Source organism: Bombus affinis, unplaced genomic scaffold (assembly GCF_024516045.1).
Source record: "Bombus affinis isolate iyBomAffi1 unplaced genomic scaffold, iyBomAffi1.2 ctg00000197.1, whole genome shotgun sequence".
NCBI classification, from domain to species: Eukaryota; Metazoa; Arthropoda; class Insecta; order Hymenoptera; family Apidae; genus Bombus; species Bombus affinis.
In genome coordinates, this window is record NW_026108902.1 from 1 (window position 1) to 245,914 (window position 245,914).

At 37.8% G+C, this 245,914-nt stretch overlaps 4 protein-coding genes and 6 long non-coding RNA genes across 12 annotated transcripts; 6 read left to right on the forward strand and 4 right to left on the reverse strand.

Moving 5' to 3' along the window:
* Positions 1-4,415: 4,415 nt before the first annotated feature.
* LOC126927672 (uncharacterized) lies at positions 4,416-10,860 on the forward strand. Its single transcript, XM_050743721.1, has 3 exons — positions 4,416-5,312; positions 10,339-10,587; positions 10,660-10,860. The coding sequence occupies exons 1-3, from the start codon at positions 5,184-5,186 to the stop codon at positions 10,729-10,731; spliced, it is 450 nt and encodes a 149-aa protein (XP_050599678.1). The 5' UTR covers positions 4,416-5,183; the 3' UTR covers positions 10,732-10,860.
* Positions 10,861-10,917: 57 nt separating this feature from the next.
* Positions 10,918-18,224, forward strand: LOC126927680 (CREB-binding protein-like). The gene is made up of 10 exons (XM_050743724.1): positions 10,918-10,936; positions 11,020-11,252; positions 11,331-11,450; positions 11,532-11,833; positions 12,112-12,522; positions 12,607-12,922; positions 13,013-13,131; positions 13,180-13,240; positions 13,274-13,427; positions 13,521-18,224. The coding sequence occupies exons 1-10, from the start codon at positions 10,918-10,920 to the stop codon at positions 13,994-13,996; spliced, it is 2,211 nt and encodes a 736-aa protein (XP_050599681.1). The 3' UTR covers positions 13,997-18,224.
* Positions 18,225-31,328: 13,104 nt separating this feature from the next.
* On the reverse strand, positions 31,329-155,090 carry LOC126927673 (A disintegrin and metalloproteinase with thrombospondin motifs 3-like). The gene is made up of 5 exons (XM_050743722.1): positions 154,979-155,090; positions 154,200-154,324; positions 34,500-34,592; positions 33,631-33,866; positions 31,329-31,891 (listed from the first exon to the last, which is right to left on the reverse strand). The coding sequence occupies exons 3-5, from the start codon at positions 34,575-34,577 to the stop codon at positions 31,810-31,812; spliced, it is 396 nt and encodes a 131-aa protein (XP_050599679.1). The 5' UTR covers positions 34,578-34,592; positions 154,200-154,324; positions 154,979-155,090; the 3' UTR covers positions 31,329-31,809.
* LOC126927671 (uncharacterized) lies at positions 35,840-160,192 on the reverse strand. 2 transcript variants are annotated; one of them, XM_050743719.1, is made up of 4 exons: positions 159,610-160,191; positions 158,340-158,802; positions 68,641-68,883; positions 35,840-36,052 (listed from the first exon to the last, which is right to left on the reverse strand). In XM_050743719.1, exons 2-4 carry the CDS (start codon positions 158,656-158,658, stop codon positions 35,976-35,978), a joined length of 639 nt encoding a protein of 212 aa, XP_050599676.1. In that variant the 5' UTR covers positions 158,659-158,802; positions 159,610-160,191; the 3' UTR covers positions 35,840-35,975. The 2 variants fall into 2 exon arrangements, with proteins under 2 accessions (XP_050599676.1, XP_050599677.1); XM_050743720.1 differs by lacking the exon at positions 35,840-36,052 and adding an exon at positions 68,355-68,567 and having other exon boundaries at positions 159,610-160,192.
* Positions 40,779-72,627, forward strand: LOC126927677 (uncharacterized). Its single transcript, XR_007715769.1, has 2 exons — positions 40,779-40,895; positions 72,508-72,627. It is a non-coding gene; the product is annotated as an uncharacterized LOC126927677 (long non-coding RNA).
* LOC126927676 (uncharacterized) lies at positions 48,972-50,511 on the reverse strand. The gene is made up of 2 exons (XR_007715768.1): positions 49,969-50,511; positions 48,972-49,449 (listed from the first exon to the last, which is right to left on the reverse strand). It is a non-coding gene; the product is annotated as an uncharacterized LOC126927676 (long non-coding RNA).
* Positions 53,607-54,880, forward strand: LOC126927674 (uncharacterized). 2 transcript variants are annotated; one of them, XR_007715766.1, is made up of 3 exons: positions 53,607-53,771; positions 53,886-54,793; positions 54,866-54,880. It is a non-coding gene; the product is annotated as an uncharacterized LOC126927674 (long non-coding RNA). The 2 variants fall into 2 exon arrangements; XR_007715765.1 differs by having other exon boundaries at positions 54,059-54,793.
* LOC126927678 (uncharacterized) lies at positions 96,906-99,221 on the forward strand. Its single transcript, XR_007715770.1, has 2 exons — positions 96,906-96,995; positions 99,108-99,221. It is a non-coding gene; the product is annotated as an uncharacterized LOC126927678 (long non-coding RNA).
* Positions 160,193-181,005: 20,813 nt separating the features above from the next.
* On the forward strand, positions 181,006-183,321 carry LOC126927679 (uncharacterized). Its single transcript, XR_007715771.1, has 2 exons — positions 181,006-181,095; positions 183,208-183,321. It is a non-coding gene; the product is annotated as an uncharacterized LOC126927679 (long non-coding RNA).
* A 56,025-nt stretch (positions 183,322-239,346) lies between these two features.
* Positions 239,347-240,629, reverse strand: LOC126927675 (uncharacterized). The gene is made up of 4 exons (XR_007715767.1): positions 240,615-240,629; positions 240,329-240,541; positions 239,550-239,674; positions 239,347-239,429 (listed from the first exon to the last, which is right to left on the reverse strand). It is a non-coding gene; the product is annotated as an uncharacterized LOC126927675 (long non-coding RNA).
* Between the last annotated feature and the right edge of the window lie 5,285 nt (positions 240,630-245,914).

A 245,914-nucleotide genomic window follows, 5' to 3' on the forward strand; every position in this document is an offset into this window, starting at 1 on the left:
TATAATGCGATTCAGTTTTTTGGTCGAATGTGTGTTGAATAAATTATCGAATATGCAATTCCACGAACACGAGCTTCGAAAGTTGCTCCACCATCTACGAGTTCAACCGTAAAACCTACGCTTCCTATCAAAAAACATTTCCCCAATTTTATACCAGTTATATCATTGATCGGATCCACTTCACGTTGCTGGTGTTAGATTTGCCAAGTGCCACTTTGTGCGATATTCTGTTTCGAGAAATACCACACTGGGAGGATCCACTGAATTTCTTCTATCTTTTCACATTTTTCTTGTTTACGAATTTTGTTATTTTGTTACAATTTTAACATTTTATGTGGGAAATAATTCATTTTTTCGAAGAAAAATGTAAGCCATCGTCATTTTGGTTTAACGTCGTCGTAAAACTTATAACAGGAACACGTAACACATTTTCTTTGTGTTCGACGTGTATACTCGTCGTCGCTTATTTTTATTTGCATTTTATTCACGTTGATTTCTAAAACTAAATTCCACGGTTAACTGGTTAACAGTACATCGCGCTTCGTGAATATTTCAATTCACTCTTCTATGCTAAGGAATCGCACGAGTCATCTGATGCGTCATTCGTCTATCATCTGACACGGACGAAGAAAGGAAGAATTTCTCGAGATTTTACGCAGAACGAAAATTTGTTTTTCGATATACGCTACAATTTTGTTTTTCTCATAGAGATTATACGAGAAAGTAAAATGTACTATTGTTCGTTTTATTCCGCGCGATTCTCAACTTTTATAATCTCGCGTAACGTAACAAAGCATTGCAAAAAGAAATAAAAAGGTGGAAAAGTAAAAACTGAAAAATATGTTGCACGTAGAAATTTCTTACGATTTCTCTTCAAACTTTGAAAATTTGGATTCAAATTAACGCGATATAGTATCATTTACATGTACAGTTTAGTTGATAACAAACTAACAGCAAACAAAGCAATGTTTATCGATGTTTTACGAAATTTATTTATTACACGACTTATATTTGTGTGACTTTTTCTTCGTAATTTCGTAATTGATTGTTATTCTGGGTGTTTAGATATTTTTCATTCTGTCCACAGTTTCCACTCGGTCGTATCTTCCTTTCGTTAACAAACTTTCTCGAGTTTGAGGAAAATATGAGAGAACCGTTACTTTATATGCAAGTTTCCTTCTTCGAACGTTAAAAGTTCGAAATTTTCTTCAAGCATCAGGAGTATTTTCATTTGTCGAAACGAGGACGAAATTGGGGTATAAAACTTGGCGAGCGCTGCAGCATCGAGAATTAATGATATTGTGCTTCAACTTAATTTATCGCCATGAAAATGCTGGTCTGCACTTAGTCGACCACGAACTTTTACTATTTCGGACTTTTTCCTCCTAATATTTTATATTGGGTTGGCAACTAAGTGGTTGCGGATTTTATCATTAGGTGGCACTGACAAAATCCGCAATCACTTAGTTGCCAACCCAATATTATCGTTCCATCTGAAACTTCTATTATTTAAAGCATCGTATTAAACCTTGTGTCCGAGTACAATGTTTCCAGTAATATTATACAGGTTGGTTGGTAACTGGTGGTACAAACGGAAAGGGGGTGATTCTACGCGAAAAAGAAGTCGAAAATATAGAATAAAAATTTTTCGTTTGAGGCTTCGTTTTCGAGAAAATCGACTTTGAATTTTCGCTCGGTACGCGTGCACTTTATCACGTCTCGTTATAACGGACCTCACTGTACATCGTTGTCTCGATGGATATTATCGCAGTTTAAGTTTGTTTTTGCCGTAACGGAAAATTAGGAATACATAATGAAATAACATGAAGTAATCATAAAGTTTATTGTTACAAAAATTGCTGAAAGTGTTGCCCATTCTGTCCAACACATACTTCTGCTCTTCTAATTAAATTTCTATGAACACTTTCTAACGCATTCGTTTGTTTTAAAGTATGAAAGGCTACAATAATCTTTTCTTTCAATTGCTCGAAAATAAAACCTCGAACGAAAAATTTTTATTCTATATTTTCGACTTCTTTTTTCGCGTAGAATCACCCCCTTCCCGCTTGTACCACCAGTTACCAACCACCCTGTATGTTGGGTTGTCCGGAAAGTGTCTTTCTTTCAAAGAGACGTCTTTTTCAACGACGCATCTTTATACAAACATAAAACCTAATCTGTCGAACATTGTGATCTTTAGTTTGATAAAACAAAACGGATCATAGGTAATTCGATAAAATAATATAAAACGGAAAATGTGCATCCATTATTTCCTTATGGAACGAAAGAAACTTTTCGGACTACCTAATAGTTTCGTATTGCCATAAACGGAGAAAATTCGAACTTTCTAAGTAACGTAAACTAAAACTCGAAATTCGTTAAAGTAAAATTGAGGAAAAATCAAATATTGTGCATAGTAACTTTCTAAATTTTTATGTACAATGTTCGTCGTAATAATATCAACGATAGAATATAATCAGAAGAGTACGCGTGCGATAAATTCGATCGTGCGTTTAAAAAGAAATAAATGAAAATTTCAATAAGAACGTAGTTGGCGATTTAATAGAATTTCAATAGAATTTCAATAATGGACAAGAATTTCGTTATTTGTCCGGTAACGTCGTTGTGTCCATTTTCGTAAAAGCCAGATTACGATTGCACGTTTTTCTCGATTCGAAGCTTCGTCGAGTTTAATCCGGCGACCGGTTTAGGCTACAGTATGTTTCAAATTTCCAGCCCTTTGTATGCAGAAAAATCATTCGACCCGATGAACCGCGTGAAATGTAGAAGTTCACTGATTCAGCGAACGAAAATAAATCGCATGTAATATTAAATCGATATCGTCGACCTGAGGGCGAACTTTCTCTTTGGAATCTCGTATCTTGGACACGTCGAATCAAACTTTCGAAATTCGATATTTCCACCGATTCAATGCTACTCGTATGACTTTGATATTTGTCGATACAGCCCGGTACACGTGTAACGACATTTGCGACTTCGACGCATGGAAAATCCGTCTCGCAAAATGTGCGCTAGCCTGTGCTGAGCTGGTGAATGATTGCCACGTTAGAACGAAGTAGCTTCAATAAATAATTGATATGCAGCGAAATAAAGAAAGTTGTGGCAAAGTAAAAATTTTAATGTAAATCTTTCGATGGATTCAAAGGCGTAATAAAAAAAGGTAATAAAAAGATTTCGAAGCAGAACTAGATTATTTGAAATTCTCTGACGAAAATGATACGATAGAAGGTCCTTTAGTGCGGAAATTACGTTACAGAATTTTTTCGAATGGAAAGAACACAATGTAGTTATTGATTTTGAAGAACGTTCCATAAAATATTGAGTTACTTAAGCTGCTTATATTTTGATTTTTGAAAATAAGCAAACGCGTATTGTTTATCATTTTATTGTTAACTTATTTATTCCATCTTTTCTATTATTCGTTATTTAATATTAAAAATTACACTTATTTTCTTAAAGTTGATTCATATAATTATCATGCTTTCTTTTATGAATTAATTGAATGTTAACGCGTCGCGTAATTTATAAGTATTAAGAAAAATCGTTTATTCGAGTACATTATTCACCTGGTGTAATGTCACTCTATTAAGAAGCACGAAAGAATATATTCTTGTTCGATTTATCACGAAAAATAAAATCTTGCACGTGTGTACAAGCTGTTGGTTTCATCCAAAAACTACGACGCATGGGATAGAGAAACAGATATATATGCAAATGCACGTAATATATAAGAGAAAAACGTATGTACGAGTCCATAAATCGAAGTACGAACTGAAGAGGGAAATTTAAATTTTATCGAAAATTCTACTTCTAATCGACGTCTGCGTAAGATACGAGGACTAGCTGTTGGCGAGATACGGAAGCAATTTGTAGGTTCGATTTTAACGTCTAATAACTTCCAATGGCTGTCTGATATCCGCACGGTAACATTTCCAACGAAATAACGAGAGCGATTCGCAAAAGAAAATATCGACTCGCAACATTCGTTCTGGGCACGTGCTGCGTGAGCGCGTCTGCGTAATCCGTTTTTAACGGGCGAAAAAGTCAGTGTTATTGCTAAAACGAACGTACTAGGAAAAAAGTAGCGAAGCGTAGAACTTTAAAAATAAAACAACATTTTTCCACGTTATATTCCTTCTGATATTTACGAAGCCTTCGTGTGCCAAAAGAATCTGACATTCTAATGTGACAATAAACAGGAAATCTTTTAAGCAAAAAGAAAAAAAAAATACATATATCTCGAGTTCTCAGTGGGATTAGGGGCGTGTAACGAATCTTCATTTAGATTAACCATTGTTGTTATACGATATGCATGATATTTACTGGTACCGATATGATTACAGTACCGATATGGTACAGAGTTTGACAAGTAACCGTGGCAATTACATACTCGAGATGCCAATGACAATGATCTTAGGTTCAATAACGAATCCACGGTCAAAGGGATAACAAATACGTCTTCTTCCAAAGTCTAAGTCGTACTGAGCTTACTTGTCCACAATTCAAGTGTAACTCAACTTACTTGTCTACGATATAAGTAGAACTCAACTTACTTGTCTACAGTATAAGTAGAACTCCCTCAGTCCAAATGGAACTGCACTTATATACTCGTCTCTGTACCCCTCGGGTCAACTATATTTTTAAGGAGATCTATACAATTACTCCATAGCTTTGTTAGGTAAAAACGTCCATGCCATGACCGTGGCTACGTTTAGCGACCAGTTGTGTCACTTCGAGCCCAAGCCTACTGTCATAAATCTCGGGTAAACATAGTCGGATTAAATCATAAACAACTACTTCTGAGTTTTATTATTTAAGTGCAGCTATAATAAAAAGTCTAGACTAAAGTATTGGGGGTCTTCCCAAAAATTCCAAAAGAAAGGCCCCGATGTCCTTTTATCTCCAACATGTATATAGGAGAAATAAAATAGTATAGTAATTTTTTAATTGCACACTAAATTAGTATTAAATTCCATACGATATTTTCAAAGATCTTGTATCTTTGAATCTATCAGATTTGTTTTTAGATACAAAAGAAAATTAATAAAAATGTGACTTATTTTTATTCATTCTTTTGTACTGTTCGATCGTTCTCCACTATGATACGGTTTCAACGAAGAAACGTTTTATTTATGTTCAAGTGAGAATTTACCTAAATCAAGATGAGAAGCCCGAATGTGAATGTGACGGCAAACTATGGCGAGCTTCAAATCGTCATAGAGGAAAGCACATCGGGCGAAGAGGAAGAGGAAGGGCGAAGGAACGAGTCGCCTCCGCGTGGCATGGATAATGTATGTTTTTTTTTCTTTTTATTTATTAGAATATTTACAATCAATTCTCGTTGAGAATTTTCAGTAACTTAGTTTGGCGTGATACAATGACATGGATTATAATAGTTTTATATTGTTGGTTCTAGTAGAAACTAAGGATTTAATCTAGAGGGTATTTTCTTTTTAGTCTGCGGATCTGGTCCGTCGTGTCCAGTAGTTGGGTGACTAGTGGGTTGTGGTGGTTGTTGACTCTTGTGTTATATCTGCTTCTGAACTTGTGTATTTCATCTTTGACTGTAGGTATCTTGAGGTCGCGGTGGATTGTTTCGTTGGTAACATACCAGGGTGCATTTAATAGGGATCTTAGCGTTTTCGATTGGAAGCGTTGGAGTATTTCAATGTTGGAATTACTTGCTGTTCCCCATAGTTGGATTCCGTAGGTCCAGACAGGTTTTATTACGGCCTTGTAGAGGGTTATTTTGTTCTGTATGTTTAGTTTGGAGCGTCGGCCCGTGAGCCAATAGAATTTTCTTAGTTTTTCCTTTAATTGCTTTGATTTCTCTGAGATATGTTTTTTCCAAGTTAGCCTCCTGTCCAGGGTCATGCCCAGGTATTTTACGGAGTCCTTGCTTGGGATTATTGTGTTGTTAATGGTGACCTGGGGGCAGGTTTGTTTTCGGAGCGTGAAGGTTACATGAGAGGATTTTTTTTCGTTTATTTTGAAGCCCCATTTTTGGAACCACTTTTCCATGGTGTCGAGACTTCGCTGGAGAGTGGATGAGGCAATTGTCGGGTCTGCGTGGGTAGCTAATAGTGCTGTATCGTCGGCAAATGTTGCTATTGTTACCTCGTTTGATATAGGTAAGTCGGCAGTGTAGATGGAGAACAGTAGGGGTCCGAGGACACTACCTTGGGGTATGCCGGATTCTATTGGGAATGTTACGGAAGAGGCGCCTAGGCATTTAACTATGAATTGTCTGTTGGTTAGGTAGGATTTTAAGATGGAGTAGTATGGATGGGGTAGGATCTTTTTGATCTTGTAGAGTAGCCCCACATGCCATACTTTGTCGAATGCCTGTTGGATGTCTAAGAATACCGCTGAACAGTATTTTTTCTTTTCAAGGGTTTGGCTGATCATGTGGATTATGCAGTGGATTTGCTCTACTGTTGAGTGTTGTTTTCGGAAGCCGATTTGGTGGTTTGGGAGTGTTTTCAATTCTTCTAGGAGTGGGAGGAGACGATTCCTGAGCATTCTCTCGAATAGTTTAGACAGGGTAGGTAAAAGACTGATTGGGCGATAGGAGGTGGTTTCATATTTTGGTTTACCGGGTTTAGGGATGAGGGTGATTAGTGAGATTTTCCAAGCCTTGGAAAAGTGTTGAAGGCGGAGGATAGCGTTAAAGATTGATGCGACGAGTGCAATCCCTTTTATGGGAAGTTCCTTGATTGCTTTATTTCCTATTAGGTCGTGACCTGCTGCTTTCTTGGGGTTTGGCCGACTGATTGCTTGTATAATCTCTGCAGAAGTGATGGGCTCAATAGGAGGGGACATTTGGAAGGGAGTGTGCAGGTATTCGGTAACGTCTGCAGCAGCTACGGAGGAATGGAGTTTGAATACTTCAGACAAGTGTTTGGCAAATAGGTTGGCTTTTTCTATAAGGCTACGCGCCCATCCGCCTTGCGGGCGGCGGATTGGAGGTATTATTTGTGGGGGGCGCGTGAGTTTCCTGGAGGCCTTCCATAGTGAGTAGTTGGAGTCGGCTGTGGGGGACAAGCTGGCGAGATATTTGTGAAAACAGTCATTATTGTAGTTTTTTATGGTTTTGGATAGTTTTCTAGTTGCGTTGTTTAGTTTGCGTTTGTCCTCCGGTGTTCTATGGGTCTGCCATACTCTTCTTAGTCTACGTTTTTCTGCTATTTTTTTTAATATGTACTGGGGATATTCGTGTTTGCTGATGGACGTTATTGCCGGTGTGGAGAAGCGGATAGCGTTTATTATGCTCGTGTTTAGGTATTCCGTGGCTGCTTCGATTTCTTCGTTGGCTTTTAGTGAAGTTGAGGCTGAAGTTGTGTGTGTGAAGATTTCTCTAAAGAGCTGCCAGTTGGTGTGTTGGTTATGAATGGAGCCATTAGGTGTATTCTCGATGATAGTTGAACTGACTGTTACTATCACGGGGGAATGATCAGAGGAGAGATCAGCCGAGGAATTGATTTGGACGTGTCTTGACGAGATATTTTTAGTTATGATGAAATCAAGGAGATCGGGTATTTTGTTTGTGTCGGTGGGCCAGTGTGTGGGTTCGTATGTGGTAAGGTAGTTGAGGTTATTGGTTATTATGCTGTTGAGGAGGTTTTTACCTCTTACTGTAACTAGTCTGCTGCCCCATTGGGTGTGTTTGGCGTTGTAGTCTCCTCCGGCTATGAATCTATTGCCCAGGGTGTCCAGGAAGTTGTCGAAGTCTTCTTTGGCGATGGAGTGTCTGGGAGGGCAGTATACAGCTGAAGTGGTGATTGTACCATGACAGTCTTCTATTGCTACGTTTGTTGCTTGGAGGTAGTCTTTCTGGAATGGTGGAAGTTCGTAGTGCTTGATGTTTGATTTGATTATTATTCCGGTGCCGCCGTGGGCCTTTCCGCTGGGGTGTTGTGTGTGGTAGAAGTTGTAGCCGTGTATTTTGACGTAGTTTTTGTCGGTGAAGTGGGTTTCGGATATGAGCATCACATCGATTTGCTGTTGTTTTAAGAATAGTTCTAGTTCAAATTTGTGCTGAGCTAGACCGTTGGCGTTCCACAGAGCTATTCGCATTGGTTTTATTTTGCTTCTGTGCGTATGAATTTGTCCATGAAGAGTGTGAGTAGTGACAGCAAGTTGTTAATTTGCTCAGTTTGCTTCTCGATAAGTTTTTCGAGTCTGGTAAAGTTGTCTGTGTTTTGTGGGGTGGGAATTCTATTTTCTGTGTGTACAATGTGTGTTTTCGAGTTGTTTACGTTTCCTTGCGTTGCCTGCGCATAGGATACTGTTGGTGTAGTGAGTTTTTGGGGTTTAGGTTCTTGTATGGTTATGTCCTTGGGTCTCAGTTTCGGATACACTATATTATGTAGTGTTTGTAGGCTGAGCATCCTTTGTAGTTCGCAGGATGCTCTCCTTGACAGTGGATACACTTGGCGGGGGTTTCCGGGGATTTAGTGCATTGGTCAGTGGGGTGATTACCTGCACATTTTACGCACCGGAAGTTGTGATTGCAGTATTTCTGCGTGTGGCCGTACCTTTGGCACCTCTTGCATTGTATTATTTCTTTCTTTACAAGAGGTGGCTCGAACTTAACTATGGAGTTCATCAGCCGATTGATATTGTAGATTTCTTTATTGTTTGTTTTTTGTTTTAGGTCTATAAAAAATAAGGATAGTGGGTTTTTTGTGATTCTATGCCTAATGTTACTGATGTTAGTTACTTCGTGGCCGTGATTTGACAATTCGCATTTTAGTTCGTCTAGATCGACTGAGTGATGGATATTGCGTAGCACCACTCGAAATGGTCTTTCTTGTTTGAGCTGGTATGTGTGGAATTTAGCGTTTAACGTTTTTAATAGCTTGGTTAACTTTCTATAGGCGTCTGGGTGGGTCGGCAGTATTTTCACGTGGTTGTTGTTAATCTTTAACTTGTAGTCCTCTTTGCTGATGTCTTTTTCGATAGTCTTAATCATTGACTGTATGTCGATTACGTCGTTAATGAATATCGGTGGGGGAGGGGGAATTCTTTGAGTATGGAGATTATTTACCTTTTCGGTTGTAATCATGGAGTCTTCCGTGGACTCCAGTATTGAAAATCTATTGTAGGTGGTCACCTGGCTGGCTGATGGTTTAGTTTGACTCTTGTTTACATTTGTCTTGGTTGGTTCGAGCTTTCGTTTTTTCGTGTGATGGTCGTTTACCAGGATAGATGTGTTGCCCTCTTGCCACGGGGGAGGAAAAATGGCGGTGTTATAATTTAGCTCCGGGGAGCCTGTTGGGAATGATAGAGCCATCATCGAGCTAGTTAATTCAGTGTGAAAGAACTAGTCGAGAGGCTGTTAACCCCTGGCTAGGTTAGTTGGATTCGCTTTCGACAGATGGGCGTCACGTGGAATTTTGTGAACTTCACAGGGCACTGGACACACGTCTGCACGTCTCGGCACTCAGCAGCAACTGGATGGTCACGTGCTGCTTTGTGAACATTGCCGGGCACTGGACACACGTCTGCACGCCTCGGCACTCACGAACGAACCGGATAATGTATGTGATAATGTATTTTTAGTGTATCCTGTTAGCTTAACAAAACATAACGTTGTTCAACGTTTGCATAATATATTTAAAGAAAAAGATTGATCGTACTTTCTGATCTGAAAAAATAGCTCTGTTTATACATTATACATTATACATGTGTATGGGAATTAACTAGTGTCTATATAGTTTCACACTGACAAAATAGTTTCGAGTTACTTAAAAATAGTTGCTTGATTCAAGCAACTGTACGCGTTAACAAAATAGTTTCAAGTAACTTGAAAATAGTTGCTTGATTCAGGTAACTTGACCAATCTGAATCATCATAAAAACTTGGAAGGATATTTCAAGCAAAATTACAGATTCACATTGGTAAAATAATAGGTTCACATTGACAAAATGGTTTCGAATTGCTTGAATTCAAATCGTTTGACGAAGCAACATGACTAATCTGAATAGTTTAATTGTCATCTTTATCCAAGACTCGCATAGTCAATCGAGCCATTCGGAAATCACATTGACCAACTCCAAAATTGAAAAGTAGAGAAAAGTAATTACAAGTATCGCAAGTGGTGAGACAATATGCGATAAAAATGAAAAGATGAGCGTGGCGTTAAGCTCTAAGGAACTAGAGGTTTTGTGAGAATCAATCGTGTACTTGGACGATGAAATTGCGAAATTGTGAGATTGTCCAAAGATGAAGTTGGTCAATTTGACTTTCGCCAGGCTCGATCGTCACTACGACAGTTCTCGCGTATCGAAACTATCTTGATGTTTGTGTGGACAGGTGAGACGAATGAGCGATCGTGGCGGAGAAGGATCGGGACATTCGGTCGTTACGATGGAAGCAGAGCTACCGACTTTGTTTCGCCGTCGCGAATCAGTCGCCTGTTTTCCTTTTGGAGGCGTGACTAGAATATTACCAACTCGGCGAGACCCAGCGTCCAGAATGTCCGCACCACCGAGCGGTAGAAGAAATACGCACTATCTTCGGTTGGACATTATGGACGACATCGCATACCTAAGAGCGAGGGAGGTAAGGATCTTTCGTTTATTTTTGTTGAAGTGATCACCACTTCTAGGAAAACTCCACATCTGGTCTTTTTAGCTTTCTCAAGCGCTGAAGCCATCGACAGCATATAGACAAAGGAATAGCAGGGAGGCAGACCCAATACGGTAGACAGGCGACGTTGGCTTCGGGGTTCTCAGTCATAAAGTAACACTGCTAGCGTGCGGATCTGGACCAGCTCAAATTGTATTCCTGTATTTCATTATTAAGTCAAATATATACTTTGTATCTTACACTTTATCCACACGTTTTTCTCTCTTCTCAACAGGTTATGGGCCCAGGGCCATATATAATATAATGGGATGTAATATTAGCAGTAAGTATTTAGGATTAATTTATATTTATTATTTTTTTTAATAATCGAATCGTATTCTTACGTTTGAAAATAATGCACGTTTTAGCCTATTCAAGATCCTGATCCAGTTATTAATTGTGACCTTATGGATGGCCGCGATGCTTTCCTTACAATGGCTAGAGAAAGACATTATGAATTCTTTTCCTTAAGGCGCGCGAAATTTAGTTCTATGTCTATGCTATACGAATTGCACAATCAAGGTCAAGACAAGTTTGTCTATACTTGCAATAATTGTAAGAGCCATGTAGAAACAAGATATCATTGTACGGTTTGTGATGTAAGTATTAAAACAATCATCTGTAAACATGTATCATCCAATTTTCAAACAATCTAATGTTATTATTTATTATGCTAGGATTTTGATCTGTGTATAAGCTGTAAAGAAAAAGACGGTCATCCTCATCATATGGAAAAACTTGGTTTAGATTTGGATGATGGTTCATCGCCGGCCGATGCTAAACAAGCTAATCCACAGGTAAAAATATATTTTTATTAACTGAATATATTAATAATTTTGCTATGAATATTTATAATAAATATTTTTATTTTATAATAGGAGGCGCGTAAACTTTCAATTCAAAGATGTATTCAATCGTTGGTGCACGCGTGCCAATGTAGAGATGCTAACTGTCGTTTAACAAGTTGTCAAAAGATGAAGAGAGTAGTAACGCATACTAAAGTTTGCAAACGAAAAACGAACGGTGGCTGTCCAATCTGTAAACAATTAATAGCGTTGTGCTGTTATCATGCTAAACACTGCCAAGAGACTAAATGTCTTGTTCCATTCTGTTCGAACATCAAACATAAGCTGAAACAACAACAGCTTCAACAGCGGCTACAGCAAGCGCAGTTGTTAAGGTAAATACGTCAGTAGTAGTGGTAGTGGTAGTAGTAGTAGTAGTAGTAGTAGTAGTAGTAATAGTAGTATTAGTAGTAATAGTAGTATTAGTAGTAATAGTAATAATAATAATAATAATAATAATAATAATAATAATAATAATAATAATAATAATAATAATAATAATAATAATAACAACAGCAGCAACGTTAGAATAATAATTTCCAAAGATAACTAGGTGTATGTATATCCTATGTATATAAGTTAGGTGTATATCTTTCTTTTTAATGTGTTTCAGGAGACGAATGGCTGCAATGAATAGCAGACCCACAGGTCCAGTGGGAGCGATGCAATCCGGACAACAGAGTTCAAATGTTACTATGACCACAGGTGTTGCTATGAAACCAGGTGTCAGTCCTACTAATTTACCTTCGCCACATCAACCTGGAATAGGATTGAAACCTGAAACTCAAACGCCACCTGCTCACGTTCTCCAAGTTGTTAAGCAAGTACAAGAAGAAGCTGCACGGCAACAAGTACCGCATGGTTATGGTAAAGTAACGCCAGGTGGTGGAGTTGGTGCTGGAGTTGGCGTAGGAGGACAAACAGGTGGCGTAATGCCACCACCTCCTATGCAACGTCCAATGCCTGTACAAATGCCAAATCCTGGCGGTACACATCTTATTCCAATGGATCAATGGACAGCAAGGTGAGTTATTGAATATAATAATTAAAATACCGTACACATATATGTATATAAAAAGAGGTATTAAAGCTACACCTTTATTTACAGTAGGTATCAGCCAAGTGCACTGATGCAACAGAATCCTGGTTTGAGACAGCAAACGCCGCAACAGTTAATGCAACAGCAGCAACAACATCAAGGGCTGCCAGCAATAGCTATGGGAGGACAGATGCCTAGGCAAGCTGGAGTTCTCGGTGGTCCGGTTAATCAAGTTGGTCCTCAAACTCAAAGCAACATGCACAAGCATGTATTGCAGCAACTTATGCAAACTCTAAAGAATCCCCATACTCCTGAACAACAAAACCAAATACTTCAAATACTCAAAAGCAATCCACCGATTATGGCTGCTTTTATCAAACAACGGGTATGACGATTAATTTCTTCTATATTATTTGTCTGCTGACATTTTCGATTTTAATAATTTCTATTACCATATAATTTTTTAAATTAATAGGCACTCGCTCTAAATCAACAACAAAGTGGTCAATACGGTGGAGGAGTGGGCGGACCTTTGGGTCCTAATCAGCCGCAGCAACAACCTGCTCTGCAGCATATAATGTCTCAGCAGCAGCAGCACCACCACCACCACCACCACCAACAACAACAACAACAGCAAGGCAGAATGCAAATACAGGCAATGCTAAATCAACAGCAGCAACAACAGCAGCAACAGCAGCAACCTGTTCAACAGCAACCACCACAATGGTATAAATAGCAAATGCTAGTATTGCAAAGGCACCAGCACCCGTCGCAGCAGCAACAACACCCGCAGCAGCAGCAACAGCAGCAGCAACAACAACAACAACAATTTACACAACCACCAGCACCGCCTTACGGTCAACAGCGACATATAAGGCCGCCCCTTCTCGGTAAGAATTATTTAATTCTGGAGAAAACGAGATTCGTCGAGCCGCTTGGTTCGTGGTCTAACGCTTGCCACGATTCCGCGTATTCTTCTCCAGGTTATGGTGGCTTTAGCGAACAAGGATACGGTCAACCTGGCTTAAAACCAACACCACCTCCGGTACCTTCTCCGCAAGGTGTGATGGGGCCTCCAGGGATTTCTGTACAGCAACAATTAATGCAGTCCGTTCGATCTCCACCGCCAATTCGTTCTCCTCAACCAAATCCTTCCCCACGACCGGTTCCTTCTCCACGTAATCAGCCAGTTCCTTCTCCTCGATCAGGGCCGGTGCCATCGCCTCATCACCATCCACCTCATGGTACACCAACACATTCACCGGCTCATGAACTCGGTGGGCCAAGTGAAATGATGCTTTCGCAGCTGAGTGGTGGAACTGGTGCACCGACTGGTCACCCGGGTACCATGCCACATCATCCATCTCCAGTTCCACCACCCACTAGTGGCACAGACTCGAGTGAAGTGACGCCCATGACGCCACAAGATCAACTTTCAAAATTTGTCGAAGGATTGTAGTGACTATTAGTGAAGTCGGTTAACACGAGTGACTATGTTAGTGGGCGAACGATGATCTTGCATCGTATGTCAACCGTTTAGAAAGAACGGTCGCTGTTCCACCTCTCTGTCATGAGAACAGAGAGAGTAACTTCCATCCGTTCTGCGTTCCTAGCTTCGTGGAGATCAGGTACAACTACTTACGTCCGGTACACTGACCAAGTGCTGATGTTCAGAGACGGGTCAGAGTACCACTGGTGCGACCAAATTAATCCCGGATGACGCGTTTCCTTTTTCTATCTCCGAGTTAAGGTGCAGGAGCGATACAGCGTGTTGTGGTGCTGCTTAGATGCTCCGCGAAGATTCTACAGCTGGCTCAATGGACATTTGAACTTACGTTATTGTATTCTCGTATCTCAACCTCGGCTCCCCAATTGCGAACCAGTGGAACGACGAGAAACAATTAATTTGAAACTATACACACATGAAATCAAGAGAGACTATTAATACTTTATCCCCTAATACACATACATATACAAAAGAAACACACACTATGTCTCTGCCCAAACTTTTATTCCCCTTACACATGACTTTTTCATCTATATCACCTTCCCTCGCTGCTGCTCGTGCAGGCTGAGTGAAATCGTACAAATGTGTTGTGTATACTTAACGTTAATTAATAATTAATAGTTCAAATATTATTAGCGTAGCGATTATATGCAGTTATTATATACCACTATTATTATTATCGTGACAAGATGCAAAGTATATAACAAGAAAAAAAAACGAACTGTATGAAAATGGAAAGATATTGAAAAAGAAATCAACAACATTGTATGTAAGGAAGGGAGAAAAGAATTTAGTGGAAAGTTAAGTAATGTTAACTTAGATTAATTTGTTATTAAGAGATCGCAACGGTTGCCGAAGGTTGTGCCGAAACCTTAGCACCATTAAATTTTATGGATCATTCTGAAATTAACCTTCAAAATAATCTGCTAAATTGTCCTATGGGAAAGAAACCTAATAACAGGACAGGCGAGACAACGCGGATTAACGGTGTCGCAACCAAAAAGTAGAAATTCACAAGCTTACTAATGGGAGGATTTATAAATCGTGTTAATTTTGACAACAAAAGTTTTTCAAACCGAGGGTCCAACATGTACAGTTCAATCAAAATATGTAGCTACGAAGCGTAATCGAAAAGGACCCTCGCATGAAAATCGTTCTGTACATACTATACTATTATTACGATAATAATAACGATTATTATTAATTTCCCTGTCTATTATGAATTTATTATTATTATTATTATTGCTATTATATATAATTCTTATTGATTCTTAATTATTATAATTACTATTATTACTCTACTACTACTACTATTATTATTAATAATATTATTTTTATTATTATTCTTCTTATTATTATTACCATTATTACTATTAATATTATCACGAAAGAAAAATTCAAAACATATAAGTATAGTGTTAATATTCGGGAAAAAAGCGAGAAAGGGATCCACACACACGCGTTATAATTATAATAGGATATCTCTGTGCACGATAAACCCGAGAAAAGGAAATACAAATACAGATACAAGTACACATACATACCGAAGTATGTGACTATGCCAGTGCTGTATCATAGTAAACTGTAAGTGTAAATTTTCCTCTCTCTTTTTTCTTCGATACCTATTTAAATGACTAGTTGGTAACGAATGATGCGTGAAGGTGTACTTCTGAAGTCCGTTTCGTCGGATATTTTTTAAATACACGATGTACAATGTAGCCACCATGTAACCAAGCTATAACCGATTTAATCATAATCAGAATCATTAATGGCACATGCAACCGGTGTAAGATTCATATTTAAACGTGGCGTTTCCGTCGACGAAAGCGCGGTCCGATTCGAAACAAAAAGCCAGAGAAATCATGACCCGTTTGAGAGACACGTTACCTCTTGAAAAATGTATTTGACTCATTCTGATACATTTATCATCAGATATATCTATATACATATAACATCGTACATTTCCATTTGTCTTATATACATCGGTACCCTTTGAATTCGTTATAAAAGAAGGCAAAAAGCATTTTTCTTTTTTTTTTATAAAAATAAAGAAAGAATCTAACGAACGATTGGCGAATGTTTTTTGCCTTGAAAATTTTAATCGCGGGGTTGGACGGGGGTAAGTTTAACGAGAATGGTTCGTTTAAGATAACCAGTTTTCTTTCACTCAATTAAGTTCCAAATTCGAAAGATCGCTTTTTGTTATTTTTAGACTATTTTAAATTCTTTTATAAATCGGTTAATGTGAATCGTCAATCGATTCCGAAACATTCCTTTTGTTATGTATTCTCTTTCTCGCCCTTTCTTTCCTCCATCCACCGGTTTTTCTCTACGTCCTTCGTCCCTCGGACTAGTTTTATAGAAAGAACGTCGTAGATTCGTCTTTCCAAGATCGTCATATAAAAGGACAAAAAGAAAGAGAAAAAAAGATAATTATGTAGAATTATGTGATAGCAGTTAAATCGAGCGGGTCAACTATAAATCGGTTGAGAAACAAATCTTGTCGTGCGTCTGAAATTTCTAAAAGTGAGATGAAAACGATAAGAAACAGAGTAATACAAAGAACAAAAAATAACAATCTACGAAATGCGGATGGTTATCGACTGTAGATTTAAGTAAACGATTTTACTAGTAAAAAGAATAAACGTAACGACGAAGACCCAAAAGTATTTGGCTTAGTATGGCTGTGTTTAGGGCAGTGTTGTAAATCTGAAAGTGTTATAGCTTTTTTGGTAGTAAACTCTTTAAGAGCGAACAATCGAACGCTATTGTGTACCAATCCGACGATCGCGATCTACACGAGTCATTTTATCGTTTGATTTTATTAATAATTAATTACTAACGAAGATGACACAATTGCTAAGAATCGGCGTTCATTTGCGAACGAATCGTAAAAATACGATATGTGATGGGTGTGTGTGTGTGCAACAGATATAAAGAAAAATGAGTTTTCTCTTTCTGAAGATAGTTCGAGCACATAATTGCGAGTGTAAAAATGGGTCTTAGTGTGTTCGAACATCGAGAAAGAGATGGATTGTAGATTCGCGAAAGATTACTTCCGTAGATGATAAAAAATAAAAAGAAAGAAACGAATGAAACGGAAGCGGTTTGCACGTCGGATTTGTTGGCACGTCAGCGTTCGTGGACAATTTATTATTGTAACGAAAAGTGAACGATACAACACTATATATATATTATATATGTACTATATATACTATATATGTATTACATATATTATATATATATACTATATGTATTATATATATATAATACATATACTATATATGTATTATACGATTTGTTTTTCTTTTTATATTATCAAACACAATATAGGTCGCGGTTATATCATGATGGAGTAAACGTTAATTAATTAATTAATTAATTAATTATTCGATAGACGATAATTGCAAACAAAACTATGGAATATAATTATTATTATTACGCTATTATTATTGAAATACCAACTATAGAGTACTACTTTTTATTATGACATTTCGTAACTAGTGAATTGATTATCTAATTAAAGATTAATGAGACGCAAGTGTAACATTTATCCCCCTCGCTCCTCCCAGGTAAAAAAAGAAAGAACTCACACCGTTCTTCATCCCAGTCTCTTTTTCTTTTCCTAAGGAAAAAAGTCTCGAGAGGGACAATGAGAATTTTCTCTCGATACAGCCCCTCGAATCCTGATCCAACACTGCATCGGTCACGATAAATGTACAATATTTAATATAATGCGCTTTCCTTTATTTATTTTTGTCGGTGGGATTCACGTCGTTCTCGCTAAACGAGACAAACGGAAATGGAATGAAAAGATACTGTCACCGTCGCCATTCAGATACCTTTTTGTATCCCCTGGTGTAAAGACCGTTCGCAGAGTGACTTCGGAAAAACTTTAGTTAACGTCTTGTTTGCCCCCGTGTTCGCTATTCATTTTGTAAACGCGTTTTGTAAAATATATATGTTCGGTTTAGATGTGTGAAAGTTAGCCTCACGATATCCACTCGGAGAGGGGAAAGTGAATTTAGGTTTTTGCTACAGTTTTGTACTCTTGGACGTAAAAAAGACTTCGTTTTTCTCTTAACGATTTGTAACGTAGATAAGAATACTGTATGTTGATGTTCATGAATATTTAACCGAATATTGTTATATTATTATTAAAAAAGAAGTTTTAAAAATACATTCCATTTTTATTTTTCTCTCAGCTCAGGTTATATATGTACATACGTGTATCTGTTCTGCCGCGCAACACATCTGCACGCCATCCCGCGCGGCTTGCCAACCAACGGTCTACGTGTCGTCCTTCGAACACTCCATAGGCCCAAGTACCCACCATAAAGTTGCAATTCTAGCCGCATTGTTCGCACACATGGTCTAAGCACATCTGTTTGCCAAAAAAGACTTTCTAATTCCAGAAGTGTTTTCAGCTGGTTTTTTAGAAAGGTCCTTGGGTTTATTACGTGCTCCTAAGAATTACGGAGAAAGCGAATAGCTAGCCAAGAAAACAATCAGGTTTCCCCATGAACAAGGTCATCTATCAACCACGATGGTAGGAGACATTCTCCCCATCCCTTCAAGCATCCGCGTAGGGCAAAACCAATCGACATCGCGGATTATTACCCTCACTTTCTTAACGAAACGTGTAAACAACGAATCCGCGTTCGTCATGCAAAAGGGCACACCCACATTGAACTTTCTTCCGTCTCAACGTTAGAGCGCCAAGTTAGTCAAAGATCTAACGCCGAACTTCTAACATTAAGTCTAATACCGTGCAGCGTGATAAGTTATTAAGTGTTTATGTCTATTCAATCGTGTATACTAAGTGTTGAAAATATATATTTTAACTCTGTGAGCCACAGTGTTATCATACCTGAATCACCCCTATTATCTTAATCGAAATACGGGGATCGAACTATTCGTGGTGTCGATCATTCTAATCGTAACGGGAATTTACGACTCCCGTTGACGCGTATTCTAACGACCGCGTCTCCCCGCGATAGCTCGAAAATACAGTATCGAAAGACCAAAATCCTTCTTAAGAAGTATTTCTTATCGATAGTATTTATATAATCGCGAAAGAGTTACTAAGAAGGAAACGAATTATTTTTATCTTATCTTCCGAACAGAGACGAATCTTCTTATCCGTATACATCGAAACACTTTGAATTCTTTGTCACATTGCGCGTGTATCCCTTAATAAAGTACATATTTCAATACTCACAATGTGAACAACTAAAGTTTTTCTGTTAACTCTGTTATATTTGCCACTTTACTTGCTCTCACTTGCTACTACTCGTCTGTTCAGCAACTTCGCTTCGAACAATCGTTCGATTTTAATGTTTGTATATTTATTTAAAATTATTCGTTTCTCACCACGTGCACGATATATGGTCTCTTTCTAACTTTTTTCGAAACTTAGCCTCTTCTTACGTATCATTCGTATATTTTACACGATATTTGTACATAGAATTTCATTAACAAGATATAGCATTCAAACGCGTATGTACCCTTGTCTCGACCTGTCGACAAGTTGTACGGATTTTCAATTAGACGAGGACTTATATTTTAGTTCCATCGGATGGCAGAAAAATAAAGAAAAAGGAAGAACCAAAGTACAGTGCGACCTTCTGGCTTTCAAGGACTCCTAGGTTTTCACTGTCTTAACTTAAAATGGGACTAAAGTATGCAACGAACGCAACGCGTGTTTTCCTTCTATTTTCTCACCCTATTTATTCTTCTTGCGTTCGCCGAATCTCCTTTCCTTAGGTGTAAGGACTAATCATTTATCCGATTACAGCGCATAACGTAACAACGTAAACGAAACTGGCACGTAAGAATTATACATATACGTGTATATATTTATACATACTTACCATTAACACAATATGAAAAATCTGACGAAATAAAGTTTACGTATAATTATTTGAATACTGGACATTGTACCTGTGTGCTCTCAGACACCTTTCTCGCGATCATTTCACGTTTCAACTTCTGAATCCTGTCACGATCTGTGGATTCCCGTTCGAGCGCAGTCTTATTTATACATAACATGTCGTTCGTTTCGTTGTCCTTTGTGTACACAAACGTATTTAGATGTACATTTCTTGCAAAGAGTTGTTCGCGAGGATTCGTCAATATTCTAAAAGTCAGTAATGAAGGCAGTATGATGGTAACACATCGAATTAAATCAAATCGGAACACAGGCTTTTGTACGATTTCGTGAGGATTTCCGTTCCCTTCGTTTGACCGAAGTCCGAAGTGATTGCTGCCCGTCAGTTCTTCCGCCTTATCTATCGTTTTCAGCGACGAATCCTTGTTGAACGATATCATTGGACGGATAACAAAAGTAGGAAGTTCAGAGTCCCCATTCAGATCTATATGTACTAAGTTTACACGTACGATATGTTTATATTATCGCTTATATATAAACATATATAATATATATAAATATATATAATATATAAATATGTATGTGATATATATATTATATCATATTCTATATACATATTTTTTTTTTTTTATTTATTTATTAGAATATTTACAATCAATTCTCGTTGAGAATTTTCAGTAACTTAGTTTGGCGTGATACAATGACATGGATTATAATAGTTTTATATTGTTGATTCTAGTAGGACAAATGGTTTAATCTAGTGGGTATTTTCTTTTTAGTCTGCGGATCTGGTCCGTCGTGTCCAGTAGTTGGGTGATTAGTGGGTTGTGGTGGTTGTTGACTCTTGTGCTATATCTGCTTCTGAACTTGTGTATTTCATCTTTGACTGTAGGTATCTTGAGGTCTCGGTGGATTGTTTCGTTCGTAACATACCAGGGTGCATTTAATAGGGATCTTAGCGTTTTCGATTGGAAGCGTTGGAGTATTTCAATGGTGGAGTTACTTGCTGTTCCCCATAGTTGGATTCCGTAGGTCCAGACAGGTTTTATTACGGCCTTGTAGAGGGTTATTTTGTTCTGTATGTTTAGTTTGGAGCGTCGGCCCGTGAGCCAATAGAATTTTCTTAGTTTTTCCTTTAGTTGCTTTGTTTTTTCGGAGATATGTTTTTCCCAGGTTAGCCTCCTGTCCAGGGTCATGCCCAGGTATCTTACGGAGTCCTTGCTTGGGATTATTGTGTTGTTAATGGTGACCTGGGGACAGGTTTGTTTTCGGAGCGTGAAGGTTACATGGGAGGATTTTTTTTCGTTTATTTTAAAACCCCATTTTTGGAACAACTTTTCCATGGAGTCGAGACTTCGCTGGAGAGTGGATGAGGCAATTGCTGGGTCTGCGTGGGTAGCTAATAGTGCTGTGTCGTCCGCAAATGTTGCTATTGTTACCTCGTTTGATATGGGTAAGTCGGCAGTGTAGATGGAGAATAGTAGGGGTCCGAGGACACTACCTTGCGGTATGCCGGATTTTATTGGGAATGTTGCGGAAGTGGCGCCTAGACATTTAACTATGAATTGTCTGTTGGTTAGGTAGGATTTTAAGATGGAGTAGTATGGGTGGGGTAGGATTTTTTTAAGCTTGTAGAGTAGCCCTTCATGCCATACTTTATCGAATGCCTGTTGGATGTCTAGGAATACGGCTGAGCAGTATTTTTTCATTTCAAGGGTTTGGCTGATTATGTGGGTTATGCGGTGGATTTGCTCTACTGTTGAGTGTTGTTTTCGGAAGCCGAATTGGTGATCTGGGAGAGTCTTCAATTCTTCTAGGAGTGGAAGGAGACGATTCGTGAGCATCCTCTCGAATAGTTTAGACAGGGTAGGTAAGAGACTGATTGGGCGATAGGAGCTGGTTTCATATATTGGTTTACCGGGTTTGGGGATGAGGGTGATTAGTGAGATTTTCCACGCCTTAGGAAAGTGTTCAAGGCGGAGGATGGCGTTAAAGATTGATGCGATGAGTGCAATCCCTTTTATGGGAAGTTCCTTGATTGCTTTATTTCCTATTTGGTCGTGACCTGCTGCTTTCTTGGGGTTTAGGCGACTGATTGCTTCTATGATCTCTGCAGAAGTGAAAGGTTGAATAGGAGGGGACATTTGGAAGGGAGTGTGCAGGTATTCGGTGACGTCCGCTGCGGCTATGGAGGAATGGGGTTGGAATACTTCAGTCAAATGTTTGGCAAATAGGTTGGCTTTTTCTATAGGGCTACGCGCCCATCCACCCTGCGGGCGGCGGATTGGAGGTATTATTTGTGGGGGGCGCGTGAGTTTCCTGGAGGCTTTCCATAGTGAGTAGTTTGAGTCGGCTGTGGGGGACAAGCTGGCGAGATATTTGTGAAAACGGTCATTATTGTAGTTCTTTATGGTTTTGGATAGTTTTCTAGTTGCGTTGTTTAGTTTGCGTTTGTCCTCCGGTGTTCTATGGGTCTGCCATATCCTTCTTAGACTACGTTTTTCTGCTATTTTTTTTAGTATGTACTGGGGGTATTCGTGGTTGCTGGTGGACGTTTTTGCCGGTGTGGAGACGCGGATAGCGTTTATTATGCTCGCATTTAGGTATTCCGTGGCTGCTTCGATTTCATCATTGGTTTTTAGTGAGGTTGAGGCTGAAGTTGTGTGGGTAAAGACTTCTCTAAAGAGCTGCCAGTTGGTGTGTTGGTTATGAATGGAGCCATTAGGTGTATTCTCGATGATAGTTGAACTGACTGTTACTATCACGGGGGAATGATCAGAGGAGAGATCAGCCGAGGAATTGATTTGGACGTGTCTTGACGAGATATTTTTAGTTATGAAGAAAGCAAGGAGATCGGGTATTTTGTTTGTGTCGGTGGGCCAGTGTGTGGGTTCGTACGTGGTAAGGTAGTTGAGGTTGTTGGTTAATATGCTGTTGAGGAGGTTTTTGCCTCTTACTGTAACCAGTCTGCTGCCCCATTGGGTGTGTTTAGCGTTGTAGTCTCCTCCGGCTATGAATTTGCTGGCCAGGGTGTCCAGGAAGTGGTCAAAGTCTTCTTTGGCGATGGAGTGTCTGGGAGGGCAGTATACAGCTGAGGTGGTGATTGTACCATGACAGTCTTCTATTGCTACGTTTGTTGCTTGGAGGTAGTCTTTCTGGAATGGTTGAAGTTCGTAGTGCTTGATGTTTGACTTGATTATGATTCCGGTGCCGCCGTGAGCCTTTCCGCTGGGGTGTTGGGTGTGGTAGAAGTTGTAGCCGTGTATTTTGAGGTAGTTTTTGTCGGTGAAGTGGGTTTCGGATATGAGCATCACATCGATTTGCTGTTGTTTTAAGAATAGTTCTAGTTCGGCTTTGTGCTGAGCTAGACCGTTGGCGTTCCACAGAGCTATTCGCATTGGTTTTATTTTGCTTCTGTGCTTATGAATTTGTCCATGAAGCGTGTGAGTAGTGACAGCAAGTTGTTAATTTGCTCAGTTTGCTTCTCGATAAGTTTTTCGAGTCTGGTAAAGTTGTCCGTGCTTGGTGGGGTGGGAATTCTATTTTCTGTGTGTACACTGTGTGTTTTCGAGTTGTATGCGTTTCCTTGCGTTGCCTGCGCATAGGATACTGTTGGTGTGGTGAGTTTTTGGGGTTTAGGTTCTTGTATGTTTATGTCCTTGGGTCTCAGTTTTGGATACTTTATATTATGTAGCGATTTGTAGGCTGAGCATCCTTTGTAGTTCGCAGGATGCTCTCCTTGACAGTGGATACACTTGGCGGGGGTTTCCGGGGATTTAGTGCATTGGTCAGTGGGGTGATTACCTGCACATTTTACGCACCGGAAGTTGTGATTGCAGTATTTCTGCGTGTGGCCGTACCTTTGGCACCTCTTGCATTGTATTATTTCTTTCTTTACAAGAGGTGGCTCGAACTTAACTATGGAGTTCATCAGCCGATTGATATTGTAGATTTCTTTATTGTTTGTTTTTTGTTTTAGGTCTATAAAAAATAAGGATAGTGGGTTTTTTGTGATTCTATGCCTAATGTTACTGATGTTAGTTACTTCGTGGCCGTGATTTGACAGTTCGCATTTTAGTTCGTCTAGATCGACTGAGTGATGGATATTGCGTAGCACCACTCGAAATGGTCTTTCTTGTTTGAGCTGGTATGTGTGGAATTTGGCGTTTAACGTTTTTAATAGCTTGGTTAACTTTCTATAGGCGTCTGGGTGGGACGGCAGTATTTTCACTTGGTTGTTGTTAATCTTTAGCTTGTAGTCTTCTTTGCTGATGTCTTTTTCGATAGTTTTAATCATTGACTGTATGTCGATTACGTCGTTAATGAATATCGGTGGGGGAGGGGGAATTCTTTGAGTATGGAGATTATTTACCTCTTCGGTTGTAATCATGGAGTCTTCCGTGGACTCCAGAATTGAGAATCTATTGTAGGTAGTCACTTGGCTGGCTGATGGTTTGGTTTGAATCTTGTTTACATTTGTCTTGGTCGGTTCGAGCTTTCGTTTTTTCGTGTGGTGGTCATTTACCAGGATAGTTGCGTTGCCCTCTTGCCACGGGGGAGGAAACATGGCGGTGTTATAATTTTGCTCCGGGGAGCCTGTTGGAAATGATAGAGCCATCATCGAGCTAGTTAGTTCAGTGTGAAAGAACTAGTCGAGAGGCTGTTAACCCCTGGCTAGGTTAGTTGGATTTGCTTTCGTCAGCTGGGCGTCACGTGGAGTTTTGTGAACTTCACAGGGCACTGGACACACGTCTGCACGTCTCGGCACTCAGCAGCAACTGGATGGTAGTTGCTATTTTGTGGACTTTGCCGGGCACGTCTGCACGCCTCGGCGCTCACGAACGAACTCTATATACATATTGTACACACATATACAGGTACACGTGATACACGTGTAACGATATTACAATATTACATTATATTATACTACAGGATGGGAGGGGATGGACTGGGAGGGGAGGGGAGGGGTGTTCTGTGGGATTAGTATAGTATTCGTATATCTATTTACATATTTACATATTTACACTTAATTCAGTGGGCGTTGCCGTTTTGTGGCTCTTTATCTTGTTGTTTTTTGTTATGGGTTCCGTATCCACCAATATTTTTTTGTGTTTTTTCTGTGTTTGTCTTCTGTATCCTTTTGGGGGAGGGCCATGTCGTATCTCCACCTAGTGTCTGCAGTACGGCTATCTAGGTTTTCCTCGTATTGAATAGATTTCATTCCTATTTTCCTTTGCATATGATAAATTATGGGTATGTTGTTTTGGTCTTGGAGACAGTTTCTTTCGTCTAGGTATATAAAGGCTTCGGGGGGGATGTAGCCTGTTAACAGAGTGATTTTGAAGTATGCGTCGTTTGGGTATAAGCAGCCGAAGATTAGGCTGTTTTCTTTGATCTTCGCGGCTTGCGAGAAGTGATTTCTCGTTAGTTTTAGGATGTGACAGTCGATGCGGTGGATGTTGGCTAAGTCGTATATTTTTTTGTTTTTTACGTATTTTCTGTATCCGCTGTGTTCAGATCTGTAAATGCTCAGGCAAGCTCTGATGCATTTTCTTTCAAATATGCGAATTTTTTCCATTATTGACGCTGGTATGTTGTACCATATTGGACAGCCGTAGGTTATAATGGGTCTTATTAGCGATTGGTAGCACATGATTTTTACTTTGCTATCGAGAAGTCTGGAATAAAACAGCCTTTTTGTATTCCAAAAAGCTTTGCTGGCTTTGGAGAGTTGGATTTCGATATGTTGCTTGTAATTTAGTTTTTCATCTATGTTTATTCCTAGGTATTTTACGCAATTTTTGTGTGGTATGAGGTTCTCTTCGTTTGCTTTTTCTTTTAGGCGGAATTTCCTGATTTGTTCCCTTTCTGCTGGGCCGATTTTGCTTGTCATGGGTCTGAATAGTATGGTTTCGCATTTGCTTGCGTTAATTTTTAGTTTCCATGTATGATAGTAATCGCTGATTTTGTTAAAGAGTTCTTGCAGTTCTGTTCTTATCGTTTTGGTTTTGCGGCCTGTTACGTAGATGATTAGGTCATCCGCGAAGGCTATGGAGCGTTTATGTGTGGATGCGTTGAGGTTAAAGAGGTTTAGTAAGTCGTTATTGTAGATGCTGAAGAGTAGCGGGGAATTTACTGTTCCTTGTTGCAGGCCGTTCTCTATGGAGAATTCTTTGCTTGAAGTGTGCGAGCCGTCGGTCATTATGAACGTTTTGTTTGTTATCATGTCCCATACTATTTTGATTAGGTATTCGGGGAAGTTCTTTTTAATTATTTTATAAATGAGCCCTGGGATCCAGACGGTGTCGAAGGCTTTTTCGATGTCTATTAGGCAGGCGGCTACTCGTTGATTTGCGTTAAGTGCCCAGCAGATATCCGACGTAAGTTTGTTTATTGCGTGGATTGTGGAGTGTTTGTGGCGGAAGCCGAATTGGTTTTCCGGGATTATCTTATTTTTTGAGCAGAAGGCTGCTAGGGGGTTGTTTATGATCATTTCGTATACTTTGCTTATGTTGGGGAGGAGGCTTATGGGTCGCAGGTTTCCAGGTGATGAGCCGTCTTTATTTTTTTCTTTGTAATGGCTATGAGTTTGGCTTTTTTCCATTTTTGGGGGAAGTACGTGTTGTTCAGTGCGTTATTAAACAGTACTGTGTAGTACCATTTTATTTTGTTTGGTAGGCGTTTGAGCGAGATGTTTGGAATGCCATCGAAGCCGGCGGATTTTTTGTTGTTTAGCGTGGAGAAGATTGTACTTAGTTGATTGAAGTTTGTAAAGTAGTTTATTTCTGGGTCGGGCTGTTTGGGGTCGTCCGATGTGTTTTCGTTTGAGAATGTGCAGACTGTTTTGTTTAGCGCTATGTCTTGTTTTATTTTATTTTTTAGTATGTTTGTTTCGGCGATGATAATTCTGTTTAATTGTTCTCGGCCCATGTGTTCGTTTTGTGTGTGAGTTTTGGCGAAGTGGGTGCCGATAATGTCTAGTTTTTCCGTTGTTTTTGATATTATGAAGTTGCCCTCTGTGTCTTTGTTGGTGTTGTGTATCTCGATGCCTGCTTCTTGGATGAGGGAGGCTTTTTCTGGAGGCAGTTTGAGGGGCGGGATGGAGTTTTGTTCCTTTGGTCTGAAAATTTGATTTATCTGCGGGAACTTGCTAGCAGAGTCTTTTTGGAGATATTTTTTATTTTATTTGTCCAGTATTGATTTATAGAGTTTGCGAATTCTTGTTTTAGTTGTGATTTTATTTCGTGTAGCAGGTACTTTAGGAATTCTATGTCTTCTCTTTTGTCGTAAGAGTAGTTGTGTCTTAGGTTGTTTAATTTCGATAGTATGTAACTTTTATCTCGTTGTAGTTTTTTTATTTTATAGTTTATATATGGCTCGCAGGAGTCTTTTTTTTTAAATGTCGGTACGGATTCTTGTATATGTTTTTCTATTTCGTCTATGAACGAGTCGATTTGTCTGTCTGTTAGGTTGACATTGTTGTAGATTTTTAGGTCGCAGTTCTGTTCGAGCAGGTTTTGGAACTTTTTCCAGTATGTCTTTTTATAGTTGAACCTGGGTGTTTCGGTCTGCGTTTCGAGTGTTAGGTAGTCGGATGTGTTTTTGCTTATCTGAAATACTATGGCGTTATGGTCGCTGTCGTAGTCTATGGTTTTGAGAGTGTTATTTGGTCGTAAGTTTTGGAATTTTATTCGGGCGTCTGCTAGGCATATGTCTAGGTAGGAGCGTCCTTTTGGGTAAGAGGGTAGCTCGGAGCCATAGAGGTTTGTTTTGTAGAAAATGCTTTTATTGTCTAGCCAGGTTCTGACGGAGTTTCCTCTCGTGTTGTTTGTTTCGCTTTTCCAGCTGGTATGTTTAGCGTTAAGGTCACCGGCTATTATGTAGTAGTTTTCCTGTTTGTCGAGCTGTAAAAGTTGGAAGAGATCGTCGAATTCGTCGTTAAATTGATTCTGGTTTCCGTGGGCTGCGTAGGCTGCGGAGATAAATAAGTTTTCCTTATTGTTTATTTTTATTTTTATGATCGTCGTCTCTAGGATTTTGAATTTTGTTATTTTGTCGTTTTGTATTGTTTTGAACTTCAGGGGGTTTTTTATGAGGATTGCCGTTCCTCCTCCTTGGGTAGCGTTTGGTCTGTCGTGTCTTATTATAGAGTAGTTTTTGTATTGCACTTTATGTCTATAGTTCAGTTTGGTTTCTGAGATAAGTACTATGTCGGGGGTTTCTTTCTTAATTAGTGTTAGCATGCTGTATCTTTTTTGGTTTGAGATTAGTGAGTTGGCGTTTATTGAGATGATTTTCAGATGTTTAACTTTTATCTGGTTTATTTTTTGCTGTGATTGGTGGACGGGTGGGTTTTGGCTAATCTTCGTCTATATTTTCGATGATGTTGAAGATGGAATCGATTCTTTCTTCATGTGTATTTAGTGCTTTTTTTATTTCGTTTAGTTGTGTTTGTTGTTCGCTTAGAGCTTTTAGAATGCTTTTTTTGAAGTCTTCAATGACATTTATTATGCTTATTCGGGGTGAGTCTATTGTTGGGTTGGGGTTTTGTTTGACTTGTGCCGCTATGTTTGTTACTTGTGGGCTTGTCTCGTTTATACTTGTTCTTTGTTTTACTATGTCCGCGAATTTTAGCTCGGGGACGTACTTACGGCTTATTTTGGCGATTCTTTCGGCTTTTGCTGTTTTTGCTTTGATGATTTTTTCATTAATCTTTTTGGGTAATTCGACGAGTTTTGGGCATCCTTTGTATGATGCAGGATGTCCGTAGTTTTTGCAGTTTACGCAGTAGATTTTTTCTTTGCTTATTGCTGCTTCTTTTTTTATTTTGCACTCGCCTGGCCCGTGCGGTTCAGTGCATTTTACACAGCGATAGTTTAGATTACAGTTTTGTGCTGTGTGGCCTATTCGCTGGCATTTGTAGCACTGCGTGATATCGTTTTTTTAAATTTTTTCCCATGCTATTTTTAGATAGTTAAGTCTGTTTATTTTTAGTAGGTTCCCAATGTTGCTATCGGGGGAGACTTGAATTATATAGATTGGGAGCAATGTGTTGTTCTCCCTTGATTTTCTTGTTGTGAATCGAGTCACTTTGGTGAAATTAACTTCTTCTATTTTCAGGGCTTTTAGGTCTTCTAGTATTTCCGCTTCTGTGTAGCTGTTTCCTAGCCCTTTTAGTAGGTACGTGTGGGGTTTTTGAGATTTTGGGGTATATGTGAAATAGGCCGTGTTGGCTGCGGTCAGTATTTTTTTTGCATTCGCGTAGTCATTTATGTTTTGAAGATAAAGCACGTGCTTACCTGAATGGATTCTTTTGATATGGAAATTCTTGATTTTGAGGGAATTTTCCATGAGTGCTATTGTGTCTTTTGGGTCTTGTAATGTTATGTTGATGGGGGGTGGCCTGGCCCCATTTGCTGATGTGGGGGGGTCTGCCTGGTCTTCAGCGGGGTGGCTGGGTGGCAGGCCCTTATGAGTTTGGTTTTTCAGTAATGTTGAAGGATGTGGTGTTGTTTTTTTTTGGCGGAGCGGCGGGGGGGGGGGGGGGGGTGCTTGTCCGGACGGTATAGCTTTTGCTTGTGGTTATTGGTGACGTGTCCGGGGGAGTGGGCTGTCTGGTTGCCTTTTCCCTTAATACGTCGTTTTTTTTTTAATGTTTTCGATAATGGTTTCATGCGGTTGCGGTGTGCAGGGGTCTTGGGCTTGGAGGGCTTCGAATCTGTTTTTTAATGTGATTGCCATTGGTTGAGGTTGTGGGCTTCTTTTTTGTTTCATATTTTCGTTTTTATCGTCGTGCTCTTCTTGTGAGTCGCTTTCTTCTCCTTTTAAATTTTCTTGTTTTGTGTTTATTTTGTTCCTGGTTACCAGGTTTGGGGGCGGATTGAGTTTCCGCGTCTTTTGTGTAGCAGTTCTTATGCTGCTATCTTTAATTATTTGTTGTTTTTCTATTTTTCTTTTGATTCCTTTTTTTGACGAGCTTATGGCGGGTTCTGCCTCCTTGGTTTCGATTTCATTCCTTTCTTCTTCTATTTTTAAATTGTTTGTAGAGAGGTTGATGTTATCATTATTTTTTCACTGTTTAGCACTCTTTTTGTTTTTCTTTTTTTTTTTTGCTCTCTCACTGTCTACTGTGCACTGTATAGCTTGCCGCGCTCACTGTTAGGGCCTACGCCTGTTTATCCCTTAGGGCCGAGAGGTCCGACCTGCTCGGAGGATTACGGTCAACTGAGAGTATGTACGTATGAAAGTGCAGAGAGTGAAACTGAAAAACAACCTTTTATAACTAGCGAGAATGTGAGACAATTGAGAGATAGAGATAAGATCAAGCGAACCGATTTTTATGGTAACCCAGTAACGTACGTAGCGAAAAAATTACCAGTGGATTTTAACGAAACGATGAGATCCGAAAAGAAAGAAATTATGTGGCTAAAGAAAATATTTCTCGAATGCAAAATAGAGATATTTAAGTATACGCTATGTGTAGATAATACTAGTGTCGTAAAATTAATTAAGAATCCTGAATTCCATCAAAGAAGTAAGCATATTGATATAAGATACCACTTTTTGCGAGATTTATACAATAGAGGCGAAATTGATGTAACATATGTAACAAGCGAAGAGCAACTGGCAGATATATGTACAAAAGCGTTGCCAAAACCAAGATTTGAATATTTAAGACAAAAGTTAGGTTTGAAAAATAAAAAAGATGTTAAGAGGTAATTGCTTATAGAGATGTAGAGTTTTTAGGGAGGGTGTCGAAGTGACTATCACTTCTAATATAAAAAAAAAAACTCTACATGATCTGTTTAGTCTTCTCGTAGTTTTTTTAGTAATAAATTAATTTGAATGGAAAAGAGAAAGGCAGTTGGCAAATGTATTTGTGAAGACATTGACAAAATCGAGGTTCAGATATTTACGACGAGAGTTAGAAAATATTCAGATATAATTGTTTGTTGGGATGTAGAGTTTTAGGGAGGGTGTTGAAGTGGTCACCACTTCTAGGAAAACTCCACATTTGGTCTTTTTAGCTTTCTCAAGCGCTGAAGCCATCGACAGCATATAAACAAAGAATAGCAGGGAGGCAGACCATAAACGGTAGACAGGCGACGTTGGCTTCGGGGTTCTCAGTCATAAAGTAACACTGCTAGCGTGCGGATCTGGACCAGCTCAAATTGTATTCCTGTATTTCATTATTAAGTCAAATATATACTTTGTATCTTACACTTTATCCACGCGTTTTTCTCTCTTTATATACTGAATAACCTCAACAATTTTAGCCGCTCTATCTCCGCTAGTTTGCAGACTAAGAAGAACCGAGTTTAAAGTTGACGAACTTCTATACGATCGTGCGAAGTTAAGATTTGAAAGAACCAAATATTCGTTGCTCTCCAGGTATACAATTTTCATCGTATTATTTATTATTTTATTCTTTGTAACTTATAATTATTTACACATCATATCGTTCTTTATAACAATGTACGCATACGTGGATTCATCAATTACTTTTTTTTCTTCTTTTTTAGGTGGAGTTAGAACAATTATTAATTAGGCGAGAATTAACAGTTAAAATTACGGACGAATCGAGTCGCTATGGTTTTCATTCCTTGTTCGTCAGGAGCCTCGCTAAGGAAGCACGTCTTCGTCGGTGAAGCTTATAGCATGGTCGCGAAGAAGCTTATTTTTCAATTGGAATCATAAATTATTAAGCAATAACATAGAAATTTGCTTCATCCCGCGCTCAATCGCCAGGGACGTGTCGTAAACTAGGTATCTCCGCAGGGTAATTTGGAATTATATTACAGCGGTACAAGTTGCCGAACTTCCTCACCCGCACAGATATCGTGATCTTCTCGGAAAACTAACATCTCGTGTTAGTTCAAGTAGCGTCCCATCTTTGCCAGTAGAAGGCGCGCCAAGAGCACGTGAAAGGTTGGTCATGACACTCGCGGCATTCACACCTCGAACACAGAAAAAGATACTTGTTAACGTTCAAGCGGTTCAGATATTGTTCAATTTTCGCGCGACACAAACGTTGTTCAAACTTGGAACGCTACAGGCATTTTTCAACTCTGTTACGAGGAAACTTATACATATTCATTGAAGACATACGAAAGAATACGCGCTGTATTCGTTATCATGCGTTTTTTTTTATTAGAGTTCAGACTTTTATGGATCGTCATTATTGGAACAGCAAGCGTTCAGTTCTGTTCTTCCCTACGTACTCATAATCTTGGCTGATAACCGCCATTCGCTATATACATCGTTGCTATCGACGTCAAAGGATTAACACAGTCAAATACACAATCCATACAATCCGATTTGATTGATTTTAGATCTTGCATCAAACAGATCTCTATATAAACAGATAATTTCTGATTCTAAACATTTGTATCGCTTCTTCTTCCGCTTTGAAATCCTCTACAAACGCCTTTTATAGTCGTTCAACTTTTCAGCTCACAGAAAAGAACATTACGCGTATTCCTAGCAATCGCCCAAAGACTCGAACGTGTGCTTCGATAAAGCTCGCTTAACTTTCATCGACACATCGATAACTTTGCGTTCCAAGATGTTATTACGCCCTAGAATCCCTAACATAATTTTAGAACCAGAATTTCTGTGCAAAACAATTCCATCGCTTTGTCACGCTTAACGGCTCAATCATCGAAACATGTATCATAACGCACGAATTATGATAAAAAAGAAACTGTCTTTCGAATAAAAGCAATCCGTTTGCCAGGTGCGCTTAAGGATGTACAGGACGTCGACGGAGCAAGTGTACGAAATACAGCCGCTGGAGGGTAACAGTTCCGCTCAACGTTACACTCAACAGCCGAAACAACGATTCTCTGAAATGCCTACTCCGTCGGTTTCGCCGACGTCTTCTCTCCGAAAGCGCGTCTCGGAACTGCCAAGAGCCGCGAGTGCATCCGTTTCCGGTGCTGCGGGCATTGTCTGCTCTAATACGGATCTGATATCGATCCTAAGCTCGTTAGCGTCTTCCGCGACGGAAATCAACCGATGCGGCGAGGAAGCGCCGAGTTCCCGGGACGATAGCAAATCAAACTGGCCCGGAAAAACGACCGAACAGAAAGGAAGACGATCGAAGAGCTTCCGTTCCAATAGCTTCGACGTGTCGACATTGCACGGAGCTAAAAGTAAGCTTAGCGGATCCTCGAAAGCCGCTATTTCGACCTTTATGGCACCGTCGAATTGGTTCACGAAGAGACACCAACCGATGTCGAAGAAGCCGGAAGATTTAGTAACGGCCAGTTTAAGTCTCAAGTTCGATAAATCGAAGGTAGTGAAGGCGGTGAAGGAAACGTTGGGTAAAAAGTCCCCTAATAGCGAGGTCAAACACAAAGTCGTATGGGACAACACTAGTGGAACCAAAGTGGACGCTCAGCTAAGTTGTATTGCTCGTTACGATATCGTTTCTTGTTTAAGAGCCATCGTAGGTGAAAGGAGGAATGCAAGAACGCACATAATACGCAAAAATCTATGGCAGATTCAAAGTACAGTACTCGTTGTGATATTCGGTAAAGATAATAAGTTCTCCTATGGAGATTTCATTTTTCAAATTATTCTCGTACAGGTACGTGTTTGCATAAATAAATAACACACGGTCTCTGCGTAAATACCCAGGCCAGTTATAAATATTTCAGTTTGCCAACGATATCTCAACATGTGGGACACTCACATGTGTGCTACTTCGTGAGCGATGATAAAGGCGCTGGTCAAGCCTTCGTCTCGATTTAACGCGCACGATCTCGCGGGATCGCATACTCCTGACACAGGTGCGTAACCGGAAGGACCTCCTATATCTAACCGCGTCAACCATACAGCAACATCGAGATTTACGCCCTTCGAGGACAGCATCTTTCTGTTCCATTTGTTCACGTTCTCGAGAGATCGTCTGGCATCGCCACGGCGGACCTACGACAACGTTTAATATTTTCTTAATAAAAGCTAGCTAATATTACGAATATATTATATTTATTATTACATCATGCATTATATACTATATATAAATATTCGTCAATGATAATAAATATATGTGCAAGTAATCGTGTTGTTGATTGTAATCAAATGTAACTTGTAACGCTATTAGTATTTTAATCTTCCTGAAAAATGTTGAAATGTTGATTCGACAGCAGAGAAGAATAGCAGAAAAAGAAAAGTAAAAGGAATCGCAAGTGTCGTATATCAATGATATTATCATAGGTCTATAACATTAAATTAAGATTCCTAAGAGATGAAAAAGGTTTAATAGTCGATTATACAGATATTTCGGATACACGATAAATGCGAGGTTTGTCAATGATCCGTGAAAATTGTTTGTTTGGAAATTTGTTTCCAAGGGATCGTTCACGGTTGTCCAATTTAACAAAATGGAACTCGTTGCATTTTATCGATCTAAAACGTCATGCGCAGATATTTTGACCTATATAATTTATATACCATACACTGTACAGATAAGTAGAAAATAAAATAATTGACACTCGCATAGGCGTATCTCAGATAGTTACTACTTTAGTTAAATGATTTAATTTAATGGAAATCGCTTACCATAACGTCTCGTTTTTCCGCGTATAAAATCATTCGTACGATCACTAGAATCATGTTGGATTCGAGCGATGGGTCCATGTAAATTGCACTGACCTAGGATTAAAATACGTACGAAAATGTAACAGGCGTTAAAACAGTATTACAGCCTTACAAATAAATTATTATTCAAAACTCTCGTAAATACATCGTATCTTATATAATTTTCCTAAAAAATTAATTTTATTCGTTATATTTATCTTAGGAAATGTACGTTATTAATCTCAACAGCATTGGAAAACCAATTACCGAATGGCTGAAATTAATCGACTACAAAATTCCATTACGGATAAATTATTCGCTGAACTTTTTAAAAGATACGTGCAAGCTTTGAACAGTGTAAACAGAAAATACAGAGCTTCCGTCCGAATATACGATCGAGATGTTTGAAAGCAAGTAGCGTACCTTGAAAATACAGAGATACGCATAACTCTGCCCTATGTTTCCCGGTTGCTTGCGTACATATGTAGGAGGAGGTATTCTATATCTAAGTATAATAACAGAATTTCGTTTGGTATTACTTACGATGTTTAAAAGAGCCAAGATATATTGCTGTACTCGAATTCCATGAAAATCTACCACGGAGTAATCAGCAGCTATTCCAAGCTCTAGCCATCGTGGCGGCGAATCCTTAGCAGTTGGTCTTTTCTCTAGAAATGACTTATCTTAGAAATCGACTTATCTTCCACGAAATTAGAAAGTCTACTCGACTCGACTTGATAGCTTAAACGCATGATTATTAAAAGCATAAATTAATATCTACGAGCAAGTATTCGTGGAATAATTATTATGATATAAATAATTATTTCAAAAGTATAATTTCAAAAATATCAATTCGGTATCACCGTGAATTTCATCCTGCAAATTTCTTTAAAATTCTTGACAAATTTTGGTAAACGTATTCCTCCAGCAAATTTTTCTATTTTTCTATTTTTTTACATTAAATTAGGCAAGATAGATAAAGATTCGTGCAATGGACAATATACATATGTGTAATAGACAGGGAATAATAAAATAAATTAAAAACAGCGAAATATAGATGAACGTGTAGAAGATGAAGCGAGAGTGGAACGCAATAGGGAGAATAATTGTAAACCGAGTTCCTTTTAAGGCTGAAGATAAGCTATTCTTATATTACATGCTGTTATTATTACTTTTGTACACGATAGATTGGAATATCAGTACAATTTCTTTCTTTCAGTAATATTCGATGATTCGTTAATTTATTAACCGCTATATTGTACGTGGTAAGTAGAAAAGCAACGATTGTACAAGAATGGCATTTGGAAAAATATTTGACTTACTTGATAATCTGTTCCTTTGCCATTTAGGACCAGAGAAGTATCCAATTTCCTCGGGATTTGTTATTTTATATAGGTTGGGGTTGATAATCAATCTCGGATCCACTCGGATTGGTTATCACACCTTTTATTTTCTCTCTTATACAAAACACCAAATCACACAGCAAACGTCTAAACTCTCCCAATGCGTCTTAGCAATTAAGGCGTGGTCGACTCCTATGGCAAAAGAGCGTCGTTAGGAGTCGTACCAACATAACCCTAGTAACCTTTTAGTAACTAGCGGTCATACCAACTGAGCATTTCTCAACAGGATTTACGTCGATCGATAATTCTTCCACTATTGTATCGTTGTATTCTGTGGAGACATCGTCTTTTTCATCGTACAGAATCAATTTCTCAGCTTCTGGGTATTCCACGTCGAAGACGTCACCGGAAAGATTATAAAATCCCTGAACATCGTGGCTTAAGGAATCGCGTTTGCTTCGTTTCGACTTTCTCTTACTTTCTTCAACTTCAAATTTATTCGATTTCCCTGTAACCGAATTATCAACGTTTTACCACGTTTGCCTGTCTTATCTTCGCTATTCTCGTTACGGATAAAATGAAAAAATAGTTGCAAAATTTCTGAAATTGTAAATACGACCAGACTGGAACGTATCAACGACATATACGGTGTCACAAAATTGTGATAAGTCAATATTCCAGTTGTTAGTTTGTTGAAATTACGCCACCGCTGATTAAACGTATCACGCTTTAATAGAAAATTCAATTTCCCAGCGGGGAAAATGGAATTTTGCGCTAATTAAAGTATTGCGCTTTTGTACAAAATTCCATTGTTTTCTGTTGCCCGCGAAAATGCAATTTTACGACGGACATTTCAGACAAATTTCCATCAGACGGCTTTCCATCCGTAAAAAAGAATGCTATCTATAAAAGTGTCAATGGAAATTGATCAAAGTAACGTCAAACAAACCCGTTTAAACAGCGAGGTAAGTAGACCAATTGCTTTTAACAAAACCTGTATCGTTGCTCTTAACCGTTTCACTTTTAAATATCAATCGGCGCTGTTCCTCATTAAAATTTCGATTTAAATCGAACGAGAAATACAGCGTAACACTTGGAATTTTCTATCGTTTCTCAACCATACTTCGAACATTTACGTCGCATTCTTCGATTCATAGGATCGCGATGTTGGATTCTTCGATTTCGATACAAAAACGTTTCACAGCTTTCGACGCGGGCAATTTAATTAAGAGAACAAATAATTTGTTTATAAACTGCCAATTACGTGCCTTGAATTTCCGATATATGCAATAAATTTCATTGCTACTTGACCTAAGTGGGTCATAAAGTTGCAACCGTGTAAACCGTGCCACGTAATTTTATTGCATTCAATTTTCCACGTTTCCAACAATTTATCAAATTAGAATTTATCCGCGCATCGTACGAAATTTTTCATAAAAATTGATTAATAACAGTAGATATATAGCTCCTCGTATTCGTAAAACAGATTTTTAATCTGTAAACAACGAGTCGTGGTAATTACGATACGATCGATTTTCAACTTAGCAAAATTTGTTTCCATTTAACATTCACATCCAGATTGTATTTCCTTTGTAATAAATTAATTATATAATTAAATAAATTTATTATTCGAACCGATATTCAGATACAGTTCGAGTATACTTGATAAATTTTCAGACTCGATTCTCCAAATCGAAAATGAGAACGTTTTATCCTATACTTTTTCTTCATTTTTCCACAAGGATTCGCGTTGTTCTCGCTTTCAGACGTTGTTCCGTTGCATCCTGTATATACGGGGTGTGCCAAATTTAAACCGCCAAATTGTAAGGAGTTGATTTACAGACAAGAAGAAGAAGAAGAAGAAGGAAGAATTTTATATAATGTTCGTCAACGGACGTTTCTTTACAGAATTACAAACGAGTATCGTTCGTACGAAACAGGTAACGACGCGTTTTCCATCGCAGCGTGCAAAAGTTCGCTGTATTATCGTGTCAGCGCAGTTGCATGCTTTTTATCATGCGACAACAAGCCCGTGTCGTTAATAGCTACAATAATGATACAATGAAAAATTATTATCTGGTATGTTTGATTGGTCGTTGGAGAACGTTGTCCGTGTGCTCGGATAGAAGCCTGACATCGATCAACGATGGGAGTAATACGATCTCGTACACACAGTTGCTAACAATTCGATCGAGTAGCAAAAACCGCGTGTTTTTACTCGTTGCGCTAGTTGTTCACGCGAACTCGCATCTCCAGAATAAACCTTCCGTTTTACAGTTGCGAAACCATAAATACAGAAAAGAAAACGCAGTTCTTGAAACTCTGACGAAACGCTGATAATACGGTCAATTGTCGCGTGCTGTGAAATGGAAAATTCGTCGTTACTTGTTTCATACGTACGATACTTGTTTGTAACTGTGGAAAAACGCGTTTATTGCCCAGCTTCATACGACATGTTTTTCGGTAAATATTTACAAAGCGGACAATCTCGCCATATTCAACGGCTTTGAAATATGTTTGCCAAGGCTAATATTCCGAACAACTTTTTCCTGTAATACTCTTTACCGTCGCTCTGCTTTCCGCGATATTCGCAGCAATTTCTGTCTCGACGACAGCGATGATTTCGTAGTTTCGCTTTTCTCGATATCACTGCTAAAGCTTTTCCTACCTCGAATAACGACGCAAAGCTTCGTATGAATCGTATCTATCCTGTTACTTGATACGCGAATTTAATTCGCGGTAGCCTCAGTGATGTTTCTTTCCTGTGCGAGTTGAAAATGATTATCAGAAATGCATATATATATATGTCGGCTGGACGATAGGATTGGGGGTGGAGGTGTTCGATGAATCTTCGTTGATATTGGCCATCGATGCGGTGTAACAATGGTAGAGTTTATTGGCACAAGTGAGTGGTATTACAGCGTTGGTAATTAATCACAATGTTAGATACTCGCGGCGCTATGACAATGGCCTCGCGTCCGGTAACGAATCCGCGGTCAACGGGATGTCGAACGTGTATATTTCGTGGAAGTCTAAGTTATATTCAGGTCGCCACAGAACAAGCACTACGTACCGGAGAATTACTTGTATCGTCGTTCAAATCGTACGAAAGTGTGTCTCTCCATCACGGTGACGCTGTCGAGGAAAACTATGATGGGTGTGACTAAGGGCACGAGATCATCGGATTCGTGGAGAAAAGTCTTCATTCGGAAAGTGAGGGAAATTGGAGTTACTGTTAATTGGTCAATTTCCATGTTGATGGTTGGGGAAGGGTGCTGGCCGCCCTTTGTTTGTCGGTTTGAAGGACTTTCGTTAAATAGATCTTAAGATTTATAGCGGGTCCTCGGGCTAGCCGAACATGTACTGTGGAGACACATCAACATCTGGTAATCGTCTTACTCGAAGCATAGTCTGCGTGTGGCGAGCCACGGGACAGAAACCATTGAGACATTTACCATCGCACCCTGTCCCAAGCATTTCTTTTAAGGAGAGTTATAGAGTTACTTCCTGCCTTGGTTAAACAAAACGTTCATCCCCTTGACCGCGACTACGTTCGGCGACTGGTTGTCGCCTCGAGCCCGAGCTCACTATCATAAATCTCGAATAAGTACAGTCGGATCGAATGACAACGGTTTTCTTAATACGGCTATGGTGAAATCTAAATTACAGTACTAGGTGTCTTCCCAAAATTCCGAGGAGAAGGCTCCGGTGCTCTTTCATCTCCGACATATATATATATAAATGTACGGACATCAACGTCCGAGACGTTCGTCCATGCCAAACGGTAACGCGTACAGGAAACATTTGTTCAAAATGACTTTGACTTTAGCTATATTTTCAAATTGGAATTAGCTAATGGTCGTTCGCTTTGTAAATGATTATTTCTTTTTATTCTTTTTGCCTGCAGATTAAGCCCTTCCTGTTTGACGGTTTAAATTTATTAAATTAAATTTATTAAACCGAATATATATATATTCGTTTGTACTACGATTACTCTCATACTCTATGTATGGTGTTATCATATCGACGCTATCAGTTCTTACAGTATCACGATCAGAGTCAATTTTAGAATAGAAGAAGCAATTAACGGCGGATCGCAAAGTAAGAAGCTTATAACATAATTGGCAAGGAAGTCGGTAAATCGATCAACCAATCACCTACATCCAACCGTCTAACGAAAGATGAAAAGCCATCGCGATAACGATCCTTCTCACCTGCAGGATTTTCCGGATTCACAGACACGAAGCTCGAATTATTCCTGATCGACCACCACTTTTCGTTTTTCGGCTGAAACATCACATGCTGGCCATTCGTCAGCGGCTGAACGAAGAACGATCTCTGCCCGATCAACATCAAGGCGTACACTTCTTCTTCGCATATCGTCACGACGACGAAGGAACTCGCGTCTCCTTCCAAGCTACCTTGTCGAAGATCGCAGTTCGCCTTGGCGTTACGTCGCTCGGACTTGGTTTTACCCTGACGCACCCAATTCACGGTGAAATTCGACGACAGTATCAATCGATCGTTGGCCATGGTCCTTAAGGTCCAGTTGCTGATCTCGAGGAACACCGGCTCTTAGTGGAGATACTCGCGCCAAGTTTCTCGGTCTTCGTGGGTCGATCTTCTGTTCCGCGCGCTCTCATTCGGGATCACTCGAGGGTAAACGATCTCGTACTCCTGCAAGCTTTGCAGAAAGTCGCTCATTCGCGACTTAGTAGCGATCGTGCCGAGCAGCCACGTGGCGAGGAGAAAACTGGGAAGTTTCGATCGCGTCATGTCTCGCGCGCTTTGATCGAAATTTCAATAGGATTTTCTGGCTACCCAAAACTCGCCAGGCATGCTCGTTCACTCGCAGACGTAGTTATCGCGATGAAAGCAGCTAATTCGCAGACCCGATATTCTCATTTCATTTCGCCGGTTCGTAACGCTTTCGAAACGCCGTGTCATATAGACGCGGATGCGACGATACTCTCGCGTTCTAACATTTTCAATGTCTCGCGCTTTATCACGTAGCTCGCGCGGAAGTAATACGAAGGTGAATCGTTGGTTTTAATACACAGGGTGTTGTTTAATCGATCGTATAATGGAGAAAGGAACGATTTTACGGTACACCAGAGATGAAATGAAATCATAGAATGCAGTGGTTTTGTAGGTAGTGCTTTATCGAAAAGATTAACCGTGAATATTTGCTCGACCTATTTATACCAAATTGATACAGAATCTTAAAATACAGACGAATCTTTCTCAATTTCCTTCGATCATCGTCTCTAGGCGTACGAAACTGCCTCGTTGAATTCGAACGTTCGTCGATTTCCTTCGACGTCTTTCAATTTCTTCTTTTTTCAATCGCCGTTCGCCTTCTCAAAGCTGTCTTCGAACAGAATTCTTAGAACGACTTCCAATTCCTTTCGATTCGTCCAATCGTTTAGCTTTACGAAACTGTTTCGCTAAACTCCTTTTTCCACTGTACTTGCGTATCGTAACAAACTCGTCGGCGGTAACTCGCGTCGATTAACGATTCACCACTAGTAAAGTAACCGGGAATGCAGCAAACTAGTAGTCGGTAGAACGAAGCGGAACGTAAGTGGAGCGAGCGATAAGAGCGATCGCGACAATCGCACGCCTCGCCGTGCGATTCCCACGCGAACGAATCATTAAATTCGAGCCAAAGATTCTCACTAACTCGAAGATTCGCGCCAGTATTTTCCACGCGCGCGTCACACAAATTCGAACGACTTTCGCGAAAAGGACGGAAGGATAAGACGATCGATCGGATCTCGGGTCGATCGCGATACCCCCGGACAGAAGGTTTCGACGATAAAGTGGAGTAAACGCGATGAACGAGCTTCGTGCTACGACTGGCAGCCACATAGACGGATGAACGCAGCTGCAAACGCACGCGAGTGCAGCGGCGAACTGTGCGTAAGAGTAAGCGCGAACGCGAGACTGAAAAAAGCACCAGCGCTTACCGCCCACTGAAGTTCTAGTAATGGCAGCTTTATGTGCAATCACCGAGAAACGAGGATGCTGGCGAACGCATTGTTCGACCCCGACCGAGACGATTTAACAAGGGCCGAGGATTTCATCTTGAACGACCTTGCTCTTGTCACGACCGGCATACTTCAAATCCGATGGACCGATGATGGAGATAGAGATGTGGCGGCCTTGGCGACAATGTATATCGCCGAAGTGCCTAATGAGTCATCTGTATCCTAACGGTCCTTCCACCGAATGTCCTAGAAGTGTGACAACGGTCACGTACGCCTACAGGGTAGTGGGGATATTGAGGGATGACAAACAAAGAAGAAGACAAACCTGCCCCCAGGTCACCATTAACAACGCAATAATCCCAAGCAAGGACTCCGTAAGATACCTGGGCATGACCCTGGACAGGAGACTAACTTGGAAAAAACATATCTCCGAAAAAACAAAGCAACTAAAGGAAAAACTAAGAAAATTCTATTGGCTCACGGGCCGACGCTCCAAACTAAACATACAAAACAAAATAACCCTCTACGAGGCCGTAATAAAACCTGTCTGGACCTACGGAATCCAACTATGGGGAACAGCAAGTAACTCCAACATTGAAATACTCCAACGCTTCCAATCGAAAACGCTAAGATCTCTATTAAATGCACCCTGGTATGTTACCAACGAAACAATCCACCGTGACCTCAAGATACCTACAGTCAAAGATGAAATACACAAGTCCAGAAGCAGATATAACACAAGAGTCAACAACCACCACAACCCACTAGTCACCCAACTACTGGACACGACGGACCAGATCCGCAGACTAAAAAGAAAATACCCTCTAGATTAAATCCTTAGTTTCTACCAGAACCAACAATATAAAACTATTATAATCCATGTCATTGTATCACGCCAAACTAGGTTACTGAAAATTCTCAACGAGAATTGATTGTAAATATTCTAATAAATAAAAATAAAAAAAAAATGATACATGTTTCGATGATTGAGCCGTTAAGCGTGACAAAGCGATGGAATTGTTTTGCACAGAAATTCTGGTTCTAAAATTATGTTAGGGATTCTAGGGCGTAATAACATCTTGGAACGCAAAGTTATCGACGTGTCGATGAAAGTTAAGCGAGCTTTATCGAAGCACACGTTCGAGTCTTTGGGCGATTGCTAGGAATACGCGTAATGTTTTTTTCTGTGAGCTGAAAAGTTGAACGACTATAAATGGCGTTTGTAGAGGATTTCAAAGCGGAAGAAGAGGCAGATTATTTAATACATAATATCTTCCTTTATAATATATCTAATATCCTAATAATTAGATGAACGTAATACAAATGTTTAGAATCAGAAATTATCTTTTTATATAGAGATCTGTTTGATGCAAGATCTAAAATCAATCAAATCGGATTGTATGGATTGTGTATTTGTCTGTGTTAATCCTTTGACGTCGATACCAACGATGTATATAGCGAATGGCGGTTATCAGCCAAGATTATGAGCACGTACGCAAATAGACTAGAATATTTTGCAAGAATGAAATGTCTTGGTATGGTACGCTTATTCTATCTATCCAAGTCAAAATAAGTATAAAAATCGGGTGGCAATCAACATATTAAAAAAAAAAAAAAAAAAAAAAAAGAAAAAGAAAAGGAGAAACAGATGCTTCTGATTGTTTAGTGCATTTTCATAAAATCTTCTAAATGTTTAATTCTCATAGAATAAAAGGGAGAGCATACGTTTGAATCTCAGCAGATTTTATTAATTCTTTGAAACCATAAATACAATATGAGTATTACATCAACTTTAGTTCATACATGTAACAACATATTATTCTGCATGTAGCAGTTACATATAATGAAACATTTACTTATCCAATAAATCCATATTCTCTACTAAACGTTCGTTTATTAATAAAACTGCCATAATCGTCCACGCATTGTTCGCTTCCTTAATTATTTTTCAAAGTATAACGATAATCAATGATGCAACAGAAATATCACGTAACATCCCAACAATCTTACATGAGATTTTAGCTGTTTTTACTATACAAATTAAGTCATTATTAAAATAAGTCATTATAATAATATATATATATGTCGGAGATGAAAGAATACCGGAACGTTCCCTTTGGAACTTTGGGAAGACCCCTAGTATTGAAATTTAGATTTCACCATAGCCGTATTAAGAAACTGTTGTCATTCGATCCGACTGTATTTATTTGAGATTTATGATAGTGAGCTCGGGCTCGAGGCGACAACCGGTCGCCGAACGTAGTCGCGGTCAAGGGATGAACGTTTTATCTAACAAAGGCATGAAGTAACTCTATAGCTTTCCATAAAAAAAAAAATACTTGGGACGGGGCACGACGGTAAACATTTCAACGATTTCTGTCCCGTGGCTCGCCACACGCAGACTTTGTCCTTCGGGTAAGACGATTGCCAGATGCCAACGCATCTTCGCAGTATATGTTTAGCTGGGCGAGGACCCGCTACGAATATTAAATTTCAATTACACAAAGTCTCTCAAATAGACAAATGGCCTGTGCCCCAACTACGGGAAGATAAGAGAAATCTATCCTTCCACGAACGACGCTTCCCGCTAGCAACTTTTCCCAAGGACAGCTAATATCTTTCTCTAACCACCAACATGGAAATTGACCAATTAACAGCAACGTCAATTTCCCACACCCTTCGAACGGAGACTTTTCTCCGCGAATCCGATGATCTCGTGTCTTTTTTCTTTGCGTGGGGAGCGGAAAATGCAATTACGCATGCCCAGTGACCCGCATCACTGGGTTATGTGGGAGTCGGTCGGTTGTCGTTGCCATACCCACTAAAAACCCCTCCTCCTTCTTCCTCCGCTTAGAGGGCAGACAACCCCGGTAAAACCTGTCGGCAGTCATCAGGGTTGTCCTTTCGTGCCCCGTTGTATCTACTTCTTCGGGCAGTTACTGCTCATGTCGTCCTCTCAGCCAGTTCAGAATACTGGACTGGTCTCCTTCTGCGGTTTTTCGTTGTTTCGTGTTCTTGCCCTCATTGCTTCACGTAGTTGTTGTTTCGCTCGTTCTCCTCCTTGCCTCTTCCCAGGCCTTCGCTGTCACCCTCCTGTGACACATGACGGTCTTGCAGAATTGCCTGAATTTATTCCAGCTCTCGTCCTTGGCGGTCACCGTGGCGATCAGATTGCCCACGTCTATCTTCCCGCCCAGAGCGTTCTCCAGCTCGATCCTTCTGTCCGTCCACTTCGGGCACGCGAAGAGGGCGTGCTCTGCATCGTCGTTCGAATCTCCACAGTCGAGACAGTTGCTGTCGCTGTCCCTGCCAATCCTTTTCCTATAGACATCGAAGCTCCCATGCCCGGTTAGCAGCTGCATGGTGTGGTGATCGATGTCCATCTTCTTTTTGGTAAATAGCAGCGCACTCGGTATTAATTTCTTTGTGATATTTTCCTTTTTGTAGTTGTTCCACTCCTTCTGACAGTCCTCTTGGGCCTTCTTGCGAATCGCCTCCAGTTCCTCCTTCAGCTTGCTGCCGTCATCCGTGCCAATCCTGGACCCATGGATCTTGTTCCTCTCGTAGGTCTCTCCGAGCATCTTTATCCTTATGCAAATCGGGAGATTCCCGGTCAACACGCAAAGTGCCGCGTGGGAGACGGTACGGTATGCCGTCGTTGTTATGCACAGGGCCGTTCGTTGTGCTCGTTTCAGCTTTTTCCTGTTCTTATCGGTATTCGCTGCTCTAGCCCACACCGGTGCTCCGTAAGTTACGATGGACTCCCACACGTTGTAGTAGAGCCTACGAGCCAAGCTGGGCGGCCCGTTGATGTTGGGTAGAATTCCCCTAAGGGCTCCTATTAACTTGTCGGCTCTATTACACACCATCTCGATATGCGCACCGAACCTCCGACTGGAGTCGATGACGACTCCGAGATCTCGTTCCCTTAGGCACACCCATCATAGATTTCTTCGACAGCGTCACCGCGACGGAGAGCCACTCACTCTAGTGCGATCTCATCGGCAATCGACCTGTCTTTCGTATACGTAATAATTGCCCCTTGCTCTAACATACAGTGTAACTTAGACGCTAACGAAGGGTAAAGTTCGTCATCCCGTTGACCGCGGATTCGTTATTGAGCCTAGGATCATCGTCATTTGCTTCTCGAGTATCTAATTATCGCGATTACTTGTCCAATTCCATCATAGTCATATTTGCACTAGTAAATATCTCCTTTATTGCATAACGATCACGTCTAGCGCCAATAGGGATTCGTTTCACGCCCTTATCCCTAACTCTAATCTTAACGCCAACCCGACATATATATATACATACATATATATATTTTATACATACATACATATATCAATTTTTATACACACAATTATACATATTCATTTTCATTTAATATTTTCATTTAATAATTTAATAAACCTTCGTCCCGCAAAGGCAAATAAATTCACGCATAACATTTCTCTTCAGCGGCATTGTTCTAGGATTGTATTTGTTGAAAGAAGGATAGCATTAAGCGCTGGAATAAAGAATGACGAATCGTTATTCTTTAACCATCGTACTTAGACACATATTTATTGAGCTACTTGTATTTTAATCGAAGTCTAATATCCTCCATCTGTAGGCGTAAATATTACTGCCGTTGTTAATGTCATTTTAAGTTTTACTACTGGAAAGGACATTTAAGTTTGAAGGCAGGCAAGTCTACTGTTCTTAAAGCTGACATTTAGACATCTAAGATTTTTTGTGTCTTTATTGACAAAAATATATTTGACTTTGCATATCTAAAATAAAGGATTTGCGTTATCTAAAATAAATAGATCATCTTTCTTTAGAAAATTCAATGTGGTGAAATTAGAATATGAGATAAAAGAAATACTATGCATACTTATTGTTCTTCTTAAAAATTAAAGGAATACTCATAATCCTAAAACATCCTTTCTATGTTGTACTAGATATATATACAATTAAAATGTGTAATAATGTGAATGATAAACCAGTTCGAATAATTATTTTGCTTAAACGTAAGTTAATTGAAATCAGATGAATGTTATATACGCATTATACCGTGCATTATGAACTATTGATTGATTGATGCTCATATTTAATTATTAACGAGAAAATTAGAAAAATCAGATTGAATTTAATCTGTCCTTCTTATATTTATTAAGATGAGTTCTGGGGCTTGAAACACTCGAGATTAGAAATTTTGATTAATGTTTCACATTATGACTGGACGCTTGTTGTAATATCTTTTGTACGAGATACACTATACATACACAAGATCAAAATGGAATTTCGAAACGGTCGTATCGTTCAACAAAAATCTCCTTTATCTTTGATCCTCTTCATAAAAATGCAATTCTCCTTTACAGAACATCATATAACATTTATTGTACGATATATTGTTCAATTATATTTCGAAATTTTCAGCTTCGAATCTTTGTTTAATTATACTGTAGAATTAAATATCATGCGTTATTTAAATATAGAGATAGACTAAACTTTTGTTCACATTTATTAAAGCTGTATCAACTGAGATGCTTAAATTTGCAAAATTTCATGGACTTTTATATTTAATTTTTCATCATGAATCCCGCTTTGCGATACAATACATATTAGATTTATAATATCTTAAATTTACAGTACCAATGCTGATTTTATCTGAAACTATTTGTTTGCAAATGATATCTTTCTTCGTTGGAATTACCCTTCACTTGTAAATTAATAATTATTAACATTGAACAGTATTGTTAAACTTCAATAAAAATAGGATCGATAACTAAATGTTAGTTAAAGAAACTTCCTATTACAGGTATAACAAATCATATTGAATTTTGTTTAGAAAACAATAATAAAAATGGGTGTCTTTTTGTGAAAATAATTTACAGCATATCACTCGACTTATTCATATAAGAGATATTAGTTTGTTTAAATACCCTGTTGCACCCTTTTATTCATTTTCAACCCAATTTTTTCACAACATTGAAAAATATTTTAAGCCTGAAGAAAAACATGAAAAACTTCTTATTAGCATGATTTCATGCTAAACATCTTCTTAAGATATTATAAATCTTTCTTGTTTACTAAAACCAGAGCCTAACTGAAATATACGAGTATCGCAACAGGATTAATCGTAATACATGATTAAATACAAGCAATATGTAAGCTATATTTTTACTTTTTACTTCAGAAATAAATATTTCACCAGCATCGTCTTTAGCTTAAGGAAAATAAACTTGTGAAATTTAATTTAAAGCTTCGTAAAACATGGAAATGTTGCAGGATAACAAATCAGAAAAGATATATTAAATAAATCACAGTTCAGGTATCTATAACATGTGATTCTCTTAACAAATCTGTTTCATTCATCAAGCAACTGCAAAATTTCCGTAAAATCAGAAGCGGTTTCACAAATTATAGGCATTCGTAAACATGATAGATAAGAGTTAGTATCGCGGCGTTTTAAAGTATCTATGAGCGTAATATGGAAAGTAAAAAGATGTATAATAAAAATAGTTCACTTTCCAAGCTATCACTAACATTGTAACGAATTATTATACATATAACGGCTCACGAAAGTACTCGGACGCTTACAGAAACTTTCCATGAATATTTTGTTGAAGCTTTTCATGAATTTCAAGATGCATTAGGCTGTCTCAAAAGTTTCTTTCGTTTTGTTCTATTACTACAAAATAGATCATACATAAATCGATAGAATAATATAAAACAAAAAGTGTCGTGCATCTATTATTTCCTTATGAAACGAAAGAAACTTTTGAAACAAATGTAAATAGGAATTATAAGATGCTTATTGATTACCATCGGTATTTGGACAGTTAATTATGTATTGTATAAATAAGTCACAATATTTTTAGTAGGAGCATTTTTACCCCTAATCAATCACATGTTTAAAAATACTCTTTACATTGTACATTAGTTTTTTGCTATGTGTACGTCTGCAATAAGCATCTTCTAGCTTCCATATATATATTTCCAAATTAGTCTCAATTTTTACCGGTGTAATCATGATAGACACGTCTCGTTACATTGAAGTGAAGTGAAGAAAAACACTAACACACATAATATATATTCGCAAAAATCTTCTATCTAATATTTTCGTCAACTACTGTATACACATTTATTATATATTTGTGTGAGATTAAAATCGACAGATACGATAAAAGAATATTGTAGAGGTATAGCAATAAGAAAGTACAAGGAAAGTATAGCTCGTTAATTTGAATTACACCAGATTGTCAGTCATCTATTAGGTCGTGTTAATCTCTAAATAAATTCTTAAATAAATAAGTGTTAATAAAGATAAAGATAAAGAAGTGTTAATTAAACTAGAGACACTTAACATTTATTAGCATTTGTTCTTCCCCATTACTTCTTGAATAGGTCCTTTAGGGAAGAACAGAGAGACGGTTCGCTGGATTCCGTCTGATTCCGATTTTGATTCTTGATATTTGAAAACCAATTTGTCACTTTGCCTGACATTGGTTTGTTCGGAGATACCGAGGGCTTTCCGCTCGACCCGGAAGCCCCCGTATCGTTTCCCTTTTGCGCCGTTAACATCTTCTCAATTGCGCTACCAAATACCTACGGACAAAATTGTTCTTATAAATTTATGAATATTATGTATTTACGTATTTGAATGAAAATTTTTATGAAACGAGATTTCGCGTTAAAATACGTAATAGTAAATTATTATAAACAGTTAAAAGTATTTAACTGTTATTTAATATTCCTAATATTCAAAATAATATTTAACATTCCTATATTATTAATATAGATGAGAAGTCTCGATAAGATAGTTTACAATCATTAAGTACAGTATCGCAGATCCACCATCAGAGGTCAGTAATATTAAAATAAAATTCATGTTGGATTAAAAGTGTGGTTAAGTTGGGGCTAACCCCAAATTTGCAAATTTTGACCTAAGTCAAAAAGTGGCCATTTTTGCACCTCCTCGCGAACGAAAAATTCTTGTGCGACGTTTAAGAGAATTTATCAAAAAAAAAAAAAAACAAAGAATTATTAGCATTTATACGAAATGTGACATGGAAGTTGAAAAAGATGAGTGTAGAGATGAAAAAATTAAGCAGAGGTCAAACTTACGCGCTACACTTGATCTTCATTTTCTTTAAATTTTGATCCAGCTGATAAATCAGTAATTAAACCAAGGGAACTAAGTTTGAAATCAAGCGAATCTGAAATACTATCAGACTGTTGCTACGTGAGAACAATAGCCATCTTGTACTTCGTATTTGCTCGATTCCAAACTCTAATCGATATACCAGCAGAATTTACCAGCAAAATAATTATTCAGAGATTCTGTCGATAAAACAATTGAAGTTTAAAATCGAACGAATCCGAATTACTGCGAGATCGTTGGTGGCTATTGTTCTCGTAGCAACAAACTGATGGTACTTCAGATTCGTCTGATTTCAAACTACAATTGATTTATCAATAGAGTTGTCGAAGAATTATTTTGTCGATATCGGTGTAGAACAATAGCCAACAACGATCTCGCTGTACTTCATATTTCATCTATTACAAACGTCGATTCATTTACCAGCAGAGCATCTGAAGAATTATTTCACATGGATCATGTAGAAAAAAAAACGAACACGAAAATGGAACTGTAATAACATTTTTCATTCCTTGTTGAGAGCCGTTCTTAAACATTTTGCAGGAATTTTCCCTTCGCAAGAAGATCGAAAAATAACCACTTTTGACGCTCTGTTTTCATCCCATATGAATTTTATCTTTAATATTACCGATTGATAATAATGTCACTGCGATATTGTCCGCAATGATTGCAAATTATCTTCTCCACGTTTCACCTATATCGATAATACAGAATATCAAACAACAATTATTTAATTTCACGTTGTTGTTGACTTTATTAATTTTTACGATAAAGTGCATTCTCTGGAAGAGATTTTACGATTTACGATTTTCTTTTTCATTCCCCCTTTCACCTACGATGGCTCTTAAACAAGAAACGATATCGTAATGAGAAATACAACTTACCTGAGCGTCCACTTTGGTTCCACTAGTGTTGTCCCATACGACTTTGTGTTTGACCTCGCTATTAGGGGACTTTTTACCCAACGTTTCCTTCACCGCCTTCACTACCTTCGATTTATCGAACTTGAGACTTAAACTGGCCGTTACTAAATCTTCCGGCTTCTTCGACATCGATTGGTGTCTCTTCGTGAACCAATTCGACGGTGCCATAAAGGTCGAAATAGCGGCTTTCGAGGATCCGCTAAGCTTACTTTTAGCTCCGTGCAATGTCGACACGTCGAAGCTGTTGGAACGGAAGCTCTTCGATCGACTTCCTTTCTGTTCGGTCGTTTTTCCGGGCCAGTTTGAAGAAATTCCCTTCAGATCTCCGGTTACCGTTATCCACTTCATATATAGAGTTTGAAATCTTTCTCAAAATTTTGAAAGGTCCTTTCCTAATTTCTTCCAGCTTACTTCTATTCATTCTGTTTCCGTTGTGGGTGAAGACCGTATCACCAATTTTAAACTCGTGTTCTCGTCTTTTTTTGTCATATTTTTGTTTGTTGATTTCGAAATTTCTTGCTGAGTTTTTAAATGCTTCTTCTCTGTCTCTTTTTAAGTTTATCTTCTTCTCTGTCATTCCCTTAGGGATGATTTCGATCATTTTCCCATACAGTAAGTGATTTGGGGCAAATCCCATTACACTGTGTCTGGTGTGATTGTATTCTTCTACGCTTTTTTCTGCGATCTTTGTCCAGTTTCTTTTTTTTTTCGAATTGATCTTGCATCTGATTCTGTTTACTAATGTTTGATTTACCCTCTCGTTTAGTCCATTGGAGGATGGACAGTCTGTCGAGGTGAAAATTAATTTAATGTTTTTCTCTCTCGCGTACTCTTGAATTTCCTTGGATGTCATCGCTGGGTATCGGTCTGCAAGGATAATTTTTATGGAGTCAGTTTCTCCTGTCGAGTTTATAAGTTTTATGATATCTTCCGCGCGTTGTGTTTTCGATGTGGACATAAAAACAGCCCTTGAAAAGTGATTTATGAGTATATGGATATACTTCTTTGGTGAGTTGTTGTTGGAAAAACCTCGGACCGTATCGAATGACATTATTTCAAACGGTTTCCTCGCTGGTCCTAGTCTCCACATAAGCCCGATCGGTCTTCTCGTTCTGCTTTTATTCCTAATGCAAGTTTCGCATTGTTTGCAGAACTTGTCGACAATTCGGTCCATATTTTTGAAATAATAAAAGGGTCGGATTTTTTTCAATATGTGATTCCTTCCAACATGGCCAAAGAAATCATGCACCGTCTTTATGATATGCTCGCCAAACTCTTGTGAGACGAATATACGTTGGCGTCCTTTAATATTTTTAAAAAAAATCTCTGATTTGAAGGAACTGAGAAAGCTACAAACTGGATATCAGAGTATGAAGAGGAATGCAAAAAATACAAAATAAAAAGCGATGAGGAAAAAGTCAAAGGTTTGAGAAAGTACCTAGGAAAAACAGCAAAAAGGAGGTACCAAACAAATCTACTGAAAGCTGGAGGACACAACTGGGAACTTTGGTTTCGGAAACAAACACTCCACGATAGAGCAAATGTACAGGCTTATAAACGAAATAATAGTAGCACTAGAAAACAAGGAATACTGCACAGCCCTCTTTATAGACATAGGGAAAGCATTCGATAAAATTAACCATGAAAGTCTACTACAAACAATTAGGAAACAATTCCCGGAGCAAATACACCAATTAATAAAATCCTACCTAAGCAGCAGAACCTTCGTAATAAAAATCAAGGACACACATTCTCAAGTTAAAGACATCAAGGCCGGGGTACCACAAGGAAGCGTCCTAGGCCCAATACTATACACATTATATACGGCGAACATACCAACAACTACCAACAGCACAGTATTGACATTCGCGGACGACACAGCTATACTAGTCAGGCATACTAACCCAGAAACGGCAGTCAAAATACTACAAGAACATATCATAAAAATAGAAAATTGGCTACAAGAAAAACAAATAAAAGCGAAGCCCAATAAATGCAACCATATTACATTCACGCTACGAAAAAAGATACCACCAAACATCCTATTAAACGGCACGCATATAACGCAAACAAAGCATGTCAAATACCTAGGACTCCACTTAGATACACAACTCACATGGAAACTACACATCAAATCAATAGTAGAAAAAATACAGAAAACAAGGAGACAAATGCATTGGCTAACAAGCCGAAAATCCAAACTAAACATAGAAAATAAATTAAAAATATATAAAACGATCATAAAACCAATCTGGACGTACGGAATACCATTATGGGGGACAGCAGCAATGAGCCATATAAACAAAATAGAGGTAATACAGGCTAAAATCCTCAGAACAATAGTAAACGGACCTTGGTACGTCAGAAACGAAGATATACGGAGGGACCTGGGAATGCCAACGGTCAAGGAAGACATTAGCAGATACTCCGAGAAATACAAATCAAGAATAGCAACACACCCAAACCGGCTAGCTGCGGAAACATACAATACCATAAACATGGACAGAAGGCTAAAAAGGAAGCACCCAGCAGACCTTATAAAGGACATAATCTAACAAACACGAGGATGGTACCCCGCTGGGGGTAGCCACAAACATGCTAATTTAACCGTTAAAAAATTCCACCAAATGTCCAAATTGGACGAATTGTGAATTTTAATAAATAAATTAAAAAAAAACTGTACGCGTTAACAAAATAGTTCCAACTTACTTGAAAATAGTTGCTTGATTCAAGCAACTGTACGCGTTAACAAAATAGCTTCAAGTTATTTGAAAATACTTGCTTCACTCAACTGCACACATTAATAAAATAGTTTCAAGTTACTTGAAAATAGTTGCTTGATTGAGGTAACTTGACCAATCTGAATCATCATAAAAACTTGGAAGGATATTTCAGGCAAAATTACAGGTTCACATTGGCAAAATGATTTTAACTTACTTGAAAATAGTTGCTTGATTCAGGTAACTTGAGCAATCTGAAACATCATAAAAACTTGGAAGGATATTTCAAGCAAAATTACAGGTTCACATTGGCAAAATGATTCTAACTTACTTGAAAATAGTTGCTTGATTCAAGCAACTGTACACGTTAACAAAATAGTTTCAAGTAACTTGAAAATAGTTGCTTGATTCAGGTAACTTGACCAATCTGAATCATCATAAAAACTTGGAAGGATATTTCAAGCAAAATTACAGATTCACATTGGTAAAATAATAGGTTCACATTGACAAAATGGTTTCGAATTGCTTGAATTCAAATCGTTTGACGAAGCAACATGACTAATCTGAATAGTTCAATTGTCATCTTTATCCAAGACTCGCATAGTCAATCGAGCCATTCGGAAATCACATTGACCAACTCCAAAATTGAAAAGTAGAGAAAAGTAATTACAAGTATCGCAAGTGGTGAGACAATATGCGATAAAAATGAAAAGATGAGCGTGGCGTTAAGCTCTAAGGAACTAGAGGTTTTGTGAGAATCAATCGTGTACTTGGACGATGAAATTGCGAAATTATGAGATTGTCCAAAGATGAAGTTGGTCAATTTGACTTTCGCCAGGCTCGATCGTCACTACGACAGTTCTCGCGTATCGAAACTATCTTGATGTTTGTGTCGACAGGTGAGACGAATGAGCGATCGTGGCGGAGAAGGATCAGGACATTCGGTCGTTACGATGGAATCAGTGTTACCGACTTTATTTGGCCGTCGCGAATCAGTCGCCTGTTTTCCTTTTGGAGGCGTGACGAGACTATTGCCAAATCGTCGAGACCCAGCGTCCAGAATGTCCGCACCACTGAGCGGTAGAGGAAATACGCACTATCTTCGGTTGGACATTATGGACGACATCGCATACCTAAGAGCGAGGGAGGTAAGGATCTTTCGTTTATTTTTGTTGAAGTGTTCACCACTTCTAGGAAAACTCCACATCTGGTCTTTTTAGCTTTCTCAAGCGCTGAAGCCATCGACAGCATATAGACAAAGGAATAGCAGGGAGGCAGACCCAATACGGTAGACAGGCGACTCTATGAACGTTCTAAGAGAACGGATCTCCTTCGGCGTAAATGGCGCTCCTTATCGGCGAACGGCTACAATATCCTAAATCTTTCTTTTCGACGGTTTCCACGTCGATCGAAAGAAACTATTCGTCGAAATGGACTATCTGTGGCTGATCTATTACGGTAGAAAGTGAAAAAGAATAAACGAAAGATCCTTACCTCCCTCGCTCTTAGGTATGGGATGTCGTCCATAATGTCCAACCGAAGATAGTGCGTATTTCCTCTACCGCTCAGTGGTGCGGACATTCTGGACGCTGGGTCTCGACGATTTGGCAATATTCTCGTCACGCCTCCAAAAGGAAAACAGGCGACTGATTCGCGACGGCCAAATAAAGTCGGTAACACTGATTCCATCGTAACGACCGAATGTCCTGATCCTTCTCCGCCACGATCGCTCATTCGTCTCACCTGTCGACACAAACATCAAGATAGTTTCGATACGCGAGAACTGTCGTAGTGACGATCGAGCCTGGCGAAAGTCAAATTGACCAACTTCATCTTTGGACAATCTCATAATTTCGCAATTTCATCGTCCAAGTACACGATTGATTCTCACAAAACCTCTAGTTCCTTAGAGCTTAACGCCACGCTCATCTTTTCATTTTTATCGCATATTGTCTCACCACTTGCGATACTTGTAATTACTTTTCTCTACTTTTCAATTTTGGAGTTGGTCAATGTGATTTCCGAATGGCTCGATTGACTATGCGAGTCTTGGATAAAGATGACAATTGAACTATTCAGATTAGTCATGTTGCTTCGTCAAACGATTTGAATTCAAGCAATTCGAAACCATTTTGTCAATGTGAACCTATTATTTTACCAATGTGAATCTGTAATTTTGCTTGAAATATCCTTCCAAGTTTTTATGATGATTCAGATTGGTCAAGTTACCTGAATCAAGCAACTATTTTCAAGTTACTTGAAACTATTTTGTTAACGTGTACAGTTGCTTGAATCAAGCAACTATTTTCAAGTAAGTTAGAATCATTTTGCCAATGTGAACCTGTAATTTTGCTTGAAATATCCTTCCAAGTTTTTATGATGTTTCAGATTGCTCAAGTTACCTGAATCAAGCAACTATTTTCAAGTAAGTTAAAATCATTTTGCCAATGTGAACCTGTAATTTTGCCTGAAATATCCTTCCAAGTTTTTATGATGATTCAGATTGGTCAAGTTACCTCAATCAAGCAACTATTTTCAAGTAACTTGAAACTATTTTATTAATGTGTGCAGTTGAGTGAAGCAAGTATTTTCAAATAACTCGAAGCTATTTTGTTAACGCGTACAGTTGCTTGAATCAGGCAACTATTTTCAAGTAAGTTGGAATTATTTTGTTAACGCGTACAGTTGCTTGAATCAAGCAACTATTTTTAAGTAACTCGAAACTATTTTGTCAGTGTGAAACTATATAGACACTAGTTAATTCCCATACATAATGTTAATTCCCATGTATAATGTATAATGTATAAACAGAGCTATTTTTTCAGATCAGAAAGTACGATCAATCTTTTTCTTTAAATATATTATGCAAACGTTGAACAACGTTATGTTTTGTTAAGCTAACAGGATACACTAAAAATACATTATCACATACATTATCCAGTTCGTTCGTGAGTGCCGAGGCGTGCAGACGTGTGTCCAGTGCCCGGCAATGTTCACAAAGCAGCACGTGACCATCCAGTTGCTGCTGAGTGCCGAGACGTGCAGACGTGTGTCCAGTGCCCTGTGAAGTTCACAAAACTCCACGTGACGCCCATCTGTCGAAAGCGAATCCAACTAACCTAGCCAGGGGTTAACAGCCTCTCGACTAGTTCTTTCACACTGAACTAACTAGCTCGATGATGGCTCTATCATTCCCAACAGGCTCCCCGGAGCTAAATTATAACACCGCCATTTTTCCTCCCCCGTGGCAAGAGGGCAACACATCTATCCTGGTAAACGACCATCACACGAAAAAACGAAAGCTCGAACCAACCAAGACAAATGTAAACGAGAGTCAAACTAAACCATCAGCCAGCCAGGTGACCACCTACAATAGATTTTCAATACTGGAGTCCACGGAAGACTCCATGATTACAACCGAAAAGGTAAATAATCTCTGTTACGTCGCGTGAAAAGGTCCGCGCGACGTACTTTAATGTCTGACCGTCCAGACCCAAACGTCATTAGAGAACCCTCAATAAAACTAAGGCCCACCATAAACCGATTCTCATTAGCTTGCAGAAACCTTGAATCCTGCAAGCATTTTCGGTTTATAGCGGGTACTTAAAAGGTCCTTAGGTTTATTGAACGTTCTTAAATATTACGGAGTAAGCTGGTAGTTATGACGGGAAAAATTGTTAATTATATGACAGGGAAAATCAGGCATTTAGAGATTAGAAACATCTGGGTTTTCCCACGAGTCATGCCGTTAGGATACTTCCATATCCCAACTTCAACCGTTAACGTCTTAGCTAATGGTAACGGGGATCTGTGTCCTCACATTCATAACGGAAATCGTTCGAGTCAGTCGTCAGTGCAAGCCACCCAAGTCAAACAGTCGGAGTCAAGCAGTCGACGTCTCTTCATTCAGTCTTTCGGTTGATCCTGTTGATTCGATTCAGTCAAGGTTGGATCTGATCAATCGCCACATCTACTAAGACCCACGAGCCTTCCTCTCTCAGATTGGCAGTCAGAATCTGAGCAAGATCCAGGCAATCTTCAGACTCAACGACGTTACTATTGTGTGTGATTAAACGAAGCTGTTGGAGAAAAATATAATCATAACCCTACCAATCACGGAGTTATATTAATTCAACCACCCCTATTATCTTAACGGAAATCAGGGGATCGATCTACTCGCGGCGTCGATCATTAGGATCGTAACGGGAATTTACGACTCCCGTTGACGTGTTTCCTCGCGATTACGTCTCCCCGCGATAGCTCGAAAATACAATCTCCATACTCAAAGAATTCCCCCTCCCCCACCGATATTCATTAACGACGTAATCGACATACAGTCAATGATTAAGACTATCGAAAAAGACATCAGCAAAGAGGACTACAAGTTAAAGATTAACAACAACCACGTGAAAATACTGCCGACCCACCCAGACGCCTATAGAAAGTTAACCAAGCTATTAAAAACGTTAAACGCTAAATTCCACACATACCAGCTCAAACAAGAAAGACCATTTCGAGTGGTGCTACGCAACATCCACCACTCAGCCGATCTAGACGAACTAAAGTGCGAACTGTTAAATCACGGCCACGAAGTAACTAACATCAGCAACATTAGGCATAGAATCACAAAAAACCCACTATCCTTATTTTTTATAGACTTAAAACAAAAAACAAACAACAAAGAAATCTACAACATCAATCGGCTGATGAACTCCATAGTTAAGTTCGAGCCACCTCTTGTAAAGAAAGAAATAATACAATGCAAAAGGTGTCAAAGGTACGGCCACACGCAGAAATACTGCAATCATAACTTCCGGTGCGTAAAATGTGCAGGTAATCACCCCACTGACCAATGCACTAAATCCCCGGAAACCCCCGCCAAATGTATCCACTGTCAAGGAGAGCATCCTGCGAACTACAAAGGATGCTCAGCCTACAAAACACTACATAATATAAAGTATCCAAAACTGAGACCCAAGGACATAACCATACAAGAACCTAAACCCCAAAAACTCACCACACCAACAGTATCCTATGCGCAGGCAACGCAAGGAAACGTAAACAACTCGAAAACACACAGTGTACACACAGAAAATAGAATTCCCACCCCACAAAGCACAGACAACTTTACCAGACTCGAAAAACTTATCGAGAAGCAAACTGAGCAAATTAACAACTTGCTGTCACTACTCACACTCTTCATGGACAAATTCATACGCACAGAAGCAAAATAAAACCAATGCGAATAGCTTTGTGGAACGCCAACGGTCTAGCTCAGCACAAATCTGAACAAGAACTATTCTTAAAACAACAGCAAATCGATGTGATGCTCATATACGAAACCCACTTCACCGACAAAAACTACCTCAAAATACACGTCTACAACTTCTACCACACCCAACACCCCAGCGGAAAGGCCCACGGCGGCACCGGAATCATAATCAAATCAAACATCAAGCACTACGAACTTCAACCATTCCAGAAAGACTACCTCCAAGCAACAAACGTAGCAATAGAAGACTGTCATGGTACAATCACCACTTCAGCTGTATACTGCCCTCCCAGACACTCCATCGCCAAAGAAGACTTTGACCACTTCCTGGACACCCTGGGCAACAGATACATAGCCGGAGGAGACTACAACGCTAAACACACCCAATGGGGTAGCAGACTGGTTACAGTAAGAGGCAAAAACCTCCTCAACAGCATAACAACCAACAACCTCAACTACCTTACCACATACGAACCCACACACTGGCCCACCGACACAAACAAAATACCCGATCTCCTTGGTTTCTTCATAACTAAAAATATCTCGTCAAGACACGTCCAAATCAATTCCTCGGCTGATCTCTCCTCTGATCATTCCCCCGTGATAGTAACAGTCAGTTCAACTATCATCGAGAATACACCTAATGGCTCCATTCATAACCAACACACCAACTGGCAGCTCCTTAGAGTAGTCTTTACCCGCACAACTTCAGCCTCAACCTCACTAAAAACCAATGAAGAAATCGAAGCAGCCACGGAATACCTAAACACGAGCATAATAAACGCTATCCGCTTCTCCACACCGGCAATAACGTCCATCAGCAATCACGAATACCCCCAGTACATATTAAAAAAAATAGCAGAAAAACGTAGACTAAGAAGGATATGGCAGACCCATAGAACACCGGAGGACAAACGCAAACTAAACAACGCAACTAGAAAACTATCCAAAACCATAAAGAACTACAATAATGACCGTTTTCACAAATATCTCGCCAGCCTGTCCCCCACAGCCGACTCAAACTACTCACTATGGAAAGCCTCCAGGAAACTCACGCGCCCCCCACAAATAATACCTCCAATCCGCCGCCCGCAGGATGGATGGGCGCGTAGCCCTATAGAAAAAGCCAACCTATTTGCCAAACACTTTACTGAAGTATTCCAACCCCATTCCTCCATAGCTGCAGCGGACGTCACCGAATACCTGCACACTCCCTTCCAAATGTCCCCTCCTATTCAACCCTTCATTTCTGCAGAGATCATAGAAGCAATCAGTCGCCTAAACCCCAAGAAAGCAGCAGGTCACGACCTAATAGGAAATAAAGCAATCAAGGAACTCCCCATAAAAGGGATCGCACTCATCGCATCAATCTTTAACGCCATCCTCCGCCTTGAACACTTTCCTAAGGCGTGGAAAATCTCACTAATCACCCTCATCCCCAAACCCTGTAAACCAATATATGAAGCCAGCTCCTATCGCCCAATCAGTCTCTTACCTACCCTGTCTAAACTATTCGAGAGGATGCTCACGAATCGTCTCCTTCCACTCCTAGAAGAATTGAAAACTCTCCCAGATCACTAATTCGGCTTCCGAAAACAACACTCAACAGTAGAGCAAACCCACCGCATAACCCACATGATCAGCCAAACCCTTGAAAAGAAAAAATACTGCTCAGCCGTATTCCTAGACATCCAACAGGCATTCGATAAAGTATGGCATGAAGGGCTACTCTACAAGCTTAAAAAAATCCTACCCCACCCATACTACTCCATCTTAAAATCCTACCTTACCAACAGACAATTCATAGTTAAATGTCTAGGCGCCACTTCCGCAACATTTCCAATAGAATCCGGCATACCGCAAGGTAGTGTCCTCGGACCCCTACTATTCTCCATCTACACTGCCGACTTACCCATATCAAACGAGGTAACAATAGCAACATTTGCCGACGACACAGCACTATTATCTACTCACGCAGACCCGGCAATTGCCTCATCCACTCTCCAGCGAAGTCTCGACTCCATGGAAAAGTGGTTCCAAAAATGGGGTTTTAAAATAAACGAAAAAAAATCCTCCCATGTAACCTTCACGCTCCGAAAACAAACCTGCCCCCAGGTCACCATTAACAACACAATAATCCCAAGCAAGGACTCCGTAAGATACCTGGGCATGACCCTGGACAGGAGACTAACTTGGAAAAAACATATCTCGGAAGAAACAAAGCAACTAAAGGAAAAACTAAGAAAATTCTATTGGCTCACGGGCCGACGCTCCAAACTAAACATACAGAACAAAATAACCCTCTACAAGGCCGTAATAAAACCTGTCTGGACCTACGGAATCCAACTATGGGGAACACAAGTAACTCCAACATTGAAATACTCCAACGCTTCCAATCGAAAACGCTAAGATCCCTATTAAATGCACCCTGATATGTTACCAACGAAACAATCCACCGCGACCTCAAGATATCTACAGTCAAAGATGAAATACACAAGTCCAGAAGCAAATATAACACAAGAGTCAACAACCACCACAACCCACTAGTCACCCAACTACTGGACACGACGGACCAGATCCGCAGACTAAAAAGAAAATACCCACTAGATTAAATCCTTAGTCCTACTAGAACCAACAATATAAAGCTATTATAATCCATGTCATTGTATCACGCCAAATTAAGTTACTGAAAATTCTCAACGAGAATTGATTGTAAATATTCTAATAAATAAATAAATAAATAAAAAAAACTGAATTAGAGAAAACACAGATTAAACTCATGCTAATATATTTTAACGACACATACAAGGAAGTCACTTATGCGCCCAACCCCATCTTAAAACTAGACGAAAGCGAAATACTACAAGCAATAAAGGAAAACCATAACGACACCGTAGGACATTTAGGGATACAGAAAACGTATCAACGGATTAAGGATAAGTTCAAAATCCCCGGCCTTTTTGAAAGAGTAGAAAACTTCGTGAAGACATGCGACACATGTCAAAAGGAGAAACTAACACGTATCAGACCCAAAGAGTCCCCACAGATCTCAGACACACCACTTCACCCTAACGACAAAATCGCTATGGACATCATAGGACCGATGACGAAAACCAAACGCGGAAATCAATATATACTTTCAATTCACGACGAACTTACGAAATATCTAATCCTTGTTCCCCTTAAAACGCAACGAACTGAATCTATAATTAACGCGCTCATTGAGCACTATATTTACATATTTTCGGCACCAAAGACGATTCTGACAGACCAAGGACAAAATTTTGTTAGCGATTTAATGACGAAATTTGAAGAGGCCTTTAAAATCAAACAAGTCAAAACAACTTCATTTCACCCACAGAGTAACGGATTCCTCGAAAGAACACATGCCTCGGTTAAAGATTTAATTCGTACTGCGTTACACGGCAATGACAAAGAATGGGACGAAGTACTTAATTTCATTTGTTTAGGATACAACACTGCAAAACATGAAGGAACAGGATTCTCCCCCTTCGAATTGACTTTTGGGCGAAAAGCGAACTTACCTTCCGCAATATCCAAATTCCCCGCATTTACCTATGACGATATGTACTCACTTTGGCAAAAACAGTTAAATAAATATTGGGAAACAGCTCACAAAACACTTATTCAAAATAAGCAACGCTACAAGCGAGACCAAGAAAAAAAGATTGTTAAAACTCAGACCGTGTTTAGGAAAGGAGACTTTGTTTTAATTCACAATGACCATAAAAGAGATAAGTTGGACATTGAATGGTTAGGACCCTATAGAATCAATGATGTGAAAACTCCTTACTACATTATATCTATCGACAATATTAAGAAAAAGATACATGGTAACCGATTGAAAACGTACTTTTTCCAGGATAATGCTGACCCTGGCACTAGTAACAATACCCTTGGTTAGTTGTCTTAAATTCACAGGATAGGAATTACGATTTATAAACAAATCTAACCAATTCTACTACGATCTTAGAGGACCAAGATCAATCTAAACTGGGGGGTATGTCACGACCGGCATACTTCAAATCCGATGGACCGATGATGGAGATAGAGATGTGGCGGCCTTGGCGACAATGTATATCGCCAAAGTGCCTAATGAGTCATCTGTATCCTAACGGTCCTTCCACCGAATGTCCTAGAAGTGTGACAACGGTCACGTACGCCTGCAGGGTAGTGGGGATATTGAGGGATGACAAACAAAGAAGAAACAGATGTTACCGAAAGTCAAATTGTAAGAGTTTCAGTCTTGGAAAGTCACGGCTGGAGCTCAGAACAAAATCGCAGTCAGTGTAAATTCAGAAATAAATTCTCTTGTTTTTTTGTTATCTTAATTTTTTCTTTTCGTACGAGCCTCCTGCTTTTTATTTTACGTGACAATGTCAACGAAACAACGCCATTAAGACACGTATGGTCTCGCCCTTGTAACGCCACTGTGGCTGAGAAACTATATTACTATATTACGAAACTATATTACGCGTGATATAAAACGTATTATAGCTATTGAAGTGGTCACCACTTCTAGGAAAACTCCACATCTGGTCTTTTTAGCTTCCTCAAGCGCTGAAGCCATCGACAGCACATAGACAAAAGAATAGCAGGGAGGCAGACCATAAACTGTAGACAGGCGACGTTGGCTTCGGGGTTTTTCAGTCATAAGGTAACACTGCTAGCGTGCGGATCTGGACCAGCTCAAATTGTATTCCTGTATTTCATTATCAAGTCAAATATATACTTTGACCAGCTAAACATATACTGTGAAGATGCGTTGGCATCTGGCAATCATCTTACCCGAAGGACAAAGTCTGCGTGTGGCGAGCCACGTGGCAGAAACCATTGAAACGTTTACCGTCGTGCCCCGTCCCAAGTATTTCTTTTAAGAAGAGCTATAGAATTAATTCATGCCTTTGTTAGACAAAACGTTCATCCCTTTGACCGCGGCTACGTTCGGCGACTGATTGTCGTCTCGAGCCCGAGCTCACTATCATAAATCTCAAATAAATACAGTCGGATCGAATGACAACAGTTTCTTAATACGGCTATGGTGAAATCTAAATTTCAATACTAGGGGTCTTCCCAAAGTTCCAAAGGGAAGGTTCCGGTGTTCTGTCATCTCCGACATATATATATTATTATAATGACTTATTTTAATAATGACTTAATTTGTATAGTAAAAACAGCTAAAATCTCATGTAAGATTGTTGGGATGTTACATGATATTTCTGTTGCATCATTGATTATCGTTATACTTTGAAAAATAATTAAGGAAGCGAACAATGCGTGGACGATTATGGCAGTTTTATTAATAAACGAACGTTTAATAGAGAATATGGATTTACTGGATAAATAAATGTTTCATTAAATGTAACTGTTACGCGCAGAATAATATGTTGTTACATGTATGAACTAAAGTTGATGTAATACTCATATTATATTTATGGTTTCAAAGAATTAATAAAATCTGCTGAGATTCAAACGTATGCTCTCCCTTTTATTCTATGAGAATTAAACATTTAGAAGATTTTATGAAAATGCACTAAACAATCAGAAACATCTGTTTCTCCTTTTCTTTTTCTTTTTTTTTTTTTTTTTTTTAATATGTTGATTGCCACGCGATTTTTATACTTATTTTGACTTGGATAGATAGATTAAAGCGTACCATACCAAGACATTTCATTCTTGCAAAATATTCTAGTCTATTTGCGTACGTGCTCATAATCTTGGCTGATAACCGCCATTCGCTATATACATCGTTGCTATCGACGTCAAAGGATTAACACAGTCAAATACATAATCCATACAATCCGATTTGATTGATTTTAGATCTTGCATCAAACAGATCTCTATATAAACAGATAATTTCTGATTCTAAACATTTGTATTACGTTCATCTAATTATTAGGATATTAGATATATTATAAAGGAAGATATTATGTATTAAATAATCTGCCTCTTCTTCCGCTTTGAAATCCTCTACAAACGCCATTTATAGTCGTTCAACTTTTCAGCTCACGGAAAAAAACATTACGCGTATTCCTAGCAATCGCCCAAAGACTCGAACGTGTGCTTCGATAAAGCTCGCTTAACTTTCATCGACACATCGATAACTTTGCGTTCCAAGATGTTATTACGCCCTAGAATCCCTAACATAATTTTAGAACCAGAATTTCTGTGCAAAACAATTCCATCGCTTTGTCACGCTTAACGGCTCAATCATCGAAACATGTATCATAACGCACGAATTATGATAAAAAAGAAACTGTCTTTCGAATAAAAGCAATCCGTTTGCCAGGTGCGCTTAAGGATGTACAGGACGTCGACGGAGCAAGTGTACGAAATACAGCCGCTGGAGGGTAACAGTTCCGCTCAACGTTACACTCAACAGCCGAAACAACGATTCTCTGAAATGCCTACTCCGTCGGTTTCGCCGACGTCTTCTCTCCGAAAGCGCGTCTCGGAACTGCCAAGAGCCGCGAGTGCATCCGTTTCCGGTGCTGCGGGCATTGCCTGCTCTAATACGGATCTGATATCGATCCTAAGCTCGTTAGCGTCTTCCGCGACGGAAATCAACCGATGCGGCGAGGAAGCGCCGAGTTCGCGGGACGGTAGCAAATCAAACTGGCCCGGAAAAACGACCGAACAGAAAGGAAGTCGATCGAAGAGCTTCCGTTCCAACAGCTTCGACGTGTCGACATTGCACGGAGCTAAAAGTAAGCTTAGCGGATCCTCGAAAGCCGCTATTTCGACCTTTATGGCACCGTCGAATTGGTTCACGAAGAGACACCAACCGATGTCGAAGAAGCCGGAAGATTTAGTAACGGCCAGTTTAAGTCTCAAGTTCGATAAATCGAAAGTAGTGAAGGCGGTGAAGGAAACGTTGGGTAAAAAGTCCCCTAATAGCGAGGTCAAACACAAAGTCGTATGGGACAACACTAGTGGAACCAAAGTGGACGCTCAGCTAAGTTGTATTTCTCGTTACGATATCGTTTCTTGTTTAAGAGCCATCGTAGGTGAAAGAAGGAATGCAAGAACGCACATATTACGCAAAAATCTATGGCAGATTCAAAGTACAGTACGCGTTGTGATATTCGGTAAAGATAATAAGTTCTCCTATGGAGATTTCATTTTTCAAATTATTCTCGTACAAGTACGTATTTGCATAAATAAATAACACACGGTCTCTGCGTAAATACCCAGGCCAGTTATAAATATTTCAGTTTGCCAACGATATCTCAACATGTGGGACACTCACATGTGTGCTACTTCGTGAGCGATGATAAAGGCGCTGGTCAAGCCTTCGTCTCGAATTAACGCGCACGATCTCGAAGGACCTCCTATATCTAATCGCGTCAACCATACAGCAACATCGTGATTTACGTCCTTCGAGGACAGCATCTTTCTGTTCCATTTGTTCACGTTCTCGAGAGATCGTCTGGCATCGCCACGGCGGACCTACGACGATTTATTAATATTTTCTTAATAAAAGCTAGCAAATATTACGAATATATTATATTTATTATTACATCATGCATTATATACTATATATAAATATTCGTCAATGATAATAAATATACGTGCAAGTAATCGTGTTGTTGATTGTAATCAAATGTAACTTGTAACGCTATTAGTATTTTAATCTTCCTGAAAAATGTTGAAATGTTGATTCGACAGCAGAGAAGAATAGCAGAAATAGAAAAGTAAAAGGAATCGCAAGTGTCGTATATTAATGATATTATCATAGGTCTATAACATTAAATTAAGATTCTTAAGAGATGAAAAAGGTTTAATAGTCGATTATACAGATATTTCGGATACACGATAAATGCGAGGTTTGTCAATGGTCCGTGAAAATTGTTTGTTTGGAAATTTGTTTCCAAGGGATCGTTCACGGTTGTCCAATTTAACAAAATGGAACTCGTTGCATTTTATCGATCTAAAACGTCATGCGCAGATATTTTGACCTATATAATTTATATACCATACACTGTACAGATAAGTAGAAAATAAAATAATTGACACTCGCATATGCGTATCTCAGATAGTTACTACTTTAGTTAAATGATTTAATTTAATGGAAATCGCTTACCATAACGTCTCGTTTTCCCGCGTATAAAATCATTCGTACGATCACTAGAATCATGTTGGATTCGAGCGATGGGTCCATGTAAATTGCACTGACCTAGGATTAAAATACGTACGAAAATGTAACAGGCGTTAAAACAGTATTACAGCCTTACAAATAAATTATTATTGAAAACTCTCGTAAATACATCGTATCTTATATAATTTTCCTAAAAAATTAATTTTATTCGTTATATTTATCTTAGGAAATGTACGTTATTAATCTCAACAGCATTGGAAAATCAATTACCGAATGGCTGAAATTAATCGATTACAAAATTCCATTACGGATAAATTATTCGCTGAACTTTTTAAAAGATACGTGTAAGCTTTGAACAGTGTAAACAGAAAATACAGAGCTTCCATCCGAATATACGATCGAGATGTTTGAAAGCAAATAGCGTACCTTGAAAATACAGAGATACGCATAACTCTGCCCTATGTTTCCCGGTTGCTTGCGTACATATGTAGTTGGAGGTATTCTATATCTAAGTATAATAACAGAATTTCGTTTGGTATTACTTACGATGTTTAAAAGAGCCAAGATATATTGCTGTACTCGAATTCCATGAAAACGGAGTAATCAGCAGCTATTCCAAGCTCTAGCCATCGTGGCGACGAATCCTTAGCAGCTGGTCTTTTCTCTATGAAATGACTTATCTTAGAAATCGACTTATCTTCCACGAAATTAGAAAGTCTACTCGACTCGACTTGATAGCTTAAACGCATGATTATTAAAAGCATAAATTAATATCTACGAGCAAGTATTCGTGAAATAATTATTATGATATAAATAATTATTTCAAAAGTATAATTTCAAAAATATCAATTCGGTATCACCGTGAATTTCATCCTGCAAATTTCTTTAAAATTCTTGACAAATTTTGGTAAACGTATTCCTCCAGCAAATTTGTCTATTTTTCTATTTTTTACATTAAATTAGGCAAGATAGATAAAGATTCGTGCAATGGACAATATACATATGTGTAATAGACAGGGAATAATAAAATAAATTAAAAACAGCGAAATATAGATGCACGTGTAGAAGATGAAGCGAGAGTGGAACGCAATAGGGAGAATAATTGTAAACCGAGTTCCTTTTAAGGCTGAAGATAAGCTATTCTTATATTACATGCTGTTATTATTACTTTTGTACACGATAGATTGGAATATCAGTACAATTTCTTTCTTTCAGTAATATTCGATGATTCGTTAATTTATTAACCGCTATATTGTACGTGGTAAGTAGAAAAGCAACGATTGTACAAGAATGGCATTTGGAAAAATATTTGACTTACTTGATAATCTGTTCCTTTGCAATTTAGGACCAGAGAAGTATCCAATTTCCTCGGGATTTGTTATTTTATATAGGTTGGGGTTGATAATCAATCTCGGATCCACTCGGATTGGTTATCACACCTTTTATTTTCTCTCTTATACAAAACACCAAATCACACAGCAAACGTCTAAACTCTCCCAATGCGTCTTAGCAAATAAGGCGTGGTCGACTCCTATGACAAAAGAGCGTCGTTAGGAGTCGTACCAACATAACCCTAGTAACCTTTTAGTAACTAGCGGTCATACCAACTGAGCATTTCTCAACAGGATTTACGTCGATCGATAATTTTTCCACTATTGTATCGTTGTATTCTGTGCAGACATCGTCTTTTTCATCGTACAGAATCAATTTCTCAGCTTCTGGGTATTCCACGTCGAAGACGTCACCGGAAAGATTATAAAATCCCTGAACATCGTGGCTTAAGGAATCGCGTTTGCTTCGTTTCGACTTTCTCTTACTTTCTTCAACTTCAAATTTATTCGATTTCCCTGTAACCGAATTATCAACGTTTTACCACGTTTGTCTGTCTTATCTTCGCTATTCTCGTTACGGATAAAATGAAAAAATAGTTGCAAAATTTCTGAAATTGTAAATACGACCAGACTGGAACGTATCAACGACAAATACGGTGTCACAAAATTGTGACAAGTCAATATTCCAGTTGTTAGTTTGTTGAATTTACGCCACCGCTGATTAAACGTATCACGCTTTAATAGAAAATTCAATTTCCCAGCGGGGAAAATGGAATTTTGCGCTAATTAAAGTATTGCGCTTTTGTACAAAATTCCAATGTTTTCTGTTGCCCGCGAAAATGCAATTTTACGACGGACATTTCAGACAAATTTTCATCAGACGGCTTTCCATCCGTAAAAAAGAATGCTATCTATAAAAGTGTCAATGGAAATTGATCAAAGTAACGTCAAGCAAACCCGTTTAAACAGCGAGGTAAAGAGACCAATTACTTTTAACAAAACCTGTATCGTTGCTCTTAACCGTTTCACTTTTAAATATCAATCGGCGCTGTTCCTCATTAAAATTTCGATTTAAATCGAACGAGAAATACAGCGTAACACTTGGAATTTTCTATCGTTTCTCAACCATACTTCGAACATTTACGTCGCATTCTTCGATTCATAGGATCGCGATGTTGGATTCTTCGATTTCGATACAAAAACGTTTCACAGCTTTCGACGCGGGCAATTTAATTAAGAGAACAAATAATTTGTTTATAAACTGCCAATTACGTGCCTTGAATTTCCGATATATGCAATAAATTTCATTGCTACTTGACCTGAGTGGGTCATAAAGTTGCAACCGTGTAAACCGTGCCACGTAATTTTATTGCATTCAATTTTCCACGTTTCCAACAATTTATCAAATTAGAATTTATCCGCGCATCGTACGAAATTTTTCATAAAAATTGATTAATAATAGTAGATATATAGCTCCTCGTATTCGTAAAACAGATTTTTAATCTGTAAACAACGAGTCGTGGTAATTACGATACGATCGATTTTCAACTTAGCAAAATTTGTTTCCATTTAACATTCACATCCAGATTGTATTTCCTTTGTAATAAATTAATTATATAATTAAATAAATTTATTATTCGAACCGATATTCAGATACAGTTCGAGTATACTTGATAAATTTTCAGACTCGATTCTCCAAGTCGAAAATGAGAACGTTTTATCCTATACTTTTTCTTCATTTTTCCACAAGGATTCGCGTTGTTCTCGCTTTCAGACATTGTTCCGTTGCATCCTGTATATACGGGGTGTGCCAAATTTAAACCGTCAAATTGTAAGTAGTTGATTTACAGACAAGAAGAAGAAGAAGGAAGAACTTTATATAATGTTCGTCAACGGACGTTTCTTTACAGAATTACAAACGAGTATCGTTCGTACGAAACAGGTAACGACGCGTTTTCCATCGCAGCGTGCAAAAGTTCGCTGTATTATCGTGTCAGCGCAGTTGCATGCTTTTCATCATGCGACAACAAGCCCGTGTCGTTAATAGCTACAATAATGATACAATGAAAAATTATTATCTGGTATGTTTGATTGGTCGTTGGAGAACGTTGTCCGCGTGCTCGGATAGAAGCCTGACATCGATCAACGATGGGAGTAATACGATCTCGTACACACAGTTGCTAACAATTCGATCGAGTTGCAAAAACCGCGTGTTTTTACTCGTTGCGCTAGTTGTTCACGCGAACTCGCATCTCCAGAATAAACCTTCCGTTTTACAGTTGCGAAACCATAAATACAGAAAAGAAAGTGCAGTTCTTGAAACTCTGACGAAACGCTGATAATACGGTCAATTGTCGCGTGCCGTGGAATGGAAAATTCGTCGTTACTTGTTTCATACGTACGATACTTGTTTGTAACTGTGGAAAAACGCGTTTATTGCCCAGCTTCGTACGACATGTTTTTCGGTAAATATTTACAAAGCGGACAATCTCGCCATATTCAACGGCTTTGAAATATGTTTGCCAAGGCTAATATTCCGAACAACTTTTTCCTGTAATACTCTTTACCGTCGCTCTGCTTTCCGCGATATTCGCAGCAATTTCTGTCTCGACGACAGCGATGATTTCGTAGTTTCGCTTTTCTCGATATCACTGCTAAAGCTTTTCCTACCTCGAATAACGACGCAAAGCTTCGTATGAATCGTATCTATCCTGTTACTTGATACGCGAATTTAATTCGAGGTAGCCTCAGTGATGTTTCTTCCCTGTGCGAGTTGAAAATGATTATCAGAACTGCATATATATATATATATATAAATGTACGGACATCAACGTCCGAGACGTTCGTCCATGCCAAACGGTAACGCGTACAGGAAACATTTGTTCAAAATGACTTTGACTTTAGCTATATTTTTAAATTGGAATTAGCTAATGGTCGTTCGCTTTGTAAATGATTATTTCTTTTTCTCCTTTTTGCCTGCAGATTAAGCCCTCCCTGTTTGACGGTTTAAATTTATTAAATTAAATTTATTAAACCGAATATATATATATATATATATATATATATATATATATATATATTCGTTTGTACTACGATTACTCTCATACTCTATGTATGGTATTATAATATCGACGCTATCAGTTCTTACAGTATCACGATCAGAGTCAATTTTAGAATAGAAGAAGCAATTAACGGCGGATCGCAAAGTAAGAAGCTTATAACATAATTGGCAAGGAAGTCGGTAAATCGATCAACCAATCACCTACATCCAACCGTCTAACGAAAGATGAAAAGCCATCGCGATAACGATCCTTCTCACCTGCAGGATTTTCCGGATTCACAGACACGAAGCTCGAATTATTCCTGATCGACCACCACTTTTCGTTTTTCGGCTGAAACATCACATGCTGGCCATTCGTCAGCGGCTGAACGAAGAACGATCTCTGCCCGATCAACATCAAGGCGTACACTTCTTCTTCGCATATCGTCACGACGACGAAGGAACTCGCGTCTCCTTCCAAGCTGCCTTGTCGAAGATCGCAGTTCGCCTTGGCGTTACGTCGCTCGGACTTGGTTTTACCCTGGCGCACCCAATTCACGGTGAAATTCGACGACAGTATCAATCGATCGTTGGACATGGTCCTTAAGGTCCAGTTGCTGATCTCGAGGAACACCGGCTCTTGGTGGAGATACTCGCGCTAAGTTTCTCGGTCTTCGTGGGTCGATCTTCTGTTCCGCGCGCTCTCATTCGGGATCACTCGAGGGTAAACGATCTCGTACTCCTGCAAGCTTTGCAAAAAGTCGCTCATTCGCGACTTAGTAGCGATCGTGCCGAGCAGCCACGTGGCGAGGAGAAAACTGGGAAGTTTCGATCGCGTCATGTCTCGCGCGCTTTGATCGAAATTTCAATAGGATTTTCTGGCTACCCAAAACTCGCCAGGCATGCTCGTTCACTCGCAGACGTAGTTATCGCGATGAAAGCAGCTAATTCGCAGACCCGATATTCTCATTTCATTTCGCCGGTTCGTAACGCGTTCGAAACGCCGTGTCATATAGACGCGGATGCGACGATACTCTCGCGTTCTAACATTTTCAATGTCTCGCGCTTTATCACGTAGCTAGCGCGGAAGTAATACGAAGGTGAATCGTTGGTTTTAATACACAGGGTGTTGTTTAATCGATCGTATAATGGAGAAGGGAACGATTCTACGGTACACCAGAGATGAAATGAAATCATAGAATGCAGTGGTTTTGTAGGTAGTGCTTTATCGAAAAGATTAACCGTGAATATTTGCTCGACCTATTTATACCAAATTGATACAGTATCTTAAAATACAGACGAATCTTTCTCAATTTCCTTCGATCATCGTCTCTAGGCGTACGAAACTGCCTCGTTGAATTCGAACGTTTCTCGATTTCCTTCGACGTCTTTCAATTTCTTCTTTTTTCAATCGCCGTTCGCCTTCTCAAAGCTGTCTTCGAACAGAATTCTTAGAACGACTTCCAATTCCTTTCGATTCGTCCAATCGTTTAGCTTTACGAAACTGTTTCGCTAAACTCCTTTTTCCACTGTACTTGCGTATCGTAACAAACTCGTCGGCGGTAACTCGCGTCGATTAACGATTCACCACCAGTAAAGTAACCGGGAATGCAGCAAACTAGTAATCGGTAGAACGAAGCGGAACGTAAGTGGAGCGAGCGATAAGAGCGATCGCGACAATCGCACGCCTCGCCCTGCGATTCCCACGCGAACGAATCATCAAATTCGAGCCAAAGATTCTCACTAACTCGAAGATTCGCGCCAGTATTTTCCACGCGCGCGTCACACAAATTCGAACGACTTTCGCGAAAAGGACGGAAGGATAAGACGATCGATCGGATCTCGGGTCGATCGCGATACCCCCGGACAGAAGGTTTCGACGAAAAAGTGGAGTAGACGCGACGAAGGAGCGTCGTGCAGCAACTGGTGGCCAATTTATTCACCACGTGCCGTAGGAATTTAATTTTCTTTCGCGCAAGAACGATCCACCATCGGAGAAAGTAGAATATAATTAATTTCGATCTCGTGTCGATCGCGACGTTCCGGATGGAACGTTTCGCCGAAGAGGTGGAATAAACGCGACGAAGGAGCGTCGTGCAGCAACCGGTGGCCAATTTTTCCACCACGTGGCACCACGTGGAAATTTAAACGTTTCCCATGAAAATGATGCACCATTGATGAAAGTAAAATACGATAATTAATTGGTCGTCGAGTCGAACGTGATATTCCGGATAAAACTTTTCGATGAAAAAAGTGGAGTAAACGCGACGAACGAGCTTCGCGTTACGACTGGCAGCCACATGGACGGATGAACGCGGCTGGAAACGCACGCGAGTGCAGCGGCGAATTGTGCGTAAGAGTAAGCGCGAACGCGAGACTGGAAAAAGCACCAGCGCTTACCGCCCACTGAAGTTCTAATAATGGCAGCTTTATGTGCAATCACCGAGAAACGAGGATGCTGGCGAACGCATTGTTCGAACCCGACCGAGACGATTTAACAAGGGCCGAGGATTTCATCTTGAACGTTGCTCTTGTCACGACCGGCATACTTCAAATCCGATGGACCGATGATGGAGATAGAGATGTGGCGGCCTTGGCGACAATGTATATCGCCGAAGTGCCTAATGAGTCACCTGTATCCTAACGGTCCTTCCACCGAATGTCCTAGAAGTGTGACAACGGTCACGTACGCCTACAGGGTAGTGGGGATATTGAGGGATGACAAACAAAGAAGAAACAGATGTTTTTTCTTTTCGTTCGAGCCCCCTGTTCTTTATTTTACGTGACACTCTCGACCCCACCAGAATTCTTCGCTTTCCCTTGAACCGCGAACTCGAAAATATCGTATTCAGTAAGGCGACGAATCTAATGAACGGGAATTAAATCTGTTCCGACAGCTTCCTTTGCCTGGATGAAAGAATAAGTACGAGAGATAAATTATGTCAGATAATGCACAGTGACTGGCAGAAAAGTCATATCTACTTACGTGTATGAATTCTAAGTAAAATTTATATTAAACATTTCTTTTTTTGTCTATTACACACTTTTTTTTCTATTCTACGATATCTGTCACACGTTTACTCGTCTCGTCGATTACAATTCAGTTTTATAAAATTACAGCATTTCTTCTTCAAATTTTCTTCATGGCTTTCGATATTTGCAATGCTCAGTGCGTGGTGGTGCAGCTACAGCTAACAATATCTTGTATATCAGTATCTTTTATAATCTTATACAGTGGCTGTGAAAAGGTATTTATATGCGTTAGGTTGTCCCAAAAGTTTCTTTAGTTTTATAAGGAAATATAATGTTATTATTATTGAATTCTGTACGAATAAAATAAAATGGATTCTATTACTACAAAATAGATCATACATAATTCAATACAATAATATGATACAAAAAATGTACATTTATTATTTCCTCACAAAACGAAAGAAACTTTTATGCCAACCTAATGCTAATACTTACGTATCTCTATCTTTTTCAATTTTTTTTCATCAGCCGTTACATTTCACTTTCAACTAGTGTCAATAGTTCGTAGTCATACGATAGTACTATCAAGTGACGCGAAATTTATCTGTCCATCTGCATAGTGGATGGTTTTCGACCAGTGACTTTAAGCGATTTTCCACTTTCTTCATATTTTTGCTTAGATTCCGCTTCGCTTAAAAAGATTCACATGTATCGATATGAAAATTATTGGAAGATATTCTAACAACTTGCAAGAGTATTCAAGAATTTTTGAGCACACTTTTTAAAACACGAGAACGTAAACAGATATTGCATGATCCTAAACGATCCAGCGTGTAAATGTCGGTAAGGCTTTTGCAGACAGAGGACAATTAATATGCTTTCAATTAATATAATTGATTAGCACGCTGGGATAAACACAATGGTAGAAATAATACAGAAATACTTTTTGTAGCCACTGTAAGTAGCTGTTGGGTACAGTATTGTTCAAAAGTAGACAGACGCTCGATTACTTTTGGCAAAATGTACTTTACTCGCAAGATTATGCATAAATGGACTGCAAAATTTCATAACAGTTAAACGTAAAACGGACAATAGCCTACGTTTTGTAAAATGGTTTATCGAAATTAGGAGATAAAGAATTTCAGATAAGTAAGAGTAAAAAAGAAGAGAAAGATGGTTTTAATATTAATTTTAAAAATATTAAAAGGGACATTTCTGATTTTCTTATCCGTTGATAAATTGTTGTTTGAATAATTGCTTCTTGGAATAAAAAATATTTCTTTCCATTTTATTTGCGTTTTACACAACGAGATGAATGGCAACGAACGAGATGCAAAATGAGAGATGCTTAGCATCGAGGCATTACGCGTGGGCGATAGATTAGTATGACTCTTCAGAAAGAAATTACATTACGCTTAACGACGATCGTTATTCTTTCCTGGAATGGTTTTATTTCCTCTTAACAAGGCGATGTCGTCTCACGTTTTCTACGAAAAACAAAAAATTCCATTCTTTGCCTTAGTTTTCATTATATGCTATCGCACGATAAATCATATCCCTTTGTTCACGGATGTGGAAATTTAATTAAAACCGATTTCTAGAAACGAATATGTGTTTTCCATTGGAACAAAACCCTATATCCCGTTAGAACCTTCCAGGAATTCAAGAACTTTGTAATTTTCCGTTTGACGATGTCGGATCTACATTCAACCTAAGCTCTCTCGATTTCTACGAAAATGATAACACGCAGATTTCCAGGATGCTGTTGAAAGAACAGAATGCACGAGTATAAACTGAATGCTTTCATTTAGGCAGTGTAATTACGTTAATTGGTTACAGCTGTAAACGCGCTGGTATAAACTATATAGTTTAAGCGATTTAGTAGATACCTGATCTCGCGTTTCCCTGTTTCCAGCGAAATTTTAGTATTATAAACGGAATGCGGATGTTTGTGCGTTTGAGAGAAATGTGGGTGTGTATAAACGTCCAGGTTGTACACTCTTGTTCACGAGTATCGAAAAATATGCCGATCGTTAAAATTGTTCGCTTCCTGCAAAATAATCAAAATAATTGGAAACCAATCGGAGGATACTTAAAAATTAAAGTAAAATAAAAAGAAAATTAAGGTATAATTAGTAAAAGAATATTGTACAGAGATCGTACGAAGGAATTTAAATAAAAGTTGTGTACAATTTTCTAATGTTATGTGTCCACGAGAAAATTCCCATTCTATTGGGTTTTCCCAAAAATTTCTTTCGTTTTATAAGGAAGTGACAGATGCACATCATTTTTTGTTTTACATTATGATCCATTTTGTTCTATTAGTAGAAAACGGATCATACAAAATTCAATAAAATAATGTAAAAGAAAAAATGTTGTGCATCTATTATTTTCTTATAAAACAGACAGAGACTTTTGGAACAACCTAATATGTTTCTCATTGACATCCTTGGGAATTAAGTAGAGGATAATGGAAAAATGGAAATCGATAAAAAGTATTTATTATTAAATCGAGAGTTTTAATGAATTTTTTTTTTAGAAAAGTTTGTTACTTTATACAATTTATTGGTAGTGTATTGCTATAACAATTTTTCTAAAATTTACAATTTAAATTACATTGGTTCGTTGAACGATCGAGTAATAACTTAGCAGTGTTTTAAATCTCATTCTCGTAGATTTGATTGTATTTGTAATTATTATAATTATGAGCATCGTATTCTTAAGAACATCCCCTTTTTATATTATCAATTGTTCTTTGATTTATCGACATCATTAGAACGAGAACATCATTATTATTTTCTTATTTCTGAGCTTCGTATTATCGATATCGTCGTAATTTTATTGATTTATTAATCAATATTCATCGTAATATTATTATGAAACACATAAGGAATGAAACTCCATGTACACATTTATAAAATGAAAACAGCATTTTCATTGGTAATGCGATAAATCTTATGTATCGTGTTGTTGTGTAATATTACAGTGTATGTTACAATGTACGTATAAACGCGTTAATAGAACCAATTATTCTCATCGGCGACTAAAATGATTCACGATCGTGTGTTACTTCGTCTGCAATGTCAGGACGGATACATGATAATTGTTAATGTAATTTGTAATACTAAAGCTAGAAACAGATCGATCCCTCTTATCGTCAGATCGTTCGCAGCACCGGTACCGATATTGCAAAACGATTTCTCGCAGCAAGTGGTGCAAGCGGAGAGTTTTGTTCGTTCACCGACCACTATACATCCGGAGTCGCATTTGTTAGTACACTTTCTCTCCACCGACCAAGTTTGTGGACTAGACGTTGAATCTTCGGTGCTGGTAGTGTAAGAAAATCGCTTTACCTGAAGAGAAAGAAGCAAACGTGAAAGGAATATTTGCAGATTTTAAACTTTCACGATGTTCGTTATATGACATGTCCTAGCGGATCGCAAGAGACACTCGTACGCTAAAATATAGTATTTCTTTTAATTTTGTCCGAGTACGAGCTCATTTTGGGCGGCATTAAACCACGAACTTGATAGTATCGAGCGAAAAGAGAAAAAAGAAGACTGAAAAGAAAAGATGAGAAAGAATTCTACATGTACGTAGAATGATTCTTGATACTAAAATTAAATTAATATTTGCAACAATTCCTTGTTTCACTCTGTATGACATTTCACATTGGAACTTGTAACGAACACGAGTGAGTGTGAACGTAACATATTTTTAGTCAAGGGAATATCAATTTTCCAGAATATCTCGCATCATTTCCAGAGAATACGGTTCGTTCATTGTTAATTCGGTCGGTTAATATCGATTACGGATTTCGTAAAATTTTTGCCGTGTATGTGCAAACTGTACAATTATATCATATCCAATATCATTGTTGATTACCAATAAATAAGAAGAACAAATAAAAAATTGCATTTGCATATTCCCTCTAATGTGTACACCATGTACATATGTTCCTATAAAGCGGATTCAATTTCAATAAAGTACGTAATTATTATGAAACTGAATTGATCGACTATATTGAACATTTCCAAACACTAAAATCGCGTTATGAACGAAATGAAACTGTGGCTCTATCTTGAACAGCCTTCTCTCGCTCTCGTGTTGACGATAACTAATATCGCTTTTAGCTAGCTGTTTGCTATATTCTGTTTGCTTTAAAAGCACGCGATCAAAGCAAAATATCAAACATCTGCTGAAACACGTGCGTGACCTGTGTATAATCAACAAGCGTTGGAATCGCTGTTATCATTTGTCATTACCATACAGGTCCTTTTATCACCAGTGCACTTGTGCCCGAAAGTGGTGAAGTTTCCAGTCAGATTGGCGCATCTCTCTCCATCTTCCATTGTATCACACTGATGACACCATAAATCGTTTGCTCGTTCCGACGCTGCGTGAGTTCGATGTTCCGTAGTTAACAGTTGGCCTGATCATCGGACACAATCAACCGACAAATACGTATTAATTAATAGAAATCGTGATTTATCCTAGATTTCTAAAGATTATTAAAATCGACGTAGGAATCGGACGTAAGACGTTGGGCAAATCGTTGTCTACTTTTTAATGCTTCGCATCTTTCTCTCTTTTATTTCTTAGAAATTACTTCCTTCTACTTCTTCCTTTCTTTCATTTTTCAAACAAATGTGTCGTGCTTTCATTAACGTCAGATTTTTGTACATTTTTGTACAAATAAATAGATATTAGTCTTGACATTTACAGACACATCGGCGATATGCGTAAGATGAAATTTCGTCGCGTTCGTTGACAAGATTGCTAGGAAGATTGCGGAAAGGGATATCATCGAGGAAATCGTCTAATAAGGTGAAACATCGGTTTAGGTTTCTTATTTAGAACGGAATTCTTCGGATGTTTAGCTTTTCCGTCGAATAGCGTCTCTAACGATATTTCGCCAAATTTTCCTGCTGTTCTTGCGATACGTCCGACGGTAAGACTTGGCAAGCAAAATATCGTAAACGTATCCGGAAATTACGAAAAATTTATTTCGATTTATTTCAATTAAACGTATTCCGAGAGCAGCAAACGTATTCCTTATCCATTGGCAGGTAATCAACGAAATCATACACGGGTACTTAAAAATACCTACAGTTATGAAAGATATTTCCAAGTTCGGAAAAACGCTTCCACGCAAGTTTGATCAATCGTACCAATCCTCTAGAGTTTCAGCTTCTTAACAGATTCGATCATCTCCGAAGACTAAACAGACGGTATACGACTACGTTTGCATCTACACGACAATTGGATCTACGCAAGACTGCAGATTCGATATCCACGAAATATTCTATGTATATTTCATGAAGTTAAAAATTATACTGTTTTATTTCACATCTGGTTCCAATAGAATAAGATGGATTAAACGTAATTCAATAAAATAATTTAAAACAAAAAATGTTGTGCGTCTATTATTTCCTTATAAGATAAAAGACACTTTTGGGACGGTCTAATGTTAAAAATTCTCTGTGAAAGTTGATTGTAATATTCTTCTTATCTAAAGAAAAAGAGAAAATAGAAATAGATGTATTCAGTATGAATTATTTATTTTATACATAGGAAACATAGGCAAGACGGTAAATGAAAAAGGTAGCCTCGAAATGAGAATTCATCGCGAAGCTTATCACGGAAGAAAAGTCAATTAAATGCACCGTGTACGATGATCGTTGTTTACACGATTCGTAACACAAATGGCTAACACCTACGAGTGAAGGCTTCAACAGGTGCACTTTCCTCTATATGCAGTTTATATGTAGAGAAAGATCTTCGCTATAAATAGACGAAACATCGTTCCTTCAGACATCTAGTGAAAACTCCCTCAACGAAACACGCTCCTAAAACGCAACTTGCTCGTAAAACAAATAGGGCCATGTAACTGAAAGGAACCTCGAGAAAGAAAGAGAAAAATGGGAAGAAACAGAAACTTCCATTTTCCATTACAGAAACGCTCTTTGTTGAAAGAAAAATTCCTCAAATTAAAAATTCTCAAAGACGAAATACCGCCATTGTCTATCCTGGCAAATTATCTTCCGTCTTAACCAGTTACCTACTCTTGACGAGTATACTCGTCACGCGTAAAAAGCAGTTTTTGCTGTTTAAACTGCAATTTCAGCGAAAACTAAAATATATTCGTAAATTTGAAGACGTTTCGACCATTTGGAAGCCAGGACCAGGTAAAACGAACAAATGAAGAGATATAAATAATTATTATGAAAAAACTATAATACAGCGTGAACAAAGTAGTTGTTCTGTCCTTTCTAACGCATTTTAGTCGCATTAGTCGCAACGGCTAACTGGTCAATACATTGTCGAGTCGATCAACTTTGGTATTCCGATCGTATCGACGTGAAAATCGGCGTGACGAATAAGGCGCAAGAATCGTTTTCTTCTCTCGCAAATATCGAAGATGGACAACGCGTATCGGCGAATTTTTAATTTCAGAAAAATGTAATTTGATTCGTGGCGAAACGTGTGAGAAACGCGTCGAATTAAAGAGGCGAAGGTTTAAGCAGCCCGACAAAGCGAGTGAAATGCGAGGCTTACCATTGATGCTTACGACCATGGAGATAGACACGACGATCAGGAAGTACGTGACAGGGTACATGTATCGGCCATGTTGATAACGTCTAGCGCGTCACATTCGAAAATAAATTCGGCTGATGTCATTGGCGCATTGATCGCATGCTGGTGTATGGCGGCGAGCGCGTTGCGACGCAAAACGAGCGGATTTGGGTACAATAGGCAGCCATATTGAGAATAGCCGGAGTCTGCGCTGGATGGGTACAGCTGCTCCAGAAACCTTGAAGCCCAAGGAAAATCAATATCCATGGCAGCCGGAAGGTCCTGTTCGTTCAGCGGGAACGTTTGACGTCAAAGTTTCTGCGCATTCGCATCACACCCAGAAAAAAGAAAATTCACTGTCACTGAATCAATGATTTGTCGACACCGCAACTAAAATTCAACTTACAATGCCTCGAAAGCTAAAATAGTCCGACACTCGCCGTAAAAATATCTTTCGTTTCGTACGTTCATTCGAACGAAATAACTCGTCTGCAACTGTGGACCGAACCATTTGAATTTTGCTCGACGAGTTAGAGGAAATCTTCGAAATGTGTTATTTAAATCTTCGTTACAGGTCCAGCTAGAAAAGTTGTAAAAAGCTACCTTTACTTTCTTCTTCGCTATTCCGACTAATTGTACTTCTTTCAACATTTCTTTACACGTCACCTATTGTTAATCTTTCCAATTCTTCTAACTCGTAAAAAAAAAAAAAAAAAAAAAAAGAAAAAAGGAAAGAAACAAATTGTTTGACTCAATTTTTGAAAAGTTATTCTGTTTTAAAGAACGCACCAACGCCTCCTATAGCCCGTTACACGAGACTTCGGGATTTTGTTCGTTTTGTAACGAAACACGACTATCCAGATCACATTGGTAGAATTTGAAATCATCCTGAAAGTGCAAATGTAAAAGGCAGAAAATAGTTGTGGCGAATATTTGGGGGGAAAAATAGTACATAGTATAGATAGGTATTTTGAGCGTACAATAAATATCAAAAATTATTCCATTGAATATCAAGACGTATCGGTACAACAGATAATTGACTGTTTAATTAATTTCGTGAAATTAATTTCCTCCACGAGATACACCATAAAGAGCTATCTTCAACATGTTATAGACGCGAAATACTGTCCCATTGAACATTGAGATGCATCGATGTGATGGATAATTGACTGTTTAATCACTTTTGGAATCTCTGCGAAATATACACTCGCACTAAATATCTTGTTACTTAAAATACAATATAATATGTAATATGCGATATGTAATATAATATGTAACATACACGTACACACGCGATATATTTATAAAGAAGCACGTATCAGAGTTGGAATAATTTCGTGAGCAACAGTAGACGGTAAATGTAATTTGCAAACGACCTCTTTATCAAATATCGATAAACGCGATCGATATGGAAGGGATCAGTCCTTATGCTGGCCAAATATTCCGTCATCATTCAAACATCCATCGAAACTAATCCCAGTACATACCATTCGAATAATCGAGTAACTTCGTTATCGCGTATGATACAGTGCAATTACTTGATTGCAATGATATCTCAACGATTATTAACAGATACCAAGATGTCTCGACAGTTGCAAAAATCTTTTATAAATAAATTACACGTGGCTCGCGAAGCTGTTTCAACGTTGCTGGAAACTTTTTGCGTATATGATATACGAAGCATTTCGAAATGATCATTGCAGCACTGTAGCGAGACACGCCTAACTTGATCGTATCGGTGAAATTTCAAACGGATTTGGAAGTGTGCATAGAAGTTATATTTACCAGGGACACGTACTTTCCAAAAATCATCAAACTATTCGAACAGTCAATTATTATTTAGTATGTTAATAAGCCACGATGTACAATACCCTTAAAAAGTTAGAAAGAATAAATTTTCGGAAAATGGAACAATTTGACTTTCAAATGGCTTGTACGTGATGTAATCATCTGTTTGATGAACTTTTAATTGCTATCGTAGATAGGATCGTAAAATACTACGAATGTTACAGACATTGTCGTGATTTTCCTATAAAGTAACACACGGCGCGTAGTCCGTTTGATGTTCGATTTGCTTGGCTCTTGTAATCCAATTTCAATAAAATTGTACAAAATGCACGTGATACGAAAGAAAATATAAAATATACAAAATACTCTTTACTTCTCTTTTTTTTTTCAATCATATTCTCAAAAATATGAATTTGCATCAAAATCTACAGTCCAATTAGAATATTAGAAAGAATATTCAGACAGACGATGTATATAAAGGAGATACAAATTACGACGATGAGAGAACTCGCAAGATATTTGTATCTGTGAAATTGCAACTGTTGCGTCGATAAATATCTACGCCGATTAAATGTTTGATACACTTCGGATTCTCATCGGAAAACCAGTAATAACATATTTCTATTTCGTAATATATTTCTGATGTACAGAGGATGCTCTCAAAAAAATATACACCCACTTTAATTAAATGGTATCGTGAAATTGCTGCATCGTATTATTACAATTTTTATACAAATCTTCCTTTCCTTCAATTTTGTGTACATTTCGGATGTATTCCTTTCTTTTAATCCTATTAATGGATCGATAGATTTAATTTTATAAAATTGATTTTTTGAATATTTATACATTCCATATCTTTTTAAGCACCACGTCACACGATTCTTTCGGTAGAAATAACTGCGTAAATTTAATAACTGCGTAAAATTACATTTTCTCTGTACCTGGGAGCTTTTGCGCGGTGAATTTTATACGATCGAAGCCCCTTTTTCGAATGGCATGGGTGCTTCGGCATGGGAAAGTGCCTCTCCATTATCGTTTTAGCTGGCTGTTTCCATTTGTATAAAATCGTCGTTATTATCGTCTTTATCACAACGAAACCATCCCATTACATTAGTGTATTTAAGGTTTCCCCACAGTTACCCCATCATTCGAGCAATCCACGTGCTTTACATAATTCTCAATATCACGTTTCCATTTTCTAACATCTGTGACTGTAGCTTTTCCAACGTCACGTACTCTTGATGAATTCTATCGCCGATTCTTACACCACCTCCCACCTTTTTAATTAAATTCTATTTTCTTTCTGTACGACTGGAACGTTGTTAGTTTCATACCAAATTCTTATTTATCGGAATTCTATTCTATCGAACAGAGAAAAGAATGTGTAGATTTTTTAAAAAGAAACTTATCCGTCACTGAGAAATGTTAGGTTCGACTGATAAAACGTACAGACACCAGAGTATTCGTGGGAGCAGTCGAACATCAACGATCTCGGCATATTCCACCTCAAACGCGATTCCGTAAAATTCAAACTAATCGTCCAGCGAGCTGTTCCATGTTTTCCAAACTGAACAGATCGTGAGCATCGGCCAGCGATATGGGAAATGAAGATAATTTCCAATTGTTCGTAACATCTGACGATCATTCGACTTAAAACATAGTTCTCGCGGTCGCGGCAAACAAGTTACGCAGGCAATTTGTCAGCTGTCGAACGAGAGAGCTGGCTGGTTGTACTGCGTTGAAGCAGAGCGATGCGAAGAACGGGAGAGACGCGAAAGGGAAGCGTTCACCGAGAATACGTCCGTTTCGTCTTTCTCGTTAGACGGTGGAAATGAATTGGCGATTTCACCATGAATACTACAAAGGAAGTTAACGCTGTAACTGGCGCGAGTTTCGCGTGAAACGTAGCCTTTGACGAGGTGAAAGCCGGTTTGTTTGCGCGTCTCGCCGAACAAATCCGATAACCAAAATTGTCTGACGAAATTGTTTTACACGAGCCGTGTTCTCGGTAACGCTAGCGGCTATTTAATCAAAATTGTCGGCCGCGTTTCTCGTTGGCCGTTCGATCGACCAACGTGTAATTAAAATGATACTCTTAATAGATCCTCATGGACAAAGATAGCGAGGCTGGCAGTTGGCGAAGCGAGCTAAGCAAATAGCGAATTATATCGCGTGTTATAACTGGATCGTGGAAGTTTGCGCATATTTTTACACTGATAAATTAACCCTGCTGCTGATCCTCTTGTCGTAAGACAACATAGGAAAATATATAAGTAAATAGTATCGCGAATAATTACGAATAATTGCATTCATTTTCGTTAAAGGTAAATTATATTGTATTTACGTGCCAAGGATAGAACTGAAATTGCCGCTAATATTGATTTATTCTTGTTAAATTTCAATGTCAGAATAAAAAAGTTTAGTAGTTAGCGGTTGCGACCTCTTTGAAAAGCGTGTACCTAAAAGTGTGTCGCGAACAGTAAGCGATGGCGAGTATACTCGTCGAACACGGAGTACGGGTGGCTGTTATAATATAGAATTAAGTTGTTACGAAACGACTGTTTTATTTTTCAATTTAGTACTGACGGGGCTCGTCGTAACGTAAAATACTGCCATCTCTTCGTGACGAGTATACTCGTGGAAAACAGCCAATTGGTTAAACCAGGACCAGATCACGATACCGTTTAAAGATGAAATTTGTAGAATGGTTAGAGTTAGAGAATATCGGAACTTTGTATTATTATAACGTTTACCATCGCTGCGCTCTCGATATTAACCCTTAACTGCTGCTCTGGGACTCCCAGACGATATAAACATCCGCGTAACTTCGCTCTCGAGCAACGCGTGATGTCAAGTAATTTTCAATTAAGTCGCCCCTTATGACTATAACTTATAACTTCTGATCTTTGTTCCGTATAGGAGTAATTGAGAACGTACAACTTTCCTTTCGCTTTGTTTCGTCTTGTCCATTATGGATGAAAATGCGATTATAGTTACGAAACGAATCATTCTTCGTTGATCGCGATACAATGGAAATGTTTACAGCGAACGTTCCCGAGTGCTTCGAATAAAGAAAGAACGATGCAATACGATACTCTTTGACTTATAAATAACTTTCCTTTGAGACCAATCGGTGGATCAATTTTCTGGCTCCGCAGACGCAATGTTACACGTAATCCTAGGAATCGTGAAGTTTTCAGTCTTTTCTAATATTATTTTTCAACTTGAAATTCAATCTATTGGACGTAGGAATATTTTTACTGTAAACTATTAGAAAAATGTCCATCGTATAATCGACGAGCATCGCGAGAGTAATATCCAGGCTTTAAATTCTAAAGGCTCGTTACCGTACAACTGTAGTAGGCAACGTCGTTGCTCTAAACACGTACGTAATTTTGTTCACATTGTATAACCGATAACTATTTTCTTTTTATTATTTCTTTTTATTCGAATGTCCTTCAGCTTTCGCTTTACCACCGTACATCATCCCTACGTCATGCACCGATACTATTTTTCTTTTACACTGTGACACTTACTTGTCTGCTTGACCATGCGATCCTGATCATCATGCAAATGGTCTAAGACTGTTGTCGTAATACTCTACGGAATAACTAAAATTGTTGTATCGTTCTAACACGTTATAGACTTTATTAAAGAGGAACGTTTACTCGATAGAAGACTCAGATTCATGAAATAAGACACCGGTTTTCCCTGACGCCACTTTACGATATAAATAATTAAACTTTTTCTCCCTCGTATATGGAAAGCTTAAAATACTTTTCCTGTATTATCTATGCCAAATCTCCTGTCAATTTCGTTACCAAAATAAATGTTACAGTTATCAGCAATAATCGCCTGCACTCGACTATACGTTTCTTTAATTAAAAATTTATCAAAGCGAAGTCTTCGATTCTTTAAATTCTGCAAAATTTGATGAAACGCGCAATGACTCGAAACTTCCGACGAGTAATGTACGCGAAAGACTCTGTATACTCGTTAGGTCGTTCCTCAAACGAGAAACAGATCGAACTGTTCGCGTTCGAGTCAAACGTAAAGGGAAAAGATTAAATTTCCTAACTTTTCGTCGATAGGATCTTCATCGACGTTTATGACAGTTGACTTCTCTTAATTAGCGAAGCTTCAAGCTTTCGATATTTCCAAGTTTCAATAATTCTCATTCTCCGTTCGCCTTTCAATGACCGTTATTAGCGTGAGCGTGTGTCAATAATCAAAGCGAACGATGCTCTTTTGAACCTTCCTTTCCTCTTCCATTCGTCTTCCTTTTCAGAACGGAATAATGGCTAGATCTACTTTACTCGTTGCGCTGATTTAACGAGTGCGTGTTTATTCTCTCTTTATTCTTCGTCTGCTTCTGCCCTCGCATCTGTTGAACATCGATTCGATTGCTGAACTCGACTGTGTGATTCTCCTATCAGGAACGACATTTGCGTCGGAATATACATGTTACGGTCGTTCTTTAAAATTCTTCTAAATTAAAAGTTCCTTAAAACTCTCCTAGCTGCAAAGTTCTTCTCCTGAAAGAGTCGCGGTAAACGTGGATATCTGACGTTACGCGTTCGTTAACGAGCTTCTCTTATGTCAAATATTACAAAGCAACGATTTACCCAAAATATAGAAATATCTTCCGAAATAGCGGACTCATCGTTAGATTATTAGATCGCGGATGTTCGTGCATTTGTGGGAATTTTAAAAATGCAAAAGTCCATGAAACGTTTAGGAAACGTAGAGGATGAAATAAATCTTATCTATATATATCTTGAATATGTTTGTGTATGAATATCTTATGATTTGTGTGTATGAATATCTATATCTTTGTGTATGAATATGAATATCTTTGTGTATTTGCTACGATATAATTATTAAAAAGAAGAAGAAACTTTCAATCATGAGAAAGATGGAATATAATGAAATATATTCAGACATTGAATAAAAATTTTTATTTTCATTTCGGAAGATGGAACGAACACGAAATATGCAGCAAATTTTGCGAATATTTCAAAATGAAGGAACTGCGCAAATATAAATATTTGCAAGTTAATTGCACTTAATATGGAACACCTGACTTTAAAAGCTTCCCAAAAACAGAAACATGCTTTTCTTTTCAATTGCCTTCGAGAAATTAATAAGTCCTTTCTGTGTCGCTTTATAAATTCTTTTAACATCGATATTACGTTTTTTCCTAATATTAAATTCTAACAATTTCTTACAATTTTTCAGCTGAAAGTTGTATTAAAATAATTTTGGCAACTGCTGAAAATTGTTGAAATTGTTGCACCAAGAGCGTAATTTCTGGGAAAAAAGGGTCGATGAGAACTCAAATCCTTCCGGGACTGTTTTACTCGCTCTATTAAACAAACATGTTTAATGATAAATCATGCAAAAAGTAATATTTTTTACGTTCATTATTTAACACGACTCTCAGAAAAATTTTATAGGCTGTCAAACGTAACAATCAACTGCATTCGATCAACGCATGCTTTCATTTTTAAGGAAATGTTTCATTTATTATTTGCGTTATTACTTTAATAAACGTTTGCTATACCGTTAACGTTCATATCTATAAACCAACGTTTACTTACAGCTTTACCCTTACATAACGTCAATCTTCGAAAGAATTACGGATTTTTATTATACAATATATTAATCTTAGTTATTATAACGTTAAGTTATTAGCAAAATTACAAGATTGAAGTTACCAGAAGAAAAAAAGCGAGGTGTTCGTTTCCTCTTTTACAAATATAGAAGAGGAAGGTTGCTTAAGAATGATTAAAACGTAAAATGAAATTCTAATTAAATAAACGCCGTATTACCATTTTTCTACTATAGTTTCGAGTAAATTCCGCGCACTAATCGTATTTCTCTACGGCACAATAATAACATTCTGTTAATCAGCCTTTGAAATGTCACCGCAAATGTTCCATGTGCAACGTGACGTGTATTCCGTGATAATTTTCTTAAACTATATGAAGTTAACGTTTATAACATTCTATAAAGTAATAAGCAAACTAAATGAATAGCCTTCATCACGCTGTATATCCTGTTTGCATATTTAATATTAATATCAAAGCTTCCATGCAAAAAGATGTTGTATTTTGCAAGCGTATTTTATTACCGAGTGCATAATAATTCATTAACAATCCCCACGATTTATCGTCACAGTACGAAAGTACGTTCAATAATTTACATTCTGTTTTTACACAGTCTGTTGTAGCTATACTTTGTTTTCACGTATTTCAAGTAAACATATCATCGATAAATACACCAGTACAAACGCTATTATATCGATGCAAACGTTAAAACATTTTCATCATGGTGAAATGTATTTGGTACATCAATTTTAGCGAATTCAATTAATGTATGACGAATGTTAAGCATTTACTTTGATTCGTTGAGTTTTAAGAATGAAATTAATTAAAATTTCCTTCAATCAAGGTAGATGTAATTTTAACAGAAAATTCCATTAAATTTCTATAAGTATTTCTAATGGTTACTCTTATGCCTATAAATAAAAATTAAAAATCAAACTATCCTATAAAAATTAACAGATAAGATTATTTTTTCCTGTTAATTTCTATGCCATAATTGCCTCTTCGATTCCCCATTTCTCTACGATTTATTCGTCTCGTACACAATTTTAACGTAATATTTGTAACAACAGACAGAGATACTTAGTTAGATTTAACACGATTCTTTTTTTCGCTTTTGTTAAAAAATTATTCGCAGACCGCAGCTCCTCCTTCGATAAATTTTAATTCTCATTACGTGTACGTACATAAAACGTAGCGAGTACGAAACAATCACAGAATAACGTGATCTTCGATGAGATGCGATGTTTTAATAAGTTCTGATAATAGATGCATCATTAAATATGTAATTGGAAATGGTTGTTAATCGCGAGCATTAAATAATAATGTAATTTGAAAATAAATTAAATTCGATATATTTATACCGAATATATTAAAGACGTTTTAACATCGACATATTCAACATTTACTACTATTTTCCAGGCACAATATCTTCTTGTCGTTACGTATTTGAAACCTCCATAATATCTGAATTTATTTTAGCGGACAGAGCAGTATGTAAAAGTTTTATTCATTACATTAATGAATAAAAAAAAAAACAACAACAAATCACGAGTATCTTCGTTAACTTACAAGATACGTATTATTAAATATCCAAAGAACAATTCTAAACAATTTTGCAGAAATAACATTCCAAACAAATATAATACTTATTAATTGATATATTAAATTCGTCGGATGCAATTTTTTAATCGCACATGAAACAAACGTATATTTCTCATTTCGTTGAATTGTTTTCTACATTTAAATTATTCCTGGATAGATAAGAATTATACGAAACTCACGAAATAAGGAAATAAGCAAAATAAAAAGAAAAAAAGAAGAAAAAAGAGAAGAAACTGGTAGATTTCACTTATCGTTAAACTTATATTCTTAAACCAAGTTAAACTTAGTTCGCCATCTTCGTGATATTACGCAATTCAACAAACTGTCAGATGCAAATACAACGTTAACATAGAATTGTAACGATAAAAGTTATATTCGAAGTTATGGTAATCTCTTCTGCTATGACTCATCATTGTGCAACTGTAACTTATACCATTAACAAATCTGTATTTTCAGCCACGTTTCTAACTATAATCGTACATTCCATGTACATAAGTAATGTCCACATTGAGGAACGTATAACGCTTAGTTAATAAATTCGAAACCACATCGTTCGCGTGTAGTCCACGCGAACTATATTTGAATTGTGTTAAAATGGCAATTTGTAAATTTTATACGTCATATCGAAGGGATTAAGGATATTGAAGGAGAATACATAAATATTCGAGTCGCGTACATAAGTCTTAATATTATAATAATAAATAATAAGTCATAAATAAGTCATAAATAAATCATAAATTTTCATAATCTTGGTACGTTATTGATCTACGATATAGTAAAAGTTCTATACAATAAGTAATAAGCTTTATACAATAGCTCGTGGTTGATAACTCCGCGTTAAATACAATTTATGGCAACAAAATTTTATCCTATTCTAACAGTTCGTGGAAATAAAAATCGACGGACTTATGTAACTTCCAGTTGGCGAACAAATTAACGCAAGTTTCCAACGAATGAAACGCGAATAATGGGCCAAGGAATTTCCGACGATATGAAGGAATTAGGTAACGTTGTCGGAGAAGAGTGCGCGAATGTAATACAATACCTTGGACAAGTAAAACGTTTCTTTTAATAATGTAAATGGGCTGAAAAATATTGCGGCAGAAGCGAGCAATTACTGATTCTACGTGAAAAACCGAGTGAAAAATGTGGAATAAAATTTGTAAAAATTTCAGTACACCGGTTAAATCCTCAATTTCGATCCTCGGATGAAAAAAAATTAATTGTAATAAATCATACCAGGTGTTTTTCCTATCTTTCTTATTTTTCACGTAGAATCACACTCTGTGTTTCTATTCGATCTATTGGCCAAAATCTATAAAATTCACGTGGCGATCAACGTATCGATGCATTCTGTCAATTAAAAAAAGAAGATATAGCTTAACGTAGAATAATCTTTTTTATTGCGATAGTGATGGAAATTTCATTATCGAGATTAATCGTGAGCTTGTTGAAAGTCTGATCGGCGCTATAACGAAAGAGTAGTTAGGCGAGCGGAATCACGGCGTGGAATGGAAAAGCGTGAGAAAGTAGTCTCATAATGTAATTAATGAACGAGGAATCGAAATTCTGTCGTATTTTACAGCGAGGATAAGAACTACTCAAGCGACAATCGAATGTCACTTAAGCGCTCTGGAGATGGAATCAATTAGTACTTGAGTGGCGTTAATTCTTGCGCGAAGATCAATTCTCGCAAACTATTCGAAAAATAAGGATTAAAAGGTTTTTACATAGGGAAGCGTAGGATTGAAGCTTAGGATTTAATTTTGACGCGAATAAATGAAAGTTTAAGAATCGAGATTTAATTGAAATAAAAGTAGGATCGTTAAATTAAAAAACGTGAATAATTCTCAATTTTTGTCGCATATGAAGTATAGACACAAGTCTTTCAAATAATAAAATATTTAACCAACGTTAAATATTGAACTATAACGTGAAAGTAATATAAATGTAAATGAATATCGAACATTCTGAATTATAACACCAATTAATCGCATGCTAATTAATATTTATGAATCATAAGCGAAACACGATGGAAAATCGAAATTCGATATATATATTTCGAACCGTAAAAATAAGATCAGTAGAATGAACATGAGTTGGTGTACACTAGTTTTTTATTAAATGAAAAATAATAGATACGAATAGTAATAATAATAGGATATTTCTTAATTAACTTTTTCATTAATAGATATTATGTTTACATATATACAAATAAATATAATTTTCTACAAATAATATATATGTTATCAATTTAGGATATGAGTATAAAATTTCTCACCATGTCACAAATTTTCCCGAACGTTATTTTTCGCATTTGAACTTGCAGTTGGATACTACGACTATATTTCTTATATCTGTTTACAAGTTTAATAAAACTATTTTACGCTATGGCTTCGCTTGTTACTTACGGCTTCTTCAAACCAAGCGATTAAGAGATGGAATAAAGCTGAAATTACGTGATATAATATGCGCGTATACTTCGTGTGCCTGACATTGCGAGCATCACACTACTTACAAAGGAGATTTTACCTTGTATAAATCATACTTTTATTTTGGCAGCATAATAAATTTTATCCGATTACTTGAAAGCTGTTTGTATTCCGAGTTATTAAGCATCGTTATAACAACGAATGGTGTTGATAATTCTCTAATTTATTTAAATTTCCAAATTAACATAAAGTGTTACGTAATCATTTTATAAATGTCTTAAAACGTTATGAAAATTATTTTATATCAAATCTTCCCTTAGAGAACGTGGGCAGATGAATATTAAACTTTGATGGAACGCATCTAACGATTAAATATTACATATCTATGAAATTCATCTAAATGATTAAATATCAGATATCTACGGTATTCATCAAACGATTGAATATGAAATAATATAAAATAAATATAAAATAACAGTTAGCAACATTTCGATATTATGGATTAATTGAATTAACTTTTAAATCGAAACACAAACGTGTTAACTACAACCTGCGGATTAAAGCGATTACATCTTTTTCCTTTTTTTTACTTTTTTTTTTTTTGATAGGAAAACTTCAACCAATACTTTTGTGTAAGCCTGTGAGGTAAGCCTCGACTTCTAAACTAACTTCGTAAGCTATAGAACTAAAAGAGCATAATCGTAATGTGATACGAATAGTCGGAAGAAATTTAACATTTATTTAAAAATTATATATGTGTATTTAAAAACCACTATATTACAAAGTCTTTAACTATATTTTTATGAATCTGTATAATTTGTTAGAATTTTAAAAGGATACATATATATATGCAAGCTCCCTAGATTTCATGTAGGATAGGGATTCTTTTTGTTTCGCGGGTAGCACGACAGGCTGTGTTTCACGGACAGACCGATCTTCCCTTGTTTTACGGACGACCATTTTAAGAAGCACGTTTTTCCCGAACGGACGGACAGAGAGTTACATCAGAGACAAACAAGGTTACGGAATAGTTATTTAAGATTTTAAAGACTGAAGAAGAAAGATCGGTAGCTCAGGACGTTGAAAATCGATTCTCAATTTTCAGGTAAACATTGTACTAAAGACTTGTTATTTCCCGTTTATATAATTATTGTTATTTATTGTTATAAACGCATATTAATTGTCGTTTATTTTTGTATTTTATTATTTACTTTATAATAAAAACTCGATTTTCAGACTACAGAATCGATCCCTGAATTATCACCAAATTACGATCTTACAAATCGATTTTCACTACGCCATGCCGTTAGAAGTGAAGCTACGTATCGCCATGAACGAGAACGCAAGGGGGAGAAAATAGAATGCATAAGAATCCATAAGAAAACCAGAAGATGAAGTATGTGATGTCTTTCCTCCAGAATATCAAGCAAGAGATCATCGTCCGCGATTATTCAGTTTATCGATAGTGAAGAAAGCCGCAAACAGCTTAACCAAGGTAAGCCATTACAGAAACATTGCACTCACGATGGATGACGCAACGGCAGCGTCATACATCGGTACAAGTTTAAACTTCGTGTTTCGAGATATTTACTTAGAAGAATCGGAGATCATCCCCACAAGGAAAATAAAGACCGAAGTCGAAAAGCCCAATCTTCAAACAGAAACATTATTAGAGATCTTCCAGAAACAAAACATGCATGAGAGAGAAGGCACAGACTTTGTCATAAAACAATTTGATGGAAGGCAAAAAGCCACAGATTGGAGTATGAAATATTCATATTTCACATACGGATCCCTTCCATACTCTAATATGAGTATGAAACCGAATACGAAAAATACGAAATCCAAACTGATGAAAAAAGGATCAAGAATTTGAAGAAATATTTGGGAAAAACAGCATCAGAATGGTACCAAGCAAATCTGCTGAAGGATGAAGAATACAACTGGGAAAATTGGAAGGTGGCAGTTCAAAAAGCTTCTGGCAATAAAGGTTGGTCTGCAGTACGATACACTTATAACTTTAAATACATTTCAGGTTCATTCACTGAATATGCCATAAAAAAGGAATGATTAATATTGGAAGTAAGAAGGAAGACTTCTGAAGAGACAGGGATAAATCTAATTGTTATTGGATTACCCATACACATTCAAGATAAAATGGATAAAGAAACAGTACAATCAACAAATGAGTTAATCGGATTCTTGGGGCAATATCAGACGAAGGGAAAAAAAACACAAGGGAGTAACGCAAGATTGGACAGAAAGCCAGAGCCACTGCCCAAGAAACAACCTTGTGTGATTTATGAAGCACTGAATTTCCCAGGTCGATTTCACCCAATAACAACTCACCAAAGAAATACATGCACATACTCATCGATCATTTTTCAAGGGTTGTTTTTATGTCCACATCGAAAACACAACACACAGAAGATATCATAAAACTTATAGACTCGACAGGAGAAACTGATTCCATAAAAATTATCCTTGCAGACCGATACCCAGTAATGACATCCAAAGAAATTCAAGAGTATAGGAGGAAAAGGAACATTAAATTAATTTTCACCTCGACAGACTGCCCATCCTCCAATGGACTGAACAAAAGGGTAAATCAAACATTAGTAAACAGGATCAGATGTAATTCAGACAAAAATAAGAGAAACTCGACAGAAATCACAGAAGAAAGCGTAGAAGAAAACAATAACACCAGACACAGTGTAACGGGGTTTGCCCCAAATCATTTACTGAATGGAAAAATGATTGAAATCGTCCCTAAGGAAATAATGGAGAATAAGATAAACCTAAAAAGAGACAGAGAAGAAGCATTCAAAAACTCAACAAGAAATTTCGAAATCAACAAACAAAAATACGATAAAAAAAGAAGAGAACACGAATTTAAAATCGGTGATATGGTCTTCACCCATAACGGAAAAAAAATGAATAGAAATAAGCTGGAAGAAATGAGGAAAGGACCTTTCATAATTCTAAGAAGGATTTCAAACTCCATATATGAAGTGGATAACGGTAATCGGGGATCTGAAGGGAATCTGTTTCACTCCCCATTCGAGGGGCGGTGTAAACTCCCTAGAGTTCCTGTAGGATAGGGATTCTTTTTGTTTTACGGGTTGCACGACAGGCTGTGTTTCACGGACAGACCTTCTTTTATTTTATGGACGACCATTTTAAGAAGCAAATTTTTCGCGAACGGACGGACAGAGAGTTACATTAGAGACAGACAAGGTTACAGAATAGTTATTTAAAATTTTAAAGACTGAAGAAGGAAGATCGGTAGCTCAGGACGTTGAAAATCGATTCTCGATTTTCAGGTAAACATTGTACTAAAGACTTTTTATTTCCCGTTTATATAAGTATTATTTATTGTTATAGACGCATATTAATTGTTGTTTATTTTTGTATTTTATTATTTACTCCATAATAAAAACTCGATTTTCAGACTACAGAATAGATCCCTGAATTATCCCCGGATTACTATCTTACATATATGTACATATTTGTATATATATATATATAGAGAGAGAGAGAGAGAGAATGTTACAAGGAAGTAATCTAAAACTCCGTAAATTTGTAATACATGTTTAATGAGAGAAGTATAAAATATCTGATAAGCGTAGATCCAATAATCCTATTTACTTGATATACCGTACTTTTTATTTAACATTTAAATCGAACGTTTAAATCGAACCCTCGATAGAATAGATAGAATAAACGTGTCCAATAAAATAATCTCGTCCATCATCTGATTTGAATCCAACGAATTTTTTTTTATGAATACACATAGAGAGAAATCTACCTATTGTGGACACACGTACAAATCAATAAATAATGCATGTCGTGGAATATCGGCTACAGAAGGAATAAATAGAGAATTATGTATTATCCACAGATGGCAGTTATACAGTGACTAGGAAAGGTATTTAAATAATATGAATATAAATACATGATACACGTATTAAACTTGGTATTATTTAATGGTACTTTCATACGATTATAAGGATTTGATTTGAAATATAAAAGCTGATAGGAAAACGGTTCATTGGAAAATATGGACACGCGCAAATATTTTCTCGTGCCCGCAGTATATTAAAACAGAAAGTCAAATATTTGTTATGAATGGCGAAGGATATTTTTCTCTTCTTCTTGACCCAGCAATTGGATTTCATCAATATTATATAACGTTGATTAAAATTTACTTTTCTCTCGAGTGAGTACTATAAGATCACAAAATGACATAGATCTTTTCTTTGCAACTTGCTGAATATAAAACTGCGTCCTTTTACAGGCAACCATGTATATTCCAAGCGTGATGAAGGGATTAGATCATCGTATCGTAAATTATGCTTACTTCCAACCCCAAAGGCAGACTTTCTATGTGCTTGTCTCTTTGCTTCGAGGGCCAGCGAACTCTTCACTCTATATGACAGAAACAGCCTAGAATCCAGGGGGAAATTTGAAAGTCAATCAAGGAAGGAACTGCAAGATGGACAGAGCAAGGTCTCGTAGAAATGTATGTGAGATTCGTTTCTCGCAAATTACGAGATACGGAAACGTTTAAAGTCATCTACAGGCGGAAATCTGTTCAAGACAGTCGCGGTAATATTTCGACGTTATATTTCATACGTTAAGCCAGCTATTATTTAAATATGTTCTTTGAAATTAAGTAAAATCAAAGTAGCTGAAAAAGTACAGCTGATAAAATTACGTTCAAAACGTGAATGAACAATAATTTTTACTTTCGTTACGCTGTTGTTATCTATTATCCATTATTTCTTATGGCAAGAAATGGGAACGTGCTTAATTTACGATAAAAACGAGAAACAATACGTAAAATATTTTTCACGATAAATTATTTTCATATTGTTTGAAATAATTTTACGCTTCCGCGATATAAGTGGCGAATGTAATTGAACAAGAATCATTTTTGATAAATGTAACAGATATATACCGTATATATATGCAAAATATATTGTAACGTGTTAATTCATAAAGTTACGTAAAATTATTGGAAATCTATGTACGTAGGTATGTTTAAATATTTCATTCATGTTTTTATTCCATTGAATTGCAAGTTATATAAAATCATTTCATTAATAGTATAGTTCAATGATATAAGAATTGCGAATTAAGAATATTGTTTATTAGTGATATAAATAATTAAATTAGTAATAATGTATACTTAACACGTTCTTGTATTTTGTTATTAAGGTAGAGTTAAATGGTTAAAGAATTAAAATTATTTTGCTCTTCTTTCAAAATTATTTCAATCTCAATCTCATGTTTTAGAAGGGAAAACTATAATTTTTGTTCTTAAAACATATCATCCCCTAATAGTCTGCGTTCGAATCATGATTATTCTAAAAACCACTATGATTGTGTTATTGAAACAACGTCATCAACTAGTTTCTTAAACTATGTAGATGCTATTGAAACAAACTACGTACATGCATAGTAAGTTTATATGAATATTAAACATAAGAAACTTCGTTTGACTTGATTTGGCTGAAATCAGCTTGTCGAAGTGCATCATAGAAATAAGTCACGTCGATCAAAGTTGTAGCGCAATATCTATTAGACTGTCATTAAAGTCATCGTTGATACATTAATAGATGGTATCATACAGTTAAACGACATGTCATAATATTCTTTCATCTAAACCATAGTAGCAACAGACTGTTTCCTACAGACTAGAGGTATTTCATGGGACGATCATATAAATTCTTAAATACAATAATGTATAATACACATACGTACATACATGAACCAAGTCTGTAAGCATAATCTATAGACTATAATAAATACGTGAAACATTTTGAATTCTGTATTAGATTTGAAGAAATCTCGAATAAATCAAAAGATATTAAATACTACAAAACTGTGAGCATTATTAAGGATTAGGATGTGATATTTTGAAAGATATAAATATAATTTATGAATAGTTTCAAAGATGAAGGTGAAAGAAATCTGTAACAAGAATTAGTCCCTTAAGGAAACGTTAATTACTTTGTTACTGTAGAAACACTTGTGGATTCTTCGTTATAAAACTAACAATTATCTTTCATCTAAAGGATATGTTATAATACAAAGATCCTTAAAATTATTCGATGGAATATCCTATTGATATTAATGCTGATTACCTACTTTTTAACCTATCATTTACAAAGAACAGTTTATTTATCGAAGCTATAAACTTTTTTGCCCGCTTCAGAGCTTTCATCGACGATTTATGACGTACATGGTGCAATAATGCCTAATGCGATTCTCTTTAATATCCCATATTGCATACATTCTCGTACCGATTACACAAATTGTTTGAATTCAAGAAACATGAGATCACTATACCGGTATAAATTTGTTATTTACTTGATCTGAAATATCCTTTCAAGTTTGAAGTGAAATTGAAATTCTTTCAAATAATCTTTGACTTAATATATTCCCTATTGATATTGATTCGATATTGATTCCCTAAATTTAACTGATTTTACATGTATATCTATTTTACGATTTAAGCATTACATGTTAGTTTAAGTATCATTTACATACCAGCTACTTGAAATCCATTTAATTTCATGTAACAACTAATTACAGAACAAGGTTTAACTTTTACGCTAACTAAGCTCAAAATGTCCATGAAGCATGATTTGTTTCTGGAAAGTCATTTAACTATTTTAACTAACGAAATGTATAACGAAAACTATCGATTTTCAGAACTTTATAATATAATGGAATCGTTTTACATATTTGCGGACAAACAACACAACACAGTTTTCGTCTATGAATACGAAATAAAAAATTTAAATAAAAATTATATTAATCCTTTCGGTACGAGTTGTTTTTTAACATCGATAGTACGTATAAAGCAGTAAAGCATGTGCGTGACCTGAATACATTTCCGGTCTTTTTATAACGATTGTGAACAAATAATGTAAAACTATAACTTCAAAACTATAACGTATGTTTCCAGATAAAGAAAATGATCACAGACTTCGCTGGATGCATAAGCATTCATAGACAACATCAATGGAATTTTTTCTGATGAATATGTACTTCTCCTGTAGGAAAGTATGAGATGACTCGTTTGTTTGTAAGAAATGTTCAAGAGCAGTTATGAAATCATTTACGGATTTCACTACGTTTTACATATTCGAAACTTTCCATCTTTGCATTTCTTTTCTGTCTCCCCTTTCTCGTGAATACTTAAATACATAATTTTTTCAAATGCAATAAAAAAAAAAAAAAATAAAAAAAAAATGCTAATTCGTATATTACAAAACTTCACAAAAATAATCGTAAGAATCTGTTCTATTTTTTCTCGTATATTTCCTTGTTTGGAAAAAGGAATAATTTATGACTTGTAATTTGTAAAATTACGCTAAAAATATCAGTTTACTTGTACAAGATGGCCACCATACACATATTTGTCACATTAGAAAATATAGACCTAACCAAAGAGGAATATTACACATTACAAGTTAACGTACATATATATGTAGTATCTATTTACAAGTATCGCAGATTACCTCTTGAAAAGTAAGAAAACATAAAGACTAAAGTAAAGTTGTAAATCTAAACTACAGTTCAAGTTATACAAGGCATGCAAAGCTTCTCTTGAAACGTTAGGTGCGTACTTCGATATACAATATAAAGAAACATAGCCCGCGAGAAAAGCTATATAGTACATACCATACAGATCCCTCGCCATAACTTTGTCAATATGCGCAACGAAATCGGTAATTTTCGCGCCACCACTCAAACACCGTTTCTCTCGCTTTGGATAATTGAATCAAATTCAGATCGTCCATGTTTACCCCCTCACATAACTGACATCGGCCGTCCGTGGATCCAACGGAAGGATTTTGAACGTTGGAGAATGCGTAACGGTGATTGGCTATTGAGCTCGGGGGTCGATCGTATAAAGGGACGCCGGGTCGCAACGAGCCTCACAGTACCGCTTCGACTGTGAACGCGATAGGAATTGGATCGTCTATTTTACAAAGGTCCTTTATCTTTTGCAACAATTACATTCGAATGTCTTTTCAAGCGCTAACGACATAATCGACGTTTGGTAAGCGATTAGTAACTGCGAATTCGTAAAATTCGTGGATAATTCTCGAGCTGTTTCGTGCGTACGCGATATTAAGTGGCACGCAAACAGGTGCACCTATTCGCGTAGCGCAAGAAATGTATCACGGAGGTCGTTGCAGGTAATATCCATCGACAGACGGGACAATTCGGGTGCACGATCTACGCCTATGATTGTGCAGTAGGGCATACTCTTCTCGACCACTTGTCTGGCGCCAACCACCACTATTGTCTCGCGAAGGCCAAGCTGTAAATCTTCGTTGCTTATACCGTTTTCTTGGTGAGTGTTAATTTTTTACTTATTCGATGGTATAATAATACCGTTATTACGAGGTAAAAGTTTTTGGATGTGTGATTTCTTGATTGAAGAGACGCTATCATTATTAAAAGTTTGAATATCCCGCCACTAGCGAGGGAAACATAATACAGAATGATTCTTTCATTTGCTTACATTCGATTTGTTAATTTTACTCTTATTCTCCTTTTTAATTCGTAATTTAATTGTGAGGACATATGCTATGGAGCAATTTTTGTTACTTTTAGCATCGTTGCTTTATTTGTTAAGACTGTTGAGCAATACGATCGTTTACTTTATTTACTGCCTTGTTTGCTATTATTTTACTTTTAAAGACAGGTATTTTGGAAATATAAACTTCTACATATTGGTATAATATTGATATACTTGAGATAAGCTCGTTTATGCTGTTGCTGTTTAGGATCGTTTATTCATTAAGGTCATTGTAATCATATGACAACGAGAACTAGTGTAAAATATATAAAATGTATAGTTCTATTTTAATAATCAATTTTTAGTGTCTTTAGCGAAACGAATTGATTCGTATTAAAAATGTCGTTTAGTGAATAGGAAAATAGGACACTGAAGGTTTAACTAATTTAAAAGGATTTAGTTATTGAAGATAGTACTTGCTGAGCAAATGGATCGCTAAGTTGTCATAATGCTACAAATGATACACGCTTGTTAAATGAAAATCCATCGACTTTTCATTTTTCCATTTGTTTAAGAAATATGTTATCCTATTAGTTTATTCCATTAATTTTTATAATGATATATGCAAACAAAAGTGTATAAATAATAATATGCAAATAATTTTTTAACTTAAATGTCACTTATTTAATGTTTTATAGAATGATATAAGTATACTACTGATAAAATTAATTAATCGAGAACGGAATTAATGCTGTTTATTGTAATCAGAAAGAAAATGGATTAAGGAGCGAGAAGATTTCGAACGTAGCGAAATTATTTGTTGATTGAATATCTTCTCCTACCTGACAAGCAATGCGGGTTATTACAAGTAGTTTTTACTTAATTTCCAATTAGTTATCGTATCTATAAGGTGTTGTCAAAGTTTTGGTACATAAATTTAGCTTGCATCGTATTGTACCGATTTATTTATATATCCTTTTTTATATGATTTATGTTATTGAGCTAGGATTATATTAAATTATTAATAAAATGAAAGAAAAATGGAAATTAAAATTAAATAAAATAGAATTGCATTAAATAAGAAATAGAAATAAAGTCGAACTAAAGCAAATTCAATTAAATTATTTCTTTTTACTTGCCTATGGGATTCTGGGATTATTAAAGTTCCTATTACGTACTCGTATTCCCGCTAATTCTTAAAATGAATTGACTATGAAATGAATGAGACTATTTCTCCGATTATATTAAATAGGCAATATCAATTACGTGTAATTGAATACATTATTCGAACGTTTTCTACAGAACTCTTGTTATTAATACATTATGGAAAATTTGAAACCAATTCGATATATATATATATATAGAGGTTGCAAGGCATTTATTGCAAACATATGCTTAACGAAAAATTAGTATACAACATTAGTAGTAGTCTCAAACATACAATTAATCGCAGTAAATGTCCTGCGACTCTTACATACATTGTCATACTCGTTTGAAATTGTAATAATACGTTAATCTTGTCACAGTATCGATAGGATATCAAGATATTCTTAATAATATGTCCACAAGGAGTTTGCAGGGATATTCAAATATTTTCGCGAACCACTGTAATTCAGCACAAGAGCAGAAAATTCCAGATTTTTTAGTTCTCGATCAGAGTGAATGTTTATACAAGTAACATTCGCTATCTGTGTCCATATTTACCGAACATTTCTATTAAACCTGCGCCAAGCTCGTAGAATGCCTCAGGTCGTATATGAGATGTCAGTTTTATCAAACGAAACGGGACCAGCTAATGTTTAATCTCGTAAACTGAAGTTGCCAGCAGAAAAGTACGGCTCTATATAGTAATTGGTGAAGACCGTGAAACGCGAAAGATGAGAAAGAAACAAAAGGCGGGGGATACGACGAATCATGGCAATCCATTTTATTTTCCAGCCATCGATTAACGGCCAACGTTTAATTTCATTTCTTTCGCAAAACTCAATTAGAATCGTCGCGACAATCGCTAGAAACCGCAGGCAAATCTGCCAACGTATCGATCGTAGCGGACGCCAATCCCTCTGCGTTAAATGAAATAACAAAATTCAAGATGTAAATTTCACGAAACTTTTCCTCTCGCATTTGTTCGCCAGTCGATGCTTCAAATACTACAGAATATAGCTATTTGCTTTTTGCTGGAAAGCTGAGCGCTATTTCGCTTATACGTGAAACAGCGAGAATTAGGTATTTCAAAGACACTGTCTATGGAAATCGCTGAAAATTCCAGCCATTTAATTTCACACTGACCTACTCCTGTTTTTTAAATACTTTAGAAGAGGGCGCTACTCGTTACCATTTTATATAGCCATGAAGCGTTTAATCCTCGAAGGAGGATAATCTTAACAAGATACATCTCGGAGAGATGAATAGATATCGGAGATGAATAAAAGTTTTTCGATTCTTCATATTTGATTTTTTAAGTAAAACTTTCCGTTGATCCTGGCTTGAATCTTCTACTTTTTCGTGCACCCAAATGCTTATTATTAGATGAGAGCGATAGGAAGGTTTTTCCTGTTTCGCAACATTAAAGACAGCAGGAAACGAGCTAATAAAATTGAAGTCACTTAGCCCTTAATATATTTAATATGAGTAATTTTTTAAATATAGCCATCTATTAGCGTGCGTTTGAACTTTGCGTTTTTCTTTTTCGCGCACCTGAACGTTTTTTATTAGACTGAGTGGGACACGTACCTAGGAAGCTTTCCGTGCTTCGCAACTTCAAAGTAAACAAAGGACATTTGACAAAGTCAACAAGCGACGAGTTAATAAAATTGAAGTTAAGATAGACAGAAAGATAATACGTATGTAGTACCTCTGTGGAAGATAATATAAAATGGAAACGTATTTGACGCAACAGAAATATCTTTCTGCAAATATAGGAGACGAGGAATCAATTTAGCAAAATAATTAAATAAAGTTATTGACTCGCGAATTACACGCATGTAATACCAGATAAAATAACTTTAATAATCTTTGTTTCTTATATTCTCGTGAATAATAATTCTTTAATCGATAGTTCCATGGATATTTAGAATAATATCTACAAATTATTTAGAAATGCATAAAAATCCACGGTTTGTTTAATCGTATAGATACATACATAGATAGGTTGAAGGTTTATTTTGAAAATTCATTAGAAACCTAAGAAGTGAATTTACGAACTGCACAGGCGGATAAGTTTGAACGCGAGGAAGAGTGTGGTTCTTGAGTTCGATGATTTTTCCAAGTAACAGTCTTAATTCACGTGCGAATGTTAAATTGGAAATCTTTTAAGCTTTACGCAAATTATACACACGGTTTACACAATAAATATTTATAGAGGTGAAAATGATCTTTAAAACAATCCTTCGTATTAAAACCAAATATTTGAGTAATTCTTAAGGCGAAGATCGCGTATACAAACATTGAATATATTACATAGAGGAAACGTTGCAGAGTAACGTAAAATAATGTTCGTGATACAATTAAAGGCCGCGTTTAAACTAACAGTTCGATCGGGAAAATTCATTACCTTTTAAAAATTCAAATCCAATTAAACAGAAACCAACGAAATTGAATTTCCGCTTAAAAATCTTGTACAAGCCTTTAAAAATCAACGTATGTACCTACTTGTCGCTCTACAAATGCTCGCCGCTATAAATTTCCCTGTCTTAAAAGAAGTAGAAGATACAAACTATATAAACCACATAATTTTTATCGCTTTATATCACGTTGCTATAATACGTTTTATATCACGCGTAATATAGTTTCTCAGCCACAGTGGCGTTACAAGGGCGAGACCATACGTGTCTTAATGGCGTTGTTTCGTTGATATCGAATAATATCGCGCATCGACGATAGGCGACGCGAAAGAAACGCGCCGAGCAAAATCTCAAAGAGACGCTGACAATGCCTTCGTGTAACGTAAGGGATGAAATGAAAAGTCGAGAACAAGTCTTTTTTCCTTTCCTCGTTCTTAGTCAGTTAAGAAGAAAGCGAGAATGGAAGGGACAGCAGCCATGAAGTATGTACGTTTTCACGTCGGTGCCTCTCATTGTCTGCTGCAACGTTACACTGCGTTTCGTTGAAGATACTCTAGTATTGCGAACCTTTATGGTCAAAGCACGTCGAATAGCCATCAAGCGGGTGTATACGACCTATTTGTGACCCAACAACTAAGCTCGATATTAATTCTAGACCCTTGATCCTTGGCCAATGAGTTCACCTGATTATCGTAATTAAGCAGTTATGATTTTAATCGGTTTACGAACGCTTCGATTTTAAAGTAGGATCGGATATCAAGAACAACAGATTTTAAACTGTCGGATTGCATCCGACGGGACTCGTATTTTCTGCTTCGTCGATCCCGTTTTTATCGATGTTTTGATTCGAAGTTTCATGAACATTGCAGATCGTTACGTTGTCGATTATGATAAATCCTGTAAGAATATATTGTATAGATTTGTATTAACATAATGATACATACATAATGATACAAATATTACGCAATACGTGTATCGTACGTATTTCACCTGGATGTTAAAATCAATGGAATTGTGTTTCTACTAGAAATCTTCGTCTCTGACGTATACAGTGGATAGAAAGGCAGGAAATTTGTGAGATAAATTATAATACGTATCCGAACGTAATAAAAACGTCTCGTATAAAAGCAAGTGTTTGTTTATTAGGGCTGTGCTTAATTGCGGAAAAACAGACGCGCGGAATATCTCGTCCGTGGGAATGTACGAACGGTATTGTGTTGCGAAATAACGCATTCGTAGCGTCGTACAAACGTATTGCGTCGTGAAATAACTTGTTCGTGGCCATCGTACGGGCTGTGTATATGCAATGTCGTGAGATATCTGTACCATAATTGCGATGCGGTTAAACGAATATATTCAATGATTTCATCGTCGTTATTGCATAATTAGCTAAAGATGTCGACGGTATTTGTTGATGTATTTTTTATCTTGGACTAAAGAGAGAAATATTAGAAATTAGGATTTCCAGTAGTTTCTATCCTATGTAATGATGTATCGATAGATGGATTAATTACAGTGGATTAAACAGAAAACGATGATCATTGAACTCGAACTTGATCTTAAAGCAGTCGTGCGATATGACAACTCTCGATTTTAGCGATTCTTCACTCTTGACTCTCCGGTGGCTAACTGACGATCAACGACTGTGATGTCGAAATATTAGGTCGTTCGAAAAGTTTCTTTCGTTTTATAAGGAAATAATGGATGCACAACATTTTTCGTTTTATATTATTTTATCGAATTACGTATGATCCATTTTGTTCTGTCAAAATAGGTTTCATGTTGTATGAAGATGCATCGTTGTAAAAGACGTGTCTGTAAAAGAAAAACACAACCTAATATATTGATGGCCGTTAGGTCTATCGAAGTTTTCTGATCCTTTCGGTTTGTTGGCATTTCCGCTTTATTGTCTATGTTGTCTGTATGTCGGCGATGATTTTCGCGGTGCTATAATTGAAACCAAAGAAGCCTCTGAAAGAGGATCGTTATGCCGAGGCCTAATTGTATCTCTCGCAGGACTAAGGAAACTAAACACTAGAGAGAAGATGTAAAGTTTTGTTTGAAGTGAGATCCACTTCAACGGTATTAATAACTTTAGAATAAGAAGAAGTTTCGGTGAAGTTGAACCGAAAAATTTGATTTCAACGCAAATCAAACGCTGGTTGGCCGTGTCAAACACGTATCGCCGTATCCACTGTTTTGGTCCGGTTATTTCATGCGTGATGACTGACACATATGCAAAATTGAAAGTCCTTTACAACGTACGTACACAAGTGTCCCGTGTGCTTCTTATCTCTCCTTACGCATAAAACGCTATGTGTATATTTCGAAATATGAGAAACGGTTGATTTGCTGTACAAAGTGCAACGTCACATAATACAAAATGAAATTTATTTTCTTACAACTGAAACGGAGACTCGGTTTATTATCTGTGATTTTTATCGAAAGGTATAACCATACCAGATATAACGTTACAGAATAAAATACGTCGCGAAATACCATTACAGCGTGCTTGGTTTTATTTTCTAATCTTTTTATCCTAACTTTGTCATTTCGCTCGTGCGTGTGCCTTGTAACGTAACGGTAGTAATACAGTTTTTACGTTCACTCGTAGCTTGCAACGTAGTATACTTTATGTTCAGACTGCTGGCCATAAACTCGATTTACAATAATTATCCTCCCTCTTGCCTTGTATTCTCGCTTAATCATACACACACACGCAAAACCTTATTTTTATTATTCTTTTATTTTATTCTTTTTTTGTTATTTTAGCCTCAGTTGCGATATGTAAAAGATTCTTGTAATTACGCTCCATCTAAGTGTTAGCCTTATACCTCTAACGTTATAAATAAATTCTTAATATCGAATCGACATCGCAGAAAAGGTAAAATATGGAACACTCAGATCGGTTAATAGAACAGAAATGTAATTGTTCGCAATCATCGAGATCCGAGCATCAAATTGTTTGACTACTTGATGATCTTATTTGCGTAAATATACAAAGAAAGACAGACGTCTGTCTCAGTGTGGTTCCGATCGTTCGTGATCTAAATTCAGACCTAAAACTGTAGGTTCATTCTTCGCCATGAGTTTCATAAGACAGTCGCTAACGAGCTCGCTAACCGAAAGGTCTGCGACTGCGACCAAATGCTCTGGAACCGTACGACTTTTAAAACGATAAGGATCGACGACGACGAAGACTGAAAATGCGAAATATATATGTCGGCTAGATGATAGGATTGGGGGTGGAGGTGTTCGATGAATCTTCGTTGATATTGGCCATCGATGCGGTGTAACAATGGTAGAGTTTATTGGCACAAGTGAGTGGTATTACAGCGTTGGTAATTAATCACAATGTTAGATACTCGCGGCGTTATGACAATGGCCTCGGGTCCGGTAACGAATCCGCGGTCAACGGGATGTCGAACGTGTATACTTCGTGGAAATCTAAGTTATATTCAGGTCGCCACAGAACAAGCACTACGTATCGGAGAATTACTTGTATCGTCGTTAAAATCGTACGATAGAGTGTCTCTCCATCACGGTGACGCTGTCGAGGAAAACTACGATGGGTGTGTCTAAGGGCACCGGATCATCGGATTCGCGGAGAAAAGTCTTCATTCGGAAAGTGAGGGAAATTGGAGTTACTTAGTTGGAGGAAATAGGGGAAGGGTGCTAGCCGCCCTTAAGAGAAAGTCGCCATCGGGCCGCGTCGTTCGTGAGAAAAATAGACTTCTCCAATTTTCCCGTAGTTGGAACAAAGGTTGTTTGTCGGTTTGAAGGACTTTCGTTAAATAGATCTTAAGATTTATAGCGGGTCCTCGGGCTAGCCGAACATGTACTGTGGAGACGCATCAACATCTGGTAATCGTCTTACTCGAAGCATAGTCTGCGTGTGGCGAGCCACGGGACAGAAACCATTGAAACGTTTACCATCGTTACCATCGTTTACCATCGTATAGAGTTACTTCCTGCCTTGGTTAAACAAAACGTTCATCCCCTTGACCGCGACTACGTTCGGCGACTGGTTGTCGCCTCGAGCCCGAGCTCATTATCATAAATCTCGAATAAGTACAGTCGGATCGAATGACAACGGCTTTCTTAATACGGCTATGGTGAAATCTAAATTACGGTACTAGGTGTCTTCCCAAAGTTCCGAGGGGAAGGCTCCGGTGCTCTTTCATCTCCGACATATATATAATGCGTTCGTCTAATAACGCACGCCCATTCGTACGGTAAATACGTGAGGTTATTTGGTGCAGGATGTGTAGATGTTTAATAGTATATTTATTAACAATTCTCGTTTTCGACTCTTTACGTACAACTCTCGATTCAACAAATGTTTTCTTGATCCGATTCGTTTCTTTTTGTCGCCCTTTAATATCCCCACTACGCACGCGGTTGGTAGGCGTTCGCGACCATTGTTACCTGACGTTTGAAAACTAAAATTCCTTTCTTTTTTCGCCTCTGAATATCCCCACTACGCACGCGGTTGGTGGGCGTGCGTGACCGTTGTCACGTAACAACGGTCGCGGACGCCTACCAACCGCGTGCGCAGTGGGGATATTGAGAGACGACAAAAAGAAAGGAATTTTATTTTTCGAACGTCATTTTCGTCCGTGACCGTTTACACGTGGCAATGGTAGCGGACGCCTACCAACTGCGTGCGTAGTGGAGATATTGAGAGGCGACAAAAAGAAAGGAATTTTCCTTTTCGAACGTCCTTTCGTCCGTGACCGTTTACACGTGGCAATGGTAGCGGACGCCTACCAACCGCGTGCGCAGTAGAGATATTGAGAGACGACAAAAAGAAAGGAATTTTATTTTTCGAACGTCATTTTCGTCCGTGACCGTTTACACGTGGCAATGGTAGCGGACGCCTACCAACTGCGTGCGTAGTGGAGATATTGAGAGGCGACAAAAAGAAAGGAATTTTCCTTTTCGAACGTCCTTTCGTCCGTGACCGTTTACACGTGGCAATGGTAGCGGACGCCTACCAACCGCGTGCGCAGTAGAGATATTGAGAGACGACAAAAAGAAAGGAATTTTAGTTTTCAAACTTCATTTTCGTCCACGACCATTGTTACACGACAACGGTCACGGACGCCCACCAACCGTGTGCGTAGTGGGGATATTGAGAGACGACAAAAAGAAAGGAATTTAATTTTTCCAACGTCATTTTCGTCCGTGACCGTTTACACGTGGCAATGGTGGCGGACGCCTACCAACCGCGTGCGCAGTAGAGATATTGAGAGACGACAAAAAGAAAGGAATTTTATTTTTCGAACGTCATTTTCGTCCGTGACCGTTTACACGTGGCAATGGTAGCGGACGCCTACCAACCGCGTGCGCAGTGGGGATATTGAGAGACGACAAAAAGAAACGAATTTTATTTTTCGAACGTCATTTTCGTCCGAGACCGTTTACACGTGGCAATGGTAGCGGACGCCTACCAACCGCGTGCGCAGTAGAGACATTGAGAGACGACAAAAAGAAAGGAATTTAATTTTTCCAACGTCATTTTCGTCCGTGACCGTTTACACGTGGCAATGGTAGCGGACGCCTACCAACCGTGTGCGCAGTGGAGATATTGAGAGACGACAAAAGGAAACGAATTTTCGTCTTCGAACGTCATTTTCGTCACGCCTTTTTTCAAATATTCGTTGTAGGGATTGTAGGGATATCGATGACTGGTTAGGCCTATTGGCACTTACGCTTCGATGTTATACTTGTATCGACGAAACCGTTGGAAAGTTTTGTTATCGCAGCTACATACGTAAGTGTGTAACACAGATTAACCATCGTACCTGATTAACACTAACTCTTGACGAAATGAATAAGGGCAAATGCACAATTTTAAATCGAATTTTCTATGTCGTTTCGCCGGGCTTGGTAAGATTAGCGTTGAACAAGGACAAAAGGCGCCTTTATCCGTCTAACAGGGCATTCTCTTGCCATTCTCATATCGCATCCATTTACACGGTAACGTACGACCCTCGTACTCTGTATCTCTATATCTTTATGGTTATTCCAGACAATGCCAACAATAGGAAGAAAGATTGGTTGCTGACGGCTCGTAACGTATAGCTGGAAAAGTTAGAGTTGCAGAGAGCAACTTGTTAGAGTAGCGGCAATATGGAAGTTGTACTCGCACAGGTAAACTTGGCCATGTAGAAGTCTGGGCTGGGTTAGATCGTGTTCTAAACTCGAGTTACAGAGTTAAAATAACGTATCCGGACGTGTAGATGATTCGAGTTAAAGCAAGCATTATTTTCACTTATAGGAGGCAGCGAAACGAAAGGAATCAAAGAAAATTGTTACAGCCTCGTGCAGGTTTTTGAAGTCATAGGGGCTCGATCGTAAAACAAAATTCGCCGAACGAGCGGGTATTCTATTTACCTGATAAAGTTAAATATTATCGCCCGCGCTACAAAAGAAAAAATCTATTATCCATTTGTTCCTATCTCCACCATTTACATACACCGTTTTTGCAACGGTAAAATTCCTTTGCAAATCATTTTTTAACGAAAACTACGAACAATGTTTTCCGCGTTACTCTGACGCGCTTTTAATTCGCCGTGCTTCATGCGGCTTTTGTCGCAGCCGCTAGCATTGAAATACGTGTCGCGGAAAGGTCGTAGTTGAAGCTGCGCAATAGTAAAGGAAAAAAGGCGCGATATCGGTTCATGTTGTAGGCGATTCGGCGTAAACGCGTGGGAGAGATACCCTGCAACGATTGCCGCGCTTTATTAACTAGCGTAGAGAAGTTGAAAGCGAGAGAAAATTTCAGTGACATCGATGAACACCCGGCGGTATGGAATACGGGTCACGCTTATCCCGGGCATCGATTGGAATTACTCGCACGAGATACGACCACGGATAAACGTTTCGAGGAACTTTTCCGTTGTTCCCAGCGTCGTCTCCTCCGATTTGCGAAATCTTTCGTACTTTTTCCGTCGATGTAACGAGCGTAGTTTCGGTCCAATTGGAACAAGGGTCAAAGAAAGGAAGCTTTTTGACTCTCGATGGCTCGCTAAATCGCGACCTAGCAAACAACGAATCAGCTTACGCGGAAATGCTGCATTTATGCATAAGAAGCGCGCAAGCCAATTTCTTCGAAGATAACTACGTTCAATTAGCATAGAATTAATATCGTAAGGTCGGAATTTTTTTCCTTTTTATATAAAATGAAAACTGGTATTTTTAACGAGACTTTTTACTCGAGCAGAAAGAACGAGATTGGTTGTTGGTTGAAGTAGCAATAACGATGTGACGAATATCATCATTCGTTCGTTTCACTATTAATTTGGTGACGTTTTAACGACCAGGTATACCGGTTTCATGTTCTGTGCGAAACAATCAGATTGTGACGCGTATACGTGTGGGAAATGTTTAAAGATTCGGAAGATAAAAGAAGCGAGTAATAGAATTTAAGGATGCATAGAATTCACAGAATATGCAACGATATATAGGACATTCAAAGTATAATCTTCGTTAGGATATTTAAAAAGTACGACAAATATCTGTCCGGGTTTTAACACTTTAGTGTGACCGTAAAAATATAAATATTCGTATATCCACAATGTAAATATAAAAATTTCAAATAATATTTCTAAGTGATGTGGAATAATCGACGAGGAAGTAACAGTCGAAGACTGTTTGATGTACCCTTCTTGCGTGTCAGTATTGTTTCATAAAAATGAATTTAAAGGAAACTATTTGGAAATTGAGGTGGAAGATACCCTAAACTACGATAAAAAATACACACGTACACACTATTTATACATACGTACTGAGAGTGTTCCAAGGATGAAATGTTAAACAGCTTTGAATATTAAAATGTTAAACAGCTTTGAATATTAAAACTATTTTAAAAATTAGAGGAAAATTAAGCCAGCTTACTGCTATTACTATTAGGACCGAGTATTAAGAACCAGATGTTACTAATCAGATGAATAATGAATGAACGAACAACGCAACGACAAGAACAAATTCTTTTTTTCGAATAAAGTCATCACACACACGCGCGCTTGTACGTTCACCTGAAGTATATAATAATTTATTATATTAATTAATAAGCCTATATACTCTACAATGATATAATTAGTTAATCGTTGAGCGTGGTATCGCAGGAAATGCGTGGACGAAACGTGCAAGTGCATGTTTATGCTCGAACGAGAAACTAAGTTTATCGAATAATTGAAAATATTCCGCGAACCTATTCCATAGAATTAAATAAAACGTGGCTTTAAACGTTATAAAATTCCTTCTTCTTCTCGTCTATTCGATTTAAACCCGACTTTTTCGCGCCTTCTTCTCGAACGACAGTAAATTAGAGTTGGAAATATTTAACGTCTCAAATAAATAAATAAATAAAAACTAATCGAAATTCTGGATTGCATGATTGTGGGAATAATTTTCCCAAGTATTGAAAATTCAGGCAACATAAAGAGCTTAATACGTAAAGGTCGAAAGAATGATCGAAAAGTAAAATAGAATTACCTGTCTGTATTATTTATTCCCGAAACTAATGAACTAAATAGAAAGAGAATGAAGGTGAATTTCCTTTTGAAATTTTATCTCGCATGGGCAAATTACTCTATACTTTGTAGTACGTATACAGGAAATTCAATTTTCATTTAAATGCAGTGCACGTAACCTCTGGTCTATCGAAAGGAGAAACCTACCTGAAGAGTTCAATTCTGCCATGTGATATTTAGACTCATTCTTCTTTCATACATTTTTTCTATATTTCCATTTTAACCTCGTTTCTCCTTTCCCCGCTACCGATAATTTCGCGTTTCTGTCTCCTCCAATGTTCCATCTGTCCACGGGTGTGTACGGATGTACGGGTGTCTCGTAGAATTTGAATTTCAATGCGCCGACAATGAGTTACCTACCTGCGGCTACTTCATCGTCCTATTCGAGAGAGTTTACGCAATAGGTAAATTTCGTTTGTTTCGATAAGTCGGTTAAATTAGAAGCGATGCATAATAAAATACGGGTAAAATGTTTCGGGCGAGAAAGACTCCGTGGAACAGCGATTAACCTTTCGCGATTGCATGTAGATTCGATGACGAACTCGAAGATTCTTTATATCGAATAACCTTTGAAGCCACCATCTATGTTTATTTGTTAAGATTCAGATTCAAGTGATCGACCATTTCTGATTTCAAAGAGATGGGGCTTGGCTTTCTTATTTAGAAGTTTTACATTCGATCTTATGTACGAAGGGAACGTGAATCTTTATATTACTGCAGGGGAAGCTTGAAAGTTGGGGAAAAGGTAATTTCGTATTCTACATTCACCTTTGTTCAATTCATTTCTATGTAAATCATTCCGCGACACAGATAATCGCAATAGAAAAGGACTGAAACTTCGATAAAAACGTCCCGACAATCCGATAAAAATTGTCTATGCAAAGATATTTAATGTTTTCCACGCCTTTCCTCGATCTAATGTTTGTTATCTAATTTTCTATTCGTGCATTTATTCTTCAGACTCGACGAAAAGATTCGCGGACATATATACACGTGGTTTCACGAAATTCTCGGGAAACCGTCCAATTTTCCAATCGTCAGAAAGATTCAGTCATTGATATGAAAATTGGTTTTGTTCCGCTTTCGAAATTTTTCAATTCGTCGTACTCGGGTTTTTGAATCCGATTGGTCTGCCCCCAACAACCTTACGACGAATCGCTCGCTAGGAGACGCCTCCATAGATGTCGGTAGAATTCGTCCAAGTCAAAAATATCCGTGGATCGTCTACCCGCTGCGGAGCAAAACAGATTTCAAGAAAATTCTCTCCGCCCATTATCCAGCAGTGTTTCGTCTTAATGAGCAGTTCAAAAGACTATTAATCAGAGGATACGCCGCACGAAATCCTTTTTACGATCCGTCTCACAGTTTGCTAACCGTCGCCAGTAACAAACTCCAATCTGTTCCACAATCAACTCTAATTTCAAGGCAATCGGTCGATCGCACGGCTGGCGGACGTAAATCTCCACGCTAATTTCATTTTGGCATTCCAAATCGTATCTCGAAATGGAAATCACGTCCGAATACCCGGAAGATATAGTTCGCGGACCATCTTCGCGGGAAACATCGACTTTCTTTATTAATTCGTAATTGAGACTGATTTGTGTGGTTCGCGTGCTGTAATTCTCCGTATGTGCGTATAGCGCACGCGTGTGTGCGAGATACGTGACGGGGGAAAAAATGTGTGGGCGAATGGGAAAGACAGGGGTGGAAAAGAAATGTAGACGCCCAGTGGTTGCAAACAGTATCCGTACGTCGGTGTATTTACTGCTTCATCTACGTTGGCGGATAAGGTGAGGCAGCTTCAAATTGATACATCACGAATTTTATTAAGTTTTCTTCTTTCTAAAATTTGTTCAAAATCGTCGACGATAGTCGTCTATTCTGTGGCACGTACGTGCCGGTGGCTGTGAAATTGCAGCAAGTCGTATACGATGGAGGACGAGAGGAAGTTTAAAAAAAAAAAAAAGGATAAAAGAAACGCGACAGTTTTAGAAAAAAAGAAAAGTTGTAATTGATAAGAAGAATTGGATTGCGAACAAGCTTGATACGGATGACTGTCTTCAACGTTGTTGGTGATGAAAGTCGCAATTAGTGCAGTTATCGTACACAGTTTTGTGAATTTTAAACTTCCCTTCGATCGCCGCTGTATCTCGTTTTTAGACGCGTTTCGACGTTCGACGTTCGGCGTTCGAGCGCGTTAAAAAGTATTTTTCCGACACGCAATAAAACGTTTCGTAAAATATACGATCTTCTAAAGTGAGATTTACGCGTCGTACAATTTTACGAGCAGTTTGTTCGAAAATGTGCCTCTTAAATGCTTAAATCACTTGCACTATTTTTAGAATTAATCGTATATTCTAGCTGCTGACTTACGATAATAAAAGATAATGGATTTTGTTGAAAAGACAAGTGAGAAACGAACAGATTTATTCTTTTATATCGCATATATGTATTGTAATTTTGCACCATTACATTGTTACATTCTCATCTGCTTCGATAACGAAATTTTCTGTTCCGTACGCTTTAAAGGCTCCAAGATATTTCGTGGTTCGATGGAACGTAGAATATAGCAGATCCATCGTGTCTTCACATTTTATCTTTTATCACTGACCTCTCACCTGCATATAATGTGGATTATAACGTTATTTTAGCATCCGCCTTTTCAGCGAAAGGTATAAAACGCGAAACTCCTCTTCGAGATCCATCGATGTTTCCATAAAAAAATTTGTATGGGGTATTACCATACACGACACTTTAAGCTTTATAAACAACGTTTTCTCACTCAGTTACATCATACGAGTTACGCCATTGCCAAATGTTAGGCCGACATTAATAAAATTACAAGATAAAACAGTCGTTTCGTTGCAATTTCATTCTACGTTATAACAGCCACACGTACTCCGTGTTTGACGAGTATACTCGTCACCGTTTACCTTTTGCGACACATTCTAGGCACACGCTTTCAAAGAGATCTGGAAGAGCTGATTAATCGTATCATAAATTCACTTATCACTCGCTTTTTATCGACCAATTATCACAATTTATTAATCACTGACAATTAGTCGGCTAAATGGTAACATGGACCGTTAGCATGGAAACGTAGAAGCATTTCAGCGTTCGCTGCGTACACGGGATTTATCGAGAAAAATACAAGTAGAGTAGAAATGCGTTTATTGAAACAAAACTTTAATTAACGCCCAATTAACGGAACGTTTGCTGGTATTATTCGAGCAAAGAGCGATACGTAGCGAGAAAAATTGGTAAGCTTCCATTATACGAACTCCAATTATATAAACTGTTCTCGTTTCCTGACAACTTTAGATAAATCGTCTTCCGCCATTTTTGTCGAACGCGGTTTAACATCCGCAGCGGTCTCTCTGAATCCCGTAAAAACTGTGAAATGAAAGAAACGCATTTTGATCGTTCGCCTGTGCAACAGAACGAACGTTTCTACGTCGCTTTTGTTATTAAATGGTTTCGTAGAAAGTATTACGTGTTTCGTAGTATAGAGCCTTTTAATACAGTGAAAATACGGCCAGTTGGAAAAATCTGCGTACATCTCTTGGATAGAAAAAATATTTTCTACGTAAAGACGCAGGCAGAGAGGCGTGTGCAGTTGTTTAAGCTGTAAGCTGTTTGATAAATGTATTTTTAATATCTTTCTCGATAAATCCTCGTACATAGAAATACTCCGAAATGCTTTCACGTGTCTCTGCTAACGATTGATATTACATTTAGCCGACTAAAAGATTATGACGCGTCAGAACGCCTAGCGTTGCAGCGCGTGAAGTAGATGCGACAGGAACACGTTTACGCGTATACGGTAATAACTTTTAGTTAAATATCAACGTTTTCCTGACTTATCATCGCTCGTACGCAGAGACGAGCTCTGTCACGAAGCTGATCCTCGCTTTAAATTCTTACGTACTTCGACGATATGATTATTTAACGGGGTGTCCTGAATTAGAATGTTCTAAAACAGCGTCTTTTTGTGATTTTTTTTAGAAGGGAAAGAAAGAAACAAAGTTATTGAATTTTGAGGTGTGGCTTTATATATATTTAACGAATACAACAAATTTTTTTTAATGTTAACAAAAAAATTATATCAGATTTCTAATCGTTTTCAATCGGCGTGAAAGATTCACCTCGTAATTCTTGACTGAAACGGAAAAACTAGAAAGGATTAAATTATTATATATTTTTCTTCTCGATGAACTAAAAAAGTTTGTCAAAAAGTTGATTTAAATAATTGTTATAGCACCTTGAAGTTTATTCTTTCTTCTTAAAAAACACATTTTTTTATTTTCCGCCTTCTTTTTTTTTTAGTCCATCGAGAAGAAAAATATATAATAATTTAATCCTTTATTGGTTCTTCGTTTCAGTGGAGGATCACGCCGATTGAAAAATGCAGCCCATGAAATAGGCTTAGAAATAATTTTACGCTGTTATAATTTTTCTTTTACTTTAAAAGAAATAAAAAGAAATTTTTTGTATTCGTTAAATATATATAAAAACATACCTCAAAATTCAATAACTTCGTTTCTTTCTTTTCCTTCTAAAAAAAAAATCACAAAAAGACGCTGTTTTAGAAGTGATTAACTTGCGATTTATCGTATATTTCATCTGTTGAAGTAACTTCATGAAAAACTCTATATCTTTATTTATGTATATCCATGGCCTGGAGATTGCTATTACGCAGATATATTGCAAATAAGGAGCGGCGCATATTATCCTACCCTTGAATGTATATTATGTCCTGGGTTGCAAGGTCTAGGAACAAAGAAACTAATAAACAGATTTCTCTTTATGTTCCCTGTAGCCTCTAGCCAAAGCCAGAAGCTTACCTTTTTTGGTACTATTCTTTTGCATAAATTTATGAACGTGCTCCCTATCCTTCCATTTTCTAGTAATACTAAAAAATTAAGGATCTGAATCAGTATTATATTATATTTATACCTTTATATTTATTTATACCTTTAATTTATACCTTATATTTATACCTTTAATCATTTCAGTATACTTTTCTATTACAAATTCATCCACTCGTTCTTCGATCAGTCAACGTCAAACTCAACATCATTCAAAACACGAATTAAACGACGAACGAGAAACGCCAGTTCTACGAAACATAGAAAAATAGAAACATTCCGATTTTTCTGATGAAACGTTATCGTTTCGAGTCAGGCGTTTCCGCTCGATGCGTAACATTTTTTACAATTGAAAGTGAAATTGTCGAGCATCGTTGAAAAAAAATTCTACGTCGCAGCATGTACGAGCAATTTCAGATAAACACAGTTTATATTTTAATCGATGAACGGAGGCTCGATCTCGAGAACGTTTGTCGAAATTAATATTTGTAATTGTGGATTTCGATAATCCAAGAATTAGCTTTTACCTGATAGAAAAGAACTTAGTGGTAAAATATTGTTTTGTCAAACGAGAGGCTGTCTTTAAGTTTCAATCATATCGGGTACTTCGATTTCTTTAGGTGACTTTGATATTAACCCTTTCCACTCCGAATTTTATTTCAATTTCGTTACCAGCAGCTCGCAACGCTTTTAAATTCAATTTGAAATTTACTTTAACTAAAAAAGAAGACAATTTAAATAAACAAAGGAAGAAACAAATTCATTTAAATACCAGTTTTATTCACACTATTGTCGTACCTTGTAATTTTTAAGTGTATGGTATATCTTGGAACAACTTCCAGGATGCAATCCTGGATTTTTTTTCGCGCGTTTCACAAAAAGGTGGGTCTGAAAGAATGTCTAGTGGGACTCGACAAAGGAGTTTCTGAGGTAAAAACTGATGTCGAGTCACACTCCACACAGGAATACAAAGGGTTAAATATGCCATGTATCGTTCGTGTACATACATAATTTTCTAATGTAATTTGATTAAATCCGCATGTTGCACGGTTGCACTTGATTGTCCGTGCGTTAAACCACCAAGATCAATTTACTGCCGGTATCGACATTAGTATTGACATTGCTAGTATTACGCTTGACGCTTTACGCCATCAAGATCATGAAAATCTATTTCGTCTATTTTTTCACATATGCCATGCAATTTCACTCCTTATCGATATATTTCAATTTAACTTTATTCCAACTTGATCGTGGTGTTTGAAATTAGAGAAAAACGTAAAATAATAAACAGAAAATAATTCTAGTAGTTTCTTACAGTAATTTTCTAAAACGATGCTACGCAATTGATAGAAATATATAAAATAACGCGTAGGGCAACTGCTGTATCATTTTACCGTGTTGCTGATTTTATCGATATAGACGTAAATTCGAAATATCAAATACCTTGACAGGATATTCGACCGGTGATCAAGCTCCTATAAACTCGATGGTATAAACTCTTGGTAAATTATATCGTAAGCATTAAGAATTTGCTATAAATCGTTCGTCGTGCCGTAAAACGTATCAGTTACAGAGCTGATAAAATTTTTCCATCGACGAACGAAATAGACACGCGAATATTTATTCACTTGACCGTGTAACGCTGGCAATTTGCAAGTCGTGCCAAATCCGCCGACACGGTTTTGCCTCTTTCTCGCCATAAAACGCACGTGTCAAGAGATTCGTGTGACAATCGATTGCGTTGCTCTTGCTTGGTGATGTTAATCGTAATTAGAAATATGTGCGCACGAATAAATTTGCAAATAAAGCCAAGAGCAGCTTGCAGCTTGCAATTTCCGTTCCGTCGGGCGATACTGCGCGAACAAATCAAAGAGGACAACAGAGTCTCATAAACAAGCGAATCTGCTAAACAAGATCTAAAATGTTAAAAACACGTCGCTGATGGCCACGAGTGGTTTACTGCATATCGATACTTTAAACTACGTTTCTAATTCGCGAGATGCGCGGGTTACTCGTGAGATAAACGAGATATAGTGGAAACTCATTGTCTAACTCGCTACAAGTTGCAAAGATGAAGCCACTGATCATTACTACGACGTCGTGCACTGTGCACATTGATTCGTTTGAAACGAGGTCTCTTTATTTTTAAGCGAACTCTATTTATTACCGAACCGAGGTTTTACCAATCTACGCAATTAAATTTTTGCGTTTGCACGCGAAAATTTTATCCGTCGCTCGACCCTTGACCCAGACTAGTAGTCGGCCAAACTCGCGTTTCCGCAGGGAGAGACTTACTCAAATTTCTCATCGACCGCTCAATCGACCCGTTTGTACCGTAACTACCCTTAGGTAACACGAAAACAGAGGTCCTTGCGCCCCGGAGTACCACAGCACAGCTATATGCCTGACGATATACGCGTTAATAAGCCACGACCCATGCGCATTCTTGAACCCGATAACAGGATAGTTGCGTTGATGCGTAACATTAACATTCGTCATTTTTTCGATCAATCTACTTTATCCAATTCTATGGGATTTACGTTGCAACTATGAAAAGAATTTGCGACTGTTTAGTCGGTATTTTTCTTCTTGCTATTTATTACTCTTCCACCTTTTTTTTCTTTTTGTACGTGAAGAAATCCTCATGAACACTCCGCTGCTGCTAATAATCGGTAACAGTAGAGTAGTGTCGGACTCTTACCGACTAAAATTTCACGATGATCATTCTACGCGTACGACAGGAGTGCTCCAGGAACCTCTCATGAATTGTCTTCAGTTGCACCCTTTTCCGTCGTCCTCTTGTTCGAGCCAATCCTAACAATTCTCCGACTGTTGAATTTGATGCTAGGGAGGGGGGCATTGCCCCTAGCGTTATCCCCTGTTTTAGTCGTGGGTCCGTTGGGACGGCGATGAAGCGGTTCTAGGGCCGCCTGAACGCCATCCCCCTGCATGCGTGATCCTACAAGGGTGAGAGTTCTTCTTTCTCTCCCTTTCTGCTCGCTCGCAAAAGAGGCGGACAGCCTCGTATTCCTATGGTTCGCTCTCAACATCGTTTCTAGAATCGCCGAGGGTGTGTCAATCTTTCACCTATGACGTGCCGCAGGGAGTAGCTGTGTAGCTCCCACGCCGGACAAAGCTCCAGCGCGTGCTGCGCCGTGTCCCTGCCCTCCCTGCTTTTTCAAATTCGCGATTTAAAATTTATATTAATTTATATTATATTTAACATTTTCGCGATTCAACGTTCAAATTGAAATCTTTTTCGTTCTTCATTAAGTTAAGATTACTAGAAAATAATCGTAAATGCTGCTTTATAATCATATAATTCAAGTTAGAAGTGTGCACATACCTTACTATTATATATAGAATGAGCAAATACTGTTTACTAATATCTTCTACACGTTTCAACGATATATTCTGGACGTTTTGCTTGCGACGAAATAACGAATGCGACTGGTTTGTTGAAATAAACGAAGCCTTGTTATAATGCGTCGCTATCAATTGCGCCACAGTGGCCTCCCCTGACCACCAATAAGATAAATGGTCCATTGGGGAAAAATGTTGTCTTACATCGTCATTTTATTATTATTTTGCCATTATATGCTTGGAACAATAAAAATATTCCCGTGGCGTGCTGAGTGAAACATGTGATTTCGGCGTGTCAGTCAAAGTGTTAAGGAAATTGAGTGAGCTACTTCGTAGTAATACGTCGAACTATTTTCTTTTAATTACACAACTTCCGTTTGTGTCTTGAAGTTTCGTAATAGACCTCCGTGGCCTGTCCGTGGTCCGTCGTGTTGATACGTCTTTTGCATATTCTCACACTGAGTTTCACATCTTGTACGTCTGTACGTTGTCAAAGTTTAGGCGCAGCGATAGTACAAGTAGTTAGAGGTACGTTCGAAGGTGAAGTTCAAGTTTCAAGCTTCGAGCGTAGATGTTCAGTAGGAGAGACGCGAAGGTCGTTGGTTGAAAGAGTAGACCATGGACGTAAACCAAGGAGAAACGTAACTGAAATTCTGTGCTACCCAGGAGAGCGAGGATGATGAGAAGCGAATATAAAACAAACATATAGGTTGCTGGCAAACTCGAGGGAACAATAACTCGCCTCGTTCGCGTCAATGTCGCCATTGGTACGCGGTTATTCCGCTTTTTGATCCTCGAATTGAATTAACGCGAAATAGCAGCCGAAAGCCTTTGTGATTGACGTGACTTTGAATAACAGCGAACAACAAAAATTCGATGCGACGCTCGAGCGCGTGGCAATGGGAGCAGAGGACGCAAGTTCGTCAACAGCAGTGCAATTTAACAATTCGAATGTGGTGAAGTGCATGGAAACCTTTAATCCGAAAAATAGCAAAGAAATAACTGCTGTCCCTTGCACGATTCTCGAGCGGCGTCATCGACCGTCAGCTCTATCGATAGCGTCCGTCGCGAAACAACAGTTTGCGTATTGTTCGTTGATAAAATTGCCGAGTATCGATTATCGTTCAACCCGGCGCGGCAATCTTTGACCCGCGGCCGGCATTATTGTCCAATTATTGGAAGAATTCGAGAATCGACGCAGCTTCCTATTGGCTTTGTTCGAATTCACATCCAATTCGCGGAATTAATTGGATTCATTCCTTCAAACGTATCTTCATTTACCTTCGATGTGCGAACGAGTTTCGCAACGTGATGGAACGTACCTTGTGCTACTTCGTTTACCCCAACAGACACAAAACAGAACGATTCTATCGATCAACGAGGATGAGGTGCCTTTATTTCTTTTTTTTTTTCCTCCTCGGTTTGAGCAGAATAAAAACAGTGCGCGTTGAGTGCGTTTTGGCACTCGGTTCGGGGATCGGCAATCCATTAACGCTTCTCTGGCTCGTGTTGTTGCAGTTGTTTGCGATTCAAAGTGATTCGAGTTATCAAGCGACGTATAGTTTGGCGGCGTAGCCTGTACAGCTCTTAACGTACCAAGCTAAGAGTTCTCGTAGAAATCACCTCGAGTGCCAAGAAACAAGTTTTTTCGCCAGCAGGAGAAAACTTGATGTAGTTCAGCCTTAACATAACATCCAGATTCACGAACGAGGGAAGCGTACGGGTAGAGAGGCGTGTGTGTGTGTCGGCTGTTACTTGCAAAGGAAATTCTATTCGTCGAGATCGATGGCATAGACGAAAGCTAAGAAACGATCGACCAATGTTTATTGAAATTTATATTCTTTTTTCAGAGAAACGACGTTGCGACACAATCTTCCAGTGTTAGTGGTAGCTTATTTGGTAAGTGAAATCACAGTTAAATTTCATAATACGGTATTTTTATCGGTACGTAGAACGTTCTCCGGTAAAACATCAAAATTATTCAATTTTGCAATTTACAATGTTTTCTTCGCGCAAGTACCCTTCAAGTAAATTTATTAATTTACTGCAGAGATTACTCGCGTGTTTTTATTCTTCGAAAGAATTGCAAATTAAGCGTCTAACGCAATTTTACGTCGTGCATATTTATGCGCAACTGTGATACGAATTCAGAGGTTCGATAAGGAAAAAAAAGAAAAATGAAAAAATAATGTGTATTCTGTGCAACCACGGAGAAAGGAATATCCGTTGAACAACCAGTTTGTGAAATATCGATTGAATTTTTTACCGAATAACTTGCTGAAAATAACGTCAATTGTTTTAAAATTAATAAAATTTGTATTCCATGCAAAGATATTAAACCGATAGAAATGCTGATTTTATCTTGACGTTTTCCATTATTTTCAAAACAACTTTCTCAACATTTGTAGCCTGACCTTTTACGGTACACAGTTTAACCTTTATACGGTAACGCACTGTCGTAGAACGTATTTCGCGTCGTATAAGAAACAACAGAGAATAGATTTTCTGTTCGAAAACAATGAAAGAGATTTAATAAAAACAGTTTTATTATCGTGCAGGTACGAGAGACTTTTATCGTGAAAGCTATTTCACGAACATATTTACCATGGTGTACAAAACGGTGGAAAATTCAGGAGATAATTTTCACGAAAAAGAGATATATCACGTAGAAACGTATCATCGAGAAATATATATTAATTATCGTTTGTTCTAATAAATAATTAATAATTCAATTACGATACGCTTATGGTCGATTACAACTCATTCGAATATCTCGTAATGATTTAAACGAAGACGTTTAAAAGACATGCATTGCTCCTTCTATCAGCTCGACCATCGTTAAGATTCTCTGAAAAAGATCATTCCGCGAGTATAAAAAATTACCTTAAGTAATTTAAGGTTAAATCCACACCGTTCATCAAGTCCGTTATGAAGTTCATCCTCCGAGGAAATGTTTAAGACAGGGGACCGAGGCAAAGCGTTCGATGAAAGGGCAATTAAAGCGAACGCGTCCAATGAAAACATATCAAATCGAATTCGTTGTTAATTAATTTCTCGAATTATCGAAAAACATCGCTTTAATTGATTTTCGAACGAAATACATCGGTTCGAGGGTTTCAGGGTTTCAATTAGACTGCCGATGTTTATATATTTATGGAAATTCGCGTAGCATGAAAAAAAAAAAAAAAAAAAAATATATATATATACGCGAAACGTGAGAAGCGGAAAACACATTGTAGATGTGGCAATATCGATAGAGGACGAAACAAATTTTAATTTGGCTCGCATATTTTTATGGAAATTCGTAATTCCATCGACCCGAAATGTTATTAAAAAATATTTTTTATCGCTTCGATGAAGGTACGAATGAATTTACGCGTGAACACCAGCGATCTAGTTATCACGCAGTTGTAAGTTAGTTATGCTCTCAACGGGACCCAGAACTTGGCAGATTTGTCATCTATTTTAAAAAACCTTCCATCGTTCGATTTGATAGGCTGTTTCCCTTTTTGATCTGGTATTAAAATATTCCCTTTGCTCAGCCTGGAAGTGATCTCCAAGTCACGGAAATAAAACGATAAAAGAAAAACAGAGCGCAGATAAAATTTTCCACGAAACGTTGGACATGTCTTATGCCGTTAAAATTACTGAACCTGCTCGAACGAGCTGAATAGCTTTTTTCGCAGCTGTACGACAAGTTGCACATCGTTGCACGCCATTTGTCGCGATTAGCTGCCGCCGACTAATGCGGAGAATTTCGTACAAGTCGTTGACTCGCTGCTAATTAAGAAGACAAAGTTGCCGAGTAAGACGTCCAAATTATCTCCCTTTCTTTTTTCCCTTTGTCTATCCAAACGAAACTGACAGTATCAAAAATGAACGTTTTGGCGGCGAATAAAAAAGCTGAAACTGCGTTCCTACTAACGCGATTCTTGTCGTGATAACAAAACGCAATTACTATGCACGCCGATTTATTTAATTTTGCTTCTCGTTGGAATTTCTGAGAGAAATTTTTAGTGATAGTGAAAGTAGCGCAGGATGACAGCTAAAACAACTTAAGGCAACTTCGACGAGTTAAAAAAAGGGCAGAAGTTTATTCTACGTCGAAGATAATACCGAGCTTAAGCGGGCTTTATCGCGATATCGTTTCACGTCAAAATATTTTTCTCAATAACGTCAAAGTCTTACGTTCGTTTTTAAAATCCTACAATTTCGATTTTCTTAACGTCTCGGAAGATCGCAGAGGAGAAAAAGCGCAACAAGAATATTTTCATTGACCTTTCCGCTTTGTGACCACCTTGTAATTAAACGGAAAGATTTTAATACTCCATTTATTCCATTCCTAGGATTCCTGAATTCCATTCATAGGAAATTCGAAATGGAACACGAAAAAATATATAAAATATATAAAGTAGCGTTTTCTACAGCAATTGGTTGGTAAGGCAATTTTCAACCGAGATTCTACCTTTTTACATTCTCCAAAATATGGATCCGCGGTTTAATTAGAATTTATTGGGAAGAATATGCAGAAACACGATGCAAGGACGAGATACAAGTTACGAGAGGATTTGCGAGTAACTTACGAGTAGCTTAGCAGCTACGTGAAATTTCAATCTGTGAAATTTCAACTTAGTAAATCTTCTACACGAGGAATAGCGAGAGACAGGAATTTTGCGGAATTGGTCTTGTCGAACTTGGATTCGGCTTGGATTATTCGATAGAAAGAGTGACGATCTGTCGTGTGTAGCGGAAAAGCGTGTGAAGCTTTTCACAGAATCGTCGCAAAGGGAAACGATTATCGCGTGAATCGCTACTCCGAGATATCGAAAGCTGCATCAGACCTGTTTCGAAGAAAAAGAATTTAACATACCGTGTCCCTTATCGATCCGGAGCTTTCACGGGCATTTATCCGCCAACAAGAGAAAGCTTTCGCTTTCGATATTTCTATCGGGCGCGGTGTGCGTTGTCCTGGAAAACGGCCACGAGTTTAAAGCGTCGTTGAAAGGCGTATTCGCAAGAATTGTAAAGATCAGATCGCAAGCCGAAGGCAACGGGAAACCGATGCTGACAAATGATGTTCATCGTAATATCGTAACACGACGTATTGTACGGGATATCGACGACGTTGTGTTCGCTACCGATGTTTTCCACTTAGCTGTAATTAAATAAAAGCGAGGATGATCTGAAAGATCAACGACGACAGTCAGTGGCTCGTTCTTCAACGTTACAAGTTCTTGCGATTATCGTTCATTTTCAAAAAACGAGATGCATAGAACAGTCGTCGCGTACGTTTTCTCTGCGTTTATGAGAAATTCGAAAACGAGTACACAGAGTGTACGAAATAATGCAGAAGCGTATAAAATATTCAAAACAGATATAAGCAAATTTTCTACTTACAAGACAAGTTTCGAAAGATTATGAAACTTCCGAGACGCGTACAGCACATTCTTTCGCTGTCCAAAGTTGCTCTAAGGGGATGAAATTCACCTCCGAGAATCGGCCTACTTTCCGATTTTCCGTTATAGCTTTCAAGCCACAAGTATACATAGAAAGAAACTTTTCGGACGAGAGTTACATCTTTCGATCAGCGCCTATCGTTCGATAAAAGTATCCGTCAATGTTACAGCAATAGCGGGAAATTGTCAGAGGTAGATTTCACTCTCCGAGGGTGAATTGTGGCAGAAAATAAAAATTGCGCCATACGCATCCACGTATTGTCTGCGTGCAATTTCAAAGTTCCACAATTTGTTGAATTTACGCGTTGACGTGTGCCTGGTTAATGAAGCGCGTTTTTATTTATTTTCGTTGGAATATGTATATCGTAGTACCTGTTGCTTGTAACACCAGCAGGTTGTCCCCTAATCGTCTTTGTTTTACAAACATATCTTTTACGACAACGCATCTTTATACAAACACGAAAATTCAGTCAAACAATGCGATCTTCATCTTAATAGGACAAAATGGATCGTACGTAATTCGATAAAATAATAGAAAACAGAAAAATGTTGCGCGTCTATGATTTCCTTATAGAACGAAAGAAACTTTTGCCACGATCTAATATAATATTTAACAAATAACGGCAACTTCCGGTTCAAGTGTCTCTCTTAATTATTTTCGTGGAAATATGAGCGCGCAATAAATATTCACAGTCTAGTTAGACACAGTACTGTGAGAAGAAAGTAATAGAATTTTTATCACTATAAATAATAGATGCATATCCTTTATCACTGGTGGCATCCTAAATCATGCTAGTGGCTTTTGTCGTGTGACACAGCCTGGATATTTCTCTTCGGTTATTATCTGTTAGTCTGTATGTCCGGAGCAAGCTACATATATAAATGTACGTACATATATACATACATACATACATACATACATAGTATATAGCAACGACAGGAAAAAGACTCGCAGCGATTAATTTTCGTTTGCCACGAGTCTATGAATCATTGGCGTTAGTCTGCTTGTTCGACTGCATTTTCCGTGGTAGTTCGATGTGATTAGGATAGCTCGTTACATGGTCGAAACATTGTTGAAACTGCTATATGACCATGATATTACACAATGAGTGTGTAAAGATGAGAGAAAAGAGAGCGCGATAGGGAGAAATTTTGGATCTTTGTTTTGGTCTCAAAATGGATCTTTGTTGAAACGACCTTTTTCGTTTAAATAATATGTAAGTTTTTTATTTATTTAAAGATAGCTACGCATCTTTCCATTTACGTAAATCGATCTCTTCCATCTTCGTGAGTTAGATCTGTCGAAAGTTTTTTCGCTTTCTCGAGTTGGCAAGTTGGAAAAAAAAAGAATCCCTGACATCGCGACGCGAAAGAATGATCGATTTGCCATAGAATGGTCATGTACAGTGAACGGCAATACTATCGCAACATCCTTCGCAATTGAATAATTTCTTCGTAAGGTCAGACCAAACGACTTGAGTTTTTGCGATGAACAAGGTAGAGGTTTATTTTTCAAGCTTTCTTTATCTGGGTTTAGGGCAACGGAAATTGGAACATCTTTCGAAGATTCGCACACGTACAGAACGTTAAAAAAATAATTTATTCCGAAATCTTTCAACTTTCGATTCGCCTTTCATCTCTTCGATTCGCCATCTGAACAAATATTTTGAAAAATTCAAATCAATTTATATGCTCGTCCTTGCTTCTTTCATAACACGGATTACTATCATTTTGAATGAACATGTGTGTAAATTTCGAGCTATCGCGGGGAGACGCGGTCGTTAGAATACGCGTCAACGAGAGTCGTAAATTCCCGTTACGATTAGAATAATCGACACCACGAATAGTTCGATCCCCGTATTTCGGTTAGGATAATCGGGGTGGTTGATGCGGTATAACACTGAGAGTCACAGAATTATAATAATGTATATTTCCAACAATTAGTCTACACGATTGAGAAGAGATAAACAATTAACAACTTTATCGCACGCAGATAATGTAGATGTATACAATATAGAGCAAGGCTCTTACAATTGAACTTAGTCTCTTGGTGGACGTAGCACGATATGATACTTAATAGAATAAGCGAATGTTTGGCAATGTCCCGGATCGACTTGAATTGGTGTTCTGTTCAGAGTTAGACGTTAGGCGTTAGAATTTTGACTAATTGGTCGCTCTTGCGTTGAGATGGAAGAAAGTTCAGTGTGGGTGTGCCCTTTTGCATGACGAACGCGGATTCGTTGTTCACACTTTTCGTTAAGAAAAGTGAGGGTAATGATCCGCGATGTCGATTGGTTATGCCCTACGCTGATGCTTGAAGGGATGGGTAGAAGGCCTCCTACCATCGTGGTTGATAGGAGACCTTGTTCATGGAAAAACCTGATTGATTTATTAGCTAGCTATTCGATTCTTCCCGATGGGTGCGTGTTTGCTTTCTCCGTATTTTTTCAGCGCGCCTGATAAACCCAAGGACCTCTCTAAAAACCAGATGTGCTTCGACAAATATTTTTTGGCTTAAGAAATTCTTCAGGACAAAGGGGTTGACTGAAGACGCCTGTTGATACAATACAGTGACAGCGAAAGAATATATTGGGTCCTTAGGTTTATTGAGGGTCGGAGTGACGTTACGCAGGCCGCTGGCTGTCCGGTCGCGAGGGCTGGCATGCAGATGTTTAGGCGACGTAACAATGTGCTTTTTTCGTGATTCGAATTAAAAGAATTAAACAAATCGGAACGTTGTTTTCCTTGTTGTAGCAATTGTACCTTGTGTAACATTTTTATTGCGCTCGTAATTCACGATACTTAGGCTGCAACATACCGAAACTCTTCTCATACTTGTATCGCATTAGGGGCAAATGTTACATGGTTGCAGAACCGTACAAGCAATATGCCGGAGACAAAGTGGGGTGGGATTTTATGTACCAAGTTAATGCTACATTCCGTTCTCGTTTTTGCCGGTGTGGAGACGCGGATAGCGTTTATTATGCTCGCATTTAGGTATTCCGTGGCTGCTTCGATTTCATCATTGGTTTTTAGTGAGGATGAGGCTGAAGTTGTGTGGGTAAAGACTTCTCTGAAGAGCTGCCAGTTGGTGTGTTGGTTATGAATGGAGCCATTAGGTGTATTCTCGATGATAGTTGAACTGACTGTTACTATCACGGGGGAATGATCAGAGGAGAGATCAGCCGAGGAATTGATTTGGACGTGTCTTGACGAGATATTTTTAGTTATGAAGAAATCAAGGAGATCGGGTATTTTGTTTGTGTCGGTGGGCCAGTGTGTGGGTTCGTATGTGGTAAGGTAGTTGAGGTTGTTGGTTATTATGCTGTTGAGGAGGTTTTTGCCTCTTACTGTAACCAGTCTGCTACCCCATTGGGTGTGTTTAGCGTTGTAGTCTCCTCCGGCTATGTATCTGTTGCCCAGGGTGTCCAGGAAGTGGTCAAAGTCTTCTTTGGCGATGGAGTGTCTGGGAGGGCAGTATACAGCTGAAGTGGTGATTGTACCATGACAGTCTTCTATTGCTACGTTTGTTGCTTGGAGGTAGTCTTTCTGGAATGGTTGAAGTTCGTAGTGCTTGATGTTTGATTTGATTATGATTTCGGTGCCGCCATGGGCCTTTCCGCTGGGGTGTTGGGTGTGGTAGAAGTTGTAGACGTGTATTTTGAGGTAGTTTTTGTCGGTGAAGTGGGTTTCGCATATGAGCATCACATCGATTTGCTGTTGTTTTAAGAATAGTTCTAGTTCAGATTTGTGCTGAGCTAGACCGTTGGCGTTCCACAGAGCTATTCGCATTGGTTTTATTTTGCTTCTGTGCGTATGAATTTGTCCATGAAGAGTGTGAGTAGTGACAGCAAGTTGTTAATTTGCTCAGTTTGCTTCTCGATAAGTTTTTCGAGTCTGGTAAAGTTGTCTGTGCTTTGTGGGGTGGGAATTCTATTTTCTGTGTATACACTGTGTGTTTTCGAGTTGTTTACGTTTCCTTGCGTTGCCTGCGCATAGGATACTGTTGGTGTGGTGAGTTTTTGGGGTTTAGGTTCTTGTATGGTTATGTCCTTGGGTCTCAGTTTTGGATACTTTATATTATGTAGTGTTTTGTATGCTGAGCATCCTTTGTAGTTCGCAGGATGCTCTCCTTGACAGTGGATACACTTGGCGGGGGTTTCCGGGGATTTAGTGCATTGGTCAGTGCGGTGATTACCTGCACATTTTACGCACCGGAAGTTGTGATTGCAGTATTTCTGCGTGTGGCCGTACCTTTGGCACCTTTTGCATTGTATTATTTCTTTCTTTACAAGAGGTGGCTCGAACTTAACTATGGAGTTCATCAGCCGATTGATGTTGTAGATTTCTTTGTTGTTTGTTTTTTGTTTTTGTTGAAGTGGTCACCACTTCTAGGAAAACTCCACATCTGGTCTTTTTAGCTTTCTCAAGCGCTGAAGCCATCGACAGCACATAGACAAAAGAATAGCAGGGAGGCAGACCATAAACTGTAGACAGGCGACGTTGGCTTCGGGGTTTTCAGTCATAAAGTAACACTGCTAGCGTGCGGATCTGGACCAGCTCAAATTGTATTCCTGTATTTCATTATTAAGTCAAATATATACTTTGTATCTTACACTTCATCCACGCGTTTTTCTCTCTTTATATACTGAATAACCTCAACAGGTTATGGGCCCAGGGCTGTAAAGTGTAAGATAGCAACGCGAAGTGAATAAATTGTCAAAGTATTGTGCTTAGTAAAGTAAGTGATAGTGCCAAAATGGAATCTGCAAGTGCGAAGATCGAGATGTTACGTGGCGAAGAAAACTGGCTCCAGTGGCGTTTTGTCATGCGTACACTTTTGGAGGAAGATGACGACCTGATCGACGTGTGTGAAGGGAATCTGTGTCATCCAGGTAACAGTGCGGAGAAAGAAATCGCCCGTAAAAGATTTTTGAAGGCAGATCGGCTAGCGAGAAAATTAATTGTGACCTCAGTAGGAAAGAAACCGTTGGATCTTCTTTTATGTTGCACAACAGCACATGAAATGTGGAAAAAGTTGAATACAGTATATGACATGAAGTCGGATGAGAATCTAAGTATGGTCCAGAAGCAGTTCTTCAATTTTAAATGGGAAGAATCTGAAAATGTATCTTACAACTTATCAAAGTTGGAATTGATAGCGGCGAAGATGAAAACTCTTGGGAGTGAAATTGGCGAGAAAATGCTGATAACACGCATTTTATCGGTGTTACCGAACAAATTTGACCATTTTCACAGTGCGTGGGATTCGGTGGAAGAAGAAAAGAAGACCTTAGACAGGCTTAGTACCAGGCTGATGGCGGAAGAAATCAGATGGAAGAAAGACGACCAGGAAACATCGGTGGCGCTGGTAACAAAAGGTAACAATTATAAAAGGGAACAGCAGAAGCAGTCAAGCAAACCTGAATACGAGAAACAAGGACCAAGCTGTTTCAACTGTGGAAAAGTTGGCCATCTAAAGAAAGATTGCTTTAGATGCTTTACATGCAAAAGGAAAGGCCACACCAGCAAAAATTGCTTCAAAAATAAGAAAGGAAACAACAGCAGAGACAACCAGGAACCCAGAAATGAAAATCGAGATCACAGCGGAATTGGTCTATTAGGAAGCACCTCAACGATACAAGTGGCAAACCATGATGCTTGGATAATCGACTCAGGAGCTACGGATCACATGACAGGACGACAAGAATGGTTCAGCGTCTTCGAAAAATTCGATAACACGGTAAAGATAGAAATCGGCGATGGTACGTTCATGGATGCGTACGGCAAAGGAAAAATCAAGGTAGAGACTTTTGTGGACGGCAAATGGGTAGCATGTACAATGAACGATGTCTTGTATGTACCAGGTATGAAAAGAAATCTATTTTCCATTAGATCTGTTGCAAGAAGAGGTATAGATTTCTGTATTCTAAGGGAAGGGAAAAACTGCATGTTTCTACAAAATCAGAAAATAATAGCAAGGGGTTCTGTTATTGGAAATTTATATAAGGTCGACATGCGAGTTATCATACCGTCAGTTTGTAATCTTAGCAATAGAGCGGAGTCAAACGCGGACACACTGCAGTTATGGCACGAACGGCTATGTCATCAAAACATCAGACACGTTAAGGAATTTTTAAAGAATTCGAATATAAAAGTTGTAGAGGATAGTAACTTTTTCTGTGAAGGTTGCGCGTACGGGAAACACCATAGATCGAGTTTCCACCAGAAAACCAAGCGTGCGACTAAACCTCGCGAAATTATTTATACGGATGTATGTGGACCCATGGAAGTCGAGTCATTAGGCAAAAAATTGTATTTTCTTGCGTTTAAAGATGATTTTTCCAAATTCACAAAGATTTACTTCTTACGACATAAGTCAGAAGTAATCGAAAAGTTAAAAACTTTTTGCCTAGAAGTCGAAAATCAATTCAATGATAAGATTAAAGAAATTCATAGCGATGGAGGGAAAGAATTCAAAAATAAAGAAGTTAAAGAATTTTTAAGAAGTCAGGGAATTAAGCATACGATTAACGTCCCATACACTCCTGAACAGTATGGCGTCGCAGAAAGAGAAAATAGAACAATAGTAGAAGCAGGAAGGTCGATGTTATATTCGAAATCTAATCTACCGCTGTTTTTATGGGCCGAAGCCATGAACACCGCAGTGCATGTCATAAATAAGACCGGGCCGACAAGACAAGACAAGAAAACACCATATGAACTGTGGTACGGGAAATCGCCAGATGTAGAAAAGTTTAGAGTTTTCGGTACTGAATGCTTTGCACACATACCTGCGGAAAAGAGAAGGAAATTGGACAGAAAGGCTAACAAAGGATATTTGGTAGGCTATCTAGATGACGGACGAGGGTATCGAGTGTACGTGCCGACCGTAAGAAATGTAATATTAAGCCGTGACGTAATATTTAAGCCCGAATTAGAAACTGAAAAATTCGTTAATTTAAGTTTACCGAAAATTGTCGAGCGCGAAGATGTGCGTGCACAGAGCGATAGAGTATGTACGCATGAAAGTGCAGAGAGTGAAACTGAAAAACAACCTTTTATAACTAGCGAGAATGTGAGACAATTGAGAGATAGAGATAAGATCAAGCGAACCGATTTTTATGGTAACCCAGTAACGTACGTAGCGGAAAAATTACCAGTGGATTTTAACGAAGCGATGAGATCCGAAAAGAGAGAGTTATGGGAAAAGGCTATGAATGATGAAATGAAATCGCACTATGAAAATAAGACGTGGATTCTTGTGGAAAAACCAAGATTTGAATATTTAAGACAAAAGCTAGGTTTGAAAAATAAAAAGGATGTTAAGAGGTAATTGCTTATAGAGATGTAGAGTTTTTAGGGAGGGTGTCGAAGTGACTATCACTTCTAATATATAAAAAAAAAAAAAAAAAAAAAAAAAAAACTCTACATGATCTGTTTAGTCTTCTCGTAGTTTTTTTTAGTAATAAATTAATTTGAATGGAAAAGAGAAAGGCAGCTGGCAAATGTATTTGTGAAGACATTGACAAAATCAAGGTTCAGATATTTACGACGAGAGTTAGAAAATATACAGATATAATTGTTTGTTGGGATGTAGAGTTTTAGGGAGGGTGTTGAAGTGGTCACCACTTCTAGGAAAACTCCACATCTGGTCTTTTTAGCTTTCTCAAGCGCTGAAGCCATCGACAGCACATAGACAAAAGAATAGCAGGGAGGCAGACCATAAACTGTAGACAGGCGACGTTGGCTTCGGGGTTTTCAGTCATAAAGTAACACTGCTAGCGTGCGGATCTGGACCAGCTCAAATTGTATTCCTGTATTTCATTATTAAGTCAAATATATACTTTGTATCTTACACTTCATCCACGCGTTTTTCTCTCTTTATATACTGAATAACCTCAACAGTTTTAAGTCTATAAAAAATAAGGATAGTGGGTTTTTTGTGATTCTATGCCTAATGTTGCTGATGTTAGTTACTTCGTGGCCGTGATTTAACAGTTCGCACTTTAGTTCGTCTAGATCGACTGAGTGGTGGATGTTGCGTAGCACCACTCGAAATGGTCTTTCTTGTTTGAGCTGGTATGTGTGGAATTTAGCGTTTAACGTTTTTAATAGCTTGGTTAACTTTCTATAGGCGTTTGGGTGGGTCGGCAGTATTTTCACGTGGTTGTTGTTAATCTTTAACTTGTAGTCCTCTTTGCTGATGTCTTTTTCGATAGTCTTAATCATTGACTGTATGTCGATTACGTCGTTAATGAATATCGGTGGGGGAGGGGGAATTCTTTGAGTATGGAGATTATTTACCTTTTCGGTTGTAATCATGGAGTCTTCCGTGGACTCCAGTATTGAAAATCTATTGTAGGTGGTCACCTGGCTGGCTGATGGTTTAGTTTGACTCTTGTTTACATTTGTCTTGGTTGGTTCGAGCTTTCGTTTTTTCGTGTGATGGTCGTTTACCAGGATAGATGTGTTGCCCTCTTGCCACGGGGGAGGAAAAATGGCGGTGTTATAATTTAGCTCCGGGGAGCCTGTTGGGAATGATAGAGCCATCATCGAGCTAGTTAATTCAGTGTGAAAGAACTAGTCGAGAGGCTGTTAACCCCTGGCTAGGTTAGTTGGATTCGCTTTCGACAGATGGGCGTCACGTGGAGTTTTGTGAACTTCACAGGGCACTGGACACACGTCTGCACGTCTCGGCACTCAGCAGCAACTGGATGGTCACTTGCTGCTTTGTGGACTTTGCCGGGCACGTCTGCACGCCTCGGCACTCACGAACGAACTGCTGAGAAACTCAACCTGAACATGGAAAAACTTCTAGAGTCCCTTCAAAGACGAGATAAGAGGGAAATAGAGGAAATAAACTTTAATATAGAACGATTTGAAGGAACTGAGAAAGCTACAAACTGGATATCAGAGTATGAAGAGGAATGCAAAAAATACAAAATAAAAAGCGATGAGGAAAAAGTCAAAGGTTTGAGAAAGTACCTAGGAAAAACAGCAAAAAGGAGGTACCAAACAAATCTACTGAAATCTGGAGGACACAACTGGGAACTTTGGTTTCGGAAACAAACACTCCACGATAGAGCAAATGTACAGGCTTATAAACGAAATAATAGTAGCACTAGAAAACAAGGAATACTGCACAGCCCTCTTTATAGACATAGGGAAAGCATTCGATAAAATTAACCATGAAAGTCTACTACAAACAATTAGGAAATAATTCCCGGAGCAAATACACCAATTAATAAAATCCTATCTAAGCAGCAGAACCTTCGTAATAAAAATCAAGGACACACATTCTCAAGTTAAAGACATCAAGGCCGGGGTACCACAAGGAAGCGTCCTAGGCCCAATACTATACACATTATACACGGCGAACATACCAACAACTACCAACAGCACAGTATTGACATTCGCGGACGACACAGCTATACTAGTCAGGCATACTAACCCAGAAACGGCAGTCAAAATACTACAAGAACATATCATAAAAATAGAAAATTGGCTACAAGAAAAACAAATAAAAGCGAACCCCAATAAATGCAACCATATTACATTCACGCTACGAAAAAAGATACCACCAAACATCCTATTGAACGGCACGCATATAACGCAAACAAAGCATGTCAAATACCTAGGACTCCACTTAGATACACAACTCACATGGAAACTACACATCAAATCAATAGTAGAAAAAATACAGAAAACAAGGAGACAAATGCATTGGCTAACAAGCCGAAAATCCAAACTAAACATAGAAAATAAATTAAAAATATATAAAACGATCATAAAACCAATTTGGACGTAAGGAATACCATTATGGGGGACGGCAGCAATGAGCCATATAAACAAAATAGAGGTAATACAGGCTAAAATCCTCAGAACAATAGTAAACGGACCTTGGTACGTCAGAAACGAAGATATACGGAGGGACCTGGGAATGCCAACGGTCAAGGAAGAAATTAGCAGATACTCCGAGAAATACAAATCAAGAATAGCAACACACCCAAACCGGCTAGCTGCGGAAACATACAAAACCATAAACATGGACAGAAGACTAAAAAGGAAGCACCCAGCAGACCTTATAAAGGACATAACCTAACAAACACGAGGATGGTACCCCGCTGGGGGTAGCCACCAACATGCTAATTTAACCGTTAAAAAATTCCACCAAATGTCCAAATTGGACAAATTGTGAATTTTAATAAATAAATTAAAAAAAAACTGTACGCGTTAACAAAATAGTTCCAACTTACTTGAAAATAGTTGCTTGATTCAAGCAACTGTACGCGTTAACAAAATAGCTTCAAGTTATTTGAAAATACTTGCTCCACTCAACTGCACACATTAATAAAATAGTTTCAAGTTACTTGAAAATAGTTGCTTGATTGAGGTAACTTGACCAATCTGAATCGTCATAAAAACTTGGAAGGATATTTCAGGCAAAATTACAGGTTCACATTGGCAAAATGATTTTAACTTACTTGAAAATAGTTGCTTGATTCAAGCAACTGTACACGTTAACAAAATAGTTTCAAGTAACTTGAAAATAGTTGCTTGATTCAGGTAACTTGAGCAATCTGAATCATCATAAAAACTTGGAAGGATATTTCAAGCAAAATTACAGATTCACATTGGTAAAATAATAGGTTCACATTGACAAAATGGTTTCGAATTGCTTGAATTCAAATCGTTTGACGAAGCAACATGACTAATCTGAATAGTTTAATTGTCATCTTTATCCAAGACTCGCATAGTCAATCGAGCCATTCGGAAATCACATTGACCAACTCCAAAATTGAAAAGTAGAGAAAAGTAATTACAAGTATCGCAAGTGGTGAGACAATATGCGATAAAAATGAAAAGATGAGCGTGGCATTAAGCTCTAAGGAACTAGAGGTTTTGTGAGAATCAATCGTGTACTTGGACGATGAAATTGCGAAATTGTGAGATTGTCCAAAGATGAAGTTGGTCAATTTGACTTTCGCCAGGCTCGATCGTCACTACGACAGTTCTCGCGTATCGAAACTATCTTGATGTTTGTGTGGACAGGTGAGACGAATGAGCGATCGTGGCGGAGAAGGATCGGGACATTCGGTCGTTACGATGGAAACAGAGTTACCGACTTTGTTTGGCCGTCGCGAATCAGTCGCCTGTTTTCCTTTTGGAGGCGTGACGAGGATATTACCAAATCGTCGAGAGCCAGCGTCCAGAATGTCCGCACCACCGAGCGGTAGAGGAAATACGCACTATCTTCGGTTGGACATTATGGACGACATCGCATACCTAAGAGCGAGGGAGGTAAGGATCTTTCGTTTATTTTTGTTGAAGTGGTCACCACTTCTAGGAAAACTTCACATCTGGTCTTTTTAGCTTTCTCAAGCGCTGAAGCCATCGACAGCATATAGACAAAGGAATAGCAGGGAGGCAGACCCAATACGGTAGACAGGCGACTCTATGAACGTTCTAAGAGAACGGATCTCCTTCGGCGTAAATGGCGCTCCTTATCGGCGAACGGCTGCAATATCCTAAATCTTTCTTTTCGACGGTTTCCTCGTCGATCGAAAGAAACTATTCGTCGAAGTGGACTATCTGTGGCTGATCTATTACGGTAGAAAGTGAAAAAGAATAAACGAAAGATCCTTACCTCCCTCGCTCTTAGGTATGCGATGTCGTCCATAATGTCCAACCGAAGATAGTGCGTATTTCCTCTACCGCTCGGTGGTGCGGACATTCTGGACGCTGGCTCTCGACGATTTGGTAATATCCTCGTCACGCCTCCAAAAGGAAAACAGGCGACTGATTCGCGACGGCCAAACAAAGTCGGTAACTCTGTTTCCATCGTAACGACCGAATGTCCCGATCCTTCTCCGCCACGATCGCTCATTCGTCTCACCTGTCCACACAAACATCAAGATAGTTTCGATACGCGAGAACTGTCGTAGTGACGATCGAGCCTGGCGAAAGTCAAATTGACCAACTTCATCTTTGGACAATCTCACAATTTCGCAATTTCATCGTCCAAGTACACGATTGATTCTCACAAAACCTCTAGTTCCTTAGAGCTTAATGCCACGCTCATCTTTTCATTTTTATCGCATATTGTCTCACCACTTGCGATACTTGTAATTACTTTTCTCTACTTTTCAATTTTGGAGTTGGTCAATGTGATTTCCGAATGGCTCGATTGACTATGCGAGTCTTGGATAAAGATGACAATTAAACTATTCAGATTAGTCATGTTGCTTCGTCAAACGATTTGAATTCAAGCAATTCGAAACCATTTTGTCAATGTGAACCTATTATTTTACCAATGTGAATCTGTAATTTTGCTTGAAATATCCTTCCAAGTTTTTATGATGATTCAGATTGCTCAAGTTACCTGAATCAAGCAACTATTTTCAAGTTACTTGAAACTATTTTGTTAACGTGTACAGTTGCTTGAATCAAGCAACTATTTTCAAGTAAGTTAAAATCATTTTGCCAATGTGAACCTGTAATTTTGCCTGAAATATCCTTCCAAGTTTTTATGACGATTCAGATTGGTCAAGTTACCTCAATCAAGCAACTATTTTCAAGTAACTTGAAACTATTTTATTAATGTGTGCAGTTGAGTGGAGCAAGTATTTTCAAATAACTTGAAGCTATTTTGTTAACGCGTACAGTTGCTTGAATCAAGCAACTATTTTCAAGTAAGTTGGAACTATTTTGTTAACGCGTACAGTTTTTTTTTAATTTATTTATTAAAATTCACAATTTGTCCAATTTGGACATTTGGTGGAATTTTTTAACGGTTAAATTAGCATGTTGGTGGCTACCCCCAGCGGGGTACCATCCTCGTGTTTGTTAGGTTATGTCCTTTATAAGGTCTGCTGGGTGCTTCCTTTTTAGTCTTCTGTCCATGTTTATGGTTTTGTATGTTTCCGCAGCTAGCCGGTTTGGGTGTGTTGCTATTCTTGATTTGTATTTCTCGGAGTATCTGCTAATTTCTTCCTTGACCGTTGGCATTCCCAGGTCCCTCCGTATATCTTCGTTTCTGACGTACCAAGGTCCGTTTACTATTGTTCTGAGGATTTTAGCCTGTATTACCTCTATTTTGTTTATATGGCTCATTGCTGCCGTCCCCCATAATGGTATTCCTTACGTCCAAATTGGTTTTATGATCGTTTTATATATTTTTAATTTATTTTCTATGTTTAGTTTGGATTTTCGGCTTGTTAGCCAATGCATTTGTCTCCTTGTTTTCTGTATTTTTTCTACTATTGATTTGATGTGTAGTTTCCATGTGAGTTGTGTATCTAAGTGGAGTCCTAGGTATTTGACATGCTTTGTTTGCGTTATATGCGTGCCGTTCAATAGGATGTTTGGTGGTATCTTTTTTCGTAGCGTGAATGTAATATGGTTGCATTTATTGGGGTTCGCTTTTATTTGTTTTTCTTGTAGCCAATTTTCTATTTTTATGATATGTTCTTGTAGTATTTTGACTGCCGTTTCTGGGTTAGTATGCCTGACTAGTATAGCTGTGTCATCCGCGAATGTCAATACTGTGCTGTTGGTAGTTGTTGGTATGTTCGCCGTGTATAATGTGTATAGTATTGGGCCTAGGACGCTTCCTTGTGGTACCCCGGCCTTGATGTCTTTAACTTGAGAATGTGTGTCCTTGATTTTTATTACGAAGGTTCTGCTGCTTAGGTAGGATTTTATTAATTGGTTTATTTGCTCCGGGAATTGTTTCCTAATTATTTGTAGTAGACTTTCATGGTTAATTTTATCGAATGCTTTCCCTATGTCTATAAAGAGGGCTGTGCAGTATTCCTTGTTTTCTAGTGCTACTATTATTTCGTTTATAAGCCTGTACATTTGCTCTATCGTGGAGTGTTTGTTTCCGAAACCAAAGTTCCCAGTTGTGTCCTCCAGATTTCAGTAGATTTGTTTGGTACCTCGTTTTTGCTGTTTTTCCTAGGTACTTTCTCAAACCTTTGACTTTTTCCTCATCGCTTTTTATTTTGTATTTTTTGCATTCCTCTTCATACACTGATATCCAGTTTGTAGCTTTCTCAGTTCCTTCAAATCCAAACCCAAACAAATAAATTCACTGAAGGCGCTCACATCAGAAAATGAAATAGCAGGAACATCGGATGGGAAGGAAGAAAAACACTAAAATGCCCGGAGAAGTACGAACCATTGATAAAACTGCGAGTTAAAGTCAACGATCAAAAAGAGATTAAAGGTGTCTACGGGAGCGAATGCAAGTTTTATCGATCAAAAGATCATTGATCAGATAAAAGAAGACAAGAGCATGTTCAAAACCATCAATGGGGAAGACTTCACGAGTAGCCGGGCAAGACTAAAAATGAGGATAAACAAGATAGAGAAAGAGATAGATGTGTATATAGTACGCAATAATAACTTCACATATGATCTCATCTTAGGGCTGGACGCCATAAGGGAATTCAAACTAAGACAAGACGAGAATTTGAGGGTTAGCCAAAAAGTAGACGACAAAGAGGAAGTAATATTTAATAGAAAAGAAGAAAGAAGAAATAACCAGAGAAGAAAGGTAAACGTTACCGAACACAAGGAGACGGGTAAGCCTATGGACAACCTAGAACACCTAAATAACCTACAAAAAATAGAGGTAAGCCAACTTATAGAGAGATGTATTTGCTAAACACAATGTGGGAACCAGGAAATCACAAGAAGCTTCTATTAAGCTAATCGAAAATAAATACATATCAAAGAAACCATACAGACGTAGCATTCCAGATCAGAGAGAAATAGAACTCCAGATTACGAAACTACTAGAACACGATCTCATAGAGGAATCAAGTTCACCATTTGCAGCACCAGTGACACTAGCCTTTAAAAAAGAGTCGAATCGTAGAGATAGACTATGTATTGATTTCAGAGAGATAAACAAAATTGTAGTTCCGGAACCACAACCATTCCCAAGAATTGAAGATATCATAGTCAAAGCGGGAAATTGCCATTTCTTCTCAACGTTTGACATTAATTCGGCGTTCTGGTCAAAGAGGCGATTCAGTACTGGCAGCATTGGTTAATCGGTAGATACTTCACTGTCCTTTCAGACCATAAACCGTTGGAATCAATGAGAATCAAAGCAAGAACCGATGAAACTTTAGGAGACCTGATGCACTACTTATCGCAGTACGACTTCAAAATCATCTACTCACCAGGAAAACACAACATAGAGGCAGTCGCACTATCCAGGAACCCCGTCTTAGAAAGTTTTGAGAACGAAGAAGAGGTTTTGAAAGTAGCGAATATTATAAAAAAACAAGACATAATCCGAGATCAGAAAGAAAACAGAGAAGATATTAAAAATACGAAAGACCTTATAAAAAAATCAGAGATTTTTTTTAAAAATATTAAAGGACGCCAACGTATATTCGTCTCACAAGAGTTTAGTTTAGGCGAGCATATCATAAAGACGGTGCATGATTTCTTTGGCCATGTTGGAAGGAATCACATATTGAAAAAAATCCGACCCTTTTATTATTTCAAAAATATGGACCGAATTGTCGACAAATTCTGCAAACAATGCGAAACCTGCATTAGGAATAAAAGCAGAACGAGAAGACCGATCGGGCTTATGTGGAGACTAGGACCAGCGAGGAAACCGTTTGAAATAATGTCATTCGATACGGTCCGAGGTTTTTCCAACAACAACTCACCAAAGAAGTATATGCATATACTCATAAATCACTTTTCAAGGGCTGTTTTTATGTCCACATCGAAAACACAACGCGCGGAAGATATCATAAAACTTATAAACTCGACAGGAGAAACTGACTCCATAAAAATTATCCTTGCAGACCGATACCCAGCGATGACATCCAAGGAAATTCAAGAGTACGCGAGAGAGAAAAACATTAAATTAATTTTCACCTCGACAGACTGTCCATCCTCCAATGGACTAAACGAGAGGGTAAATCAAACATTAGTAAACAGAATCAGATGCAAGATCAATTCGAAAAAAAAAAAGAAACTGGACAAAGATCGCAGAAAAAAGCGTAGAAGAATACAATCACACCAGACACAGTGTAACGGGATTTGCCCCAAATCACTTACTGTATGGGAAAATGATCGAAATCATCTCTAAGGGAATAACAGAGAAGAAGATAAACTTAAAAAGAGACAGAGAAGAAGCATTTAAAATCTCAGCAAGAAATTTCGAAATCAACAAACAAAAATATGACAAAAAAAGACGAGAACACGAGTTTAAAATTGGTGATACGGTCTTCACCCACAACGGAAACAGAATGAATAGAAATAAGCTGGAAGAAATTAGGAAAGGACCTTTCAAAATTTTGAGAAAGATTTCAAACTCTATATATGAAGTGGATAACGGTAACCGGAGATCTGAAGGGAATTTCTTCAAACTGGCCCGGAAAAACGACCGAACAGAAAGGAAGTCGATCGAAGAGCTTCCGTTCCAACAGCTTCGACGTGTCGACATTGCACGGAGCTAAAAGTAAGCTTAGCGGATCCTCGAAAGCCGCTATTTCGACCTTTATGGCACCGTCGAATTGGTTCACGAAGAGACACCAACCGATGTCGAAGAAGCCGGAAGATTTAGTAACGGCCAGTTTAAGTCTCAAGTTCGATAAATCGAAGGTAGTGAAGGCGGTGAAGGAAACGTTGGGTAAAAAGTCCCCTAATAGCGAGGTCAAACACAAAGTCGTATGGGACAACACTAGTGGAACCAAAGTGGACGCTCAGGTAAGTTGTATTTCTCGTTACGATATCGTTTCTTGTTTAAGAGCCATCGTAGGTGAAAGGGGGAATGAAAAAGAAAATCGTAAATCGTAAAATCTCTTCCAGAGAATGCACTTTATCGTAAAAATTAATAAAGTCAACAACAACGTGAAATTAAATAATTGTTGTTTGATATTCTGTATTATCGATATAGGTGAAACGTGGAGAAGATAATTTGCAATCATTGCGGACAATATCGCAGTGACATTATTATCAATCGGTAATATTAAAGATAAAATTCATATGGGATGAAAACAGAGCGTCAAAAGTGGTTATTTTCCGATCTTCTTGCGAAGGGAAAAATGTTTAAGAACGGCTCTCAGCAAGGAATAAAAAATGTTATTACAGTTCCATTTTCGTGTTCGTTTTTTTTCTACATGATCCATGTGAAATAATTCTTCAGATGCTCTGCTGGTAAATGAATCGACGTTTGTAATAGAGGAAATATGAAGTACAGCGAGATCGTTGTTGACTATTGTTCTACACCGATATCGACAAAATAATTCTTCGACAACTCTATTGATAAATCAATTGTAGTTTGAAATCCTACGAATCTGAAGTACCATCAGTTTGTTGCTACGAGAACAATAGTCACCAACGATCTCGCAGTAATTCGGATTCGTTCGATTTTAAACTTCAATTGTTTTACCGACAGAATCTCTGAATAATTATTTTGCTGGTAAATTCTGTTGGTATATCGATTAGAGTTTGGAATCGAGCAAGTACGAAGTACAAGATGGCTATTGTTCTCCAGTAGCAACAGTCTGATAGTATTTCAGATTCGCTTGATTTCAAACTTAGTTCCTTTGGTTTAATTACTGATTTATCAGCTGGATCAAAATTTAAAGAAAATGAAGATCAAGTGTAGCGCGTAAGTTTTACCTCTGCTTAATTTTTTCATCTATACACTCATCTTTTTCAACTTCCATGTCACATTTCGTATAAATGCTAATAATTCTTTGTTTTTTTTTTGATAAATTCTCTTAAACGTCGCACAAGAATTTTTCGTTCGCGAGGAGGTGCAAAAATGGCCACTTTTTGACTTAGGTCAAAATTTGCAAATTTGGGGTTAGCCCCAACTTAACCACACTTTTAATCCAACATGAATTTTATTTTAATATTACTGACCTCTGATGGTGGATCTGCGATACTGTACTTAATGATTGTAAACTATCTTATCGACTTCTCATCTATATTAATAATATAGAAATGTTAAATATTATTTTGAATATTAGGAATATTAAATAACAGTTAAATACTTAAATATATGTTATTTGATTTGTTTTAGAACGAAGCTCATTCTCTGGAGTGAAACCTTTAGTTTCTCTTTCTTACGCGATAAAGGAGAGGTGCAAGGATTTAAATATTTATAACATTATGACCTTTATTCTTTAAGCATGAAAATATTTTAAATACAAGCATATAAATATTACATATAAATATTTCTATTTACATATACATCAAGTAAATTTACATGTACATTTTCATCTTGGTAAAAAGAACGTGTAAATTATCGTATTTACTATTACGTATTTTAACGCGAAATCTCGTTTCATAAAAATTTTCATTCAAATACGTAAATACATAATATTCATAAATTTATAAGAACAATTTTGTCCGTAGGTATTTGGTAGCGCAATTGAGAAGATGTTAACGGCGGAAAAGGGAAACGATACGGGGGCTTCCGGGTCGAGCGGAAAGCCCTCGGTATCTCCGAACAAACCAATGTCAGGCAAAGTGACAAATTGGTTTTCAAATACCAAGAATCAAAATCGGAATCAGACGGAATCCAGCGAACCGTCTCTCTGTTCTTCCCTAAAGGACCTATTCAAGAAGTAATGGGGAAGAACAAATGCTAATAAATGTTAAGTGTCTCTAGTTTAATTAACACTTCTTTATCTTTATCTTTATTAACACTTATTTATTTAAGAATTTATTCAGAGATTAACACGACCTAATAGATGACTGACAATCTGGTGTAATTCAAATTAACGAGCTATACTTTCCTTGTATTTTCTTATTGCTATACCTCTACAATATTCTTTTATCGTATCTGTCGATTTTAATCTCACACAAATATCTAATAAATGTGTATACAGTAGTTGACGAAAATATTAGATAGAAGATTTTTGCGAATATATATTATGTGTGTTAGTGTTTTTCTTCACTTCACTTCAATGTAACGAGACGTGTCTATCATGATTACACCGGTAAAAATTGAGACTAATTTGGAAATATATATATGGAAGCTAGAAGATGCTTATTGCAGACGTACACATAGCAAAAAACTAATGTACAATGTAAAGAGTATTTTTAAACATATGATTGATTAGGGGTAAAAATGCTCCTACTAAAAATATTGTGACTTATTTATACAATACATAATTAACTGTCCAAATACCGATGGTAATCAATAAGCATCTTATAATTCCTATTTACATTTGTTTCAAAAGCTTCTTTCGTTTCATAAGGAAATAATAGATGCACGACACTTTTTGTTTTATATTATTCTATCGATTTATGTATGATCTATTTTGTAGTAATAGAACAAAACGAAAGAAACTTTTGAGACAGCCTAATGCATCTTGAAATTCATGAAAAGCTTCAACAAAATATTCATGGAAAGTTTCTGTAAGCGTCCGAGTACTTTCGTGAGCCGTTATATGTATAATAATTCGTTACAATGTTAGTGATAGCTTGGAAAGTGAACTATTTTTATTATACATCTTTTTACTTTCCATATTACGCTCATAGATACTCTAAAACGCCGCGATACTAACTCTTATCTATCATGTTTACGAATGCCTATAATTTGTGAAACCGCTTCTGATTTAACGGAAATTTTGCAGTTGCTTGATGAATGAAACAGATTTGTTAAGAGAATCACATGTTATAGATACCTGAACTGTGATTTATTTAATATATCTTTTCTGATTTGTTATCCTGCAACATTTCCATGTTTTACGAAGCTTTAAATTAAATTTCACAAGTTTATTTTCCTTAAGCTAAAGACGATGCTGGTGAAATATTTATTTTTGAAGTAAAAAGTAAAAATATAGCTTACATATTGCTTGTATTTAATCATGTATTACGATTAATCCTGTTGCGATACTCGTATATTTCAGTTAGGCTCTGGTTTTAGTAAACAAGAAAGATTTATAATATCTTAAGAGGATGTTTAGCATGAAATCATGCTAATAAGAAGTTTTTCATGTTTTTCTTCAGGCTTAAAATATTTTTTAATGTTGTGAAAAAATTGGGTTGAAAATGAATAAAAGGGTGCAACAGGGTATTTAAACAAACTAATGTCTCTTATATGAATAAGTCGAGTGATATGCTGTAAATTATTTTCACAAAAAGACACCCATTTTTATTATTGTTTTCTAAACAAAATTCAATATGATTTGTTATACCTGTAATAGGAAGTTTCTTTAACTAACATTTAGTTATCGATCCTATTTTTATTGAAGTTTAACAATACTGTTCAATGTTAATAATTATTAATTTATAAGTGAAGGGTAATTCCAACGAAGAAAGATATCATTTGCAAACAAATAGTTTCAGATGAAATCAGCATTGGTACTGTAAATTTAAGATATTATAAATCTAATATGTATTGTATCGCAAAGCGGGATTCATGATGAAAAATTAAATATAAAAGTCCATGAAATTTCGCAAATTTAAACATCTCAGTTGATACAGCTTTAATAAATGTGGACAAAAGTTTAGTCTATCTTTATATTTAAATAACGCATGATATTTAATTCTACAGTATAATTAAACAAAGATTCGAAGCTGAAAATTTCGAAATATAATTGAACAATATATCGTACAATAAATGTTATATGATGTTCTGTAAAGGAGAATTGCATTTTTATGAAGAGGATCAAAGATAAAAGAGATTTTTGTTGAACGATACGACCGTTTCGAAATTCCATTTTGATCTTGTGTATGTATAGTGTATCTCGTACAAAAGATATTACAACAAGCGTCCAGTCATAATGTGAAACATTAATCAAAATTTCTAATCTCGAGTGTTTCAAGCCCCAGAACTCATCTTAATAAATATAAGAAGGACAGATTAAATTCAATCTTATTTTTCTAATTTTCTCGTTAATAATTAAATATGAGCATCAATCAATCAATAGTTCATAATGCACGGTATAATGCGTGTATAACATTCATCTGATTTCAATTAACTTACGTTTAAGCAAAATAATTATTCGAACTAGTTTATCATTCACATTATTACACATTTTAATTGTATATATATCTAGTACAACATAGAAAGGATGTTTTAGGATTATGAGTATTCCTTTAATTTTTAAGAAGAACAATAAGTATGCATAGTATTTCTTTTATCTCATATTCTAATTTCACCACATTGAATTTTCTAAAGAAAGATGATCTATTTATTTTAGATAACGCAAATCCTTTATTTTAGATATGCAAAGTCAAATATATTTTTGTCAATAAAGACACAAAAAATCTTAGATGTCTAAATGTCAGCTTTAAGAACAGTAGACTTGCCTGCCTTCAAACTTAAATGTCCTTTCCAGTAGTAAAACTTAAAATGACATTAACAACGGCAGTAATATTTACGCCTACAGATGGAGGATATTAGACTTCGATTAAAATACAAGTAGCTCAATAAATATGAGTCTAAGTACGATGGTTAAAGAATAACGATTCGTCATTCTTTATTCCAGCGCTTAATGCTATCCTTCTTTCAACAAATACAATCCTAGAACAATGCCGCTGAAGAGAAATGTTATGCGTGAATTTATTTGCCTTTGCGGGACGAAGGTTTATTAAATTATTAAATGAAAATATTAAATGAAAATGAATATGTATAATTGTGTGTATAAAAATTGATATATGTATGTATGTATAAAATATATATATGTATGTATATATATATATATATATATATATATATATATATATATATATATGTCGGGTTGGCGTTAAGATTAGAGTTAGGGATAAGGGCGTGAAACGAATCCCTATTGGCGCTAGACGTGATCGTTATGCAATAGAGGAGATATTTACTAGTGCAAATATGACTATGATGGAATTGGACAAGTAATCGCGATAATTAGATACTCGAGAAGCAAATGACGATGATCCTAGGCTCAATAACGAATCCGCGGTCAACGGGATGACGAACTTTACCCTTCGTTAGCGTCTAAGTTACACTGTATGTTAGAGCAAGGGGCAATTATTACGTATACGAAAGACAGGTCGATTGCCGATGAGATCGCACTAGAGTGAGTGGCTCTCCGTCGCGGTGACGCTGTCGAAGAAATCTATGATGGGTGTGCCTAAGGGAACGAGATCTCGGAGTCGTCATCGACTCCAGTCGGAGGTTCGGTGCGCATATCGAGATGGTGTGTAATAGAGCCGACAAGTTAATAGGAGCCCTTAGGGGAATTCTACCCAACATCAACGGGCCGCCCAGCTTGGCTCGTAGGCTCTACTACAACGTGTGGGAGTCCATCGTAACTTACGGAGCACCGGTGTGGGCTAGAGCAGCGAATACCGATAAGAACAGGAAAAAGCTGAAACGAGCACAACGAACGGCCCTGTGCATAACAACGCCGGCATACCGTACCGTCTCCCACGCGGCACTTTGCGTGTTGACCGGGAATCTCCCGATTTACATAAAGATAAAGATGCTCGGAGAGACCTACGAGAGGAACAAGATCCATGGGTCCAGGATTGGCACGGATGACGGCTGCAAGCTGAAGGAGGAACTGGAGGCGATTCGCAAGAAGGCCCAAGATGACTGGCAGAAGGAGTGGAACAACCACAAAAAGGAAAATATCACAAAGAAATTAATACCGAGTGCGCTGCTATTTACCAAAAAGAAGATGGACATCGATCACCACACCATGCAGCTGCTAACCGGGCATGGGAGCTTCGGTGTCTATAGAAAAAGGATTGGCAAGGACAGCGACGGCAACTGTCTCGACTGTGTAGACCCGAACGACGATGCAGAGCACGCCCTCTTCGCGTGCCCGAAGTGGACGGACAGAAGGATCGAGCTGGAGAACGCTCTGGGCGGGAAGATAGACGTGGGCAATCTGATCGCCACGTTGACCGCCAAGAACGAGAGCTGGAATAAATTCAGGCAATTCTGCAAGACCGTCATGTGTCACAGGAGGGTGACAGCGAGGGCCTGGGAAGAGGCAAGGGGGAGAACGAGCGAAACAACAACTACGTGGAGCAATGAGGGCAAGAACACGAAACAACGAAAAACCGCAGAAGGAGACCAGTCCAGTATTCTGAACTGGCTGAGAGGACGACATGAGCAGTAACTGCCCGAAGAAGTAGATACAACGGGGCACGAAAGGACAACCCTGATGACTGCCGACAGGTTTTACCGGGGTTGTCTGCCCTCTAAGCGGAGGAAGAAGGAGGAGGGGTTTTTAGTGGGTATGGCAACGACAACCGACCGACTCCCACATAACCCAGTGATGCGGGTCACTGGGCATGCGTAATTGCATTTTCCGCTCCCCACGCAAAAAAAAAAGACACGAGATCATCGGATTCGCGGAGAAAAGTCTCCGTTCGAAGGGTGTGGGAAATTGACGTTGCTGTTAATTGGTCAATTTCCATGTTGGTGGTTAGAGAAAGATATTAGCTGTCCTTGGGAAAAGTTGCTAGCGGGAAGCGTCGTTCGTGGAAGGATAGATTTCTCTTATCTTCCCGTAGTTGGGGCACAGGCTATTTGTCTATTTGAAAGACTTTGTATAATTGAAACTTAATATTCGTAGCCGGTCCTCGCTCAGCTAAACATATACTGTGAAGATGCGTTGGCATCTGGCAATCATCTTACCCGAAGGACAAAGTCTGCGTGTGGCGAGCCACGGGGCAGAAACCATTGAAACGTTTACCGTCGTGTCCTGTCCCAAGTATTTCTTTTAAGAAGAGCTATAGAATTACTTCATGCCTTTGTTAGACAAAACGTTCATCCCTTTGACCGCGGCTACGTTCGGCGACTGATTGTCGCCTCACTATCATAAATCTCAAATAAATACAGTCGGATCGAATGACAACAGTTTCTTAATACGGCTATGGTGAAATCTAAATTTCAATACTAGGGGTCTTCCCAAAGTTCCAAAGGGAACGTTCCGGTGTTCTTTCATCTCCGACATATATATATATATATATATATATATATATATATATATATATATATATATATATATTATTATAATGACTTATTTTAATAATGACTTAATTTGTATAGTAAAAACAGCTAAAATCTCATGTAAGATTGTTGGGATGTTACGTGATATTTCTGTTGCATCATTGATTATCGTTATACTTTGAAAAATAATTAAGGAAGCGAACAATGCGTGGACGATTATGGCAGTATTATTAATAAACGAACGTTTAGTAGAGAATATGGATTTATTGGATAAGTAAATGTTTCATTAAATGTAACTGCTACATGCAGAATAATATGTTGTTACATGTATGAACTAAAGTTGATGTAATACTCATATTGTATTTATGGTTTCAAAGAATTAATAAAATCTGCTGAGATTCAAACGTATACTCTCCCTTTTATTCTATGAGAATTAAACATTTAGAAGATTTTATGAAAATGCACTAAAAAACAATCAGAAGCATCTGTTTCTTCTCTTTTTTTTCTTTTTTTTTTTTTAAATATGTTGATTGCCACGCGATTTTTATACTTATTTTGACTTGGATAGATAGATTAAAGCGTACCATACCAAGACATTTCATTCTTGCAAAATATTCTAGTCTATTTGCGTACGTGCTCATAATCTTGGCTGATAACCGCCATTCGCTATATACATCGTTGGTATCGACGTCAAAGGATTAACACAGACAAATACACAATCCATACAATCCGATTTGATTGATTTTAGATCTTGCATCAAACAGATCTCTATATAAACAGATAATTTCTGAATCTAAACATTTGTATCGCTTCTTCTTCCGCTTTGAAATCCTCTACAAACGCCTTTTATAGTCGTTCAACTTTTCAGCTCACAGAAAAGAACATTACGTGTATTCCTAGCAATCGCCCAAAGACTCGAACGTGTGCTTCGATAAAGCTACCTTAACTTTCATCGACACATCGATAACTTTGCGTTCCAAGATGTTATTACGCCCTAGAATCCCTACCATAATTTTAGAACCAGAATTTCTGTGCAAAACAATTCCATCGCTTTGTCACGCTTAACGGCTCAATCATCGAAACATGTATCATAACGCACGAATTATGATAAAAAAGAAACTGTCTTTCGAATAAAAGCAATCCGTTTGCCAGGTGCGCTTAAGGATGTACAGGACGTCGACGGAGCAAGTGTACGAAATACAGCCGCTGGAGGGTAACAGTTCCGCTCAACGTTACACTCAACAGCCGAAACAACGATTCTCTGAAATGCCTACTCCGTCGGTTTCGCCGACGTCTTCTCTCCGAAAGCGCGTCTCGGAACTGCCAAGAGCCGCGAGTGCATCCGTTTCCGGTGCTGCGGGCATTGTCTGCTCTAATACGGATCTGATATCGATCCTAAGCTCGTTAGCGTCTTCCACGACGGAAATCAACCGATGCGGCGAGGAAGCGCCGAGTTCCAGGGACGATAGCAAATCAAACTGGCCCGGAAAAACGACCGAACAGAAAGGAAGTCGATCGAAGAGCTTCCGTTCCAACAGCTTCGACGTGTCGACATTGCACGGAGCTAAAAGTAAGCCTAGCGGATCCTCGAAAGCCGCTATTTCGACCTTTATGGCACCGTCGAATTGGTTCACGAAGAGACACCAACCGATGTCGAAGAAGCCGGAAGATTTAGTAACGGCCAGTTTAAGTCTCAAGTTCGATAAATCGAAGGTAGTGAAGGCGGTGAAGGAAACGTTGGGTAAAAAGTCCCCTAATAGCGAGGTCAAACACAAAGTCGTATGGGACAACACTAGTGGAACCAAAGTGGACGCTCAGCTAAGTTGTATTTCTCGTTACGATATCGTTTCTTGTTTAAGAGCCATCGTAGGTGAAAGGAGGAATGCAAGAACGCACATAATACGCAAAAATCTATGGCAGATTCAAAGTACAGTACTCGTTGTGATATTCGGTAAAGATAATAAGTTCTCCTATGGAGATTTCATTTTTCAAATTATTCTCGTACAAGTACGTATTTGCATAAATAAATAACACACGGTCTCTGCGTAAATACCCAGGCCAGTTATAAATATTTCAGTTGGCCAACGATATCTCAACATGTGGGACACTCACATGTGTGCTACTTCGTGAGCGATGATAAAGGCGCTGGTCAAGCCTTCGTCTCGATTTAACGCGCACGATCTCGCGGGATAGCATACTCCTGACACAGGTGCGTAACCGGAAGGACCTCCTATATCTAATCGCGTCAACCATACAGCAACATCGTGATTTACGTCCTTCGAGGACAGCATCTTTCTGTTCCATTTGTTCACGTTCTCGAGAGATCGTCTGGCATCGCCACGGCGGACCTACGACAACGTTTAATATTTTCTTAATAAAAGCTAGCAAATATTACGAATATATTATATTTATTATTACATCATGCATTATATACTATATATAAATATTCGTCAATGATAATAAATATATGTGCAAGTAATCGTGTTGTTGATTGTAATCAAATGTAACTTGTAACGCTATTAGTATTTTAATCTTCCTGAAAAATGTTGAAATGTTGATTCAACAGCAGAGAAGAATAGCAGAAAAAGAAAAGTAAAAGGAATCGCAAGTGTCGTATATCAATGATATTATCATAGGTCTATAACATTAAATTAAGATTCTTAAGAGATGAAAAAGGTTTAATAGTCGATTATACAGATATTTCGGATACACGATAAATGCGAGGTTTGTCAATGGTCCGTGAAAATTGTTTGTTTGGAAATTTGTTTCCAAGGGATCGTTCACGGTTGTCCAATTTAACAAAATGGAACTCGTTGCATTTTATCGATCTAAAACGTCATGCGCAGATATTTTGACCTATATAATTTATATACCATACACTGTACAGATAAGTAGAAAATAAAATAATTGACACTCGCATATGCGTATCTCAGATAGTTACTACTTTAGTTAAATGATTTAATTTAATGGAAATCGCTTACCATAACGTCTCGTTTTTCCGCTTATAAAATCATTCGTACGATCACTAGAATCATGTTGGATTCGAGCGATGGGTCCATGTAAATTGCACTGACCTAGGATTAAAATACGTACGAAAATGTAACAGGCGTTAAAACAGTATTACAGCCTTACAAATAAATTATTATTCAAAACTCTCGTAAATACATCGTATCTTATATAATTTTCCTAAAAAATTAATTTTATTCGTTATATTTATCTTAGGAAATGTACGTTATTAATCTCAACAGCATTGGAAAACCAATTACCGAATGGCTGAAATTAATCGATTACAAAATTCCATTACGGATAAATTATTTGCAGAACTCTTTAAAAGATACGTGTAAGCTTTGAACAGTGTAAACAGAAAATACAGAGCTTCCATCCGAGTATACGATCGAGATGTTTGAAAGCAAGTAGCGTACCTTGAAAATACAGAGATACGCATAACTCTGCCCTATGTTTCCCGGTTGCTCGCGTACATATGTAGGAGAAGGTATTCTATATCTAAGTATAATAACAGAATTTCGTTTGGTATTACTTACGATGTTTAAAAGAGCCAAGATATATTGCTGTACTCGAATTCCATGAAAATCTACCACGGAGTAATCAGCAGCTATTCCAAGCTCTAGCCATCGTGGCGGCGAATCCTTAGCAGTTGGTCTTTTCTCTAGAAATGACTTATCTTAGAAATCGACTTATCTTCAACGAAATTAGAAAGTCTACTCGACTCGACTTGATAGCTTAAACGCATGATTATTAAAAGCATAAATTAATATCTACGAGCAAGTATTCGTGGAATAATTATTATGATATAAATAATTATTTCAAAAGTATAATTTCAAAAATATCAATTCGGTATCACCGTGAATTTCATCCTGCAAATTTCTTTAAAATTCTTGACAAATTTTGGTAAACGTATTCCTCCAGCAAATTTGTCTATTTTTCTATTTTTTTACATTAAATTAGGCAAGATAGATAAAGATTCGTGCAATGGACAATATACATATGTGTAATAGACAGGGAATAATAAAATAAATTAAAAACAGCGAAATATAGATGAACGTGTAGAAGATCAAGAGAGAGTGGAACGCAATAGGGAGAATAATTGTAAACCGAGTTCCTTTTAAGGCTGAAGATAAGCTATTCTTATATTACATGCTGTTATTATTACTTTTGTACACGATAGATTGGAATATCAGTACAATTTCTTTCTTTCAGTAATATTCGATGATTCGTTAATTTATTAACCGCTATATTGTACGTGGTAAGTAAAAAAGCAACGATTGTACAAGAATGGCATTTGGAAAAATATTTGACTTACTTGATAATCTGTTCCTTTGCCATTTAGGACCAGAGAAGTATCCAATTTCCTCGGGATTTGTTATTTTATATAGGTTGGGGTTGATAATCAATCTCGGATCCACTCGGATTGGTTATCACACCTTTTATTTTCTCTCTTATACAAAACACCAAATCACACAGCAAACGTTTAAACTCTCCCAATGCGTCTTAGCAATTAAGGCGTGGTCGACTCCTATGACAAAAGAGCGTCGTTAGGAGTCGTACCAACACAACCCTAGTAACCTTTTAGTAACTAGCGGTCATACCAACTGAGCATTTCTCAACAGGATTTACGTCGATCGATAATTCTTCCACTATTGTATCGTTGTATTCTGTGGAGACATCGTCTTTTTCATCGTACAGAATCAATTTCTCAGCTTCTGGGTATTCCACGTCGAAGACGTCACCGGAAAGATTATAAAATCCCTGAACATCGTGGCTTAAGGAATCGCGTTTGCTTCGTTTCGACTTTCTCTTACTTTCTTCAACTTCGAATTTATTCGATTTCCCTGTAACCGAATTATCAACGTTTTACCACGTTTGCCTGTCTTATCTTCGCTATTCTCGTTACGGATAAAATGAAAAAATAGTTGCAAAATTTCTGAAATTGTAAATACGACCAGACTGGAACGTATCAACGACATATACGGTGTCACAAAATTGTGACAAGTCAATATTCCAGTTGTTAGTTTGTTGAATTTACGCCACCGCTGATTAAACGTATCACGCTTTAATAGAAAATTCAATTTCCCAGCGGGGAAAATGGAATTTTGCGCTAATTAAAGTATTGCGCTTTTGTACAAAATTCCATTGTTTTCTGTTGCCCGCGAAAATGCAATTTTACGACGGACATTTCAGACAAATTTCCATCAGACGGCTTTCCATCCGTAAAAAAGAATGCTATCTATAAAAGTGTCAATGGAAATTGATCAAAGTAACGTCAAACAAACCCGTTTAAACAGCGAGGTAAATAGACCAATTGCTTTTAACAAAACCTGTATCGTTGCTCTTAACCGTTTCACTTTTAAATATCAATCGGCGCTGTTCCTCATTAAAATTTCGATTCAAATCGAACGAGAAATACAGCGTAACACTTGGAATTTTCTATCGTTTCTCAACCATACTTCGAACATTTACGTCGCATTCTTCGATTCATAGGATCGCGATGTTGGATTCTTCGATTTCGATACAAAAACGTTTCACAGCTTTCGACGCGGGCAATTTAATTAAGAGAACAAATAATTTGTTTATAAACTGCCAATTACGTGCCTTGAATTTCCGATATATGCAATAAATTTCATTGCTACTTGACCTAAGTGGGTCATAAAGTTGCAACCGTGTAAACCGTGCCACGTAATTTTATTGCATTCAATTTTCCACGTTTCCAACAATTTATCAAATTAGAATTTATCCGCGCATCGTACGAAATTTTTCATAAAAATTGATTAATAATAGTAGATATATAGCTCCTCGTATTCGTAAAACAGATTTTTAATCTGTAAACAACGAGTCGTGGTAATTACGATACGATCGATTTTCAACTTAGCAAAATTTGTTTCCATTTAACATTCACATCCAGATTGTATTTCCTTTGTAATAAATTAATTATATAATTAAATAAATTTATTATTCGAACCGATATTCAGATACAGTTCGAGTATACTTGATAAATTTTCAGACTCGATTCTCCAAGTCGAAAATGAGAACGTTTTATCCTATACTTTTTCTTCATTTTTCCACAAGGATTCGCGTTGTTCTCGCTTTCAGACGTTGTTCCGTTGCATCCTGTATATACGGGGTGTGCGAAAACCGTGTGTTTAAACCGTCAAATTGTAAGGAGTTGATTTACAGACAAGTAGAAGAAGAAGAAGGAAGAACTTTATATAATGTTCGTCAACGGACGTTTCTTTACAGAATTACAAACGAGTATCGTTCGTACGAAACAGGTAACGACGCGTTTTCCATCGCAGCGTGCAAAAGTTCGCTGTATTATCGTGTCAGCGCAGTTGCATGCTTTTTATCATGCGACAACAAGCCCGTGTCGTTAATAGCTACAATAATGATACAATGAAAAATTATTATCTGGTATGTTTGATTGGTCGTTGGAGAACGTTGTCCGTGTGCTCGGATAGAAGCCTGACATCGATCAACGATGGGAGTAATACGATCTCGTACACACAGTTGCTAACAATTCGATCGAGTTGCAAAAACCGCGTGTTTTTACTCGTTGCGCTAGTTGTTCACGCGAACTCGCATCTCCAGAATAAACCTTCCGTTTTACAGTTGCGAAACCATAAATACAGAAAAGAAAACGCAGTTCTTGAAACTCTGACGAAACGCTGATAATACGGTCAATTGTCGCGTGCCGTGGAATGGAAAATTCGTCGTTACTTGTTTCATACGTACGATACTTGTTTGTAACTGTGGAAAAACGCGTTTATTGCCCAGCTTCGTACGACATGTTTTTCGGTAAATATTTACAAAGCGGACAATCTCGCCATATTCAACGGCTTTGAAATATGTTTGCCAAGGCTAATATTCCGAACAACTTTTTCCTGTAATACTCTTTACCGTCGCTCTGCTTTCCGCGATATTCGCAGCAATTTCTGTCTCGACGACAGCGATGATTTCGTAGTTTCGCTTTTCTCGATATCACTGCTAAAGCTTTTCCTACCTCGAATAACGACGCAAAGCTTCGTATGAATCGTATCTATCCTGTTACTTGATACGCGAATTTAATTCGCGGTAGCCTCAATGATGTTTCTTCCCTGTGCGAGTTGAAAATGATTATCAGAACTGCATATATATATATATATATATATATATATATATATATATATATAAATGTACGGACATCAACGTCCGAGACGTTCGTCCATGCCAAACGGTAACGCGTACAGGAAACATTTGTTCAAAATGACTTTGACTTTAGCTATATTTTTAAATTGGAATTAGCTAATGGTCGTTCGCTTTGTAAATGATTATTTCTTTTTCTTCTTTTTGCCTGCAGATTAAGCCCTCCCTGTTTGACGGTTTAAATTTATTAAATTAAATTTATTAAACCGAATATATATATATATATATATATATATATATATATATTCGTTTGTACTACGATTACTCTCATACTCTGTGTATGGTATTATAATATCGACGCTATCAGTTCTTACAGTATCACGATCAGAGTCAATTTTAGAATAGAAGAAGCAATTAACGGCGGATCGCAAATTAAGAAGCTTATAACATAATTGGCAAGGAAGTCGGTAAATCGATCAACCAATCACCTACATCCAACCGTCTAACGAAAGATGAAAAGCCATCGCGATAACGATCCTTCTCACCTGCAGGATTTTCCGGATTCACAGACACGAAGCTCGAATTATTCCTGATCGACCACCACTTTTCGTTTTTCGGCTGAAACATCACATGCTGGCCATTCGTCAGCGGCTGAACGAAGAACGATCTCTGCCCGATCAACATCAAGGCGTACACTTCTTCTTCGCATATCGTCACGACGACGAAGGAACTCGCGTCTCCTTCCAAGCTGCCTTGTCGAAGATCGCAGTTCGCCTTGGCGTTACGTCGCTCGGACTTGGTTTTACCCTGACGCACCCAATTCACGGTGAAATTCGACGACAGTATCAATCGATCGTTGGCCATGGTCCTTAAGGTCCAGTTGCTGATCTCGAGGAACACCGGCTCTTAGTGGAGATACTCGCGCCAAGTTTCTCGGTCTTCGTGGGTCGATCTTCTGTTCCGCGCGCTCTCATTCGGGATCACTCGAGGGTAAACGATCTCGTACTCCTGCAAGCTTTGCAGAAAGTCGCTCATTCGCGACTTAGTAGCGATCGTGCCGAGCAGCCACGTGGCGAGGAGAAAACTGGGAAGTTTCGATCGCGTCATGTCTCGCGCGCTTTGATCGAAATTTCAATAGGATTTTCTGGCTACCCAAAACTCGCCAGGCATGCTCGTTCACTCGCAGACGTAGTTATCGCGATGAAAGCAGCTAATTCGCAGACCCGATATTCTCATTTCATTTCGCCGGTTCGTAACGCTTTCGAAACGCCGTGTCATATAGACGCGGATGCGACGATACTCTCGCGTTCTAACATTTTCAATGTCTCGCGCTTTATCACGTAGCTCGCGCGGAAGTAATACGAAGGTGAATCGTTGGTTTTAATACACAGGGTGTTGTTTAATCGATCGTATAATGGAGAAAGGAAGGATTCTACGGTACACCAGAGATGAAATGAAATCATAGAATGCAGTGGTTTTGTAGGTAGTGCTTTATCGAAAAGATTAACCGTGAATATTTGCTCGACCTATTTATACCAAATTGATACAGAATCTTAAAATACAGACGAATCTTTCTCAATTTCCTTCGATCATCGTCTCTAGGCGTACGAAACTGCCTCGTTGAATTCGAACGTTCGTCGATTTCCTTCGACGTCTTTCAATTTCTTCTTTTTTCAATCGCCGTTCGCCTTCTCAAAGCTGTCTTCGAACAGAATTCTTAGAACGACTTCCAATTCCTTTCGATTCGTCCAATCGTTTAGCTTTACGAAACTGTTTCGCTAAACTCCTTTTTCCACTGTACTTGCGTATCGTAACCAACTCGTGGGCGGTAACTCGCGTCGATTAACGATTCACCACCAGTAAAGTAACCGGGAATGCAGCAAACTAGTAGTCGGTAGAACGAAGCGGAACGTAAGTGGAGCGAGCGATAAGAGCGATCGCGACAATCGCACGCCTCGCCGTGCGATTCCCACGCGAACGAATCATCAAATTCGAGCCAAAGATTCTCACCAACTCGAAGATTCGCGCCAGTATTTTCCACGCGCGCGTCACAGAAATTCGAACGACTTTCGCGAAAAGGACGGAAGTATAAGACGATCGATCGGATCTCGGGTCGATCGCGATACCCCCGGACAGAAGGTTTCGACGAAAAAGTGGAGTAGACGCGACGAAGGAGCGTCGTGCAGCAACTGGTGGCCAATTTATTCACCACGTGCCGTAGGAATTTAATTTTCTTTCGCGCAAGAACGATCCACCATCGGAGAAAGTAGAATATAATTAATTTCGATCTCGTGTCGATCGCGACGTTCCGGATGGAACGTTTCGCCGAAGAGGTGGAATAAACGCGACGAAGGAGCGTCGTGCAGCAACCGGTGGCCATTTTTTCCACCACGTGGCACCACGTGGAAATTTAAACGTTTTCCATGAAAATGATGCACCATCGGTAAAAGTAAAATACGATAATTAATCGGTCGTCGAGTCGAACGTGATATTCCGGATAAAATTTTTCGATGAAAAAAGTGGAGTAAACGCGACGAACGAGCTTCGTGCTACGACTGGCAGCCACATGGAGGGATGAACGCGGCTGGAAACGCACGCGAGTGCAGCGGCGAATTGTGCGTAAGAGTAAGCGCGAACGCGAGACTGGAAAAAGCACCAGCGCTTACCGCCCACTGAAGTTCTAATAATGGCAGCTTTATGTGCAATCACCGAGAAACGAGGATGCTGGCGAACGCATTGTTCGACCCCGACCGAGACGATTTAACAAGGGCCGAGGATTTCATCTTGAACGTTGCTCTTGTCACGACCGGCATACTTCAAATCCGATGGACCGATGATGGAGATAGAGATGTGGCGGCCTTGGCGACAATGTTGTGTACAATTTTCTAATGTTATGTGTCCACGAGAAAATTCCCATTCTATTGGGTTTTCTCAAAAGTTTCTTTCGTTTTATAAGGAAGTGACAGATGCACATCATTTTTTGTTTTACATTATGATTCATTTTGTTCTATTAGTAGAAAACGGATCATACAAAATTCAATAAAATAATATAAAAGAAAAAATGTTGTGCATCTATTATTTTCTTATAAAACAGACAGAGACTTTTGGAACAACCTAATATGTTTCTCATTGACATCCTTGGGAATTAAGTAGAGGATAATGGAAAAATGGAAATCGATAAAAAGTATTTATTATTAAATCGAGAGTTTTAATGAATTTTTTTTTTAGAAAAGTTTGTTACTTTATACAATTTATTGGTAGTGTATTGCTATAACAATTTTTCTAAAATTTACAATTTAAATTACATTGGTTCGTTGAACGATCGAGTAATAACTTAGCAGTGTTTTAAATCTCATTCTCGTAGATTTGATTGTATTTGTAATTATTATAATTATGAGCATCGTATTCTTAAGAACATCCCCTTTTTATATTATCAATTGTTCTTTGATTTATCGACATCATTAGAACGAGAACATCATTATTATTTTCTTATTTCTGAGCTTCGTATTATCGATATCGTCGTAATTTTATTGATTTATTAATCAATATTCATCGTAATATTATTATGAAACACATAAGGAATGAAACTCCATGTACACATTTATAAAATGAAAACAGCATTTTCATTGGTAATGCGATAAATCTTATGTATCGTGTTGTTGTGTAATATTACAGTGTATGTTACAATGTACGTATAAACGCGTTAATAGAACCAATTATTCTCATCGGCGACTAAAATGATTCACGATCGTGTGTTACTTCGTCTGCAATGTCAGGACGGATACATGATAATTGTTAATGTAATTTGTAATACTAAAGCTAGAAACAGATCGATCCCTCTTATCGTCAGATCGTTCGCAGCACCGGTACCGATATTGCAAAACGATTTCTCGCAGCAAGTGGTGCAAGCGGAGAGTTTTGTTCGTTCACCGACCACTATACATCCGGAGTCGCATTTGTTAGTACACTTTCTCTCCACCGACCAAGTTTGTGGACTAGACGTTGAATCTTCGGTGCTGGTAGTGTAAGAAAATCGCTTTACCTGAAGAGAAAGAAGCAAACGTGAAAGGAATATTTGCAGATTTTAAACTTTCACGATGTTCGTTATATGACATGTCCTAGCGGATCGCAAGAGACACTCGTACGCTAAAATATAGTATTTCTTTTAATTTTGTCCGAGTACGAGCTCATTTTGGGCGGCATTAAACCACGAACTTGATAGTATCGAGCGAAAAGAGAAAAAAGAAGACTGAAAAGAAAAGATGAGAAAGAATTCTACATGTACGTAGAATGATTCTTGATACTAAAATTAAATTAATATTTGCAACAATTCCTTGTTTCACTCTGTATGACATTTCACATTGGAACTTGTAACGAACACGAGTGAGTGTGAACGTAACATATTTTTAGTCAAGGGAATATCAATTTTCCAGAATATCTCGCATCATTTCCAGAGAATACGGTTCGTTCATTGTTAATTCGGTCGGTTAATATCGATTACGGATTTCGTAAAATTTTTGCCGTGTATGTGCAAACTGTACAATTATATCATATCCAATATCATTGTTGATTACCAATAAATAAGAAGAACAAATAAAAAATTGCATTTGCATATTCCCTCTAATGTGTACACCATGTACATATGTTCCTATAAAGCGGATTCAATTTCAATAAAGTACGTAATTATTATGAAACTGAATTGATCGACTATATTGAACATTTCCAAACACTAAAATCGCGTTATGAACGAAATGAAACTGTGGCTCTATCTTGAACAGCCTTCTCTCGCTCTCGTGTTGACGATAACTAATATCGCTTTTAGCTAGCTGTTTGCTATATTCTGTTTGCTTTAAAAGCACGCGATCAAAGCAAAATATCAAACATCTGCTGAAACACGTGCGTGACCTGTGTATAATCAACAAGCGTTGGAATCGCTGTTATCATTTGTCATTACCATACAGGTCCTTTTATCACCAGTGCACTTGTGCCCGAAAGTGGTGAAGTTTCCAGTCAGATTGGCGCATCTCTCTCCATCTTCCATTGTATCACACTGATGACACCATAAATCGTTTGCTCGTTCCGACGCTGCGTGAGTTCGATGTTCCGTAGTTAACAGTTGGCCTGATCATCGGACACAATCAACCGACAAATACGTATTAATTAATAGAAATCGTGATTTATCCTAGATTTCTAAAGATTATTAAAATCGACGTAGGAATCGGACGTAAGACGTTGGGCAAATCGTTGTCTACTTTTTAATGCTTCGCATCTTTCTCTCTTTTATTTCTTAGAAATTACTTCCTTCTACTTCTTCCTTTCTTTCATTTTTCAAACAAATGTGTCGTGCTTTCATTAACGTCAGATTTTTGTACATTTTTGTACAAATAAATAGATATTAGTCTTGACATTTACAGACACATCGGCGATATGCGTAAGATGAAATTTCGTCGCGTTCGTTGACAAGATTGCTAGGAAGATTGCGGAAAGGGATATCATCGAGGAAATCGTCTAATAAGGTGAAACATCGGTTTAGGTTTCTTATTTAGAACGGAATTCTTCGGATGTTTAGCTTTTCCGTCGAATAGCGTCTCTAACGATATTTCGCCAAATTTTCCTGCTGTTCTTGCGATACGTCCGACGGTAAGACTTGGCAAGCAAAATATCGTAAACGTATCCGGAAATTACGAAAAATTTATTTCGATTTATTTCAATTAAACGTATTCCGAGAGCAGCAAACGTATTCCTTATCCATTGGCAGGTAATCAACGAAATCATACACGGGTACTTAAAAATACCTACAGTTATGAAAGATATTTCCAAGTTCGGAAAAACGCTTCCACGCAAGTTTGATCAATCGTACCAATCCTCTAGAGTTTCAGCTTCTTAACAGATTCGATCATCTCCGAAGACTAAACAGACGGTATACGACTACGTTTGCATCTACACGACAATTGGATCTACGCAAGACTGCAGATTCGATATCCACGAAATATTCTATGTATATTTCATGAAGTTAAAAATTATACTGTTTTATTTCACATCTGGTTCCAATAGAATAAGATGGATTAAACGTAATTCAATAAAATAATTTAAAACAAAAAATGTTGTGCGTCTATTATTTCCTTATAAGATAAAAGACACTTTTGGGACGGTCTAATGTTAAAAATTCTCTGTGAAAGTTGATTGTAATATTCTTCTTATCTAAAGAAAAAGAGAAAATAGAAATAGATGTATTCAGTATGAATTATTTATTTTATACATAGGAAACATAGGCAAGACGGTAAATGAAAAAGGTAGCCTCGAAATGAGAATTCATCGCGAAGCTTATCACGGAAGAAAAGTCAATTAAATGCACCGTGTACGATGATCGTTGTTTACACGATTCGTAACACAAATGGCTAACACCTACGAGTGAAGGCTTCAACAGGTGCACTTTCCTCTATATGCAGTTTATATGTAGAGAAAGATCTTCGCTATAAATAGACGAAACATCGTTCCTTCAGACATCTAGTGAAAACTCCCTCAACGAAACACGCTCCTAAAACGCAACTTGCTCGTAAAACAAATAGGGCCATGTAACTGAAAGGAACCTCGAGAAAGAAAGAGAAAAATGGGAAGAAACAGAAACTTCCATTTTCCATTACAGAAACGCTCTTTGTTGAAAGAAAAATTCCTCAAATTAAAAATTCTCAAAGACGAAATACCGCCATTGTCTATCCTGGCAAATTATCTTCCGTCTTAACCAGTTACCTACTCTTGACGAGTATACTCGTCACGCGTAAAAAGCAGTTTTTGCTGTTTAAACTGCAATTTCAGCGAAAACTAAAATATATTCGTAAATTTGAAGACGTTTCGACCATTTGGAAGCCAGGACCAGGTAAAACGAACAAATGAAGAGATATAAATAATTATTATGAAAAAACTATAATACAGCGTGAACAAAGTAGTTGTTCTGTCCTTTCTAACGCATTTTAGTCGCATTAGTCGCAACGGCTAACTGGTCAATACATTGTCGAGTCGATCAACTTTGGTATTCCGATCGTATCGACGTGAAAATCGGCGTGACGAATAAGGCGCAAGAATCGTTTTCTTCTCTCGCAAATATCGAAGATGGACAACGCGTATCGGCGAATTTTTAATTTCAGAAAAATGTAATTTGATTCGTGGCGAAACGTGTGAGAAACGCGTCGAATTAAAGAGGCGAAGGTTTAAGCAGCCCGACAAAGCGAGTGAAATGCGAGGCTTACCATTGATGCTTACGACCATGGAGATAGACACGACGATCAGGAAGTACGTGACAGGGTACATGTATCGGCCATGTTGATAACGTCTAGCGCGTCACATTCGAAAATAAATTCGGCTGATGTCATTGGCGCATTGATCGCATGCTGGTGTATGGCGGCGAGCGCGTTGCGACGCAAAACGAGCGGATTTGGGTACAATAGGCAGCCATATTGAGAATAGCCGGAGTCTGCGCTGGATGGGTACAGCTGCTCCAGAAACCTTGAAGCCCAAGGAAAATCAATATCCATGGCAGCCGGAAGGTCCTGTTCGTTCAGCGGGAACGTTTGACGTCAAAGTTTCTGCGCATTCGCATCACACCCAGAAAAAAGAAAATTCACTGTCACTGAATCAATGATTTGTCGACACCGCAACTAAAATTCAACTTACAATGCCTCGAAAGCTAAAATAGTCCGACACTCGTCGTAAAAACATCTTTCGTTTCGTACGTTCATTCGAACGAAATAACTCGTCTGCAACTGTGGACCGAACCATTTGAATTTTGCTCGACGAGTTAGAGGAAATCTTCGAAATGTGTTATTTAAATCTTCGTTACAGGTCCAGCTAGAAAAGTTGTAAAAAGCTACCTTTACTTTCTTCTTCGCTATTCCGACTAATTGTACTTCTTTCAACATTTCTTTACACGTCACCTATTGTTAATCTTTCCAATTCTTCTAACTCGTAAAAAAAAAAAAAAAAAAAAAAAAGAAAAAAGGAAAGAAACAAATTGTTTGACTCAATTTTTGAAAAGTTATTCTGTTTTAAAGAACGCACCAACGCCTCCTATAGCCCGTTACACGAGACTTCGGGATTTTGTTCGTTTTGTAACGAAACACGACTATCCAGATCACATTGGTAGAATTTGAAATCATCCTGAAAGTGCAAATGTAAAAGGCAGAAAATAGTTGTGGCGAATATTTGGGGGGAAAAATAGTACATAGTATAGATAGGTATTTTGAGCGTACAATAAATATCAAAAATTATTCCATTGAATATCAAGACGTATCGGTACAACAGATAATTGACTGTTTAATTAATTTCGTGAAATTAATTTCCTCCACGAGATACACCATAAAGAGCTATCTTCAACATGTTATAGACGCGAAATACTGTCCCATTGAACATTGAGATGCATCGATGTGATGGATAATTGACTGTTTAATCACTTTTGGAATCTCTGCGAAATATACACTCGCACTAAATATCTTGTTACTTAAAATACAATATAATATGTAATATGCGATATGTAATATAATATGTAATATACACGTACACACGCGATATATTTATAAAGAAGCACGTATCAGAGTTGGAATAATTTCGTGAGCAACAGTAGACGGTAAATGTAATTTGCAAACGACCTCTTTATCAAATATCGATAAACGCGATCGATATGGAAGGGATCAGTCCTTATGCTGGCCAAATATTCCGTCATCATTCAAACATCCATCGAAACTAATCCCAGTACATACCATTCGAATAATCGAGTAACTTCGTTATCGCGTATGATACAGTGCAATTACTTGATTGCAATGATATCTCAACGATTATTAACAGATACCAAGATGTCTCGACAGTTGCAAAAATCTTTTATAAATAAATTACACGTGGCTCGCGAAGCTGTTTCAACGTTGCTGGAAACTTTTTGCGTATATGATATACGAAGCATTTCGAAATGATCATTGCAGCACTGTAGCGAGACACGCCTAACTTGATCGTATCGGTGAAATTTCAAACGGATTTGGAAGTGTGCATAGAAGTTATATTTACCAGGGACACGTACTTTCCAAAAATCATCAAACTATTCGAACAGTCAATTATTATTTAGTATGTTAATAAGCCACGATGTACAATACCCTTAAAAAGTTAGAAAGAATAAATTTTCGGAAAATGGAACAATTTGACTTTCAAATGGCTTGTACGTGATGTAATCATCTGTTTGATGAACTTTTAATTGCTATCGTAGATAGGATCGTAAAATACTACGAATGTTACAGACATTGTCGTGATTTTCCTATAAAGTAACACACGACGCGTAGTCCGTTTGATGTTCGATTTGCTTGGCTCTTGTAATCCAATTTCAATAAAATTGTACAAAATGCACGTGATACGAAAGAAAATATAAAATATACAAAATACTCTTTACTTCTCTTTTTTTTTTTCAATCATATTCTCAAAAATATGAATTTGCATCAAAATCTACAGTCCAATTAGAATATTAGAAAGAATATTCAGACAGACGATGTATATAAAGGAGATACAAATTACGACGATGAGAGAACTCGCAAGATATTTGTATCTGTGAAATTGCAACTGTTGCGTCGATAAATATCTACGCCGATTAAATGTTTGATACACTTCGGATTCTCATCGGAAAACCAGTAATAACATATTTCTATTTCGTAATATATTTCTGATGTACAGAGGATGCTCTCAAAAAAATATACACCCACTTTAATTAAATGGTATCGTGAAATTGCTGCATCGTATTATTACAATTTTTATACAAATCTTCCTTTCCTTCAATTTTGTGTACATTTCGGATGTATTCCTTTCTTTTAATCCTATTAATGGATCGATAGATTTAATTTTATAAAATTGATTTTTTGAATATTTATACATTCCATATCTTTTTAAGCACCACGTCACACGATTCTTTCGGTAGAAATAACTGCGTAAATTTAATAACTGCGTAAAATTACATTTTCTCTGTACCTGGGAGCTTTTGCGCGGTGAATTTTATACGATCGAAGCCCCTTTTTCGAATGGCATGGGTGCTTCGGCATGGGAAAGTGCCTCTCCATTATCGTTTTAGCTGGCTGTTTCCATTTGTATAAAATCGTCGTTATTATCGTCTTTATCACAACGAAACCATCCCATTACATTAGTGTATTTAAGGTTTCCCCACAGTTACCCCATCATTCGAGCAATCCACGTGCTTTACATAATTCTCAATATCACGTTTCCATTTTCTAACATCTGTGACTGTAGCTTTTCCAACATCACGTACTCTTGATGAATTCTATCGCCGATTCTTACACCACCTCCCACCTTTTTAATTAAATTCTATTTTCTTTCTGTACGACTGGAACGTTGTTAGTTTCATACCAAATTCTTATTTATCGGAATTCTATTCTATCGAACAGAGAAAAGAATGTGTAGATTTTTTAAAAAGAAACTTATCCGTCACTGAGAAATGTTAGGTTCGACTGATAAAACGTACAGACACCAGAGTATTCGTGGGAGCAGTCGAACATCAACGATCTCGGCATATTCCACCTCAAACGCGATTCCGTAAAATTCAAACTAATCGTCCAGCGAGCTGTTCCATGTTTTCCAAACTGAACAGATCGTGAGCATCGGCCAGCGATATGGGAAATGAAGATAATTTCCAATTGTTCGTAACATCTGACGATCATTCGACTTAAAACATAGTTCTCGCGGTCGCGGCAAACAAGTTACGCAGGCAATTTGTCAGCTGTCGAACGAGAGAGCTGGCTGGTTGTACTGCGTTGAAGCAGAGCGATGCGAAGAACGGGAGAGACGCGAAAGGGAAGCGTTCACCGAGAATACGTCCGTTTCGTCTTTCTCGTTAGACGGTGGAAATGAATTGGCGATTTCACCATGAATACTACAAAGGAAGTTAACGCTGTAACTGGCGCGAGTTTCGCGTGAAACGTAGCCTTTGACGAGGTGAAAGCCGGTTTGTTTGCGCGTCTCGCCGAACAAATCCGATAACCAAAATTGTCTGACGAAATTGTTTTACACGAGCCGTGTTCTCGGTAACGCTAGCGGCTATTTAATCAAAATTGTCGGCCGCGTTTCTCGTTGGCCGTTCGATCGACCAACGTGTAATTAAAATGATACTCTTAATAGATCCTCATGGACAAAGATAGCGAGGCTGGCAGTTGGCGAAGCGAGCTAAGCAAATAGCGAATTATATCGCGTGTTATAACTGGATCGTGGAAGTTTGCGCATATTTTTACACTGATAAATTAACCCTGCTGCTGATCCTCTTGTCGTAAGACAACATAGGAAAATATATAAGTAAATAGTATCGCGAATAATTACGAATAATTGCATTCATTTTCGTTAAAGGTAAATTATATTGTATTTACGTGCCAAGGATAGAACTGAAATTGCCGCTAATATTGATTTATTCTTGTTAAATTTCAATGTCAGAATAAAAAAGTTTAGTAGTTAGCGGTTGCGACCTCTTTGAAAAGCGTGTACCTAAAAGTGTGTCGCGAACAGTAAGCGATGGCGAGTATACTCGTCGAACACGGAGTACGGGTGGCTGTTATAATATAGAATTAAGTTGTTACGAAACGACTGTTTTATTTTTCAATTTAGTACTGACGGGGCTCGTCGTAACGTAAAATACTGCCATCTCTTCGTGACGAGTATACTCGTGGAAAACAGCCAATTGGTTAAACCAGGACCAGATCACGATACCGTTTAAAGATGAAATTTGTAGAATGGTTAGAGTTAGAGAATATCGGAACTTTGTATTATTATAACGTTTACCATCGCTGCGCTCTCGATATTAACCCTTAACTGCTGCTCTGGGACTCCCAGACGATATAAACATCCGCGTAACTTCGCTCTCGAGCAACGCGTGATGTCAAGTAATTTTCAATTAAGTCGCCCCTTATGACTATAACTTATAACTTCTGATCTTTGTTCCGTATAGGAGTAATTGAGAACGTACAACTTTCCTTTCGCTTTGTTTCGTCTTGTCCATTATGGATGAAAATGCGATTATAGTTACGAAACGAATCATTCTTCGTTGATCGCGATACAATGGAAATGTTTACAGCGAACGTTCCCGAGTGCTTCGAATAAAGAAAGAACGATGCAATACGATACTCTTTGACTTATAAATAACTTTCCTTTGAGACCAATCGGTGGATCAATTTTCTGGCTCCGCAGACGCAATGTTACACGTAATCCTAGGAATCGTGAAGTTTTCAGTCTTTTCTAATATTATTTTTCAACTTGAAATTCAATCTATTGGACGTAGGAATATTTTTACTGTAAACTATTAGAAAAATGTCCATCGTATAATCGACGAGCATCGCGAGAGTAATATCCAGGCTTTAAATTCTAAAGGCTCGTTACCGTACAACTGTAGTAGGCAACGTCGTTGCTCTAAACACGTACGTAATTTTGTTCACATTGTATAACCGATAACTATTTTCTTTTTATTATTTCTTTTTATTCGAATGTCCTTCAGCTTTCGCTTTACCACCGTACATCATCCCTACGTCATGCACCGATACTATTTTTCTTTTACACTGTGACACTTACTTGTCTGCTTGACCATGCGATCCTGATCATCATGCAAATGGTCTAAGACTGTTGTCGTAATACTCTACGGAATAACTAAAATTGTTGTATCGTTCTAACACGTTATAGACTTTATTAAAGAGGAACGTTTACTCGATAGAAGACTCAGATTCATGAAATAAGACACCGGTTTTCCCTGACGCCACTTTACGATATAAATAATTAAACTTTTTCTCCCTCGTATATGGAAAGCTTAAAATACTTTTCCTGTATTATCTATGCCAAATCTCCTGTCAATTTCGTTACTAAAATAAATGTTACAGTTATCAGCAATAATCGCCTGCACTCGACTATACGTTTCTTTAATTAAAAATTTATCAAAGCGAAGTCTTCGATTCTTTAAATTCTGCAAAATTTGATGAAACGCGCAATGACTCGAAACTTCCGACGAGTAATGTACGCGAAAGACTCTGTATACTCGTTAGGTCGTTCCTCAAACGAGAAACAGATCAAACTGTTCGCGTTCGAGTCAAAAGTAAAGGGAAAAGATTAAATTTCCTAACTTTCCGTCGATAGGATCTTCATCGATGTTTATGACAGTTGACTTCTCTTAATTAGCGAAGCTTCAAGCTTTCGATATTTCCAAGTTTCAATAATTCTCATTCTCCGTTCGCCTTTCAATGACCGTTATTAGCGTGAGCGTGTGTCAATAATCAAAGCGAACGATGCTCTTTTGAACCTTCCTTTCCTCTTCCATTCGTCTTCCTTTTCAGAACGGAATAATGGCTAGATCTACTTTACTCGTTGCGCTGATTTAACGAGTGCGTGTTTATTCTCTCTTTATTCTTCGTCTGCTTCTGCCCTCGCATCTGTTGAACATCGATTCGATTGCTGAACTCGACTGTGTGATTCTCCTATCAGGAACGACATTTGCGTCGGAATATACATGTTACGGTCGTTCTTTAAAATTCTTCTAAATTAAAAGTTCCTTAAAACTCTCCTAGCTGCAAAGTTCTTCTCCTGAAAGAGTCGCGGTAAACGTGGATATCTGACGTTACGCGTTCGTTAACGAGCTTCTCTTATGTCAAATATTACAAAGCAACGATTTACCCAAAATATAGAAATATCTTCCGAAATAGCGGACTCATCGTTAGATTATTAGATCGCGGATGTTCGTGCATTTGTGGGAATTTTAAAAATGCAAAAGTCCATGAAACGTTTAGGAAACGTAGAGGATGAAATAAATCTTATCTATATATATCTTGAATATGTTTGTGTATGAATATCTTATGATTTGTGTGTATGAATATCTATATCTTTGTGTATGAATATGAATATCTTTGTGTATTTGCTACGATATAATTATTAAAAAGAAGAAGAAACTTTCAATCATGAGAAAGATGGAATATAATGAAATATATTCAGACATTGAATAAAAATTTTTATTTTCATTTCGGAAGATGGAACGAACACGAAATATGCAGCAAATTTTGCGAATATTTCAAAATGAAGGAACTGCGCAAATATAAATATTTGCAAGTTAATTGCACTTAATATGGAACACCTGACTTTAAAAGCTTCCCAAAAACAGAAACATGCTTTTCTTTTCAATTGCCTTCGAGAAATTAATAAGTCCTTTCTGTGTCGCTTTATAAATTCTTTTAACATCGATATTACGTTTTTTCCTAATATTAAATTCTAACAATTTCTTATAATTTTTCAGCTGAAAGTTGTATTAAAATAATTTTGGCAACTGCTGAAAATTGTTGAAATTGTTGCACCAAGAGCGTAATTTCTGGGAAAAAAGGGTCGATGAGAACTCAAATCCTTCCGGGACTGTTTTACTCGCTCTATTAAACAAACATGTTTAATGATAAATCATGCAAAAAGTAATATTTTTTACGTTCATTATTTAACACGACTCTCAGAAAAATTTTATAGGCTGTCAAACGTAACAATCAACTGCATTCGATCAACGCATGCTTTCATTTTTAAGGAAATGTTTCATTTATTATTTGCGTTATTACTTTAATAAACGTTTGCTATACCGTTAACGTTCATATCTATAAACCAACGTTTACTTACAGCTTTACCCTTACATAACGTCAATCTTCGAAAGAATTACGGATTTTTATTATACAATATATTAATCTTAGTTATTATAACGTTAAGTTATTAGCAAAATTACAAGATTGAAGTTACCAGAAGAAAAAAAGCGAGGTGTTCGTTTCCTCTTTTACAAATATAGAAGAGGAAGGTTGCTTAAGAATGATTAAAACGTAAAATGAAATTCTAATTAAATAAACGCCGTATTACCATTTTTCTACTATAGTTTCGAGTAAATTCCGCGCACTAATCGTATTTCTCTACGGCACAATAATAACATTCTGTTAATCAGCCTTTGAAATGTCACCGCAAATGTTCCATGTGCAACGTGACGTGTATTCCGTGATAATTTTCTTAAACTATATGAAGTTAACGTTTATAACATTCTATAAAGTAATAAGCAAACTAAATGAATAGCCTTCATCACGCTGTATATCCTGTTTGCATATTTAATATTAATATCAAAGCTTCCATGCAAAAAGATGTTGTATTTTGCAAGCGTATTTTATTACCGAGTGCATAATAATTCATTAACAATCCCCACGATTTATCGTCACAGTACGAAAGTACGTTCAATAATTTACATTCTGTTTTTACACAGTCTGTTGTAGCTATACTTTGTTTTCACGTATTTCAAGTAAACATATCATCGATAAATACACCAGTACAAACGCTATTATATCGATGCAAACGTTAAAACATTTTCATCATGGTGAAATGTATTTGGTACATCAATTTTAGCGAATTCAATTAATGTATGACGAATGTTAAGCATTTACTTTGATTCGTTGAGTTTTAAGAATGAAATTAATTAAAATTTCCTTCAATCAAGGTAGATGTAATTTTAACAGAAAATTCCATTAAATTTCTATAAGTATTTCTAATGGTTACTCTTATGCCTATAGATAAAAATTAAAAAGCAAACTATCCTATAAAAATTAACAGATAAGATTATTTTTTCCTGTTAATTTCTATGCCATAATTGCCTCTTCGATTCCCCATTTCTCTACGATTTATTCGTCTCGTACACAATTTTAACGTAATATTTGTAACAACAGACAGAGATACTTAGTTAGATTTAACACGATTCTTTTTTTCGCTTTTGTTAAAAAATTATTCGCAGACCGCAGCTCCTCCTTCGATAAATTTTAATTCTCATTACGTGTACGTACATAAAACGTAGCGAGTACGAAACAATCACAGAATAACGTGATCTTCGATGAGATGCGATGTTTTAATAAGTTCTGATAATAGATGCATCATTAAATATGTAATTGGAAATGGTTGTTAATCGCGAGCATTAAATAATAATGTAATTTGAAAATAAATTAAATTCGATATATTTATACCGAATATATTAAAGACGTTTTAACATCGACATATTCAACATTTACTACTATTTTCCAGGCACAATATCTTCTTGTCGTTACGTATTTGAAACCTCCATAATATCTGAACTTATTTTAGCGGACACAGCAGTATGTAAAAGTTACATTAATGAATAAAAAAAAAAAAGAACAACAACAAATCGCGAGTATCTTCGTTAACTTACAAGATACGTATTATTAAATATCCAAAGAACAATTCTAAACAATTTTGCAGAAATAACATTCCAAACAAATATAATACTTATTAATTGATATATTAAATTCGTCGGATGCAATTTTTTAATCGCACATGAAACAAACGTATATTTCTCATTTCGTTGAATTGTTTTCTACATTTAAATTATTCCTGGATAGATGAGAATTATACGAAACTCACGAAATAAGGAAATAAGCAAAATAAAAAGAAAAAAAGAAGAAAAAAGAGAAGAAACTGGTAGATTTCACTTATCGTTAAACTTATATTCTTAAAGCAAGTTAAACTTAGTTCGCCATCTTCGTGATATTACGCAATTCAACAAACTGTCAGATGCAAATACAACGTTAACATAGAATTGTAACGATAAAAGTTATATTCGAAGTTATGGTAATCTCTTCTGCTATGACTCATCATTGTGCAACTGTAACTTATAGCATTAACAAATCTGTATTTTCAGCCACGTTTCTAACTATAATCGTACATTCCATGTACATAAGTAATGTCCACATTGAGGAAGTATAACGCTTAGTTAATAAATTCGAAACCACATCGTTCGCGTGTAGTCCACGCGAACTATATTTGAATTGTGTTAAAATGGCAATTTGTAAATTTTATACGTCATATCGAAGGGATTAAGGATATTGAAGGAGAATACATAAATATTCGAGTCGCGTACATAAGTCTTAATATTATAATAATAAATAATAAGTCATAAATAAGTCATAAATAAATCATAAATTTTCATAATCTTAGTACGTTATTGATCTACGATATAGTAAAAGTTCTATACAATAAGTAATAAGCTTTATACAATAGCTCGTGGTTGATAACTCCGCGTTAAATACAATTTATGGCAACAAAATTTTATCCTATTCTAACAGTTCGTGGAAATAAAAATCGACGGACTTATGTAACTTCCAGTTGGCGAACAAATTAACGCAAGTTTCCAACGAATGAAACGCGAATAATGGGCCAAGGAATTTCCGACGATATGAAGAATTAGGTAACGTTGTCGGAGAAGAGTGCGCGAATGTAATACAATACCTTGGAAAAGTAAAACGTTTCTTTTAATAATGTAAATGGGCTGAAAAATATTGCGGCAGAAGCGAGCAATTACTGATTCTACGTGAAAAACCGAGTGGAAAATGTGGAATAAAATTTGTAAAAATTTCAGTACACCGGTTAAATCCTCAATTTCGATCCTCGGATGAAAAAAAAATTAATTGTAATAAATCATACCAGGTGTTTTTCCTATCTTTCTTATTTTTCACGTAGAATCACACTCTGTGTTTCTATTCGATCTATTGGCCAAAATCTATAAAATACACGTGGCGATCAACGTATCGATGCATTCTGTCAATTAAAAAAAGAAGATATAGCTTAACGTAGAATAATCTTTTTTATTGCGATAGTGATGGAAATTTCATTATCGAGATTAATCGTGAGCTTGTTGAAAGTCTGATCGGCGCTATAACGAAAGAGTAGTTAGGCGAGCGGAATCACGGCGTGGAATGGAAAAGCGTGAGAAAGTAGTCTCATAATGTAATTAATGATCGAGGAATCGAAATTCTGTCGTATTTTACAGCGAGGATAAGAACTACTCAAGCGACAATCGAATGTCACTTAAGCGCTCTGGAGATGGAATCAATTAGTACTTGAGTGGCGTTAATTCTTGCGCGAAGATCAATTCTCGCAAACTATTCGAAAAATAAGGATTAAAAGGTTTTTACATAGGGAAGCGTAGGATTGAAGCTTAGGATTTAATTTTGACGCGAATAAATGAAAGTTTAAGAATCGAGATTTAATTGAAATAAAAGTAGGATCGTTAAATTAAAAAACGTGAAGAATTCTCAATTCTTGTCGCATATGAAGTATAGACACAAGTCTTTCAAATAATAAAATATTTAACCAACGTTAAATATTGAACTATAACGTGAAAGTAATATAAATGTAAATGAATATCGAACATTCTGAATTATAACACCAATTAATCGCATGCTAATTAATATTTATGAATCATAAGCGAAACACGATGGAAAATCGAAATTCGATATATATATTTCGAACCGTAAAAATAAGATCAGTAGAATGAACATGAGTTGGTGTACACTAGTTTTTTATTAAATGAAAAATAATAGATACGAATAGTAATAATAATAGGATATTTCTTAATTAACTTTTTCATTAATAGATATTATGTTTACATATATACAAATAAATATAATTTTCTACAAATAATATATATGTTATCAATTTAGGATATGAGTATAAAATTTCTCACCATGTCACAAATTTTCCCGAACGTTATTTTTCGCATTTGAACTTGCAGTTGGATACTACGACTATATTTCTTATATCTGTTTACAAGTTTAATAAAACTATTTTACGCTATGGCTTCGCTTGTTACTTACGGCTTCTTCAAACCAAGCGATTAAGAGATGGAATAAAGCTGAAATTACGTGATATAATATGCGCGTATACTTCGTGTGCCTGACATTACGAGCATCACACTACTTACAAAGGAGATTTTACCTTGTATAAATCATACTTTTATTTTGGCAGCATAATAAATTTTATCCGATTACTTGAAAGCTGTTTGTATTCCGAGTTATTAAGCATCGTTATAACAACGAATGGTATTGATAATTCTCTAATTTATTTAAATTTCCAAATTAACATAAAGTGTTACGTAATCATTTTATAAATGTCTTAAAACGTTATGAAAATTATTTTATATCAAATCTTCCCTTAGAGAACGTGGGCAGATGAATATTAAACTTTGATGGAACGCATCTAACGATTAAATATTACATATCTATGAAATTCATCTAAATGATTAAATATCAGATATCTATGGTATTCATCAAACGATTGAATATCAAATAATATAAAATAAATATAAAATAACAGTTAGCAACATTTCGATATTATGGATTAATTGAATTAACTTTTAAATCGAAACACAAACGTGTTAACTACAACCTGCGGATTAAAGCGATTACAACTTTTTCCTTTTTTTTACTTTTTTTTTTTTTTGATAGGAAAACTTCAACCAATACTTTTGTGTAAGCCTGTGAGGTAAGCCTCGACTTCTAAACTAACTTCGTAAGCTATAGAACTAAAAGAGCATAATCGTAATGTGATACGAATAGTCGGAAGAAATTTAACATTTATTTAAAAATTATATATGTGTATTTAAAAACCACAATATTACAAAGTCTTTAACTATATTTTTATGAATCTGTATAATTTGTTAGAATTTTAAAAGGATACATATATATATGCAAGCTCCCTAGATTTCATGTAGGATAGGGATTCTTTTTGTTTCGCGGGTAGCACGACAGGCTGTGTTTCACGGACAGACCGATCTTCCCTTGTTTTACGGACGACCATTTTAAGAAGCACGTTTTTCCCGAACGGACGGACAGAGAGTTACATCAGAGACAAACAAGGTTACGGAATAGTTATTTAAGATTTTAAAGACTGAAGAAGAAAGATCGGTAGCTCAGGACGTTGAAAATCGATTCTCAATTTTCAGGTAAACATTGTACTAAAGACTTGTTATTTCCCGTTTATATAATTATTGTTATTTATTGTTATAAACGCATATTAATTGTCGTTTATTTTTGTATTTTATTATTTACTTTATAATAAAAACTCGATTTTCAGACTACAGAATCGATCCCTGAATTATCACCAAATTACGATCTTACAAATCGATTTTCACTACGCCATGCCGTTAGAAGTGAAGCTACGTATCGCCATGAACGAGAACGCAAGGGGGAGAAAATAGAATGCATAAGAATCCATAAGAAAACCAGAAGATGAAGTATGTGATGTCTTTCCTCCAGAATATCAAGCAAGAGATCATCGTCCGCGATTATTCAGTTTATCGATAGTGAAGAAAGCCGCAAACAGCTTAACCAAGGTAAGCCATTACAGAAACATTGCACTCACGATGGATGACGCAACGGCAGCGTCATACATCGGTACAAGTTTAAACTTCGTGTTTCGAGATATTTACTTAGAAGAATCGGAGATAATCCCCACAAGGAAAATAAAGACCGAAATCGAAAAGCCCAATCTTCAAACAGAAACATTATTACAGATCTTCCAGAAACAAAACATGCATGAGAGAGAAGGCACAGACTTTGTCATAAAACAATTTGATGGAAGGCAAAAAGCCACAGATTGGAGTATGAAATATTCATATTTCACATACGCATCCCTTCCATACTCTAATATGAGTATGAAACCGAATACGAAAAATACGAAATCCAAACTGATGAAAAAAGGATCAAGAATTTGAAGAAATATTTGGGAAAAACAGCATCAGAATGGTACCAAGCAAATCTGCTGAAGGATGAAGAATACAACTGGGAAAATTGGAAGGTGGCAGTTCAAAAAGCTTCTGGCAATAAAGGTTGGTCTGCAGTACGATACACTTATAACTTTAAATACATTTCAGGTTCATTCACTGAATATGCCATAAAAAAGGAATGATTAATATTGGAAGTAAGGAGGAAGACTTCTGAAGAGACAGGGATAAATCTAATTGTTATTGGATTACCCATACACATTCAAGATAAAATGGATAAAGAAACAGTACAATCAACAAATGAGTTAATCGGATTCTTGGGGCAATATCAGACGAAGGGAAAAAAAACACAAGGGAGTAACGCAAGATTGGACAGAAAGCCAGAGCCACTGCCCAAGAAACAACCTTGTGTGATTTATGAAGCACTGAATTTCCCAGGTCGATTTCACCCAATAACAACTCACCAAAGAAATACATGCACATACTCATCGATCATTTTTCAAGGGCTGTTTTTATGTCCACATCGAAAACACAACACACAGAAGATATCATAAAACTTATAGACTCGACAGGAGAAACTGATTCCATAAAAATTATCCTTGCAGACCGATACCCAGTAATGACATCCAAAGAAATTCAAGAGTATAGGAGGAAAAGGAACATTAAATTAATTTTCACCTCGACAGACTGCCCATCCTCCAATGGACTGAACAAAAGGGTAAATCAAACATTAGTAAACAGGATCAGATGTAATTCAGACAAAAATAAGAAAAACTGGACAAAAATCACAGAAGAAAGCGTAGAAGAAAACGATAACACCAGACACAGTGTAACGGGGTTTGCCCCAAATCATTTACTGAATGGAAAAATGATTGAAATCGTCCCTAAGGAAATAATGGTGAATAAGATAAACCTAAAAAGAGACAGAGAAGAAGCATTCAAAAACTCAACAAGAAATTTCGAAATCAACAAACAAAAATACGATAAAAAAAGAAGAGAACACGAATTTAAAATCGGTGATATGGTCTTCACCCATAACGGAAAAAAAATGAATAGAAATAAGCTGGAAGAAATTAGGAAAGGACCTTTCATAATTCTAAGAAGGATTTCAAACTCCATATATGAAGTGGATAACGGTAATCGGGGATCTGAAGGGAATCTGTTTCACTCCCCATTCGAGGGGCGGTGTAAACTCCCTAGAGTTCCTGTAGGATAGGGATTCTTTTTGTTTTACGGGTTGCACGACAGGCTGTGTTTCACGGACAGACCTTCTTTTATTTTATGGACGACCATTTTAAGAAGCAAATTTTTCGCGAACGGACGGACAGACAGTTACATTAGAGACAGACAAGGTTACAGAATAGTTATTTAAAATTTTAAAGACTGAAGAAGGAAGATCGGTAGCTCAGGACGTTGAAAATCGATTCTCGATTTTCAGGTAAACATTGTACTAAAGACTTTTTATTTCCCGTTTATATAAGTATTATTTATTGTTATAGACGCATATTAATTGTTGTTTATTTTTGTATTTTATTATTTACTCCATAATAAAAACTCGATTTTCAGACTACAGAATAGATCCCTGAATTATCCCCGGATTACTATCTTACATATATGTACATATTTGTATATATATATATATATAGAGAGAGAGAGAGAGAATGTTACAAGGAAGTAATCTAAAACTCCGTAAATTTGTAGTACATGTTTAATGAGAGAAGTATAAAATATCTGATAAGCGTAGATCCAATAATCCTATTTACTTGATATACCGTACTTTTTATTTAACATTTAAATCGAACGTTTAAATCGAACCCTCGATAGAATAGATAGAATAAACGTGTCCAATAAAATAATCTCGTCCATCATCTGATTTGAATCCAACGAATTTTTTTTTATGAATACACATAGAGAGAAATCTACCTATTGTGGACACACGTACAAATCAATAAATAATGCATGTCGTGGAATATCGGCTACAGAAGGAATAAATAGAGAATTATGTATTATCCACAGATGGCAGTTATACAGTGACTAGGAAAGGTATTTAAATAATATGAATATAAATACATGATACACGTATTAAACTTGGTATTATTTAATGGTACTTTCATACGATTATAAGGATTTGATTTGAAATATAAAAGCTGATAGGAAAACGGTTCATTGGAAAATATGGACACGCGCAAATATTTTCTCGTGCCCGCAGTATATTAAAACAGAAAGTCAAATATTTGTTATGAATGGCGAAGGATATTTTTCTCTTCTTCTTGACCCAGCAATTGGATTTCATCAATATTATATAACGTTGATTAAAATTTACTTTTCTCTCGAGTGAGTACTATAAGATCACAAAATGACATAGATCTTTTCTTTGCAACTTGCTGAATATAAAACTGCGTCCTTTTACAGGCAACCATGTATATTCCAAGCGTGATGAAGGGATTAGATCATCGTATCGTAAATTATGCTTACTTCCAACCCCAAAGGCAGACTTTCTATGTGCTTGTCTCTTTGCTTCGAGGGCCAGCGAACTCTTCACTCTATATGACAGAAACAGCCTAGAATCCAGGGGGAAATTTGAAAGTCAATCAAGGAAGGAACTGCAAGATGGACAGAGCAAGGTCTCGTAGAAATGTATGTGAGATTCGTTTCTCGCAAATTACGAGATACGGAAACGTTTAAAGTCATCTACAGGCGGAAATCTGTTCAAGACAGTCGCGGTAATATTTCGACGTTATATTTCATACGTTAAGCCAGCTATTATTTAAATATGTTCTTTGAAATTAAGTAAAATCAAAGTAGCTGAAAAAGTACAGCTGATAAAATTACGTTCAAAACGTGAATGAACAATAATTTTTACTTTCGTTACGCTGTTGTTATCTATTATCCATTATTTCTTATGGCAAGAAATGGGAACGTGCTTAATTTACGATAAAAACGAGAAACAATACGTAAAATATTTTTCACGATAAATTATTTTCATATTGTTTGAAATAATTTTACGCTTCCGCGATATAAGTGGCGAATGTAATTGAACAAGAATCATTTTTGATAAATGTAACAGATATATACCGTATATATATGCAAAATATATTGTAACGTGTTAATTCATAAAGTTACGTAAAATTATTGGAAATCTATGTACGTAGGTATGTTTAAATATTTCATTCATGTTTTTATTCCATTGAATTGCAAGTTATATAAAATCATTTCATTAATAGTATAGTTCAATGATATAAGAATTGCGAATTAAGAATATTGTTTATTAGTGATATAAATAATTAAATTAGTAATAATGTATACTTAACACGTTCTTGTATTTTGTTATTAAGGTAGAGTTAAATGGTTAAAGAATTAAAATTATTTTGCTCTTCTTTCAAAATTATTTCAATCTCAATCTCATGTTTTAGAAGGGAAAACTATAATTTTTGTTCTTAAAACATATCATCCCCTAATAGTCTGCGTTCGAATCATGATTATTCTAAAAACCACTATGATTGTGTTATTGAAACAACGTCATCAACTAGTTTCTTAAACTATGTAGATGCTATTGAAACAAACTACGTACATGCATAGTAAGTTTATATGAATATTAAACATAAGAAACTTCGTTTGACTTGATTTGGCTGAAATCAGCTTGTCGAAGTGCATCATAGAAATAAGTCACGTCGATCAAAGTTGTAGCGCAATATCTATTAGACTGTCATTAAAGTCATCGTTGATACATTAATAGATGGTATCATACAGTTAAACGACATGTCATAATATTCTTTCATCTAAACCATAGTAGCAACAGACTGTTTCCTACAGACTAGAGGTATTTCATGGGACGATCATATAAATTCTTAAATACAATAATGTATAATACACATACGTACATACATGAACCAAGTCTGTAAGCATAATCTATAGACTATAATAAATACGTGAAACATTTTGAATTCTGTATTAGATTTGAAGAAATCTCGAATAAATCAAAAGATATTAAATACTACAAAACTGTGAGCATTATTAAGGATTAGGATGTGATATTTTGAAAGATATAAATATAATTTATGAATAGTTTCAAAGATGAAGGTGAAAGAAATCTGTAACAAGAATTAGTCCCTTAAGGAAACGTTAATTACTTTGTTACTGTAGAAACACTTGTGGATTCTTCGTTATAAAACTAACAATTATCTTTCATCTAAAGGATATGTTATAATACAAAGATCCTTAAAATTATTCGATGGAATATCCTATTGATATTAATGCTGATTACCTACTTTTTAACCTATCATTTACAAAGAACAGTTTATTTATCGAAGCTATAAACTTTTTTGCCCGCTTCAGAGCTTTCATCGACGATTTATGACGTACATGGTGCAATAATGCCTAATGCGATTCTCTTTAATATCCCATATTGCATACATTCTCGTACCGATTACACAAATTGTTTGAATTCAAGAAACATGAGATCACTATACCGGTATAAATTTGTTATTTACTTGATCTGAAATATCCTTTCAAGTTTGAAGTGAAATTGAAATTCTTTCAAATAATCTTTGACTTAATATATTCCCTATTGATATTGATTCGATATTGATTCCCTAAATTTAACTGATTTTACATGTATATCTATTTTACGATTTAAGCATTACATGTTAGTTTAAGTATCATTTACATACCAGCTACTTGAAATCCATTTAATTTCATGTAACAACTAATTACAGAACAAGGTTTAACTTTTACGCTAACTAAGCTCAAAATGTCCATGAAGCATGATTTGTTTCTGGAAAGTCATTTAACTATTTTAACTAACGAAATGTATAACGAAAACTATCGATTTTCAGAACTTTATAATATAATGGAATCGTTTTACATATTTGCGGACAAACAACACAACACAGTTTTCGTCTATGAATACGAAATAAAAAATTTAAATAAAAATTATATTAATCCTTTCGGTACGAGTTGTTTTTTAACATCGATAGTACGTATAAAGCAGTAAAGCATGTGCGTGACCTGAATACATTTCCGGTCTTTTTATAACGATTGTGAACAAATAATGTAAAACTATAACTTCAAAACTATAACGTATGTTTCCAGATAAAGAAAATGATCACAGACTTCGCTGGATGCATAAGCATTCATAGACAACATCAATGGAATTTTTTCTGATGAATATGTACTTCTCCTGTAGGAAAGTATGAGATGACTCGTTTGTTTGTAAGAAATGTTCAAGAGCAGTTATGAAATCATTTACGGATTTCACTACGTTTTACATATTCGAAACTTTCCATCTTTGCATTTCTTTTCTGTCTCCCCTTTCTCGTGAATACTTAAATACATAATTTTTTCAAATGCAATAAAAAAAAAAAAAAATAAAAAAAAAATGCTAATTCGTATATTACAAAACTTCACAAAAATAATCGTAAGAATCTGTTCTATTTTTTCTCGTATATTTCCTTGTTTGGAAAAAGGAATAATTTATGACTTGTAATTTGTAAAATTACGCTAAAAATATCAGTTTACTTGTACAAGATGGCCACCATACACATATTTGTCACATTAGAAAATATAGACCTAACCAAAGAGGAATATTACACATTACAAGTTAACGTACATATATATGTAGTATCTATTTACAAGTATCGCAGATTACCTCTTGAAAAGTAAGAAAACATAAAGACTAAAGTAAAGTTGTAAATCTAAACTACAGTTCAAGTTATACAAGGCATGCAAAGCTTCTCTTGAAACGTTAGGTGCGTACTTCGATATACAATATAAAGAAACATAGCCCGCGAGAAAAGCTATATAGTACATACCATACAGATCCCTCGCCATAACTTTGTCAATATGCGCAACGAAATCGGTAATTTTCGCGCCACCACTCAAACACCGTTTCTCTCGCTTTGGATAATTGAATCAAATTCAGATCGTCCATGTTTACCCCCTCACATAACTGACATCGGCCGTCCGTGGATCCAACGGAAGGATTTTGAACGTTGGAGAATGCGTAACGGTGATTGGCTATTGAGCTCGGGGGTCGATCGTATAAAGGGACGCCGGGTCGCAACGAGCCTCACAGTACCGCTTCGACTGTGAACGCGATAGGAATTGGATCGTCTATTTTACAAAGGTCCTTTATCTTTTGCAACAATTACATTCGAATGTCTTTTCAAGCGCTAACGACATAATCGACGTTTGGTAAGCGATTAGTAACTGCGAATTCGTAAAATTCGTGGATAATTCTCGAGCTGTTTCGTGCGTACGCGATATTAAGTGGCACGCAAACAGGTGCACCTATTCGCGTAGCGCAAGAAATGTATCACGGAGGTCGTTGCAGGTAATATCCATCGACAGACGGGACAATTCGGGTGCACGATCTACGCCTATGATTGTGCAGTAGGGCATACTCTTCTCGACCACTTGTCTGGCGCCAACCACCACTATTGTCTCGCGAAGGCCAAGCTGTAAATCTTCGTTGCTTATACCGTTTTCTTGGTGAGTGTTAATTTTTTACTTATTCGATGGTATAATAATACCGTTATTACGAGGTAAAAGTTTTTGGATGTGTGATTTCTTGATTGAAGAGACGCTATCATTATTAAAAGTTTGAATATCCCGCCACTAGCGAGGGAAACATAATACAGAATGATTCTTTCATTTGCTTACATTCGATTTGTTAATTTTACTCTTATTCTCCTTTTTAATTCGTAATTTAATTGTGAGGACATATGCTATGGAGCAATTTTTGTTACTTTTAGCATCGTTGCTTTATTTGTTAAGACTGTTGAGCAATACGATCGTTTACTTTATTTACTGCCTTGTTTGCTATTATTTTACTTTTAAAGACAGGTATTTTGGAAATATAAACTTCTACATATTGGTATAATATTGATATACTTGAGATAAGCTCGTTTATGCTGTTGCTGTTTAGGATCGTTTATTCATTAAGGTCATTGTAATCATATGACAACGAGAACTAGTGTAAAATATATAAAATGTATAGTTCTATTTTAATAATCAATTTTTAGTGTCTTTAGCGAAACGAATTGATTCGTATTAAAAATGTCGTTTAGTGAATAGGAAAATAGGACACTGAAGGTTTAACTAATTTAAAAGGATTTAGTTATTGAAGATAGTACTTGCTGAGCAAATGGATCGCTAAGTTGTCATAATGCTACAAATGATACACGCTTGTTAAATGAAAATCCATCGACTTTTCATTTTTCCATTTGTTTAAGAAATATGTTATCCTATTAGTTTATTCCATTAATTTTTATAATGATATATGCAAACAAAAGTGTATAAATAATAATATGCAAATAATTTTTTAACTTAAATGTCACTTATTTAATGTTTTATAGAATGATATAAGTATACTACTGATAAAATTAATTAATCGAGAACGGAATTAATGCTGTTTATTGTAATCAGAAAGAAAATGGATTAAGGAGCGAGAAGATTTCGAACGTAGCGAAATTATTTGTTGATTGAATATCTTCTCCTACCTGACAAGCAATGCGGGTTATTACAAGTAGTTTTTACTTAATTTCCAATTAGTTATCGTATCTATAAGGTGTTGTCAAAGTTTTGGTACATAAATTTAGCTTGCATCGTATTGTACCGATTTATTTATATATCCTTTTTTATATGATTTATGTTATTGAGCTAGGATTATATTAAATTATTAATAAAATGAAAGAAAAATGGAAATTAAAATTAAATAAAATAGAATTGCATTAAATAAGAAATAGAAATAAAGTCGAACTAAAGCAAATTCAATTAAATTATTTCTTTTTACTTGCCTATGGGATTCTGGGATTATTAAAGTTCCTATTACGTACTCGTATTCCCGCTAATTCTTAAAATGAATTGACTATGAAATGAATGAGACTATTTCTCCGATTATATTAAATAGGCAATATCAATTACGTGTAATTGAATACATTATTCGAACGTTTTCTACAGAACTCTTGTTATTAATACATTATGGAAAATTTGAAACCAATTCGATATATATATATATATAGAGGTTGCAAGGCATTTATTGCAAACATATGCTTAACGAAAAATTAGTATACAACATTAGTAGTAGTCTCAAACATACAATTAATCGCAGTAAATGTCCTGCGACTCTTACATACATTGTCATACTCGTTTGAAATTGTAATAATACGTTAATCTTGTCACAGTATCGATAGGATATCAAGATATTCTTAATAATATGTCCACAAGGAGTTTGCAGGGATATTCAAATATTTTCGCGAACCACTGTAATTCAGCACAAGAGCAGAAAATTCCAGATTTTTTAGTTCTCGATCAGAGTGAATGTTTATACAAGTAACATTCGCTATCTGTGTCCATATTTACCGAACATTTCTATTAAACCTGCGCCAAGCTCGTAGAATGCCTCAGGTCGTATATGAGATGTCAGTTTTATCAAACGAAACGGGACCAGCTAATGTTTAATCTCGTAAACTGAAGTTGCCAGCAGAAAAGTACGGCTCTATATAGTAATTGGTGAAGACCGTGAAACGCGAAAGATGAGAAAGAAACAAAAGGCGGGGGATACGACGAATCATGGCAATCCATTTTATTTTCCAGCCATCGATTAACGGCCAACGTTTAATTTCATTTCTTTCGCAAAACTCAATTAGAATCGTCGCGACAATCGCTAGAAACCGCAGGCAAATCTGCCAACGTATCGATCGTAGCGGACGCCAATCCCTCTGCGTTAAATGAAATAACAAAATTCAAGATGTAAATTTCACGAAACTTTTCCTCTCGCATTTGTTCGCCAGTCGATGCTTCAAATACTACAGAATATAGCTATTTGCTTTTTGCTGGAAAGCTGAGCGCTATTTCGCTTATACGTGAAACAGCGAGAATTAGGTATTTCAAAGACACTGTCTATGGAAATCGCTGAAAATTCCAGCCATTTAATTTCACACTGACCTACTCCTGTTTTTTAAATACTTTAGAAGAGGGCGCTACTCGTTACCATTTTATATAGCCATGAAGCGTTTAATCCTCGAAGGAGGATAATCTTAACAAGATACATCTCGGAGAGATGAATAGATATCGGAGATGAATAAAAGTTTTTCGATTCTTCATATTTGATTTTTTAAGTAAAACTTTCCGTTGATCCTGGCTTGAATCTTCTACTTTTTCGTGCACCCAAATGCTTATTATTAGATGAGAGCGATAGGAAGGTTTTTCCTGTTTCGCAACATTAAAGACAGCAGGAAACGAGCTAATAAAATTGAAGTCACTTAGCCCTTAATATATTTAATATGAGTAATTTTTTAAATATAGCCATCTATTAGCGTGCGTTTGAACTTTGCGTTTTTCTTTTTCGCGCACCTGAACGTTTTTTATTAGACTGAGTGGGACACGTACCTAGGAAGCTTTCCGTGCTTCGCAACTTCAAAGTAAACAAAGGACATTTGACAAAGTCAACAAGCGACGAGTTAATAAAATTGAAGTTAAGATAGACAGAAAGATAATACGTATGTAGTACCTCTGTGGAAGATAATATAAAATGGAAACGTATTTGACGCAACAGAAATATCTTTCTGCAAATATAGGAGACGAGGAATCAATTTAGCAAAATAATTAAATAAAGTTATTGACTCGCGAATTACACGCATGTAATACCAGATAAAATAACTTTAATAATCTTTGTTTCTTATATTCTCGTGAATAATAATTCTTTAATCGATAGTTCCATGGATATTTAGAATAATATCTACAAATTATTTAGAAATGCATAAAAATCCACGGTTTGTTTAATCGTATAGATACATACATAGATAGGTTGAAGGTTTATTTTGAAAATTCATTAGAAACCTAAGAAGTGAATTTACGAACTGCACAGGCGGATAAGTTTGAACGCGAGGAAGAGTGTGGTTCTTGAGTTCGATGATTTTTCCAAGTAACAGTCTTAATTCACGTGCGAATGTTAAATTGGAAATCTTTTAAGCTTTACGCAAATTATACACACGGTTTACACAATAAATATTTATAGAGGTGAAAATGATCTTTAAAACAATCCTTCGTATTAAAACCAAATATTTGAGTAATTCTTAAGGCGAAGATCGCGTATACAAACATTGAATATATTACATAGAGGAAACGTTGCAGAGTAACGTAAAATAATGTTCGTGATACAATTAAAGGCCGCGTTTAAACTAACAGTTCGATCGGGAAAATTCATTACCTTTTAAAAATTCAAATCCAATTAAACAGAAACCAACGAAATTGAATTTCCGCTTAAAAATCTTGTACAAGCCTTTAAAAATCAACGTATGTACCTACTTGTCGCTCTACAAATGCTCGCCGCTATAAATTTCCCTGTCTTAAAAGAAGTAGAAGATACAAACTATATAAACCACATAATTTTTATCGCTTTATATCACGTTGCTATAATACGTTTTATATCACGCGTAATATAGTTTCTCAGCCACAGTGGCGTTACAAGGGCGAGACCATACGTGTCTTAATGGCGTTGTTTCGTTGATATCGAATAATATCGCGCATCGACGATAGGCGACGCGAAAGAAACGCGCCGAGCAAAATCTCAAAGAGACGCTGACAATGCCTTCGTGTAACGTAAGGGATGAAATGAAAAGTCGAGAACAAGTCTTTTTTCCTTTCCTCGTTCTTAGTCAGTTAAGAAGAAAGCGAGAATGGAAGGGACAGCAGCCATGAAGTATGTACGTTTTCACGTCGGTGCCTCTCATTGTCTGCTGCAACGTTACACTGCGTTTCGTTGAAGATACTCTAGTATTGCGAACCTTTATGGTCAAAGCACGTCGAATAGCCATCAAGCGGGTGTATACGACCTATTTGTGACCCAACAACTAAGCTCGATATTAATTCTAGACCCTTGATCCTTGGCCAATGAGTTCACCTGATTATCGTAATTAAGCAGTTATGATTTTAATCGGTTTACGAACGCTTCGATTTTAAAGTAGGATCGGATATCAAGAACAACAGATTTTAAACTGTCGGATTGCATCCGACGGGACTCGTATTTTCTGCTTCGTCGATCCCGTTTTTATCGATGTTTTGATTCGAAGTTTCATGAACATTGCAGATCGTTACGTTGTCGATTATGATAAATCCTGTAAGAATATATTGTATAGATTTGTATTAACATAATGATACATACATAATGATACAAATATTACGCAATACGTGTATCGTACGTATTTCACCTGGATGTTAAAATCAATGGAATTGTGTTTCTACTAGAAATCTTCGTCTCTGACGTATACAGTGGATAGAAAGGCAGGAAATTTGTGAGATAAATTATAATACGTATCCGAATGTGACAAAAACGTCTCGTATAAAAGCAAGTGTTTGTTTATTAGGGCGAGAGCTGTGCTTAATTGCGGAAAAACAGACGCGCGGAATATCTCGTCCGTGGGAATGTACGAACGGTATTGTGTTGCGAAATAACGCATTCGTAGCGTCGTACAAACGTATTGTGTCGTGAAATAACTTGTCCGTGGCCATCGTACGGGCTGTGTATATGCAATGTCGTGAGATATCTGTACCATAATTGCGATGCGGTTAAACGAATATATTCAATGATTTCATCGTCGTTATTGCATAATTAGCTAAAGATGTCGACGGTATTTGTTGATGTATTTTTTATCTTGGACTAAAGAGAGAAATATTAGAAATTAGGATTTCCAGTAGTTTCTATCCTATGTAATGATGTATCGATAGATGGATTAATTACAGTGGATTAAACAGAAAACGATGATCATTGAACTCGAACTTGATCTTAAAGCAGTCGTGCGATATGACAACTCTCGATTTTAGCGATTCTTCACTCTTGACTCTCCGGTGGCTAACTGACGATCAACGACTGTGATGTCGAAATATTAGGTCGTTCGAAAAGTTTCTTTCGTTTTATAAGGAAATAATGGATGCACAACATTTTTCGTTTTATATTATTTTATCGAATTACGTATGATCCATTTTGTTCTGTCAAAATAGGTTTCATGTTGTATGAAGATGCATCGTTGTAAAAGACGTGCCTGTAAAAGAAAAACACAACCTAATATATTGATGGCCGTTAGGTCTATCGAAGTTTTCTGATCCTTTCGGTTTGTTGGCATTTCCGCTTTATTGTCTATGTTGTCTGTATGTCGGCGATGATTTTCGCGGTGCTATAATTGAAACCAAAGAAGCCTCTGAAAGAGGATCGTTATGCCGAGGCCTAATTGTATCTCTCGCAGGACTAAGGAAACTAAACACTAGAGAGAAGATGTAAAGTTTTGTTTGAAGTGAGATCCACTTCAACGGTATTAATAACTTTAGAATAAGAAGAAGTTTCGGTGAAGTTGAACCGAAAAATTTGATTTCAACGCAAATCAAACGCTGGTTGGCCGTGTCAAACACGTATCGCCGTATCCACTGTTTTGGTCCGGTTATTTCATGCGTGATGACTGACACATATGCAAAATTGAAAGTCCTTTACAACGTACGTACACAAGTGTCCCGTGTGCTTCTTATCTCTCCTTACGCATAAAACGCTATGTGTATATTTCGAAATATGAGAAACGGTTGATTTGCTGTACAAAGTGCAACGTCACATAATACAAAATGAAATTTATTTTCTTACAACTGAAACGGAGACTCGGTTTATTATCTGTGATTTTTATCGAAAGGTATAACCATACCAGATATAACGTTACAGAATAAAATACGTCGCGAAATACCATTACAGCGTGCTTGGTTTTATTTTCTAATCTTTTTATCCTAACTTTGTCATTTCGCTCGTGCGTGTGCCTTGTAACGTAACGGTAGTAATACAGTTTTTACGTTCACTCGTAGCTTGCAACGTAGTATACTTTATGTTCAGACTGCTGGCCATAAACTCGATTTACAATAATTATCCTCCCTCTTGCCTTGTATTCTCGCTTAATCATACACACACACGCAAAACCTTATTTTTATTATTCTTTTATTTTATTCTTTTTTTGTTATTTTAGCCTCAGTTGCGATATGTAAAAGATTCTTGTAATTACGCTCCATCTAAGTGTTAGCCTTATACCTCTAACGTTATAAATAAATTCTTAATATCGAATCGACATCGCAGAAAAGGTAAAATATGGAACACTCAGATCGGTTAATAGAACAGAAATGTAATTGTTCGCAATCATCGAGATCCGAGCATCAAATTGTTTGACTACTTGATGATCTTATTTGCGTAAATATACAAAGAAAGACAGACGTCTGTCTCAGTGTGGTTCCGATCGTTCGGGATCTAAATTCAGACCTAAAACTGTAGGTTCATTCTTCGCCATGAGTTTCATAAGACAGTCGCTAACGAGCTCGCTAACCGAAAGGTCTGCGACTGCGACCAAATGCTCTGGAACCGTACGACTTTTAAAACGATAAGGATCGACGACGACGAAGACTGAAAATGCGAAATATATATGTCGGCTAGATGATAGGATTGGGGGTGGAGGTGTTCGATGAATCTTCGTTGATATTGGCCATCGATGCGGTGTAACAATGGTAGAGTTTATTGGCACAAGTGAGTGGTATTACAGCGTTGGTAATTAATCACAATGTTAGATACTCGCGGCGTTATGACAATGGCCTCGGGTCCGGTAACGAATCCGCGGTCAACGGGATGTCGAACGTGTATACTTCGTGGAAATCTAAGTTATATTCAGGTCGCCACAGAACAAGCACTACGTATCGGAGAATTACTTGTATCGTCGTTAAAATCGTACGATAGAGTGTCTCTCCATCACGGTGACGCTGTCGAGGAAAACTACGATGGGTGTGTCTAAGGGCACCGGATCATCGGATTCGCGGAGAAAAGTCTTCATTCGGAAAGTGAGGGAAATTGGAGTTACTTAGTTGGAGGAAATAGGGGAAGGGTGCTAGCCGCCCTTAAGAGAAAGTCGCCATCGGGCCGCGTCGTTCGTGAGAAAAATAGACTTCTCCAATTTTCCCGTAGTTGGAACAAAGGTTGTTTGTCGGTTTGAAGGACTTTCGTTAAATAGATCTTAAGATTTATAGCGGGTCCTCGGGCTAGCCGAACATGTACTGTGGAGACGCATCAACATCTGGTAATCGTCTTACTCGAAGCATAGTCTGCGTGTGGCGAGCCACGGGACAGAAACCATTGAAACGTTTACCATCGTTACCATCGTTTACCATCGTATAGAGTTACTTCCTGCCTTGGTTAAACAAAACGTTCATCCCCTTGACCGCGACTACGTTCGGCGACTGGTTGTCGCCTCGAGCCCGAGCTCATTATCATAAATCTCGAATAAGTACAGTCGGATCGAATGACAACGGCTTTCTTAATACGGCTATGGTGAAATCTAAATTACGGTACTAGGTGTCTTCCCAAAGTTCCGAGGGGAAGGCTCCGGTGCTCTTTCATCTCCGACATATATATAATGCGTTCGTCTAATAACGCACGCACATTCGTACGGTAAATACGTGAGGTTATTTGGTGCAGGATGTGTAGATGTTTAATAGTATATTTATTAACAATTCTCGTTTTCGACTCTTTACGTACAACTCTCGATTCAACAAATGTTTTCTTGATCCGATTCGTTTCTTTTTGTCGCCCTTTAATATCCCCACTACGCACGCGGTTGGTAGGCGTCCGCGACCATTGTTACCTGACGTTTGAAAACTAAAATTCCTTTCTTTTTTCGCCTCTGAATATCCCCACTACGCACGCGGTTGGTGGGCGTGCGTGACCGTTGTCACGTAACAACGGTCGCGGACGCCTACCAACCGCGTGCGCAGTGGGGATATTGAGAGACGACAAAAAGAAAGGAATTTTATTTTTCGAACGTCATTTTCGTCCGTGACCGTTTACACGTGGCAATGGTAGCGGACGCCTACCAACCGCGTGCGCAGTAGAGATATTGAGAGACGACAAAAAGAAAGGAATTTTAGTTTTCAAACTTCATTTTCGTCCACGACCATTGTTACACGACAACGGTCACGGACGCCCACCAACCGTGTGCGTAGTGGGGATATTGAGAGACGACAAAAAGAAAGGAATTTAATTTTTCCAACGTCATTTTCGTCCGTGACCGTTTACACGTGGCAATGGTGGCGGACGCCTACCAACCGCGTGCGCAGTAGAGATATTGAGAGACGACAAAAAGAAAGGAATTTTATTTTTCGAACGTCATTTTCGTCCGTGACCGTTTACACGTGGCAATGGTAGCGGACGCCTACCAACCGCGTGCGCAGTAGAGACATTGAGAGACGACAAAAAGAAACGAATTTTATTTTTCGAACGTCATTTTCGTCCGAGACCGTTTACACGTGGCAATGGTAGCGGACGCCTACCAACCGCGTGCGCAGTAGAGACATTGAGAGACGACAAAAGGAAACGAATTTTCGTCTTCGAACGTCATTTTCGTCACGCCTTTTTTCAAATATTCGTTGGAGGGATTGTAGGGATATCGATGACTGGTTAGGCCTATTGGCACTTACGCTTCGATGTTATACTTGTATCGACGAAACCGTTGGAAAGTTTTGTTATCGCAGCTACATACGTAAGTGTGTAACACAGATTAACCATCGTACCTGATTAACACTAACTCTTGACGAAATGAATAAGGGCAAATGCACAATTTTAAATCAAATTTTCTATGTCGTTTCGCCGGGCTTGGTAAGATTAGCGTTGAACAAGGACAAAAGGCGCCTTTATCCGTCTAACAGGGCATTCTCTTCCCATTCTCATATCGCATCCATTTACACGGTAACGTACGACCCTCGTACTCTGTATCTCTATATCTTTATGGTTATTCCGGACAATGCCAACAATAGAAAGAAAGATTGGTTGCTGACGGCTCGTAACGTATAGCTGGAAAAGTTAGAGTTGCAGAGAGCAACTTGTTAGAGTAGCGGCAATATGGAAGTTGTACTCGCACAGGTAAACTTGGCCATGTAGAAGTCTGGGCTGGGTTAGATCGTGTTCTAAACTCGAGTTACAGAGCTAAAATAACGTATCCGGACGTGTAGATGATTCGAGTTAAAGCAAGCTTTATTTTCACTTATAGGAGGCAGCGAAACGAAAGGAATCAAAGAAAATTGTTGCAGCCTCGTGCAGGTTTTTGAAGTCATAGGGGCTCGATCGTAAAACAAAATTCGTCGAACGAGCGGGTATTCTATTTACCTGATAAAGTTAAATATTATCGCCCGCGCTACAAAAGAAAAAATCTATTATCCATTTGTTCCTATCTCCACCATTTACATACACCGTTTTTGCAACGGTAAAATTCCTTTGCAAATCATTTTTTAACGAAAACTACGAACAATGTTTTCCGCGTTACTCTGACGCGCTTTTAATTCGCCGTGCTTCATGCGGCTTTTGTCGCAGCCGCTAGCATTGAAATACGTGTCGCGGAAAGGTCGTAGTTGAAGCTGCGCAATAGTAAAGGAAAAAAGGCGCGATATCGGTTCATGTTGTAGGCGATTCGGCGTAAACGCGTGGGAGAGATACCCTGCAACGATTGCCGCGCTTTATTAACTAGCGTAGAGAAGTTGAAAGCGAGAGAAAATTTCAGTGACATCGATGAACACCCGGCGGTATGGAATACGGGTCACGCTTATCCCGGGCATCGATTGGAATTACTCGCACGAGATACGACCACGGATAAACGTTTCGAGGAACTTTTCCGTTGTTCCCAGCGTCGTCTCCTCCGATTTGCGAAATCTTTCGTACTTTTTCCGTCGATGTAACGAGCGTAGTTTCGGTCCAATTGGAACAAGGGTCAAAGAAAGGAAGCTTTTTGACTCTCGATGGCTCGCTAAATCGCGACCTAGCAAACAACGAATCAGCTTACGCGGAAATGCTGCATTTATGCATAAGAAGCGCGCAAGCCAATTTCTTCGAAGATAACTACGTTCAATTAGCATAGAATTAATATCGTAAGGTCGGAATTTTTTTCCTTTTTATATAAAATGAAAACTGGTATTTTTAACGAGACTTTTTACTCGAGCAGAAAGAACGAGATTGGTTGTTGGTTGAAGTAGCAATAACGATGTGACGAATATCATCATTCGTTCGTTTCACTATTAATTTGGTGACGTTTTAACGACCAGGTATACCGGTTTCATGTTCTGTGCGAAACAATCAGATTGTGACGCGTATACGTGTGGGAAATGTTTAAAGATTCGGAAGATAAAAGAAGCGAGTAATAGAATTTAAGGATGCATAGAATTCACAGAATATGCAACGATATATAGGACATTCAAAGTATAATCTTCGTTAGGATATTTAAAAAGTACGACAAATATCTGTCCGGGTTTTAACACTTTAGTGTGACCGTAAAAATATAAATATTCGTATATCCACAATGTAAATATAAAAATTTCAAATAATATTTCTAAGTGATGTGGAATAATCGACGAGGAAGTAACAGTCGAAGACTGTTTGATGTACCCTTCTTGCGTGTCAGTATTGTTTCATAAAAATGAATTTAAAGGAAACTATTTGGAAATTGAGGTGGAAGATACCCTAAACTACGATAAAAAATACACACGTACACACTATTTATACATACGTACTGAGAGTGTTCCAAGGATGAAATGTTAAACAGCTTTGAATATTAAAATGTTAAACAGCTTTGAATATTAAAACTATTTTAAAAATTAGAGGAAAATTAAGCCAGCTTACTGCTATTACTATTAGGACCGAGTATTAAGAACCAGATGTTACTAATCAGATGAATAATGAATGAACGAACAACGCAACGACAAGAACAAATTCTTTTTTTCGAATAAAGTCATCACACACACGCGCGCTTGTACGTTCACCTGAAGTATATAATAATTTATTATATTAATTAATAAGCCTATATACTCTACAATGATATAATTAGTTAATCGTTGAGCGTGGTATCGCAGGAAATGCGTGGACGAAACGTGCAAGTGCATGTTTATGCTCGAACGAGAAACTAAGTTTATCGAATAATTGAAAATATTCCGCGAACCTATTCCATAGAATTAAATAAAACGTGGCTTTAAACGTTATAAAATTCCTTCTTCTTCTCGTCTATTCGATTTAAACCCGACTTTTTCGCGCCTTCTTCTCGAACGACAGTAAATTAGAGTTGGAAATATTTAACGTCTCAAATAAATAAATAAATAAAAACTAATCGAAATTCTGGATTGCATGATTGTGGGAATAATTTTCCCAAGTATTGAAAATTCAGGCAACATAAAGAGCTTAATACGTAAAGGTCGAAAGAATGATCGAAAAGTAAAATAGAATTACCTGTCTGTATTATTTATTCCCGAAACTAATGAACTAAATAGAAAGAGAATGAAGGTGAATTTCCTTTTGAAATTTTATCTCGCATGGGCAAATTACTCTATACTTTGTAGTACGTATACAGGAAATTCAATTTTCATTTAAATGCAGTGCACGTAACCTCTGGTCTATCGAAAGGAGAAACCTACCTGAAGAGTTCAATTCTGCCATGTGATATTTAGACTCATTCTTCTTTCATACATTTTTTCTATATTTCCATTTTAACCTCGTTTCTCCTTTCCCCGCTACCGATAATTTCGCGTTTCTGTCTCCTCCAATGTTCCATCTGTCCACGGGTGTGTACGGGTGTACGGGTGTCTCGTAGAATTTGAATTTCAATGCGCCGACAATGAGTTACCTACCTGCGGCTACTTCATCGTCCTATTCGAGAGAGTTTACGCAATAGGTAAATTTCGTTTGTTTCGATAAGTCGGTTAAATTAGAAGCGATGCATAATAAAATACGGGTAAAATGTTTCGGGCGAGAAAGACTCCGTGGAACAGCGATTAACCTTTCGCGATTGCATGTAGATTCGATGACGAACTCGAAGATTCTTTATATCGAATAACCTTTGAAGCCACCATCTATGTTTATTTGTTAAGATTCAGATTCAAGTGATCGACCATTTCTGATTTCAAAGAGATGGGGCTTGGCTTTCTTATTTAGAAGTTTTACATTCGATCTTATGTACGAAGGGAACGTGAATCTTTATATTACTGCAGGGGAAGCTTGAAAGTTGGGGAAAAGGTAATTTCGTATTCTACATTCACCTTTGTTCAATTCATTTCTATGTAAATCATTCCGCGACACAGATAATCGCAATAGAAAAGGACTGAAACTTCGATAAAAACGTCCCGACAATCCGATAAAAATTGTCTATGCAAAGATATTTAATGTTTTCCACGCCTTTCCTCGATCTAATGTTTGTTATCTAATTTTCTATTCGTGCATTTATTCTTCAGACTCGACGAAAAGATTCGCGGACATATATACACGTGGTTTCACGAAATTCTCGGGAAACCGTCCAATTTTCCAATCGTCAGAAAGATTCAGTCATTGATATGAAAATTGGTTTTGTTCCGCTTTCGAAATTTTTCAATTCGTCGTACTCGGGTTTTTGAATCCGATTGGTCTGCCCCCAACAACCTTACGACGAATCGCTCGCTAGGAGACGCCTCCATAGATGTCGGTAGAATTCGTCCAAGTCAAAAATATCCGTGGATCGTCTACCCGCTGCGGAGCAAAACAGATTTCAAGAAAATTCTCTCCGCCCATTATCCAGCAGTGTTTCGTCTTAATGAGCAGTTCAAAAGACTATTAATCAGAGGATACGCCGCACGAAATCCTTTTTACGATCCGTCTCACAGTTTGCTAACCGTCGCCAGTAACAAACTCCAATCTGTTCCACAATCAACTCTAATTTCAAGGCAATCGGTCGATCGCACGGCTGGCGGACGTAAATCTCCACGCTAATTTCATTTTGGCATTCCAAATCGTATCTCGAAATGGAAATCACGTCCGAATACCCGGAAGATATAGTTCGCGGACCATCTTCGCGGGAAACATCGACTTTCTTTATTAATTCGTAATTGAGACTGATTTGTGTGGTTCGCGTGCTGTAATTCTCCGTATGTGCGTATAGCGCACGCGTGTGTGCGAGATACGTGACGGGGGAAAAAATGTGTGGGCGAATGGGAAAGACAGGGGTGGAAAAGAAATGTAGACGCCCAGTGGTTGCAAACAGTATCCGTACGTCGGTGTATTTACTGCTTCATCTACGTTGGCGGATAAGGTGAGGCAGCTTCAAATTGATACATCACGAATTTTATTAAGTTTTCTTCTTTCTAAAATTTGTTCAAAATCGTCGACGATAGTCGTCTATTCTGTGGCACGTACATGCCGGTGGCTGTGAAATTGCAGCAAGTCGTATACGATGGAGGACGAGAGGAAGTTTAAAAAAAAAAAAAAGGATAAAAGAAACGCGACAGTTTTAGAAAAAAAGAAAAGTTGTAATTGATAAGAAGAATTGGATTGCGAACAAGCTTGATACGGATGACTGTCTTCAACGTTGTTGGTGATGAAAGTCGCAATTAGTGCAGTTATCGTACACAGTTTTGTGAATTTTAAACTTCCCTTCGATCGCCGCTGTATCTCGTTTTTAGACGCGTTTCGACGTTCGACGTTCGGCGTTCGAGCGCGTTAAAAAGTATTTTTCCGACACGCAATAAAACGTTTCGTAAAATATACGATCTTCTAAAGTGAGATTTACGCGTCGTACAATTTTACGAGCAGTTTGTTCAAAAATGTGCCTCTTAAATGCTTAAATCACTTGCACTATTTTTAGAATTAATCGTATATTCTAGCTGCCGACTTACGATAATAAAAGATAATGGATTTTGTTGAAAAGACAAGTGAGAAACGAACAGATTTATTCTTTTTATATCGCATATATGTATTGTAATTTTGCACCATTACATTGTTACATTCTCATCTGCTTCGATAACGAAATTTTCTGTTCCGTACGCTTTAAAGGCTCCAAGATATTTCGTGGTTCGATGGAACGTAGAATATAGCAGATCCATCGTGTCTTTACATTTTATCTTTTATCACTGACCTCTCACCTGCATATAATGTGGATTATAACGTTATTTCAGCATCCGCCTTTTCAGCGAAAGGTGTAAAACGCGAAACTCCTCTTCGAGATCCATCGATGTTTCCATAAAACATTTTGTATGGGGTATTACCATACACGACACTTTAAGCTTTATAAACAACGTTTTCTCACTCAGTTACAGCATACGAGTTACGCCATTGCCAAATTTTAGGCAGACATTAATAAAATTACAAGATAAAACAGTCGTTTCGTTGCAATTTCATTCTACGTTATAACAGCCACACGTACTCCGTGTTTGACGAGTATACTCGTCACCGTTTACCTTTTGCGACACATTCTAGGCACACGCTTTCAAAGAGATCTGGAAGAGCTGATTAATCGTATCATAAATTCACTTATCACTCGCTTTTTATCGACCAATTATCACAATTTATTAATCACTGACAATTAGTCGGCTAAATGGTAACATGGACCGTTAGCATGGAAACGTAGAAGCATTTCAGCGTTCGCTGCGTACACGGGATTTATCGAGAAAAATACAAGTAGAGTAGAAATGCGTTTATTGAAACAAAACTTTAATTAACGCCCAATTAACGGAACGTTTGCTGGTATTATTCGAGCAAAGAGCGATACGTAGCGAGAAAAATTGGTAAGCTTCCATTATACGAACTCCAATTATATAAACTGTTCTCGTTTCCTGACAACTTTAGATAAATCGTCTTCCGCCATTTTTGTCGAACGCGGTTTAACATCCGCAGCGGTCTCTCTGAATCCCGTAAAAACTGTGAAATGAAAGAAACGCATTTTGATCGTTCGCCTGTGCAACAGAACGAACGTTTCTACGTCGCTTTTGTTATTAAATGGTTTCGTAGAAAGTATTACGTGTTTCGTAGTATAGAGCCTTTTAATACAGTGAAAATACGGTCAGTTGGAAAAATCTGCGTACATCTCTTGGATAGAAAAAATATTTTCTACGTAAAGACGCAGGCAGAGAGGCGTGTGCAGTTGTTTAAGCTGTAAGCTGTTTGATAAATGTATTTTTAATATCTTTCTCGATAAATCCTCGTACATAGAAATACTCCGAAATGCTTTCACGTGTCTCTGCTAACGATTGATATTACATTTAGCCGACTAAAAGATTATGACGCGTCAGAACGCCTAGCGTTGCAGCGCGTGAAGTAGATGCGACAGGAACACGTTTACGCGTATACGGTAATAACTTTTAGTTAAATATCAACGTTTTCCTGACTTATCATCGCTCGTACGCAGAGACGAGCTCTGTCACGAAGCTGATCCTCGCTTTAAATTCTTACGTACTTCGACGATATGATTATTTAACGGGGTGTCCTGAATTAGAATGTTCTAAAACAGCGTCTTTTTGTGATTTTTTTTAGAAGGGAAAGAAAGAAACAAAGTTATTGAATTTTGAGGTGTGGCTTTATATATATTTAACGAATACAACAAATTTTTTTTAATGTTAACAAAAAAATTATATCAGATTTCTAATCGTTTTCAATCGGCGTGAAAGATTCACCTCGTAATTCTTGACTGAAACGGAAAAACTAGAAAGGATTAAATTATTATATATTTTTCTTCTCGATGAACTAAAAAAGTTTGTCAAAAAGTTGATTTAAATAATTGTTATAGCACCTTGAAATTTATTCTTTCTTCTTAAAAAACACATTTTTTTATTTTCCGCCTTCTTTTTTTTTTAGTCCATCGAGAAGAAAAATATATAATAATTTAATCCTTTATTGGTTCTTCGTTTCAGTGGAGGATCACGCCGATTGAAAAATGCAGCCCATGAAATAGGCTTAGAAATAATTTTACGCTGTTATAATTTTTCTTTTACTTTAAAAGAAATAAAAAGAAATTTTTTGTATTCGTTAAATATATATAAAAACATACCTCAAAATTCAATAACTTCGTTTCTTTCTTTTCCTTCTAAAAAAAAAATCACAAAAAGACGCTGTTTTAGAAGTGATTAACTTGCGATTTATCGTATATTTCATCTGTTGAAGTAACTTCATGAAAAATTCTACATCTTTATTTATGTATATCCATGGCCTGGAGATTGCTATTACGCAGATATATTGCAAATAAGGAGCGGCGCATATTATCCTACCCTTGAATGTATATTATATTCTGGGTTGCAAGGTCTAGGAACAAAGAAACTAATAAACAGATTTCTCTTTATGTTCCCTGAAGCCTCTAGCCAAAGCCAGAAGCTTACCTTTTTTGGTAATATTCTTTTGCCATAAATTTATGAACGTGCTCCCTATCGTTCCATTTTCTAGTAATACTAAAAGATTAAGGATCTGAATCAGTATTATATTATATTTATACCTTTAATTTATACCTTATATTTATACCTTTAATCATTTCAGTATACTTTTCTATTACAAATTCATCCATTCGTTATTCGATCAGTCAACGTCAAATTCAACATCATTCAAAACACGAATTAAACGACGAACGAGAAACGCCAGTTCTACGAAACATAGAAAAATAGAAACATTCCGATTTTTCTGATGAAGTTATCGTTTACAGTTATCGTTTCGAGTCAGGTGTTTCCGCTCGATGCGTAACATTTTTTACAATTGAAAGTGAAATTGTCGAGCATCGTTGAAAAAAAATTCTACGTCGCAGCATGTACGAGCAATTTCAGATAAACACAGTTTATATTTTAATCGATGAACGGAGGCTCGATCTCGAGAACGTTTGTCGAAATTAATATTTGTAATCGTGGATTTCGATAATCCGAGAATTAGCTTTTACCTGATAGAAAAGAACTTGGTGGTAAAATATTGTTTTGTCAAACGAGAGGCTGTCTTTAAGTTTCAATCATATCGGGTACTTCGATTTCTTTAGGTGACTTTGATATTAACCCTTTCCACTCTGAATTTTATTTCAATTTCGTTACCAGCAGCTCGCAACGCTTTTAAATTCAATTTGAAATTTACTTTAACTAAAAAAGAAGACAATTTAAATAAACAAAGGAAGAAACAAATTCATTTAAATACCAGTTTTATTCACACTATTGTCGTACCTTGTAATTTTTAAGTGTATGGTATATCTTGGAACAACTTCCAGGATGCAATCCTGGCTTTTTTTCGCGCGTTTCACAAAAAAAGGTGGGTCTGAAAGAATGTCTAGTGGGACTCGACAAAGGAGTTCCTGAGGTAAAAACTGATGTCGAGTCACACTCCACACAGGAATACAAAGGGTTAAATATGCCATGTATCGTTCGTGTACATACATAATTTTCTAATGTAATTTGATTAAATCCGCATGTTGCACGGTTGCACTTGATTGTCCGTGCATTAAACCACCAAGATCAATTTACTGCCGGTATCGACATTAGTATTGACATTGCTAGTATTACGCTTGACGCTTTACGCCATCAAGATCATGAAAATCTATTTCGTCTATTTTTTCACATATGCCATGCAATTTCACTCCTTATCGATATATTTCAATTTAACTTTATTCCAACTTGATCGTGGTGTTTGAAATTAGAGAAAAACGTAAAATAATAAACAGAAAATAATTCTAGTAGTTTCTTACAGTAATTTTCTAAAACGATGCTACGCAGTTGATAAAAATATATAAAATAACGCGTAGGGCAACTGCTGTATCATTTTACCGTGTTGCTGATTTTATCGATATAGACGTAAATTCGAAATATCAAATACCTTGACAGGATATTCGACCTGTGATCAAGCTGCTATAAACTCGATGGTATAAACTCTTGGCAAATTATATCGTAAGCATTAAGAATTTGCTATAAATCGTTCGTCGTGCCGTAAAATGTATCAGTTACAGAGCTGATAAAATTTTTCCATCGACGAACGAAATAGACACGCGAATATTTATTCACTTGACCGTGTAACGCTGGCAATTTGCAAGTCGTGCCAAATCCGCCGACACGGTTTTGCCTCTTTCTCGCCATAAAACGCACGTGTCAAGAGATTCGTGTGACAATCGATTGCGTTGCTCTTGCTTGGTGATGTTAATCGTAATTAGAAATATGTGCGCACGAATAAATTTGCAAATAAAGCCAAGAGCAGCTTGCAGCTTGCAATTTCCGTTCCGTCGGGCGATACTGCGCGAACAAATCAAAGAGGACAACAGAGTCTCATAAACAAGCGAATCTGCTAAACAAGATCTAAAATGTTAAAAACACGTCGCTGATGGCCACGAGTGGTTTACTGCATATCGATACTTTAAACTACGTTTCTAATTCGCGAGATGCGCGGGTTACTCGTGAGATAAACGAGATATAGTGGAAACTCATTGTCTAACTCGCTACAAGTTGCAAAGATGAAGCCACTGATCATTACTACGACGTCGTGCACTGTGCACATTGATTCGTTTGAAACGAGGTCTCTTTATTTTTAAGCGAACTCTATTTATTACCGAACCGAGGTTTTACCAATCTACGCAATTAAATTTTTGCGTTTGCACGCGAAAATTTTATCCGTCGCTCGACCCTTGACCCAGACTAGTAGTCGGCCAAACTCGCGTTTCCGCAGGGAGAGACTTACTCAAATTTCTCATCGACCGCTCAATCGACCCGTTTGTACCGTAACTACCCTTAGGTAACACGAAAACAGAGGTCCTTGCGCCCCGGAGTACCACAGCACAGCTATATGCCTGACGATATACGCGTTAATAAGCCACGACCCATGCGCATTCTTGAACCCGATAACAGGATAGTTGCGTTGATGCGTAACATTAACATTCGTCATTTTTTCGATCAATCTACTTTATCCAATTCTATGGGATTTACGTTGCAACTATGAAAAGAATTTGCGACTGTTTAGTCGGTATTTTTCTTCTTGCTATTTATTACTCTTCCACCTTTTTTTTCTTTTTGTACGTGAAGAAATCCTCATGAACACTCCGCTGCTGCTAATAATCGGTAACAGTAGAGTAGTGTCGGACTCTTACCGACTAAAATTTCACGATGATCATTCTACGCGTACGACAGGAGTGCTCCAGGAACCTCTCATGAATTGTCTTCAGTTGCACCCTTTTCCGTCGTCCTCTTGTTCGAGCCAATCCTAACAATTCTCCGACTGTTGAATTTGATGCTAGGGAGGGGGGCATTGCCCCTAGCGTTATCCCCTGTTTTAGTCGTGGGTCCGTTGGGACGGCGATGAAGCGGTTCTAGGGCCGCCTGAACGCCATCCCCCTGCATGCGTGATCCTACAAGGGTGAGAGTTCTTCTTTCTCTCCCTTTCTGCTCGCTCGCAAAAGAGGCGGACAGCCTCGTATTCCTATGGTTCGCTCTCAACATCGTTTCTAGAATCGCCGAGGGTGTGTCAATCTTTCACCTATGACGTGCCGCAGGGAGTAGCTGTGTAGCTCCCACGCCGGACAAAGCTCCAGCGCGTGCTGCGCCGTGTCCCTGCCCTCCCTGCTTTTTCAAATTCGCGATTTAAAATTTATATTAATTTATATTATATTTAACATTTTCGCGATTCAACGTTCAAATTGAAATCTTTTTCGTTCTTCATTAAGTTAAGATTACTAGAAAATAATCGTAAATGCTGCTTTATAATCATATAATTCAAGTTAGAAGTGTGCACATACCTTACTATTATATATAGAATGAGCAAATACTGTTTACTAATATCTTCTACACGTTTCAACGATATATTCTGGACGTTTTGCTTGCGACGAAATAACGAATGCGACTGGTTTGTTGAAATAAACGAAGCCTTGTTATAATGCGTCGCTATCAATTGCGCCACAGTGGCCTCCCCTGACCACCAATAAGATAAATGGTCCATTGGGGAAAAATGTTGTCTTACATCGTCATTTTATTATTATTTTGCCATTATATGCTTGGAACAATAAAAATATTCCCGTGGCGTGCTGAGTGAAACATGTGATTTCGGCGTGTCAGTCAAAGTGTTAAGGAAATTGAGTGAGCTACTTCGTAGTAATACGTCGAACTATTTTCTTTTAATTACACAACTTCCGTTTGTGTCTTGAAGTTTCGTAATAGACCTCCGTGGCCTGTCCGTGGTCCGTCGTGTTGATACGTCTTTTGCATATTCTCACACTGAGTTTCACATCTTGTACGTCTGTACGTTGTCAAAGTTTAGGCGCAGCGATAGTGCAAGTAGTTAGAGGTACGTTCGAAGGTGAAGTTCAAGTTTCAAGCTTCGAGCGTAGATGTTCAGTAGGAGAGACGCGAAGGTCGTTGGTTGAAAGAGTAGACCATGGACGTAAACCAAGGAGAAACGTAACTGAAATTCTGTGCTACCCAGGAGAGCGAGGATGATGAGAAGCGAATATAAAACAAACATATAGGTTGCTGGCAAACTCGAGGGAACAATAACTCGCCTCGTTCGCGTCAATGTCGCCATTGGTACGCGGTTATTCCGCTTTTTGATCCTCGAATTGAATTAACGCGAAATAGCAGCCGAAAGCCTTTGTGATTGACGTGACTTTGAATAACAGCGAACAACAAAAATTCGATGCGACGCTCGAGCGCGTGGCAATGGGAGCAGAGGACGCAAGTTCGTCAACAGCAGTGCAATTTAACAATTCGAATGTGGTGAAGTGCATGGAAACCTTTAATCCGAAAAATAGCAAAGAAATAACTGCTGTCCCTTGCACGATTCTCGAGCGGCGTCATCGACCGTCAGCTCTATGGATAGCGTCCGTCGCGAAACAACAGTTTGCGTATTGTTCGTTGATAAAATTGCCGAGTATCGATTATCGTTCAACCCGGCGCGGCAATCTTTGACCCGCGGCAGGCATTATTGTCCAATTATTGGAAGAATTCGAGAATCGACGCAGCTTCCTATTGGCTTTGTTCGAATTCACATCCAATTCGCGGAATTAATTGGATTCATTCCTTCAAACGTATCTTCATTTACCTTCGATGTGCGAACGAGTTTCTCAACGTGATGGAACGTACCTTGTGCTACTTCGTTTACCCCAACAGACACAAAACAGAACGATTCTATCGATCAACGAGGATGAGGTGCCTTTATTTCTTTTTTTTTTCCTCCTCGGTTTGAGCAGAATAAAAACAGTGCGCGTTGAGTGCGTTTTGGCACTCGGTTCGGGGATCGGCAATCCATTAACGCTTCTCTGGCTCGTGTTGTTGCAGTTGTTTGCGATTCAAAGTGATTCGAGTTATCAAGCGACGTATAGTTTGGCGGCGTAGCCTGTACAGCTCTTAACGTACCAAGCTAAGAGTTCTCGTAGAAATCACCTCGAGTGCCAAGAAACAAGTTTTTTCGCCAGCAGGAGAAAACTTGATGTAGTTCAGCCTTAACATAACATCCAGATTCACGAACGAGGGAAGCGTACGGGTAGAGAGGCGTGTGTGTGTGTCGGCTGTTACTTGCAAAGGAAATTCTATTCGTCGAGATCGATGGCATAGACGAAAGCTAAGAAACGATCGACCAATGTTTATTGAAATTTATATTCTTTTTTCAGAGAAACGACGTTGCGACACAATCTTCCAGTGTTAGTGGTAGCTTATTCGGTAAGTGAAATCACAGTTAAATTTCATAATACGGTATTTTTATCGGTACGTAGAACGTTCTCCGGTAAAACATCAAAATTATTCAATTTTGCAATTTACAATGTTTTCTTCGCGCAAGTACCCTTCAAGTAAATTTATTAATTTACTGCAGAGATTACTCGCGTGTTTTTATTCTTCGAAAGAATTGCAAATTAAGCGTCTAACGCAATTTTACGTCGTGCATATTTATGCGCAACTGTGATACGAATTCAGAGGTTCGATAAGGAAAAAAAAGAAAAATGAAAAAATAATGTGTATTCTGTGCAACCACGGAGAAAGGAATATCCGTTGAACAACCAGTTTGTGAAATATCGATTGAATTTTTTACCGAATAACTTGCTGAAAATAACGTCAATTGTTTTAAAATTAATAAAATTTGTATTCCATGCAAAGATATTAAACCGATAGAAATGCTGATTTTATCTTGACGTTTTCCATTATTTTCAAAACAACTTTCTCAACATTTGTAGCCTGACCTTTTACGGTACACAGTTTAACCTTTATACGGTAACGCACTGTCGTAGAACGTATTTCGCGTCGTATAAGAAACAACAGAGAATAGATTTTCTGTTCGAAAACAATGAAAGAGATTTAATAAAAACAGTTTTATTATCGTGCAGGTACGAGAGACTTTTATCGTGAAAGCTATTTCACGAACATATTTACCATGGTGTACAAAACGGTGGAAAATTCAGGAGATAATTTTCACGAAAAAGAGATATATCACGTAGAAACGTATCATCGAGAAATATATATTAATTATCGTTTGTTCTAATAAATAATTAATAATTCAATTACGATACGCTTATGGTCGATTACAACTCATTCGAATACCTCGTAATGATTTAAACGAAGACGTTTAAAAGACATGCATTGCTCCTTCTATCAGCTCGACCATCGTTAAGATTCTCTGAAAAAGATCATTCCGCGAGTATAAAAAATTACCTTAAGTAATTTAAGGTTAAATCCACACCGTTCATCAAGTCCGTTATGAAGTTCATCCTCCGAGGAAATGTTTAAGACAGGGGACCGAGGCAAAGCGTTCGATGAAAGGGCAATTAAAGCGAACGCGTCCAATGAAAACATATCAAATCGAATTCGTTGTTAACTAATTTCTCGAATTATCGAAAAACATCGCTTTAATTGATTTTCGAACGAAATACATCGGTTCGAGGGTTTCAGGGTTTCAATTAGACTGCCGATGTTTATATATTTATGGAAATTCGCGTAGCATGAAAAAAAAAAAAATATATATATATATATATATATATATACGCGAAACGTGAGAAGCGGAAAACACATTGTAGATGTGGCAATATCGATAGTGGACGAAACAAATTTTAATTTGGCTCGCATATTTTTATGGAAATTCGTAATTCCATCGATCCGAAATGTTATTAAAAAATATTTTTTATCGCTTCGATGAAGGTACGAATGAATTTACGCGTGAACACCAGCGATCTAGTTATCACGCAGTTGTAAGTTAGTTATGCTCTTAACGGGACCCAGAACTTGGCAGATTTGTCATCTATTTTAAAAAACCTTCCATCGTTCGATTTGATAGGCTGTTTCCCTTTTTGATCTGGTATTAAAATATTCCCTTTGCTCAGCCTGGAAGTGATCTCCAAGTCACGGAAATAAAACGATAAAAGAAAAACAGAGCGCAGATAAAATTTTCCACGAAACGTTGGACATGTCTTATGCCGTTAAAATTACTGAACCTGCTCGAACGAGCTGAATAGCTTTTTTCGCAGCTGTACGACAAGTTGCACATCGTTGCACGCCATTTGTCGCGATTAGCTGCCGCCGACTAATGCGGAGAATTTCGTACAAGTCGTTGACTCGCTGCTAATTAAGAAGACAAAGTTGCCGAGTAAGACGTCCGAATTATCTCCCTTTCTTTTTTCCCTTTGTCTATCCAAACGAAACTGACAGTATCAAAAATGAACGTTTTGGCGGCGAATAAAAAAGCTGAAACTGCGTTCCTACTAACGCGATTCTTGTCGTGATAACAAAACGCAATTACTATGCACGCCGATTTATTTAATTTTGCTTCTCGTTGGAATTTCTGAGAGAAATTTTTAGTGATAGTGAAAGTAGCGCAGGATGACAGCTAAAACAACTTAAGGCAACTTCGACGAGTTAAAAAAAGGGCAGAAGTTTATTCTACGTCGAAGATAATACCGAGCTTAAGCGGGCTTTATCGCGATATCGTTTCACGTCAAAATATTTTTCTCAATAACGTCAAAGTCTTACGTTCGTTTTTAAAATCCTACAATTTCGATTTTCTTAACGTCTCGGAAGATCGCAGAGGAGAAAAAGCGCAACAAGAATATTTTCATTGACCTTTCCGCTTTGTGACCACCTTGTAATTAAACGGAAAGATTTTAATACTCCATTTATTCCATTCCTAGGATTCCTGAATTCCATTCATAGGAAATTCGAAATGGAACACGAAAAAATATATAAAATATATAAAGTAGCGTTTTCTACAGCAATTGGTTGGTAAGGCAATTTTCAACCGAGATTCTACCTTTTTACATTCTCCAAAATATGGATCCGCGGTTTAATCAGAATTTATTGGGAAGAATATGCAGAAACACGATGCAAGGACGAGATACAAGTTACGAGAGGATTTGCGAGTAACTTACGAGTAGCTTAGCAGCTACGTGAAATTTCAATCTGTGAAATTTCAACTTAGTAAATCTTTTACACGAGGAATAGCGAGAGACAGGAATTTTGCGGAATTGGTCTTGTCGAACTTGGATTCGGCTTGGATTATTCGATAGAAAGAGTGACGATCTGTTGTGTGTAGCGGAAAAGCGTGTGAAGCTTTTCACAGAATCGTCGCAAAGGGAAACGATTATCGCGTGAATCGCTACTCCGAGATATCGAAAGCTGCATCAGACCTGTTTCGAAGAAAAAGAATTTAACATACCGTGTCCCTTATCGATCCGGAGCTTTCACGGGCATTTATCCGCCAACAAGAGAAAGCTTTCGCTTTCGATATTTCTATCGGGCGCGGTGTGCGTTGTCCTGGAAAACGGCCACGAGTTTAAAGCGTCGTTGAAAGGCGTATTCGCAAGAATTGTAAAGATCAGATCGCAAGCCGAAGGCAACGGGAATCCGATGCTGACAAATGATGTTCACCGTAATATCGTAACACGACGTATTGTACGGGATATCGACGACGTTGTGTTCGCTACCGATGTCTTCCACTTAGCTGTAATTAAATAAAAGCGAGGATGATCTGAAAGATCAACGACGACAGTCAGTGGCTCGTTCTTCAACGTTACAAGTTCTTGCGATTATCGTTCATTTTCAAAAAACGAGATGCATTGAACAGTCGTCGCGTACGTTTTCTCTGCGTTTATGAGAAATTCGAAAACGAGTACACAGAGTGTACGAAATAATGCAGAAGCGTATAAAATATTCAAAACAGATATAAGCAAATTTTCTACTTACAAGACAAGTTTCGAAAGATTATGAAACTTCCGAGACGCGTACAGGACATTCTTTCGCTGTCCAAAGTTGCTCTAAGGGGATGAAATTCACCTCCGAGAATCGGCCTACTTTCCGATTTTCCGTTATAGCTTTCAAGCCACAAGTATACATAGAAAGAAACTTTTCGGACGAGAGTTACATCTTTCGATCAGCGCCTATCGTTCGATAAAAGTATCCGTCAATGTTACAGCAATAGCGGGAAATTGTCAGAGGTAGATTTCACTCTCCGAGGGTGAATTGTGGCAGAAAATAAAAATTGCGCCATACGCATCCACGTATTGTCTGCGTGCAATTTCAAAGTTCCACAATTTGTTGAATTTACGCGTTGACGTGTGCCTGGTTAATGAAGCGCGTTTTTATTTATTTTCGTTGGAATATGTATATCGTAGTACCTGTTGCTTGTAACACCAGCAGGTTGTCCCCTAATCGTCTTTGTTTTACAAACATATCTTTTACGACAACGCATCTTTATACAAACACGAAAATTCAGTCAAACAATGCGATCTTCATCTTAATAGGACAAAATGGATCGTACGTAATTCGATAAAATAATAGAAAACAGAAAAATGTTGCGCGTCTATGATTTCCTTATAGAACGAAAGAAACTTTTGCCACGATCTAATATAATATTTAACAAATAACGGCAACTTCCGGTTCAAGTGTCTCTCTTAATTATTTTCGTGGAAATATGAGCGCGCAATAAATATTCACAGTCTAGTTAGACACAGTACTGTGAGAAGAAAGTAATAGAATTTTTATCACTATAAATAATAGATGCATATCCTTTATCACTGGTGGCATCCTAAATCATGCTAGTGGCTTTTGTCGTGTGACACAGCCTGGATATTTCTCTTCGGTTATTATCTGTTAGTCTGTATGTCCGGAGCAAGCTACATATATAAATGTACGTACATATATACATACATACATACATACATACATAGTATATAGCAACGACAGGAAAAAGACTCGCAGCGATTAATTTTCGTTTGCCACGAGTCTATGAATCATTGGCGTTAGTCTGCTTGTTCGACTGCATTTTCCGTGGTAGTTCGATGTGATTAGGATAGCTCGTTACATGGTCGAAACATTGTTGAAACTGCTATATGACCATGATATTACACAATGAGTGTGTAAAGATGAGAGAAAAGAGAGCGCGATAGGGAGAAATTTTGGATCTTTGTTTTGGTCTCAAAATGGATCTTTGTTGAAACGACCTTTTTCGTTTAAATAATATGTAAGTTTTTTATTTATTTAAAGATAGCTACGCATCTTTCCATTTACGTAAATCGATCTCTTCCATCTTCGTGAGTTAGATCTGTCGAAAGTTTTTTCGCTTTCTCGAGTTGGCAAGTTGGAAAAAAAAAAGAATCCCTGACATCGCGACGCGAAAAAATGATCGATTTGCCATAGAATGGTCATGTACAGTGAACGGCGATACTATCGCAACATCCTTCGCAATTGAATAATTTCTTCGTAAGGTCAGATCAAACGACTTGAGTTTTTGCGATGAACAAGGTAGAGGTTTATTTTTCAAGCTTTCTTTATCTGGGTTTAGAGCAACGGAAATTGGAACATCTTTCGAAGATTCGCACACGTACAGAACGTTAAAAAAATAATTTATTCCGAAATCTTTCAACTTTCGATTCGCCTTTCATCTCTTCGATTCGCCATCTGAACAAATATTTTGAAAAATTCAAATCAATTTATATGCTCGTCCTTGCTTCTTTCATAACACGGATTACTATCATTTTGAATGAACATGTGTGTAAATTTCGAGCTATCGCGGGGAGACGCGGTCGTTAGAATACGCGTCAACGAGAGTCGTAAATTCCCGTTACGATTAGAATAATCGACACCACGAATAGTTCGATCCCCGTATTTCGGTTAGGATAATCGGGGTGGTTGATGCGGTATAACACTGAGAGTCACAGAATTATAATAATGTATATTTCCAACAATTAGTCTACACGATTGAGAAGAGATAAACAATTAACAACTTTATCGCACGCAGATAATGTAGATGTATACAATATAGAGCAAGGCTCTTACAATTGAACTTAGTCTCTTGGTGGACGTAGCACGATATGATACTTAATAGAATAAGCGAATGTTTGGCAATGTCCCGGATCGACTTGAATTGGTGTTCTGTTCAGAGTTAGACGTTAGGCGTTAGAATTTTGACTAATTGGTCGCTCTTGCGTTGAGATGGAAGAAAGTTCAGTGTGGGTGTGCCCTTTTGCATGACGAACGCGGATTCGTTGTTCACACTTTTCGTTAAGAAAAGTGAGGGTAATGATCCGCGATGTCGATTGGTTATGCCCTACGCTGATGCTTGAAGGGATGGGTAGAAGGCCTCCTACCATCGTGGTTGATAGGAGACCTTGTTCATGGAAAAACCTGATTGATTTATTAGCTAGCTATTCGATTCTTCCCGATGGGTGCGTGTTTGCTTTCTCCGTATTTTTTCAGCGCGCCTGATAAACCCAAGGACCTCTCTAAAAACCAGATGTGCTTCGACAAATATTTTTTGGCTTAAGAAATTCTTCAGGACAAAGGGGTTGACTGAAGACGCCTGTTGATACAATACAGTGACAGCGAAAGAATATATTGGGTCCTTAGGTTTATTGAGGGTCGGAGTGACGTTACGCAGGCCGCTGGCTGTCCGGTCGCGAGGGCTGGCATGCAGATGTTTAGGCGACGTAACAATGTGCTTTTTTCGTGATTCGAATTAAAAGAATTAAACAAATCGGAACGTTGTTTTCCTTGTTGTAGCAATTGTACCTTGTGTAACATTTTTATTGCGCTCGTAATTCACGATACTTAGGCTGCAACATACCGAAGCTCCTCTCATACTTGTATCGCATTAGGGGCAAATGTTACATGGTTGCAGAACCGTACAAGCAATATGCTGGAGACAAAGTGGGGTGGGATTTTATGTACCAAGTTAATGCTACATTCCGTTCTCGTATTTGCCGGTGTGGAGACGCGGATAGCGTTTATTATGCTCGCATTTAGGTATTCCGTGGCTGCTTCGATTTCATCATTGGTTTTTAGTGAGGATGAGGCTGAAGTTGTGTGGGTAAAGACTTCTCTAAAGAGCTGCCAGTTGGTGTGTTGGTTATGAATGGAGCCATTAGGTGTATTCTCGATGATAGTTGAACTGACTGTTACTATCACGAGGGAATGATCAGAGGAGAGATCAGCCGAGGAATTGATTTGGACGTGTCTTGACGAGATATTTTTAGTTATGAAGAAATCAAGGAGATCGGGTATTTTGTTTGTGTCGGTGGGCCAGTGTGTGGGTTCGTATGTGGTAAGGTAGTTGAGGTTGTTGGTTATTATGCTGTTGAGGAGGTTTTTGCCTCTTACTGTAACCAGTCTGCTACCCCATTGGGTGTGTTTAGCGTTGTAGTCTCCTCCGGCTATGTATCTGTTGCCCAGGGTGTCCAGGAAGTGGTCAAAGTCTTCTTTGGCGATGGAGTGTCTGGGAGGGCAGTATACAGCTGAAGTGGTGATTGTACCATGACAGTCTTCTATTGCTACGTTTGTTGCTTGGAGGTAGTCTTTCTGGAATGGTTGAAGTTCGTAGTGCTTGATGTTTGATTTGATTATGATTTCGGTGCCGCCGTGGGCCTTTCCGCTGGGGTGTTGGGTGTGGTAGAAGTTGTAGACGTGTATTTTGAGGTAGTTTTTGTCGGTGAAGTGGGTTTCGCATATGAGCATCACATCGATTTGCTGTTGTTTTAAGAATAGTTCTAGTTCAGATTTGTGCTGAGCTAGACCGTTGGCGTTCCACAGAGCTATTCGCATTGGTTTTATTTTGCTTCTGTGCGTATGAATTTGTCCATGAAGAGTGTGAGTAGTGACAGCAAGTTGTTAATTTGCTCAGTTTGCTTCTCGATAAGTTTTTCGAGTCTGGTAAAGTTGTCTGTGCTTTGTGGGGTGGGAATTCTATTTTCTGTGTGTACACTGTGTGTTTTCGAGTTGTTTACGTTTCCTTGCGTTGCCTGCGCATAGGATACTGTTGGTGTGGTGAGTTTTTGGGGTTTAGGTTCTTGTATGGTTATGTCCTTGGGTCTCAGTTTTGGATACTTTATATTATGTAGTGTTTTGTAGGCTGAGCATCCTTTGTAGTTCGCAGGATGCTCTCCTTGACAGTGGATACACTTGGCGGGGGTTTCCGGGGATTTAGTGCATTGGTCAGTGCGGTGATTACCTGCACATTTTACGCACCGGAAGTTGTGATTGCAGTATTTCTGCGTGTGGCCGTACCTTTGGCACCTTTTGCATTGTATTATTTCTTTCTTTACAAGAGGTGGCTCGAACTTAACTATGGAGTTCATCAGCCGATTGATGTTGTAGATTTCTTTGTTGTTTGTTTTTTGTTTTAAGTCTATAAAAAATAAGGATAGTGGGTTTTTTGTGATTCTATGCCTAATGTTGCTGATGTTAGTTACTTCGTGGCCGTGATTTAACAGTTCGCACTTTAGTTCGTCTAGATCGACTGAGTGGTGGATGTTGCGTAGCACCACTCGAAATGGTCTTTCTTGTTTGAGCTGGTATGTGTGGAATTTAGCGTTTAACGTTTTTAATAGCTTGGTTAACTTTCTATAGGCGTTTGGGTGGGTCGGCAGTATTTTCACGTGGTTGTTGTTAATCTTTAACTTGTAGTCCTCTTTGCTGATGTCTTTTTCGATAGTCTTAATCATTGACTGTATGTCGATTACGTCGTTAATGAATATCGGTGGGGGAGGGGGAATTCTTTGAGTATGGAGATTATTTACCTTTTCGGTTGTAATCATGGAGTCTTCCGTGGACTCCAGTATTGAAAATCTATTGTAGGTGGTCACCTGGCTGGCTGATGGTTTAGTTTGACTCTTGTTTACATTTGTCTTGGTTGGTTCGAGCTTTCGTTTTTTCGTGTGATGGTCGTTTACCAGGATAGATGTGTTGCCCTCTTGCCACGGGGGAGGAAAAATGGCGGTGTTATAATTTAGCTCCGGGGAGCCTGTTGGGAATGATAGAGCCATCATCGAGCTAGTTAATTCAGTGTGAAAGAACTAGTCGAGAGGCTGTTAACCCCTGGCTAGGTTAGTTGGATTCGCTTTCGACAGATGGGCGTCACGTGGAGTTTTGTGAACTTCACAGGGCACTGGACACACGTCTGCACGTCTCGGCACTCAGCAGCAACTGGATGCTCACGTGCTGCTTTGTGAACATTGCCGGGCACTGGACACACGTCTGCACGCCTCGGCACTCACGAACGAACTGGATAATGTATGTGATAATGTATTTTTAGTGTATCCTGTTAGCTTAACAAAACATAACTTTGTTCAACGTTTGCATAATATATTTAAAGAAAAAGATTCGTACTTCTCCGGGCATTTTAGTGTTTTTCTTCCTTCCCATCCGATGTTCCTGCTATTTCATTTTCTGATGTGAGCGCCTCCAGTGAATTTATTTGTTTGGGTTTCTTCTGGGGGTTTCTGTCTCTATTTCTACATAATTCCACTGGGTGGAATCGGCCCGGGAAGTTCAGTGCTTCACAGATTGTGCACGGTTTTTTTTTTGAATGGTGGATTTACCTTTCTAACCATGTCTATCTTTCTTTCTTGTGTTTCTTTCCTTTTTCTCCAGTCTTCATATTGTCCCAAAATTCCTATTAGGTCATTTATTGTCTGTATATTATCGCTTTCGATTTTGTCTTGGACTTCGATAGGTAATCCAATGACAATCAGGTGTATCCTCACCTCTTCATCCATTTCCCTTTTTACTTCCAATATTAGTCGTTCTTTCTCTATTGCATATTCTACGAACGAACCTGAAAGGTATTTAAAGTTGTAAGCATATCGTATTGCAGGCCAACCTTTATTCTTAAAGGCTTTGAGAAATGCTTCTTTCCAATCTTCCCAGTTGTGTCCTCCAGCTTTCAGTAGATTTGTTTGGTACCACCTTTTTGCTGTTTTTCCTAGGTACTTTCTCAAACCTTTGACTTTTCCTCATCGCTTTTTATTTTGTATTTTTTGCATTCCTCTTCATACTCTGATATCCAGTTTGTGGCTTTCTGAGTTCCTTCTAATCGTTCTATATTGTTGTTTGTTTCAACTATTTCCCTCTTATCTCGTCTTTAAAGGGTCTCTAGAAGTTTTTCCATTTTCACTCGATTCCGGTTTCACACTCGATTCTGCACTAGCGACTGGGTTACTCGCGCACGATGGTCGTAAGTTCTAGCACTGTTATAATCGGCACTGATCCCACTTCTGATGTCGGGTTGGCGTTACGATTAGAGTTAGGGTTAAGGGCGTAAACGAATCCCTATTGACACTAGACGTGATCACTATGCAATAGAGGAGATATTTACTAGTGCAAACATGACCATGTTGGAATTGGACAAGTAATCGCGATAATTTGATACTCGAGAAGCTAATGACAATGATCTTAGGCTCAATAACGAATCCACGGTCAACGGGATGACGAACTCTACTCTTCTTTAGCGTCTAAGTTGTACTCAATGTTAATGCATGGGGCCATCACTATGTATCCGAGAGTTACTTGAATCGTCGTCGAGATCGTACCGGATAGTAACTCTCCGTCTCGACGATGCCGTCGAGGAAAACTATAATGGGTGGGTCTAAGGACATGAGATCCTCGGATTCGTCAAAGAAAGCTTTCGTTCCAAAGGTGAGGGAAATTAGCGCTGTTGCTAATTGGTCGATCTCCATATCGGCGTTTTGAAAGAGATGCTGGCCGCCCTTGAGGGGAGGTTGTTGACGGGGGCATCGTTCGTGGAAGATAGGCTTCTCCTATCGTCCCGTAGTTGCAACAAGGACTGTTTGTCTAAATGAAGAACTTTGCTTGACTAAATCTTAAGATTTATTGCGGGTCCTCAAGTTAGCTAAACATACTGCGGAGGTATATTGACATCTGGAGATCATCTTACCCGAAGGATAGGATCTGCGTGTGGCGAGCCACGGAACAGAAACCTTTGAAATATTTACTGCCACGTGTCGCTACGGCTATTTCTTTAAAGGAGAGGTATAGAGTTACTCTGTGCCTTTGTTAGATAAAACGTTCATCCCTTGACCGCGGCTACGTTCGGCGACTGGTTGTCGCCTCGAGCCCAAGCTCACTATCATAAACCTCGAACAATCGGAGCAACATTTGTTTAATCTAAATTACGACATTACGGTATTCCAAGAATCCAAGGAGAGGTTCCGGTGTTTTTCCATCTCCGACAAATATATATGTTTTGAATAAATAGAATTAAAAAGTGAGAAGAAATTAAGAAATAAGAAATTAATCAAACTTACGAAAAAAGATCAATGTCTCTGTTAAATTATATACGTTGTTTATATTAAATAATATTACTCCTGTATTGTTGATAGAATTTGTTTACTACACACACATATATATATATATGTAGTATCGTGGGCAAAAGGCCTAAGATATCTGCAGAATCGTAAACAATGTCGCGAGAGCCGCGGCATCGTCGGGTACATCAATGTGTCGTCGATCCTTTTTAAGTGGATAGTTTCGTGGAAAGGGCCCGCGTGACCCTGGCCACGGGCGTTTCGGGACACGTGTCTCGAACGGCGGGAAAAGACAAAGAGACGTTAAAGTGAGTATTAGTTGAGAAGCCGGAGAGAACGGATGCAAAAGGTGTGCAGAGTGTGAATTGAGAAGCGAGAGCGAGCGAGTGTAGAAGCCGAAGAGTGTGAATCGGGAAGTCGAAAGCCGCGTCTGAAAATAAGACGTACGACAGCATTGTAATTATTTCGTTGCTTCGAATATTATTAATTAAATCAAAACATCATTACTTGTCCTTTCCTCTAAGACCCATTAAGATACTACATAATTTTGGGGGCTCAGCCGGGATCTAGAGCGCTAAGTGACAAGTGAAAGTGATATTTCGGAACGATGAGTAACTACATTGCAGGAGAAGCATATTTGACTGACGAGCAGGTGGCTCAGATGCGAATACCTGAGTTAAAAGACGAGCTGAGAAAACGACGGCTGAGATTAACGGGTAGAAAGCGCGAGCTGGTAGCGCGATTGCTGGCTGCGGTACGTTTAGATCGGTAACATGGTGCACGAGAAGAAGACGACGATGACGACGATGTTTTAGAAGACGACGACGACGATGAGATGGGCGTGATTGGGGACCGTTTAGACGGCAACGGTCCAGGGAATCACGATCTCAGTAGTCAAGACGGCGGAGTTCGGGTGACTCCAGTGGTAAGACGACGAGGGCAAGACGAGCCTAAGTGCACGGTGTTAACGTTTGAAGACGTAAAAGACTCGTTAGGAAAATTCAGCGGAGATGACCTACCGAATGTGAGCCAATGGATAAGGGATTTCGAGGAAATGGCGGAAGTGTGTGGCTGGTCGGACATCCACATGGTGGTTTTCGCCAGAAAGCTTCTCACAGGCTCTGCTCAAGCTTTCGCACGCCAAGAACGATGCACGAAGTCCTGGGCGAAGTTTAAAAAGGCGTTGGTAGATGAATTCCCAGACATAGTGAGTGACCGGGAGGTACATCAAGAATTAGCACATAGAACGAAAAGAACAGACGAGAGTCTGCTTCAGTATATGTATAATATGCGTGAGATTGCGGGACAAGGAAGAGTCGATACACAGTCGGTAATCGACTATATTATCCAGGGTATTCCCGATGAGGTCGCGAATAAAGCCATACTATACGGGGCCAGGAATATGCAGCAGCTGAAGGAACGCTTCAAGCGGTATGAAGCGATGAAAAGTGAGATGAGGACGAAAACAAAATTTGGGGAATGCAAGGACGATGAAGCGGAACGATCAGCAATACGGAAGCAATCGAGGCAAACGAGCAGTGATCCCAAATGGTGCTTCAATTGCGGCGGTGACGATCACTTAAGTGTTACGTGTCCAAAGAAAGAGAAAGGTGTGAAGTGCTTTAGCTGCAACGAATTTGGACATGTTGCGGCGAAGTGTACTACACGACCAAAGGAGACTTACGTCATCTCGAGGCCCGAGAAGAAGGAGTACGTGAAAGAAGTGTCGGTAGATGACTGTAAGATTACATCGTTAGTAGATACGGGTAGTGATCTCACGTTCATACGATCAGAGTATGCGAGGTTAGGATCACCACCGCTAGGAAATTGTAAACTTAAGTTTGATGGTTTGGGTTCCGCTGACATTGAGACCTCGGGTGAATTTACGAAGGTAATGACGGCCGACGGGCAGGCTGACGGTCACGAAGACGCGTCGGATATATTGAGGGTCAACGTGATAGAACAGTTTGACGAGATAGATGTAGCGCACATAGAGGAACCTCACTACCGTGAAGCGATTCGCGATATCTTTAGGGGGTATAAGCCAGAGAAGACGCGGGATGTCGGGATAACCGCGAAAATCGTGTTGAAAAGCGACAAACCCGTAGTACAAAGACCGCGAAGACTGGCGCCGTCTGAGAAAAGAGAAATAGACGACTTGGTGAAGTTGCGAAAAAACGAAGGCGATTTTAAGTGTCAGGTATGTCATAGGCCGGGCAAAAATATGGAGTACGCGGATACCCCGAGTAGAAATTCACTGCCGGGTGCTGTGTATGTGGCTGAGTGTGAGGACGGGCTGATTGCACGGTTGAGAAGCGCACAGAAGAAGGGCATTGAAGTCCGTAAGATTTTAGATGCCTCAACGTGTAGTCAGGCCGATAGATATGTAACCAGAAGATTAATCGACGAAGAGTGGGGCGTGAATTTCGAAAAACAGCGTCGTGAGTTACGTGAGGACGCGAAAAGGAAGATCGCTGCGACGCAAGAAGAAAACAAAAGGAATTTCGACAAAAGACGGAAGAGTGCGAAGCAGTACCTAAGGGGAGATCTGGTAGCCATTAAGAGAACTCAATTTGGCCCAGGTTTAAAATTCGGGGGCAAATTTTTAGGTCCGTACCGGGTATTGCGAACAATGTGGAATGACCGATACATGGTGGAGAAAGTAGGGGAGCATGAGGGGCCTACGCACACGTCGGCGACCGCCGACTTCATGAAGCCTTGGGTCCTCAACGCCGAAGACGACGCATCCGACGATAGCGAAATTGAAGACCACATCTGAGGGCAGATGTTATTGCAGGATGGCCGAATGTAGTATCGTGGGCAAAAGGCCTAAGATATCTGCCGAATCGTAAATAATGTCGCGAGAGCCGCGGCATCGTCGGGTACATCAATGTGTCGTCGATCCTTTTTAAGTGGATAGTTTCGTGGAAAGGGCCCGCGTGACCCTGGCCATGGGCGTTTCGGGACACGTGTCTCGAACGGCGGGAAAAGACAAAGAGACGTTAAAGTGAGTATTAGTTGAGAAGCCGGAGAGAACGGATGCAAAAGGTGTGCAGAGTGTGAATTGAGAAGCGAGAGCGAGCGAGTGTAGAAGCCGAAGAGTGTGAATCGGGAAGTCGAAAGCCGCGTCTGAAAATAAGACGTACGACAGCATTGTAATTATTTCGTTGCTTCGAATATTATTAATTAAATCAAAACATCATTACTTGTCCTTTCCTCTAAGACCCATTAAGATACTACATATATATATATATATATAAATTATATATAATAACAATTGTACAGTGTATAAGTATAGCAAATGAAGATACAGTGTAGCCTGAAAAGTAGTATTAGGCAGTAACTAGTCAGACGCGAGTGTTTCAATGATCGTTCGATGTTTCTTATTACTAAGGTGGATAGTTTCATAAATTTTTCCAAAGTAAATTAATATTTCTTTGTTATTTAGTAAAAAAATGGATCAGTGTTCCATCAATGATTAAGGAAAAGAATTAAATATTAATAAATTATGATATAAAAAGGAAGCTAAAAAGCTAAAAAGGAAGCACCCAGCAGACCTTATAAAGGACATAACCTAACAAACACGAGGATGGTACCCCGCTGGGGGTAGCCACCAACATGCTAATTTAACCGTTAAAAAATTCTACCAAATGTCCAAATTGGACAAATTGTGAATTTTAATTCGTTATTTTACATATCGTAATTAAAGTACAATAATTAACTCTTAATTAATTTAATATATATCATAATTTATTAATATTTAATTCTTTTCCTTAATCATTGATGGAACACTGATCCATTTTTTTACTAAATAACAAAGAAATATTAATTTACTTTGGAAAAATTTATGAAACTATCCACCTTAGTAATAAGAAACATCGAACGATCATTGAAACACTCGCGTCTGACTAGTTACTGTCTAATACTACTTTTCAGGCTACACTGTATCTTCATTTGCTATACTTATACACTGTACAATTGTTATTATATATAATTTATATATATATATATATATGTAGTATCTTAATGGGTCTTAGAGGAAAGGACAAGTAATGATGTTTTGATTTAATTAATAATATTCGAAGCAACGAAATAATTACAATGCTGTCGTACGTCTTATTTTCAGACGCGGCTTTCGACTTCCCGATTCACACTCTTCGGCTTCTACACTCGCTCGCTCTCGCTTCTCAATTCACACTCTGCACACCTTTTGCATCCGTTCTCTCCGGCTTCTCAACTAATACTCACTTTAACGTCTCTTTGTCTTTTCCCGCCGTTCGAGACACGTGTCCCGAAACGCCCATGGCCAGGGTCACGCGGGCCCTTTCCACGAAACTATCCACTTAAAAAGGATCGACGACACATTGATGTACCCGACGATGCCGCGGCTCTCGCGACATTATTTACGATTTGGCAGATATCTTAGGCCTTTTGCCCACGATACTACATTCGGCCATCCTGCAATAACATCTGCCCTCAGATGTGGTCTTCAATTTCGCTATCGTCGGATGCGTCGTCTTCGGCGTTGAGGACCCAAGGCTTCATGAAGTCGGCGGTCGCCGACGTGTGCGTAGGCCCCTCATGCTCCCCTACTTTCTCCACCATGTATCGGTCATTCCACATTGTTCGCAATACCCGGTACGGACCTAAAAATTTGCCCCCGAATTTTAAACCTGGGCCAAATTGAGTTCTCTTAATGGCTACCAGATCTCCCCTTAGGTACTGCTTCGCACTCTTCCGTCTTTTGTCGAAATTCCTTTTGTTTTCTTCTTGCGTCGCAGCGATCTTCCTTTTCGCGTCCTCACGTAACTCACGACGCTGTTTTTCGAAATTCACGCCCCACTCTTCGTCGATTAATCTTCTGGTTACATATCTATCGGCCTGACTACACGTTGCGGCATCTAAAATCTTACGGACTTCAATGCCCTTCTTCTGTGCGCTTCTCAACCGTGCAATCAGCCCGTCCTCACACTCAGCCACATACACAGCACCCGACAGTGAATTTCTACTCGGGGTATCCGCGTACTCCATATTTTTGCCCGGCCTATGACATACCTGACATTTAAAATCGCCTTCGTTTTTTCGCAACTTCACCAAGTCGTCTATTTCTCTTTTCTCAGACGGCGCCAGTCTTCGCGGTCTTTGTACTACGGGTTTGTCGCTTTTCAACACGATTTTCGCGGTTATCCCGACATCCCGCGTCTTCTCTGGCTTATACCCCCTAAAGATATCGCGAATCGCTTCACGGTAGTGAGGTTCCTCTATGTGCGCTACATCTATCTCGTCAAACTGTTCTATCACGTTGACCCTCAATATATCCGACGCGTCTTCGTGACCGTCAGCCTGCCCGTCGGCCGTCATTACCTTCGTAAATTCACCCGAGGTCTCATTGTCAGCGGAACCCAAACCATCAAACTTAAGTTTACAATTTCCTAGCGGTGGTGATCCTAACCTCGCATACTCGTCTGATCGTATGAACGTGAGATCACTACCCGTATCTACTAACGATGTAATCTTACAGTCATCTATCGACACTTCTTTCACGTACTCCTTCTTCTCGGGCCTCGAGATGACGTAAGTCTCCTTTGGTCGTGCAGTACACTTCGCCGCAACATGTCCAAATTCGTTGCAGCTAAAGCACTTCACACCTTTCTCTTTCTTTGGACACGTAACACTTAAGTGATCGTCACCGCCGCAATTGAAGCACCTTTTGGGATCACTGCTCGTTTGCCTCGACTGCTTCCGTATTGCTGATCGTTCCGCTTCATCGTCCTTGCATTCCCCAAATTTTGTTTTCGTCCTCATCTCACTTTTCATCGCTTCATACCGCTTGAAGCGTTCCTTCAGCTGCTGCATATTCCTGGCCCCGTATAGTATGGCTTTATTCGCGACCTCATCGGGAATACCCTGGATAATATAGTCGATTACCGACTGTGTATCGACTCTTCCTTGTCCCGCAATCTCACGCATATTATACATATACTGAAGCAGACTCTCGTCTGTTCTTTTCGTTCTATGTGCTAATTCTTGATGTACCTCCCGGTCACTCACTATGTCTGGGAATTCATCTACCAACGCCTTTTTAAACTTCGCCCAGGACTTCGTGCATCGTTCTTGGCGTGCGAAAGCTTGAGCAGAGCCTGTGAGAAGCTTTCTGGCGAAAACCACCATGTGGATGTCCGACCAGCCACACACTTCCGCCATTTCCTCGAAATCCCTTATCCATTGGCTCACATTCGGTAGGTCATCTCCGCTGAATTTTCCTAACGAGTCTTTTACGTCTTCAAACGTTAACACCGTGCACTTAGGCTCGTCTTGCCCTCGTCGTCTTACCACTGGAGTCACCCGAACTCCGCCGTCATGAATACTGAGATCGTGATTCCCTGGACCGTTGCCGTCTAAACGGTCCCCAATCACGCCCATCTCGTCGTCGTCGTCGTCTTCTAAAACATCGTCGTCATCATCGTCTTCTTCTCGTGCACCATGTTACCGATCTAAACGTACCGCAGCCAGCAATCGCGCTACCAGCTCGCGCATTCTACCCGTTAATCTCAGCCGTCGTTTTCTCAGCTCGTCTTTTAACTCAGGTATTCGCATCTGAGCCACCTGCTCGTCAGTCAAATATGCTTCTCCTGCAATGTAGTTACTCATCGTTCCGAAATATCACTTTCACTTGCCACTTAGCGCTCTAGATCCCGGCTGAGCCCCCAAAATTATGTAGTATCTTAATGGGTCTTAGAGGAAAGGACAAGTAATGATGTTTTGATTTAATTAATAATATTTTTAATTAATAATATTCGAAGCAACGAAATAATTACAATGCTGTCGTACGTCTTATTTTCAGACGCGGCTTTCGACTTCCCGATTCACACTCTTCGGCTTCTACACTCGCTCGCTCTCGCTTCTCAATTCACACTCTGCACACCTTTTGCATCCGTTCTCTCCGGCTTCTCAACTAATACTCACTTTAACGTCTCTTTGTCTTTTCCCGCCGTTCGAGACACGTCCCGAAACGCCCGTGGCCAGGGTCACGCGCGCTCTTTCCACGAAACTATCCACTTAAAAAGGATCGACGACACATTGATGTACCCGACGATGCCGCGGCTCTCGCGACATTGTTTACGATTCGGCAGATATCTTAGGCCTTTTGCCCACGATACTACATATATATATATATGTGTGTGTAGTAAACAAATTCTATCAACAATACAGGTGTAATATTATTTAATATAAACAACGTATATAATTTAACAGAGACATTGATCTTTTTTCGTAAGTTTGATTAATTTCTTATTTCTTAATTTCTTCTCACTTTTTAATTCTATTTATTCAAAACATATATATTTAATATAATCGATACAGCTGCATAATGCGAAGCTTCATTAATTAATATCAAAAACGTTCATCGTTTTCAAACGTCAACTGTAAAAAAATAATAATATATAACAAATTATTAAAAAACAAAGTATGCGGGGAATCGATTCTCGATTTTCAGGTAAACATTGCACCAAAGACTTATAATTTCCCGTTTAGATAATCATCGTTATTGATTGTTATAGACGCATATTAATTGTTGTTCATTTTTGTATTTTATCAAATCATTTCATAATAAAAAAAACTCGATTTTCAGACTTCAGCATCGATCCCAACCAAGGTAGGCCAATATGGAAATATTAAATTCACAATAGACGATGAGACAGCAGCACTGATACCGATACGGATTCAAACTTCGTTTTCCGAGACATTGTCTTAGAGGAAGCATAAAGAACACCCACAAGAAAAACAAAGACGGAAATCGAGGAACTCAACGTGGAAATGGAAAAACTTCTAGAGACCCTTTAAAGACGAGATAAGAGGGAAATAGTTGAAACAAACAACAATATAGAACGATTAGAAGGAACTCAGAAAGCCACAAACTGAATATCAGAGTATGAAGAGGAATGCAAAAAATACAAAATAAAAAGCGATGAGGAAAAGTCAAAGGTTTGAGAAAGTACCTAGGAAAAACAGCAAAAAGGTGGTACCAAACAAATCTACTGAAAGCTGGAGGACACAACTGGGAAGATTGGAAAGAAGCATTTCTCAACGCCTTTAAGAATAAAGGTTGGCCTGCAATACGATATGCTTACAACTTTAAATACCTTTCAGGTTCGTTCGTAGAATATGCAATAGAGAAAGAACGACTAATATTGGAAGTAAAAAGGGAAATGGATGAAGAGGTGAGGATACACCTGATTGTCATTGGATTACCTATCGAAGTCCAAGACAAAATCGAAAGCGATAATATACAGACAACAAATGACCTAATAGGAATTTTGGGACAATATGAAGACTGGAGAAAAAGGAAAGAAACACAAGAAAGAAAGATAGACATGGTTAGAAAGGTAAATCCACCATTCAAAAAAAAAACCGTGCACAATCTGTGAAGCACTGAACTTCCCGGGCCGATTCCACCCAGTGGAATTATGTAGAAATAGAGACAGAAACCCCCAGAAGAAACCCAAACAAATAAATTCACTGAAGGCGCTCACATCAGAAAATGAAATAGCAGGAACATCGGATGGGAAGGAAGAAAAACACTAAAATGCCCGGAGAAGTACGAACCATTGATAAAACTGCGAGTTAAAGTCAACGATCAAAAAGAGATTAAAGGTGTCTACGGGAGCGAATGCAAGTTTTATCGATCAAAAGATCATTGATCAGATAAAAGAAGACAAGAGCATGTTCAAAACCATCAATGGGGAAGACTTCACGAGTAGCCGGGCAAGACTAAAAATGAGGATAAACAAGATAGAGAAAGAGATAGATGTGTATATAGTACGCAATAATAACTTCACATATGATCTCATCTTAGGGCTGGACGCCATAAGGGAATTCAAACTAAGACAAGACGAGAATTTGAGGGTTAGCCAAAAAGTAGACGACAAAGAGGAAGTAATATTTAATAGAAAAGAAGAAAGAAGAAATAACCAGAGAAGAAAGGTAAACGTTACCGAACACAAGGAGACGGGTAAGCCTATGGACAACCTAGAACACCTAAATAACCTACAAAAAATAGAGGTAAGCCAACTTATAGAGAGATGTATTTGCTAAACACAATGTGGGAACCAGGAAATCACAAGAAGCTTCTATTAAGCTAATCGAAAATAAATACATATCAAAGAAACCATACAGACGTAGCATTCCAGATCAGAGAGAAATAGAACTCCAGATTACGAAACTACTAGAACACGATCTCATAGAGGAATCAAGTTCACCATTTGCAGCACCAGTGACACTAGCCTTTAAAAAAGAGTCGAATCGTAGAGATAGACTATGTATTGATTTCAGAGAGATAAACAAAATTGTAGTTCCGGAACCACAACCATTCCCAAGAATTGAAGATATCATAGTCAAAGCGGGAAATTGCCATTTCTTCTCAACGTTTGACATTAATTCGGCGTTCTGGTCAAAGAGGCGATTCAGTACTGGCAGCATTGGTTAATCGGTAGATACTTCACTGTCCTTTCAGACCATAAACCGTTGGAATCAATGAGAATCAAAGCAAGAACCGATGAAACTTTAGGAGACCTGATGCACTACTTATCGCAGTACGACTTCAAAATCATCTACTCACCAGGAAAACACAACATAGAGGCAGTCGCACTATCCAGGAACCCCGTCTTAGAAAGTTTTGAGAACGAAGAAGAGGTTTTGAAAGTAGCGAATATTATAAAAAAACAAGACATAATCCGAGATCAGAAAGAAAACAGAGAAGATATTAAAAATACGAAAGACCTTATAAAAAAATCAGAGATTTTTTTTTAAAATATTAAAGGACGCCAACGTATATTCGTCTCACAAGAGTTTAGTTTAGGCGAGCATATCATAAAGACGGTGCATGATTTCTTTGGCCATGTTGGAAGGAATCACATATTGAAAAAAATCCGACCCTTTTATTATTTCAAAAATATGGACCGAATTGTCGACAAATTCTGCAAACAATGCGAAACCTGCATTAGGAATAAAAGCAGAACGAGAAGACCGATCGGGCTTATGTGGAGACTAGGACCAGCGAGGAAACCGTTTGAAATAATGTCATTCGATACGGTCCGAGGTTTTTCCAACAACAACTCACCAAAGAAGTATATGCATATACTCATAAATCACTTTTCAAGGGCTGTTTTTATGTCCACATCGAAAACACAACGCGCGGAAGATATCATAAAACTTATAAACTCGACAGGAGAAACTGACTCCATAAAAATTATCCTTGCAGACCGATACCCAGCGATGACATCCAAGGAAATTCAAGAGTACGCGAGAGAGAAAAACATTAAATTAATTTTCACCTCGACAGACTGTCCATCCTCCAATGGACTAAACGAGAGGGTAAATCAAACATTAGTAAACAGAATCAGATGCAAGATCAATTCGAAAAAAAAAAAGAAACTGGACAAAGATCGCAGAAAAAAGCGTAGAAGAATACAATCACACCAGACACAGTGTAACGGGATTTGCCCCAAATCACTTACTGTATGGGAAAATGATCGAAATCATCTCTAAGGGAATAACAGAGAAGAAGATAAACTTAAAAAGAGACAGAGAAGAAGCATTTAAAATCTCAGCAAGAAATTTCGAAATCAACAAACAAAAATATGACAAAAAAAGACGAGAACACGAGTTTAAAATTGGTGATACGGTCTTCACCCACAACGGAAACAGAATGAATAGAAATAAGCTGGAAGAAATTAGGAAAGGACCTTTCAAAATTTTGAGAAAGATTTCAAACTCTATATATGAAGTGGATAACGGTAACCGGAGATCTGAAGGGAATTTCTTCAAACTGGCCCGGAAAAACGACCGAACAGAAAGGAAGTCGATCGAAGAGCTTCCGTTCCAACAGCTTCGACGTGTCGACATTGCACGGAGCTAAAAGTAAGCTTAGCGGATCCTCGAAAGCCGCTATTTCGACCTTTATGGCACCGTCGAATTGGTTCACGAAGAGACACCAACCGATGTCGAAGAAGCCGGAAGATTTAGTAACGGCCAGTTTAAGTCTCAAGTTCGATAAATCGAAGGTAGTGAAGGCGGTGAAGGAAACGTTGGGTAAAAAGTCCCCTAATAGCGAGGTCAAACACAAAGTCGTATGGGACAACACTAGTGGAACCAAAGTGGACGCTCAGGTAAGTTGTATTTCTCGTTACGATATCGTTTCTTGTTTAAGAGCCATCGTAGGTGAAAGGGGGAATGAAAAAGAAAATCGTAAATCGTAAAATCTCTTCCAGAGAATGCACTTTATCGTAAAAATTAATAAAGTCAACAACAACGTGAAATTAAATAATTGTTGTTTGATATTCTGTATTATCGATATAGGTGAAACGTGGAGAAGATAATTTGCAATCATTGCGGACAATATCGCAGTGACATTATTATCAATCGGTAATATTAAAGATAAAATTCATATGGGATGAAAACAGAGCGTCAAAAGTGGTTATTTTCCGATCTTCTTGCGAAGGGAAAAATGTTTAAGAACGGCTCTCAGCAAGGAATAAAAAATGTTATTACAGTTCCATTTTCGTGTTCGTTTTTTTTCTACATGATCCATGTGAAATAATTCTTCAGATGCTCTGCTGGTAAATGAATCGACGTTTGTAATAGAGGAAATATGAAGTACAGCGAGATCGTTGTTGACTATTGTTCTACACCGATATCGACAAAATAATTCTTCGACAACTCTATTGATAAATCAATTGTAGTTTGAAATCAAACGAATCTGAAGTACCATCAGTTTGTTGCTACGAGAACAATAGTCACCAACGATCTCGCAGTAATTCGGATTCGTTCGATTTTAAACTTCAATTGTTTTACCGACAGAATCTCTGAATAATTATTTTGCTGGTAAATTCTGTTGGTATATCGATTAGAGTTTGGAATCGAGCAAGTACGAAGTACAAGATGGCTATTGTTCTCCAGTAGCAACAGTCTGATAGTATTTCAGATTCGCTTGATTTCAAACTTAGTTCCTTTGGTTTAATTACTGATTTATCAGCTGGATCAAAATTTAAAGAAAATGAAGATCAAGTGTAGCGCGTAAGTTTTACCTCTGCTTAATTTTTTCATCTATACACTCATCTTTTTCAACTTCCATGTCACATTTCGTATAAATGCTAATAATTCTTTGTTTTTTTTTTGATAAATTCTCTTAAACGTCGCACAAGAATTTTTCGTTCGCGAGGAGGTGCAAAAATGGCCACTTTTTGACTTAGGTCAAAATTTGCAAATTTGGGGTTAGCCCCAACTTAACCACACTTTTAATCCAACATGAATTTTATTTTAATATTACTGACCTCTGATGGTGGATCTGCGATACTGTACTTAATGATTGTAAACTATCTTATCGACTTCTCATCTATATTAATAATATAGAAATGTTAAATATTATTTTGAATATTAGGAATATTAAATAACAGTTAAATACTTAAATATATGTTATTTGATTTGTTTTAGAACGAAGCTCATTCTCTGGAGTGAAACCTTTAGTTTCTCTTTCTTACGCGATAAAGGAGAGGTGCAAGGATTTAAATATTTATAACATTATGACCTTTATTCTTTAAGCATGAAAATATTTTAAATACAAGCATATAAATATTACATATAAATATTTCTATTTACATATACATCAAGTAAATTTACATGTACATTTTCATCTTGGTAAAAAGAACGTGTAAATTATCGTATTTACTATTACGTATTTTAACGCGAAATCTCGTTTCATAAAAATTTTCATTCAAATACGTAAATACATAATATTCATAAATTTATAAGAACAATTTTGTCCGTAGGTATTTGGTAGCGCAATTGAGAAGATGTTAACGGCGGAAAAGGGAAACGATACGGGGGCTTCCGGGTCGAGCGGAAAGCCCTCGGTATCTCCGAACAAACCAATGTCAGGCAAAGTGACAAATTGGTTTTCAAATACCAAGAATCAAAATCGGAATCAGACGGAATCCAGCGAACCGTCTCTCTGTTCTTCCCTAAAGGACCTATTCAAGAAGTAATGGGGAAGAACAAATGCTAATAAATGTTAAGTGTCTCTAGTTTAATTAACACTTCTTTATCTTTATCTTTATTAACACTTATTTATTTAAGAATTTATTCAGAGATTAACACGACCTAATAGATGACTGACAATCTGGTGTAATTCAAATTAACGAGCTATACTTTCCTTGTATTTTCTTATTGCTATACCTCTACAATATTCTTTTATCGTATCTGTCGATTTTAATCTCACACAAATATCTAATAAATGTGTATACAGTAGTTGACGAAAATATTAGATAGAAGATTTTTGCGAATATATATTATGTGTGTTAGTGTTTCTCTTCACTTCACTTCAATGTAACGAGACGTGTCTATCATGATTACACCGGTAAAAATTGAGACTAATTTGGAAATATATATATGGAAGCTAGAAGATGCTTATTGCAGACGTACACATAGCAAAAAACTAATGTACAATGTAAAGAGTATTTTTAAACATATGATTGATTAGGGGTAAAAATGCTCCTACTAAAAATATTGTGACTTATTTATACAATACATAATTAACTGTCCAAATACCGATGGTAATCAATAAGCATCTTATAATTCCTATTTACATTTGTTTCAAAAGCTTCTTTCGTTTCATAAGGAAATAATAGATGCACGACACTTTTTGTTTTATATTATTCTATCGATTTATGTATGATCTATTTTGTAGTAATAGAACAAAACGAAAGAAACTTTTGAGACAGCCTAATGCATCTTGAAATTCATGAAAAGCTTCAACAAAATATTCATGGAAAGTTTCTGTAAGCGTCCGAGTACTTTCGTGAGCCGTTATATGTATAATAATTCGTTACAATGTTAGTGATAGCTTGGAAAGTGAACTATTTTTATTATACATCTTTTTACTGTCCATATTACGCTCATAGATACTCTAAAACGCCGCGATACTAACTCTTATCTATCATGTTTACGAATGCCTATAATTTGTGAAACCGCTTCTGATTTAACGGAAATTTTGCAGTTGCTTGATGAATGAAACAGATTTGTTAAGAGAATCACATGTTATAGATACCTGAACTGTGATTTATTTAATATATCTTTTCTGATTTGTTATCCTGCAACATTTCCATGTTTTACGAAGCTTTAAATTAAATTTCACAAGTTTATTTTCCTTAAGCTAAAGACGATGCTGGTGAAATATTTATTTTTGAAGTAAAAAGTAAAAATATAGCTTACATATTGCTTGTATTTAATCATGTATTACGATTAATCCTGTTGCGATACTCGTATATTTCAGTTAGGCTCTGGTTTTAGTAAACAAGAAAGATTTATAATATCTTAAGAGGATGTTTAGCATGAAATCATGCTAATAAGAAGTTTTTCATGTTTTTCTTCAGGCTTAAAATATTTTTTAATGTTGTGAAAAAATTGGGTTGAAAATGAATAAAAGGGTGCAACAGGGTATTTAAACAAACTAATGTCTCTTATATGAATAAGTCGAGTGATATGCTGTAAATTATTTTCACAAAAAGACACCCATTTTTATTATTGTTTTCTAAACAAAATTCAATATGATTTGTTATACCTGTAATAGGAAGTTTCTTTAACTATCATTAAGTTATCGATCCTATTTTTATTGAAGTTTAACAATACTGTTCAATGTTAATAATTATTAATTTATAAGTGAAGGGTAATTCCAACGAAGAAAGATATCATTTGCAAACAAATAGTTTCAGATAAAATCAGCATTGGTACTGTAAATTTAAGATATTATAAATCTAATATGTATTGTATCGCAAAGCGGGATTCATGATGAAAAATTAAATATAAAAGTCCATGAAATTTCGCAAATTTAAGCATCTCAGTTGATACAGCTTTAATAAATGTGAACAAAAGTTTAGTCTATCTCTATATTTAAATAACGCATGATATTTAATTCTACAGTATAATTAAACAAAGATTCGAAGCTGAAAATTTCGAAATATAATTGAACAATATATCGTACAATAAATGTTATATGATGTTCTGTAAAGGAGAATTGCATTTTTATGAAGAGAATCAAAGATAAAAGAGATTTTTGTTGAACGATACGACCGTTTCGAAATTCCATTTTGATCTTGTGTATGTATAGTGTATCTCGTACAAAAGATATTACAACAAGCGTCCAGTCATAATGTGAAACATTAATCAAAATTTCTAATCTCGAGTGTTTCAAGCCCCAGAACTCATCTTAATAAATATAAGAAGGACAGATTAAATTCAATTTGATTTTTCTAATTTTCTCGTTAATAATTAAATATGAGCATCAATCAATCAATAGTTCATAATGCACGGTATAATGCGTGTATAACATTCATCTGATTTCAATTAACTTACGTTTAAGCAAAATAATTATTCGAACTAGTTTATCATTCACATTATTACACATTTTAATTGTATATATATCTAGTACAACATAGAAAGGATGTTTTAGGATTATGAGTATTCCTTTAATTTTTAAGAAGAACAATAAGTATGCATAGTATTTCTTTTATCTCATATTCTAATTTCACCACATTGAATTTTCTAAAGAAAGATGATCTATTTATTTTAGATAACGCAAATCCTTTATTTTAGATATGCAAAGTCAAATATATTTTTGTCAATAAAGACACAAAAAATCTTAGATGTCTAAATGTCAGCTTTAAGAACAGTAGACTTGCCTGCCTTCAAACTTAAATGTCCTTTCCAGTAGTAAAACTTAAAATGACATTAACAACGGCAGTAATATTTACGCCTACAGATGGAGGATATTAGACTTCGATTAAAATACAAGTAGCTCAATAAATATGAGTCTAAGTACGATGGTTAAAGAATAACGATTCGTCATTCTTTATTCCAGCGCTTAATGCTATCCTTCTTTCAACAAATACAATCCTAGAACAATGCCGCTGAAGAGAAATGTTATGCGTGAATTTATTTGCCTTTGCGGGACGAAGGTTTATTAAATTATTAAATGAAAATATTAAATGAAAATGAATATGTATAATTGTGTGTATAAAAATTGATATATGTATGTATGTATAAAATATATATATGTATGTATATATATATATATATATATATATATATATATATATATATATATATATGTCGGGTTGGCGTTAAGATTAGAGTTAGGGATAAGGGCGTGAAACGAATCCCTATTGGCGCTAGACGTGATCGTTATGCAATAGAGGAGATATTTACTAGTGCAAATATGACTATGATGGAATTGGACAAGTAATCGCGATAATTAGATACTCGAGAAGCAAATGACGATGATCCTAGGCTCAATAACGAATCCGCGGTCAACGGGATGACGAACTTTACCCTTCGTTAGCGTCTAAGTTACACTGTATGTTAGAGCAAGGGGCAATTATTACGTATACGAAAGACAGGTCGATTGCCGATGAGATCGCACTAGAGTGAGTGGCTCTCCGTCGCGGTGACGCTGTCGAAGAAATCTATGATGGGTGTGCCTAAGGGAACGAGATCTCGGAGTCGTCATCGACTCCAGTCGGAGGTTCGGTGCGCATATCGAGATGGTGTGTAATAGAGCCGACAAGTTAATAGGAGCCCTTAGGGGAATTCTACCCAACATCAACGGGCCGCCCAGCTTGGCTCGTAGGCTCTACTACAACGTGTGGGAGTCCATCGTAACTTACGGAGCACCGGTGTGGGCTAGAGCAGCGAATACCGATAAGAACAGGAAAAAGCTGAAACGAGCACAACGAACGGCCCTGTGCATAACAACGCCGGCATACCGTACCGTCTCCCACGCGGCACTTTGCGTGTTGACCGGGAATCTCCCGATTTACATAAAGATAAAGATGCTCGGAGAGACCTACGAGAGGAACAAGATCCATGGGTCCAGGATTGGCACGGATGACGGCTGCAAGCTGAAGGAGGAACTGGAGGCGATTCGCAAGAAGGCCCAAGATGACTGGCAGAAGGAGTGGAACAACCACAAAAAGGAAAATATCACAAAGAAATTAATACCGAGTGCGCTGCTATTTACCAAAAAGAAGATGGACATCGATCACCACACCATGCAGCTGCTAACCGGGCATGGGAGCTTCGGTGTCTATAGAAAAAGGATTGGCAAGGACAGCGACGGCAACTGTCTCGACTGTGTAGACCCGAACGACGATGCAGAGCACGCCCTCTTCGCGTGCCCGAAGTGGACGGACAGAAGGATCGAGCTGGAGAACGCTCTGGGCGGGAAGATAGACGTGGGCAATCTGATCGCCACGTTGACCGCCAAGAACGAGAGCTGGAATAAATTCAGGCAATTCTGCAAGACCGTCATGTGTCACAGGAGGGTGACAGCGAGGGCCTGGGAAGAGGCAAGGGGGAGAACGAGCGAAACAACAACTACGTGGAGCAATGAGGGCAAGAACACGAAACAACGAAAAACCGCAGAAGGAGACCAGTCCAGTATTCTGAACTGGCTGAGAGGACAACATGAGCAGTAACTGCCCGAAGAAGTAGATACAACGGGGCACGAAAGGACAACCCTGATGACTGCCGACAGGTTTTACCGGGGTTGTCTGCCCTCTAAGCGGAGGAAGAAGGAGGAGGGGTTTTTAGTGGGTATGGCAACGACAACCGACCGACTCCCACATAACCCAGTGATGCGGGTCACTGGGCACGCGTAATAGCATTTTCCCCTCCCCACGCAAAAAAAAAAAAAAAAAAAAAAGGGCACGAGATCATCGGATTCTTGGACAGCGGAGAAAAGTCTCCGTTCGAAGGGTGTGGGAAATTGACGTTGCTGTTAATTGGTCAATTTCCATGTTGGTGGTTAGAGAAAGATATTAGCTGTCCTTGGGAAAAGTTGCTAGCGAGAAGCGTCGTTCGTGGAAGGATAGATTTCTCTTATCTTCCCATAGTTGGGGCACAGGCTATTTGCCTATTTGAAAGACTTTGTATAATTGAAACTTAATATTCGTAGCCGGTCCTCGCTCAGCTAAACATATACTGTGAAGATGCGTTGGCATCTGGCAATCATCTTACCCGAAGGACAAAGTCTGCGTGTGGCGAGCCACGGGGCAGAAACCATTGAAACGTTTACCGTCGTGCCCTGTCCCAAGTATTTCTTTTAAGAAGAGCTATAGAATTACTTCATGCCTTTGTTAGACAAAACGTTCATCCCTTTGACCGCGGCTACGTTCGGCGACTGATTGTCGCCTCACTATCATAAATCTCAAATAAATACAGTCGGATCGAATGACAACAGTTTCTTAATACGGCTATGGTGAAATCTAAATTTCAATACTAGGGGTCTTCCCAAAGTTCCAAAGGGAACGTTCCGGTGTTCTTTCATCTCCGACATATATATATATATATTATTATAATGACTTATTTTAATAATGACTTAATTTGTATAGTAAAAACAGCTAAAATCTCATGTAAGATTGTTGGGATGTTACGTGATATTTCTGTTGCATCATTGATTATCGTTATACTTTGAAAAATAATTAAGGAAGCGAACAATGCGTGGACGATTATGGCAGTTTTATTAATAAACGAACGTTTAGTAGAGAATATGGATTTATTGGATAAGTAAATGTTTCATTAAATGTAACTGCTACATGCAGAATAATATGTTGTTACATGTATGAACTAAAGTTGATGTAATACTCATATTGTATTTATGGTTTCAAAGAATTAATAAAATCTGCTGAGATTCAAACGTATACTCTCCCTTTTATTCTATGAGAATTAAACATTTAGAAGATTTTATGAAAATGCACTAAAAAACAATCAGAAGCATCTGTTTCTCCTCTTTTTTTTCTTTTTTTTTTTTTTAAATATGTTGATTGCCACGCGATTTTTATACTTATTTTGACTTGGATAGATAGATTAAAGCGTACCATACCAAGACATTTCATTCTTGCAAAATATTCTAGTCTATTTGCGTACGTGCTCATAATCTTGGCTGATAACCGCCATTCGCTATATACATCGTTGGTATCGACGTCAAAGGATTAACACAGACAAATACACAATCCATACAATCCGATTTGATTGATTTTAGATCTTGCATCAAATAGATCTCTATATAAACAGATAATTTCTGATTCTAAACATTTGTATCGCTTCTTCTTCCGCTTTGAAATCCTCTACAAACGCCTTTTATAGTCGTTCAACTTTTCAGCTCACAGAAAAGAACATTACGCGTATTCCTAGCAATCGCCCAAAGACTCGAACGTGTGCTTCGATAAAGCTCGCTTAACTTTCATCGACACATCGATAACTTTGCGTTCCAAGATGTTATTACGCCCTAGAATCCCTAACATAATTTTAGAACCAGAATTTCTGTGCAAAACAATTCCATCGCTTTGTCACGCTTAACGGCTCAATCATCGAAACATGTATCATAACGCACGAATTATGATAAAAAAGAAACTGTCTTTCGAATAAAAGCAATCCGTTTGCCAGGTGCGCTTAAGGATGTACAGGACGTCGACGGAGCAAGTGTACGAAATACAGCCGCTGGAGGGTAACAGTTCCGCTCAACGTTACACTCAACAGCCGAAACAACGATTCTCTGAAATGCCTACTCCGTCGGTTTCGCCGACGTCTTCTCTCCGAAAGCGCGTCTCGGAACTGCCAAGAGCCGCGAGTGCATCCGTTTCCGGTGCTGCGGGCATTGTCTGCTCTAATACGGATCTGATATCGATCCTAAGCTCGTTAGCGTCTTCCGCGACGGAAATCAACCGATGCGGCGAGGAAGCGCCGAGTTCCCGGGACGATAGCAAATCAAACTGGCCCGGAAAAACGACCGAACAGAAAGGAAGTCGATCGAAGAGCTTCCGTTCCAACAGCTTCGACGTGTCGACATTGCACGGAGCTAAAAGTAAGCCTAGCGGATCCTCGAAAGCCGCTATTTCGACCTTTATGGCACCGTCGAATTGGTTCACGAAGAGACACCAACCGATGTCGAAGAAGCCGGAAGATTTAGTAACGGCCAGTTTAAGTCTCAAGTTCGATAAATCGAAGGTAGTGAAGGCGGTGAAGGAAACGTTGGGTAAAAAGTCCCCTAATAGCGAGGTCAAACACAAAGTCGTATGGGACAACACTAGTGGAACCAAAGTGGACGCTCAGCTAAGTTGTATTTCTCGTTACGATATCGTTTCTTGTTTAAGAGCCATCGTAGGTGAAAGGAGGAATGCAAGAACGCACATAATACGCAAAAATCTATGGCAGATTCAAAGTACAGTACTCGTTGTGATATTCGGTAAAGATAATAAGTTCTCCTATGGAGATTTCATTTTTCAAATTATTCTCGTAAAAGTACGTATTTGCATAAATAAATAGCACACGGTCTCTGCGTAAATACCCAGGCCAGTTATGAATATTTCAGTTTGCCAACGATATCCCAACATGTGGGACACTCACATGTGTGCTACTTCGTGAGCGATGATAAAGGCGCTGGTCAAGCCTTCGTCTCGATTTAACGCGCACGATCTCGCGGGATCGCATACTCCTGACACAGGTGCGTAACCGGAAGGACCTCCTATATCTAATCGCGTCAACCATACAGCAACATCGTGATTTACGTCCTTCGAGGACAGCATCTTTCTGTTCCATTTGTTCACGTTCTCGAGAGATCGTCTGGCATCGCCACGGCGGACCTACGACAACGTTTAATATTTTCTTAATAAAAGCTAGCAAATATTACGAATATATTATATTTATTATTACATCATGCATTATATACTATATATAAATATTCGTCAATGATAATAAATATATGTGCAAGTAATCGTGTTGTTGATTGTAATCAAATGTAACTTGTAACGCTATTAGTATTTTAATCTTCCTGAAAAATGTTGAAATGTTGATTCAACAGCAGAGAAGAATAGCAGAAAAAGAAAAGTAAAAGGAATCGCAAGTGTCGTATATCAATGATATTATCATAGGTCTATAACATTAAATTAAGATTCTTAAGAGATGAAAAAGGTTTAATAGTCGATTATACAGATATTTCGGATACACGATAAATGCGAGGTTTGTCAATGATCCGTGAAAATTGTTTGTTTGGAAATTTGTTTCCAAGGGATCGTTCACGGTTGTCCAATTTAACAAAATGGAACTCGTTGCATTTTATCGACCTAAAACGTCATGCGCAGATATTTTGACCTATATAATTTATATACCATACACTGTACAGATAAGTAGAAAATAAAATAATTGACACTCGCATATGCGTATCTCAGATAGTTACTACTTTAGTTAAATGATTTAATTTAATGGAAATCGCTTACCATAACGTCTCGTTTTTCCGCTTATAAAATCATTCGTACGATCACTAGAATCATGTTGGATTCGAGCGATGGGTCCATGTAAATTGCACTGACCTAGGATTAAAATACGTACGAAAATGTAACAGGCGTTAAAACAGTATTACAGCCTTACAAATAAATTATTATTCAAAACTCTCGTAAATACATCGTATCTTATATAATTTTCCTAAAAAATTAATTTTATTCGTTATATTTATCTTAGGAAATGTACGTTATTAATCTCAACAGCATTGGAAAACCAATTACCGAATGGCTGAAATTAATCGATTACAAAATTCCATTACGGATAAATTATTTGCAGAACTCTTTAAAAGATACGTGTAAGCTTTGAACAGTGTAAACAGAAAATACAGAGCTTCCATCCGAGTATACGATCGAGATGTTTGAAAGCAAGTAGCGTACCTTGAAAATACAGAGATACGCATAACTCTGCCCTATGTTTCCCGGTTGCTCGCGTACATATGTAGGAGAAGGTATTCTATATCTAAGTATAATAACAGAATTTCGTTTGGTATTACTTACGATGTTTAAAAGAGCCAAGATATATTGCTGTACTCGAATTCCATGAAAATCTACCACGGAGTAATCAGCAGCTATTCCAAGCTCTAGCCATCGTGGCGGCGAATCCTTAGCAGTTGGTCTTTTCTCTAGAAATGACTTATCTTAGAAATCGACTTATCTTCAACGAAATTAGAAAGTCTACTCGACTCGACTTGATAGCTTAAACGCATGATTATTAAAAGCATAAATTAATATCTACGAGCAAGTATTCGTGGAATAATTATTATGATATAAATAATTATTTCAAAAGTATAATTTCAAAAATATCAATTCGGTATCACCGTGAATTTCATCCTGCAAATTTCTTTAAAATTCTTGACAAATTTTGGTAAACGTATTCCTCCAGCAAATTTGTCTATTTTTCTATTTTTTTACATTAAATTAGGCAAGATAGATAAAGATTCGTGCAATGGACAATATACATATGTGTAATAGACAGGGAATAATAAAATAAATTAAAAACAGCGAAATATAGATGAACGTGTAGAAGATCAAGAGAGAGTGGAACGCAATAGGGAGAATAATTGTAAACCGAGTTCCTTTTAAGGCTGAAGATAAGCTATTCTTATATTACATGCTGTTATTATTACTTTTGTACACGATAGATTGGAATATCAGTACAATTTCTTTCTTTCAGTAATATTCGATGATTCGTTAATTTATTAACCGCTATATTGTACGTGGTAAGTAAAAAAGCAACGATTGTACAAGAATGGCATTTGGAAAAATATTTGACTTACTTGATAATCTGTTCCTTTGCCATTTAGGACCAGAGAAGTATCCAATTTCCTCGGGATTTGTTATTTTATATAGGTTGGGGTTGATAATCAATCTCGGATCCACTCGGATTGGTTATCACACCTTTTATTTTCTCTCTTATACAAAACACCAAATCACACAGCAAACGTTTAAACTCTCCCAATGCGTCTTAGCAATTAAGGCGTGGTCGACTCCTATGACAAAAGAGCGTCGTTAGGAGTCGTACCAACACAACCCTAGTAACCTTTTAGTAACTAGCGGTCATACCAACTGAGCATTTCTCAACAGGATTTACGTCGATCGATAATTCTTCCACTATTGTATCGTTGTATTCTGTGGAGACATCGTCTTTTTCATCGTACAGAATCAATTTCTCAGCTTCTGGGTATTCCACGTCGAAGACGTCACCGGAAAGATTATAAAATCCCTGAACATCGTGGCTTAAGGAATCGCGTTTGCTTCGTTTCGACTTTCTCTTACTTTCTTCAACTTCGAATTTATTCGATTTCCCTGTAACCGAATTATCAACGTTTTACCACGTTTGCCTGTCTTATCTTCGCTATTCTCGTTACGGATAAAATGAAAAAATAGTTGCAAAATTTCTGAAATTGTAAATACGACCAGACTGGAACGTATCAACGACATATACGGTGTCACAAAATTGTGACAAGTCAATATTCCAGTTGTTAGTTTGTTGAATTTACGCCACCGCTGATTAAACGTATCACGCTTTAATAGAAAATTCAATTTCCCAGCGGGGAAAATGGAATTTTGCGCTAATTAAAGTATTGCGCTTTTGTACAAAATTCCATTGTTTTCTGTTGCCCGCGAAAACGCAATTTTACGACGGACATTTCAGACAAATTTCCATCAGACGGCTTTCCATCCGTAAAAAAGAATGCTATCTATAAAAGTGTCAATGGAAATTGATCAAAGTAACGTCAAACAAACCCGTTTAAACAGCGAGGTAAATAGACCAATTGCTTTTAACAAAACCTGTATCGTTGCTCTTAACCGTTTCACTTTTAAATATCAATCGGCGCTGTTCCTCATTAAAATTTCGATTCAAATCGAACGAGAAATACAGCGTAACACTTGGAATTTTCTATCGTTTCTCAACCATACTTCGAACATTTACGTCGCATTCTTCGATTCATAGGATCGCGATGTTGGATTCTTCGATTTCGATACAAAAACGTTTCACAGCTTTCGACGCGGGCAATTTAATTAAGAGAACAAATAATTTGTTTATAAACTGCCAATTACGTGCCTTGAATTTCCGATATATGCAATAAATTTCATTGCTACTTGACCTAAGTGGGTCATAAAGTTGCAACCGTGTAAACCGTGCCACGTAATTTTATTGCATTCAATTTTCCACGTTTCCAACAATTTATCAAATTAGAATTTTTCCGCGCATCGTACGAAATTTTTCATAAAAATTGATTAATAATAGTAGATATATAGCTCCTCGTATTCGTAAAACAGATTTTTAATCTGTAAACAACGAGTCGTGGTAATTACGATACGATCGATTTTCAACTTAGCAAAATTTGTTTCCATTTAACATTCACATCCAGATTGTATTTCCTTTGTAATAAATTAATTATATAATTAAATAAATTTATTATTCGAACCGATATTCAGATACAGTTCGAGTATACTTGATAAATTTTCAGACTCGATTCTCCAAGTCGAAAATGAGAACGTTTTATCCTATACTTTTTCTTCATTTTTCCACAAGGATTCGCGTTGTTCTCGCTTTCAGACGTTGTTCCGTTGCATCCTGTATATACGGGGTGTGCGAAAACCGTGTGTTTAAACCGTCAAATTGTAAGGAGTTGATTTACAGACAAGAAGAAGAAGAAGAAGGAAGAACTTTATATAATGTTCGTCCACGGACGTTTCTTTACAGAATTACAAACGAGTATCGTTCGTACGAAACAGGTAACGACGCGTTTTCCATCGCAGCGTGCAAAAGTTCGCTGTATTATCGTGTCAGCGCAGTTGCATGCTTTTTATCATGCGACAACAAGCCCGTGTCGTTAATAGCTACAATAATGATACAATGAAAAATTATTATCTGGTATGTTTGATTGGTCGTTGGAGAACGTTGTCCGTGTGCTCGGATAGAAGCCTGACATCGATCAACGATGGGAGTAATACGATCTCGTACACACAGTTGCTAACAATTCGATCGAGTTGCAAAAACCGCGTGTTTTTACTCGTTGCGCTAGTTGTTCACGCGAACTCGCATCTCCAGAATAAACCTTCCGTTTTACAGTTGCGAAACCATAAATACAGAAAAGAAAACGCAGTTCTTGAAACTCTGACGAAACGCTGATAATACGGTCAATTGTCGCGTGCCGTGGAATGGAAAATTCGTCGTTACTTGTTTCATACGTACGATACTTGTTTGTAACTGTGGAAAAACGCGTTTATTGCCCAGCTTCGTACGACATGTTTTTCGGTAAATATTTACAAAGCGGACAATCTCGCCATATTCAACGGCTTTGAAATATGTTTGCCAAGGCTAATATTCCGAACAACTTTTTCCTGTAATACTCTTTACCGTCGCTCTGCTTTCCGCGATATTCGCAGCAATTTCTGTCTCGACGACAGCGATGATTTCGTAGTTTCGCTTTTCTCGATATCACTGCTAAAGCTTTTCCTACCTCGAATAACGACGCAAAGCTTCGTATGAATCGTATCTATCCTGTTACTTGATACGCGAATTTAATTCGCGGTAGCCTCAGTGATGTTTCTTCCCTGTGCGAGTTGAAAATGATTATCAGAAATGCATATATATGTCGGGTTGGCGTTAAGATTAGAGTTAGGGTTAAAGGCGTGAAACGAATCCCTATTGGCGCTAGACGTGATCATTATGCAATAGAGGAGATATTTACTAGTGCAAATATGACTATGATGGAATTGGACAAGTAATCGCGATAATTAGACACTCGAGAAGCTAATGACAATGATCCTAGGCTCAATAACGAATCCGCGGTCAAAGGGATGACGAACTTTACCCTTCGTTAGCGCCTAAGTTACACTGTACGTTAGAGAAAGGGGCAATTATTACGTATACGAAAGACAGGTCGATTACTGATGAGATCGCACTGGAGAGTGACTCTCCATCGCGGTGACGCTGTCGAAGGAAACTATGATGGGTGTGCCTAAGGGCACAAGATCATCGGATTCGCGGAGAAATGTCTTCGTTCGAAGGGTGAGGGAAATTGACGTTGCTGTTAATTGGTCAATTTCCATGTTGGTGGTTAGAGAAAGATATTAGCTGTCCTTGGGGAAAGTTGCTAGCGAGAAGCGTCGTTCGTGGAAGGATAGATTTCTCTTATCTTCCCATAGTTGGGGCACAGGCCATTTGTCTATTTGAGAGACTTTGTGTAATTGAAATTTAATATTCGTAGCGGGTCCTCGCCCAGCTAAACATATACTGCGAAGATGCGTTGGCATCTGGCAATCGTCTTACCCGAAGGACAAAGTCTGCGTGTGGCGAGCCACGGGACAGAAATCGTTGAAATGTTTACCGTCGTGCCCCGTCCCAAGTATTTTTTTTATGGAAAGCTATAGAGTTACTTCATGGCTTTGTTAGATAAAACGTTCATCCCTTGACCGCGACTACGTTCAGCGACCGGTTGTCGCCTCGAGCCCGAGCTCACTATCATAAATTTCGAATAAGTACAGTCGGATCGAATTACAACAGTTTCTTAGTGCGGCTATGATGAAATCTGGATTACAGCACTAAGGGGGTCCTCCCATCGCTTCAAAGGAGAGGCTCCGGTGTTCTTTCATCTCCGACACGGCCATTCTGATTATCACACGTCCTCGGGTGGATCTAAAATATTGGGTTTTCCTAACATTAAACTTGATATAACTGGTATTTTGTTCCTTTATAGTTTAGCTAAATTATATTGTACTGGTCTCTTTATGGCTTAACTAACTGTCCAAATAGGTCAAGGGCCCAGGTTAACAACAAAAATTTCGATCGGACGTTCAATGATAAAGTAGGGAGGAAAAAAAGACACAAAAGTCAGTATCATTACGGTTAGTATTCAAAGCGCCAGTTGCATTTTGTGAGTTACCGGTCAGACCGTAATGACATGACAGATCATTTTCGATTTCATACACGGATGAGTCTCAGTTTGTTGGATCATATTACCGCACTGGGCGTGTGTGGACACACTGAATGCGGGTGCATTGACGTAATAGGTGTGTATGGAGACACTGAATGCGAGTGCAGTGTATGGAGACACTGAACACGAGTGTGTAACGTAAATCACATCAGAGACCAGGACACACACACACACCTCGGGCAGGATGGTGTCCCGGTCGGCATACTTCGAACCCGATGGACCGACGAGAGGAACACATGGGGACCTTGGCGACAATGTATATTGGCGGAGTACCTGAGGATTCATTTATGGCCTAACGGCCCTTCCACCAAATGTTCCAGAAGCGTAGCAACGGTCACGTACGCCTACAGGGTAGTGGGGATAATGAGAGAACAGATGACCGAAAGTAAAAAGATTGTAAGACTCACTCTCGTACGGTCACGGCTAGAGTTCGGAAGTGTCTTATACTTGTATAAACCAAGTGAAAATAAAGTCTTGTTCTTCCTTATAAAATTTCTCTTTATTTTTACGTGACATTTTGGCGATCCGTGCCAGGATCCATCAACTTCAAGAAAACGAAATTACGCATTTCGGGCTACGGTCAACTTTGAAGATTGAGGATCAGTGGACCACTGTAACAGAGCAGACACTTTCGACGTTTCGACAAAGGAACACCGCAACGGAACCTTTCCTACGGGTTAAACGATCAAGGTGAGCAAGCCCTGGATTCTTTTGTCAAATACAGATCGAGAACAGACAGCACAATTAGTATAACAATGGCAACGCCACGAGAAGACAAAACCGAAACTGTTAGCGCCGCTTTAACTAACAGCGGAATAGACCCAACAGTTAAAGCTTTGCTTGATGCAATGCAGAAACAAATGAGTATGCTTGCACTGCGTATGGATGAAGTTGTAGCAAAAACAAAAACGGGAAATGTATCGGAGGCCAGTTCCCTAATAACCGTAGACGAAGTAACCCACACCGCTAAAGATCTATCGGTCCTTCGAGAATCTCGCCCATTACTTCAAACACCACCTCAACCATCCTGGGAAAGGACTTTTCCTGAACAATATACGCAACCAGAGCTAAAAGCTGAGAGTGCATTAAAATGCATTCCGATATTAAACGAAGAGGAAATAGAACAAGTACTAAAAGAAAATCATGACTTGGTAGGACATCCCGGAATACAAAAGACGTACGACAGAATCCGAGGCAAATATGATATCCCACACCTAATAGACAGAATAAAAAGCAGAATAGGAACTTGCGCGACATGTCAAACATCAAAGACTACTCGGATAAGAGGAAAGGAGGAACCACAGATAACCGACACCCCGTTAGAATCTAACGACAAAATCGCTATGGATGTGATAGGCCCGTTGAAAAAGACCAAGATAGGAAACCAATACATTCTCTCTATACACGATGAACTAA

Coding starts and splice junctions, on each gene's coding strand:
- LOC126927672 (XM_050743721.1), top strand. CDS start 5,184: ATGAGAAGCCCGAATGTGAATGTGACGGCAAACTATGGCGAGCTTCAA. Junction 5,313..10,338: donor CTCCGCGTGGCATGGATAAT/GTATGTTTTTTT, acceptor TTGTGTGGACAG/GTGAGACGAATGAGCGATCG. Junction 10,588..10,659: donor CATACCTAAGAGCGAGGGAG/GTAAGGATCTTT, acceptor TGGTCTTTTTAG/CTTTCTCAAGCGCTGAAGCC.
- LOC126927680 (XM_050743724.1), top strand. Junction 11,253..11,330: donor ATCATTGTACGGTTTGTGAT/GTAAGTATTAAA, acceptor TTATTATGCTAG/GATTTTGATCTGTGTATAAG. Junction 13,132..13,179: donor ATAATGTCTCAGCAGCAGCA/GCACCACCACCA, acceptor ACAGCAAGGCAG/AATGCAAATACAGGCAATGC.
- LOC126927673 (XM_050743722.1), bottom strand. CDS start 34,577: ATGGACCCATCGCTCGAATCCAACATGATTCTAGTGATCGTACGAATG. Junction 33,867..34,499: donor CGGAAAAACGAGACGTTATG/GTAAGCGATTTC, acceptor ACGTTGTCGTAG/GTCCGCCGTGGCGATGCCAG. Junction 31,892..33,630: donor GCTCACGAAGTAGCACACAT/GTGAGTGTCCCA, acceptor TCTGTGTTCGAG/GTGTGAATGCCGCGAGTGTC.
- LOC126927671 (XM_050743719.1), bottom strand. CDS start 158,658: ATGGCCAACGATCGATTGATACTGTCGTCGAATTTCACCGTGAATTGG. Junction 68,884..158,339: donor GAATCCGGAAAATCCTGCAG/GTGAGAAGGATC, acceptor ATTCGGTTACAG/GGAAATCGAATAAATTTGAA. Junction 36,053..68,640: donor TGTTGAGAAATGCTCAGTTG/GTATGACCGCTA, acceptor CTTTTGCCATAG/GAGTCGACCACGCCTTAATT.